At 38.6% G+C, this 247,864-nt stretch overlaps 2 protein-coding genes, 1 long non-coding RNA gene, 1 other non-coding gene and 1 pseudogene across 6 annotated transcripts; 3 read left to right on the top strand and 2 right to left on the bottom strand.

Annotated features, from left to right (window-relative positions):
- Nucleotides 1-28,094: 28,094 nt before the first annotated feature.
- On the bottom strand, nt 28,095-28,915 carry LOC120853999 (annotated as a pseudogene).
- Nucleotides 28,916-31,767: 2,852 nt separating this feature from the next.
- NCKAP1 (NCK associated protein 1) lies at nt 31,768-141,184 on the top strand. Its single transcript, XM_040227761.1, has 31 exons — nt 31,768-32,242; nt 46,655-46,765; nt 70,315-70,407; nt 70,565-70,621; nt 71,346-71,488; nt 71,570-71,660; nt 74,510-74,647; nt 75,402-75,450; nt 79,519-79,675; nt 82,291-82,347; nt 85,126-85,222; nt 85,302-85,408; nt 86,136-86,268; nt 89,819-89,900; nt 91,513-91,571; nt 98,595-98,740; nt 100,606-100,738; nt 104,807-104,926; nt 105,559-105,698; nt 106,213-106,344; nt 109,316-109,534; nt 109,721-109,851; nt 110,085-110,182; nt 123,468-123,561; nt 127,826-127,908; nt 128,326-128,406; nt 131,951-132,044; nt 135,419-135,535; nt 136,118-136,227; nt 137,373-137,462; nt 138,417-141,184. Exons 1-31 carry the CDS (start codon nt 32,135-32,137, stop codon nt 138,531-138,533), a joined length of 3,387 nt encoding a protein of 1,128 aa, XP_040083695.1. The 5' UTR covers nt 31,768-32,134; the 3' UTR covers nt 138,534-141,184.
- A 7,057-nt stretch (nt 141,185-148,241) lies between these two features.
- LOC120853997 lies at nt 148,242-206,042 on the top strand. 2 transcript variants are annotated; one of them, XR_005718898.1, is made up of 5 exons: nt 148,242-149,035; nt 185,433-185,556; nt 187,957-188,113; nt 205,430-205,596; nt 205,986-206,042. It is a non-coding gene; the product is annotated as an uncharacterized LOC120853997 (long non-coding RNA). The 2 variants fall into 2 exon arrangements; XR_005718899.1 differs by having other exon boundaries at nt 205,430-205,621; nt 205,986-206,039.
- Nucleotides 194,065-194,171, bottom strand: LOC120855244. Its single transcript, XR_005719208.1, has one exon. It is a non-coding gene; the product is annotated as a U6 spliceosomal RNA (small nuclear RNA).
- A 3,720-nt stretch (nt 206,043-209,762) lies between the features above and the next one.
- On the top strand, nt 209,763-243,428 carry FRZB (frizzled related protein). 2 transcript variants are annotated; one of them, XM_040227760.1, is made up of 7 exons: nt 209,763-209,846; nt 210,523-211,294; nt 218,821-218,868; nt 234,637-234,702; nt 238,481-238,685; nt 239,075-239,138; nt 242,188-243,428. In XM_040227760.1, exons 2-7 carry the CDS (start codon nt 210,817-210,819, stop codon nt 242,302-242,304), a joined length of 978 nt encoding a protein of 325 aa, XP_040083694.1. In that variant the 5' UTR covers nt 209,763-209,846; nt 210,523-210,816; the 3' UTR covers nt 242,305-243,428. The 2 variants fall into 2 exon arrangements, with proteins under 2 accessions (XP_040083694.1, XP_040083693.1); XM_040227759.1 differs by lacking the exon at nt 209,763-209,846 and having other exon boundaries at nt 210,013-211,294.
- The last annotated feature ends 4,436 nt before the right edge of the window (nt 243,429-247,864 follow it).

Raw genomic sequence — 247,864 nt, 5'->3', positions numbered from 1 at the left:
TCTCCAGTGCAGGAAAGTGAAAGGTGAAAGTGAAGTCGCTCAATCTTGTCCGACTCTTAGCGACCCCATGGACTGCAGCCTACCATGCTCCTCCATCCATGGGATTTTCCAGGCAAGAGTACTGGAGCGGGGTGCCATTGCCTTCTCCGCTTATTGTTGCTAATGCTAAGTCACTTTAGTCGTGTCCGACTCTGTGCAACCCCATAGACGGAAGCCCACCAGGCTCCCCCGTCCCTGGGATTTTCCAGGCAAGAACACGGGAGTGGGTTGCCATTTCCTTCTCCAATGCATGAAAGTGAAAAATGAAAGTGAAGTCGCTCAGTCGTGTCCGACTCTTAGCGACCCAGTGGACTGCAGCCTACCAGGCTCTTCTGTCCATGGGGTTTTGCAGGCAAGAGCACTGGAGTGGGTTGCCATTGCCTTCTCCTTATTGTTGCTACGTAAAGCTATCTTTTTTATACACGCCGATTGGTATATAAGAAATGATTGGCTAGCTGGTATTTCCTCGCACCTTACAAACAGTGGTTTTCCCGATACATTCGATCGGTGGCCCTTGTGGTTAGTGACCTGGGTATCCCTCCTGCTCTGGTTAGGCTACCTCTCCTGCTCGCCTGCTTTTAGGCTAATCCCGGGGGGCTACAGCAGACGTTAAAAGTTAGTCTTCGCTTTCTGTGTTCACACCTTTTCTTTCTGCTGTTACTGCCAAGAGGAACATTTACTCGATTAAAAAAAAAAAAAAAAAAAAAAACTTGTGTAGGGTAGTAACAATTTAAATAAAATTTGCAAAAGTAATTTTTTTCTTTTTAATTTTCTAATTGTTTGTATATAAACAAGATAAACAAGAGCTTAATACATTTTTCCCTCTGACTTCTTGCCTGCATTTTCATTATCAATAAAACTGCTGAAGAAGCCTTCATGCAATATACACTCTTTATAAGAAGCATTGCAACAGTCTTTTCATACATAGTTTCAGAAATTGGTGATGCAAACATCCGCGTTTACAAAACATCAATTATAGAAAGATTATTTAATTAGAATCATTATTCTAATATAGAATATTCTAATAATATAATAGAATTATATATAAAATTCAAATTCTATATATTATATATACATAGAATTAGAATATATTATATTATAATAATATAGAATGGAATACAAAAGAATGATTTGTTTTTCTCAAGAAATCCCGATTCCTTTAAATAGAAACTTTTCTTCACCCACCTAAAAGACAATGCAATTTTGAATGGACTTAGACATAGGGTATAAATTCATGTATAAAGTGACAAAGTTGTGCTTAAAGAACACTTATTCACAATACCACATATTGACATTTTTGTTGTCATTGAGATTTATTTAAACCAAATTTCTCCCTATTAACAAGAGTGAGAGATTAGCCCAAGCTAGCTACCCTACACTCTAAAATGAAAAACTCAAGAACTTTTTTGCATCATTTAAACAAGTCTGTGTTCATCAAAAACTACTCTGACCACATATTATCCCATGTATTTATCATGAAGTGATTAAAAACTATACCAACTATTGAGCACACTAGACGCTAGGTCCTGTGCTTATAAGCAATTTTTAAATTCTTAGTGTTATATGTCAGGTACTTTACACACATTATCCCATTTGCCTCACCCCAAATTTATTATGTAGCCATTGTACTATAATTACCTACATTTTACAGCTGAGGGAGCTCAGATGCAGAGATTCAAATACCTTATCCTACATTTCACAGATCATAAGTTTAGACCCACAAGTAAAATTTAGGTTTGTTTCAGTCCAAGGCCTTAGCTCTTGTTTACTATGGAATACTGCACTGCCCCTCAAGTAACCGTGTTAACAAATATTTATTGAGCAGTTACAATGTGCCAGGCACTGTTGTAGTCCCTGGGAATATAGCAATAAATAAAAACAAAGTCCCCTCTTTTATGGAACTCATTTCCAAATGGAGGGAGCAGATGGATGGATAATAAATAAATAAACTATAATTATGTTGGGTCATGAAATAAGAGCTAAAAAGAGAAACTAAGTGAAATAAGGTAACGGAGTGAAAGGACAGTGTGCTATTTGCTACAGGTTGGTGAAAGAATGCTCCTCTGATAAAGTGAAATTTGAGTAGAGACTTGAGTGAAGTGCAGGAGCTAGCCCTGTAGATAGCTAATTGAAGAGCTCTGCAGGTAGAAGGCGGAGAAGGCAATGGCACCCCACTCCAGTACTCTTGCCTGGAAAATCCCACGGGTGGAGGAGCCTGGTGGGCTGCCGTCTATGGGGTCGAGAAGAGTTGGATACGACTGAGTGACTTCACTTTCACTTTTCACTTTCATGCATTGGAGAAGGAAATGGCAACCCACTCCAGGGTTCTTGCCTGGAGAATCCCAGGGACGGCGGAGCCTGGTGGGCTGCCGTCTGTGGGGTCACACAGAGCCGGACACGACTGAAGCGACTTAGCAGCAGCAGCAGCAGTTAACAGGAACAACAAGCACCAAGACAGGTGTGTACTGATGAGAGGTTTAAGGAATTACCAGGTGGCAAGTGTGGCTTTAGAGAGTGATCAAAGAGAAGCGTTGAAGGAGGAGAGGACGGCAGAAAGAAATGGCGAAGACGCTGGATCTGATTCTGAATGAGACGGAGAGCCACAAGAGAGAACAGAGGAGTGGCGGAACCTGTGCTGTCCTACCCAAATCCCCCTTCAGCGAGCGCCTGCTGTCTGGAAGTGCTACTGGCTGACTGGTAATGACCCTTTCAGGACTGCCCCAGCTACAGCGGGCTGCTTTGCCAGAGCTTATAGCCTTCATGGAACAGACCTCAGCCAAGACTGACTGATGAGGGACTATAAAGACCTGGCTATCTTAGCCCAACTTGAGACAACTTTGAAGAGCCCTTCCAGCTTGAAAGGCCAACATGTGGTTGGCCAAGACTATCACCGGGCCTGCATAACCTGTTGACTTCTGCTGAAGCCTGATCCTTCCACTCCCTTCTACAAATGTTGACCCCAAAAGCACTCCTTTAAAAAGTCCTTCATGCTAAACACGACCTCACTCTGCTTCCAGGGACCCAGTCTGTGATAAAGTGACATGCTAGCTTATGCTGTAAAAGGATGATCTTTCTGTGCGGCTGTGAGGAGAGTAGGGGCAACGTGGAAGCAGGGAGATTTGTTAGGAGGCTATTACAATGACTCAGATGGAAGACAACAGTTACTAGAGCTAGAATGATGGTAGATGGGGAGGGAAGACACGGTCAGATGCTAGATATATATGAGAGCTGTGCCAAGAGACTTTATTAGTAGACTGATGTGGGAGAGATTATGATAATTTTAGTTTTTTGGCCTAAGCAAATGAAAAGTAGATCTGTCATTTACCAAGAAAGGAATGGTGTGGAAATGCAAAGTTCAGTTTGGGACATGTTAAGTTTAATATGCCTATTAATCTACCAAATGGAAATGTCAAGTGGGAAGCCACACATGTGAATCTGGAATTCATAGAAGAGATCTCTGCTGGAGATGGAAATTTTGGAGCAATCAGCTTTAAGACGCCATTAAAACCATAACACTGAACGAGATGATCTAGTTACGAAGGTTGATAGAAAAGCCAGACTTGTGCCCTCATTTAAGGGTCAGGAAGATGAGAAGGATTCAGCAAAGGAGACTAAGATGGAGAGATCTTGGAGGCAGGAGGAAAGGAAAGAGAGACAGTTTTAAGAGTACAAATCAAGCGTTTCAAGGAGGACGGTGTGATCAGCTGTGTTACATGCTGCTGATAGTGTTGAGTGACATGAAGACCAAGCTCTTACACTAGATTAAAACCCTCCTCAATGAGAACACAGGCCATTTCCCAGCACTATACAAACATTGCTTCATGACAACTCTGTGAGGGAAGTAATATAGACCACATTTTTACAGAGAAGGGCATTTAATGTGCAAGGTAAAGACTAGCCTTTGGACACAGAGTTTGGGTTTGTTTGTTAGGGTCTAGTAGCAAGAATGGTTGAACACAGTTCCATCTTACTCAAAAACCCATATTCTTTGTGCCACATCATTCTGTAATGGATGAGTAGAAGTGTCAACTACACATTGATAGCTGCAGTCCCTGCTGATAATACTGTAACACTAACATGTTAGTGTCATTGGATACTTAGACACTGTGCCACTCACCTGTTCATTTTACAGAAGAGTAGCCCAAGAAGTAAACTTATTTGCCCAATGTCATCACTCGTGGTCCCTGGTCCCTTAAGTGAAGTAGCTCAGTCATCTCCTACTCTTTGCAACCCCATGGACTGTAGCCTATCAGGCTCCTCCGTCCATGGGATTTTCCAGGCAAGAATACTGGAGTGGGTTGCCATTTCCTTCTCCAGGAGATCTTCCCCAGCCAGGGATTGAACCTGGGTCTCCCACATTGTAGACAGACACTTTACCATCTGAGCCACCAGGGAAGTCTCCCTGGTCCCTTAACTTAGTATCTAATGCTTGTTCTGGAGAAGGCAGTGGCACCCTACTCCAGTACTCTTGCCTGGAAAATCCCATGGATGGAGGAGCCTGGTAGGCTGCAGTCCATGGGGTTGCTAGGAATCGGACACGACTGAGCGACTTCACTTTCACTTTTCACTTTCATGCATTGGAGAAGGAAATGGCAACCCACTCTAGTGTTCTTGCTTGGAGAATCCCAGAGACAGGGGAGCCTGGTGGGCTGCCATCTGTGGGGTCGCACAGAGTCAGACACGACTGAAGCGACTTAGCAGCAACAGCAGTGGCAGCAGCAATACTTGTTCTACTGTATTATATGGTTATCTAAAAAGTCCTTTAAGGGAAAGATTCCTTTTCATTAAGCTAGCCTGTGGGCAGAGGAGTTGGAGTTCTGGCAGGAGAAAAAGAAGAAACAAAAGGTTCGAAAACCCAGGCAAGAGGAAGAGGGCAGCGTTCCACCCATAGGAGAGGCATTGCTTATGCTGGGATTTGATAAGGATTGGTTGATAAAGGTTTGATAAAGGATTGTTCTGGAAGAGGGAGCATGTTCTTATAAGAATTAAGGAGTATGGGGAAAGGGGGAAAGTGTGAATTGAATATATTCTGTAATTTGTTGGGGTGTCCACCATATAATTTCTCTCTCCTAACAGATTTAAAGTGTCTATGCCAAATGCTATGCATTTTTCTAGTATTATCTCTGGACATCACAAGAATCTCACTTCTGGATAAAGCATAGTTGACAGCTAAACAATACAGGTTTGAACTACATGAGCTCCCTTATATGCAGATCTTTGTTAATGATTACTGGACCATAGTACTACACAATTCTAGGTTGGCTGAATCCCCAGATATGGAACTTACAGATATGGAGGGCTGACTGTAAAGTTACACTCAGATTCTTAGAGGTTCATGGCTTAGTGCCCCTAACCATGCATTGATCAAGGGACAACTATACTTGAAATGCAAAGAGCTAGTAAGCAATGGCTCTTGTACTCAATCTCAGGTCTATTGGATCCCAAGGCCCACCTTCATCCCACTGCATATACACCTTGTGACATATTTCATAATAAAATTGCTATGGAAATATCTACTTTTCATTAACTCAGATATGATTATATGGGTAAAAATATTTTAAATAATTCAAAGTCCAGTTGGCATACAATTTTTGGCTTGAGTTAATAGTCTTAGTTCTACATTTCACTGAGAACAAAGAGACAGCCTGAAATGAATACAGGAAATTCCTCTTATAACACTGCTCACTTTGCAATCTCTTTTAAATTATTTATTTATTTTTGGCTTTGCTGGGTCTTCATTGCTGTGAGTGGACTTTCTCTAGTTGTGGAGAGTTGGAGGCTACCCTCTGGTTAAGGTGTGCAGACTTTTCATTGCAATGACTTCTCCTGTTGCAAAGAAAAGGCTCTAGGGGCACAAGCTTCCGTAGTTGCATCATATAGGCTCAGTAGTTGTGGCTCATGGGTTTCAGAGTTGCAGTACATGGGTTTAGTTGCTCCTAGGCATGCGAAATCTTCTGGGACTAGGGATCTAATCTGCATTGGCAAGTGGATTCTTACCCAATCTACCACCAGGGAAGTCTCTGCAATCTTTTTAAAGACATTTTTTTAAAATTAGTTCCATTAAAACAGGCTTGAATGCAAATTTTCTTTATGAATACAATATCTCACATGAATTTGTTATTGGAGCATTTTGATTATAAAACATTGTTTGCTTATATATGCATGGTTATAATAATAAAAGAAAAGAAGCAACAAAACAGAAGCAGGAATTTTCTATATTTTCTTTCAGATATTAATTATTTGCATGTCTGTGCTAATATTTAAGGATCTCATGTAGCCCAAAACAAAGTGAGGTTCTTTTTTCCAAACCTTGAAACAAAAGGGCTTGGAGTATAATTTAGAAATTTAAAGTTCAATCTTCTGTGATATCCTTTTTTTTTAAAAGTAGGTGCCACACAGTTCCTCATTCTTTTTTATATTTTCTACCTACCTTCACTCCAAAAAAATTTTTTTTGTTTTTATTTTTGAAACTACTAACAAGCTGGACATAAAAAATTATTTGTAGTGCAGCCACTTCTGTGGTTCAGAACTTTATAACCAGGAAATAAATTAACCAGCAACCATTTATGGAGTATCTACAATGAGCTTAATATTTCACCAAGGACTGTGAGGTTACCCCAAAATGGTATTTCATTAAATTTAAGATACCATTGATTACAAGACACACCATTATTTCATGTACCACCAGGAAAGAAGTACTGCCAATCACATTTTTACAAGGCTTACAAGATTGTTGATGTTAATTAAGATGTATCTTTATTTAAGAGAAGTGGATAATATGAAAGCATATGTATTTCAGAATAGATAGAATTCAACAACAACTAAAACTAGGTCTTGATTTCCAAGAGCTTACTATTCCATTTGGGAGGGAAAAAACATCAGCAGAGAAAGTGAAATCACAGAATAAGAGAACTAATATTAGCAAAAACATAGACGTGATAAGGATACATGCTTCAAGGGGAACTTTCTAGCTGTTTAAGAAAGGGACTCTTAGGAATAAAATTTACACAGTATGGTAGTTTTAGATTACGGAAACCTCACAAACCAGCTGGAAATTTGGGGGCTTGTAGTGTTTATGACAGAGAAGGCAATGGCACCCCACTCCAGTACTCTTGCCTGGAAAATCCCATGGGCAGAGGAGCTTGGTAGGCTGCAGTCCATGGGGTTGCTGAAAGTCGGACAAGACTGAGCGACTTCACTTTCACTTTTCACTTTCATGCATTGGAGAAGGAAATGGCAACCCACTCCAGTGTTCTTGCCTGGAGAATCCCAGGGACAGGGGAGCCTGATGGGCTGCTGTCTATGGGGTTGCACAGAGTCAGACATGACTGAAGCGACTCAGCAGCAGCAGCAGTGTTTATGAAGAGTAAGAGTGATATGATAAGAAATATTACTATATAGGCTGAAGAAAGTTATCAAATTACCAATTAAGAAGCAAAGATAATAACCCATTAGGGATGTGGTAACATTGGATTATGATGAAGTACATACAAAAAACCAGATCACCCAAAAGGTACTTTTTAAAAATAAATGAAAGTTATTGAAAGAATAAATATAGGAATTGAAGTAAGAGGCTCATCAAAGATGACCTGACAGTTTCTAGCTAGTCTTGTGAGAGCTGTGAATTGTATTTTTCTAGAGTGTTGAGGAACATAATTTATTTACTTAGTGCCTTCCATAAAGTAAAAATTTAATAAATATTTCGTAGACAAATGAGTAAGTGAGCAAAGCTAGAATATCTGCGTTGGGATGAGATCATTCATGTAGAAGTGATGGTTGAAAGGCAAGAAATGAATTTATCAAAGGAGTCAGTTTAAAGAAAGCCCAGCCAAGGACAAAATTCTGGGGGACAAATTTTGTGGACCTAAAAAGCAAGTGAAACATAAAAAGGAAGCAGATACATTATAGAGGCCTGTAGAAAACCTGAGCCATATTATCAAAGGTTAAACACAGTTTTTAAAGAAATGTTGTTCAATGATATAAATATTACAGAGAAGCCGGGACACAGAGAACCAAGAAGAGAAAACTTGACATGATAAAGCGAAATCAACTAATGATTTTATATAGAAGAGCTTCAGTAAAGTGCTGGGGACAACTGTCAAATTAGAGAGATTAAAGGGATTTAATAGACTGGAAGTAGAGGCAGACAGGTTGCATTTAGAAAATTGCTAGGTTGTCAATGACAGAAAATTCCATTCCATAGTGGAACCTCAAGGAATGTTGACCTCTTCACTTTCTGCCAAGAATTTATTCTCCTTTAAACATCTTCAATTACATTAATTACAAAAATGCATGCATGCATCTAAGTCACTTCAGTTGTGTCCAACTCTTTGTGACCCTATGGCCTATAGCCTGCCAGGCTCCTCTGGCCATGGGATGTCCCAGCCAAGAATCCTAGAGTGGGTTGAGAATTTCTTCTCCAGGGGATCATCCCTGCGGGTTCGATCCCTGGGTTGGGAAGATCCCCTGGAGAAGGAAAAGTCTACCCACTCCAGTATTCTTGCCTGAAGAATTCCATGGACAGTATAGTTCATGGGGTCACAAGGAATTGGACACTACTGAGTGACTTTCCCTTTCAGATGGATGTATTAGAAAGCAATGGAACTTCACCCTCAAAATGTATCTCAGTGTCAGCATTTAGCTGGATAACCAATTGCATACGTGCTCGGTTATGTCCAACACTGTTTAGACCATGGACCCTAGCCCACCAGGCTCCTCTGTCCATGGGATTCTTCAGGCAAGAATACTGGAGTGGGTTGCCATTTCCTCTTCCAGGGGATTTTCCCAACCCAGGGATCTAACCCATGTCTCCCGCATCTCCTGCATTCTAGGTGGATCCTGTACTGCTGAGCCATAGGGGAAGGGATGACAGATTGGTCCAAAGCAAAATAACATGTCTTATATAACTGTCTTCAATCCTCTCTCAATAGAGTCAGTATTTCTCTGGAAATATCCCTAGAGATAGATGGATCTAAGATGGCAACTGTGGAACTGGAAACCACCACTACTCCTTATCACTTCACAGCAAACAGAGGGGGAAACAATGGAAACAGTGACAGACTTTATATTCTGGGGTTCCAAAGTTACTGCAGATGGTGACTGCAGGCATGAAATTAAAAGATGCTTGCTCCTTGGAAGAAAAGCTATGACAAACCTTGACAGCATATTAAAAAGCAAAGACATTACTTTGCCAACAAAGGTCCATATGGTCAAAGCTATGGTTTTTCTAGTACTCATGTATGGATGTGAGAGTTGAACCATAAAGAAGGCTGAGCACAAAAGAATTGATGCTTTTGAACTGTGGTGTTGGTGAAGACTCTTGAGAGTCCCCTTGGACTGCAAGGAGATCACACCAGTCAATCTTATAGGAAATCAATTCTGAATATTCATTGGAAGAACTGATACTGAAGCTGAAACTCCAATACTTTGGCCACCTGATGTAAAGAACTGACTCGTTAGAAAAGACTCTGATGCTGGGAAAGATTGAAGGCAGGAGGAGAAAGGGAAAACAGAGGATGAAATGGTTGGATGGAATCACCAACTGAATGGACATGAATTTGAGCAAGCTCCAGGAGATGCTGCAGGACAGGGAAGCCTGGCATGCTTCAGTTCACGGGGTAGAAAAGAATCGGACATGACTAAGCAGCTGAACAACAAATCCCTAGAGATATTCTATCATAATGAATAGTAGCAACTAAAATCATTACACCGTGCAAATAGTAGAAAGTACTCATTTTTTGTAAATAGTGGGTATTCAAAACTATATTACTTTGGAATGAGACTGCATAGAGTGAAAACATATTTTTTTTCTGTGATAGATAAGTCTTGATACTTTTTGCTTTAAAAGACCAAGGTGTAAATACTTCAGATTTTTAAAGACCTGAATTTCATTAAAATACATTATTAAATAAGTACTCAGTTCAGTTCAGTCGCTCAGTCATGTACAACTCTTTGCGACCCCATGGACTAGAGCATGCCAGGCTTCCCTGTCCATCATCAACTCCTGGAGCTTAAACTCATCTCCATTGAGTCGGTGATGCCATCCAACCATTTCATCCTGTTATCCCCTTCTCCTCCTGCCTTCAATCTTTCCCAGCATCAGGGTCTTTTCAAGTGAGTCAGTTCGTCGCAATGGGTGGCCAAAGTATTGCGGTTTCTTCAGCATCACTCCTTCCAATGAACACCCTGGATTGGTCTCCTTTAGGATGGACTGGTTGGATCTCCTTGCAGTCCAAAGGGCTCTCAAAAGTCTTCTCCAACACCACAGTTCAAAAGCATCAATTCTTTGACACTCAGCTTTCTTCACAGTCCAACTCTCACATCCATACATGACCACTGGAAAAACCATAGCCTTGACTAGACAGACCTTTGTTGGCAAAGTAATGTCTCTGCTTTTGAATATGCTATCTAGGTTGGTCACAGCTTTCCTTCCAAGGAGTAAGTGTCTTTTAATTTCATGGCTGCAATCACCATCTGCAGTGATTTTGGAGCCCCCCAAAATAGAGTCTGACACTGTTTCCACTGTTTCCCATCTATTTCCCATGAAGTGATGGAACCAGGTGCCATAATCTTAGTTTTCTGAATGTTGAGTTTTAAGCCAGCTTTTTCACTCTCCTCTTTCACTTTCATCAAGAGGCATTTTAGTTCCCCTTCACTTTCTGCCATAAGGGTGGTGTCATCTGCATAGCTGAGGCTATTGATATTTCTCCCAGTAATCTTGATTCCAGCCTGTACTTCTTCCAGCCCAGCATTTCTCATGATGTATTCTGCATGTAAGTTAAATAAGCAGGGTGACAGCCTCGATGTACTCCTTTTCTTATTTGGAACCAGTCTGTTGTTCCATGTCCAGTTCTAACTGTTGCTTCCTGACCTGTATATAGGTTTCTCAAGAGGCAGGTCAGGTGGTCTGGGATTCCCATCTCTTTCAGAATTTTCCAGAGTTTATTGTGATCCACATAGTCAAAGGCTTTGGCATAGTCAATAAAGCAGAAATAGATTTTTTTCTGGAACTCTCTTGCTTTTTTGATGATCCAGCGGATGTTGGCAATTCAATCTCTGGTTCCTCTGCCTTTTCTAAAACCAGCTTGAACATCTGGAAGTTCATGGTTCACATACTGCTGAAGCCTGGCTTGGAGAATTTTGAGCATTACTTTACTAGCGTGTGAGATGAGTGCAATTGTGTGGTAGTTTGAGCATTCTTTTGCATCGCCTTTCTTTGGGATTGGAATGAAAACAGACCTTTTCCAGTCCTGTGGCCACTGCTGAGTTTTCCAAATTTGCTGGCATATTGAGTGCAGCACTTTGACAGCATCATCTTTCAGGATTTGAAATAGCTCAACTGGAATTCCATCACCTCCACTAGCTTTGTTCGTAGAGATGCTTTCTAAGGCCCACTTGACTTCACATTCCAGGATGTCTGGCTCTAGGTGAGTGATCACACCATTGTGATTATCTGGGTCATGAAGATCTTTTTTGTACAGTTCTGTGTATTCTTGCCACCTCTTCTTAATATCTTCTGCTTCTGTTAGGTCCCTACAATTTCTGTCTTTTATTGAGCCCATCTTTGCATGAAATTTCCCTTGGTATCTCTAATTTTCTTGAAGAGATCTCTACTCTTTCCCATTCTGTTGTTTTCCTCTTTTTCTTTGCATTGATTGCTGAGGAAGGCTTTCTTGCCTCCTCTTGCTATTCTTTGGAACTCTGTATTCAGATGCTTATATCTTTCCTTTTCTCCTTTGCTTTTCACTTCTCTTCTTTTCACAGCTATTTGTAAGGCCTCCCTAGAGAGCCATTTTGCTTTTTTGCATTTCTTTTCCATGGGGATGGTCTTGATCCCTGTCTCCTGTACAATGTCATGAACCATTCATAGTTCATCAGGCACTCTGTCAGATCTAGTCCCTTTAATCTATTTCTCACTTCCACTGTATAATCATAAAGGATTTGATTTAGGTCATACCTGCATGGTCTAGTAGTTTTCCCCACTTTCTGTAATTTAAGTTGAATTTGGCAATAAGGAGTTCATGATCTGAGCCACAGTCAGCTCCTGGTCTTGTTTTTGTTGACTGTATAGAGCTTCTCTCCATCTTTGGCTGCAAAGAATATAATCAATCTGATTTCATTGTTGACCATCTGTTGATATCCATGTGTGGAGTCTTCTCTTGTGTTGTTGAAAGACGGTGTTTGCTATGACCAGTGTGTTCTCTTGGCAAAACTCTATTAGCCTTTGCCCTGCTTCATTCGGTACACTAAGGCCAAATTTGCCTGTTACTCCATGTGTTTCTTGACTTCCTACTTTTGCATTCCAGTCCTCTATAATGAAAAGGACATCTTTTTTGGGTATTAGTTCTAAAAGGTCTTGTAGGTCTTCATAGAACTGTTCAACTTCAGCTTCTTCAGTGTTACTGGTTGGGGCATAGGCTTGGATCACCTTGATATTTAATGGTTTGCATTGGAAACGAAGAGAGATCATTCTGTCATTTTTGAGACTGCATCCAAATACTGCATTTCGAATTCTTTTGTTGACCATGATGGCTACTCCGTTTCTTCTAAGGGATTCCTGCCCGCAGTAATAGATATAATGGTCATCTGAATTAAATTCACTCATTCCAGTCCATTTTAGTTGCTGATTCCTAGAATGTTGACATTCACTCTTGCCATCTCCTGTTTGACCACTTCCAATTTGCCTTGATTCATGGACCTAACATTCCAGGTTCCTGTGCAATATTGCTCTTTGCAGAGGAAAAGCTACCACACAATTGCACTCATCTCACAAGCTAGCAAAGTAATGCTCAAAATTCTTCAAGCCAGGCTTCATCAGTACGTGAACTGTGAACTTCCAGATGTTCAAGTTGGTTTTAGAAAAGGCAGAGGAACCAGAGATCAAATTGCCAACATCCGTTGGATAATCAAAATAGTGAGAGTTCCAGAAAAACAAATACTTTTGCTTTATAGATTATGTCAAAGCCTTTGACTGTGTGGGTCACAACAAACTGTGGAAAATTCTGAAAGAGATAGGAGTACCCGACCACCTGACCCGACTCCCGAGAAATCTGTATGCAGGTCAAGAAGCAACAGTTAGAACTGGACATGGAACAACAGACTGGTTCCAATAGGAAAAGGAGTACGTCAAGGCTGTATATTGTAACCTGCTTATTTAACTTACATCCAGAGTACATCATGAGAAATGCTGGACTGGAAGAAGCACAAGCTGGAATCAAGATTGCTGGGAGAAATATCAATAACCTCAGATGTGCAGATGACACCACCCTTATGGCAAAAAGTGGAGAAGAACTAAGGAGCCTCTTGATGAAAGTGAAAGAGGAGAGTGAAAACGTTGGCTTAAAGCTCAACATTCAGAAAACTAAGATCATGGCATCTAGTCCCATCACTTCATGGCAAATATATGGGGACACAATGGAAACTGAGAGACTTTATTTTGGGGGGTCCAAAATCACTGCAGGTGGTGAATGAAGCCATGAAATTAAAAGACCTTTACTCCTTGGAACAAAAGTTATGACCAACCTAGACAGCATATTAAAAAGCGGAGACATTACTTTGCCAAAAAAGGTCTGTCCAGTCAAGGTTATGGTTTTTCCAGTAGTCATGTATGGATGTGACAGTTGGACTATAAAGAAAGCTGAGAGCCAAAAAATTGATGCTTTTGAACTGTGGTGTTGGAGAAGACTCTTGAGAGTCCCTTAGACTGCAAGGAGATCCAGCCAGACCATCCTAAAGGAGATCAATCCTGGCTGTTCGTTGGAAGGACTGATGTTGAAGCTGAAACTCCAATACTTTGGCCACCTGATGCGAAGAGCTGTCTCATTTGAAAAGACCCTGATGCTGGGAAAGATTGAAGGCAGAAGGAGATGGGGATGACAGAGGATGAGATGGTTGGATGGCATCACTGAGTCAATGGACAGGAGTTTGAGTGAACTTTGGGAGTTAGTGATGGACAAGGAAGCCAGGTATGCTGCCATCCACGGGGTCGCAAAGAGTCAGACATGACTGAGCAACTGAACAGAATCATAAAGTAAAATAATGCAGGAAGCTGGGTAATGAAATTCACCATATATTTTAAGTATCAAAGTTGGTTGATGGATACATGGTGTGGGGGTTTTGAAAATGTCCACTATAAAAAAATTTAAAATAAAAGAAATAAAAGAAAATTTTAATCAAAATTTATTCCTTTGTAATCCTCTGAAAGTGGTTAGTCTCTCAGGAATTTAAGCATCTGAAAAATATATATATTTCTTGAAGAAAAGGTAAAGGAAAGGAAATAAAAGAAAAAAAATTTACATAGCTGACAAGATAGATGGAGAAGGCAATGGCACCCCACTCCAGCACTCTTGCCTGGAAAATCCCACGGGTGGAGGAGCCTGGTGGGCTACAGTCCATGGGGTCACTAAGGGTCTGACATGACTGAGCCACTTCACTTTCACTTTTCACTTTCATGCATTGGAGAAGGAAATGGCAACCTACTCCATTCTCGCCTGGAGAATCCCAGGGACGGTGGAGCCTGGTGGGCTGCCATCTCTGGGGTCGCACAGAGTCGGACACGACTGAAGTGAGTTAGCAGCAGCAGCAGACAAGATAGAGGAAGACAGAGAAACACTAGGCAATTTCCTAACATTATTGAAAATTTGGGGAAAGTAACAAGAATCTTTTGTAATACACTCTATCTTTTTTAATGTTCTTATATTTATATTTCCACGTTAAAGAGTAGTGACATCTAAGAAGTATATCCTCACTATTTACTTGTTAAGTATGTTATTATTCTTTAAGCTTGGTTTAGGCTACCTTACAATGTTTTTTTAAAAAAGTAATTTTCATATCATTGTGAAATATTCCTTTTTAATACATATAGAATTTGCAAATTCTTCCATCACTAGAGATCAGCATTGCATGGAATTTTTTTTCTTGGCCACCCACATGTGATTCTAGTTCTCTGATTGGGTATCAAACTCGAACCGCCTGCACTGGAAACATGCAGTACTAACCACTGGACCTCCAGTGAAGTTCCCTGTATGAAATTTTATTATTAGCTTGATGCAAAAATAACCGCTGTTTTGCATTGCTGAACTTTGCTGAGTGACATTCTTAAATAAATGTGGTTATGTTATATGTCATTTTAATGAGTATGTTTCTTTATTGTTTTTTTGCTAATGACATTATTTGCAGTTTATTTTGTATGAGTATTTCTCCCACTTTTATGCAACTTTTGTGCCATTCTGTTTATAATAGAGCACTGGGTTATAGTTTAAAATTTTTATGTATGTATTTTAGACTATGGAAATGATGTTAGACAAATAGCTAATGATTTTTTTATTAGAGTTCAAAATGGGTCATAAAGCAGTGGAGACAGCTTGCAATATCAACAATGCATTTGATCCAGGAACTGCTAGAAACATACAGTGCAGTGGTGGTTCAAGAAGTTTTCCGAAGGAGACAAGAGTCTTGAAGATGAGAAGCACAGAGGCTGGCCTTTGGAAGTTAACAATGACCAAATGAGAGGGTCATTGAAGCTGATCCTCTTACAAGTACACAAGAAGTTGCCAAAGAACTTAACGTCACCATTCTATGGTTATTCGGCATTTGAAGCCAATTGGAAAGGTGAAAAAGCTTAATAAGTGGCTGCCTCGTGAACTGACTGCAAATCAAAAAAAAAAATTTCATCGTTTTGAAGTGTCATCTTTTCTTATTCTACACAACAACAATGAACCATTTCTTGATCAGATTGTGACATGTGACAAAAAGTGGATTTTATGTGACAACCACTGATTACCAAGTTGCTAGACCAAGAAGAAGCTCCAAAGCACTTCTGAAAGCCAGTTGCTAGACCAAGAAGAAGCTCCAAAGCACTTCCGAAAGCCAAACTTGCACCAAAAAAAGGTCGTGGTCACTGTTTTGTGGTCTGCTGCCGCTCTGATCCACTACAGCTTTCTGAATCCTGGCGAAACCATTACATCTGAGAAGTATGCTCAGCAAATCAATAAGATGCGCCAAAAACTGCAACACCTGCAGTTTGGTCAACATTGGTCAACAGAAAGGGCCCAATTCTTCTCCATGACAATGCCTGACCACACGTTGCACAGCCAACGCTTCAAAAGTTGAACAAATTGGGCTACGAAGTTCCGTCTTACCTGCCATACTCACCTGACCTCTCATCAACTGACATCACTTCTTCAAGCATCTCAATAACTTTTTCCAGGGAAAATGCCTCCACAACCAACAGGAGGCAGAAAATACTTTCCAAGAGTGCATAGAATGAAGCACAGATTTGTATACTACAGGAAAAAACAAACTTATTTCTCATTGGCAAAAATGTGTTGAGTGTAATGGTTCCTATTTTGATTAACAAAGAGGTGTTTGAGCCTGATTGTGATTTAAAATTCATGATCTGAAATCGCAAAATTACATTTGCACCAATCTAATATTATGTCGCAAAGAGTCGGACATGACTGAGCAACTGAACTGAACTGAATATTATGTTACAGAAACAGAGGAACAATTAAACCCAGTGTGCATGTGTACATGGGCTCGTGTGCATCTATGTGTGTATATTGGCTATTTATGTCTTAGTAGCATAAAAGACTGCAACTGGAAACCTATAGAGTCGCACACCATGTGCTTATCTCCATGGTAACCATTTCTAAGTTAAATGCACTTCTGAACAATGGTCCCAAAATAGTCTATTCCCCATTTTTGTAGATTTCCACTGTAGCAGTAAAAAAATAATTTTGAGAAACTTTGTTCCATTCCTAACCAATAGAATGAGAGACAACAAACATATACCCAAAACAGCAGAGAAAATATGGTTAAGTGTAACGACAATTTCTATAATAAACTCCAGATTTCATCTGATCTGATTTGCATTTTATGGATTATATATACTTACTGCTTCTCTCACTACTTTTTGGCTTCCTACATTTGAGCCATTTATCCTTTCTGAAATTTCTCTGCCATAAAATGAGAAAGAATGAATGATCTCCCAAGCCTATTTAGCTCTAAAATGTTATGATTTTCTGATTTTTCTACTCAATTTGAACTATTATGAGAACATGAGCCCAAGAAATGAAAACCTAATCAGGCCATCTTTTCCCCTTACTAGGTCGGACAACGGAGAATTTTTAAACTAACGCAATGACTTAATTGCCATTCCTACAAAACTCAAAAATTTCAGTTTTTTTTTTTTTCTATAAAGTTGGCTACTTCTTATTAGGGTTAGAATATCTTAATTTTCTAAAATGGGGACAGATTTAAAGGGGTTCTTACTTTTGGGAAAATAACTTCTGTAGCTTTACAGATGCTCCTTTTACACTTACTCTTCCACACTTCCTCTGCTGGAGTTTCAGAGTCTTTCAAGGGATGGGGAGAGTCTTGATGATTCTCATATGGTCTGGGCCAGAGCCTGTGTTAATGGAAAGAAGTGTAAACAGTTGGAGTTGATGTTACCTTTAGTTCCAAGGAAATGGAAAGCTGGCTCCAGGGGTTTTGGTATCTCTACTACTTCCCCTCCCATCACAATCTCCAGTGACATTAAATTCTCTGTTCTCCAAGATTTAGAGGAAGAGAGAGGAAGCAGGTTTCTTAAACTGTTATCCAGACAGCTCTAGGCAGAATTATGACACCACACATTTCCTTTGAGAGTAATTCTTACCTTAAGCCTAACTCTATGAGTAAGTTCCTTTTAAATTATTTCCTGCCTTTGAAGTCCCACATCTTCTCCCACTGCCCTCTTGAATGTTGACTCTCTTTAGTGAAAAGAAACTTCCTCTTTCTCTTATGAGGGAAGATATGTCCCTATAGTACACCCTGGCCAGACCACCAAGATTCTTACCATTATTTTTTCCTCTAAACATAGTATGTCCTTTTCTGTCTTACCCTTAGCATGAAGCTGCCTACTGACCTTATCCATGCTAGCAAAGGAAAAAGAGGGACTGGAGAATTTGTATTTACCTTTTGATATAAGTACATTTTTAAAAAAAGCTCTTTGCGGTCAGTGTCACTACATTTTTTGGCTAAACTAAAAGATGATGGAGATTTTAAATGGGTAGATCAACACATGGAATGCATACAAAGGGGATGGTTTTGACAATGGCCTTTTCAGTCTATGAAAGGAATAGCTTTGGCATTGGGCTTTGTGGGTACCACAAGGAGATACAAAGACTCCTGAGGGCAAAGTTCATTTTGGTCCCCACAGGTTAGTGGATCTTATGCCTTAAAAGTCCAGCTCTGTCAGCCATTGTCCATGTCAGCCATTGTGGGTCTGGAAACTGCTGTGCTTGCCTTGTCCTGACCCCTTGTCAGACCACCAAATGTCCAGGTTTCACTGTTTGAAAGTCTATTTGGCTGAAAACTTAATCTTGGGTTATGATGTTTCAAGGGGCTTGAAAGATAATTTAGTATTTCCCTCATTTTCTCTCTTCTGCTATAGAATCTGAGCCGAGGAAACGTATCACTCTAATACCTTGTGTGTTGTCTATAACAACTAATATGAAGAGTACATCATGTGAAATATCGGGCTGGATGAAGCACAAGCTGGAATGAAGATTGCCAGGAGAAATATCAATAACCTCGGATACATAGATGATACCACCCTTATGGCAGAAAGTGAAGAGGAACTCAAAAGCCTCTTGATGAAAGTGAAAGAGGAGAGTGAAAACGTTGGCTTAAGACTCAACATTCAGAAAACGAAGATCAAGGCATCTGGGCCCATCACTTCATGGCAGATAGATGGGGAAACAAAGGAAAGAGTGGCTGACTTTATTTTTTTGGGCTCCAAAATCACTGCAGATGGTGATTGCAGCCATGAAATTAAAAGATGCTTACTCCTTGGAAGGAAAGTTATGACCAACCTAGATAGCATATTCAAAAGCAGAGACATTGCTTTGCCACAAAGTTCTCGTCAAGGCTATGGTTTCTCCAGTAGTCATGTATGGATGTGAGAGAGTTGGACTATAAAGCATGGTGAGCACTGAAGAATTGATGCTTTTGAACTGTGGTGTTGGAGAAGACTCTTGAGAGTCCCTTGAACTGCAAGGAGATCCAACCAGTCCATCCTAAAGGAGATCAGTCCTGGGTGTTCTTTGGAAGGTCTGATATTGAAGCTGAAACTCCAATATTTGGCCACCTGATGCGAAGAGCTGACTCACTGGAAAAGACCCTGATGCTGGGAAAGATTGAAGGCAGGAGGAGAAGGGAACGATGGCATCACCAACTTGATGGACATGAGTTTGAGCAAAAAGGAGTTGGTGATGGAGAGGAAAGCCTGGCATGCTGCAGTCCATAGGGTCAGAAAGAGTCAGACATGACTGAGCAACTGAACTGAACTGAACACCTTAAGTACCAAGAGCTTATGGTGTTACCCATATCTCATTAAGCTGTTGATCTACTTGTTTTCATTATAGGGCCTACTTTGCCTGCTGCTGTTGCTGCTGCTAAGTCGCTTCAGTCGTGTCCAACTCTGTGCGACCCCAGAGATGGCAGCCCACCAGGCTCCGCCGTCCCTGGAATTCTCCAGGCAAGAACACTGGAGTGGGTTGCCATTTCCTTCTGCAGTGCATGAGAGTGAAAAGTGAACGTGAAGTTGCTCAGCCCACCAGGACTGCAGCCCACCAGGCCACCAGGCTCCTCCATCCATGGGATTTTCCAAGCAAGAGTACTGGAGTGGGGTGCCATTGCCTTCTCCCTACTTTGCCTAAAAAGGCCCATTTTGTCATTCTCAAAAGCTAATAGAAGACCAAGAACTTTTGCAAAAGCCCCAGCTAGCAAGAGATACATGCAGGAGATTTTAGTTAAGACCTGTATATCCATGTTTCTTTCATTGACATGGAATTGCTTAGAATTTTCTTGATGTGGATGTTCTGTAACTCTTGTGACTATTTCCTACTATGAGAATTTAAGTTGTATCTAGTCTATTTTGTTATAAATAGTATCCTTGTACACAATTTATTTTTTTTAATCTAGGATTTTTTTCCTTAGGGAATACATCTGGGAGCAGAATATATGAGTGTGAAGAATAAATCTACCATATGACCCAGCAATCCCAGTACTGGGCATATACCCTGAGAGAACCACAATTCTGAAAGACCGTGTACCCCAATGTTCACTGCAGCGCTATGTACAGTAGCCAGGACATGGGAGCAACCAGGATGTCCATCAACAGATGAATGCATGTGTTACCTATACACAATGGAATATTAGCTATAAAAAGGCATGATATGAGTCAGTTCTAGTGAGGTGGATGAACCTAGAGCCTGTTATACAGAACGAAGTAAGTCAGAAAGAGAAACAAATATGGTGTATTGAAGCATGCCTATGGAGTCAGGAAAAATGGTATTGATGAGCCTATTTGTAGGGATGAAATAGAGACACAGATGTACAGAATGGACTTGTGGACACAGTAGGGCAAGGAGAGAGTGGGACGAATGGGGCAAGTAGCAGCAACATATTAATATATACACTGTGCACGTATGCTCAGTCATGTCTGACTCTTTACCACCCTAGAGACTGTAGCCCATCATGTGTAAAACAGATAGCCAGTGAGAGGCTGCTGTATAACACAGGGAACCCAACTTGGCACTCTGTGATGATCTAGAGGGCAGGGATGAGGGGGGGGGGAGGCTCCCGGGGGAGGGATATACGCATAATTATGGCTGATTTCCATTGTTGTATGGCAGAAACCAATACAACATCGTAAAGCAATTTTCCTTCAATTAAAAAAAAATACAGAAAGGAATACACCAAGAAGCCTTTATTATATTTCAAAAAAATCAAATAATGATCCTTGATATAGAAAAGAGAGTATATGAATGTGTGTTCATATTTAGAAGGCATGGATATTTTGAATGTTCTTTATACATATGTCAAAATTAATCTTCAAAAGGATTACAGCACTACATGAAAGTGCACTTTTTACTACAAGAGCAGTTTAAACTTACTTCTTCTTGTTTTCCAAAGTATGGAGTCTTGCTGCTCTAAATTTTAAGGACTTCTTTTCTCTCCCACATTGTAAATTCATGGGGAAAATAAGTTTGGATTTTGTATGTTATAGAGAGAAAAATGCCCTTGATACCACAAATAATATAAAATTATAAAGATTAATATTTCTCTATTTTATTACAGCATTTTTTCTTACAATAGATCTTAGGCTTAACCTAAAATTTAATAAAGAAAAATTAAATGAAGAGTATATTAATCAAGCTTATCAATATAATAATATCCCCAAGGCTAGAGCCAGTACTGACAGCAAAAATGCTCTTCTATGCTTCTTTGGAAACAGAAAAATGAGAAACTTTTCTTAGACTGAATCAATCAAAATGATTTTGTAATTTTTCTTGTCAACTAGTGCAAATACCTAGCAAAAATTTAATACTAGCTGAAAAAAGTTTTAATAAACGTAACACCAGGATTCTGAAAGTTATCTGACTTTTTAAAATTGTTTTTGTTTACACCTATAAGCCAGTCAATCTTAAAGGAAATCAACCCTGAACACTCATTATAAGGACTGATGCTGAAGCTGAATTTCCAGTACTTTGGACACTTGATGCAAAAAGCCAATTCATTGGAAAAGACCCTGATGCTGGGAAAGATTGAAGGCAGAAGAAGAAAAGGGTGATAGAGGGTGAGATGGTTGGATGGCATCGCCGATTCAATGGAAATAAACTTGGGCAAACTCTGGGAGGTGGTGAGGGAAGCCTGAGGAACTCAGAGAAGCCTGGCACGCTGCAGTCTATGGTGTCACAAAGAGTTGGACACCATTCAGTGAGTGAACGATGACAATAATACATCAGTTAGAGAGTTTTTTACATAATCAAATTCCCATGGTCAAAGTTGCCCAAGACCAAAATATATGAAATGAGCACTGGATGAGTGCCAGTCTTCAAAGAATTGTGAATCACCTAGAAGAAAAAAATGTTTGTCCAGTAGGTGGTTTATCTTTCTCTTTTTCAACTCAGTGACTCAGTACAATGAATGCACTGGCTGCATTCTTCCTTTGCTTTTCAAAGAAATCAAGATTTAGGAAGCCCGACTCATGCAATGGTGTATCACATGCTATTAGCTCAGCTTCAGTTTGATAGAGAGATATGTATTCAACTGAGCTTAATAAGTTTGACCGTTTGTTTTGGCTATTGCTAAGCATGTTACTTTGATATTTATTCTTACAGTCTCCTCTTTTAAAAATGTTTCTAAAAATTACCATCAAGCACCATGAAAACAGTTAACTCCTGTTAAGAATTCTGTTTATAAGCCCAATTCCTTTCTGAAGGAACAATAAATAGTTGTCTTCTAAAAATAATTCAAAATTATCTCTTTCAAGAGTTTCCAATTATTTATGGTTTATACTATTTATTATATAAATAATTCTAGTTTAATTATAGATACATTAAAACCCTTTACAGTCAAGTTTGGGAAAATGTTAAGTGTCAAAGCTGGATAATGAATATATAGGACGCCTTTATACTCTTTATCCTTTTTATGTTTGAAACAATTTGTAATATAAAGTTAATATTTTAAAAATCTTACAATAAAGGTAGCAACACCACCTGAAATAAAAGAGATATAAAAGAAAAAGAAATCTTTCACATAAATTAAATTAAACTGTTTCCCATAGAGATAAAAAAAAAATCCCTTAATCCTAATTTTTTGTTATCTTTTTTGAAATGATCTTATTCCACAAAGAATCTGAGGCAGCTCACTTAACTCCGATAACTGTAGTCAAGTCCATTATTTTGTGTCAAACATTTAATGTTAAATGATGGTGATGGTATTTACTATATATTTACTTTTTGCCTACCTTAAAAAGCAATAGCAGTGTGGAACATAGGCATATTGTACACTGCAAAAAAGGAATTTGCCACTGGGCATTGAGGTCAAGAGAGGGGACATTTCATTAATAAGAGTATATTGTCAGCATTCAAAAACATCTAAATGTCTAGGTATTTGAAAACTTAACTAATACTGGATTTTGTTGGAATTTATTGCTTTCTCCATTTTTGTGATCCTTTCTTATATTCTATGTCCTTTTCTTCGTCATGTTAAATTTTACTTCTTATTAATCCAGTGTGAATAGAGTGTACCAGCGACAGATTTCCAAATGTGCTGCTTTATACAAAGCAGCTTTGAAGGCTGAAAAGTTGGCTGGATCTGCTTTAGCAGCATGCTTCTGAGACTAAATTTACAATTTTTCTGCATTCATTCTGAGGCAGACTGACTACGGCTTATGTAATGTGCAGAAGCCACAGAATCTCTTTAAGACATTATATATTTCATTAAGGAGGCAGCCAATGCTATATTACATGTAGCAGTAAGACAAAGGGCAAAAACTGAGAGCAAAATAGCAGTTTCCTTTGCACCAAGCTATGTAGTCAAGGTATTCAACTGAAAATAAAATAAAATCATTTAAGTTTCATGCGTTCAGTTCTTTTTCCTACTTTCTGTTGGAGGTGCCAAAGTGTGGCACCAGAAGAAAGCAGATAAAGAAGGAACTTGAGTAATCCAGCTACAGTGGGATATTTAGTCCTGATAAGGATGTTGACTACAAAGTCTACACTTTCATCCTGTGGAAAGATTACCATAGAGTCAGTTGCTATGCATTGAACTGATTAAGAAAGAGACATTTTTTACATTCTGAATGCTGGTCTGAACATTTGTTTTTCAATATTTATGTCAGGTTAAACCTGGACATTTAACACATGATTACTTTGGGTATACAACTGCTCTTCCTGTAGCTTTTTGGATGGACTCATTACAGTCCAGTATAGTTCTGAATCTTTGGTCTGTGGGCCTTATACAGGCTTTAGTGAGACTGTAAGTTCTTTAAAATTGCACTAAAATTTTCTATATTTTTATGGACAGGATGCCTAGTTTTGTTAGATTTATATAGCATCCATGATCCAAAGCTAATTAGGAACCCTTAATTAGAATCAAGAATTAATTTGGCCTATAAAAACCAAAATGTAAGGAAAAAAAATGATTTCAGCTTTATTTTAGTTCTGCTTCAACTCCTTGGAGGAAATGAGTAAAGACGAGTTGTCAGCTTCATTCCGTTCTTCTGATTCAAGTCATGAACTTTAAGTCTGTCACACCCTCTCTTAAAACAAGAGAGTAAGCTACACTAACTTTGTTATTTCCAGAACTGGTTGACTAGCAATGTCCCCTTCTGGTGTTTGGAAGTACTATAGTTTGTAATCTAGTGGTTGCAGTTTTAGAATATATTAGATAACAGAATGACTACCATTTTAAGCTAATATATTAGATAACATAAATATTTTCTATTTATAGCTATTTATAAATACTTTCAACTTACAAAGGTCAAACTATTCTATAATTAAAATCTGACACAAGAAAGTATTTACACATACATATTCGTATGCTAATGTTTGTTTTAACATTCTCCTATATTGTAAATGTAGAATCTATGACATGAAATAAGTAAACAAAATTTGATACTAGCTGTGAAACATGGCTTTCTTCTTTTCACAAACTGAAAGTTAATTGTTCATCCTATTATTTCAAGTGTAGCACAAATAAAGACCACTGGGAATGGGAGAAATACACAAAGTGTGGAAAATTTAAATAAATTCTGATTCTAAAGTTTTGTTGGGAAAAGAGTAATCAGTTGAAGTAATTAGAAATAATGGAAGAAACGGGAAAAATGTACCATACAAATAATCTAGGTAGGACAATGAATGTTCATAGCTTTAAAGCAAGGAAACAGTAGCAGCTTAGTTTGTATGATGGTGGCTAAGTAACACTGGATTTGAATTTAAGTGGGTATAGAAAGTTGAATTTAAGCATCAGTGAACACTTGACTTATTGTAAACATTTAGGTTTCAGTGATGTTTTAGTAGGGGAAAATCATCTTATAATGAGTTTATAATATTTAGCATAATGTATATTTTATAAGAAAAAATTTAATGTCCCTAACATTTGCACATAATCAACACTTAGAAGCTTAATGATTATGCTGTGTGTCTAACATGAAACAGAGGAACTGTCTTTTTCAGAAATTATTACTTTGAAATAGGAATTTGTCAAACAAAGCAATGCTAATCAATTGGACAAGTTTTTAAATTTTTTTGGTTGAGTCTTAAAACACAGTTAGCTATATTATTCTCTAACCACTACTCTCAATTCCTTTGCCACTTTTTCTCTCCATAGCTAAAAACAGAAAAATCTACAGCTCTTCATCCCTTTTGTGCCACATACCAACGCAGAAAATCATACATCTGGGCAGGCTGGGACAATAATAATAATCACCATAGACGTAGTAACAATAAACAGTTATATTCACTGAATTACACAAGGTACAGTCCTAAAAATTATTCCAAACATTCCTCAAACAATCTAGTAAGTACAATAATCTTCATTTAAGGTGAAAAATTGAGGTTCAGAGTGCTTTAGTCACATGTCAAAGGTCCACGGCAAGTGCGAAAACCATGATTCCAGCTCTGTCAGTGTGATCCCAGAAGCTAGGCTTTTTTTCTGCTAAACATTCAATATTTGTGACACATGACCTCCCTTTTACGCTGATGAACTACTTCTAATTATTGAGAAAATAGAAGATATAAGAAAACTTTCCTATCTTTCCCAAACCAATTCTGCTGACCTACATCAGTGTTTTCATTAAGTGGTTAATAGCCTGAGCTCTGCCCCTTACCAGTTGAGGCCTTAGGAGCAACTTCTTCATCTGTTTAATAGGAATAATGAAGTGTTCCTATTTTAGAGTGTGTTATGAGATGAAGCACATTAATACATGTAAGACACTGGAGCAGAGCATGACACAATGCAAGTACTCAATAAATGTTATCTAATATCATTATCTTGGCTTTTCCTGGAACTCCTACTAGTCAAAATTAGTTTGTCTGTTTATCATCTGATTCCCCTTCCTTTCCTTTCTTCCTGTTCTGTCAAGGTTTCTGTACCTTTGATTATCCTTTCTGTCTGTTCTGAGTTATAAATCTCTCCCTCTTTACAGGATAATCTGACAATTTACACTGAAAGTAAACAAAGAACCCTCTCTGGACCCCTCTGGCCTATTGCCCTAGTCTCTGGTTCCCTTCAAACTCCTGTTCAGTCTTCTTTGCTGACTCCACTTAACTATATTTGATTCCTAAAGTCAGAATTCTTCAGGGCTTTGGAAAGTGAAAGTGAAGTCACTTAGTCACGTCCAACTCTTTGCGACCCCGTGGACTGTAGCCCACCAGGCTCCTCCATCCATGGGATCCTCCAGGCAAGAATACTGGAGTGGGTTGCCATTTCCTTCTCCAGGGGATCTTCCTGACCCAGGGATCGAATCAAGGTCCCCCGCATTGCAGGCAGATGCTTTAACGTCTGAGCCACTAGACCCTAATTTCCTTTTAAAAATACTCTCTCCAAAAATGATCTCATCTATTGCCACGATTCCAAATATCATCCACATTTTGATGATCCTAAGTTTATACTTCTAGTCTAAACTTCGTGGAGGTCCAGTTCAGTATGTTCGATATTTTTCCCAATTTTTGTAAACTATTTATCTTTCAGTTTAGTTCAGTTCAGTCGCTCAGTTGTGTCCGACTCTTTGTGACCCCATGAATCGCAGCACGCCAGGCCTCCCTGTCCATCACCAACTCCCGGAGTTCACTCAGACGCATGTGCATCGCGTTGGTGATGCCATCCAGCCATCTCATCCTCTGTCGTCCCCTTCTCCTCCTGCCCCCAATCCCTCCCAGCATCAGGGTCTTTTCCAATGAGTCAACTCTTCACATGAGGTGGCCAAAGTACTGGAGTTTCAGCCTCAGCATCAGTCCTTCCAATGAACACCCAGGACTGGTCTCCTTTAGAATGGACTAGTTGGATCTCCTTGCAGTCCAAGGGACTTGCAAGAGTCTTCTCCAACACCACAGTGCAAAAGCATCAATTCTTCAGTGCCCAGCTTTCTTCACAGTCCAACTCTCACACCCATACATGACTACTGGAAAAACCATAGCCTTGACTAGACGGACCTTTGTTGGAAAAGTAATATCTCTGCTTTTTAATATTAGGTTGGTCATAACTTTCCTTCCAAGGATCTTTAGGGTAGATTAAATGTAAAAATATGAGCTGGAAGTTGAGTATCATCATAAGCTTAACCTGTAGTTTAACTCAAGCTTTGTTTTACCATTTTTTTTTTTTTTTTTGCCAATTTTACATGTAGCATTCTAGTATTTTAAAATGCTTACGACCAAACCCCAAGGATCAACCAATAAGTGTGTGTATACACTGATACGTCATCTACTATTTAAGTATGTCTAGGCACAATACATTTCTAAAACAAAAACAAAAAATTCACGAGTCCTTTGTATTGCAAAAAGAACCAAGAAGAATTAAAACCAATCATAAACAGAAATTATTCATTAGAGTTTTTCCACAGAAAGAACCTGAAGTTCTTTGAGTGATTTTAAAAGGAAATATAGTTTGCAGAGCAGAAGCAAACAAACATGTGTAAAGTGCATTATCAAGATCTCGCAGGCTGTAAGATGAATTTAATTGGATGTGAATAGTCAAGATCAAGGCTGTAATTAATTTTTCATTGTTTTCTTTTTGAACTTTTTGGATCAGTTCTATTTTGGACATGTCTTCTGTTGACTACTGGAGATAGCTTCTGTTTCATTTATACTTCTCTTGGTTACTCCTTTGCAATACCAAGTTGCAATCTCTGGCTAAGTCCTAACTCCTTATTCTCTTACTATAGATACTGGGATACTGTTGCTGCATCTTTCCCCGTTCACTTTCTTAATCATTTTTAGTTGTGTAATTTTTATACCTTATGGTCTTTGAATACGTAGGAGAACACAGCTTGAAAGATTGATTTAGCATGTATCTTACTGTCTGTTCTTTTTATGACCACAGTTAAACGACAGTGAAATCTACTGTCCTTTTCAAAGTTTCTTCACCCAAAGTTGGTTCTTCTGTCTACTGTATGGTCTAAGTATATGCAATCTTTAGAACAGCTTAAAAAAGTAAAATTTCCTTGCAAAACTCCATTTGTTTCTTTTTTACATTGCCTAATCTTTCCCCACAGTCTGACCCATTTTTCACTTGCTGGTCTTCTACACCGACAGCGCTGTGCTCAGGCCCTGCTCATGCTTCCCGAGACCCTGGCCCTCCGGGAAGCCGTACTTCTGCACGATTTTATGTGCTACCGTGCCCCCCCATGTTGGCAAGGAAGGAGTTGCCAGGGTCGGTTGGGGATCGGGGTCTGTCTTGTTCCTCGTACACTGGGGGAGGGATAGCAGCTTTCGAAGACTGTGAGCGAGGTCGTGAATCCTCTTCATAAGGGAAGTCTTGGGGTAACTCTTTGTCCTTCTCCACAAGAGACGTGGGAGGTGCAATGGCAACTCCGACCATACTTCTTTTCCTCCTCTCTCGCTCATAATCTTCATCTTGATCAGAATCTGGAGCGAGTCGCCTGGAAAACCCGCTAGCTTCATGTCTTGTCTTTACGCCTCTTTTCTCTCTCTTCTATTTCCTTCTGTCTTTCCAGCTCCCGCTGCCTCTGTCGCTCCTCTCTTTGGCGCTTCACTACTTTCTCATAATCGTTAGGAAACATGGGATCGTATTCATCAGCTAAGGGGATCAAAACTTCTCCTGCAGAAAACCCGCTGGGAACAGGGTCCCTGAGGCCTGCAGCCACGTGCGGTGGAGTGTCCACGATCTGCCGCTCATCTGAAGAGCCGCCTCGCTTTAGGTCGATTACTGGAGCAAGGGCTGTATTTTGTTTTGTCCTCTGGCTCTTGGCCTGAGTGAGAGCTGCCTTCTTCACCTGGAGCTGAGACTGCAGGAGTTTGAAGTTTCTTGACCAGCCTTCTGGTTTTGAGTCACCGGTCTCCACTCCCAGGTCATCTTACAGGGACATCTTCTCAGTTCAGTGCCGGCCCGATGCGCCGCCAACACCGTGGGCCTATAGTAGGATTTTATAACTGAATCATTGTAAAATATATTTGTGGGTCACAAAATATAATTCTATTATGAATTCTTCTATAAAGCCAAATTTATTCCTCTTCCAATTTATATATTTTCCAGTTTGGGTTTTCAAATGTTTACTTTCCTTACAGTGGCTACTTTTATACTTCTCTCAAAAAAAATAATTTTCAAAACACAGTTCTGTAACTTCTAGTCAGATTTATGGAGATATACTTTACATATAGTAAAATTCACACTTTTTAAGGCTTATTGGTCTATGCTAGCTAAATTTCTATGATTACTGCAAATAAAAAGCTATCATCTACTTTCTAAATCTCTCTGAAGCCTTATGTTCTAGGGACAAATAGCAAAAATCTAACTGAAGTGAAACAATTTGAAAATCTTTAGTACCAAAGGAATTGTGAAGACTATGCTTTATATGATGAGGGAAATAAAATCTTCAATCAAGCTTTTTAAAACTTATCTAATCTTTTCTAAGTTTCCTAATCATTTTTTAAAATTTCTGCTTTTCCAGAAAACAATAGGAAGAAAAAAATCTACAAGATGGGCAATTTTTATAATAATTTTATAGGCTGATTCACATAGTATGACATATTTTCAAAGACTGAAATACTGAGAGAAAATATAAAAGGACATATACTAATTATACTTGCCATAAAATCATATATGCATAGGAAAATACATGATTATTACCTTAGCACTTACAATAAACTTTATATTATGCGTGAGGTCAGTCACTTCTGTGATGTCTGACTCTTTGCGACCCTATAGACTGTAGCCCACCAGGCTTCTCTGTCCATGGGTTTCTCCAGGCAAGAATACTGGAGTGAGTTGTGGGGTCCTCCTCCAGGGGATATTCCTCATCCAGGCATCAAACCCAAGTTTCTTGTATTGCAGGCAGATTCTTCACTGCTGAACCACTGGGGAAGCCCACTTCGCACTACACATATGGGTAAACTTCAAAAGGGTTGGCTCAGTAACAAAATTCTTTTTGATGCAAAATGTAGAGACATGCAAGAATTATGAATACTTCACTTACACCTAATAAAATATTCTATTCAATCTAGGACCAGTATGTCTAAAAGTTAGTTATAATAAAAATTCAATAATGAGACTAGAATCTACAGAGCTCTCCCTCTATCCCGTGCTTCTAAGTTATAAGCAGCAAGTGTTCAAGTTCGTATGGAATCCTGATAGTGGCTTTTCTAAATGACAGCTGTGTTCAAATTTTAATGTGGCACTACTTTATTGTTCTCTCTAGATAGCACGTTTGAAAAACTAGAAAATGATATAACCTTTCTATGTAGGACTCTAATTCTGTCTGATTAAATTTGCCTTTGGTCCCTGAAAAAGGCACATCTTTACTCCCCACCCAGCTCCCTACACCCTCTCCTTCCCAGGTATGCCCTCACTATCTCAGGTTCCAGACTCTTACCTTCTCTAAATTAATATTTAAACTATCAAGTTGGAATGCAACCAGAAAAATTAAATCCCCCAATATGCTAATAACTAATACTAGCTCAATAGGTGATCTCTCTGAGGTGTTTCTATTAAAAAACTTTCATTCAAGTTAATTTTGTATACAGGTTTCCAAGCATAACGGCAGGTAGGATTTTTCGGTGAATGTAGGACTCTTTTCAAAGCTCCTTAAATCAAGTTCAGTCTACTGCCTTGATCTTGTAATATTAAAAAGAAAATTTCTGAAGGAACTCTATATATACTAGATTTAAAAAAATGTTTCAGAATATATTCCTCAATTTCTTTTCCATAAAGTGTTTTGATCAATCCAATGACACTTTTGTAATGTCGTTTACTGAAGGTGGCAGAATATTTTGTCAGTTACTTAGAAATTAATACATCAAACGAAATTAAGGCGAAAAAATCCATCAAAACAGCTTGACTCCTCTTTGCTGGAGTTGCTCACCCAAGTCAATGACATAAGTCCTTGGTTTTGCTCACTTTTGGAATCAGAGGGGGCAGCCTTCGGGTGTGACTGGGAGGTGTTTGATCAGGAAAAAAAGAAAAAGAAAAAAAAGATGGAAAAGCAGAATGTTGCCAAGAAGGGGTGGGATTTGGGGCGGAGGCCAGAAAAAAAATAGGAAAGTTCCTTCATGCGCTTGAAGAAACATTTATTTCTGCCTCCCTCAGGCCAGGGCCTCTTCTATTGACGTCTTCTCCGAAGGGGTAATCCCGTCGACAAATGTCAGATTCTGATTATCTGAGAAACTTGAGTCGCCCGCACTTTGCGACTCTCTCCTGAACTGCCTTGAAGCGGGGGAGACAGGCAGGAAAGGGGAGGAAGGGAGAGGCGAAGGCCGCCTCGCAGAGCACATCTGCTGCGTTCAGCCGGAGCGTCTGTCAAGCAGTGGGAGGGAAAAGAGCATGGAGCCACCAGCCCACTCTCGGGCGAAACTCGCCAGAAAAAAACCCGCCCTGCCCCCGCCCCCTCCCCGCGGGCTTCTGCTGGTTTCTTTAGGGAGGTGGTGGAAAGGCAACTTTTGGAAACTTGAAAGGGGAGGGGTGTGTGGCGGACAGAAAAACGTAACCTCATCAGGTCGGGCTTAGGCTCCCCGGCCAGGGGGCGGACCATGCCGGGTTGGCTCGGCTGTGGAGCCGGAGCCGCGTCCCGAGCGGCGGCTGCAGCGAGGCCGGGCGAGGCGGGCCGAGGCTCCCGCCCGCGCGCCCCCCCCACCACTAGGCGCAGTTCCCCGTCCGGCCTCGCGAGGGCGCCGGCGCGGCAGATCAGGTGACCGAGCGCTCGTCCGGGGCTGCGGGGAAACGGCCTCGTTCTCAGCCGCCTGAGACGCCGCCGCCTCCGCCACACCTAGTGGAGGAGCCGGGGAAGGCGGCTCGGTGGTGGGGGCTGGGGCGAGGAGCGCCGGGGGTGGGGACGGAAGGGCGGCGGACCGAAGGCAGGAGGCCGCCGGGGCGCGGGCTGCTGCGGGGAAGGGGACGACGAGGCGTCCGTCGCGGCTCGCTCTCTCCACCCGCACGGGATTGGGGCGCGAGGGCCATGGGCGCGCTCCCCTGAGGCGGAGGTCACGGGCGGGAGGGGAGGAGGCCCGACCGAGGGAGCTGCGGAGGCCGCGGGCCGGTGACTGGGCGCGAGGCCGGCAGCGCCGGCCCCACCACCACCACCGCCACCACCACCATGTCGCGCTCCGTGCTGCAGCCTAGTCAGCAGAAGCTGGCGGAGAAGCTCACCATCCTCAACGACCGGGGCGTCGGCATGCTCACCCGCCTCTACAACATCAAGAAGGTGCGCACGGGCCGGCGAGGCCTCGGCGGGGGCGGGATGGAGGGCAGCGGAGGCCTGGGCGCTGGGGGCGGCGGGCGGCGGGCGGCGCCCGGGGCAGAAAGCACGGCCTCGCGGCCGCAGGCCCCGCCGGGGTCGCCGGGATGCGCCGCGGCCTAATGCGGGGCCCTGGCGTCTCTCCCGCCGGCTCGCGGGCCGGCCAGGGACGGAGAGGAGCCATTTGCCCGCTCCCAGCACTGGGAACTGGCCGGCCCGGCGCGGGGTGAGGGGCGCCGCCGCCGCCCCCTCCTCGGCGCCCTGGCCCCCGGAACTGGGTCTGCGCGAAAGGGAGGAGGACGGATGAGATCCTAGGAGGGGGATAGGACAACTTGGGTGTTCCGTAACTGAGATCGAATGGTAGAAATCTGGCGGAGATGGCAGCAGTTTTTTTCCCCTTAGTTCTTTTGGTATGTAAGTGGGAATGTGAGAAGGGAATGGCTCATCTGGATGAGCCCTACATCTCCTCCACTTGGCCATTTTATTTTGGATTGCCAAATAAAAGCCATTTAAGAGTGTGTTGACGATTTGGAATTATTTCATTTTGAAGGTGGAAAGGAGGTGGGAGTGAGGGTGGAACCAGTTTTCTCCTGAAATGCTTCTGGGTTGTGAGTCACTAGGACAGGAATAACCTCCTCTCTTTTCTCTTTACTCCTCCTCATCTTAGTTTTTCCAACCATGTCGATAATACCGAAATATCGTTTCTTAAATTTCTTTACGTTCGGTGTCTATACAAAATAGAAGCTGTGATTGTGTTGCTCTTAGGCTGATTTTATGCTGTAGTCTGATCGTTTGAGTAACTCTAGCTAATAGGCCCATTGAAAGTCTTTACAGGGCTTTCTCAAGATTAAGGAATGCAAGGCTGAGTTGAAGTTAAGAAGAATAGATTGAAAGAGCAAATATTACATTAATTTATTTTAGAAAAGAAAGACCAGAATTCTATTCCTTTTAAGGCAAAGTTAGTAAGTTTTTAGTAATTTGATAAGGAGAAAACTTGATTTTTTGATGCAAGCTAGATCCTGACAGTTTCCAGTGTGTATTTGATGTTATATCTTCATAATTATTTTTTTTGGCTTTTTAATGCATTTTGAATATTTCCTTTTCGTTTAATCGTAGCAGTAGAGTTGTAGCCCTTGTAAATTAGGGCTCTTGAAGAAAAAAATACTTAAAAATTCGTATGATGGAGTTCAATATAAAACTGACCTATTTCAGCCATTTGAAATTCTAGAGATGACTGTCCTGTTTTAATAGGAATAAATTTTGTGTAGCGATTGGCTTCCCAGAATATGAGGACTTTTTGACTTTAAACCTAGTGCACTCTGGAAAGTAAAATGCCTCTTCACACATATTTTGTGTGACAGGAGCTCAGGGTCATTCCAATGAAACCCTCTGCATTTACTGAGAAGAGACTTGGTTATAAGTTTATGTAAGTTTGTAATAATTTTAGATAGTATTATTTACAGGTTCATTGACCTGAACTTTTTTGTGAGATGCTCCTTAAATTGGAAATTCGTTCCTATATGATCTTGGTGCAAAAAAAAAAAAAAAAAGGCAAGACAAACATCGCTAAAAGTTACTAGAGGTGTGGTATTGTGGTTAAAGGAAATGGTTATGATGGTTTCCAAAAGAGGAAGTGAGAGTAACATCAAAAGTGATTCGGGTATTTAGGCAAAATTCCTCTTTTTAAAGCATTCGTTACACATTTTTATGGCATGAAAATAGTCGGATTTTACAAATTTCATCTTCATAAATGATCGAAGATTAGACTAAATTCTAAGCGTTCAAACGCTTCAGTTCACTGCCTTTTCTCAAAAGCCTATTTTTTCACTTCCTCTTTTGAGAAGCTTTAGGCTCTTGCATTATTGAACTAGTACAATTTAAAGTGAGTTGGTCAAGTGTCTAATATTTTGAATTATTGAAATGTTATATTTCAGCATTTAACACATTTATAATTTCTTGAGAAATACTTCTACCTTGTCTGAGTGATTGTGAGTTCCCACTCAGTGGGGACTGTGTTACTCATTTTTGAATTACTAGTACTTGGGGTCTTATGTGGTCCATGAAGCTTTCAGTTAGGACTTGTTGAAAAGGATGAATACATTATGCATATTATGTATGTATGTATATGCAACATATATATGAGTGTGTGTGTGTGTGTGTGAGAGAGATCTTGCTCTGATTTTAATAATAATAGCTTTTGATCTGCCCTCCTCATGTGATTTTATATACAAATACATCAGATGGATTTTGAGTCTTTAAGCCTGTATAGAGCTGTGTATAAAGGCTGGCGTTATCTTCCTGGCTGGCTGGGATTGAAACATTTGTTCAAAAATATTGCCCCCAAAAGTGATTAAGATCTGTTTACCATGTTTATAAGGTTCGTGCTGTCTACATTTTTATGGCAGTATAAACCCACGTAATCTTTTCAATCTCAATCTCTTATAGTCCTAAAAAAAACCCCAAAACCCTTCTACTGCATAATACATGTCTGCCGGTCATTTACCACATTTTCATTAATTCATGTTTTCATTAGATTGTCTATCAGATCTGATTACTGTTTCAACTAAAAGTCTGCAATGGCAATATTTTAGTGAGCATATAGAGTGAAAAATATTTCAGTGACTTAAGTAGCAATAAAATAAGTTACTATAACCAAGAATAAGAGGCTTTAATACTTAGGGGAATGTAACATGGCCCCTGAAAAATAGTTTGCTTTTTGAAGTAAAATTTTATCAATTGAGTGATTTTTGATATCTTAATATGTACAGGCTGGAGAAGGAAATAGTAATCCACTCCAGTATTCTTGGCTGGGAAATCCCACCAACAAAGGAGCCTTGTGATTATAGTCCATAGGGTCGCAAAAGAGTCGAACACCACTGAGTGATTGAACAATGAACAAATACGTACAGGTTATGAAGATTTTAAGAATCTGTAATTAAATCAGAGATTTAAGAAGATGTGAAGGAGGATTTTAGGGGAAAAAGGTGAAGGTGGTAGGTAGTTTTACATTTAAATTTATTTATTTCAGAATGTCTTAATTTTTAAAAAATTAAAAATGTCTTCCCTTTTCTGGAGCTAATACTACTACCCACTTATATAGTGACTTTTAACATTTCAGCCTACTTGTATATCACTCATTGTAACATGGCAGGGCAGTGTGGTGAAAGTAAAGAGTATCAAGCCAGAAGTTAGGAGACCTGCCTTCCAGTCTTCAGTATGTCACTGAGAGTTTTGTAATACTGGGTGGGTGTCTTGACTTCCCTGAGCTTCATTGTTTTTCATCTGTGAAATGGGGGAAAATTAACTGAAAGGAACACTCAAGTCTGTTCCAACTCTGATTATGTTATCTTTACAAAGTAGAAGTTAAGGCCCATTTTAAACAGTTTAACTGAGCTCAGTTTAGTTTTTCTTAATATAGGGATGGTAATACATGATCTGTCTACTGCACAGGATTGTGAAGATAAAAGATTATAACAATGTGAAAATAGTTTAAAACTTCTATGAATGTAAGATGGTATTTGTTTAGGACTCTCAGTAACTTTTGGGAGCAACATTTGTTTTTTCCTGAAATTTTACTGCTGTCTAGCAAACACATATACCAAAACTCCAAAAAGGAAGCATTTGTGTGTGTGTGTATGTTTATTCCTTCTTACTTTTTTCTATTTTTTCCTACGCCATCACCAACATGAACTTGATAATTCTGTACCAAAAAGATCTCAGTTAATACTTTTCATGTTTTTCATCTTGTTAAATTACTGCTTCAATTCTAAAGGACAGAAAGGTGAAAATACCTATCCAGTTATTGCAAACTTCTTTTTAATGGAGTGTTTTTATTACAGGCTTTTGCCCGTGATTTTGGATAAATTTATTTTATGAGTAAGGAAGTTAATAGCAGTGTAAAATTAAAAGTCTTTACCTGATATCTGCTTATCTAATGGAGGTAAAAAAAATGTATGTGAAGTATGCAGTCAGGGTAAAGAAAGGGGAATCAGCTTTAGTCTTCCCTTTCAGTGTTGGATTTCTCTTCATTTAAGGGCCTTATTTTCTGTGTGGGTTAATCAGGAGAAGAAAGCATGTTCCAAAGATTGGATTCTGGAAAGTTGTAGAAGTACTGTTAGTACCTATAAAATTTTTTCCCCAGGGAGATTTTCATTATCAAAATCCTTAAACATGTTAAGAAAGCATTGTCTCTCCATCATCTGTATTTAAGTTCTATATATATATATAAAACATGTATATATTTATGTAAACAAATCCTCCTACCTCTGTTTGTAACTTTACTTTTCAAGGAAGCTGCTTTAAAAATGAGGATTTGATAATTCTGTTTCTTGTTAAACTGGAAGGTAGGCTGAGGAGATAAAGATCACTGAAAACTACTTAGGAAAGAGGCTTATTTTTATTATTTTTAAGTGGCAGTGGTAAATTGTCCACCTTTTGTTTCCTTTGTGGAATTGTTAAATAACTTAAATAATAAATTTTTAAAATGATTACAGAAGGAATACTTGTTATTGTCAAAACTCAAATACGACTTCAGAAATTCTCTGCCTGTTCATCTCCCACTTTTAAAAAATAAGCTGTGTATACTTATACAGTTTTTTGTACAAATGCTAACATATGTGCTTGTATATTTTATTATATTATGACTAAAATAGATTATTTCCAAAAATAAAGTTGAAGAAGCAGCATGGTACAGTTTACATATAAATAAAATGAGGATTCTTAATCTGTTGCTTGTATATTTATATTTTAAGAAAATTAAAGGGATGGGCATATTTAGCTAGCTACATGCAATATGCTGAAAATGAGGAGGCTCAGATGAGAAGGTATTGGTATTGAAAATTTTTGTCTTTACTGGCAAGGGTGATTGAAAATTTAATTTGTATTCTTGTTTGATAATTTACTTGCAGTGTTAGTGTTAAGTAAATTCCAACAATAATTTCAGATCATGTTCAGTAGATATATACATTTATATGTTAAAAATAGTTTTCTCTCTTTGTTGTTGTTCAGTCGCTAAGTCATGTCTGACTGCAACTCCATGAACTGTAGCATGCCAGACTTCCCTTTTATGTCTTTCTTTAGCAAAAAGAACATGTAATAAAAGTAAAAGTAATGCTAGCTATTTATTGAATCTCTATTATATCCTAAATTAAAAAATTTTTTTTCTTTTAGTTGTCCACAGATCTGTAATTTATCCTCTAGATCTGTGATTTATTCTCTAGATAAAGCAGTTGAATTTGGTTAACTTGTCCAGGTCTTACTCTAAAAAATGAAAGTTTGGATTGACTCCTTTCTTTCTAAACTGCTGAGTCTAGGCTCTTAATTTATTTTTGTCATTAGATTATAATCATTAGTGAAATTTTTCTGGCACATATAATTTTGAACACACAATAATCTTAACCTAAAAGAAATAGTCAATTAGTCAATTATAGAAATTATTTTCTTATTTATTGTAGACTACTTTTATATGAACTTTGTATGGGTTTGTTATGAAAAGGCATTGAGGTTATAATTAACAGTCCACCAGTGATTATTAAATACTTCTATTTAGCTTTGTAGTATATTGAAATGAGAAATAGTTTAGAATTAGGAAATTTAAAATTCAATTTATTGACATTTTGGGGAACTTACAAATATTTTTATTTACTTTTTATATTATATGGATTTTTTTCTTTGTGATTATTTCTAAAATTAGCCCATGACATATTAAAAGCACAAACTGAGAGGACTAACCATAGGAATAACACTAAGAAAACTGAAAACTAAAAGAAACTGTTGCTTGAGGGAAGAGCACGTATAAGGCAGGAAGAAGGTGTGAGCTCAGACAGTGAGACAGCATCTCTTCATTGAAGAGGCTTTGTCTCTTGAGATTTCAAATATACATTCTATGTTTGGATTTTTAAAGTCAAATGGCAACTTTTTTTTTCCATTGAAAAACCCTGCATGAAATAAAATAATTGCCATTAAGGAAATACAACCAATAAGTGTGTTTCTTTCTGTCTTGAACTTTACAAAATTTGTACTATTCTTTTCTGTTCCCAAGATGTGTTTTTTTGTTGACTGGTTTTAATATTGTCATTTTTAGTAAATGTAGTAAAATCTTCTTAATTTTGATCCTATTAGGAATTTGCAGTATTGTAATTATTAATTTTGACTCAATATGACAGAATCTTCTAAAACATTTCTTTAAATACTATTGTAATGAAATGTTTTACTTCAATAAGTTAAACTTAATAATCTCTTAAATTGCAAGTTTGTAAGGAGAGTTGAACAGCAGAAAATGGCATAGACATCTTCTTGAGAACTGAATGACAGTAACTTTTATTTGAATCATTAACATTTTTAATAATTTTGAAATATATAACGGGTTAAAGTTTTTGACGGAATATCTTGTTTTAAGTATTGGAAAATACTGCATACATGATTATTTTAGATACTTGACAGTAATAAAATTGTATCTTTCATAAAACTTTGGCAGTCATATTATGAGCTATTCTTTCAGTTAATAGCAAATATTGGGAGTTTTCTTTTCATTCATTCGTTTGTTGAATGGCTTCCTGGACACTGGGAAAACAAATTAAGATACAGTCTCCAGTGCCAAGAAATTCGTATTGTAGTGGGTGAGACAGATGTGTAGATAATTAACTAAAATGCAGTGATTAAGTGTTGTTGTGGGTATCTTGAGAACTGAGTTAAAGATTCCTGTCTGGGGGAGATGGGAAGAAGAGATGGTGACTTTTGTGCTTGGTTTTGAAGTATGAATAGAAACTTCAGCTAGGCAATGACAAGGAATAATCAGTCATTCAAGATTCCAAACTTTTGTTCAGTAGAATATATAAAGATATAAAATATATAAAGTTTTAAAGTCCTGTATTAATCCTTCTTGCTGGCATATAGACTCTAAACTTTTTTTTTTTCCCCCCCGTACTTGTAGCATTCTGTGGGTTGAGAGGGCTAGATTCTAGATAAAACTTTGGTACTTTGTTTTGTTTTGTTTTGTTTTTTTAACTTAGGACAAATTGTTTAATCTTTCTGAGTTAGAGTTCCTTTATTTATAAATTGAGGAGCCCCTTGGTTCTTGGTTAGAAATACATAACTTAATCATTTAAAAAGGTTTTTAAAAGCACATCTGGATCATGACCCAAATCTACTGAATAAGCAAAAGCCCTTGAAGTTGTTCTGAAGAACCACTGAAATAAGTAAAATTAACTTCTTAATACTTCTGATTTCTTTTTCTGATAATTGCAATGATTTAATTTTGATTTTCAGGGATAACTAAATTCCTGGAATCCTTGGCTGCACATAGACTCTGTACTAGCAAAACCATCTACAGGGTGCTTATTTGCTCTCAGCGTCTCCTACACTTCAAGTTACATTTTTTGGTTTTCTAAGCCACGTTAGTCTTATTGACTCTAATTCTTGCAATCTTAGATATTCCTGTTTTCCCACGTGTGGAATGCTCTTTAATTAGCATTATAAAGTTGAGAATTAAATGGGTTAATTCACAAAGTGCTAGTATAGTGCCTGGCACAAGAGTAAGACCTTAGTGAATAGATGCTGGGTATTTCTGGAGCTTGAAACATAGTGGGCAGTTACCAAGTGTTCACTTTTTCCTAATAAACCCAGCTCAATACCATCTTTAGGAACATTACTTAATTATTCCTTTTTACTGCCTGGTATTATAGTTTGATATCTACTTACTGCTAATTCAAAATAAGTATTTGTTCTTCAGGAGTATGTTTCCCAGAAGTCCTTTAAAGATCAACTTCTTTTAGAATAGTAACAGTGTAACCACATATAACCCTTACTCTTTGTTGGATATAAACTGAAATGTTTCTGTATATGAGAAGCTGAGAAAGGTTTGAAAACAGTAACATAGACATCTTTTTGAGTATTGAATGGTAATTAGAAACTTTGATTTATTAAAATTTTTAATAAAGAATTTTGAAATAATGAGTCAAAATATTTATGATTTTCTGAGAACTTGTCCTTAGGAAACAATAATCATAATATTTATATACCTTTAAATTGGCTATTATTGACTCTATAAGAGATGATTTATAAAATTACATTAATTTTAAAGCATTTCCAGTAATTTCCATTTACTTTCCTATCAAGTTTTTTAATCTAAACTATAGAAGTGGGTTACTTTTTTTCTTCTCCCCCCGCCCCCTTTTTTTTTTACCTACCCAATCTCAAGGGGGAAGTTGCAAGCAGATTGATTGGCCAAAATGTGGGCGATACGCATGAAAAAAAAAAGAAAAATTTAATCAGTATTTTTAGAATTTGAGGCTTGTTTTGGTCTTGATACATTTTTGGGGTTTTTTAAGATATTTTTAATACTTACTGGAAAGTTGCACACTGAAACTCATTATTTTTAAAATTAGAAAATAAAAGAGTTATAGGCAAGTTCCTTTTACAATCCATGGTCTTAAGTGATGTCCATTTTTCCTCTAGGTATTAATATCAATTTGTTGAAGACTCAAGGGAGAATTTAGTCCCCTTGTACTTCAGTTTTGCAAAACCTGCTTTAAAACAGGTTTATTATTTTTTGTTTGTGGAGTAAAAGTTAAATTCATCTTTCATCTTGATCACATTTTGTATTTTTCTCTTTCCTAATACGATTCAGGTGAGGCTGATTTCTCTCCTATACTCTCACAAATAGCATTGTCATTCTGATCCCTGGGATTTTGTTCATGTTTTTTCCAATTAAGTTACTGTATTAAAATAAATTATTTTGTTCTGTAATATTTTGGCAAAGGAATGTGTTTTAAGTTAGACTGGAAATTAAAAAATAAAACTGATTGAAGCAATCAGATTTTTTTTCCTTTAATAATGATTACTTCAATAAAAATTTTGAGCAGCTGAGGTATTGAAAAAATGGAACAATTTTTACATATTTTTTTGGTGTATATATTTTTCAGTAACTGTTTTTAGTGTGTTTTTGTTTGTTTTGTTTTTAGTGTTTTGAAATACTTGAGTACTCAAAGTTAGTAATCATAAAGCCTTGAGTGAGTCACTTAATTTCTGATGCTCCTTTTCTCTCTGTTGCATAAAGATTTAGATAATTTCTAAACCAAGGTGTTTTACATGCAACAGGTGCCTAGTAAATGTTCCTTTTACTCTTGACTCTTATAATCGCTATCGTTTTGTTTTTTCTTGATGCTTAATCTCTTACGGATAGAGGACTGTTTCTGCACTTTCAATTTTTATTTTTTAAACATTGTGGTAAGGAAGTTCTTGGAAAAATATGTAATGTTAACCATGCAAAGTTAAGCTGTGGTACGTAATCTGTGTTGTGACAACCCAAGGAAAGACCTTGGAAGGGATTTCAGTGGTAGATTTGGCAGGAAGATTTGTTGAAAAGTCATACTTTAAAACTATATTAAGTCTGATTTTGAGGTTTTTAATCAAAGATGTCTATTTTGTGGCCTGAATAAAATAATATGTGGTTTTCTGAAACATCTTTGTTTATTTTGGATAATAACATTATATTTGTGTTTTGTGAAGAAATGAACTAAGAAATACTGAATTGACAACACTAATTTGGTTAAATGTATGGTCTTTTTTGATAATTAGGAACTCATTATAGATATCCATCTGTTGTGAAAAGTTCTATTTAAAAAAAATAGAAGATAATTAAAACTTACAAGAATTTGTGTGTCAGGCACCTGGAATAAGCACTTTTTGTGTATTTTGTCTTTTAAAAATCTGAACAACCTACCTTATTAAGTAGGTAATAATAGTATCCTTAATTTGTGGGTTAAAGTACTAAGGCTCAGGGAAGCAACTTGCCTAAGGCTGTATGGGCTGTGATCCACTTAGAGACAGTTATTAATTATTACATTTAAGTACTTCCTTTAACACTAGTATAATTTTATCTGCTAGATTAGTCTTAGCTTTGTTAAATTTAAAGATAATTAGAATATTCATGGGAAACAAAGTTTCAGTTATGAAAACTGGAAATTTAAGTGTATAAATATTTAAATTTGCTTTAGATCTTCTGGAATTTTAAATTCTGGTATTTTATGCATTATGAAGTCATGCTGAGTCAAGATAAAATAAGGTTTTAGAGTGGTGCTCTTTAAAACAATTCTAAAATTACAGATGTAGTTTCCTGTTTGCTTCTTGATGAAATAGCCCTTTTAGCCAATTATTGTTGTTGTTTTAGTTGCTAAGTGTATCTGACTCTTTTGTGACCCCATGGACTGTAACTCTTCAGGCTCCTCTGTTCCATAGGATTTCCCAGGCAAGAATACTGGGGTGGGTTCCTGTTTCCTCCTTTGGGGGATTTTCCCAACCTGGATCTCCTGCATTGCGAGGCAGATTCTTTACCACTGAGCCATTTGGGCAACCCCTTAACCAATTATTCAAAAAACTGTTTTTTTTTTTTTACCTTTTGTAGAGATGAGATTCAGGGGTTTAGACAAAATTTTGTCCTTTACTCCCCTTTTCTTTTTTTTGGAGGGTGGGGTGATGGACAGGTTAGATGTACTCTAGTTTGAATTGATCAAACCTTTTGATTCAGTCTTTGTGGCAAGCCTTTCTTGAATATATTAGTTTAAAATATACTGATAACTAAGTATAGTAGTATATTCAATTTTTTCCCTTTCTTTTTCTTTTTTGGCTGTAACTCGTGGCTTGTTGGATCTTAGTTCCCCAACCAGGGATTGAACCTTGGTCCTCGGCAGTAAAAGCTCAGAGTTATAACCACTGGATTGCCAAGGAATCCCCTGTCATTTTCTTAAACATGTTATTTCAAAGGGTAATACTTTTAAGAGTGAAAGATGAGTTTTGTGTAATGTTACTGTAGTAGGACGAGGTAAGAGTTTTAGGTGTACCAACTGCAGCCTGTGTTTTTAAAATATAGGTTATTATCTTATGATTTCTTTGTTGTTGGTGTCATTAAAATGAAAATTTTGAGTTGAATGAAGATTTAATCTCTATAAACTGAGACATCTGGTCAGTTGGGATATTGTTGTATTCTTTCAGTATGGTAGGACATTATTCTTCAGTTAATTATTAAGAATGGCTTTTTGCCAGGATGTATTAACCTAAATACTACCTTTTAGTCAAGTTTTGTTTTTTTTTCTTGCACTTTTTTTTTTTTGCCTGAGTATTTGCAAGTGTCTCTATTGGTATCTCGAATAGGTTGATTTCAGAAAAAAATAAAATGGTGCCTAGTACTCTTGTATAGTGTCTGTGAATCTTGTGTTTTTTTATTGGCATTTTTTGAGTGAATGTAGTGTGCCAGATACCCTTAAAAATTCTGCTCATATGCACATACACTGGAGAAGGCAGTGGCACCCCACTCCAGTACTCTTGCCTGGAAAATCCCATGGATGGAGGAGCCTGCTATGCTGCAGTCCATGGGGTCGCTAAGGGTCGGACACGACTGAGTGACTTCACTTTCACTTTTCACTTTCATGCATTGGAGAAGGAAACGGCAACCCACTCCAGTGTTCTTGCCTGGAGAATCCCAGGGATGGGGGTGCCTGGTGGGCTGCCATCTATGGGGTCGCACAGAGTCGGACACGACTGAAGTGACTTAGCAATGCACACACACACCCACAAGCACCCACAGATACTAATCTAATGGGCAGAAACTTTTTAGGGTAGATTGCAATTATGATTTGTTTAACAGATGAAGAAACTGAGGCACAGAAAATTACTCATTTACGGTTATATCTAGGAGCCAGGATTTGAACATGGACGGCCTATCTTATAACTCATGTTCTTAACTACTAGGCTACTCGTTTTCTATGAGTAAAGCAAATTTGGTTATGTTCAGACTTGTGGTAAATAATAAATGATAGGAGGAAAGAATCTTAGTCATTATTTCTAATTCTGTTTACTATGATAAAGACTATTGAGTGGTTACTATTCACATGAGACTTTTACTTAGGTAATTATAATTATAGCTATTAGGTAAATACTAATTTCCCCATTTACACATGAAGAAATTGAGATTAGGAGATGTGTCGTAATATATTCAAGTATGGATTGTCCCATGGATAGTGAGTGATGAAGACTGAAATTTAGTCTTCTATTCCAGGGTCTGTATTCTTAATCTTTATGGCATACTGTCTCCCAGTGTAGTTTGTTTAAATATGGCTCAGTGAGTAGTGTGGAAAAAGGTTAAATTAATTCCAAGGAAAGACTATATAACCACTTATTTTTCCACTGAAATGAAATTCCATTCTTTTTATTTTCTGTGCAGTAAGGAAGAGCTGTTTATATACAGATATTTCTTTAGTTACTTGATCAAATTCTTACACAATAAAATTCGTGATCACTGGGAATGGGTATGGTAGTCTATTATATTTTATTAGTTATTTCACTTATATTGTTAAAATAAATAACTGAATTTTAAAATAATTAGAGTATGAAAGATGATACATAATATTTAAAAAGAATTTGGAATCACTTTAGTATTCTGTACTACCTCAGGCATGTTCTTGAAACTTGGCTTTCATTTTATCATTGATACAAGGAATTGCTAATATGTAGCTATTTCCATTGGTACAAATTCTTAGTTATGTGGCTCTCAGTTATTCCTATATATAATATTTTGGGGGATGTGGGTTAATTGGAAGATTAATTTATGAGAAATAGTATATTAAGCTAGTGACAGTCTACTCTGAGGAAAAGTCAGATATATTAGTGTTTATGATATTGAAATGAAACTTATACAATAGCTTTGTGTCAGTCTGGTTAAAGATTATGAGGTTCTAAATTTCTTATAGTTAATTTTGTTTTATCTACTTATGTTTGGAAATTGAGATAATTCTTACTCCATTCCTATTTCCTTTTGGAAAATATAGGAATTTTTGCATGGATTTTTATACTTTGGTTTGGTAAGGAGTTAGTTGGTATTTGAAAAACAGTTGAAATTTGAGCTAAAGTGCAAAGGTCATCCAATAACGACTTATTTTTATTCTTGGCTACCGTTTCTTTTTAAGGTATGTAAAATTTCACTGATGGTTTTGCTCCTGGTTTTATACTTGCATGTAGTCTTTATTTTTTCCTTCTGGTATTATTTTTAAGTTATTTAGAAAGAGCACCAATAAACTGACATGGTTGTACACCTCACAGTAGTATTTAAATATATATGAATAATATAAATTCTATAAACTTATTGTGTACTAAAACTTGCTGCTTAGAATACCTTTAAAATTGTAGCACCATATAGTTTCCATCTTGTTTTGTTATTCATAGTCTGCAGTGCATAAATTCTCTACTGAAACGTATGTCACGTATGTCAGAGTTTGACAGTCATTGTTTACAAGTAATTTTCTCTCTTTTTATTACAATGCTTCCCCAGCAAGGACAAGTTTGGAAGGTTTGCAAAGCTTTTCACCTTCCCTTTGCCCGCTTGCCCGCTTTCAGATCAGTTTCATGTTTCATGACTTCTCTTTCTGCAATCCACAACATAGCTATAGTAAACAGTGAAAAAACATTAAATTACAGTATTGTATTTCCTCACACATAATAGATAACTTTTCAAAGGACATACCCTCTTTAAAATACAATGAAAAGAAGTTATGTAGAAATGTTACCATTTTAGTAATTCACTAGGAAGCAGTTAATAATGTCACAGAATGAAACTGAACAGTATTGAAGATTATTCTGTATTGCTCATAGTTCAGGTAAAAAGTTCTTTCTAATAATAATGCCTTACATTTGTACAATGCTTTACAGTTTAATACAGAGAATGCTGTACTGCTGATGTGGTCAAAATGTAAACATTTCCATTTGTTCTGTGCTTATGAGATATAGAATAGATGTAGATTTCATTGTTTGAAGTGCTGCTGGTACGATGGAGAACAATGTTGTAACTCAGATTTTCGGCAACACAAGTTAATACTATGAGGCCAGTTGTAGCGCCTTCCAGTTCTTTTGAACTAGGGCTTGTATTTAAAATGTTTAGGTTGAATGAGGAGAACATTTTGGAAGACATTTAAACATAAGCTTTTATTATATAACACATAGAAACATTTCTAGTACTCTTATTGAATATTTAATTTTGTAATACTTTATTAGCTTCAGATGAATACAATCCTACCTCAAACCAAGAATTTTTTTTTCTTTTTCTTTTCTTTCTTTTTTTTTTTTTTTTTTAGGTTTGAGCTTTTTCCTTCACTGCTGTTCTGCGCTAACTGCTTTGAAACTTTCCATGCATTTTTTTTCAGTAGAAGAACATCTCTGTACTGTCTCCCATTGCATATTTCAGCTGTGACAATCCCTGCACTTTGCCTATTCATTTTATCACCTGCTCACCAAAAACAAATATCTCTCTAATTTCTGATTACAGATGTGCTATTATTTTTTGGTTTTAGAAAAACGATGCATTTCACTTTTTTTATTACTGTTGTTTTATAGGCTTGTGGAGACCCCAAGGCAAAACCATCCTACCTTATTGACAAAAACCTGGAATCTGCTGTGAAATTCATAGTCAGAAAATTCCCTGCTGTAGAAACTCGCAACAACAATGTAAGTCATTTAAATTTATATTTTACTTGATTTTAGCCATCTGTAGTGGAAGTAATGGTCAGTACTTGAAGTAGCTCTTATTTATCTAATTCTTTGTATTTTGAATATATAAACTATATACATTAAAGGCTTTTAGAGATAATATTCTTATCTCAGAAATTGGTGGAAAAAACACATTGAACTACATTGCCATTTTATTACAGAAAAATAGGATCTTAATTTCTTACGTATACTTATTCCCTTTCAAGTTGCAACAAAGAGTAAGGTAATAGATATGTATATATTTTCAAATATTAGTATTTGCATGACTAGTTAGGGACTTTTTTCTTATAGTCATAGGTTTAACTTTGTCTTGAAGTTAGAAAATGTCTCATAGAGCTTGTATTGTTTTTAATAATTAGCTGTTTAGCTTTAAAATGTGTTTCTTTTTATAATTGAGAAAAACTTGTTATATTAAATAAGATAACAAGCTGATGGTGTTAGGATGTTTATTATTCCATATTACATTTCCTCAGATGGTAAAATTTTTCATAGTATTATATTGAAAGATGGTAACATTTAGAGTCTTCCCAATTCCTTCACATATCTTCTGGTAATTCTTTATAATAACTGCTATGAGTAACTGACTTTAGGAAATCAGGGTTATTTTTCACCTTACTGTGGTCTTTTCATTTAAATTTTGTTGACTTGGACTCTTTCTGCATGTCTTCTCTTTTTCCTTTTTTCTCTGGTGGCCTTATAATTCTTTTCTCTTTTTCTTAATGTACAAACTTAGTCTAGAAATTTCCTCTTACATATAATCTCCCTACTTTTAAGAAGCTCTGCTTAAAAGATATTTTGCCATTTTTTGGTTTCTTTAAATCATGTGTATGTTCATTGAAGATTTGTATTTAGCCTGTTATTCAACTTTCACTTAAAAATATTTTAATGTGAAGGGGAAATACCAGTCAGAACTAACAAATAAGTCTGAAGTGCTTTTCAAATAATTTTTTAAAGTTTTTATTTTAAAAGTTTTCTGTTTTTTTGTGAATATAGGTTAATAGAAGTCTTTCTTTTGTTTCACAGAGGATTTTTTTTATCATTGGTATATTAAGATAGTTCCTGATTACATATGGGTAGTTGAAAATGAACATGTCTTCAGAACACTATTATTGTGTGGAAAACTCTTTCTTCAATTGTTGATATTAGTTTGCTAACTCATATGAGAGATTATATATTCACTCTAAAAGAGATTTTATAATGAACTCTGTTTTACATTTAATTTTATGCTTCTCTTTCTCATGGCTTATAAAATCTGTGACACGAGCTCTTCAGAGAATCTTTTCAGTTTAATTTATATGTGTGTGTAAATTTCTGTATGAGAATAAGCATAGTTCCTTGATACGAGACCTTCTATTAGAAAATTAGCAAGATCTGATTAAACATATTTCATATCAGTAAATCTTTTTGTTGAATAAATTTATAATCTTTGTTCTTGATTTGCTGGGCATGCTGTTTACAATAAGACTAGGTTTTTGTTATTGTTTGTTTTTTAATAGTTTATTTTTCAACTTTTGTAGCACAAAATTGATTTTTTAAATAACTATTCAGACATGATTCACATAGCATACAGTTCACCTGTTTAAAATGTGCAGTTCAGTGGGTTTTAGTTCATCCACAGAGCTTTGTATCCCGGTGCCACAATCAATTTTAGACCATCTTCATCATCCCCACAGGAAACCCAAGACCCATTAGCAGTCACTCCTGCCAGTATCCCCACCACCCCAACTCTAGGCAGACATGAATCTCCTTCTGTATGCTTGCCTGTCCTGTAGATTTTATATAGATAAAATAAATAATGTGTCTTTTTTGACTGGCTTCTTTCACTTAGTATAATGTTTTCAAGGTTTAGCATTTATTCAGGTTGTAGCATATAGCAGTACTTTTTATTGCCAAAAAATATTCCATTGTGTGGATATATCACCTTTTATTTATCCATTCATCAACTGATGGATGCTTGAGTTGTTTCTGCTTTTTGGCTATTATGGATACTGCTACTATGAATGTTTATGTGAAAGTTATATAGACATATGTTTTTCATTTCTCTTGGAAATGCATGCCTAGGAGTAGAGTTGCTGGGTCGTGTGATACTTGTATGTTTAACCTATAAAATCAATTATACACCATTGTTAAATGTTGTCTCTGCTTGTAGAAGGTACTCGGGTTGTGTTGTTTGCAAAGTCTGAATTTTGTCATATGGCCTTTACAGCTATTCTGTGTAATGCCATTCTGTTGTTTCTTTACATGCTAAAGTACTGTGTGTACTGTTTGTGAAGTTTTGCGATCTTAGTTTTGATTTGGGCCTGCTAAAATCCTCATGAGAAATTCCTAGCAAGTTTGGGTTAGGAAATGAGAAATGAGGGATTTCATCTTGTAATTTTTTAATTCTAGAGAAGTGGTTAATAGAAGTATAAGGACAGGGAATGACAGTATTGTCTGGGAAGATCAGAGCTTACAGATTTCTGGCTAAAAACACTGAAGAAATGGTATTGACATCACAGTTGGCTTTTTTCTCTTCTTATTCCTGGTCTTCGGGCCATTGTAGAGATATGTGCTATAGAGCATGCTTGTATTATCTCAGAGATCAAGGAGAATTACTGATTAGCAGTATTTCTGTTTTCATGCATGTTACACAAGCACCACTTGTCCCCGATTTCAGAAAAAGCAGTCACAAAAAGATTGTTTCAGTGGAAAATTCAGCAAAATTTTTGCTTTCAAGTTTCTAAAATGATCCTTACAAAAAAGCCAGTCTTATTTTGCAGCGAAAAATTGATTTTTTTAAAAATTGTTTCTCAGATATCTGCTCTTGTGCCAGCTCCCATACTTTTAAATCCAGTAGAAACTGGGAGCACATAGATATCTCGTTATACAGTGAAGGAGGGCAGTGCCAACTAATAGGGTTGGTTCCTAACATGTAGTGATGATGTTGAATCTTTTGAGTCACTTTTACTCTCTTGTGTAGTTGTGACCAGTTGTAAATTTACAAATTCTACCCCACCCCCAATTTTGGACTTAGGAAGAGTCCATACCAAGGAATGTAATTTTTTTTCCCTGAATCATGGTATTGAATTAAATGCCCTATATGCTTCAAAGCAGTTGATTAAATAAAATTCATGTGAATAAAAGCCAGTTTTATTATAGCAGCTACTTAATTGACTGTCTAATATATGCCAGGCTGTATATATAGAATATATATGTGTGGAGAAGGACATGGCAACCTGCTCCAATATTCTTGCCTGAAGAAGCTCATGGACAGAGGAGCCTGGAGGGACCATGGAGTCACAAAGAATCGGACACGACTTACGACTGAACAATATGTGTGTGTTGGGGGGGGGGGTTTAAAATTAAGATTTATTTATTTTTTTTGGCTGAGCCAGGTCTTGGTTACTGTGAGTGCGCTTTCTGTAGTTGCTGCAAGCAGAGGCCACTCTCTAGTTGCAGCAGGCAGGCCTCTCACTCCGGTGATTTCTTTGTTGTGGTGCATGGCCTCTGGGGCAAGCGGACTCAGTAGTTGTGGCGCATGGGCTTAGTTGCTCCTTGGCATGTGGATTCCTCCCGGACCAGGGTTCAAACCCATGTGCCCTTCACTGGCAGGCAGATTCATAACCACTGGACCACCAGGGAAGCCCCTGGCTATATATTTTAATAGGCTTTATAGATGTTCTTATTTAGTTTAGATAAGGAAAACATTTCTGAGCTGACAGGTTATTTGTCTGTACCATATCTTCCATTATTTTGAAAGTGTTACTGTCAAATGGAGTTATGGTTTGTTTCTCATAGATTTCTTATGAACATATAGAGGGAAATCTGTTATTTCCCTGGATGAAGAAAAGAGTAGAAACTCCTTATTTTATCAATAGGTAAAAGTTGTTTTGCCCCAGAAATTCTTAAAGCTAATGTTCAGCTGTATCTTAAAACTTTTAAGAAATTTTTTTCTTAAACTTCTAAAAACTTAATCCCCCCTTTCTTCCTATGCTGTATTTACATCTAAAAGCTAGTTTAAAACCATAAAAATATCTGGCTCAAAAGTATCATTAAGGAATTTTCTTATTTATTGTACATTTAGTACAAAACTTTGAGTTTGATTCCCAAATTAAGGAGAAAATGATGTAAATTAGTGTCTTATGTATGTTTAGTTAGGTCTTAACTCCCTAAGAATGAAGACATTATTAGTGAATGGGGTAGTACAATAATACAAGGATTCTGGACTTAGGTATAGGCCATTATTGAAATAATTTGAAGTTAAGCTTTCAAACTTAGAGGAATGTTTTGTGTTATACTTATTGTTTATTTCCTTTTTCTTGGAGCATAGTATTATAAGATGCTATTATATGTGATAAACATTTTAAATTAAGTAGCTTACAAGGTCACTCAAGACAAGACAAAGCAACTCTAAAAGTGTCATAATTTCATCACAGTTTGTTCAGAGGCACAACGTTAAAGTCTGTTCTTTAGACACCATTTTATCCCTAGTGCTTGGCTCATGAGAGACACTAAATAATGACGAGTAAATGAACCTAATTGATAAGCTTTAACTTAGCTAGCTTTCGTTTATTCAAATATTGTCTATATGTCAAGATCCAAATTTACCAACACTTTAAAACACTTTATGTTATTAGCTATAAAAATAATTGTACTTTTTAGTGGAGCCCCAGCTTCTTAAAAGCATAAATGTGTTTTGGGGGTGGGGTGGTGGTATTGAGGGTGGGTATGGGGAGGCTCGTGACACATGCACTGGTTTAGTCAGGAGTTAGAAGGAAAGGGTAAGGAAACTTGCTTATTCCTGGTTGGTCTCTAAAATGGGCATTCCTTGTCATGGCTTCCATCATGATGGTGCTATATTGGTTAAAAGGATGGACAACAAAATTTGAGTTTTGGTTTTACCACTCAGCAGACTTGTGTAACACATTGCTTTTGAAAAATGGAAGCTTTTATTTATATTACTTCTCTAACTTTTAGGTCTGCTTCACGAACTTTTTTTTCTAGCAGCTGTTTTCATGTAGATATTTCTAAATGACCTTTTTTTTCACTTCCTGCAATATATGTATGTAAGAAAACATTTTACTTCCATGGCTTCCTCTAAACAATATATTATCAACTAAGTGATATGCTAGATACTATACTGGCTAGTAATATACTGTCTATAGTTACACTTTGGACAGCTCCACAAGCTGAACATCACACTTTGTGTCCAGTGTTGAACACATGGTTATCCTCCATTCTGTGTCTTTTCTGTATTCTTTGTTTTGAATCATTACAATTCACTTGGTTACCTAAACCTAGAACCTTCAGAAACCCCTCTAACTTTTATAAAATGTTAAGCTGGTCGTTGAGGGTTAGTCACTTTTAATACCATCTTTAATGTCTTCTGAATGTGTCCTTTCAGATCTGTGAGTCCTGCTCTGACAAGTGAAGTGCTGTAATGATCCCATCAAGGCTCTTCATGCCCCCCAGTCTCTCCTGTTACTCCCCTCCTTCCTTTCCTCCAGCCTCCACTAGGGGGAGCAAAACAAAAGTAATCTCTTTCTTTGTGGAACCTCATTCCTCTGTTCTCCATGCACCCATCTTTCAATCTCTGTTGACTTGGATGTAGTAGGCTAGCAAATAATACTTTGATTATAGAAGGCATCATCTTACAGTAAAAGTAATGTAACAGTTTTGATGATGTATACTTTTGTAAAGAAGTATGTGTGTATCCTCATGGAAGCTTAAAAGAAATACTTGATTTTGACTAAAATTCAAGAAATTTTAATTCAATGAGAACTAACTTGTGTCTATATTCTTTTTTAAAAGTGTCATCAACATTCAATTAATATCTCTTTCACATGTAATTGTCTTTATTTCTAGCTTAAATAAGAAAGAAAATTAATAAAAGAATGAACTCCTCAATAGAAAAAACAAGTAAACTTTGTTTTGATATATTTAAAAAGAATTTGAAATAGCTCAAGTGCTGGCAGGAATTGCATCAGCACTAAAGACCTACCTAAACTGGCTTTCTTTTTTTACTTTTAATTTTTACTATGCTAACATGAATATATCATAGTTAAATAGTCTGGAAGAATTGAGGATGAAATGTGAGTGTATGTAATCCTAATCCACTCTTTCCTATCCTGCTCATATTTCTCAGGGGAACCTGTATTTTTAGTATATCTGGAGGTTACCTCCAGAACTATAAGAAATATGCTCATTCTTTTATATATTTAATTGCCAACTTTAGACAGCATCTGTTAATTCTTTGCTACAAAATATGAGGATTTAGCTCATTGTTTCCTCCCCTCCTCTATCCTCTCCCCTCTTCCTGATGTTTGATTTTTTTTTGGGGGGGGGGTTAATATTTTTGTTTCATTGGTTACTTCCTTTTTAAACTTTAAATAGTGTATTTCTCTGTATTTATAACCGTAACCTTGGTCATTTATACTTTCATGTTGCTAGAATTCTTAATGCTTTCCTTTGGTCCTGTAATCATACAGTGTTCTGAGATTAAATTATATGCTCATTGTAAAAGTTAAAATAATTGGCAAAGACCTGAATGTTTGATTTGTATTGCTTCACTCCATTATCACACTTTGGACTTTCTTAGAAGTCCAAATAATATAATATTTTTATATTACATGTATTTATATATATAGTTATTATCAAAATGAAATGAATTCTGTCTTCCAGAACTGTTTCACAGTTATTTGTTCCATAGATAAATATTATGACTTTCCTGAATTAGTTTTCTTTACAGAATATTAAAATTTATCCAGTCTAAAATTCATGCCACCTTTCTGTAAGCTTTCCTTTTTTTCTGGAACCCACTCTCCTATAACCCTCTGTCTTCCAACTTTCCTCTAGACAATTTTCATAAGCCTGCTGCATAGCTTTCATCCCAGGATATATTTCTCTTTATTATCCCAAGTGTATTGGTTCTCACAAAGCCTTTGACTGTGTAGATCACAACAGACTGTGGAAAATTCTGAAAGAGATGGGAATACCAAACCACCTTACCTGCCTCCTGAGAAATCTGTGCAGGTCAAGAAACAACAGTTAGAACTGGACATGGAACAACAGACTGGTTCCAAATTAGGAAAGGAGTACATCAGGGCTGATATTGTCACCCTGGTTATTTAACTTACATGCAGAGTACATCATGAGAAATGCTGGGCTGGAAGAAGCAGAAGCTGGAATCAAGATTGCCGGGAGAAATATCAATAACCTCAGATATGCAGATGACACCACCCTTATGGCAGAAAGTGAAGAAGGACTAAAGAGCCTCTTGATGAAAGTGAAAGAAGAGAGTGAAAAAGTTGGCTTAAAACTCAACATTCAGAAAACGAAGATCATGGCATCCGGTCCCATCACTTCATAGCAAGTAGATAGGGAAACAATGAAAACAGTGAGAGACTTTATTTTCTGGGGCTCCAAAATCACTGCAGATGGTCACTGCTGACACGAAATTAAAAGATGCTTGCTCCTTGGAAGAAAAGCTATGACCAACCTAGACAGCGTATTAAAAAGCAGAGACATTACTTTGCTGACAAAGGTCCATCTAGTCAAAGCTATGGTTTTTCCAGTAGTCGTGTGTGTTTGTGAGAGTTGGACTGTAAAGAAAGCTGAGTCCTGAAGAATTGATGCTGTTGTACTGTGGTGTTGGAGAAGACTCTTGAGAGTCCCCTGGACTGCAAGGAGATCCAACCAGTCAGTCCTAAAGGCAGTCAGTCCTGAATATTTATTGGAAGGACTGATGCTGAAGCTGAAACTCCAATACTTTGGCCACCTGATGCGAAGAACTGGCTCTTGAAAAAGACCCTGAATCTGGGAAAGATTGAAGGCAGGAGGAGAAGGGGACGACAGAAGATGAGATGGTTGGATGGCATTACTGACTCGATGAACATGAGTTTGAGCAAGCTCCAGGAGTTGGTGATGGACAGGGAAGTCTGGCGTGCTGCAGTCCATGGGGTCGCAAAGAGTCAGAGATGACTGAGCAACTGAACTGACTGACTGAACTTTCACACTGAATTTCATAGAGTTTGGGAATCCCCTGAAATTGTATACAGAGTTGATGTGTCAATGTATTTTTCAGTTTTTGTCATATTCCCAAGGGTGGTTCTTGTGATCCCAAAATACATATGTTTTAAAATCACCTTATTTTGTGAGTCTTGTGCATTGTATGTTCTAATTATACTAAACTACAATAATAGTTTAATAGTTTAATAATAATTATACTAAACTACAAAAATTGCTGTCAGTTTTCAGCAGGTAAAACAGCCAGTGAGCCTTGTCTTGGGGTTTCATAGCATAGTCCCCAAGGAGATGCATTCCTGCCATTTGCAATTATTTATTCATTGTCTTAAAATTTCCTAAAGTAATATATTGCCAGTTTTTCAGCCGTCTTCCAGATGTTGTTAGCTAATCCCTTTGACTGCAATGATGATTATGATTTCCTTCATAACAGCAAAGTATGTTACCAAACCTAGTGGTATTGTTGATCTTTAGTTTTGTTTTTTTGAGTCATTTCTTTGAAGGGGCCTTTGGCCACTTTTAACCTGGTATCCTTTGAGTACCTTTGACATGGTATCTGATTATTGTTTTTCACGGCCAGTCCAGTTTTACCTTTTGTGAAACCAAAAGTTATTTGCCAAGCTCTAAAATCAAAGATAGCAAAAGGAACTATAAGCGAATAAATAACAGATGTTGCAAAATATTTGTTTTACTTTTGTTCTTCTTAGCACTCATCTTGGCTAATACTGTTTTAAATACATACCCTAATGGTCTTTGGCCAGGAATATATAGGATATTATACTGTGTTAGCCCTCATTTTCCTCCTTGGGGAGATAGACTATTTTTAAAGCAGTATTTTATTTGGGGAGAGTTATTTGTACACTTTGATGGCACAAATGGCCATTCTTTCTCTTGCCTCTAGCATTTTGTTATTTTTATTATCTAGAAAAATCTTTCTCTCCCATATTCTTTCACTAGGCTAATTTCTACTTGTCTTTCAGGTTTATCCTTAAATGTCACCATTTCAGAGAAGCTTTTTCTAACCCTTTCTAATTAGATTATTTATTTAAAACATTTACTGGGTGCCTTCTGTGAGCTGAGTCCTATTCTGGGAGAGGGAATCCAGCAGCAAATAAATCACATCACTGGCCTTGGAGGTTATACTCTTCTGGACAGAGATCGATTAGAATAGGAACATATTGCCAGGTAGAGATGAGTTCTAAAAAGAACGAAGAGGGATAATGCTGCTGCTGCTGCTAAGTCACTTCAGGCGTGTCTGACTCTGTGCGACCCCATAGATGGCAGCCCACCAGCCTCCCCCATCCCTGGGATTCTCTAGGCAAGAACGCTGGAGTGGGTTGCCATTTCCTTCTCCAGTGCATGAAAGTGAAAAGTCAAAGTGAAGTCGCTCAGTCGTGTCCAACTCTTACCAACCCCATGGACTGTAGCCCACCAAGCTCCTCCATCCATGGGATTTTCCAGGCAAGAGTACTGGAGTGGGGTGCCATTGCCTGCTCCAGAGTGATAATGGGGAGATGCTAATTGACTTGAGCTGAGAAAGGCCTTAATGAGGAGACAGCAGGGTGGAGATTTAAAGTTAGGAGGATGTGAGGTGAGCCAGGGGAGGAGCCTTCTGTGTTTAGGGAGCAGCAGTGGCAGAAGCTCGGGTGGGAGCATACCTGGCTTGGTCAGGGAAGGGAGGTAGGCCAGAGTCCCCCCTGGGGAAGGAGCTGGGAGATAGTGGTAGGGGATAAGGAAGGTGGTTGAAGGGGTAGGCAGATCATAAAGGGCTTTCTCAAACATAGTAAGGACTTTGGTTAGTTAGTCTTGAGTTGAGATGTTATTGTAGAGGAGTAATAGAGGAATAAAGTGATATACCTATGGTCACTGTGGTTGCTGGATTGAGAGATATTCTGCAGAAAAAACAGAGGTAGAAACAGAGAAGCTGATTAGGCAATTTGTAGTCATTGAAAGAGTTGAGTGTGGCATGGCCTAGGGTGGTAAAGGTGAGAAATGTTCAGATTCTGAATGTTTTGAAGACAGCCTATAGTATTTGCTGATGCATTGGGTATGGGGTATATAAAACAGTGAGAAATTTAAGATCCTAAGGTTTTTGGATTAGGAAATATCAAGATTTACTGGGATGAAGAAATAAGATTACTTAGGGTTAGATTATAGAAGGGATAGTACTCAGTAGCTCAGTATTAGATATGTTAAGTTTGAGAGACCTACTGGAAGTCTGAATGGAGATGTTGAGTAGCCAGCTATATATATAAGGTCCAGTTTAGGCAAGCATTAACCTGAGAATCAAGTTGAAGAGGCATTATTAAGAGAGAGGAGGAGTCACATAATCACTGAGGAGAGTTGGGAGAGGGAATTGATGGTGAAATGGCAAAATGTTGTAACTCATTAGGGTTGGTGATAGTGAATTCAGGTTGAGATGGAGTCAGAGCATAGGTATAGGCTTTCTCCTATTGTGGGTTTTATCTGGCAAGTATGACAGAGGCAGAGAGTTACAAGGGAGTAATATAATGATGGGCCGGTTGATCTTAAGATGGATAAAAGGGGAAACTGAACATGAGATGGTATGTTTTCAAGAAAGAGTAGTAGAGTGCGTAGGTAGGAGCTCCCTCTGAGTTCAAAGAATTGATGAAGTTAGGATATTAAGTACCCTACCTTCTTGAAAGCCCTTTATGATCTGCCTACCCTGCCTGGGCTTTCCTTGTGGCTCAGTTGGTAAAACATCTGCCTGCAGTGTGGGAGACCTGGGTTCAATCCCTGGGTTGGGAAGATCCCCTGGAGAAGGGAAAGGCTATCCACGCCAGTATTCTGGCCTAGAGAATTCCATGGACTATACGTCACAAAGAGTCAGACACGACTGAGTGACTTTCACTTTCAGGGTATTAAGTGGGTATTAGGGTGATATTAGAAAGTGCCTATTAAAAGATCAGGTATCAAGTGGGAATTATTCTCCCATTGATGCCACTTCACCTTAACTCCAAATCTCCCAAGAACATCAGATGTCCAAAAAGGTCAGAAAGAGTGCAAGACAGCTTAAGCATCAACTTTATTCCTCTTTAGAGGCCTCCTGATTGAGGCAGCCTAATTATGAGCCTCCACTCTCTGTCATCATGTAATCAAGTAACAAAAATAATCCTTGAGTGTAAGGCCCTCCTTTAATTTTCTCCATCTTGCTCATCATCTTTATTGCCTCTGAAGCTCTGACCTTTCTTGTTGTGGTCTTTCTCATAGCAGTTTGTGTAGGGGTTGTTTTTTCCTTTAAACTTCTTTTACATTATTACAAGTTGATGAGGGTCTCTGTCTTGAAGGGAAAATGGGAATTAATCATCCCAAATTTTCACCAGCTTTGAACCTTGCACCTGTAAGTTAGTTGTGGTGTAACCAGATTTTAAAACTGTATATACCTTAAAAAAGGCAAGACTTACCTGTATACCTACATGAATATTCCTCACTAGATTGTATGTTCATTTAGGGCCAGGGATCAGCATTTTACTCATAGCTTTATCCCCAGCTCCTCCAACAGTGTCTGACAATATAATATCAGCTTGGGGTATTTGTTGAATAAATACATAGTATATAACTACAGTAACTTGACTCTTATCTAGAGGTTACTTTTCTTATCACATGCCTCTCTGAATTGCACTTGAGAACTCAGAAGGAAGCAATACCACTTCTAGGAATCTGCTCAAGAAAAATGAAAGTACTTTACATGTCCACACATGGCTGTTTATAGCAGCATTCATAGTTCAAAATAGCTTAAAAATGAAAGTAATTCAAGTGCCCATCAATTGATGAATAAACTAAATTGGTATATGCATTTAATGGATCACTATTTAGCAATTAAAAGGAACAAGCTACCAACACATGTTATAGCATGGATGAACTGCAGAAACATTAGGCTAAATGAAAGAAGCTGGTTGTAAAAAGTTTATATATGATTTCATTTTATAGGGTATGTCTGGAAAAACCAAATTTACTGAGGCAGAAAGCAGATCAGTATTAGGACTGGAGGCGAGAATGGTATTAACTGTAAACGGGCACAAGAGAACTTTTTGGGATAATGTAAATGTTCTAAAACTGGGTAGGCTTGGTGGTTGTACAACTCTTATGAATTTACTACAATTATTTAATTTTCAGTTATTTAATTGATGAATTTATGATATATAAATTATACCTCAGTAAACCTGTAAAAAAATTATTTTGAGTAACCAGAAATAGTAGTTTATGAAGAGTGAAGTTTATTCAGAAATAAGCTTATTGGTTCTCCATGTGCCCAAGCTTGTTGAGTTTACCTAGGTAAAATTGTAAAAAATATATTTTCCAAAGCATTGATGTTAAAAGATACTTTCATCAGGAGCAAATGATAATTGATAGGAAAAGAAATAAAAACTTTAAAAAGTGAAAAGTATGGCTGGCAAGGACTCCCTGATGTTGTCATGCTACCTTGCACATGTCAATACCACATGAGGCCGTGTTGACATAAACAGTACAGTATAATTATCAGTTACAATTATGACGTCTAATGAGTAAGAAAAGCCTAACTTATTTCTCTATACCTAGGTTATGAAAACAAGCTAATCACATATTTGAAAAACTTTTAAAGAATATTATTAAAATTGAGTGTAAAGGGATTAGCTTCATTTACATTTTCATTCATAATGGAAAACGGTGCCTTTAAAATAGGAAAGAATAGAGATCTCTTCAAGAAAATTACAGATACCAAGGGAACATTTCATGCAAAGATGGGCTCGATAAAGGACAGAAATGGTATGGACCTAACAGAAGCAGAAGAATTAAGAAGAGGTGGCAAGAACACACAGAAGTACTATACAAAAAAGATCTTCACGACCCAGATAATCATGATGGTGTGATCACTCACCTAGAGCCAGACATCCTGGAATGTGAAGTCAAGTGGGCCTTAGAAAGCATCACTACGAACAAACCTAGTGGAGGTGATGGAATTCTAGTTGAGCTATTTCAAATCCTGAAAGATGATGCTGTGAAAGTGCTGTACTGAGTATGCCAGCAAATTTGGAAAACTCAACAGTGGCCACAGGACTGGAAAAGGTCAGTTTTCATTCCAATCCCAAAGAATGCTCAAACTACTGCACAATTGTACTCATCTCACATGCTAGTAAAGTATAATGCTCAAAATTCTCCAAGCCAGGCTTCAGCAATACGTGAACCATTAACTGCTAGATGTTCAAGGTGGATTTAGAAAAGGCAGAGGAACCAGAGATCAAATTGCCAACATCTGCTGGATCATCAAAAAAGCAAGAGAGTTCCAGAAAAACATCTATTTCTGCCTTATTGACTATGCCAAAGCCTTTGGCTGTGTGTATCGTGGATCTCGATAAACTGTGGAAAATGCTGAAAGAGATGGGAATACCAGACCACTTGACCTGCCTCTTGAGAAACCTATATGCAGTTCAGGAAGCAACAGTTAGAACTGGACACGGAACAACAGACTGGTTCCAAATAGGAAAAGGAGTACGTCGAGGCTGTATATTGTCCCCCTGTTTATTTAACTTCTATGCAGAGTACATCATGAGAAACGCTGGGCTGGAGGAAGCACAAACTGGAATGAAGATTGCCGGGAGAAATATCAAAACCTCAGATACGCAGATGACACTACCCTATGGCAAAAAGTGAAGAAGAACTAAAGGGCCTCTTGATGAAAGTGAAAGAGGAGCGTGAAATAGTTGGCTTAAAGCTCAACATTCAGAAAACGAATATCATGGCATCTGGTCCCATCACTTCATGGTAATTAGACGGGGAAACAGTGGAAACAGAGTCAGACTTTATTTTGGGGGGCTCCAAAATCACTGCAGATGCTGATTGCAGCCATGAAATTAAAAGACGCTTACTCCTTGGAAGGAAAGTTATGACCAAGCTAGACAGCATGTTAAAAAGCAGAGACATTACCTGTGAACAAAGGTCCGTCTAGTCAAGGCTATGGTTTTTCCAGTGGTCATGTATGGGTGTGAGAGTTGGACTATAAAGAGGGCTGAGTGCCGAAGAATTGATGCTTTTGAACTGTAGTGTTGGAGAAGACTCTTGAGAGTCCCTTAGATTGCAAAGAGATCCAACCAGTCCATCCTAAAGGAGATCAGTCCTGGGTGTTCTTTGGAAGAACTGATGTTAAAACTGAAACTCCAATACTTTCGCCAATACTGATGCGAAGAGCTGACTCGTTTGAAAAGACCCTGATGTTGGGAAAGATTGAAGGCAGGAGGAGAATGGGACGACAGAGGATGAGATGGTTGGATGGCATCACCAACTCAATAGACATGAGTTTGGGTAAACTCCAGGAGTTGGTGATGGACAGGGAGGCCTGGCGTGCTGTGGTTCATGGGGTCGCAAAGAGTCGGACACGATTGGGCAGCTGAACTGAAGTGAATTGTAGTGTCCTTAACACAGTGTGATATCTTTTATAAAGATGTTAGATCTGACTGACCACACTATACTGGGGTATATAATTAGTGCTTTTCTAATACTTAAAATTAGTTTCATCAATTTGCATTAGTTCAACCATCTTGTAACCAGAAATCTTAGATTTCCAAGATTTTTCCTGGTGCAAGTTATCGTGCCCAGGTAGTGAAATAAAGACTATTTTAATTTCTTTTATTAAACTTTATGTTAATCTTGTTTCCCTACCTAGTGCTGTATAACAGACCGCCTGAAATCTTAATAGACTTAAAACAGCAACAACTTATTTCTTATTCTGAGGTTGGTCAGGCAGTTCTTCTGCAGGTCTCAGCAGTCTTAGGTCACAGCTGCATTCATCTGGTGGGTGGCTAAGACATGGGGCTTGTTGGGATAGCAGCATGTTGAACCTCTCTTTCCTTGGGATATGATATCTCAAGCTTGCTCATACATGACACTTCAGGACAGTGTCCTAAAAAAGAACAAAATATGAAGCTATAATGCTTTGTAAGTTATAAGAGTATCATTTTCCCTGTTTTCCATTGGTCAAAGAAAGTCTCAAGGCTCCCTGAGATGGTAAGGGTGGGAAAATAGACTCATGATGAGAGGAACAGTAAAGTTCTATTGCAAAGAGGCACGGATACAACCTTTAATTTTTTTGGTGTTTCTGTTCTTTAAAAAACACAATTCTGCTTTTCAGAATTGAACAGATGCCAACATAAACTTGAAAAACGTTGCTTTAATGTATAAAATGAATAGATTGAATTAGAGCTCTTAGAAGTTCAATCTGTGAGACTGATGAAACTACAATTAAATAGAAGTAGTTCTTGAGAGAAAATAACATTAGCTTTACTTACTCCTTGATTGGGAAGATGACAAAAATTCTGGAGATAGATGAGGGTGATGGCTGCACAACAATGCAAATGTATTTGTAAGTGTGAACTACACACTTATCAGATATGACCTTAGTGATATGTTTCATGCTGTTTTACCATGATTTAAAAAATGAACCTTGAAAAGCAGTTATGAAGATTGTTTAGTAACAAATATTAAACACTCAATGATGCATTTTTACTAGGTGTTAGGAAAACTTTCCCTAGAATTTACAACTACCTTTTGCTCAGAAAAATGCATTTCTGAAATAGTGAATGCCAGTAGAATTATTTGTATATGATAGAAGGAAAGTTTGATAAGGTCCCATGAACCTTTTTAAGAAACGACTAATCTTGGTGTTAATTTGGATTTTCATGTACTCTTAGGAGATTTAGTTATATTTGATATGTAATTCTCTCTAGATGTTTCTCATTTTTTATCCTGTAAGGACATAATGAAGTATTTTACCCAAGAGATTTATTCAGGGGATTAAATCACCACTCTGTATTGGGATACATGAACTCATGGAATGTGAATTGATACCTGATATTGCATTCATTTATAATTAGCAGAGCAGTGTAAAAATTGATTTTTTTGATTTTTCTGTTGAGAAACTTGATTGTTTATTTATTTATTTAAAGGATATCTGCTGTCTTCTAATATTCTAGACCTTGGAGATAACAGCATGAAATAAAACAAACCTTACCTCTGTGGAAAAGGTCAGTTTTCATTCCAATCCCAAAGAAAGGCAATGCCAAAGAATGCTCAAACTACCGCACAATTGCACTCATCTCACATGTTAGTAAAGTAATGCTCAAAATTCTCCAAGCCAGGCTTCAGCAATAACGTGTACCGTGAACTCCCTGATGTTCAAGCTGGTTTTAGAAAAGGCAGAGGAACCAGAAATCAAATTGCCAACATCCGCTGGATCATGGAAAAAGCAAGAGAGTTCCAGAAAAACATCTATTTCTGCTTTACTGACCATGCCAAAGCCTTTGACTGTGTGAATCACAATCAACTGTGGAAAATTCTGAAAAAGATGGGAATACCAGACTGCCTGACTTGCCTCTTGAGAAATCTGTATGCAGTTCAGGAAGCAACAGTTAGAACTGGACATGGAACAACAGACTGGTTTCAAATAGGAGAAGGAGTGCATCAAGGCTATATATTGTCACCCTGCTTATTTAACTTCTATGCAGAATACATCATGAGAAACGCTGGACTGGAAGAAACACAAGTTGGAATGAAGATTGCCAGGAGAAATATCAATAACCTCAGATATGCAGATGACACCACCCTTATGGCAGAAAGTGAAGAGGAACTCAAAAGCTTCTTGATGAAAGTGAAAGAGAAAAGTGAAAGAGTTGGCTTAAAGCTCAACATTCAGAAAACGAATATCATGGCATCTGGTCCCATCACTTCATGGGAAATAGATGGGGAAACAGTGGAAATAGTGTCAGACTTTATTTTGGGGGGGCTCCAAAATCACTGCAGATGGTGACTGCAGCCATGAAATTAAAAGACACTTACTCCTTGGAAGAAAAATTATGACCAACCTAGATAGCATATTCAAAAGCAGAGACATTACTTTGCCGACTAAGGTCCGTCTAGTCAAGGCTATGGTTTTTCCAGTGGTCATGTATGGATGTGAGAGTTGGACTGTGAAGAAGGCTGAGCGCCGAAGAATTGATGCTTTTGAACTGTGATGTTGGAGAAGACTCTTGAGAGTCCCTTAGACTGCAAGGAGATCCAACCAGTCCGTTCTGAAGGAGATCAGTACTGGGATTTCTTTGGAAGGAATGATGCTAAAGCTGAAACTCCAGTACTTTGGCCACCTCATGCGAAGAGTTGACTCATTGGAAAAGACTCTGATGCTGGGAGGGATTGGGGCAGGAGGAGAAGGGGACGACCGAGGATGAGATGGCTGGATGGCATCACTGACTTGATGGACGTGAGTCTGAGCAAACTCCGGAAGTTGGTGATGGACAGGGAGGCCTGGCGTGCTGCGATTCATGGGGTCGCAAAGAGTCGGACACGACTGAGCGACTGAACTGAACTGCACTGCCTCTGTGGAATTTCATTTCAAGTTGGGATGTGAGACAACAAACAACTAAAGTGAATAAATAGGTACTTTTATTTGGAGATAAGTAGTAGGAAGAAATAGATAGCAGAATAAGGAATTAAGAGAGTAACGTGGATGAGAAGATTATCTTAGATAAATGCTCAACAATGGCTTCTCTGAAGTGAAAGACTGAGCTATGAGAAGTGAAGAACATTCCAGACATGGTAAAGAGCAAGTGCAAAGGCTGTGGGGTGGGGCCAGCCTTGGTGAATTTATTTGATGAGCACAGCATGCAGAATGGTATGACAGCTACTGAGAGAAGCTGGAGGAGTATGAGGGGAGATGAAGTTGTGGAGACAGACAGGGGTCCTATTTAGATTTTATTGAGACATTGGTAAGGACTTTGTATTTTAAGTGTGATGAGAAACTATTAGAATTTTTTTAAGCCCTTTATTTGAAATATTAGATTTGAACAAAAATAATATAGTGAATTCACGTTATACTTTTTACCCATTGCTAATATCTTGTATTGCTCTGTTCAGTTGCTATGTCACGTCCAGCTCTTTGCAACCCCATAGATCCCATTAGTTGCTCAAAGTAATGTCCATTGAGTCGGTGGTGCCATCCAAACATCTCGTCCTCTGTCATCCCCTTCTCCTTCATTGGGATCATCTCTTCAAGGTAGTGTGTTACCTTGAAATGTCCACTCTCCTGTTGCTATGTGGAGAAGACTGAAGAGGCAAGAGCAGAATACAGAGACTAGTTAGAAGGCTGCTATGCTATGAGCGTTGATTACAGAGTGGTGGCAGGACAATTCCTTAAAAGAGGTTTACGCAAATAGTCTCTCTGCACTCTTATTTTAGAAAACCTGGTTTAGAATATCTACTAAGAAATTGAAAAAAGCCTTCCCTAAACCAAACTTCTGTACCTAGTTGTTTTTTTAAAAGGAACAGAATACTCATATATTTTAGGTCAGGAAAAGTTATTTATTATGCATAAGCAGTTTCGATGATGAAAGAATAACTGACATAGGTGAATAAAGGACTTCAGTCACTTTCCTTTATATTCAAAGCCTGTGAGTTAGCTCTCTTTGTCATTGGTTCCTTATCGCAGTTTGCTAGTATCTTTTCTCTGAAAGAATGAAAGCTAGTAAATACTAAACTTCAATCAGGTTTTAAAAAAATTATTTATTTATGGTTGCACTGGGTCTTTGCTGCAGTGCACAGGCTTCTTCTTTCAGGGCTTCTCTTGTAGCAGAGCACCGGCTCTAGGTGCGTGGGCCTTTGTTGGTCTGTGGCATGTGGCATCTTGGCAGGCCAGGAATCTACTTGCATTGGCAGGTAGAGTCTGTACCACCAGGGGAATCCCTCAGTCCGTTTTTAAGATACTTACATTTTGTGTAGAAAATGCTTTTTCATTGTACAAAGATTAATTACCAGTATTTTTCATTGAAGAGATATGATCTTATTTTGTGATCTGCATGGCTGTTTATCCTGTTTATTTTGTTTTCACTTTGAATTTTAAGAATAATGGTCCACAGTTAAAAACTTTAATGAAAGCACTGTACAGATATTTTGGTAATATATTTAACCCATGTATCCATGATATGCTTTTAAAGTGTTAGCAAATAGAATCTTACCTTCTCAAAATTGTACTTTTCTATGGTCTATTACTGATTATATTCTTAAACCATTTCCTACTTTTTATTTAGTATGAAATAATGAGATGGGAGATAGAGGACTTGTTCTGGATGTTGAACCTAGAAGTTAAATACTTTTTGGAAGTGTCTGCTCTCTTTCACTTTAAAAACGAAAATGGAATAATTTTTTCAGTTGAAGCCCAAGAGTTGTAGACACTTTTATTCTTTGTTGTTATAGTTGAATTTTCACACAGAACTTTATCGAATTTATTTTCGTTAAATAGGGAACGTAATTGTAACTTTTTATAGAAATGTTGAGAGGATCGTGTAAAATACTTGCACATTTTTTGGAACACTACCTGCAAAAGAGAGCATGCTCAGTTAATATCAGCTCTTATTAGGATACTATGAGTAGTATTGAGATTATCTTAAATAGTTTTATTTTTTGCTCATTTTGAAGAAGTGGTCTGTGAGTGTCTTCTGTTATTCACTTAATAATTAATGAGCAGCTTCTGGGTGCCCTGTACATTCTCTTGGCTAAACTGCCCACATCAGCTCCCATTTTAATATTGAGGGTATTAGACTGTGAGAGGTTAAGTTATTTAGCCATGATTTCACAATAAGAGGTGGGCTGGCTAGTGTTAACTTACTAAAACGTTATCTGACACTGCCATATAAGGTCTTTTTCTTTTTAATTTTAGATTTATTTTTTTAATTGAAGGATAATTGCTTTATAGAATTGTGTTGGTTTCTGCCAAACAGCAACATGAATCAGCCATGGGTATACATATATCCCCTCCCTCTTGAACCTCACGTCTACCTCCCTCTGCATCCCACCCTTCTAGGTTGATACAGTAGCCTGCTTTGAGTTCCCTGAGTTAAATAGCAAATAAAGGTCTTTTCAGTTTGTCCTAATCACTCATTTGATAGATGTTTATATTGGATATTTTTGTGCAGAGCTGTATGATACAGGCTGTGGAGTTTTGTACACTGCCTCATGGTGCTGGAGAGAACTACTATACAAGGTAGACAGTGATAATTATTAGAAACTGTACACATTTAGAAGAGGGAGGTATTATTGCATCAAGGGAAGCAGTTCAGTCAGGGATGGTTTCTTGAAAATGAAGTTAACGTTTAAATTGAGTGGTTTAGGAGTAGTGAGATTTGGACATGTATAAGTAGTGGAATTTGGACATATCCATAGAGGAAACAGTAGAGAAAATGTGAGACGTTTATATACAATAGTGGAAAGTTTGTTTTAGCTACTTAGTGTAGTCTGTGAATGGATGTAGGAGAAATTTAGATTGGAAGGTATATTTAGACAAAGGGATGTAGAGCTTTAAAAACTTGAATAATTATTTTGAATTCATATATAATTAGTTCAGTAAATTTGTTTTAATCAGTGTAGAGGCTTTGTTGATGTTGTTCAGTTGCTAAGTCATGTCCGACTCTTTGCGACCCATCAACTGCAGCATGCCGAGCTTCCTTGTCCTTCAGAATCTCTTAGAGTTTGCTCAGACTCATGTCTATTGAATCAGTGATGCCACCCAACCATCTCATCTTCTGTCGCCCCCTTCTTCTCCTTCCCTCAATCTTTCCCAGTGTCAGGGTCTTTCCAATGAGTTGGCTCATTGCATCAGATGGCCAAAGTATTGGAGTTTCAACTTCAGCATCAGTCCTTCCAATGAATATTCAGGGTTGATTTCCTTTAGGATTGACTGGTTTGATCTTGCAGTCCAAGGACTCTCAAGAATTTTCTCCAGCACCACAATTGGAAAACATTAATTCTTCAGCACTCAGCCCTCATTAATGGTCCACCTCTCATGTCCATTCATGAGACATACATTGGACCATAGCTTTGACTATACGGACCATTGTCAGACTACTAGAAAAACCATAGCTTTGACTATATGGACCTTTGTCAGCAACGTGATGTCTTTACTTTTTAATACTCTGCCTAAGTTTGTCATAGCTTTCCTTTCGAGAAGCAAGCATCTTTTAATTTCATGGCTGCAGTCACCATCTGCACTGATTTGGGAGCGCAAGGAGAGAAATTCTGTCACTGTTTCCACCTTTTCCCCTTATACTTGCCATGAAATGATGGCACTGAGTGCCGTGATCTTAGCTTTTTGAATGTTGAGTTTTAAGCCAGCTTTTCACTCTCCTCTTTCTCCCTCATCAAGAGGCTCTTTAGTTCTTGTCTTTCTGCTATTAGAGTAAGTATCATCTGCATATCTGAGGTTGTTGGTATTTCCCCCATAATCTTGCTTCCAGTTTGTGATTCATCCAGCCTGGCATTTTGCATGATGTACTTTGCATGTAAGTTAAATAAGCAGGGTGACAATATACAGTAGAGGCTACTTATATACAATTTGGGGGAAATAAATTGTAATGAGAAATTGAGACCATGATGAGATTTTACTGTTAAAATAGAAGATGGGGGTGGGGATGAAACCTCCCCACCTCCATGTGAAATGGTAGGAAGAACACTTTATTAGGAGTATGGGTGTGAAATTTTAATCCTGGCCCATTCATATTAACTAGGTATATAACTTGGGGGAAGACTCTTTTAAGTTCTGTGGGCATTAGCTTCTTAATATGCAAAATGAGAATTTGTATAAAAGGTCATTAGGGCCCATAATAAGATGGTAATCTGTCATTTTTTGTTCAAACTAGACACTGAAATTGAAAGGAGGCACTATAAATATAAACCCAGTAGCAACCAAGTTATATTTTTGCTTTTTATCCTATTAGGAGTTTACTTTCACCTGTTACATTTCAAAATTAAAATTTAAAGTACTGAAAAGCAGGGAAAAGGATTGATATCAATTATAAATGTTAAATGTTGTTGAACAAGGTGAAGGAAGTATCATCTGAGGGAATAGAATCTTTTTAAAATAAGTATCTGCTTGATGTTGTGAGTGGTAATGATTAAAAGTGTGCATATAAATATAGAATTGTTTTGAAACAGATATATTGTTCAAAATAAAGTCAACTAGTGACACAGATAAAGCTAGAACCATTACACACATCACTGTAAGTATATACCTCAGTTTGCCTGGCTTTAAGGGGAAGTAGAGTATAACGAAGTATAAACTTTGTTTATACATTTTAAAAAACGTCCTCAGGGACTACAGTATTTAGGGTTCTATATAGTAGTTGGGTCTACCAGAATGCTGTGCTTGCTACTGTAAATAGCCTTTTAATAGGTATATTTTTAATCCTTTGATGTTACGCTTACTATTAAGAATTTTCTGACTTACCAAATGTGTAGAGGCACCCCTTACCCCAACTCTCCTGTGTTAGGTGTCAGTAAGAACTGCTGCTGCTGCTGCTGCTAAGTCGCTTCAGTCGTGTCCGACTCTGTGAGACCCCATAGACGGCAGCCCACTAGGCTCCTCTGTCCCTGGGATTCTCCAGGCAAGAACACTGGAGTGGGTTGCCATTTCCTTCTCCAATGCATGAAAGTGCATAAGATGCATAAGAACTGCAGGAGGGTCTTAAAACTGGATAGCAAGTTTGATATTTTGAACTGTTTTCTCATATTTTCTAGTTTTCTCATGTCCTAGGTAAATTACATTTAACATGCATTCAGATCACCTGGGTATATTGTTAAATGGCAGATTCTGATTTGGGGTGAGCCTGAGATCCTCCTCTTGTAACAAGTTTCTAAATGATGTGGACATTTCTGTTCTGTAGGCTACTTTCAGAATATCAGGTAGTTCTAGATGATTTTGTTGACGTTTGGCAGATTTATGGTTTACTGCATGCATGTCCGATATGGCTGAGTTCTGTCAGAAGTTTTATTAATAGTTGTTTTAAAAGAAAACTTAGGACTTTTGTAAATTTAATAATACAGTTGATTGAAATAATATTTGTCTTTTGTATTCACATTTCCCTCTTCATATGTTTATGCGTCTTAACTCTAGTTTTGCTTCTTTCTCATTTCTTTTTTGTTGTTGTGATTTTTGCTTTTCTTTAATGTATTATTGTGTTTTGTGGATCTGGTCAGGGAACCGTTACTGTATTTTATGTTTGTATCTACATTTTATTTTGCATGCGTAACGTGGCTTTGCCTGGATGTTCTTTTTGGTAAGTTCCAAATTTATAAAGCATATTGTTTTTGGTAGTGTAAGTTATAATATTTTTCACCTTCTTTTCTCCCACTTTTAGTAATGTGATCATGCTCATGAGTTGCTTTTAGTTTTTTTTTAAGAGTTCATTTGATAGTTATTTTTTCCTAACACTTCCCAGTTTTCCTTAATAGTAGTGCAATTTGGTACTAATCCACTTTGATTCGTTTTTTAGCCTCACACTGTCAGTTGCTGGTCACTATTTAGAAGTTGCTGTTTCAAGTATTTTGGTTTTTTAAAAGAGCCTTAATCATCTAGAAATATTGTTCTAAAAGCTTGTGCTTTCATATAGCAATCATAAAAGAAGATAGTTTGTATTAAATATAATAATTTTGTTCACAGTAAACAGTGCATTCTAATTTTGTTTTCACAGCAACAGCTTGCACAACTGCAGAAAGAAAAATCAGAGATTCTGAAAAATCTGGCATTATATTACTTCACATTTGTAGATGTTATGGAATTTAAGGTATGTTTTTTAATATATACAGTTTAACATTTCAGAGATAAATTGATATTTGTTAATTGTATAAATTGTTCTGTCACTTGTAGATAATAAAGTATGTGTTTTCTGAATTTAGTAGTAGTCATATAAGTAAAAGATTAAAATAAACTTTTGTTTTCAGGACCATGTTTGTGAATTGCTGAATACTATTGATGTTTGCCAAGTCTTCTTTGACATTGTACGTATAATTTTCAGAAAATTTGCTAATTCTTCTCTCTGTTTCTAGTAGTAGAACTAAGGGGATCAAATGCTTTTCTTTAGAGATAGTTTATATGATTAGTATGTAAAATTTCAGCATTGAATTTGGCTTTATTTTTTAAGGTAAGGAGTTATACTGTATCTCTCTTTTTACTTATTGATTGTCATAGAATATAAATCTTGTACATATTGGGAAATAGTTGTTAATTTTAGTATTTTATTTTTATAGGCTCAATTTTAAAAGGTTACACAAATAATTTTTTCTCTATAAAAGGCATACTTGATAAAATCTTTCTTAATAAGACAGTTTCTAGATATAAGAAATCGGTGAAAAACATCTCCACTGAGTTAATGGTGAACCTATTCATTAATTTAATACTCCTTTTTTCTTGCTTAGTGAGAATTGCTTCCATGCTTATTATTCTGGTTTTGGCTATTCTTTTAAATTGTTAGCAGTTTGAATAGGGTGATCACAAACTCTTTTTCACCTGTAAAATTGTGTTACAAACACAAAACTATTATTTGTAACTCCCAAATTTTAGACATGTTTTTGGTGAAAGGAATTAGGTAGAATTTTAGAAATGGGGATAAAATAAATAAATACAGAAACTTACTAGCTTCCAGTAGCTGCCATGAAGATTCTTTTGTGTGTGCTTAAAAGTTTGTGAAATAAAAAGTTGAACTTAATGTTTTTTTTTTCTTAGACTGTAAATTTTGATTTAACAAAGAACTACTTAGATTTGATCATAACATATACAACACTAATGATCCTGCTGTCTCGAATTGAAGAAAGGAAGGCAATCATTGGACTATACAACTATGCTCATGAGATGACCCATGGGGCAAGGTATACCGCATTAGAGAAACCTGTGTGAGACTCTCAGCTTGATGGCTTACAATTCAGTGATATTTATGTGTCTGTTTTAAGTGACCGAGAATACCCACGCCTTGGTCAGATGATTGTGGATTATGAAAACCCTTTAAAGAAAATGATGGAAGAATTTGTGCCTCATAGCAAGGTAAGAGCTGGGTTTTAGGGGTGCTTCAGTAGGCATATGAGAGCTTGAGGGTGGATAGAGTGATAAACTGCTTCTAAGAAAGAAAATCTTAATGAGATATGATTTATAGTTATATATGGTTTTATCTAATTGTGAACCAGAGAGCTCCTTAATTATATCCAGAATCGTGAATGGAAACTCTGGAATATATTGATCCATTGTAGTTTTTAGGTTCTATAGGACATAGAGTTAGTGCAGTTTAGTGTTCGAGAGTGTCTACTAGATTCCTATCGGACGGCTTTGTTCTAACCCCAGCTCCGACAGTTACTGTGTATTATTGGGCAGGTCACTTAACCACCTTCACTGTATCTCAGTTCTCTTCTCTGTGAAAATGCAGTAGTAGTAGTCTTACTCTGTAGGGCTGTTATGAGTATTAGATGAGTTATTTTGTGAAAAGTGTTTCCACACATAGTATTTGATAAATCTTAGTTAAATGTTATTAGAATATAGCCTCGTAATGAGAAAAAATTGCAGGAGTTTGTGATAATTTGAAATGTCTGTCTTTTATGGTATATTAAAAAATAGTTCTTAATGAAATAATTTTGGTTTAGAGTCTTGCCATTATGGCTTCTCTGAGGGAGGGCTAGTTCCTTAGCATGTCAAGGAAGTTTATAGGTATCCTCATAAAGATAAGGAAATTGAGGACTGGAAGTAGTATGATGAAGTAAGCCATTTGGCAGCAGTTGTGCAAAATGAGGGCTAGGATATTAGAATCTTGGTCCATTGTTCCCTTTGAATGATGGGAGTTAGGTTTTTAATAATACAGTGTTTTATATGAATCTGTGCTTTATTTTTTTCACATACAGTTAGCAGCAAGAATTTTCCTTCAGTTTTCTTACTCCCATGAAAATTCTAAAGATGCATTTCCAGTTTAATTTCTCTGCGGATCTATATTATACCCACAAATTTATGTAGATTTAATGTCTTAGCGTTAGTTGTACCATTAGCTTGAAAGAGTCTAGTCAGTTCAGTCGCTCAGTCGTATCCGACTCTTTGTGACCCCATGAATCGCAGCACGCCAGGCCTCCCTGTCCATCACCAACTCCCGGGGTTCACTCAGACTCACGTCCATCGAGTCCGTGATGCCATCCAGCCATCTCATCCTCGGTCGTCCCCTTCTCCTCCTGCCCCCAATCCCTCCCAGCATCAGAGTCTTTTCCAATGAGTCAACTCTTCGTATGAGGTGTAGATGATACCAATTTTGAAGTAAAAATCAGCATTGTAGATGGAAGTATCAGGGTTTCTCAAAGTGCTAAACAGATCATCACCACCTGTCTCTCTGATTTTGTTAGTGCTTTTACCTCAGCTACTCATCTCTTGTTTTTCCACTGAATCTGTTTCTAACTTTTTGTCAGTCAGATATGGCTTTGCTTTTAGTTACCCACTTCAAATTTGGCTCTTTTCCCAGTTAAATGATAAACATTTATTTTAAAGACTTTTATATCTTTATTTAGGGCTTCCCTGGTGGCTCAGGTGGTAAAGAATCTGAATGCAATGCAGGAGACCCAGGTTCAGTCCCTGGGTCGGGAAGATCTCCTGGAGAAGGAAGTGGATACCCTCTCCATTATTCTTGCCAAGAGAATTCCATGGACCAAGGAGCCTGGTGGGCTACAGTCCACAGGATCACAAAGCGTCAGGCACAACTGAGCAACTAACACTTTCACTTTCACCTCATATGTCTCTTAAGTTTTCCATAGCCATTAGCACATACTAGACTGTTAATAATTACTTGAGGAGAATTGTCTATTTGGATTAGATCAGTTTTTTCCTAATCTTGATTTTTCTGATATTCTATGATATCTCAGGGCTTTGATGTTAATAGAAAGTCACTCAGTTGTATCTGATTCTTCGCAACCCCATAGATTGCAGCCTTTCAGGCTCCTTGGTCCATGGAATTCTCCAGGCCAGAATACTGGAGTAGCCTATCCCTTCTCCAGGGGATCTTCCCAACCCAGGAATTGAACCCAGGTCTCCTGCATTGCAGGAGGATTCTTTACTAACTGAGCTAACAGGGAAGCCCAACAGCAAGACCATCATATATTTACTAGGATTTGTTCAAATTAATTTAAAAAATTATTCATAATCACTTGATGCAGTGATAAAAACAATTCCTAGGTTTTACTCCCAGAGGTTCTGGCTCAGGCAGAGCCCTGGATTTTCTTTTTCTGAACAAACTCTCCTGGCAATTTATGCATAGCCAGATTAAAGGACCACTCTGTACAGAATTTTTAGGAAGCAGGAGTGAATAGCAAAAGAGTTAAAAGCAAGCAAGAAGCAAATGAAATGAAAAATACCTTGATGATAAAGTTATCATTAATAGACTAAATGGCAAATAGAAATAATTTATTGAGATAAAGTACAGTGGATCATTTTTAGAAGGCATTCTTTGAAGAAATATGAAACATGTTGAGCTCTGGTAACAGTCATATAACCTTAAGTACCACTTTTTCTTTCAGTGAGCACTATTGGAGTAGAAAGTGATACACAAAAGGATGATGCTAGACTCTGTGTCCTTTTTAAAATAAAGATCACACGATTGCCATACATTTTCACCTTTAAGAAAGTAACATGATTTGCTGAGCTAAGCTTTAGCTGAGGAATGCAGAATCTATGTAACTTTCATGAAATTAAAAACAAAATCTAGAGCATAACTGGAACCCACTGCAAGTGTCATATGGAGCATACTTGTAATTAGGCTCTTGTTTTATGATGGTACAGTTAGAAACACACAGCACTTGTAGCTGGAAATTAAATGGAAAGTAAAAAAAAACAACTCATTCTTCAACTTTCTGTTTTTCTGTTTTAATTAGTCTCTTTCAGATGCACTAATTTCTCTTCAGATGGTGTATCCTCGAAGGAACCTTTCAGCTGACCAGTGGAGAAATGCCCAGTTGCTGAGTCTCATCAGTGCCCCCAGCACAATGCTTAATCCCGCACAGTCTGACACTGTATGATTCTGTACTTTCTTTTTTGAATGAAAAGAGTAAAAAAAAATTTTTTTTAATCAAGCAGTCCTGTTGCACTTTTTCTTCTAATTAGTATTAGCTTGTCAGTGAAGTTTATTGTAAAATGCTCATTATTTACATTGTACTCTTCACAGTTTTTTAATTTGTAAATGCTGATGCTGAGTACAGTTATTTGCTTTGCTTTCTTATGGTAGAAAATTTGGAAGATTCAGAAAATTTAAAAACAAAAATCACCCAAGTTTTACAGACTTATTAGAGAAAATCACTATTGTATTCTGTTAAGTTTCTTTTCAGTCTTTTTCCTGTGTATATAAGCATAAATGTTATGCATATGGAGAATAAACACACATAATTACTGACTTGGGTGAAATAGTGAGCATCCAGGTACATATTTTTTTTTAATAAAATTTTATCCTTTGAAATACTGCAAACTCTGCAGTAAACTTGGGAAATTTGGAAGTAGTTATTTACTAAATTGAAAACAATTTAACAACCGTGTTTTTTAAAGAGAAGTTTCAGGGTGTGTGAATTTGAAAGAGGCACAGCTTTCATTGCCTTTTATGGACTACGTGTTTAAATATAGGTTATAAAACTTGCATCTACTTTTTCAACTCTGTTGTGGTGGTATTTGAACCAAGAATTGAGTAGTCAGACTTTTTAGAAAGAAGAGAAGGAGGAGTGACCCAGTGCAGAATTTTTTCCTTTAAATCACAAATTTATATTTTCTTTTTTTAAGATGCCTTGTGAATATCTCTCTTTGGATGCCATGGAAAAATGGATTATCTGTAAGTAAAATTGGTCAGTTTTATGAATATTCCTCAGATTTAAGTTTTAGAGAGAAATAACAGTACATGGATTGCTTTAATACCAAGCACTGTGCTAAGCCTTCTATGTGCATCATATTGATCTGGTTAGAGTAGGTTGGTCTAGTTTATAGATGAGGAATTAAAGTTTAGTCCACACAGCAAGTAAGTGACAAAGACAAAGGACCTTTAAGCCTCATGGTCTACATTATATTGCCTCTGAACAAGGCCATCAACAGTAAATTTTTATTTTATTTTTAATGATTTCTTGATACTACATTTATTCAGTTTTTGTTTTTAAATTACTTTAGTATATATAATAGACATATGTTTGCATGGGAAATAAAATTACTTGTTTGCATGCCTACAAAGTTCACAAACTATGGGAGAAATAGACACACAGATACAGTGTAAATGAAAACTGCTATTTTTTTTCTACCATCCCCAGGTCCACTGGCAGAGGGGAATAATTTTGAGCAGTTTGTGCTTTTTAGTTCTTATAGTTCTTGTTTCTTAATTTATTAACATTTAGGTATTATTTGATGACTTTTTATTATACTGTTTCTAAAACTGGTAAATGACCAATTTTTCTTTTTTAATGATTTTTGGACTGGTACTTTTTTATAAAATACATTGAAACTGAATTTGTGGAATTATCAGAAATAAAGTAATAAGCAAAGATGAAATTAAAGCCTACATTTTAATTATTAGATTCAATATATAAGTATTAATCTAACAAATATTTAATCTAACAGTTTGATTGTTACTAGGTTTCTACCCCTAAGTTGCTATCAGTGAAAAGTTTTCTAAGTGAAAGTTTCTAAATACTCTCAGTTCTCTACTTAATCTCATTATGCACTGGTGGTTTGAGTAATGCTGTTATTAGTATGAAAGAGGAAGAATTTAACACACATTGCCTGTCCTTAGCCATTTTTATTAATTATAATTTTTACATTGATCAGGTTTGTGATCCTTATATTTTCTTCTATAATGATTGTTAAGGTTTTTATGCTTTTGTTGATTTAAAAAGACAGCTTTCGGAGTATTAATTTTGCTCAAAAGCATGGTGATCCTTGATTGTTTTATGTTTATGGATATATGGATGCAGAACCCATGTGATTAGTAGTTAGGTGGCATGAGTGACCTCTAATGTTAAATAAAACTATTTCTATCCGTCTCTACCTTCAAAGTGTTCAAAGTGTTAGTCGCTTAGTCTTGTCTGAGTCTTTGCAACCCCATGGACTGTAACCCATCAGGCTCTTCTGTCTATGGATTCTCCAGGCAAGAATACTGGAGTGGGTAGCCATTCCTTCTCCAAGGGATCTTCCCGACCCAGGATTGAATCCAGGTCTCCTGCATTGCAGGCAGATTCTTTACCATCTGAGCCACCAGGGAAGCCCAGTCCTTACCTTAAATGGGAGTAATGAATGCAAGGCTTTGTGTAATGAGCAGTGAGGAGAAGTCAGAAGGCAGAATACCCTAATGGAGGATGCCTGGGCATGGAAAAGGCAAACTAATTTGGGATAGCCTCAGTTGCCAAAAGTCAGGAAAGTTTACTAAGTTTTGCTGCTTTCATTTATTTGAGCCTTGAGTAGAGTTACATCAAACTTTGCACTTCTTTCTCTCCCCCCCCTTTTTTTTTTAACTTTTCCCTTTTTGACACCAATTCCTGCATTAGAACTTTCTATGAAAGTCTATTTTCTTTACAGCTTTGCTGTAGATTAGTTGAAAGAGTAGCAGCATCACCTTGAAACTTATTAGATATGCAGACTATTGATTTCCACCCTAGGACTTCTGATGAAAAACTCTGAATGGATCGCAGCAACCTGTGATTTAATAAGCCTTCCCAGTGATTCTGATATGAAGCTGAAGTTTGAGAATCACTAGTCTAGATTCTAGCCTGGGTCCAAAGGTTGTTGGGGCTTCCCAGGTGGTGCTAGTGGTAAAGAACCCGTCTGCTAATGCAGGAGACATAAGAGACTGGTGTTTAATCCCTGGGTTGGGAAAATCTCCTGAAGGAGAGCATGGCATCCCACTCCAGTATTCTTGCCTGGAAGAATCCCTTGCACAGAGGAGCCTGGCGGGCTACAGTCCTCAGAGTTGCAGAGTTGAACACAACTGAAGCGACTTAGCACATAGCACAAGGGTTGTTGAGGGTCTGGAACGTTGAGGATCCAGCCCTTTTGAATGCGATTTCACAGTAACTTGGGGCTTCCCTGGTGGCTCAGACAGTAAAGAATCTGCCTACAGTGCAGGAAACCTGGGTTCGATTCCTGGGTCAGGAAGATGCCCAGAAGAAGGGAATGGCTACTCAATCCAGTATTCTTGCCTGGAGAATTCCATGGACAGAGGAGTCTGGTGGGCTGGAGTCCATGGGATCATAAAGAGTCAGATATGACTGAGTGACTAACACAGTAATTTATACAATAACTTATCCTGGTACTCTTTTCAGGATTTGTTCTTTCTTTATTGACTATACTTAAATTGACAGTACAGTCTTTCTCTCTTCAAATTTTTTCTCCAACTTTCTTGTTTAGTATTGATTTTCTATCTTATTTTCTTACATTTTCATAAGTATAAGAAACATCATAATGTATTTCAGGAATTTTTAAGGAAGTTATTAATAAATGTACTTCTGTGTGTATAATCCTACAATATTTGCCTACCTAAAGAGTTAGTTTGCCTGTGTAGTTGACCTTTCAAAGGAATGTTTAATTAAGAATAAAAGATGCAAGGCAAGTTAAATGTTAGTGATTGAGGAGTTTGAAGATTGAAATGACTGTTGAGAATCAGAGGGAAATCTTACAGAAAATAGAATTGGTTTTTAACTGGCCCAGCATGATACCTAGTTTATAATAAGCACTGAGTACATGTTCTAGGAATGCAAGATGAGGTTTTATGGCTTCCCTCATAGCTCAGTTGGTAAAGAATCTGCCTGCAAGGCAGGAGACCTGGTTCAATTCCTGGGTTGGGAAGATCCCCTGAAGAAGGGAAAGGCTACCCACTCTGGTATTCTGGCCTGGAGAATTCCATGGACAGTCCATGGGGTTGCAAAGAGTTGGACAGGACTGAGTGACTTTCACTTTCTAGGAATGAAAGATGAGGTTTTATGGCCTCTAATAGAGGGTCAGGGAAGACCTCAGTAAACATACAGGATTACACATTTTTGAAGAACTTCTAAATTAGATGACAGAAGGTAAGATACTTGAATTTATAGAATAGAGAGCCATGTAACATACTGAAAGAATATTGGCCTTTAAGGGTAACTACTTGAGGAAAAGTCTGGTTCTAATACTTTAGAAAGTCATTGACCCTCATTTCTTCAGTTGTAAAAGGATACCACTGGCCTTTCCACTCTGTGTGGTAATCTTATGAGATAATATATGTCAAAGGACTAAATTAGTAGAAACTAATTTGCTATGAAATTGTGACATGCTATTTCATTTCCTGTAATGACTTGGAAGAGTAGCTTTCTTTTTCAGTTACTGTAAGGATAATTGTATATATGTAAATTGGTAGCTTCTGATCTCTGGCTTAAAATATCTTTTACTCATTTGTTAAAGTCAGTTCCTTCACAACCCAGTGAAAGTGAAGTCACTCAGTCATGTCCGACTCTTTGTGACCCCATGGACTGTAGCCCACCGGGATCCTCCGTCCATGGGATTCTCCAGGCAAGAATAGTGGAGTGGGTTGTCATTTCCTTCTCCAGGGGATCTTCCCAACCCAGGGATTGAACCCAGGTCTCCCGCATTGCAGGCAGACGCTTTAACCTCTGAGCCACCAGGGAAGCCTTCACAACCCAGAAAATGTTTTTTCCCTTTTCATCAGTATAAGTACAAAGCACTGGTTTTGCAAAGTACAAAAAATTATTATTGAAAAAGAGAAATATTGTTGCCATCTTGGATGTATATGTATTATTACCTGTCACTTAAAAGCCTCAGTTTAAGTGACTGTGTTTATGTTTCTTTATTTTTAAAAAGCTACCTTGTGACTCAAATGACCTAACTTAGGAAAACTTTTATTTTCTATTTCTTTTCCTTTTGTTTCAAGTTGGCTTTATTTTGTGCCATGGGATCCTAAATACTGATGCAACTGCACTGAACCTTTGGAAGCTAGCTCTTCAAAGTAGCTCTTGCCTCTCTCTCTTTCGGGACGAAGTTTTCCACATTCATAAAGCTGCAGAAGACTTATTTGTAAACATTCGAGGGTATGTCATTTTCAATTATTTTCTTCTTTGGAGAAAAGTAGTGAGTGGGGTATCTGTTGACGTTCTGAGGTAGAGAAGGCTCACATTATGAGAGAAGATACAATCTGTACCAACTTGTCAGTCACATCAAGTTATTCTTAACAATGATCCTGATGTTTTTTACAGGTTACTTCACAGACTGAAATAGCTAGTGTTCCTGCTATTTCAAAATTTGTATTCTAGGAAAAAGACGATATGATCTCTTTTGTGTATCATTATATGGCTTTAGACATAAATATTACTAAAAGCACAATGTACATTTTAGGAATTATGAAGTTTTTAGAAATAAATGTATTTTAGAATGCAATGCATTTTAAAAAGTGTATGAATCAATCAGAAAATACTTCATTAATTATTTATAGCCATTGCAGAAGTCAGACCACTGCAAAAATGAAATCATGTTTCCTTATAATGAGGAAGTATTCCAACTGACTCATTTATACTCATTCCTTGTAACACAAATAATTCTTAAATTTGTTCCCTTGGAATTTTTAATGCTTGCTTTTTTTCCACTTTTGGTTCTGTAGCCAGTATATAAAAACAAGTTGAACTCACACTTGGTAGCCTTTATAAAATCTTTTGAAATTAGGAGTATCTAAAATATCTTGGGGTCTATTGGACGTAAAAATATTGAATAATTGGATTGGATTTGTCAGCTTAATGGAAGTGAAATTCATCTACATTTATTTCATATCTGATTCAATAATGTCCTAAATGAAATTCAGATTAAAAAAAATCTATTAGTTATTAAAATGTAAAGATATGTCTAGTACTGACAGTTTAAGCCAGTATACCATCTCAGATTTTAGTATGTATATGAAGTACCTGGGATGTGAATTAAAATCCAGGTTCCTGGGCATCACCCCTAACCTCCGAAATCCCCTGTATCTATATTTTGGAAAGGTAAAGAAATCTGCCCTTTTCTCCTACTGCCTCCCCCTGGTAGTTTATTGAGGTAAATTTACAGACAGAAAAATGCATAAATTTTAAATGAACAACTCAACAATTTTCCGTATGAATACTCCTGGCGACCACTTAGATCAAGATACAGAATATTTCCATTGTCCCCAGAAAGTTCTCTTGTGCCTCTTTCTGGTCAGTACTGCTACCCCAGGTCCATTTTCCCCTAGCCTTCACAGGTGATCTCTGTTTTGATTTCTGTCGCTGTAAGGGATTCTGACATTCCCATGCAGGTAGTCTCTCAGCCATAGTGTGAGAAACAGTACCCTCTGTATTTTTCAGCGCTTAGTTCACTTTTTATTTTAGATGGTGGAGTACCTGGAAATATCCTATGTCGTTGTGAGCTTTGTCATTTTCAAAGTGATTCAGATCAAAAATCCTGAAACTTATGTCTTAGCATATTGACATCCTCTCTGGGGAATTATATTTAAATATATGTAAACACTTAGAACCAGAGTTTCTGTATATTGAGTGAGCGTAAGGTATATATGGTACAGATAAGTTTAATGGCTTTATGAAACCAATTGTCTTTTCATTATGCCTTTTTTTTTTTTCCTCCTGGCCACTCCACATGACTTGTGGGATCTTAGTTCCTAGACCAGGGATTGAATTGAGACCCACCACAGTGAAAGCACCAAGTACCAACTACTGGACCTCTTGAAATCCCTTTGTTATGCTTTTTCTGTGTTAAATTTACCATTTAAGAATTTCTGTATTTAAATTTGAAAAGTTTTAATTTTTTTTATTAAATTGTGAGTGATCCAATTTAAAATGTGAATTATAGTAATTAACAAGTCAGACCATAAGTGTGAAAACTCATCATTTATACAGGTCAGTGGTTACAGAATAATGACATTTGCTTGAAGAATACACAGATCTTAGCATACTTAATTTAGAAATTGAAGTTCTTGGTGTAAGTGGTTAGGAAGATAATTTTTCTTTAACATTTTAGGAATTTTGAATTTTTACATATTTAGTAGCTAGGAAATTAGCATATCTTTATTAGAGTTTATTTTATAGATGGCATCTTTAGACTGTTTGCTGCTTCTATTCAGTGTCTTCTATTTTACATGTTTTTTAATTTGAAAAAAATGTGCTTTTTTAAAAAATGGTCAGTAAAAATCACCCATAGGTCTATCCCTTAAAATAATTTAAAGTAATCAAATGCTTTCCTGCTCCAGTTTTCTCCACCACAAAATTTCTGTTCCTAGTATATATGCCTTGAGAAATTTTTTTATGCTTATGAGGTAACGTAAAAAACCAAAAGTAATAGCTTTGTCAGCACTTGCAGTTTTTGGAAATCACTGTTAATTATTTTAGAAGTATAATTTAGTGTCCCTATTTGAGATTTAAGAAAATGAAAGTCTTCTTTGTAAATTTAATTTTACTGAATTTTAATGTAATATAAGATTTATTATTTTAGGAAGAGCTGATGGGGTACTTAAGGTGTTCAAAATGATGTGGGTAGACTTCTTCCATGTATTTCCAGTTTGAGAGCCAGTTTTTCTTGTTGATAATAAGACATTTTTAGTTGACTAGTATTTGACTAACTTGTTTTTACTGTTATTGACCAAATTAAGATTAACATACTTCCAATTTTTTTTTTTGGCTCATAGCTATAATAAGCGTATTAATGACATAAGAGAATGCAAAGAGGCAGCTGTGTCACATGCGTAAGTGGTTCTAACTTATCTGTGAAATTTAATCAAGAATTCCTTTCTTAAAGCATTATTTTGTTGAAGTGAGTGCAGATTAATGGTGTGTAAGATTTGGCAGTAGAAGTAGGGGACTTCCAATCAATGAGAAACATGTTTATAACTCTGTATCTAGTCATCTTGGTATTAGTATGATTTTTAATATTAGTATATTTTTAATATTTTTTAAGTGTTAGCATGCTCTTAGGGAATACCATACAGAGGAATTTATTTTGGTGTCGTTCATTTCTCTTATTATTCCTATGCTCTGGTACCAATACTTGGGAAATTATGATGATTTTTGTACTACTTCATGTGCACTCCCCCCAGTGGTATTTATTTTTCAAAGTATGTAATCCCATACCTTTCCCAAATATTAGTAAATATATTTTATTAGAAAATATATAGATAAGTTAAACTAGATATTAGTGTATTTAAAATGTTTGAACAACTTTTCAATTTTCCCATGAAATAATTTGGTAATTCATTTACTTACTATATGGTATACTTGTATAGAATATCTTTTTTAGTAAGTCTAGGTACAGTAGAGATAACACTATCTGATCCATCAGTATTTCTACAAGGCAGAGAAAACATAACACCACAGTTACAGGTGAAAATATAAAACTACAAGAAGTTTTAGAATTTAGGCTTAGGCTGTAACATTGATATTAGGAATTTAAATTGTCTTTATTTATTGCTAACTATAGTATATTATTTCCTCATGCATTTTTTTCACTCAAATAAAGTGCTTATATTATTATAAAATCAGTCTCTAGTACAAATAACATGCTTTGGAGTGGGTTAGAATTCCATTCCAGGCCTGATTATTCATATGTTAAACCCTTGGCAGATATATGGTGTCACAGCTATCTTTTATAAAGGTCTTTTTCCCCTACATTATATAAAAGTTATAAGTAGTGAGCAGCAGTAATTCTTAGCATTCATTAACATGTGCCAGACATAGTGTTTATATCTTCTCTTGATGGTAATACTCCTTGCAGCAACCCTGTATAGTACAATAATCAAAACATTACCTACTTTCTATTTAGATACTATACCTGATGAGTCTACTATTTTCAGTAAGTAGAGAGCTTGTCATTAGAATTATACTAACATTGTAAAAGTACTATATGTTAGATAACATGAAAGATACATCTTGAGTCAGGTGTCCTCATCCCTGTTCTTGATGAGAGTCTGGAGCTTAAGAGAGGTAGAACCTAAGGTCACATAGGTAAAGGTTGGATTTTAGTGTGTCTTCAAAATTAATCTGTGGGGTCAGAGTTAAATTTCTCGTGTTGCATATTTCTTCTCCTTAGGCTTTTGGCATATAATAGTGTTGTTCAGTCTCTCGGTCGTGTCCAACTCTTTGTGACTCCGTGGACTACAGCACAGCCAGGCTTCCCCGTCCTTCAGTATCTCCTGGAGTTTGCTCAGACTCATGTCCGTTGAGCTGATGATGCCTTCCAACCATCTCAACCTCTATCACCCTCTTCTGCTCTTGCCCTCAATCTTTGCCAATATCAGGGTCTTTTCCAATGAGTCAGCTCTTAGTACTATAGGAGCTTCAGCATCAGTCCTTCCAGTGACTATTCAGGGTTAATTTCCTTTAGGATGGACTGATTGGATCTCCTTGTATTCCAAGGGGTTCTCAAGAGTCTTCTCCAGCACCACAGTTTGAAAGCATCGATTCTTTGGAACTGCCTTCTTTATGGTCTAACTCTCATATCCATACGTGATTACTGAAAAAGCCATAGATTTGACTATACAGACATTTGTTGACAAAGTGATGTCTGTGCTTTTATAATATGCTGTCTAGGTTAGTCATAGCTTTTCTTCGAAGGAGCAAGCGTCTTTTAATTTCATGGATGCATTCACCAACTGCAGTGATTTTGGAGCCCAAGAAAATAAAGTCTGTCACTGTTTCCATTTTTTCCTCATCTGTTTGTGGGGTGGCATTTTTTTGCAACTGTCTAAAGTTTAAAACTTTTCTGGAATTATTTATATTTTGAACAGTATGAGGAGTTGGAATATTTAGAATATTCTTTGATTTTTTTTGTTAATTTGTGAGAATAAATTTTTTCTAATTTGTATTTTATTTTTAAGATACCCAGTACATGAATATTTATGATTATCCTTTCCTCATCTTTCTGTTTTTGAACAATAGCACCAAATAGATTTCATCCCAGTACCTTAATGAATATAGCTTTGATTTAGTCAGTTTTAAGTCCATAGGGTTGCAAAGGAGTCAGACACGACTCAGTGACTAAACAATGATATATTTAATAGCAATATACTTAATAAATGAGGATACAGATAATCAGATGTTTATTAAGTTATTTTTATTGATTCTACATGGGAGTGACAAAAATGTATACAACAAAAAAGTGCTTACTTTTAAGGATTTCACAGTCAATTTTATAGAGTTATGGGCTATATGGTACTTAACTGGCAGAAATTCTTCAGGATTAGACATCTCTATATTGGGAAATACTTTTTGAAGAGTTGGTCTTGAAGTTTGAGTAGGATCGTGATAGGTAGAGAGAAGTGAAAATAGTTACCATAGCAGCACAAGAAAGGCAAAGATAAAGACGAGATTGAAAAGTCATTTAATGACAAACACGTAGAAGATATTTTTAAGGGTTTCTGTTTCCTAAGAAAACTTTGGAAGTTGACTCTGAAATGATGTTAATTAATTGCCAGTAATAAGTTTAGTAGAAGCAGATAAACTCTAATGGTGGTTGTGTTTTCCTATAGTGGTTCAATGCACAGAGAAAGACGCAAGTTTTTAAGGTCTGCACTGAAAGAATTGGCTACTGTCCTCTCTGATCAGCCTGGCTTGCTAGGTCCTAAGGTAATTGATTTAATTCTTGTTTTGGCTACAACAAATGTGCCACATTAAAATTAAAAAAAATTTTGTTCTTATCTGTCAGGCACTTTTTGTTTTTATGGCATTATCCTTTGCCCGTGATGAAATTATCTGGCTACTTCGTCATGCAGATAACATGCCAAAGAAGAGTGCAGATGACTTTATAGATAAGTAAGTTAGCAACATTAAAAAAATATATTTTTTGTATATTTGATTTATGGACTATGGAATTTGAGGACTAAAGTAAAATTATTTTGAAAATCTTTTAAGGCTTTTCATATTTGTCATAATGGAGGGAATATTTAATATATATTGTTAGGTGATATGAATTAGAATGCAGAGTCAACTTTAGCTTTGAATTAAGGCTTAAATGTTTTCTCACTAGTACTCGAGGTTGTTGCAGAGGTATGTTTTTGTGCTATAGTATTTCTTATAGGATTCATGTTTCAGAATTATTTATTACACAAACATTTGAATAACAATCCTAACGGAGTTACAGCTGTGTCATTTGTAATATATTTTTTCTTATTTCAGTCCATAGTCCCGCAACAGAAATTAGATAAATGAATCAGAGAAATAATAGCATACAGAAAAATCTTGCTTTTTCCTAATACTCTAACCTTCTTTTAGTTATGACTTTTTAATGATATATTTATGAGATGTCCTAATTTTATTTTTATTTTGTATTTTCCTTTATCAGTTTTTTTATTCTTGCCTTTTTTTGCTTTCCATGGTTTCTTTTTGTATATGAGATAATATAAAAAAGAAAGTAGTTGACATTAAATATTTAACAGTGCTTTTTCTAAGGGAAAAACTTGATGTAGCAATATCAAAGGCAATTCATATTTTCCTTGATAGTGAATTTAATTTTTGAAATGTTTTTTCTTAAATAAAAAAGGCACATTGCTGAATTAATATTTTATATGGAAGAGCTTAGAGCACATGTAAGGAAATACGGACCTGTAATGCAGAGATATTACGTGCAGTACCTTTCTGGCTTTGATGCTGTTGTCCTCAATGAGCTTGTGCAGGTAAAACCTCTGATAGCATTCTCTTTTGTTTCTTATTTCCCTCCTTTCCAATAATTGATTTGTTTGCTCAGTAAACGTTTACAAAAGTAATCTTTTGTCTCATGGTGAAGTCACAATGGTAAATAAGTCATGGTCATATTTTGTCAAGGGTATCATTATCTAGAGCAAAGAAAACATTTAGTTGTATTCCAGTGTGATGGGCATTATGCTTAAGGGTGTATAAAGCTTAAAGTGAACACATGCAGGGAATAATTCTTTATCTTGGTGGGTGGAGGTGTACAGTAACCAAATTATAGAGGATCTTGCAAAAGAGGAGGTTAGTCATAAATCAGATTTAATATTTAGGAAAATCACCCTGGCTTAGTGTGGATGAGAAATTACTGGGGGCCACATGAAGAGGCAGAGAGAGCAAAAGACTCTTGAGAATCCCTTGGACAGCAAGAAGATCCAACCAGTCTATCCTAAAGGAAACCAGTCCTAAATATTCATTGGAAGGACTGTTGCTGAAGCTGAAACTCCAATACTTTGGCCACCTGATGCAAAGAACTGGCTCATTGGAAAAGACCCTGATGCTGGGAAAGATTGAAGGCAGGCGGAAAAGGGGACGACAGAGGATGAGATGGTTGGATGGCATCACCAACTCAATGGACATGGGTTTGGGTAGACTCTGGCAGTTGGGGATGGACAGGGAGGCCTGGCGTGCTGCAATCCATGGGGTTACAAAGAGTCAGAACGACTGAGTGACTGAACTGAACTAAACTGAATCTAAAACTATTGGTTTTCCCCAGAAATAACCATACTTTGAAATCCTCATTTTCTTTCAAACCTACCTAAAAATGCAAACAAGAAAAAAACTGTTCATGTAATTGTTTACCCTGAGTTACAAACAGCTTACAGTTTACTATCCTAGTTTATTTCTTCTTTTATCCACTAGATGGAGCTCATACGCTTCCTTTCTAGAATGTCTGTAAAAAGAAGGAATAGAAAAGCTGCTTTTATCCAAAGCAAAGTGTTAGTGCTTTGCTGCAGTTGTTTTTTAAAAACTTTTTATTTTATATTGTAGCATAGCCAGTTAACATGGTAGTTTCAGGTGAACAGCAATGCAGTTTTTGCTTTTTTAAAAATTGTTATTATATACCAGATAAACCAAAAGCTACTGTGCTATCACAGTCTAAAAAGTAAATTAGACTCCTGGCTTTGTGGCATTTTGAAGTTTGCTATGACTAACTGGATATTTATTAATAAATTTTACAGATTATGTTAAAATATTAAAATTTTTAAGCCACTCCGTGTCTTTTGTGTCTTATGTTATTTTAGCAATACTGAGAAAATTTTAGAAAAGGCAGAGGAACCAGAGATCAAATTGCCAACATCCTCTGGATCATGGAAAAAGCAAGAGAGTTCCAGAAAAACATCTATTTCTGCTTTATTGACTATGCCAAAGCCTTTGACTATGTGGATCACAATAAACTGTGGAAAATTCTGAAAGAGATGGGAATCCCAGACCGTGTGACCTGCCTCTTGAGAAACCTGTATGCAGGTCAGGACGCAACAGTTAGAACTGGACATGGACCGACAGACTGGTTCCAAATAGGAAAAGGAGTATGTCAACACTGTATATTGTCACCCTGCTTATTTAACTTATATGCAGAGTACATCATGAGAAACGCTGGGCTGGAAGAAGCAGAAGCTGGAATGAAGATTGCCAGGAGAAATATCAATCACCTCAGATATGCAGATGACACCACCCTTATGGCAGAAAGTGAAGAGGAACTCAAAAGCCTCTGATGAAAGTGAAAGAGGAGAGTGAAAAAGTTGGCTTAAAGCTCAACATTCAGAAAACGAAGATCATGGCATCTGGTCCCATCACTTCATGGCAAATAGATGGGGAAACAGTGGAAACAGTGTCAGACTTTATTTTGGGGGGCTCCAAACTCACTGCAGATGGTGACTGCAGCCATGAAATTAGAAGACGCTTACTCCTTGGAAGAAAAGTTATGACCAACCTAGATAGCATGTTGAAAAGCAGAGACATTACTTTGCCAACAGAGGTCCGTCTAGTCAAGGCTATGGTTTTTCCAGCGGTCATGTATGGATGTGAGAGTTGAACTATAAAGAGGGCCGAGCGCCGAAGAATTGATGCTTTTGAACTGTGGTGTTGGAGAAGACTCTTGAGAGTCCCTTGGACTGCAAGGAGATCCAACCAGTCCATCCAAAAGGAGATCAGTCCTGGGTGTTCATTGGAAGAACTGATGCTAAAGCTGAGACTCCAGTACTTTGGCCACCTCATGCGAAGAGTTGACTCATTGGAAAAGTCTCTGATGCTGGGAGGGATTGGGGTCAGGAGGAGAAGGGGACGACAGAGGATGAGATGGCTAGATGGCATCACCAACTCGATGGACATGAGTTTGAGTGAACTCCAGGAGCTGGTGATGGACAGGGAGGCCTGGCGTGCTGTGATCATGGGGTCGCCAAGAGTCAGACACAACTGAGTGACTGAACTGAACTGGGAAAATTAATTTCTTATTTTTCTGAAACAATATCAGCAGCAATACTGATATTAATGTAATAATTGACATTTATCCATAGTATATTAACAACTCTGAGGGAAGATATAGTGAAGAAAAAAAGACCTTATGTAACTTGATCACTATCGCACAGTTCATGAGTACATGAGTAATAATACTTTCAAAAAACACTATTTAAATGTGTTAAATGTCTGAGCTTTTTACCACCTGCAAGTACAGTGTTTACATGCATAGTTTTTTAAACCATTTGCCAGGATTTAAATTTAGAACTAAGATAACTTGTTAAAATAGTTCATTGTAATATTAGTTAAAATGGTAACTTTTAAATTTTAATTTTAAAATTGTGGTAAATATGTATGTAATTTTAAAGTTATCATTTTAACTATTTTTAATTGTACAGTATAGAACTCTGTGTGCATTTACATGGTTGTACAGGTCTTACTGTTTTGAAAATTATGCTTTTTGTGAGCTAATAAGCATATACTTCTTAAAAAAATTTATCATTTAGCATCTACTTCAGATATAGTTTTTTAAATATTCACTTTTTAAGCTATTTTCAGAGGGATTTTTTTGGTGCTAATTTTGTTGAGGCAAAATTTATACACGATAAAAATCAATTGTTTTTAGTGTACTGTTTTAATTTGGACAGCTGTATACATTCATGTAACCACTACCAGTCAAGATAAGGAGCATTTCCAACATCTAGAAGTTTTCTTGTGCAACTTTGTAGTTGATTCCCTCTCTAGATCCTCAACAACCCCTTGACTGCACTTTTGTCACTTTTGCCTTAAAAAAATTTTTTTTTTCATGTGAATGAAATCATCCTTGTTTTTTATTTGTTTCAGTTAGTATGTTTTTGAGTTGATCCATGTTACTGTGTGTATAAACATTCCATTTTTATTTATTGCTTAAAAACATTCCAACTATGGATATATCAGTTTATCCACCTACTAGTTGATGGACCTGTGAATTTTCTCCCAACTAAATGTTTTTACCATTTTTATCACTTCTTTGTTTTTCAGAATCTTTCTGTTTGCCCTGAAGATGAATCAATCATCATGTCCTCTTTTGTTAACACCATGACTTCTCTAAGTGTAAAACAAGGTAATAAGTCTTTTAAATTGAAATGTATTTTCTTGCCATTAGGTTTTCAAATTCTGTTATTGAGGAGAGGACTTAGCAGTTGGTTTTTAAAGGATTACTTATCTTACTTAGGAGCATGTTTAATCTCTTCTCTTTGTTTGCTTGAAGCAAAGATTTCAAAGGTGGATGTGTGGTGATATTTATAAGAAATATAGCTTGACATTTCTTCATATTCAGCTGGAGGCAAAATGGTATTTTTGAGGCAAAAAGGTATTTTGTAATTATAAAAAAGAAAAATGAGCACCCTATATCATAATAAAGTTTATATTATGGTCCAGGCATTACCTTTGACAGTAATCAATACCATTAATGAAATGATTAATCTGGGCAAGCACTTTATATATTTTATCTTATTCAATCTTCATCAATATTAAAAAGCTGTTAATTACTTTTAGTTGACACGTTTGGAAACTTAAGGCTTAAGGTTAACCTTTCAGTTATTCAACATGGTTTGCCCATACTTTTTAACAGATACTAAGTTCTTGAATAGGAACTTAAGTTCAGATCTGTCAATCTCAAAAGTTGGGTCATATAATAGGCTGCCTTTCCATTAGCTGAATATTCCTCCATTCCAGTAGACTGATATTTTAGTTTTATATTCTTTAAATAAAAAATATCAAAAACCTTAAAAATTTCTGAGTAATAAATTTATTTTAGTTTTATCCATCTTAATATTGATAAACATAACTTGATAAATTGATAACTTGATAAACTTAGAAATTGATAAGTTAAACATACTTAACTTATGTAATGAATCCACTATAAACTTGCCTGATGATATTTGGTTAAAATAAAGTTACTTTGTGGATGCTTTCCAAAGTTTCTGTTCATAGGATTCCTCATGCTCTGTTATAGGTACTTTTGAGTTGACAGGTAAGCGAAATGAGAATCACGGGGTTTAGAGAGAAGTCTGTACTTTACGCTTCTCTTAGCACAGCTGCCTCATCACCTTTATAGGATATGAGAATTATTTCACTCTTCGCTATCATTTTTAAATTGTGATAAAATAGAATTTACCACATTACCATTTTTAAGTGTACAGTTCAGTAGAGTTAAGTATATTGACATAGTTGTGCAATAAATATTCAGAACTTTTCATCCTGGGAAATTGAAAATGTAGCTATAAAGTAACAACTCCCCATTTTTCTTTCCACCCAGCCCCTGGAACCACTATTCTACTTTGTTTCTATGAGTTCAACTATTCTAGATACTTCACATAAGTACAATATTTGTCTTTCTATCACTACCTTATTTCACTTAGCATTCCCTCAGCATGGCATCAATGACATGACATCCATGTTACAATATTTGGTCCCTTTTTTAGGCTGAATAATATACCATTGTGTGTATATATTATATTTTGTTTATCCACTGTTGATAGACTTTTTGGTTACTTCTGCCTTTTGGCTGTTGTGAATAATGCTGCTAATAAACATTGGTGTACACAGGAACATGGGTGTATTCTTTTCTATATATGTCCAGAAATGGAATTGTCCTAGCCCTTAAATTTTAAAATGTGATTTAGGTTATTAAAATATTAATTAGCTTTGTAATCTTTTTTCTCTTACTGTAGTTGAAGATGGGGAAGTATTTGACTTCAGAGGAATGAGATTAGATTGGTTTCGATTACAGGTAAGAATAACATTAATTTTTATCATCATTGTTTGTTATTGAATACCTTAGTTAACATGAGAGCATAACTTAATATGAAAAAATATTCCTTGTATACCTATTGAAAAGACTTCTTTTGTGTTGTTATAACTAACATAGTCTTTACCTCATGGAAAAAACTTTTTTTAATGGAGATATAATTGACATGTAACATTATATTAGTTTCAGGTATGCAGCAGTGATTTCAGTATATATGTGTATTTTGAAATGATCGACAATAAATCTAGTAAATATTCATCACCATGTGTAGTTAAAAATTTTATTTTTTCTTGTGATGAGAATTTTTAAGATTTACTCGCTTCAGTTCAGTTCAGTTCAGTCGACTGCTCGGTCGTGTCCGACTCTGTGACCCCATGAATCGCAGCACGCCAGGCCTCCCTATCCATCACCAACTCCCGGAGTTCACTCAGACTCACGTCCATCAAGTCAGTGATGCCATCCAGCCATCTCATCCTCGGTCGTCCCCTTCTCCTCCTGCCCCCAGTCCCTCCCAGCATCAAAGTCTTTTCCAGTGAATCAGCTCTTCGCATGAGGTGGCCAAAGTACTGGAGTTTCAGCTTTAGCATCATTCCTTCCAAAGAAATCCCAGGGCTGATCTCCTTCAGAATGGACTCGTTGGATCTCCTTGCAGTCCAAGGGACTCTCAAGAGTCTTCTCCAACACCTCAGTTCAAAAGCATCAATTCTTCGGCGCTCAGCCTTCTTCACAGTCCAACTCTCACATCCATACATGACCACTGGAAAAACCATAGCCTTGACTAGACGGACCTTAGTCGGCAAAGTAATGTCTCTGCTTTTGAATATGCTATCTAGGTTGGTCATAACTTTTCTTCCAAGGAGTAAGCGTCTTTTAATTTCATGGCTGCAGTCACCATCTGCAGTGATTTTGGAGCCCAAAAAAATAAAGTCTGACACTGTTTCCCCATCTATTTGCCATGAAGCGATGGGACCAGATACCATGATCTTTGTTTTCTGAATGTTGAGCTTTAAGCCAACTTTTTCACTCTCCTCTTCCACTTTCAAATATATGATACAGTGTTGTTAACTATAGTCACCATCCTATATATCACATGAAAGACAGTGAAAGTGTTAGTTACTCAGTCGTGCCCAACTCTTTGCAACTCCATGGACTGCAGTCCAACAAGCTCCTCTGTCCGTGGGATTTTCCAGGCAAGAATATTGGAGTGGATAGCCATTGTCTTTTCCAAGGAGTGTTCCTGACCCAAGAATTGAACCCCAGTCTCCTGCATTGCAGGTAGTGTCTTTATCATCTTTATTGTAACAGGGAAGCCCATGTTGTTCAGTTGCTCACTTGTGTCCGACACTTTGCTGTTGCAGCAAGCCGGGCTTCCCTGTCCTTCACCATCTCCTAAAGCTTGCTCAAACTCATGTCCATTGAATTGGTGATGCCATCCGACCATCCCATCCTCTGTTGTCCCCTTTTCCTCCTGCCTTTAGTCTTGGCCAGCATCAGGATCTTTTCCAGTGTGTCGGCTCTTTGCATCCGGTGGCCAAAGTATTGAAGCTTCAGCATAAGTCCTTCGAATGAATATTCAAGGTTGATTTCCTTTAGCATTGACTGCGTTCGACTTCCTTGCAGTCCAAGGGACTCTTCAAGAATCTTCTCCGATAGCACAAATTGAAAGCATCAATTCTTCAGTGCTCAGCCTTCTTTATGGTCCAACTCATCACATCTGTACATGACTACTGGAAAAACCATAGCTTTGACTAAATGGATTTTTGTCGACAAAGTAATGTCTCTTCTTTTTAATAGGCTGTCTAGCTTTTCTTCCAAGGAGCAAGCATCTTTTAATTTCATAGCTTCAGTCACCATCTGCAGTGATTTTAGAGCCAAAGATAATAAAGTCTCTCACTGCTTCCATTGTTTCCCTATCTATTTGCCATGAAGTGATGGGACTGGATCCCATGACCTTAGTTTATTGAATGTTGAGTTTTAAGCCAGCTTTTTCATTCTCCTCATTCACGTTCATGAAGAAGCTCTTTAGTTCATTTTCGCTTTTTGCCATAAGGGTGGTGTCATCTGCATTTCTGAGGTTATTGATATTTCCCCCCCACAATCCTGATTCCAGCTTGTGCTTCATCCAGCCTAGCATTTCGCATGATGTAGTCTGCATATAAGTTAAATAAGCAGCGTGACAGTGTATAGCCTTGATGTACTCCTTTCCCAATTTGGAACCAGTCTGTTGTTCCATGTCTGGTCCTAACTGTTGCTTCTTGACCTACATACAGGTTCTCAGGAGGCAGGTAAGGTGGTCTGGTATTCCCATCTCTTGAAGAATTTTCCATAGTTTGTTGTGATCCACACAGTTAAAGGCTTTGGCATAGTCAGTAAAGGAGAAGTAGATGTTTTCCTGGAATTCTCTTGCTTTTTCTGTGATCCAACAGATGTTGGCACTTTGATCTCTGCCTCCTCCACCTTTTCTAAATCCAGCTTGTACATAGATTTAAGTACTGTTGAAGTTTAGCTTGGAGGATTTTGAGCATGACCTTGCTGGTGTGTGAGATGAGTACAATTGTGCAGTAGTTTCAACATTCTTTGGCGTTGCCTTTCTTTGGGATTGGAATGAAAACTGACCTTTTCCAGTCCTGTGGCCACTGCTGAGTATTCCAAATTTGCTGGCATATTGAGTATAGCACTTTAACAGCATCATCTTTTAGGATTTGAAATAGCTCAGCTGGAATTCCATCAGGTCCACTAGCTTTGTTCATAGTAATGCTCTTCAGGATGCATGTTTTATTTATTTTGTAACTGGAGGTTTGTATCTTATGACTGCTGTACCCATTTCACCTACCCCTGACTCCCTGCCTCTAGGAAACACCAATCTATTGTCTATATCTGTGAGTTTGGTTTTTTGTTTTGTTCATTTTGGTTTGTTTTTGTCATTTTAGATTCCACGTGTAAGTGAGAGATCATATGATATTTGCCTTTCTCTGACTTCTTTCATTAGGCACAGTACCTTCAAGGCCCATCTATATTGTCACAAATAGCAAGATTTCCTTTCTCTTTTCATGGCTGATTAATATTCCTAGTTATGTATGTGTGTGTCCCACAGTTTTTTATCCATTCATCCATCAGTGGACACTCGGGTTGTTTCCTTGTTGTGATTATTGTAAATAGTGCTGCAGTGAACAAAGGGACATAGATGTCCTTTTGCATTAGTGTTTTCCTTTTCTTCAGATGAATGCCAGATGTGGAATTGCTGGAGCATATGGTAGTTCTCTTTATAGCTTTTGAGGAACCTTTGTACTGTTTTCCATAGAGGCCGCACCCATTTCCGTTCCCACCATTAGGGTTAGGGTTACCCAACTCTCTTTATATATTACCTTTTTTGTAATAGCCATTGTAACAGATGTCAGTTGATAATTAGTAATGTTTTAAGTAACTTCCCTGAAATTGCAGAGCTGATTAGTGGGAGATCAGGGAAGAATACTTGAGATACTACCACCTCCAAATATTAATAGTATATATTATACGTTATTTTCTTCCAGTTAAAAATAAAGTTTAGAAATTAACATTTTCTTGTTCTAAAAAACTCTTATAAATCGTGTGTAAGTCATGCTTATTAAATGACAAAATAGAATTACTGTGCCAAAAGATATATACACATTAAAAAATTTGAAAGTCATCATCACAAAGTTTGAACTGTTTTCAGCCTCTTACTCTCAGTTTGTGGGAGTTCCTAAACCAACATTTATGTTCAGAGAATTTTACAGATTTAAATGCCTTTCAAATTAACCCTTATTGAATACTTCCAGAATTATTAGACTTACTCATTTGAAAAATTCACTTGAGAATTTTACCTTTGTCTGTTGTCATACAGCAATGTATGAAGCTTTAGAATGAGCATTAGGGGTACAGAATTGATATATCCCTTTGTGAGAATGTTTTGTTTTCCCTTAGCTTATAGATAGAACACTCTAATGACATCACTCTCTCTCTTCACATCATCTTCCTTTTTTGTTTATCTCTTTGTCCAAATTTCTTCTTTTTATAAAGACACTTCATACTGGATTAGACTCCATTTTAATTATCTAATTTTAACTTATGTCTACAAAGACCTTATTTCCAAATAAAGTTACATTATGAAATATTAAGGATTATACTTTCAACATATCTTTTTGGGAGAGACAGTTCAACCCATAACATTACTCTTAATCATGATTAGGACAAACAGTCACTCAACTCCTTTCTGTTGTGTATTCGACTCTCACTTTATAGTGATAATAGGTCAAAACATACCACGGATGAAAGTAATGGGACATAAAACTAAGCGTTAACTAGGAAAAGAGGACAAAAATGCAAGGTAGAGGGCAATGTCCAGAACCTAGGGTGTTTGCATAGATGACTAAGAGCAAGTCAACTGTTAGGGTTTCAAGATCACAGACTAGGCTACAGGATGCGGGAGATTAAATCCTGTCAATTTATATAGTTGAGTATAATCCTCATTTGGATAGTTTATACATCTGGCTTTAGAGACAAGACATAAAAGACAGGAAAAATTAAATAGTTTAAAAGCTTAAGTTATAATGACAGTATGATTATCAGTACACTGACAGAGTATGATTATCAATTAATTACAGTTTTCTTAGGAAGGAGAAAGTTTTTTTTTTTCAAGTGGAATTACTAATAATGGCCTTATAGAGAAAACAGCTTGTTACCCACACACTGAAAGATGGGTCAAGTTGTAGTAGGAGAATCACTTACACAGGAAAGGGCAAGAAAAGAGCCTTCTTAATATAAAATATTACTACAGGAAGAAAAATATCTTCACAAAAGATATGAATGATCTGCGTTTGATGAGTGATCTGGTAGAAGGATAAGAGTTACTAGGTGTAAGTATATGGCCAGAGAGAGATGTAGGGCCCTGCATGTATCACTTCTTGAGTAGAGCAGGGCTAGAAGAATAAGCCTTTAAGGGAATGTGATAGTATGCTTTGTTACCGTCACTGGCATCTTTGGAGTCTTAAAAGAAGAGTTCTCCTTCTCTACATGTATTCTCTGCCATTTTTTCTCTTCCTAAATTAGGATCTCATTCTGCTGTTTGTTCCATTAGTCCCTTAAGCATCTTCAGTCACTCATTTTCTTCTGCCTTCTAATTTACTTGGGTAGTTCATATTTTAGACTTTTATTTAAACCAGTTTTTTTTTCTTTAATGACGTGTGTTTCTTCTTCCACTGTTGTCATGCATTTCAATGAGTTTTAAATTGTCTCATTTTGTCACCATCTTGTTTCATCTGAATTTATTTTCACAGTGGTACTTTAATTCAGAATTTTTAAGATTATTCTCAGTTAGTGGAAGTCTTTATTGAACTCATGGCGACTACTGGTTCCTCTTTGTACTTTAAAGCTGATGAAAGGTAAATTATACTTCCGTTAGACTTAGTTTGTGATGAATGTCCACAATACATCTTGCCATTAGTGTATTGCCATCACATTCTTTATTCTCTCCCTTTTTCTGGTAGAAGACACAAACACCAAATTATAGAACTCTGCTTTGTGATGGGCCTGCCTTAGTGAATGGTAACTTCATCTGTGTAGTGACCTTTTCCCACTGGAGAGACTGAGATTTGACTTTTATCTTACTTAAAAGGCAATAATTATTTAGTCTCTTACTGTTTCATGGATACTAGCAGAAGACCTGCGGCTCCTGGCTTAGAGACAGAGAACTTAATTCACTGCACAGGAAGTACCATGAGCATCCAGATATATACATTATTTTTCCCTTGCTTTCATGTCTTTTGGGGGTAGTGCAGAGAGACCCGGATGAATGCTGTGTATGCATTGGGCATGTCTTAAGCTAAGGAGGACTGAGTTTGAGGAACCCTCTGTTTTATCATCAACAGTAAGCATATTTGCTCTTTGTTCCAGAGGGACACATTACTTTATTTCTCAAGTTTGGTAGCTGTAAGGCCTGGAGAAATGGCTGAGATAGTGAGTGGTCTGGGCTGTGCTTTTTTGGCATATCCAGCAAGGTGTGTACACACACGTGAGATTCATGAAGGAATGTCTCCCAAAAGCCAGGACCGTGGCCATCAACCATAATTTTGTGTTGCCTGCCACATCTAGTCATTCCCTGAGTAAACACTTGAGCTTTACCACCCTAGGCCATCTCATAATCCTGTCTGGGTTGTTACCACCACTGCCTCCTAAGAATCTCTGCCTCCTGTTCCCTCTCCACTCCTCTCTGTTTCCACCTCAGCATAGAACAATCTTTCTAAGCAGTAATTATCCATCACATAGACTCTTTGGTGATTTATCAAAAAGTTTAAATTCTTCAGCGTGATATATGGTGTTTATTCTGTAGGCATCCCTCGAATTGTTCTCCTTGCTTGTGGAATGTCTACCACCCAAGGGCAGGTTTTGCTTTCAGTGAGTTGGTACCCCTTTAGTGGAATTTCTTTCCCTCACAACCTGTCCTGATAGTTTTGGTTAAGACCTGTCACCTTTTTTATGAACTTAACACTAATTTTACCACCTTCAGAAGGCTTCTCTAGAATACATCAATTAGTACAGTGTGTTATGCTCACCAGTTTTTAATGATTCAGTATAATCAAAAACTTCCCTGAATCAACATGTGCAGTACTTAAGTTTCATCTTAACTGTTTTGAATATGTGTTTTCTCTTGAAGTAAGTCGAAAACTTCTTTTGCTAGGGACACCATGTGACAATTCATTGTTTTATATCTTTGATATGTAGCTTCACTTACTTTAGGAGTTCAAGCTGAATGATCCATGTATTAGATTCTGTTTTAGGAATAGTATTTCAGTTTCCTTAAAGAAATTCTTGATAGGAATTTTAAGTTTGAGTCACTGTAGACAATTTTTAAAAGATGATGTTCTTAATAAACTTTAAATATTTTTCAATAGTGGGCATTTTTTCTTTCTTTTTTTTTTTTCCTGTAAACTTGGTCTATACCTGAAGTCATTACCTAAACTACGTTTGTTCCTTTCTTTACTTTTTCAGGCATATACGAGTGTCTCTAAGGCTTCACTTAGCCTTTCAGATCACAGAGAACTTGGAAAGATGATGAATACAATAATTTTTCACACAAAAATGGTAGATTCCTTGGTGGAAATGTTGGTGGAAACATCAGATCTCTCCATATTTTGGTATGTTGTAATTTTCTTTAAATTAGACTTTGAAATTTTATTATTCAAAGATATGTTTCTTGATTACATTAGTGTGGTGCTTAAGACAGTTTAATAAGAGATTCTAAGAATAAAGGGAATAGAGAACAACCTGCCAGTAGTGAAGTTTACTATGATGGGATTTTAAGTCTGTTTTTAATTGTCTATAAGAGCACATCTTACTGATGTGAATTTGTTTTTTACACTTTCTTTGAAGAAGTGAAGAACAGTCACTTCAAATTGTGTCATTAAGGGAAAAACAATTTGGATTGGGGTCGAGTAGAGCAAATGTTGGAAATTAAATTCCACGTGGTTTCACTCTGTAGTATTAAGTTAGATATTAATATTGTGATAATGTGGTGACAGTTCCCTCCACTGTGCTCCACTCTCTTTTGCTTCTATTATAAAGTTCTCTTGTTATTCTTAGTAGCTTGCAGCTCCTCCTTTTCTCCCAACATTATGTGGTTCTTGAAGGAGGTCAAGTTTTTGTTTCCTTAGTGTCTTAACAGAGTAAGTACTTAATAAGTATTTCAATGAATAAGTGAACTTGATTGTGATAAAATTAATAAACAGTGGTGTCAGGACTCAAACTTAGTATTCTGATTTCAAAGCCGTACAGTGTCCACTGTTTCTGCTTCTTGATCTTTTTTCCTTTAGGGAAGCTGATGAGAATAGCCTGGTAGGTTCCTTTAATTCTAAAATAGTCTCAGTGGATAGTGATAGTAGTTTCTCTGCATTGAATAGAGATCATTTTGAAAAGCTTGTAATTAATTTTGTTTTGTGGAGAAAACCAATCTACACTGATTTTTGCAGTTTTTAGTGGGGCTTTAATTAGCAGTTTTACAGAAGAAATCCAAATTACTTGGCAGGGAAGACATAAGGGATCTCTTGAAGGAACTCAGGAAATACAGTTATTATGTAACAAGTTTGTAAGAGTTTTAAGATTGGAACCCTATCCTATTGTCTGACCCAGAGGCTACCTTGAAAAGAAAATGTAACATTTTATGTTTAAGTATTTTTGAGCTATATATTGTAAAAGAGGGATACAACAATTAGAAAGTCCTCTTCTGGGAACTTCTTTGGTGGTCAGTTGGCTAGGACTGCATACTCCCAGTGCAGGGGACCTGGGTTCTATCCCTGGCCAGGGAACTAGATCCCACATACTGCAGTGAAGACCAGAGACAGAGATCCTGCGTGCTGCAGCTAAGAACCAGTACAGCCAAATAAATTAATTTCAAAAAGAAAAAAATAAATTCCTCTTCTCTTTCCTGGAAATAAGGCACTTTGAATAATATTTAAAATTTGCAAATTTTCAGTCATTTAATTAATTTATATCATAATTGCTCTTAACTACATTCTTACTTTGTCACATTCAAAATAAAGACGTTTACTACTTCTGTTTTATTTTTGCAAGATGTATTAAATCTATATTTTATCACCTCATATTCTTTTAGATTTAACATCTCTTCAATCTGGAAGTAATTTAAAGTTGATGGTGTATTATTGTTTAATTAACAGTATTTTTCTTAGTGGTACATAAAATAATGGTGTTTCTTACAATTGATAGTGACTTAGCTTTGATGACTTTTGATGCTGTAAGGTTTCAGTGGTATATATTCAAATGCCGTAGATATGGTTTATTTTCTCTTTATTTTAAAATGTGTTAATGTTATATAAATAATATTTTATAACTCTGAAATGGTTATTTATATGTAAGAGAACTCTTTGGAAAAATAACTTTTCCTATGAGAATGCTACAGTTGGTAATTTTCATTTACTTGAGTGAAACTAACTTTAATTTTAACTATAAAAATTGTGATTCTGATTTTTAATTTGTTTCCTTACAGTTTTTATAGTCGTGCTTTTGAGAAGATGTTTCAACAGTGTTTGGAGTTACCCTCTCAATCAAGATACTCAATTGCATTTCCACTACTTTGCACTCATTTTATGAGTTGCACACATGAACTGTGTCCAGAAGAGGTAATTTCAAGTATTACTGTGATTAATGTAGTATGCAGAATAAGCTACTCCAAACATACAGCTGACCAAATGTTCACAAAGATAAAGACTCACAAAGTCATAATTACCTAACCTACTTTCCCACCTAATATATCTCTATGCAGAGTCAGAAGAATGCTTGATTAGGCATATGATGTAATATTTATTTAAATGATTGGATAAATACAGGTACATGTTTCTAAGAACACATCATAAAATCACTTGTTGTTCAGTCACTCAGTCGTGTCTGATTGTTTTGATACCCCATTGACTGTGGCCCATCAGGCTTCTCTGTCCGTGGGATTTCCCAGGCATAAAGCCACTTGGAATTAACCTTTATTAAAATAAATAGTGAGTCAGGCATTAATATTTATGGTAAAGTTATGTATAATGAGTGATTTTTATATGCTTAGTTTTCGTCTGAAATGCTCATTGAAAATACTTGCAAATTGAATGGAGACATTACTGACTAAATATAAGCATTTCAAAGAAGAATTTCACTCACTTGTTAATATAATAGATATCATAAGCAAAATTGAGATTTGCCAGTGTTTGTAAGAATTCACATACTGGCACACACAGTTACTAAGTAATTAAAGTACTCTATAGTTTACACATACCAAGTATCTATCAAAAATGTACTCTCAGTATTTCTTCTAATCATCCAAAAAGAAAAATAACACTTAGTGAGTATGGTAAGGATATATTAAAATTAAATAGTATTTAAAAAAATAGCTTAGTGTTGAATCTTTTTACTTAGAACTACAGAACTTATAGAAAATAAACTTACAAAGAGCAGTAGCATTATCTTTAAGTATTAGGTACTCTCTACTGCAGGTTGGTTTTCAATAATCCTACAGGAAATTTATTAGGGAGTGCTTTTAAGATTAATTAATACCTGTGAGATGATATGACACCACCAATTTTAATAGATCTAAAGATTTTTTTAGAATGAAAGATTTTTCCTCCTAATCATGATACCTAAGATGTATTGTAATGTAATGTGTGATGTAAGATGTCAGTTTCTTCCTCACTGTCATTTCTTCACATTAATTACTCATCATGTCCTCTTAATTTTATTTGTGTAATATAATTTCTTGACTCCATTCTTTACTTTCCATTGCTGTAGTTCAGCTTTTCAAAGGTTTTCATATCTACTCCTAAATAATTTTTCTTCCTTCAATATTTTAGCCTTAAAGACAACCACAGTGCCACTAGAGTGCCTCTTTCCTACTTAAAGTAGCATTAGAGTTCTCCATTGCATATGGAGAAGGTAGAAACTTCTCAGGCATTGAAAATCCTCAACAAATCTCCATCCCCATTGTTTGGTTTTTTTTTTCCTTTCCTTTTGTCCTTTGCCTTTAACGGGGAAAGAAAAAAGTATATATATGTATGTATATATATGGTGGTGGTTTATTTTCTAAGTCATGTCCGACTCTTACAGCCCCGTGGACTGTAGCCTACCAGGCTCCTCTGTCCATGGGATTCTCCAGGCAAGAATACTGGAGTGGGTTGCCATTTCCTTCTCCAACGCGTGAAAGTGAAGTCTCTCAGTTGTGTTTATAGTAGTGGCTCCTAAATCTATAGCTGCAGCCCAAATCTTTCCCTTCAAGTTAGATTTTCTCTATACTGCAACCTAGGTATTTTTAGCCATCTGAAGTGTAACATGTCCAGAATAGAATCCCTGATTTTTCCACATCTACCCCAACTTGAAACCTTTTCTGTTTTGGGCTCTACTTTTACATAAGTATTCAGGCTTCTGCCTCTTCGCACCTTTGAACAAGCCCCGTCATCCTTTGCCTGGATGATTGTTACTGTCTCCTACGTAGTCTCTGCTTCTGCCATTATCCTGTTCACAGCACAGAGCCAGCGTTATACGGAAGTTGTTTTGCTTTCCAGTCTCAGCATTTCTGAGCCATTGAAGAGAAGCAGTGAAGTCAGACCTGTATTTTAAATAAGTTAGTTAAGTAAGCTTGAAGCGATGCTAGTTCAAGTCCTCTTTTCAGGAAGATGGGATGGCCAGCGATATACTACCTTTCAGGAGTCGGAATTTGGTTAAACAAAATCCCGATGTCTATTATTTGAAATTTTAGCTTAAGTAAAGTGAACCATTGTTTAATTATATCTGGTCTGTAGATCCCTTTTGGTTTTGCTTCCTATTCAAGTTTTAAAGGGCATTTTAAATAAAATATGTTGTAAGGCAATATGGTACATCTAAGAACAGTTGTTTTACATGTGTAAGTATTTTTATATTCTTTTATATTATCTTACATTTATTTCAGCATAGAAACAATGTTTGTAATGTCTACATGTTTTTGTTATATAATTATGGAAGGTCAGGGAAGGAAAACTTATAAAAATCTGTCTCCAGAAACTAATACACATTTTAAATCAACTGTACTTCAATAAAAATTTTAAAAATAACAATAGAATAGTAAAAATCTGTCTCTTTGTAAAGTATTACAAATTGTATAGTGCACAATTATACAGTATTATATATTCAACATTCCAATTACCATTAACAAGAAAAACCTGTTAAACTATTGCAGCACCCACCAAAACTAAAAGGATACAGATCTGTAGCTAGAAATAGATGGATTTGAATGAGTATGTGTATCTACGTGGGCTTCCCTGGTGGCTCAGAAGGTAAAGAAGCCACCTGCAGTGCAGGAGATCTGGGTTCGATCCCTGGATTGGGAAGATTCCCTGCAGAAGAGCATGGCAATCCACTCCAGTATTCTTGCCTGGAGAATCCCCATGGACAGAGGAGCCTGGCGGGCTACAGTCCAGGGGGGTTGCAGAGAGTCGGACACGACTGAGCACAAAGCACACACAGCACATGTATCTACACATACATGTATAATCTCCCAAAAGTTAGAGAGAATGTTCTCTTTTTTCCCCTATTGAGTTCAGAAAATGCATGCATGGTCAGCTTTTTTTTTCTCTTCTGGGATGGATTTTAGAGAATTAAATGACTTGTGAATTTGTTTTACTGACTCGAGTTTTAATGATATTATTTAAATATTTGAGCACTTGTTTCCTGTTTATAAACTACAAAATTCTTTGCTAAGATATATATATATATATATACACACACACACACACGTATGTATATAATCAAGTGAGATCAGCAAATATTACTCTAAATCTGTTCTTTTTTTTTTTAAGGTTTTTAAAATAACATTTATTTCCTAAAAGTTAACATGTTCTGTCATATCATATGTTTGATATTTTAGTATTTAAGAACTGGATATAGGACATTGTGGAATTTGAACATTTTTTCATTTTAAGGAAAATAATGGTCCTTTCAGATTGCTTCCAGTCATACTTGTATAATCACCAAGTACTTACTTTGTGTCGATTGTGTGCAAATATGATATGGTAGGTTAGTTTTTATAAGAGACAAAAGAGATCTATAACATCTCCCATCTCCACTCCTTATGTAGGATAGACTTGAACCTTATTTTCTATGTTTATTTAAAAACTCTTTTAATTCAAATAAGTTAGTTCAGTCGCTCAGTTGTGTCCGACTCTTTGTGACCCCATGGACTGCAGCACATCAGGCTTCCCTGTCCATCACCAGCTCTGGGAGCTTGCTCAAACTCATGTCCATCGAGTCCATGATGCCATCCAACCATCTCATCCTGTTGTCCCCTTCTCCTCCTGCCTTCAGTCCTACCCAGCATCAGGATCTTTTACAATGAGTCAGTTCTTCGCATCAGGTGGCCAAAGGATTGAAGCTTCAGCTTCAGCATCAGTCCTTCCAATGAATATTCAGGACTGATTTCCTTTAGGATTGATTGGACTCTCAAGAGTCTTTTACAACACCACTGTTCAATAGCATCAGTTCTTTGGCACTCAGCTTTTTTTATGGTCCGCTCTCACCTCCATACATGACTGCTGGAAAAACCATAGCTTTGACTAGATGGACCTTTGTCGGCAAAGTAATGTCTCTGCTTTTTAATATGCTTCCTAGGTTTGTCTAGATTTGTTAATTCAAATTACTTTGTTATAATTTTTACTGTTTTTGTTACTATTTTTCTTTAACAGAGACATCATATTGGAGATCGCAGTCTTTCCTTATGTAATATGTTCCTTGATGAAATGGCCAAGCAAGCTCGAAATCTCATCACTGATATTTGCACAGAACAGTGTACTCTTAGTGACCAGGTAATAATTTAAATGTTTCCTTACAGATGGGAAAATTGTGTTGAAGGCAAGAAAATCGTCTCTTAGCTAGTTTTTTTTTTCTCCGTTTTTAATCTTATCCTCAAACTCTCAGTAAATCTCATTACCTCTTATTATGAAGCTCCATTGTTAGGTTTTTAAGATATTGTCTTTAGGGTTATGGTTTAAAATCCAGCCTCTAGCTTGGCATTCCAGTCCCTTCCCAAGGTAGCTCAAACATCTCTCCCAGCATTTTATGCTCCACTTCTAAGTCAGTCTAATTAGGTTCAGAGCACATTGTGTTCTAGCATGGTTTTGGTCTTCATAGGCCATTTTCCTTTCAGCAAAGTGTTCTTATTCCTCGCTTGCCTGGTATTGTCTAATTTGTCCTTGAAGTGTAGCTTTGATATAACTACCTCTGTGAAATGTCTCTTCACACAAGATTTACCTGTTTCTGTGTTTTCCAAGCTGAATGGGCTCTCCAAGCTGGCTAGGTAAATGCTACGTCTCACTTCTTACCTCTGTTCTTAGTGCTAGTATATTTGCCGCATAGTCTGGGTTTAGCTACGGTTTTTTTCAGTAGTTAATGTTTCAGAGTAATTGGTATATATGATTTCATTTATTTTTAAATTTAGTTGTTGCCCAAGCATTGTGCCAAAACCATCAGTCAAGCAGTGAATAAGAAGTCAAAAAAACAGACTGGTAAGAAAGGGGAACCTGAAAGGGAAAAACCAGGAGTTGAAAGCATGAGGAAAAACAGGCTGGTCGTGACCAAGTAAGCCATCCACTATTACTGTATCTTTCTGTTAGAGGTAGAGGAGTTTTGTTTTGTTTTGTTTGTTTGTTTCATTTTTTTGTATGGCATTAGTACTGAGGAAATGCTAGTAATTGTAAATTCTTCATTTCCCAGTTGTTAATGTTTTTTGACATTTGTGAACTTGATTAGCCAGTTAGTGCTTATTTAATCCAAAAGTACATATTTTGGATTTTTTAAGAAAATACTGTAATTCATGTCATTTTTTTAACATGTTGAATATTGAAGGCCAAGAATCTGTCTAAAAATTTGGAGGGGGTATACTGTAAGCAATCTGTAATTTTCAGTTTATTTGAAATTAGATGTCTGACACTATTTTGGCATCTTGTTATATATTATATATTGAACATGTCAGTTTAAGAGAGAGGAAAAGTTGAATTTTGCCATTGTTATTCTGATATACTTATGAAATTAATTTCATATTTCTGTTATGAAATGTTAATTTTTTTCTTTACTGTTTATTAATATTCTTCAGCCTTGATAAGTTGCACACTGCACTTTCCGAGTTGTGTTTCTCTATAAATTATGTACCAAACATGGTGGTTTGGGAACATACCTTTACCCCACGAGAATATTTGACTTCTCATCTGGAAATCCGCTTTACTAAGTAAGAAAGAATATAAACTGTTTTTGTTTGTTGATTAAGTTAATGAGTTTGTTTTATTTATTCTTAATATCTATACAGTCTTTACTTTTATGAGGGAAAGCATTAGTAGAAATGGTATGTAAATTAGTAAAATTGTAGCATAAGAAAATAACTGGGAAGTATGAGGAATAGTGAACTGGGAATTGCTTCATTACCCAGTCTTATCCCACACTTAACTCATTATAACACTGGAGAGGCTAATCTCTGTGAGCCTTAATTTCCTTATAAGAAAAAGGACAATTCAGTTCAGTCACTCAGTCGTGTACAACTCTTTGCGACCCCATGGAGTGTAGCACACCAGGCTTCCCTGTCCATCACCAACTCTCTGAGCTTGCTCAAACTCCCGTCCATCGAGACAGTGATGTCATCCAACCATCTCATCCTCTGTCGTCCCCTTCTCCTCCTGCCTTCAGTCTTTCCTAGCGTCAAGATCTTTTCTAATGAGTCAGCTCTTCGCATTAGGTGGCCAAAGTATTAGAACTTCTTGAGCTTCAGCTCTAGCATCAGTCCTCCCAGTGAATATTCAGGGTTGATTTCCTTTAGGACTGACTGGTTTGATCTCCTTGCAGTCCAAGGACTCTCAAGAGTCTTCTCCAGCACTGCAGTTCAAAACCATCCATTTTTTGGCACTCAGCCTTCTTTGTTTCCCTTCTGGCTCAGCTGGTAAAGAATCCGCCTGCAGTGCAGGAGACCTGGGTTCAATCCCTAGGTTGGGAAGATCCCCTGGAGAAGGGAACTGCTACTAACTCCAGTATTCTGGCCTGGAGAATTCCATGGACTGTATAGTGTATGGGGTTGCAAAGAGTCAGACATGACTGAGCGATTTTCACTTTCAGCCTTCTTTATGGTCCAACTCTCACATCTATACACTACTGCTGGAAAAACCATATCTTTGACTATATGGACCTTTGTTGGCAAAGTAATGTCTCTGCTTTTTAATATGCTGTTTAAGAAAAAGGAGAAGATTGGAGCAAATTGGTGTACTTCAGCTGGCAGGTGGCAGCCCAGTAGGATTGTGGAATCAGTTTAGAAAGTTGTAGTGAACATTTAAAGAAAAAAGAGGGAGGAAAGGAAAGAAGGAAGAAGTAGGGGTAAAACTCAGTGCATTGCATATAGTAAGTAGAAATATTGTTTCATGGAACTTTTCAGTTAGGTATATGTTTGTGTGTACTGAGTTAGTGATGTTAGATACATACGTTATAGCAGGTCACAGTCAAATGTATGAAAACCTCAGGGTTGGATGAACACGAAAGTGTCGTGAACTCCAAAGTATGCTGTTATGCCAATAGAATTCTAGACCCATGAGGCACTCAATTCTAATTAGTTTTATAAGTTATGTTTCTTGATATTTTATGTAACAAGTCAGAAATTTTGTAAATGTTGCTTCAGCCTTTTTCTAAAGTTACACATTTATTTATTAAAGAAAATATTGATTGATTCAATACATTTTTCTTAAATGCCTTAAAGCAATTTATGAAAGAAATTTTGCCAAAGGATTTTTAAAAGATTTGGCTAAAGGTTGTGGTCACTAACAAATATTTGTAACTTATGTGTAATATTGTGTTAAGAAATATGAGTAATAATAAAACTGTATAAAATTTAGAGCTACAACACCTATAGAAGAAAATAGAATATGTAAATAGGCAGTAAATTGAGTGTTAAGTCATCAGTTGCAAAGAATCTGGTGTTGAGCAAAGTCTGGTGTTGCTCTTCTTTAGTAAGGAAGGTATCCTGACAGTGAAACCAAAACTGCTTCAGTATTTAGACTATAGAACATTACACCTTCTGATACTTATCACTGTCAGCTCGGTGGATTGATACAGTGTTGTGTGGAAGGTAGGGTTCAGTTTACAGCTCTATGTAAACAACTTTCTGTTTACAGCTCTCTGTTTACAGCTTTCTGTAAACAGTCTGGTCCGTTTATCCACAGAGAAGCAGATGTTCTTTTTATCAAACATCTACTTAGTGATCAGGTTCAAGGCAAGGCTGTATACTTGTTTACCTGGGAAATATTTTTATGCCAGAACAAATAGCTTGTGAATATTAGTTGACTGATTTTTGCTGATCACTTGCACACAATCGTAAAGGCTTACTGGCTGTGTACAAGGACAGCAGTTTTCATCTTGAGTTGTTCTTCTGGGACTGTCACTAGTGATGGAGTTTGTCTGTTGTCTTTATGAATTTATCCTTACAGATAGAAGTCTAAGATCTTTATAAATCTAATGATTAGGGAATTTTAGGGTTTCCCTGGTGGCTCAGCAGGTAAAGAATCTGCCTGCAGTGTAGGAGACACAGGAGATGCAGGTTTGATCCCTGGGTCAGGAAGACCCCTTGAAGAAGGGAATGGCTACGCACTCCAGTATTCTTGCCTGGAGAATCCCATGGACAGAGGAGCCTGGTGGGCTACTGTCCACAGGGTCGCAAGAGTCAGACACAACTGAAGCGACTTGGCACACACGCATGCATGTACTTCCAAAGTGACCTTGATCAGTTTACTTGAGTTCTGCACCTCCAGTTTGTTCTTTCTCCTATGAAATGATGGTGATAACTGCATAGCAGGGTTATTAAATATGAAGATTGTAGGTAATATATATAAGGCCTAAAAACTACTGGTGCGTAACAGTGCTAAAGGAATTCAAGCTGTAGACTTGAAGAGTCCATTTACTTGCTGGAGACAGTATATCATGTTAAAGGAATTTTTAAAACCCTCTTTATTCTTAAATCATTTTTATTGCTTATGCCCTTAGTATTTTTTTAATCACTTGCATCCCCATTTCATTCCTATATATCTACTAAGTATATTCTTTTTTAAAGTTGTTGCTTTGGATGATAATGATAGTAGTAGTAATTTCATGAATTGTAGATTGAATGGCCTATTTACAGAAATACAAAAACTAGAGCCTTTTAATTTTTTCTACCATCCCCACTCCAGGTCAATTGTTGGAATGACTATGTATAATCAAGCCACACAGGAAATTGCAAAACCATCAGAGCTTCTAACAAGTGTAAGAGCATACATGACTGTACTCCAGTCAATAGAAAACTATGTGCAAATTGATATTACAAGAGTATTTAATAATGTTCTTCTTCAACAAACACAACATTTAGACAGTCATGGAGAACCAACCATTACAAGTCTGTACACAAATTGGTAAGAAACATATTCAGAAATTTGGAATGATAAAAAGTTTCTTTGTAATGAACGACTTACAAAAGTTTTTTAAATGGATTAATGCTTGTTTATGTTATTAGTCAACTTTAAAATTATATGCAGGAATGTATACCTTAATAAATTTTTAATTAAATTCTCCAGTTGCAAATTTACTCTTCTCCTTAGGTATTTGGAAACTTTATTAAGACAAGTCAGCAATGGTCATATAGCTTATTTCCCTGCAATGAAAGCATTTGTGAACTTACCTACGGAAAATGAATTAACATTTAATGCAGAGGAATATTCTGACATATCAGGTGAATAATACTCTGGCATATTTTAGAGAATGAAGAAACCTTGATTCTTTTGGGTTTTGATTCCATTATGACTATTTTCATTCAATTGTATGGATAATCAACATTAATTTTAGACTTACCTAGGCCTTTATGTTCTTTCTTATTCTAGAAACTTTTCTTAGAGTTTTCAATTAATAATCTGCTTCTTAAAATTTTTTTTGTCAAAGTATAAAATTAATTCCATTTCCTTTTAGAAATGAGGTCATTATCAGAGCTGCTTGGCCCATATGGTATGAAGTTCCTAAGTGAAAGCCTTATGTGGCATATTTCATCACAAGTTGCTGAACTTAAGGTAATACAGTTTTTATTGATTTGAGCTTTAAAATATTTCAAAAATGTGAACAAGCCTGGAGTGTTAATTATTTTAACCTGACATAAAGTTGTCATGAAATGAAATTATATGAATTTATATGAAATTTATAAATTATACAAAATTATAGAGCTAGCAAGTTCTTTCAGTAGCATCTTCATTTGCGTCTGTTTTACAAAGGATAAAGCAGAAAGCCTAGAGAGGTGAATTGACTAGCTAAAGGAGACTGAAACTCAAATTTCTTGACTTTTAGTCATCTTCATTCTGTTGTATCATGATGCCTTTCTTCCAGTGACCATGTTCAAAGTTCCAGCCAGTCATCTGTTTAAATTTGTAGTTTGAATGTATTACTTTCCACAGATTCCAATATAAACATTGTTAGGTTTATTGGTTTTTTTTTTTCTTCTTAAAAACTTATTTATTTTTGATTGGAGGATAATTGCTTTATAATATTGTGTTGGTTTCTGCCACACATCAACAGGAATCATCCATAGGTATACCTGTGTCCCCTCCCTCTTGAACTTCCCTCCCAACTCCCACTGTTTGTTTGTTTTTTTAATTATTAGGCAGTCTTTTAAATTATCTTGTGCCTTTTAAATTGGATGAAAAATGTGCTTAGCATTTTAATAAAGATGTGAAATAGCTGAAGCAATGTTTTAAGTTACTCTAGAAGCCTTGTAAAAAGATCTCGGGGCTAAAGGGATTTATACTGAATGAGTCTGTATATAACAGCTATCTAGTTTTTGAAAAAATTTAAATTTGTGCCACCAGAATTTTTGAATTTACAAACAAAATAGGAAATACACCTTTAAAAATACGGATTTTTCTTTGTGAAAGTTTTTTGGTGGTTACTTGTGCCTTCTGTTTTAAATTACTTAAGAATATGGTATATAGCATTAATAAGTAGCTTGCATTTCAGGTGTAGCACCTGAGAAGTCTAAATGTGGTAATCTCATTTACTGAAAATTGAGCAAATAGACAGGTGAAGTCAGTTCCTTCAAGATTAATATTTTGCTGAGTGAATAGAGAGCAGGACTCAGTGTAACTAAAAGGAGAGGCCGTATTACCCAGTGGTTAAGAACTCAATTTTTCAAGTCAGGCTATCATGGATTTTGGTCCTGTCGCTTAAGAGCTTTGACTTTGGATTAGGTGATATGTTTCAGCTGCTTAGGTACTCAGCATAGTCCCTGGCATACAATAAGAACTCAGTAAATATTTTAGTATTCATCATATCATTATCCTCTCACTTCTTCTTTAAAAGAAAGATCTGCAAATCTTGGTTAGAAATCAGCCTTTAGTTACTTTATAATGTGGATTTTAAATGCACCGATATTATACCTTACATAGTTTTAAATACACAAACTTTGCAATTCTAGTTTTGGTGCTTTGCTTGCTTTACAAACAATATAATTCTTACTTATTAGACTAATTCCTCTGTAAATTCATGATCTCTTTTCTATCCTCCTGTTCTCTTGTAGCAAATTTGTCATCCCAATGTACTTTTCTTGTGTTCCTATTAGTATGAGATCATTGAAGAATTATGGTCTGGTTATTTAGCTTTTGCTAACTGCTGTTTGTTTCAGACACTTGTAGAACTGTTAGTGTTTTTATTGCTTCTCTGCCATTTAAGGTGGCAGGTTAAGCATTATGATGTGATAATAAAAATTGGCCTGTACATATCTGTGAGAGTTTAAGGCATCTGATGTCCTTAACAGTATTGTAAGGTACCAAGAGGATCTGGCCTTCCACTTTTTCTTAAATTTTTTACTGTTCCATTGCAGCTGGCCTACTTGCTGTTATGTCATCTCAAAGTACTGTTCACAGAGATACTGTCTTAGCTTGTTTTCTTGTAACATTCATATATTTCTCAGTTACTGAATATCCTTTCTTGACCACACTTTTAAAAATAGCAACCGTTACTTTCTATTCTTTTTATCCAGCTTTATTTGTGTTATTTGTGACCTTTCATGTCACGCAGCTTATGTCACTTTCACTAGAAGAAAAACTTAATTATAAACTCTCTTAAAACCTTGGTGCTAAATTGATATCCAGCAGATAGAGGTACTTGGTAAATATTTGCTGGGTTCAAAAATAAAAACAGGTAGCTTTCCTGACTTTTTACTTTATTTTAGGACTTCTCTAACCTCTTTACATGTATTTTATTAACTCCTTTAAATCCTTAAAACTGGTATTGTCCCTATTTTACAGATTAGAAAAGTAAAACCAGAAAGATTAAGTAAATTGTCCAGGCTGACATGCTTAATATGTAACTAAGTAAATTCGAATCTATATATACAGTCACCCTGACTCGAGAGCTTTCTAGTACTGTGCTCCACTGTCTCAAAACAAGAAAGAGAAGTTAGCAGTCACCTAACCTACCCTTATGATTATACAGTGGAAGTGAGAACTAGATTTAAGGGCCTAGATCTGATAGATAGAGTGCCTGATGAACTATGGACTGAGGTTCGACATTATACAGGAGACAGGGATCAAGAGCATCCTCATGGAAAAGAAATGCAAAAAAGCAAAATGGCTGTCTGGGGAGGCCTTACAAATAGCTGTGAAAAGAAAGTAAGTGAAAAGCAAAGGAAAAAAGGAAAGATATAAACATCTGAATGCAGAGTTCCAAGAATAGCAAGGAGAGATAAGAAAGCCTTCCTCAGTAGTCAATGCAAAGAAATAGAGGAAAACAGCAGAATGGGAAAGACTAGAGATCTCTTCAAGAAAATTAGAGATACCAAGGGAAATTTCATGCAAAGATGGGCTCGATAAAGGACAAAAATGGTCTGGACCTAACAGAAGCAGAAGATATTAAGAAGAGGTGGCAAGAATACACAGAATCACTGTACAAAAAAGATCTTCACGACTCAGATAATCATGATGGTGTGATCACTCGTCTAGAGCCAGATATCCTGGAATGTGAAGTCAAGTGGGCCTTAGAAAGCATCACTACGAGCAAAGCTAGTGGAGGTGATGGAATTCCAGTTGAGCTGTTTCAAATCCTGGAAGATGATGCTGTGAAAGTGCTGCACTCAGTATGCCAGCAGATTTGGAAAACTCAGCAGTGGCCACAGGACTGGAAAAGGTCAGTTTTCATTCCAATCGCAGAGAAAGGCAATGCCGAAGAACGCTCAAACTACCGCACAATTGCACTCACCTCACACGCTAGTAAAGTAATGCTGAAAATTCTCCAAGCCAGGCTTCAGCAATAACCTGAACCATGAACTTCCAGATGTTCAAGCTGGTTTTAGAAAAGGCAGAGGAACCAGAGATCAAATTGCCAACATCTACTGGATCGAAAAAGCAAGAGAGTTCCAGAAACGCATCTATTTCTGCTTCATTGACTATGCCAAAGACTTTGACTGTGTGGATCACAATAAACTCTGGAAAATTCTGAAAGAGATGGGAATCCTAGACCGTGTGACCTGCCTCTTGAGAAACCTATATGCAGGTCAGGACGCAACAGTTAGAACTGGACATGGACCGACAGACTGGTTCCAAATAGGAAAAGGAGTACGTCAAGGCTGTATATTGTCCCCCTGCTTATTTAACTTCTATGCAGAGTACATCATGAGAAACACTGGGCTGGAAGAAGCACAAGCTGGAATAAAGATTGCCGGGAGAAATATCAATCACCTCAGATATGCAGATGACACCACCCTTATGGCAGAAAGTGAAGAGGAACTCAAAAGCCTCTTGATGAAAGTGAAAGAGGAGAGTGAAAAAGTTGGCTTAAAGCTCAACATTCAGAAAACGAAGATGATGGCATCTGGTCCCATCACTTCATGGCAAATAGATAGGGAAACAGTGGAAACAGTGTCGAACTTTATGTTTTTGGGCTCCAAAATCACTGCAGATGGTGACTGCTGTCATGAAATTAAAAGACACTTACTCCTTGGAAGGAAAGTTATGACCAACCTAGATAGCATATACAAAAGCAGAAACATTATTTTGCCAACAAAGGTCCATCTAATCAAGGCTATGGTTTTTCCTGTGGTCATGTATGGATGTGAGAGTTGGACTGTGAAGAAAGCTGAGTGCCGAAGAATTGATGCTTTTGAACTGTGGTGTTGGAGAAGACTCCTTAGGCTGCAGTCCCTTGGGCTGCAGGGAGACCCAACCAGTCCATTCTAAAGGATATCAGTCCTGGGTGTTCTTTGGAAGGAACGATGCTAAAGCTGAAACTCCAGTACTTTGGCCACCTCGTGCTAAGAGCTGACTCATTGGAAAAGACGCTGATGCTGGGAGGGGTTGGGAGCAGGAGGAAAAGGGGACGACAGAGGATGAGATGGCTGGATGGCATCACTGACTCGATGGACGTGAATTTGAGTGAACTGCGGGAGTTGGTGATGGACAGGGAGGCCTGGCGTGCTGCGATTCATGGGGTCGCAAAGAGTCGGACACAACTGAGCAACTGAACTGAACTGAACCTACTCTTAGCTAATGCAGAAACATACGTTTTTCTAGGTGGATGAGTTGATCTTGAAAATGAGGCAATCTCATCAGTTACTGTATATTTCTACTTATGTGTATATCTAAACTTCCCTGGTGGCTCAGATGGTAAAGTGTCTGCCTACAATGAGAGAGACCTGGGTTCAGTCCCTGGGTCGGGAAGATTCCCCTGGAGAAGGAATTGGCAACCCACTCCAGTACTCTTTCCTGGAAAATCCCATGGACGGAGGAACCTGGCAGGCTACAGTCTGTGGGGTTGCAAAGAGTTGGACAAGACTGAGCGACTTCACTTTCACTTTCATATATAAATAGTAATTTTTGATTGGCCCTTACTGTTACCTCAAGAGGTAGAGACTGCCTGTAATAAGATGATCCTTCACATGTTTAAAGCAGTTTTTAATATATTGCTTTTCTCTTCTGTAGGTGAAATGTATTCATATGTAGTCTCTCTTCTGTCACAAATTCTCTTATTGGTGTTGCTTATAGAGAATAGTGCCCAGAACTGAGAATAAGCTTCAACTTCAACTAGAGATCTGATTAGTGAGAGTGCACTTACTTATCCTGGACACTGTACTTACTATATAATACAATTTAAGGTAGCATCAGCATTTATGTAGCTATACCATGCTGTTTTCAACTTGGAATCAGATACCTTTTTTTTTCCTTTTCTCTTAACCCTTCTTCCTCCTCCTTCCTTCCCCCTCCCCTTCACTCCCTCGTTTGTTTTCCTACACTAACTTGAACCATGGCTTCCACGTCTTTTTTTTTTTTTTAACAAGGTTGTTGTTCAGTCACTAAGTTGTGTCTGTCTCCTTGCGACCCCATGAACTGCAGCACGCCAGGCTTCGCTGTCCTTCACTATCTCCCAGAGTTTACGCAAACTCATGTCCATTGGGTCAGTGATGCCATCTCAACATCTCATCCTCTGTCGTCCCCTTCTCCTGTCTTCAGTCTTTCCCAGCATCAAGGTCTTTTCCAGTGAGTCAACTCTTCATATCAGGTGGCCAAAGTTTGGAGCTTCAGCTTCAGCATCAGTCCTTCCAGTGTATATTTTCAGGGTGATTTCCTTTAGAATTGACTGGTTTGATCTCCTTGCAGTCCACAGGACTCTCAGGAGTCTTCTCCAGCACTATAGTTCGAAAGTATCAGTTCTTCGGTGCTCATCCTTCTTTATGGTCCAACTCTCACTTCCATACGTGACTCCTGGAAAAACCATAGCTTTGCCTAGGTGGACCTTTTTTTAAGATAGACATTTTTAGAATTCTTTTATGTTCACAGCAAAATTGAATGGGACTCTCAGGAGTCTTCTCCTGCACCATAGTTCGAAAGTATCAGTTCTTCGGTGCTCAGCCTTCTTTATGGTCCAACTCTCACTTCCATACATGACTCCTGGAAAAACCATAGCTTTGACTAGATGGACCTTTTTTTAAGATAGACATTTTTAGAACACTTTTATGTTCACGGCAAAATTGAACACAGCAAAATCTCTGCAGAAGGTGCAGAGATTTTCCATATATGCCCTGCTTTACATGTGCATAACCTTCCTTATTATGAACATCCTCTGTCAGAGTGGGTACATATTGTCATAATCAGTGAACCTACATTGACATACTATTATCACCTGAAGTCCCTAATTTACATTAGGGTTCTTTCTTGGTTTGTGCATCTTGTGGGTTTTAACAGATGTGTGAAGTTAAGTGAAGTGAAAGTCACTCATTGGTGTCCGACTCTTTGCGACCCCATGGACTGTAGCCACCAGGCTCCTCTGTCCATGGGATTCTCTAGGCAAGAGTACTGGGGCGGGTAGCTGTTCCCTTCTCCAGGAAATCTTCCCGACCCAGGATCAAACCCAGGCTCCTGCTTTGCAGGGGACCATCTGAGCCACCAGAAAAGCCCCAGGAATACTGGAGTGGGTAACTGATCCCTTCTCCAGGGGATCTTCCTGACCCAGGAATCAAACTGGGGTCTCCTGCATTCCAGGCAGATTCTTTACCAGCTGAGCTACCAGGGAAGCCATAACAAATGAACGTTGTCCTTACAGATTGACTTTTTTTTTTTTTTTAATGTGAAGGAAAATTGCTTTATAATGTTGTGTTGGTTTCTGCTGTACAGTGACACAAATCAGCCTTAATTATACATACACCTCCTCTTTTAAGCCTTCCTCTCCTCCCACCATCCCATCCTCTAGGTCATCACAAAGCTCCAGGCTGGGCTCCCTGTGTTCTTAGCAGCTTCTCACCAGCTATCTGTTTAGTACGTGATAGTGTATATATGTCACTACTTTCTCCATTCATCCTACTCTCTCCTTTCACTTTATCTGCAAGTCCCTTCTCTACATCTGAGTCTCCATTCCTTACCTGCAAATAGGTTCATCAAAACCACTTTTCTAGATTCCCTGTTTGTACATTAATATACAATATTTATTTTTCTCTTTATGACTTACTTCACTCTGTATAATAGATGCTAGGTTCATCTGCCTCACTGGATATGACTCAAATGCATTCTTTTTTATGGCTGAGTAATATTCCATTGTATCTATGTACTACCTCACCATCTATCCATCTGTTGACGGACATCTAGGTTGCTTCCATGTCCTGGCTATTGTGTAAATAGTGCTGCAGTGAACATTGGAGTACATGTGCCTTTAGAATTGTGATTTTCTCGGGGTATATGCCCAGTGGTAGGATTGCTGGGTCATATAGTAGATTTATTCCTGTTTTTTTTTTTTTTTTTTTTTTGAGGAATCTCCATACCATTCGAGAACATAATGGCTGTATTAGTTTAACATTCCCACCAACAGTGTAGGAGGGTTTCCTTTTCTCCACATCCTCTCCAGCATTTATTATTTGTAGATTTTTTGATGATGGCCATTCTGACTGGTGTGAGGTGATACCTCATTGTAGTTTTGATTTGTATTCTCTAATAATGAGTAATGTTGAACATCTTTTAATCTCAGTATATACAAGACATATAGATGGTTTATTGGGCATCTGTATCTCTTCCTAAGAGAAAAGTCTGTTAAGATCTTCTGCCCATTTTTTGATTGGGCTGTTTGTTTTTCTGATATTGAGCTGTATGAACTGCTTATATATTTTGGAGATTAATCTTTTGTCAGTTGTTCCATTTGCAGGGTTTTTTCTCCCATTTCCTCCCATTCTGAGGGTTGTCTTTTAATCTTGTTTATTAATAGTTTCCTTTGCTCTGCAAAAGCTTTTAAGTTTAATTAGGTCCCATTTGTTTATTTGGTTTTCCACATCTTATATTTTGTATTATACTGTTTTTTAGACCTTTATTGTTTTCATAATTTTACATGTTATTGTTCATTATTTTTGGATCTTTTTTGAGTTCAGATTTTTCTCATGGTCTCAGTAATCCTTTTATAAACTTAACTGTCTTAGCTGTGTCCTTAATTGTTAATGTTATCAAGTATATTCTTATTCTTTAAAATAAATGGTAAAAGCTGATATTTTAACATTTCTGTTTTATATATCTTGGAGTGACTGAACTTTCTTAGGTATTAAAATTTAAAGTTGATGTAATAATAATATAAATAATGAGTGTTGACTTCTTTTTAATACTATGGATTTTCCGACTCGAGTGTTATTTCTTGGCTGGGTTCTTTTTCAGATATTTGATAGTATTAAACCTGAGTTTAAAAGCTAGTCAAAAGAAACTTTTTAGGTAAGAGTTTAGATTTATTATCTTTGGAGATATATCAGTGTGAGTTAACTTGGGTTTCTCATTAAATGTAATATACCTCCAAACAAAGATAGTTTACAATACTAAAACTTTTTTTCTTTAAAACTTTTGATTTTAGTAATCTTCTTTGTGATTTCCCTTACCTGACATGAGTTTTCAGTTTACCTTCATAAAACCTTGCATATTTTATTAGTTGTAAGACTTTTAGAAAAACCACATGGTTATGTTTTGCTGTTTAGGAGCTTTATATTTTTGTTTTTTTGCTTCTCAGCACTGAATCATGATTTAGTTAAGCATTTTTCAGAAGGCTTCTTAATGTGGTCAACCATAAATGTGAAAGCTTTACATTTCTAGCATTGTGCCCATTATCATTTAGATTTCTGCAAAACAAAGCTAGTCCTAAGGATTTAGTTATCTGGAATTGCACAGTGCTTTACAGTGGTTTTCTTAGAGATCATTCTTAACAGTCCCAAGTTGTAATTCAGATTTCTGTGAATTTAACTACTTGTGTATTATTAAGAACTGGAGGTATTATTCATAACTTTGTTTTCTCAGCCTCGGTGTACTGAGGGCTACTTAGTGTGTATGCTTATATTTATTCCATAAGAAATGTTATGGTTATAATATAATGGTTTTCATATAGACAAGTTCAGTTTGTTTTACACTGTTGTATTTTATTGAGATAAATCTCCTAGTACTTGTTTATCAGTGCTGATTCTAATTTTATTTTGCATTTTCGGTGTCCTGTAAAATTACTTTGCTTAGAATACTTAGTTTATAAAATTATATTAATAGAAATAACACAGATTTTTGCTTCCAGTATGGGTAGGCTAGATTATTTAGATCAGTTCTTACCTTAAGGAAACTTCCAGTGGAAACAGTGTCAGACTTTATCTTCTTGGGCTCGAAAATCACTGCAGATGGTGACTGCAGCCATGAAATTAAAAGACACTTACTCCTTGGAAGAAAAGTTATGACCAGCCTAGATAGCATATTGAAAAGCAGACATTACTTTACCAACAAAGGTCCATCTAGTCAAGGCTATGGTTTTTCCAATGGTCATGTATGGATGTGAGAGTTGGACTATGAAGAAAGCTGAGTGTCGAAGAATTGATGCTTTTGAACTGTGGTGTTGGAGAAGACTCTTGAGAGTCCCTTGGACAGCAAGGAGATCCAACCAGTCCATTCTGAAGGAGATCAGCCCTGGGATTTCTTTGGAAGGAAAGATGCTAAAGCTGAAGCTCCAGTACTTTGGCCACCTCATGCGAAGAGTTGACTCATTGGAAAAGACTCTGATGCTGGGAGGGATTGGGGGCAGGAGGAGAAGGGGACGACCGAGGATGAGATGGCTGGATGGCATCACTGACTCGATGGACGTGAGTCTGAGTGAACTCCGGGAGTTGGTGATGGACAGGGAGGCCTGGTGTGCTGCGATTCATGGGGTCGCAAAGAGTTGGACACAACTGAGCAACTGAACTGAACTGAACTGAACTGAACTGAACTTACCTTAAGGACAACTTTTTTAGAAAAATGGAGCTAAGTAGAGAGATAGGAAGAAAGGAAGGAAGATAGACATCTTCTAAAGAAGAGCTAAAAAGACAGTGAGGTGTTTATTTCTAGATCTTAGTTCCCCAACTAGGGATCCAACTTGTGCCCCCTGCAGTAGAAGCATGGATCCTTAATCACTGCACCGCCAGGGAAGTGCCCCGGGAAGCCACTTTTGATGTGAAGACATTTGCTAATTCAGAAGTAAGGTTTGTAAGATCCAGCTGTAGTCTTGGTGGTCTTGTGGAGCAAGGAACTCTATAATCAAAACCCAAGACAAAGCCTACCCAAAGTGGGAGTGGAAAGCAATCCTGCTTAATTTGCCTTTCACTTTCTTTACCTGATCCTGAATGTAGCATCCTCTTGTCAGCATCACTTGAGAAGTTGGGTGTGGAAGATGCTGGAAGATGCCCCAGACAGGCATATAATTACCCTCTTGTTATCAAATCCAAGTCTTCCTTTCTATGCCACTGCCTACAATTTCTGAGCCCTGCCTAGGTTCCAAGGCTTCCATTAACTTGCCTTCTGTATTGTATCTCCCTTAAAAGAACTTAACTACTCAAATTTCTCACCTCTACTTAGTCTTTGCTCCAGTTTTCATCTTCTAGAAATTTGTTGGGCTGTCTCATAAGGTCTTGTTCCCTTTGTTATTGTAGATTTATGCCTTTCTCACTTCAGTGGATTTTTGGAAGAAGCAGAGTTTAGACATATATAGAGATTTTTCTACATATAACCAGAATTTCATGAGGTTTACTTACTTGTTTGAACATTTTTATAGGATAAATTTCAGATAGTGAATCAGAGTATTAATATTTACATTACTTTCTGATACTATCAGATATTCCTCAGAAAAGATTGTTAACTCGCACTCTGCACGTTAAAGCATAATGGTGCCAATATAGCATTTTAATCATTTTTTAAATTAATGAATACATTGTTTGGGGGAATTATAATATTTTTAAGATAGTTCTGTAACTTTTTAGCTTTTAATTTTCTGTTTTTTTTTTTTAATATTTAAACTGACATAAATATTATATGGCTGCATCTTCTTTTTATCTTAAAGGTTACGTTAATTGACTGTTTTAGTTTCTGTTTTAGCTGAGGACCTTTTTGTTTCAGAATAAGTTTGTGGGCCAGTAAAGTAAATTTAAGGAAGAGTTTCTTTATATTTAATGTGGAAGTTGCTCAGTCATGTCTGACTCTGCGACCCCATGGACTACACAGTCCATGGAATTCTCCAGGCTAAAATACTAAAGTGGGTAGCCGTTCCCTTCTCCAGGGGATCTTTCCAACCCAGGCTCCCACTTTGCAGGCGAATTCTTTACCAGCTGAGCCACCAGGGAAGCCCCTTTATATTTAATGTTTGTGAATAAATCGTGTCAGAGACATAGTCAACACTATGCATGTGTACTAATGATAAAACGTGTTTATTACTTTCTGTAGAAGAAAAAAACCAGTCTGCATTCCTACTAAAATTCTTGGGGTGTTTGGAGTTGTGCCCATCAAGTCAATTTCTTCTTCCAGTCCTGCTAGAAGAATTGTTTTGACATTTTACAGATCATTTCTTCTGTAGTTCTTCAGAGTCCTAGAAGGTGTTTTTTTCAAATGAAGTAAGAAATTTAAATATGAATTGTGCCAAGAATTCAACACTTTAGAACAGAAAACTAATATTTTTTTTTTTAGTAGTCTAGATTTGTTTCACTTGATTAATCTCAGGTTGTTCCAGATCATTTAGTTACAGTTCCTAGTTTTCCAGCTTTGGGGTCATTTGTCAGAGATAATCATTCATCATGGCTTTAAATATATAGAAAACTCTGTTTCAGGATACAATTGAGGGAGAAAAGAAATTTATATAAACTATACTTTCAAGAAGAAACATCATTGACTTTGCAAGAGTAATGTGCAGCTAAATACTTCAGGCTGATTGTTTTTAAAGTATGGTATCCACATCAGCAGAGGCAGCCTTGCTTTGAATCTTAATTAAAAATGCACAATTTTTGGTTCTTCCTAAGACCTGCTAAATTAGGACCTGTGGGGTTGGAGCCCAGCAAGTCCTCCAGATCATTCTGATGCACGCTGAAGATCAACAATCATTTCTTTAGACTTTAAGAACATGGATTTTAAAATCAGACATACCTGAATTCAAATTCCACTGTTTAATATCTGTAACTTTGGGCAAGTTACCTAACCTCTCTGAGCCTTAGTTTTCTCAGTTGTGAAATTATGGACTGTCACCTCCCTCATTTGGATCAGGGTATATGGGATTGTTTGTAAATTGCTTAGTAGAAGAACTTAAAAATGATCACCGTTTCTATTTAAATATATACTATTTTGTTTTATTGATTCTGAAACAAAATTACCCTATATTAGTATTTCTGAAATTATATGTGTCTTACATGATTAGGAAATATTATGTCAGTTTAATTATTGAGTTTTTTTCTTAATGGCACATAAAATAATGATACATTTAAATGCTGTCTGTGATTCACTGATACATGATATTATGTTCAAGATGCATGAACACTGTCAAGGTTGGGCATATATTTGAGTGTGTATTGACTGATGAGACAAGTACTGAATTGGCCTCAGAGAGAGCAGGCAGTGTCTCTAATTAGATACTCTAGAGGTTGAATTTACCAAAAATTGTGACTGGAACTGATCATCTGAATGTGAGTAAAAGCAGAAATAATCCAAAGTGTAAAATAAAATTCATACTGGTATAGGAAAAATTTTTATAAATTTTCCATTAGTCTTTTTATGCTTCCCTTAAATCTTTTGTCATCAGCCATTGGTTTTAAACACAATTCCTGTGGCATTTTAACAGTATGCTTGCAACATCTCCAAACCCAGACCTGCTGAGTTGAGATATCCAGGCTTTCCAAATATATCCATTATCTCTGCCAGAATAAAGTTAATTATATTTTAGTTATAATTTTTAAATGAAATTACTTTTTCCAGTACTGCTTTTAAGAAAAGAATTCTTTAATGAGTTGTACTTTTCTTAATTAGCTATCCTTCACTCCCTTCCCTCTCTTCCCTTTTCTCAGTGGTCTTGGAAGAGGAGGTAGATGTTGACATTTCTGTTTAGTGCTGGGAAACTTTACTCTGTTTATAATTTTTATGAAGTGGTACCATACCCCTCTGGTTTTCTCCTCTGTTTTTGTGTATATCATCCAGTGATGAGCTTTAGGCTATCTTTAGCCAGCTTTAACTTTAGCAAATTCCTTTTTGTTTTGGTTGGAATTTATTGCTTTCTATATCCACTTCGGGTCTGCTTTTTATTGTAGGTGCTGTACTGTGTCTAAGAGTAAGATAATCCTTTATCCTACTCCTTATCTTTATTGCTTTTTCCTGAACTCCTCCCTTTTTGAATTTGTAAGCTGAAGGAAAATACTAATTTTATTTAATTTTAAGATTCTTTGAATGAAAATAACAAAAACATAGCATAGACCATCTGGATTTTCTGTATTATTTTTTCTACTTGCCAGTTGTAATTGCCAAGCATGTTCTTATCTCATCAACCATAAGGAAGTCTGTGCCTGACCTAGGATCTTTCTTTTTTTTTTTTTAGAAACTTGTGGTGGAGAATGTTGATGTGCTAACACAAATGCGGACCAGCTTTGACAAACCCGACCAGATGGCTGCCCTCTTTAAAAGATTATCATGTGTGTAACTCATGCTTTTTATAAGAATTAAGAAGACCCTGAAACTCAGTCTTTATTAGCTTTTGCTCAAATGTAAATATAAGTAGTAAATTATGAAAAGCATTCTTCACTAGAACATTTTAGCAGTGAAAGAATCTTTTAAGTGAATGGCTTATCTGTTTCATAATTTTTTTTCTTACCATACTCTTAGTATCACACATTAAATATTCAATATCATTATCAGTTAACTCATTAAACCATTAAATAAGTTAATCTACATTAATTTAGACCAACGGAGATTTAACTTTTGAGTCTGTAACTTTGTAAAAATCAGCATTATTGAGGTATAGCTTATATAAGTAAAATGTGCATTTTAGTGAGCAGTGTGATGGTTTTTGACAGATGTATACATCCACATGGGTTTCCCTCATAGCTCAGTTGGTAAAGAATCTGCTTCTAATGCAGGAGATCTGGGTTCAATTCTTGGGTCAAGAAGATCCCCTGGAGAAGGAACTGGCAACCCACTCCAGTATTCTTGCCTGGAGAATCCCCATGGACAGTGGAGCCTGGCAGACTACAGTCCATAGCGTTGCAAGAGTTGGACATGACTTAGCGACTAAACCACTACAGCCATACATCCACATAACCATTACCACAGTCAAGATGTAGAGCAGTCTGTCAGTCAGTCAGTTCATTTGCTCAGTCATGTCCAACTCTTTGCAAGCCCATGGAGAAACAGTCTCTTCACCTCAGAAAACTTATGATTCCTTGTAGTCAGTTTCATACCCCTTGACAATGACTGATCTCATTTCTATCACTATAGAAATGATAAATTTAAGTCTGCCTGTTCTGTTGTATAAACAGTGTGTACTCTTTTGTATATATTGTTGAGATTCACCTCTCTTTGTTAAGTGAATCAGTAACTTGTTCCTTTGCATTGCTAACCTAGGATTCATTGCATGAAAACCTGAGCCTCCAACTTAAAAAATTTTTTTACATATCTTCTTGATACTGATTCTTTGTGTGAGCTATATTGTGAAATAACAGTGAATCTTAAGTGTTTATTAAAGTATGTTTATCCAGGCAACTATTTTAGATGCACTTGAGTTAATTTCATCTGCTTTTTGTCCTTGAACTCACAGTTATAATTAAAAACTAAAAGTCACACTTCCTATTGATTATATTTAAAAACCTTTCCACCTTTAAAGACTTAGTGAAATCCTGAATAAAATACTTTCTATATTTGAGAAAACCAGAGAGTTTATTTTCCCAAATAAAAGATAATCCTGAAGTAAATTAAAGACATGCATAGAGTTTATGTACTTCCCCTTTGATATTTTTCTTTTAAATGTTTTGCAGCTATATCAAATTTTATAAAAGTATAAAATGACTTAAAGAATCACTTTTTTAGGCTAGCTTATCTTGCTTTTAAAAAGACAAACTTATTTAATAAAAATTAATATGAAACTAAACTACAGGAGCTTCTCTGGTGGTCCAGTGATTTAAGAATCTGCCTGCCAATGCAGGGACATGGTTTGATCCCTGCATTGGCAGGCAGGTCCCACATGCCATGGAGCAGCTAAGCCCATACGCTGCAGCTACTGAGCCAGTGCTCTAGAGCCTGTGAGCCACAACTACTGAGCCCACACGCGGTAACTTCTGAAGCCTGCATGCCTGGAGCAAGTGCTTCCCAACAAAAGAAACCACGGCAACGAGAAGCCCAAGCACCTCAGCAAAGAGTTGCCACCACTTGTCGCAACTAGATACAAAGCCCATGCACGATAATGAAAACCCAGAGCAGCCAAAAGTAAATAAAAGCAAAAAAACGTCCCACTAAACTACATTTCAGGTTGCCTTTACAGCAGATCAGCCTTTGCCGTAGCTTTAAAGGGAAAGCAGCAAATGAAGTTTTGGAGGTGATGAAACTTTGCCACTGTGGTGATGATAATAAGTAGATCTACACATATTAAAAGTTCTTCCTAGAACTGTGCATTGAAAGGGGGGAAAGTCAGCTTTACTCTTGGGAACTTTAGGAAATGAAATTTTTTTAATGAAAAAGATTGACTTGGTAGCATTATACAGAAGAGGAGTGTGAGTGAATAGTACTATTATTTAAAACCCTATCTGATCTCTTTTCTTCATTGGTATACTGTATACTTATGTTTTCTAGTATGCTTTACTTTATTCTTATTATTTTTGTTTTTAATGTTTCTTTAAATACTCATTTGACCACCGTTACTGGCCTTACTGGCCTGAATTTCATGCTAATAAACAACATTCTGGCTATATCGTCTGGTTAGAGGCAACTAACCCACCACAGTGTCCAATGCATATTTACTATTACTTTTAACTCTATTTGTTGAAATGAAACAAAATATTTTTTGTGATTTGGAAAAAGAAAGGGTCTGCTCAAGAGTGATCTACTTAGGGGATAGAGAAAGCTGCTCTTTGAGGTGAACTATTTTCCAGAACACTCTTCTGTCTCTAATCTTGTTTTTACCTTTGTGCTAAATTGATGTACTTTTGTAGCAGTTTGATTTTCATAGTCAGCTAACACATTCTTTTAAATACTCTTAAAAAAAGAGAAAGCTATGTAATTTATTAATAGTAGCTCTGGGGAATTCCGTGGTGGTCTAGTAGTTAGGTCCTTTCACCCCTGTGGCCTTGGTTCAGTTCTTGGTGGAGGAACTAAGATCTCACAAGCCACATAGTGTGCCCCGCCCCCCACCCCCCACTCCCCCAAAAAAGCTCTGAATTGGGAGGCAATCAGCAATTAACTTTTGAGTTTTTCAGAATTTCTGTGTGACTTGGAACAAATTTATTTTATTTATTGAAACTGTAAATTAAACAAGATTTCTTACTGTGAAATTTCTCAGAACTTTTAATATGTTACTATGCATATTTAAGAGGAGTTTATAGATACAGTCTTTGCAAACTTTGTTAAATTCTGGATAACATCCTTTGAAAAGTATATGATTGTATCACACTACTTATTTTCTGATTGCTCACCTTATTCTCTGGATTCTTTTTTCTGGGTTTCCTGTCCTGTTTTTTTAGACTGGCATGCCCCTTTGTTCTCACTCCTCCTTAATGCCCATGAATTGGATGACATATTCTTAGAGAAATCTTTTCTTTTACTCTCTTTCTTTCATCTTTTCTGGATAGTAACAACTTCCTAGTCTCATTTCTTGACTAATCATTTCATTAAACATCCTCTTGTTTTCTGGGTCTTAGGCACTCTGCTGAGTCCTATAGATAGATAGATAAAAAGGACTTTGCTCATGTGGAATTTTTATTTGTGCCTTACATTGTTTTGTTAACACTACTATTTTGATTCTCATCACATTTTGGTTTATTTTATGCTTTTTCATGTGTAGTAATAAAAGATGCTTATGGTAAAGATTTAAACAAACCACACAGGAGGTAGGAAGTCAAAACAAAATAATTCATTCCTACTGCTCAAAAGTATAACTGTAGTTAACAGTTTCTCTATACATCTGTCTAGCAATTTGTTATATATATACAAATATGTGTGTGTGTGTATGTTTCATATAAATAGGATTCTATTTTCTTAGTTTTCTTGACAGTGCCTTTAAATTGTTACTTAAGATCTAGGTTATTCTATTTGTATCTGCTTTATTACATAGTACAGTGCCTTGTGTATGAGGAGTAATTCAATAAATGCTGGCTTTTTAAAAATGAAGGTGTTTATCCTTCTAATCCTAATTTCCCTTGATTTTATTTAACCAAGTTTTAATTTTGAATATAATACTAAGAAATTTCAAAATAATGTTCTCTGACCAAAATGTAAATGATCAAATCCATTCATAGTCTTCAGAAACCTGGTCTTATTGCTTATGATCTACATAATTAGTTTTTGTTTCTGGACTCTGGACCTCAACATCTAGCATCTCCAAGTTCCAGGGCCATTTGATTTTAAGGATCCACTCTGATCAGCAGCTTCTTCTTTCCCTAGTCTTTCTTTTTCCTCCTACCTCTACCATTACTGTGATAGGATTATATAGGAGGCTGCTTACATGATTATTTCACGATTCTGATGAACCATCTAAGCCATTTTAAAGAACAGTGTACTCCACTTGAAGTAAACAATAATTTCCTTAGTTTTAATATCAACTTTCAATATCTTTGCCTTTTGAATCATTTGTTGTAATCAAATCGTTTTTAATTGTGCCTTTTATCATGGGGTCTTATGACAAAGAGTGTTTCCAAGGTTAAGAAAGAATCCAATTCACTCTCTTCTTTTTTCTCCTTCCTTCAAACTTAGCTGTTGACAGTGTCTTGAAGAGGATGACAATAATTGGTGTGATTTTATCCTTCCGATCATTGGCACAGGAAGCACTCAGAGATGTAAGAATCCATTTTAAGTACATATTCTATAGCCAAATAGTCCTTTTTAATTTCCCAGAAATTAAAAGTAACTTTTACCATTTATACTTGGCAGTAATATAACTAAAATTCCAGTTTTCATAGTTTATGTGAAATAAAGCATATAGAAATCATGGTTACTATTTTGTGTTTTGGTGATGTAATTCAGGAGATACAACTTGCCTGGATATTGTGCTACTTTTTCAACTTTTTCTTCATTAAAGCATTTTCCATTATGACTGTACTCAGTTGCCATCAAATGCATTCCATTAGTGGGTACATTAGAAAATCATATGAAAATTGACAAAATAATTTTATGAAAGCTGAAAGTAGTTGAGTGGTAACATTTCATAAATTTGGAGATTGCCTTTAAAAAATAATTATTTGTTTTCCTGCTAGGTCTTGTCCTACCACATTCCTTTTCTTGTCAGTTCAATTGAAGATTTCAAGGATCACATTCCAAGGGAAACTGATATGAAGGTAGTAGAACTTCTATTTGTATTTTGCTGTTTCTAAAATGACATATTTAACTTATATATGAAGTAAAATTTAGTAAATCCTGAGCTGTTATAAAGTTGAGAATAATGTGTTAACATTTTTGCCTTTGAAAATGCATCTTTGAAAGCTCAGCACCAAAATACTATATAGGCATTTTGAAAGTCAGTCTTCCTTGATCACCTGTAGCAATGTAAAATGGGTTAATATCAGTTACCTTTTTTATTTTCAAAAAACATACTTCATATTTCTTCTTTTATTATATAAATATCAGTTTAACCTTTTACTATAAGAATGTAAATGTTTTAAGAGGATCTTTGTTATTATTTATACAAATTCACAAACAGTACAATTAATTGATTAAGGTCTCTGGGTTTCTTTAACTCCATGGTCTCATGTGTTGCTGTGGAGGATTCTAAAAAATAAACAAAACAAACAAGAAACCCCAACAGAAAAATATACATCCTACTCAGAAGTGATTTTTTTTTTTAAGCCACAAGTCCCAGCCCCCATCAAAATAAAGAAAGACATCTACTCCTCCATTTAGAAACAGAATTTTTAAAACCCACCACCACCTGTTTTATTAACAGAATAGCCATAAGACATGAATTTCAGTCTCCTCCTCTTCACACCAGGCCTCCGGGCCCCTGTAAGCCAGCTCCAGCTCCTCTGCTCCCTACAGGAAGCTTCACTGTGCCTTTTTTGTAGGGAAGTGTGGAAGAGAGGGAGGGCAGGGCAGAGGCTTTGCATATATAATCATCATTTCAAGACACAATCTGCATCTCAGACAGGACCCCCCCCCCCCAAAAAAAAAAAAAAAAAAACCACAGTCCAACTCTCATGTCTCCCACACATTTGTGCTATATAAATTAAGTCAAGATTTAGGAGCACAGTTGGGTCTTCAAATGCTTAGAGACAAGGAGAAAAAGAAAAATAAGAGCCAGAAATGTGAAGTGGGAAACACCAGATGGATGGGGTTTGGGAAGAAGCCAGAATGAAAAAGACATACAAACCCAATGGGTATCTTCCTAGTCCAGGCACAAAAGTGTTTCAGTCTCAAAATATCTCTCTGGTAGAACTCCAGGGCTTCAGAGAAAAAAGTAAACTAAAACAAGTTAGCCTGACATGTGTCTGTGTGTGTATAATTTATATAATATATATACTCAGTAGAAAAAGAAAAAAAGACAAGTTGATGTCAAGTTTCTTAAAAAAAAAAACAAAACAGACAATAGGAATGAAATGAGCAAGAGTAACAGTGCGGTCAGAGGAGTGATGAGGCGAGACTGGGAAAAGTTACAAAGTGTAAGAAGGGTGAAAACGCCGTTGTAGTTGGGTTTGCTTTTTTATATTTCGAAATAAAAACCAGATCACGGTATTCAAATGAAAGCTTAAGTAAAGGAGCTTAAGTGAAGGCAGACATTTTCCTCAACTCCCCAGGGGTGGAGGGATTGCTCACTCCCGCCCCAACTTCCAGGCACACAGTAGCTCAGTCCCTCCTCCGGGAGGAGTGGGTGGTAAGCAACCTGTCCAGGAGAGGGGCGGAGGTGGTGGAGGTGGACACCCCCACCCCCCCTCCCACACACACAAAAAGGAGAGAGGGGAAGGGAGCCAGGGGCTTCCGGTCATCGCCCCACCGCGTCCATGGCTGGAAGGCGAACTGGGCAGGTGGGACAGACGGCTGCTGCTGGCCTCACCTGAACTTCTCACTGTCCGTCATCTGCCAGAGGCCCAGGTTGATGCTCTCCAGGTTGCGCTTGGTGATGTGGGTCAGTCACCTTTTGCTTAAACTATTTATACATGGTCATAAGCAGAATGAAAAAACCAATGAAATGAGAGTTGTTGTGTTTTAAATAAAGCTAAATTCAGCTTTTAAAAATTGATGTTAAAAAGTCTTATAAAAGGATGTTATTATGGGTTGTAATTTTTTAAATTAATATCCTGTTTTAAATAGAAAGGTTAGTAAACTTATGAGCATCCACAGGTTTCATTTTGAAAATTTATTGACAGCGAAATACAGCCACTGATTGAACCACAGCAAATATTTACTAGTGGTTACACATCTAGAAATAGTGGAAAACAACAGAATGGGAAACAGTTTTCATTCCGATCGCAAAGAAAGGCCAATGCCAAAGAATGCTCAAATTACCGCACAATTGCACTCATCTCACACGCTAGTAAAGTAATGCTCAAAATTCTCCAAGCCAGGTTTCAGCAATAACCTGAACCATGAACTTCCAGATGTTCAAGCTGGTTTTAAAAAAGGCAGAGGAACCAGAGATCAAATTGCCAACATCCACTGGATCGAAAAAGCGAGAGAGTTCCAGAAAAACATCTATTTCTGCTTCATTGACTATGCCAAAGCCTTTGACTGTGTGGATCACAATAAACTCTGGAAAATTCTGAAAGAGATGGGGATCCCAGACCATGTGACCTGCCTCTTGAGAAACCTATATGCAGGTCAGGAAGCAACAGTTAGAACTGGACATGGAACAACAGACTGGTTCCAAATAGGAAAAGGAGTACATCAAGGCTGTATATTGTCACCCTGCTTATTTAACTTCTGTGCAGAGTACATCATGAGAAACGCTGGACTGGAAGAAGCACAAGCTGGAATAAAGATTGCCGGGAGAAATATCAATCACCTCAGATATGCAGATGACATCCCCCTTATGGCAGAAAGTGAAGAGGAACTCAAAAGCCTCTTATGAAAGTAAAAGAGGAGAGTGAAAAAGTTGGCTTAAAGCTCAACATTCAGAAAACAAAGATCATGGCATCCGGTCCCATCACTTCATGGCAAATAGATGGGGAAACAGTGGAAACAGTGTCAGACTTTATTTTTTGGGGCTCCAAAATCACTGCAGATGGTGATTGCAGCCATGAAATAAAAGAGGCTTACTCCTTGGAAGGAAGGTTATGACAAACCTAGATAGCATATTAAAAAGCAGAGATATTACTTTGCCAACATAGTCTAGTCAAGGCTATGGTTTTTCCTGTGGTCATGTATGGATGTGAGAGTTGGACTGTGAAGAAAGCTGAGCTCGAAGAATTGATGCTTTTGAACTATGATGTTGGAGAAGACTCTTGAGAGTCCCTTGGACTGCAAGGAGATCAAGCCAGTCCATTCTGAAGATCAGTCCTGGGTGTTCGAAAGGGCTGATGCTGAAGCTGAAACTCCAATACTTTGGCCACCTCATGCGAAGAGTTGACTCGTTGGAAAAGACCCTGATGATGGGTGGGATTGGGGGCAGGAGGAGAAGGGGACAACAGAGGATGAGATGGCTGGATGGCATCACCGACTCAATGGACATGAGTTTGAGTGAACTCCGGGAGTTGGTGATGGACAGGGAGGCCTGGCGTGCTGCGATTCATGGGGTCACAAAGAGTCGGACATGACTGAGCGACCGAACTGACTGAACTGAGTGTTCTTATAGGTGACTGAAATTTAAACATTATGTATTTTTTCTTACTAAAGTGAGATTTCTCAGAAGTTTGTTAGTATGTTTCTTACTCTAGTTTTTATATTTTCTAGGTTGCAATGAATGTGTATGAATTATCATCAGCTGCTGGATTACCTTGTGAGATTGATCCTGCCTTGGTGGTAGCTCTTTCCTCACAAAAATCAGGTAAAATACATTAGTAAAATTAGGTAGTAGTCTTACTAAATAACCAGGGCAACACAAATATAGATGTAATACTTACCTGTTCAGGTGTCTGCTTTATATCAGTGGGGTTTTTTTTGTTTATTTTTTTGGTAGTTGGAATATATCAGTGCAGAAAATACCAAGATCCTTGTCTTCTGGAGCTTAATGTTATAGCGCAGTCATCACAGAGATTTTAAGTCTTAAGACTGGATAAAGTTATTAAGCCCGTTTGTTATACAGAGGTGAATAGGGTCAGAGTCTGAGTCCTGGGCCACTCTCAAGTTTAGGAGTTCAGGGAGAAGAGGAAGAACTACCAAAAGAGAAACTGAGAAGGACGGATCTGTAAAGGAGAAGAAAAACAAAGAAAGAATCACTTCCATTTGAGTGGAAAGGAAATGGTCAGCTGTGTAGAATTAATAGGTGTGACAAGAGCAGTGTCAGTGGAGTCCTAAAGGCAAAAAGCTCATTAAAGAGGGCTGAAGAGAAAATAGGAGAAAAGAAATTAGAGAAAGTGAGTATAAAACAACTCTCTTGCAGACTTTTACTGTATAAAGGGGAGCAAAGAAGTAAAACTGTAGTAGCTTGAGGCAGAGTAAAATCAAAAGAAGAAAATTTTTCAGATGGGAAAATAAGTGTTTGTCTACTGGTGGAAATCATCTAATAGCTAGAAGCATTTTTATCTAGAAAAGGATGTCTTGGGAGTTCCCTGACAGTCCACTGGTTAGGAACTAAGATCCTGCAAGCTGTGGCACAGCCAAAAAAGAAACCCTAAGACATAAGTTTTTTAAATGTATAAAAAATATGAAAGTTTATCCCATTTTAATTGGACTAGAGCTACTTACAATAGAAAGTCTGTGCATTATTCAGTTCAGTTCAGTCGCTCAGTCATGTCCGACTCTTTGCGACCCCATGAATCGCAGCACGCCAGGCCTCCCTGTCCATCATCAGCTCCTGGAGTTCACTCAAGCTCACGTCCATCGAGTTGATGATGCCATCCAGCCATCTCATCCTCTGTCGTCTCCTTCTCCTCCTGCCCCCAGTCCCTCCCAGCATCAGAGTCTTTTCCAGTGAGTCAACTCTTCGCATGAGGTGGCCAAAGTTACTGGAGATTCAGCTTTAGCATCAGTCCTTCCAATGAACACCCAGGACTGATCTCCTTCAGGATGGACTGGTCGGATCTCCTTGCAGTCCAAGGGACTCTCAAGAGTCTTCTCCAACACCACAGTTCAAAAGCATCAATTCTTCCGCACGTAGCTTTCTTCACAGTCCAACTCTCACATCCATACATGACCACAGGAAAAACCATAGCCTTGACTATGGACCTTTGTTGGCAAAGTAATGTCTCTGCTTTTGAATATGCTGTCTAGGTTGGTCATAACTTTCCTACCAAGGAGTAAGCGTCTTTTAATTTCATGGCTGCAGTCACCATCTGAAGTAATTTGGAGCCTCCCAAAATAAAGTCTGACACTGTTTCCACTGTTTCCCCATCTATTTGCCATGAAGTGATGGGACCAGATGCCATGATCTTCGTTTTCTGAATGTTGAGCTTTAAGCCAACTTTTTCACTCTCCTCTTTCACTTTCATCAAGAAGCTTTTGAGTTCCTCTTCACTTTCTGCCATAAGGGTGGTGTCATCTGCATATCTGAGGTTATTGATATTTCTCCTGGCAATCTTGATTCCAGCTTGTGCTTCTTCTGTAATATTAAATATTTAAAATATTTTAAGATCAGACCTTTAAAATGTATTACTCAGAATTCTAGTTTTTCCACAAAGTAAAATGTTTCATCTGTTTCTGGTACTAAAATGCTTCCCCTACTTCCTTGGATGTAACATGGTCTTTGTCTAAGTTCATCAATTCTTTTTTGATTTGACATTAGTTTTGTTTCATCACTTATGCAATATGTTAATTATAATCACGTGGATAATTATTGCGACTAGCTTGATTTGCCAGGGCTGTATTTTTTATAATCAACCAGGTTTAAAAAAAATTTTATTGAAGTGTATATCATTGATTAACGGTGTGCCAGTCTGCTGTATAGCAAAGTGACTCAGTTATACACATAAAATTCTTTTCCATTGTGATTTATCACAGGATATTGAGTATAATTCCCTGTGCTATGGTAAGACCTTGTTGTTTGAAAGTGTAAGTGTTAGTTGCTCAGTCATGTCTGATTCTTTGAGACCCCATGAACTGTAGCCCGTCAGGCTTCTCTGTCCATGGAATCTTCAGCAAGAATACTGATGTGGGTTGCCATTTCCTTCTCCAGGGGATCTTCCTGACCCCAGGATCGAACCTGGGTTTCCTGCATTGCAGGCAGATTCTTTACCATTTAGCCATGAGGGAAGCCCATGCCATGTTTTAGATTCCACATATATTATATGGTATATATTCCACATGATATCATATGGTGCTTGTCTTTCTCTTTCTGATTTCCTTCATTTAGTATGATAATTTCTAGTTGCTTCCATGTTGCTGCAATTGGCATTGTTTTGTTCTTTTTTATGGCTGGGTAGTATTCCCTTCATCTTTTGATGGATATCTTTATCCACTCATCTGTTGATGAATATTTGGATTGTTACCATGTTTTGGCTATTGTGAATAGTCATAATCAGCTAGATTTTTCAAATATATTCTGACTCTTGTCTTATGTTAAATTCTTTGTTATATATAGTTAGTGGAGTGACTCGAAATTCTCAGGTACCAGATAAGTGAAATACCTAGATAACACACAATTTTAGTATATGGATACAATAAATGTTTTAGATAAATTATTTTATAATAAATAATTAAAACATTAGGACAGTGTTACTTATATTCATTTATGACTGGTTCCTCCTGTCTTCTAAAATGAAGAGGTTAGAAATCCAGTTTACTTTATACGTTTATATATTTTTAATAGTAAATATCAGATCACATGTATATCTATTTTAGAAAAAAATTGAAGAGTTTTTTAGATTGGGCAGAGTAATTTAGGAGATAATTTTCTATACTGAAACATAGAATTTTCCTAATACATAATTTATTATTAGTTATCAAGTGGAAGATTTTAGGATTCCAGTTATTCTAAATATATTTTTAGTCCTGTAACCTTACAATTTAAAAAAGAAAAAGGAAATTTTGCCTTACTGTTTTTTCAGATGTCCTTGAAATATGCTTAACAACTTGATAACGGCTGATACTATTGTGTATTATTTCTATGCATTCTATATTTCTTGTAACAAAATCGTAATCAGCTCTATAGAGACTCAGTAAAATACATAAAAATTAAAATGTGCTTTTTCTGATTTAGATCGTCAACTCTTAACTAATCTTGACAGAAATACCTTGATGTTATTTGTAATTTTTCTGCCTTAGAAAACATAAGTCCAGAAGAAGAATATAAAATTGCCTGCCTCCTAATGGTGTTTGTGGCCGTTTCTTTGCCCACACTGGCCAGTAACGTGATGTCTCAGTATAGCCCTGCTATAGAAGGTAATAGTAGTTTAAAATTTTTTTGGCATTGGGAGAGTTATGAGTTTTGATATAGTAGGTACTTTTCAAGTAATTGTGTATTTTTTTTAACACAATAAGAAATGGACTAAATTTTGCTACTTACTAGATGTGTAATCTTAAGACTGAATTTCTCTTTTTGTAAGCCCCATTTTCACATACACATATGGGGTGTATACATGTGAGCCTATGGGTGCCTGCATGTGTGTGTGGCAGGGGATAGTGAAGGGACTATCCCCCTCTTAGGGTTATTTTAAGGATTGAATGGGGAAATGTTCATAAAGCAGCTAAGCACTTAATAAGTTTCCAAGACAGTGTAAAACTGATGTATGGTTTCTTTTAGGGGTTTTTGAAAACCTGCCTGTTTAATACAGCAATGGTTGTTGCTCTCCTCTACACTATTTTTAAAAGCACTAGTTCTCATGAAAGTAAAGAGAAGCCAAGGCAGGTTATGCCTCAGCTCTGCTTTTAATCATGCCACTATTTATGTAGATTATAAAGTCATTAAAGATTTTATATTTTGAAGTCACACAGAAACCACAAACCCTATATGCACTTTCTCAGGGCACTGCAACAACATACATTGCTTGGCCAAAGCCATCAACCAGATCGCTGCAGCTTTGTTTACAATTCACAAAGGAAGCATTGAAGATCGGCTTAAAGAATTTTTGGCGGTATGTATAATCAAGCAAAATTCATAACTTTTTTTTTTAGAGAAAATTAAAAATCACAACTGTGGGGTGTAACAAAATAAATTCTCTTAATTTATTCATTTTTGGAAGAAGAAACAGGTAAAGACAGGGTATTAAAATCAAGGAGCAGTTAGATTAGCATTTTTCCCCTTTGGCTTAGCAGTCTCTTGTTTCTAGAGCTCTGCAATATGACTTTTTTCTGAGCTGATGTTTGGACTGCTCTAGAATTTTGCCTAAGTGTTTGAAAGAGAACAAAACAAAAGAAAGAAAGATTGAGGCAAAGGATGAATGTTCCCTCTAAAAGGATATATTTTATTTATTTCCATTTATTTGGAGAAAGTCTGTGAATGGAGACAAATTCAAAAATAAGAATACTACTCACTGCCAAAAGAAGGTAGTAATGCTGACTCTAGCCTCATGAAGTATTGCTCTTAGTTTCTGTGGTAGTGTAGCTCTTTCTTTCCTTTATCAGCATACCTTTTCATATTTTACGTAGAAGATGCACTTATATAAGAACACTAGAATATTTGCATCTTTTTAAGTTATAAATCCTGTTAGCTTTTAATAATTCTTTTTTTAAATTTTAAAGCAAATGTAGTACTAAAGAATAAAATAACATCTATTTCAAAGAAAACAGTAATAAGAATTAAAATTTTTCTTTTTCATTTTATTTCCTTCATTCAAGACCTAATGTCTTAATCTCACTGTAGTATTATTAACTCAAACTCAGTGTGAAATTTTCTTATTTGGAAATTAGGAAATATAGTTAATACAGATGTTGGGAAGAGAAAAAGGAATTTAAATTATAGTGTTTTTGTTTTTTTTCTCACTTGTTCTAAAAAAATATCTGTTTTAAAGACCAGTAAGAATATTTGATTACGTTAGCCAAACATTTATTATTCCAATAATTATTATTGGAAATCATTCTAATAATTTTTCAGTATTATTTATTATCTTTGTGTCTGTTTATACCTTAATAGCTCTTAAATTGTTGCTTGAAAGTATAGAACCTAAGCTCACCTTGTTATTGAAATGTGTTGCAAGTTGAACCATACTGAAGATAAATACATGGTGAAAGTTTTATTTTAAAAAAACTTATTTACTTAAAATGTATGTATACTTTTAAGCTTGCATCCTCCAGTCTACTGAAAATTGGCCAGGAGACAGATAAAACAACTACACGAAATAGAGAATCTGTTTATTTACTGCTAGATATGGTAAGTCTTATTTTAATTTTTGTTAATCACAAAAAGGTTCCAGTCATTCCTGATAGTATTTTCATGGTATTTTAGTTAAATAGTAATAAGAGCTGATATACTTTTTTGACAATTTATATTCACTCCACTCAAGCCACACATTTCCTAATAATTGCTGAAAAGACTGCCATGTGGTAAAGATATCAGAAAATGACAGAATGAATCACCATTACCTGTAGAGTGTTCTTTTATAAATAGTTTTTCTACCTATTGGGAAACACTCAAGCTTTATATTTTCCTAGTCTTCCTAGTTTCATCTCTTCCCAGTTTTCTGAGTGTTCTATTTTCTGACTCCATCTCACCCATCTAATAACATTTCCTATAACTTTCTGTGCCTAGTCAGTTCCTTCTTTTTACTACCATGAAGTCAGCTGTGCTTATTTCTGTAGTGTGATTGTTTCCTCACTTAGAATAATTTCCTTTATCTGCAGAGGTCTGTGTCTAGCCTAATAATGATTCTGCATACTTTGTAGCTCAGATTCTTTTTTTAGATAGACTTTGATTACTTTAGCCTACATTGATTTTTCTTCTCTTTTGAAAACTCTAGAATTTAACAGCTTTCCACTTAATCATATGGTCTGAGGTTTGATTTGGCTTTTTAGCTTAGTGTTGTGTTCCCAGTTAGACTTGATGATATGGACTGCATTTTAAATAAATGGTATATTGTTGAGGGCAATACAAGTACTTGGTATTTCTTGTTTATTAACTGATTTAATTGGGAAGTAGTGATTTAAAGTGTTTTAATGCATACACTATGGCACATTTACATTTCAGATTTTAAAGTAAAAGTAAAGTACTTTAAAAGTAAAAATTTATGTGTTTCCAGTAAGAGCAATATAAAATTATGCTTTATTCATTGTCAGTAAATGTTTCCATTAAAATAACTTGAATTAATACATTTTTGGAATTTTTCAGATTGTGCAGGAATCCCCGTTCCTGACAATGGATCTTTTGGAATCTTGTTTTCCTTATGTCTTGCTGAGAAATGCATACCATGCTGTCTACAAGCAAAGTGTTACATCCTCTGCATAAAATAGCTACTTATTGAAGACAAGCACGCATTTTTGTTGCCTCTGTTTTACCTGTAAACTGTGGAACTGTTTGATCTTAAGACCTGAAAAACAGTTTTGTGGATTATAAATTTCTTTCATATGGTTGTATTTTCTGATCATCAGTTTCTTAATATGGTTGTACTTCAGTATACTTGGTTGATTTAGGTCGCACATTTACGGAATTCACTGAACTTATTCCAATAATTTTAGAATATCATTTGGTTGAGAAACATACATTCTCTATGTTTTTGATATTTGATAAAGAAAATACCTTTGCTTGTTTATTTCTGAAAAATAATTGTATTTAGTGATTATTTTAGATAGTGATATTATAGCATTCATTGTGTGTAAATTATTTCATATAGGGAAGAGTTCTGACCTGTACCTATTATGGTTCTTATTGAAAACAAAACTGGATGTGCATTTCTGTGATGTTATGAATACATTTCTACTTTATTTTGAAACATTTGCCAAACTAATTACTGTAACACTGTATAACATTAAAAGTGTTCATGGACTGCTTAGCATTAGAAGCAGACTGTGTCCCCAAATTCTAAAACAGCAGCAAATGATGTTGCTTGTATAAAGCCTAATAATAATTTTTAGACTAATTTCCACGGTGCCCTGTTGGCATTAGCACTACCATTGTACCCTGCTGTATAATAAACAATCTTAGACATTTATCAACTGTTGATACAAATGTTAGTCCCTAACCACTTTTTATATGTTTTAAATTTTTGAAATTCAAGTGTACCTGCCGTAACAAAATAAACACTAGACTATCACATTTTGAATGATTTCTTTTTGGAATCCTCAGAAATTTACTCAGTAAAATGGAAGTTTTTTTGTTTAAACTTAGTTTAAAATAAACTTTATTTTAGGTATATCTAAGTAGCACATTGATACTAGGTCACCTATTATAAGATTTGCTTAAATGTTTTGAAAAATGTTCCACTAGAAAAAATATTAAAATTAGAAAATAAAGTTGTGTAACATTTTTTAAAAATTAAGAGCTAAAAGGAAACTTGTGTGCCATCAGCTTGCTAATTTTTATCAGTGAGAAAATGGACAGATTTATTTGAAAGATTGGGGGGAAAACAAAGAATGATCACAGAACTAGACTTTTTCTCATGAGCTGTGTATCTGGATATCATAGAGCTTCTGTTGTTCACAGCTTCTTATATATACACTGGTAACTTGTGTTAAGATAAAAGAAAGCTACTGTGAACTTAGTTATAATTTTTTTGTAGTTCAGATACTGGAATGAAATTGAGGTGCCACAAGACTATATTTCTATTTTGGGTATGGTTTCTCCAGTTTATATTTAAAGCAGGGAATAGTTGTCACTATCTGTTGAAAATTTCCAGTGGTAAGGAATTTTTTAATGAAATAGTTTTAGACTTGAAATAACCTAAATACACAGTAAACAGTTCAAAGTAAGATTAAATGCTGTTTGCTCTGAAATACTAGGGTCCTAGAGCGGTAATAACTTGTCAGTAGTAATATCCTCAAAGGTAAAATAGGCATTTTGAGTATATACACTTCCATTGGGCTAGTATGTGGAAGGGTTAAGACATTATTTACCCCTCTTCAGGTGAAGAAAAAAGTCACTCTTTCATAGTCCTGTCAAGTTTATCTTGCCCCAGTTTTTTTCTCATATACCTAAACTGACTGACTAACTGGTGTACCATGGGATTGTTCTTTGCAGAGTCTTTCTACCCCTCCCCCCAAACAAATTTTTAAATAAAGTTAAAAGTAGATTAACACTCCTATTTTTAACATCTTGTTTGTCTTAACTTTTCTTATTTTCTTCTGGATTTATACTGCAAACATACTGTTTTTGTTGTTTTCTCTACAGTAATGTAATCATAACATATATACTTGCCTGTAATCTATTTCACTCAAGTAGAAAAAGTCTGCTATTTGATATTCTTTTTAATGCCTCCTTGTATACCATAACTAGTTTAAAACTTTCTTTTGGATGAACATTTAGGCAGATTTCTTTTTGTTCATTACAGGCATACCTTGGAGATACTGTTGATTCAGTTCCAGACCCCTATAGTAAAGTGCGTATCACAATAAAACAAGTCACATGAGTTTTTTTTTATTTTCCAGTGCATATAAAAGTTATGTTTACACTACACTGTAGTGTGTTAACTGTGAAATAATAGTATGTCTAAAAAAACACATACGTTAATTTAAAATGTTTCATTGTTAAAATCATGCTAGCCATCATCTGACAATGCAGAGTTACTACCAACATTCAATTTATAAAAAATGCAGTATCTGCAAAGTGCAATAAAGGAAAGCGCAATAAAAGGAAGTATCCCTGTGTTATAAATAATATCTTGGTGAACTTGGGCTTTTATCTCCTTTGGCATTTCTTACAAATAAAATTGCTTGGTGGAAGGGTGTATACATTTTAAACATTAAATTTCCCTCCAATGAGATTATATCAGTTTTACTCTTACAATTGTGTGTTTGAGTATAATTTCCTCCTGTGGTAAACTGTTGATATATACCAATTCTACTGTTGTTGATGCATCTTTGCCTCTTTAAAAGATGAAACATAAATGTTTTAATTTGCATATCTTTGCTTATTAGTAAAGTGGAATATCTTTTTTAAGTTTATTTGTTGTTTTTATTTAATGGATTACTCATTTTCAGGTGGAATGTTCCAGATTTTTTTAAATGCTAATGGGACACGTTTGCATGTTATTTTTGTGCATGTATTTAGAATTGAAAACACCCCCCAAACAATGTTAAGTATAGTGATATGACTATTAAAATATAGTCCATAGTAATTAATGTTACTATACAGCTACTTTGATTACTGAATTTTAATTGACCTTTAGAAGTATAAAGCATTTATTTCCAAATCCAAGTTAAGAACAGCATTGCTATAAAAGGGTATATCCCTGTTAAAGAATGAAGGGACTTCCCTGGTGGTCCAGTGGTTAAGACTCCAGGCTGCAATGGGGGAAGCCTGGGATTCAAACCCTGGTCAGATAACTAGATCTTACATGACGCAACTACCATATGCTGCAAAGAAGATTGAAGATCAGAAGATCAGACCTGGCACAGCCAAATAAATAAAAATAAATTTTTAAAAATGAAAAGATATCCAATTTAAGTATATAAACTACAGAGTAGATTGAAATTATGCCAGGACACTAATTCCTTAATTCTAAATTTAAACTGTTAAACAGGTGTATTGTAAGTTACACAGTAAGCTAATTCCAAAAGGTACTCTATATGTAGGAAACTATCTAAAAATTTTAACCTCATTTCTCAGATACGTCATTTTGAAAACTTTATGTTCTCAAGTAAAAACATCTACCAATCAATGACTGATTCATGTCAATGTATGGCAAAAACCACTACAATATTGTAAAGTTAGCCTCCAATTAAATAAATTTTTAAAAAATCTACCAGTCAAAAGGTGAAAAGCTGTAAGGCTTTCCTTGCATTTCGTACTGATAGCCTGGTATACATACTTAAAAAAAAAAAATCACTTTCCCCCTAAATTGATGTAATTAATACTAACCTTTTAAATTACCAATAAAATAGCCGATTAAATCACATCCTGTAAAGTTAACTTGTAAAGCTCTATATTTTAATGTGCTTGCTAAATTTGTGTTTCTATCATTCTTTCCGGCACAGACTTCATTTTTTGGAAAGTTCCCTTTTTATAGAATACTTTGGAACCTAGGTAAAGTGGCCATTTTCTTATTAAATATTCAGAGGAAATAGAAATCTACATCATATATTAAGTGTAGTTAAGAAAGGAAATCACTCCTTAGCTGTCATTAATCCATCTTATCTTTATTTACTGTAATCACTACCTATTTTTTAGATAGAGCTGATGCAGGATTTCTGATCACAAAGTGTCCTCTATTCAGTCAGTTGGAGAGCACATGTCTGAACTGTTGAGGATGAAAGAGATTACCCTGCCTTCCAGGATCTTAGAGTGAACTTTGTACTGGTTTAAGTCATAATTTGATCAACTGTTCTATTGTGCTAGTGTTGCCAGTTGCTTAAACCACCGCCCCGCCCCCCCGCCCCCCCCCCCCCAATAGTAAAATAGTAAGATGCTCACTACCATAGGACTAGGGCTCTGGTATTTATTTAGGAGAAAAAACAGTTGGAAGCTTAGAGTTAAGGGAAGATTGAGTCCAGAAAATTAAGTCAGAACCTGGCTTTATGGGTTATAATTGGCACAATGCTATGGTGATCATTATGAGAGTCTGATGCAGTTGAGTAAGTATTGGCTGATGCTGTGCTGTGCTTAGTTGCTCAGTCATGTCTGACTCTACGACCCCACGGACTGTAGCCCACCAGGCTCTGTCCCTGAGGATTCTCCAAGCAAGAATACTGGAGTGGATTGCCATGCCCTCTAGGGGATGTTCCCACCCAGGGATCAAACCAGGCTCTCCTGCATTGCGAGTTGGATTCTTTACCATCTGAACCACCAGAGAAGCCCAAGAATACTGGAGTGGGTAGCCTATCCCTTCTCCGCGGGATCTTCTCGACCCAGGAATCGAACCAAGGTCTCCTGCGTTGCAGGCGCATTCTTTACCACCTGCGCTACCAGGGAAGCCCAAGTATTGGCCAGATGAGATCAATGTAGTTTAAAGTAGCAATACCCTTACCAAGTCTGTGTTTCCTCAGTTATTAAAACAGTGAAAAGTGAAAGTGTTAGTTGCTCAGTCATGTCTGACTCTCTGACTTGATGAAAGAGGGGCTTGACGGGCATGGGTTACAGAAAGTTGGATGTGACTGAGCAACTAACACTTTTTCACATTAAAGCAGTACCTTAGAGTTAAAATAAGGTGTTCCTTTCTGTTAGACTCCTGTTCCTTTTGTTTATTCAACTTATCTCTTAATTTTCCCTTCATTTTCTTTACAAGAGGTAACCATGGAGCTTGACACACAGGCTTCCCATGACTTCCATCCTGGATTACCAGTTAGTCATTAGCACTCTTCCTAATCATTTTCTTCTTTTCTGCTAATTAATTCATTCAGCAAATATATATAGATTCCTTGGTATAATAGCAAAATGAAGTTTCAGCTTTACACTTAAGTTCTCATCTTAACGATGATGGACAGAAAAGGAGGAAACTTCTGATGGTGATAGGGAAATATATGGGATGATGAGCTGAGGATTGAAAGAGTTGCTTGGGGGCACCACTTTAGAAAGTGTCATTTGGGAAAGCCTCTATAAAACCTGAAGGAAGAAAAGAAACCAGAAATGGACAGAACAGTGAAGGTAAAGCCCCAGGAGACAAAAACAAACGGCGTACATGAGAAGTAGAAGTATACAAATTAGTATTTCTGTCAAAAAAACAGCTTGACAGAGCCTAATTTGGCTAGCTAGAGCTTTTCTTTTCTCTGGTCTGCCTGTCTTGCTTTGTCCTTTGTCTGTATATTAAGAGTTTACAGATCCAGTCAAGACAAGTAGGTTATAAAGAAGGAAATGAACTGAACTTACTGATGCTGTGTCATTGATATGAGAATGATAAAGTCTATTGTATACCATCAGGTTTTCTAAGCCAACCTCAAGTTCTATCAGACAGGGAACCATAATCTGCTAGTTAATGTGCATGAAATCATGTCCACCTTTCTATTATAATGACTTGCCTCGGAGATTTCAGCTGTCTTATTTGTAAAGACTTGTGAATGAATAATCCTTAAAGTCGTATAACTCATATATGTCCTTCATCCCTTTTTTATAGTCACTTGAGCATGAACCATCATTTCATTTGATTATCTTGGCCTGAATTTCAAAATAGACAACTTGCTTTCTTTTTTCTAAAGGTACATTATGACCTTTCTCCCCCTTTGGGGAAAAGAATCAGTTTGAAATCTTAAATGTCTTAATCTTCAGTGAGAAATGATTTTTGAGTTATTTGGGCCTATTGAAAAATATTTATTGACTCTGCTCTTGTGTTATTTTCAGAGTGGAAAGTTGCTTTAAGTATATTAAATTGCATTCTTTCTTGTATGAACTGAACTTTCTGTACCCATTGCTGTAGTTAACATTTCAAGCATGCCTAACTGAAATGTTGCATTTCAAAGAAAAGTTTTCAGCCTGTCATTCTGACCTGAAAATAACAAAATAGGATAAATTAGCAATCTAGTTAGGAACTTAGCCATAAAGGGCCATATCTCATTTATGATTAAGTGCACACACCTTGACCCTTATCTTTCTACTTCTTTCTTTGCAGAAGTAAGATGGATGGACAAGTTCTTGGTGTAGGTTCTGGTCAGCCTCTTACATGCGATTCACAAACCTGGAAAGCAAGTGAGCTGGAGATGGGACTGTATGGGGTATGCAGCCTTGTTGATTGCCATGTCTTAACTGGGGTATATGGCTGAGTCACATTCATAGTACACATGTTGACCAAAAGATCAGTAATTCAGTCCTGAAATTAATATTCGGCAAAGTTCAGTTCAGCTGCTCAGTAGTGTCCGACTCTTTCCGACCCCATGAATTGCAGCACGCCAGGCCTCCCTGTCGATCACCAACTACCACAGTTCACTCAAACTCATGTCCATTGAGTTGGTGATGCCATCCAACCATCTCATCCTCTGTCATCCCCTTCTCCTCCTGCCTCCAATCCCTCTCAGCATCAGAGACTTTTCCAATGAGTCAACTCTTCACATGAGGTGGCCAAAGTACTGGAGTTTCAGCTTTAGCATCAGTCCTTCCAAAGAACACCCAGAACTGATCTTTAGGAAGGACTGGTTGGACCTCTTTGCAGTCCAAGAGACTCTCAAGAGTCTTCTCCAACACCACAGTTCAAAAGCATCAATTCTTCAGTGCTCAGCTTTCTTCACAGTCCAACTCTCACATCCATACATGACTACTAGAAAAATTATAGTCTTGACTGGATGGACCTTTGTTGGCAAAGCAATGTCTCTGCTTTTGAATATGCTATCTAGGTTGGTCATAACTTTCCTTCCAAGGAGTAAGCGTCTTTTAATTTCATGGCTGCAATCACCATCAGCAGTGACTTTGGAGCCCAAAAAAATAAAGTCTGACACTGTTTCCACTGTTTCCCCATCTATTTGCCATGATGTAATGGGACCAGATGCCATGATCCTTGTTTTCTGAATGTTGAGCTTTAAGCCAACCTATTCACTCTCCTCTTTCACTTTCATCAAGAGGCTTTTGAGTTCCTCTTCACTTTCTGCCATAAGGGTGGTGTCATCTGCATATCTGAGGTTATTGATATTTCTCCCGGCAATCTTGATTCCAGCTTGTGCTTCTTCCAGCCCAATGTTTCTCATGATGTACTCTGCATATAAGTTAAATAAGCAGGGTGACAATATACAGCCTTGACATACTCCTTTTCCTATTTGGAACCAGTCTGTTGTTCCATGTCCAGTTCTAACTGTTGCTTCCTGACCTGCATATAGGTTTAATCTCTTTCAGAATTTTCCACAGTTTGTTGTGATCCACACAGTCAAAGTCTTTGGCATAGTCAATGAAGCAGAAATAGATGTTTTTCTGGAACTCTCTTCCTTTTTCCATGATCCAGCAGATTTTGGCAATTTGATCTCTGGTTCCTCTGCCTTTTCTAAAACCAGCTTGAACATCTGGAAGTTCACATTTCACATATTGCTGAAGCCTGGCTTGGAGAATTTTGAGCATTACTTTACTAGCGTGTGAGATGAGTGCAATTGTGCGGTAGTTTGAGCACTCTTTGGCACTGCCTTTCTTTGGGATTGGAATGAAAACTGACCTTTTCCAGTCCTGTGGCCACTGAGTTTTCCAAATTTGCTGGCATATTGAGTGCAGCACTTTCACGGCATCTTCCAGGATTTGAAATAGCTCAACTGGAATTCCATCACCTCTTCTAGCTTTGTTTGTAGTGATGCTTTCTGAGGCCCACTTGACTTCACATTCCAGGATGTCTGGCTCTAGGTGAGTAATCACACCATCATAATATCTGGGTCATGAAGATCGTTTTTGTACAGTTCTCTGTATTCTTGCCACCTCGTCTTAATATCTTCTGCTTCTGTTAGGTCCAGACCATTTCTGTCCTTTATCGAGCCCATCTTTGCATGACATGTACCCTTGGTATCTCTAATTTTCTTGAAGAGATCTCTAGTCTTTCCCATTCTGTTGTTTTCCTCTATTTCTTTGCATTGATCGCTGAGGAAGGCTTTCTTATCTCTCCTTGCTATTCTTTGGAACTCTGCATTCAGATGCTTACTTATATCTTTCCTTTTCTCCTTTGCTTTTCACTTCTCTTCTTTTCACAGCTATTTGTAAGGCCTCCTCAGACAGCCATTTTGCTTTTTTGCATTTCTTTTCCATGGGGATGGTCTTGATCTCTGTCTCCTGTACAATGTCACTAACCTCTGTCCATAGTTCATCAGGCAATCTGTCTGTCAGATCTAGTCCTTGAGATCTATTTCTCACTTCCACTGTATAGTCATAAGGGATTTGATTTAGGTCATACCTGAATGGTCTAGTGGTTTTCCCTACTTCCTTCAATTTAAGTCTGAATTTGGCAATAAGGAGTTCATGATCTGAGCCACAGTCAGCTCCCAGTCCTGTTTTTGCTGAGTGTATAGAGCTTCTCCATCTTTGGCTGCAAATAATATAATCAATCTGATTTCGGTGTTGACCATCTGGTGATGTCCATGTGTGGAGTCTTCTCTTGTGTTGTTGGAAGAGGGTGTTTGCTATGCCCAGTACATTCTCTTGGCAAAACTCTTATTAGTCTTTGCCCTGCCTCATTCCGCATTCCAAGGCCAAATTTGCCTGTTACTCCAGGTGTTTCTTGACTTCCTACTTTTGCATTCCAGTCCCCTATAATGAAAAGGACATCTTTTTTGGGTGTTGGTTCTAAAAGGTCTTGTAGGTCTTCATAGAAGCATTCAAATTCAGCTTCATAAGCGTTACTGGTTGGGGCATAGACTTGGATTACCGTGATGATGAATGGTTTGCCTTGGAAACGAACAGAGATCATTCTGTCGTTTTTGAGATTGCATCCAAGTACTGCATTTCAGACTCTTTTGTTGACCATTTTGGACTCTTTTGTTCATCTGTGTGCTATTGGATAACATTTTTAAAAACAAACCTGAAATATGGTGCCATGTTTATTTTTCCTAATGTTTTTTGCATGGATTTATTGCATCATACATTTGATTGAGAAAACAGTTGTCAGTAAATGTAGGTTCTAGCAATGTGGCAATGAAGTGATTGACTGGCTGTCAAGATAAAAATATGGCTTCTGAATTTCAAGTTATATATCATTTTTAGTTGCATGCACGTTCATACCAATTTCAGCATCTTCTCTGTAGTAGAAAGAGGATCCTTACAGCAAGTATCATGTAAGAAATACTTGCATTCTAAAGGCAAATTCATGCTTAAACTGATGGATAGAATTCAACATGTAAAGCACACAGTAAGATTTTCACTCCAAGTTACATCTAAAATATTTATTTGAAAGAGAACATTCATGGAGAAGGCAATGGCACCCCACTCCAGTACTCTTGCCTGGAAAATCCCATGGATGGACGAGCCTGGTGGGCTACAGTCCATGGGGTCGCTAGGAGTTGGACACAACTGAGCGACTTCACTTTCACTTTTCACTTTCATGCATTGGAGAAAGAAATGGCAACCCATTCCAGTGTTCTTGGCTGGAGAATCCCAGGGACAGGGGAGCCTGGTGGGCTGCCATCTATGGGATCACGTAGAGTCAGACACGACTGAAGCGACTTAGCAATAGCAGCAGAGTGGGTATGTGGGGCTCTTTCAGGGACCACAGAGGGGGTGGGGGGAAGAGTTTGCAGTGCCCAGGTACCCTGAAATCCCCAGTAATGGTACCTCAGTGAGCCCCCGAGTTCCAGTGGGAAAGTAGGGTCCCCTCTTGTCTCCCCCCCCTTTCCCTCACTTCCATCTTTGTGGACAATAAATCAATATGCACACACACAAAAAAGAGAACATTCAATGATTAATTATAAATTGAGAAGCCATGCTAATTAAGTATGACTGTAACCTTGTGTAATTAATTACATAGTCATTGATTCTACACAAGCTCTGGGTGCCAGAAAGCACACTGAAGTAGGCGTTCAGCTGTTAAACTTTGCCAAGGCTGAAGGTGGAGCAGATAATGTACAAGTTCTGAGGCAGAAGCTGAACTTTAGTTCATTCCTAGTTCTTACCTTCAATCATAAATGTACAAGGGTCCTTGTGTGCAGCTGAAGCAAGGCCCAGCTGGCAAAACTTGAGATGGGGGCCAAGAGAAAATTTGACCTTAACTGTTAATAGGGGCTTTGTCCAAACTGAAATTTTTGGCTAGGGTAATCGAGAGCTAATGTTTACTGAGAGATCCCCATTTACCAGATACTGCAGTATAAGTTTTATCTAATTTAATCCTCTAAGTGTTATTCATTTTGTTCTCACAGTATCCCTACATGATGATTATTCTCATTTACCAGTGTGGAAACAGAAGCTCAGGGAAGGTAAGTAACCTGATCGACTCACACTGCAAGGAAGTAGCAGGGCCAGGATTTAAATCTGGCCCAGAGCTGTATTCTTAGCTTTGCACTGTCTCTCATATATGAGTGGAATTTTTTTTTAATCCAAAAGTATTTAAATCTTCACTAATTTAACTGCAGCTCAAGGAGCAGAAGAATAACCCTTACTCAGTGCTTACATTGTGTCACTCTCAATGCTAGGTGTTTTCATGTTCTTTAGTTATCTCATTTGGTCTCCAAAACCAAATTACTCAGTAGGGATTATTTTCTGAATTTTCATAAACAAATGGAAAGCTGTCTCACGGCTTTAAATCCCTGGCCCCAGTGTCACAAAATTATTTGGGTGACAGCACTAATAATTAAAATTATTTAGTGATGGCTGTTGGATTTCTCGCCTATTTGTTGTTCAGTCGCTCAGTCTTGTCTGACTCTGCAACCCCATGGATTGCAGCACGCCAGGCTTCCCTGTCCTTCACCATCTCCCAGAGTTTGCTCAAACTCATGTCCACTGAGTCAGTGATGCCGTCCAACCATCTCATCCTCTGTCGTCCCCCTCTCTTCCTGCCTTCAATCTTACCCAGCATCAGGGTCTTTTCCAGTGAGTCAGCTCTTCACATCAGGTGGCCAGAGTACTGGAGCTTCAGCTTCAGCATCAGTGCTTCGAATGAATATTCAGGGTTGATTTCCTTTAGGATTAACTTGCTGTCCAAGGGACTCTCAAGAGTCTTCTCCAGCACAACAATCAAAGGCATCAGCTCTTGCCTCTGCTTCTACTATATTGTGCACTTTGCCAAAACAGTGAAAACCATTTTTTTGGGTAAAGAACAGTGAGCTTGTTCTTCCTGACACTTTCTGTCCTTCATGACAGAGTTTACCTCTACACTTTCTCTCTGATCCTTCGTAGTTTAATCTCTACCAACCCTAATTTCTTTCCTAGTCTGTCTTCATGCTCCCCTGTCTCTCCAATATGTAATAGACAGTATGTCATACTTACCAATTTTGAAACTACTCATTTTCATTTTGAGGCTCAAAATCACATAGTATTTATACTTTCTATGTTAAGAGAAATTATATTTTAGTGAATTTGTGATGCTAACCCAACTATTGACGTGAGATCCTACCTTGGAATAGTCAGCATTTAGTCTAGTATTACACTTAGTGTAGGGAACTCTGTAAACGTAACTGATTAAATGATTCTGCATGTATGAAAGATGACCTTATCTTCAAAATAATAGCTAATATAATACTTGAATGAAAAATATGACAGTGGTTATAATAAAGGAGCATTTTAGTCTTTTTACCTAGATAGAGCCTTAGAAATTAGCTACCTTAAACTACTCAAAGGTTAAGCAATTATACCAAAGTTGCATAGAAAAAGACTGGAGCTAGGATACCGTCTTCTTGATTCTTGGTACCATGCTCTTTGTGCTGTGTGATATTGCTTCATGTAGTCTTAATCATAATGAGCATTCACTGGTTATTGGTAGGATTTTAGGGGTTAATGTATGAGGTATGATACCATGTCATCAAATTAATCTGGGATTTGAATCCAACTCTCACTTATAGATTAATTGATTGACTCTTCTGATTTTGTATCCTTAAATGTAGAATGGGGTTATTAACTATTGTAAGAGCTGTTGTGAGAGTTAAACAAGATTATGTATATAAATCAATGACATTGGAGCCTGCCACACAGGAATTCAGTTAATAGTGGTTATTTCTCTGATATTATTAGGCTATTTGGTTTTGCTTCTTATAAAATTGCCTTCTGAGAGTTCACTTTTTTAGGAATAGTATAACGTCACAATTTACATTCATGAGAACAGATGTTTTTGTGTCAGGCTAAATTCTAGCTCCGGTTTGAAAGTCATTACATTGTCTTAAATGGGAAAAAAATTTCTTAGTCTGCTCTATACTGTAATACTCTATACTGTATTTTTGTATACTACACACAACAGATGTAAAGCTTGTATTTTCAAATATCATTGCAACATCTAGAACAATTTCAACAATTGCTCATTGAAAGCCTCTGTATTTTTCTTCATGTTATTTATGTCTGTCTCTTATATTCATCACCTCCCTTTCCTTAGCGTGTCATTCTCTCTTTTTAACCTTGTAGGTGCCTTTATTATTTACTTACTTGATTACTTACTGAATCACATTGTATTTGTTACACGCCTGTGTCTTCTTCAATTCTGGGAAAGCCTTAAGGTCAGGGTCCATGTTTATTTCATCTTTCAGTTTAGTCATACCCCCAACCCTGCCTAGCCTTCAGAAAATATGCTGTCAGATAGAAAAGACTGATGGCTAGACAGATACTACACAACTCCATTGCTAATGATACTCTTTGCTTTATGATGGGCGCAAGTAGTTTTTTTTCTCTTTATTCTTATGGAGGAGCACAGCATTATTAGTTACAGTAGGTGGGGGTTTCTAGCACCCAGAGCAGAGGTAGCTCAATGGTGATGCATAAAGTGGTTTCTGTGATTTCTCCTAATGAGGTATTCACCTGTCCAGAGTGTCTGGGGGAGAAGATGAGGAATCTGACCTTCTTATATAAATAGGCATAAGAGTGGGAGCACTGGCAGAATATCAAAAAGGTGTTCCATGTTATAGGGAAAATTTTTTTTTTTTAATTTAGAAATTAAGTAAAATTCCAAGGACAAAGGGGTTACCCAGGTGGCGCTTGTGGTAGAGAACCTGCCTGCCAGTGCAGGAGACATAAGCATAAGAAACGCGGTTCAATCCCTGGGTCAGAAGATCCCCCGGACAAGGGCGTGGCAACCCACTCCAGTATTCTGGCCTGAAGAATCCCATGGACAGAGGAGTCTGGTAGGCTATAGTCCTGGGGTCATACACAGTCAGACATGACTGAAGTGACTTAGCACGCACACACCAAGGACAAAGAAGAGGGACCATCAGAGAAATTACAGAGTGACTGCTCAGGTCACTGTCCTGAAATAGAGAAATGATCCTTTCACTGTGGTGACTGACCTCTAGCTAGAGTCAGTACTTCATAAAAGGGGCAGGAGCTTTGAGACACTTAATTGTAATCTTATCCCTTTTCAGAAATACCTCCCATACTCAAGCTGGCCTGATGGTCTTCTCATGTCACTATGCACAAGGATTAGTAGACCTTGAAATGTTATCCTATCAGTATAACTTCACATCTAGTCTCAAGATTGCACTGGCAATTAATTCCCTTGGCAACTGATCACACAGTGAGGACCGACCAGGCTCATTTGCTTCCAAGACAGCCAAATACCCTTGAAGAATAAATGCCTCTGCTGCCGGAGGTCACAGCACCCAGAAAGTGTTTAGAGGAAGCAGCTGCTGACCTCTCCAGTGAGTTCTGCTATTCTTGTCATTTCAGAGCCTAAGTCCAACGGTTGCTGGCAATACCATGACTTCCATCTGAAAGACCACACCACTCAATATAGTCTCTTCTGGAAAAAGAGTCTGCACATTGATTCTGCAGAATGTGACAGTGGGAAGATAGTTGTGATGTTTTAAGAACAGCTTCTAGTCCCTCAGGCTATGCTATGTAAATCTCTGGTAGGAATTCTGCTTTGCTTCATAAATTAACCTCAGTGATCCATTGAGGTGAAAGTTCATGAAAAGTTTATGCAGAGTGAACCCTCATAATGAATTTAATTCTCTCTGCAGTGAGAAGGAGGAGACACCTTAAAAAGTACCTGTATTCCTAGGGGGTGGGGTGGGGAACACGAGTACGGTGGAGCGTGTCTCTGCCAGTTTAATGTATCCGTGGAGGAACATGGCTGGTGATGCTAGGCTACGGAGGGATGATGGTAGTGCCCGCCTGCGTCCTGAACCAGAGGCTGTCATAGCTCTCTAGGGGCATCTGTAGTGGGCTCCTTTCCCCCTGTTCCTTGGCGGAGCACAGCCTCTGTCTAACTGCTGTGTTTTCTTCCCCCTTCCCATCAGTACTCACCGGGAGAGGGGGATACAATCTGGGCTGTCCAGCTGAGGTAGAATTCTGGGCGTTGACCAGAGGTCTCCGTTGCTGGGATTGGAGCCCGCCAAAACAGCAGCTCTACGAACTCTGGGAGAGCTGGTGGAAGAGCAGTGGCTGCTGCAGGAACTTCACCTGGCCCTGGATTGGGCAGTAAGGCGGCCTCCGGTCCTGGTGGAGCACTGGGAGGCAGGCGCGTCATTATCCAGTATGGGGAAGGGTCAGGTCATCCCCGTCCAAATCCTGTAGAATTTCCTGTTTCATCATCAGTCAATTTTTGTGCCATTAATATTTTTCCCTTTCCCTTCTGGATACAGAACCTTGTCCAAGTAGGAGGCTCTTGGGCTAACCCTAGCCATGAGTCAATATATGGATATTGATCCAGGTGTCCTGCTCTCCTGTGACTACTGTATAGACTGCTTCTGCTATTTTTAAGTTCACGGTGTTCTCTGGTGGCCATCCTACTCTCATAGCGGGCCATTGACCTCACAGAGTATGTGGAGGCGGTTAGGCTTCATCTTCATCCCATAGTCTCCTCCAAATCCCTTCTTTAAATTTTTAATCATGCACTCCAATACAGTTGCCTTAGATTCATTTCCCTCCATCTTGCTTACCCTCTCGGACCTCCTTCTACTTTTCCTTTTCGTTCTGTCTACGAAGTTCTCAGTTCCCTATGTACTTCTGATATTTCCACTCAATGACACTTAAATTGCCATTCTGCCTCCTTCCTAATTGGGGTGAGAAGAGCCTTAGCTGCCAGATCCCAGAGAGAGAAGGGGGATTGGTGTGTCTTCACCTGCCGGTCAGCACAGCCGAACCAGAACACGTGATCCAAGACTGTTTCTCCCTTAACTGTTAAAGTCCATTCTGCCCGGTGGGCTTATTCAGGTGCGGATGAAAATACAGATGGGTTAAATATCCCACATCCCAGGCCGTCTCCGGAAAAGCCAATTCGTACTCACTTATGTATCCCCTCCTTCTAGCCTGACAATTCCGAGGGGGTCAAGAATTTCATAGCAGATGGGACATCTCCTTGGGGAGGGCAGAATACGAGCACACTAAAACCAAGTTTCTTCTCCTAAAAATCCCCTGGCAATTGCTTGGTAATAATTTTCTCCAAGACAGCACGGACACCACCTCCTGAATGACCTTCACAAATTTCCTTCTGAAGCCCTAACATGCTCATCAACCTGTGTACCAAGTAATCATTGCCACCTGCCTATTGCAGGCTCCTGTGGGTCTGTGCCCCTTCTAATCCCTCCTGGGGGGGTGGTGATCAGGCCCCCTATTCCACCCTGCCGGGTAGGTTCCTCCTTACATGAGCACTCAGTTCCCTTGCTGCCATCCGCTACCTGCTAACATGAAAGGTCCGGGCATTGAGAAGCAGAATCCTTCTAGAAGGGCCAGGTGCCTTCCCCCCTCTAGAAGATTCGAGCTGCAAGGCCTCAGAGTAGTCCCAAACGGGACTTGTCTCCTCAAAGTGAGGAGTTTCCTGGCCCATGTACCAAATGTTGTAGCCACGCCTTCTGGGAAACAAACTCACTCAGAAGGACAATGCAGATAGTGGTGTTGGGACCTAACAAACGCCATGATAGGCTTCAGGGACTAAGGTAGGACTCACGGGAAAAGCTGAGTCATTGCCCAGTGAGGTCATCCCCATGGATGCCAGGACTTGTCTAATCAGCATACTCCCTGTAACCTGGTTTGAGTTTATCAGGACGTAAAAGACATCCCCCTGCAGCCAATAGCCAATTAGTAAATACCAGGAAACTCCTGCAGCCAATCAGCCCTTGCCAACTCTCTGTCTTTGTTCTAAACCTATAAATACTGCTGTAATTCTGGGCTCAGGGCTCTTGCTCCACTCCACTGTGTTGGATGGGGCAGGAGCTCTAGCTCGAGCTAGAAATAAAACCCCTTCATGCTTTTGCATTGCTTTGGACGTCTTATTCTCTCAGTTTTGGGGACTCGGACTCTGGGCATAACATCTGGGGGCTCGTCCGGGATCCCTTTAACTGGGAAGAATAACACTCTCCCGGTAGAAGGGGTTTCCTCACTAGGAGGAAAGGTATCTGAACACCGTGTTAAGTCTGGTTAAGTCCAGCGTAAGGCTGAGGCCCAGCATATGCACTGGAAGGCAGCTGGCTCTTGTTAGGCCTAATCAGAGGTGAATTAGTCGTCCTAGCCAGTGTAAGACCAAGGCCCAGTGAGCGTGCTGGAAGGCAACTGTCAGCCAGCATAAGACCGGGGCCCAGCATTCACGCTGGAAGGCAGCTGATTCTGTGAGGGATTGGGAAGGAACGTCTCTCCCAACTCCGAATCTGGTGGGCAGTGGACGCCCTTTGGTGAGATAACATTGGGAAACAAGACAACAGTAACCCGGGATAGACCTAGTTCTGTGTTTTCGGCCGATATTTGTTTGTCTTCTGTCTGTCACCTTTCTTTGTGTGCCAGCACCATTTTTGTTTTTTTGTGTGTTCATTGTGAGCTCCATCATTATGGGTCAAAGCTCTTCCACCCCTTTGTCTGTAATGACTGACCATGAAGATCGGGAGAGTCAGAAGAAGAAGCCAATACTCCAGGAATCCTCTTTATATCCTAGCCTGATTGACTTAGACACTGAAATCTCACCTCCCCCATATATGCAGCCACCCTTGCCCCCGCAGGTACCACAGGTGTCATCCGGAGAACAAAGGAGGGACTTAGAACCCTCGGCTCCGCCATGGGAAGGGGGGCCGGCCCAAGGAACTCGCGGAAGGACTCGAAGGGGTGGAAACTTGTCTGAGGATGGAAGCCGGGAGGCTCCTTCATCCACTGTTCGGGCATTCCCTGTCCGGGTGGGGCCAGCAAATCCTGGTGGGGAGCGAACATACCAGTACTGGCTGTTTTCTATGAGTGATTTATATAACTGGAAAACTCAAACCCCTTCTTTTTCCGAAAAACCCCAAGGTCTTATTGATCTCTTAGATTCTATCCTGTTTACTCACAATCCTACTTGGGATGATTGTCAGCAGCTGTTGCAGGTGCTCTTCACCACGGAGGAACGGGAGCAAATTCTATCAGAAGCACGAAAGCATGTTCCAGGAGTGGATGGGAGACCCACCACGCAGCCCCACCTAATCAAGGAGGGGTTTCCTTTGATGCGACTGAACTGAGATTTTGAACGTGCTGAAGGTAGGGAGCGTCTCTGAGTGTACAGCCAGACTCTGATGGCTGGCCTCCCGGCAGCTGCCAGGAAACCAATGAATTTGTCTAAGGTAAATTTGATAAGGCAGGAGCCAAATGAGAGCCCGGCAGCCTTTTTAGAGAGATTGATGGAGGCTTTCAGGCAGTATACGCCCATGGACCCTCAAGCTGATGAGTCACGCGCAGCAGTCTTGCTAGCCTTTGTTAATCAGGCAGCTCCGGATATCAGGAGGAAGTTACAGAGGATAGAGAGGCTGGGAGAACAGTCAATACAGGATCTGGAGAGGGCAACTGAGAAAGTGTTTAATAATAGAGAGACCCCTGAGGAGAGGGAGGAATGAATTAGACGGGAGGAAAGGGAATTTAGAGCTAAGGAAAACCGAAGAAATCAGAAAGAGCTGGCTCAAATTTTCTTTGCAGGGACGAGACTGGGACCTGATTCCCGGAAGACTCGAGACACCTAGCCGAAAGGAAGGGAGAAACCAGCCAGACCGACCCTAAAGAGAGACCAATGTGCCTATTGCAAAGAGCAAGGGCACTGGAAAAATGAGTGCCCCAAGAGAAACCTGAAAAAAAGGACTGTAAGAAAAGAGTCTCCCTCGGATACCCACATTTTATATGCAGGAGAAGACAGTGGTTAGGGGGGTCAGGGCCCGGCACCCCTCCCCGAGTCCTGGGTAACTATTAATGTGGAGGGGAAACCGGTCGGCTTCATGGTGGATATGGGAGCCCAATACTCGGTCCTCAATCAAAAATTCGGGCCAATGTCCAAGAAGACTAGCTTGGTCCAGGGAGCCACCAGGACAAAAAGATATTACTGGACTACTAAACGAAAAGTGGACTTGGGAGCCCAACGGGTGTCCCACTCATTTCTGGTGATCCTGGAATGTCCGGCCCCTTTATTAGGAAGAGACCTGTTGTCCAAAGTCCATGCACAAATTCACTTTGACTCTGGAGGGATATCAGTCACAGACAGGCTTGGACAACCAATTCATGTTTTATCCCTGGCACTGAGATGAATACAGACTATATTCACCAAAACCCCCTGCAGCTGTGGACCCGGCTATGCTACAATGGATCCAAAAATACCCTCTGGCCTGGGCCGAGACGGCAGGAGTAGGACTGGCAAGACAGAGACCTCCCATCATTGTTGAATTAAAAGCAAATGCTACCCCTGTGAGGGTAAAGCAGTACCCCATGAGTCAGGAGGCCCAGCAAGGAATCACGCCACACATACAGCGCCTCCTGAAGGTAGGGATCCTTAAAAAGTGCCGGTCCCCATGGAATACTCCCCTGCTGCCTGTGAAAAAGCCCAGGGGAATGGACTTTAGACCCATCCAAGATCTCCCCGACAAAAGAAAACCATACAGGACATAGTCCACACCTGCAAGTCCTGTCAGATGATGAGACCGGGAAAAGGACAGCACATGGGTGTAAGATACCGGGGGGGGGGAAAGGCCGGGACAGCATTGGGAGATAGATTTTACAGAGGTAAGCCCAGGCAAGTATGGCTATTGTTACCTGTTAGTTTTGGTTGATACATTTTCTGGGTGGGTAGAAGCTTACCCCACTAAAAAGGAGACAGCAATAATAGTGGCTAAGATGCTCCTAGAAGAGATAATACCTAGGTTTGGGCTGCCGGCATCTATTGGCTCTGATAATGGACCTACATTTGTGAGCAAAATTGTTAAAGGACTGGTCTCAGCCCTGGGGACCAAATGGAATCTACATTGCAAGTACAGTCCCCAGAGTTCAGGACAAGTAGAAAGAATGAATTGGACCCTAAAAGAAACTTTAACAAAGCTGGCAATAGAGACTGGCAGGGACTGGTAACCCTCCTTCCCTTTGCGCTTTTTCGGGCACGCAATACCCCCTATAAACTAGGTTTGACTCCCTTTGAAATTGTATATGGAAGTCCACCCCCCATTTGTCCAGTGTTTGAGGAAAAGACTAAACCACCTCTCTCGTTACGCACGTTCCAACAAGAGATGCTGGCTTTAAGTAATGTGCATAAACATATCTGGTCAATGATATGAGAAGTTCATGAGGGCCAGAGTAAAGGAACAATCCCATCCCATGATATGGGCCCGGGAGATTGGGTCTGGGTTAAGAGACACCAGTCAAAAACCTTAGAGCCAAGATGGAAGGGCCTCTATATTGTTCTCCTTACCACCCCCACTGCCCTAAAGGTGGACGGAATTGGACCCTGGGTGCACTGCAACCACGTGCGTTGTGCCACCCCAGAAGAACAAGAAAAAGCCCAAAAAGAATGGAAGGCGATGCCGCATCCCACCAACCCCTTAAAAATGAAGCTCGTCCGCCAGCTGACCCCAGACAAATCCACCTGACTCTCCTGTCGGTGGCCCTCCTTCTCCACTCCGGAACTGCTGGTGCTAACCCACATCAACCTGCTAAGATCACCCGGATGCTTCGTAGTGGACTAACCCATGAGGTACTCAATTCGACTACTGGAATCCCCCCCAATACTTGGTGGCCAGATTTATTCTTCGACCTTGGACCTTTGTAAAAAGAACATATCAGTATCAGGCAATGTCTCAGAATGAAGAGGAGGATTCCTCTCCATGATCAAAGGACAGGGGGGAATGTTGGGACCTAACAAACGCCATGATAGGCTTCAGGGACTAAGGTAGGACTCACGGGAAAAGCTGAGTCATTGCCCAGTGAGGTCATCCCCACGGATGCCAGGACTTGTCTAATCAGCATACTCCCTGTAACCTGGTTTGAGTTTATCAGGACATAAAAGACATCCCCCTGCAGCCAATAGCCAATTAGTAAATACCAGGAAACTTCTGCAGCCAATCAGCCCTTGCCAACTCTGTCTTTGTTCTAAACCTATAAATACTGCTGTAAATCTGGGCTCAGGGCTCTTGCTCCACTCCACTGCGTTGGATGTGGCGAGAGCCCTAGCTCAAGCTAGAAATAAAACCCCTTCATGCTTTTGCATTGCTGTGGACGTCTTATTCTCTCAGTTTTGGGGACTCCGACTCTGGGCATAACAGTGGAGTGGCGGGCCCAAGGCACAGTCTCCTCTTAGCCAAGGACCCTGACCACTTTTTCTGAAAACCTTATATACCCTAAGTGTACATGCCCAAACCCACCTCCCCCAGTTCCCTGAAACTAGTCTGAACAAAGGAAAAGAAAGATACAATCAAAGTTAACCCGTGATTCGTATGCCTTAAGCCTAGGTATTTAACAGTGGACAATTATCAATAGGCCTGTGGTCATACCCCACTAAGCATAATAGAATGTAGGATTCTATTTGGTTACACAGATAATTAGGGTATTCTTTTAGGCAACAGAGATGCTAGGTATGAGCCCTGGGGCCCTTCCATGCAGGGGGCCTAGTTTTCCAGTTGATATGTCATTTCCATAGATACTGGGCATCTAGCTCAAAGTCCACCCAAGTCCGGCCCAAGATGGAGTTCTGCTCTCAAGATGGAGCCTGTTCTGTTTCCTCCTTCATTCCCCCCTCCTAATGCTCTTAACTCATAGTATGAGCATCATTCATAGGGATATATTGCACCCTGACTCTCTGACCTCCAATTTGGGAAAGTGACATCAACCTTTGTGTTACAAAGTTCATAATACATTGTAAAATAAAGGGTCCACAAAGCAGAACTATCAAGACAACTATAACAATGGTAAATAGAGTTTTTCCCCAAACACCCTTCACCCAAGATAGGACCGTAGTCCAGAAAGGAAGTTCATCATCTGACATAACTTTTACCTGACTTTTCATGTCATCTAAGACCAAGTGACCAAGTGAAGTCGCTCAGTCATGTCTGACTCTTTGCCACCCCATGGACTGTAGCCTACTACGCTCCTCCATCCATGGGATTTTCCAGGCAAGAGTACTGGAGTGGATTGCCATTTCCTTCTCCAGAGGACCTTCCCAACCCAGGGATCGAACCCGGGCCTCTTGCATTGTAGGCAGACACTTTACCAGCTGAGCCACATCTAGGATGGCTGATATATAGCCAGATAAATTAGGAATATATACACAACATCCAACATTAATTATAGCATAGGTCCCTTGTTGTATTGACACTATGGTTAGTCTCAAGATGATACCAGCAAGTCCTTGTAGCAGCAGTTGATTGTAGAGCTTCATCTCTTTTTCTTCTTTAAGATGATCTTGGTTTCATGGGGATCAGTGGGGTCCTTTTGTATAGTCCACTCGGCGTCCTCTGGGTCTGTGTGGTATGCTCTCTTCACCCTCAGGTGGTGGATCCAGGGAGTGACACCTGCAACTTTAACTGGAGAAGGCAATGGCATCCCACTCCAGTACTCTTGCCTGGAAAATCCCATGGACGGAGGAGCCTGGTAGGCTGCAGTCCATGGGGTCGTGAAGAGTTGGACATGACTGAGCGACTACACTTTCACTTTCATGCATTAGAGAAGGAAATGTCAACCCACTCCAGTGTTCTTGCCTGGAGAATCCCAGGGAAGGCAGAGCCTGGTGGGCTGCCATCTATGGGGTCACAAGAGTCAGACACGACTGAAGTGACTTAGCAGCAGCAGCAGCAGCAGCAGCAGCAGCAGCAGAGCTGGTTAGAACAACAGTATATGGGCCCTTCAACTGTGGGCCAAGGAGTCATGTTTCCAGTCCTTGACCACACCTGATCCCCGGGCACAAATTCGTGAATCTGTTCCCCAAGGGGGAACGGCACTCTTCCTTGTGCAAACAGTTACCTGATTTATTACCTTACCCAGTTGTTCTGTCTGCTGTGAAATCGCATCTCCCCTTACCTGAGGCAAATTTGTTGACACCTGTTTTATTATGGGAGGGGGCCTCCCAAACACAATTGTGTGGGACTGTGGGGTCATCCTGAGTCTGAGCAGAGCCGTCGGAAACAAGTCCACCCAGGAACAGTCAGTCTCTAAGATCCACTTGGAGAGTGTCTCTTTAAGTGTCTGGCTGGTTTTTTCCACCATCCCAGAATTCTAGGGCCTATATGCGGTATGTAATTTCCACTTGATGTTTAAAGTTTTGCTTACTTGTTATACTCAATCAGCTATGAATGCCGGGCCATTGTCCGATCCAATGCTGGTAGGAAATCCAAATTTGGGAACTGTCTCCCTAAGCAGGCACCAGGCTACTTCTGATGCTCTTTCAGTCCGGGTAGGAAACGCTTCTACCCATCCCGAGAACGTGTATACCATGACCAGCAGGTAATGGTAGTGTCGGTGAGGTTTCATTTCAGTGAAGTCCACTTCCAGATGTTCAAAGGGCAGCGTGCCTTTTACCCGAATCCCTGGAGGTTTCTGTCTGTGCCGAGAGGCAGCGTTGACCTGTGAGCAGGCAGTGCAGTTCTGAGATTGTGTCCTGCATAGGGAAGAGAGGCGGGGAACCAAGAAATATTTTCAAATTAGCTCTTCCAGTTTATCATGGCCTAGATGGGTCGCTTGGTGTGTTTGGCTTACCAGAGTGGGTGCCAGCTCCTCTGGTACCAATAATTTGCCACTTGGCGATTCCCACCATCCCTTTTCAGTCTTGATGGCCCCTTCTGCTTTGGCTAGTTGCTTTTGGGCTTTAGTGTATTTTGGAGAGTCTAGCGTTAGCTCAGGTAGCTCTGCCAATATGAGAGCTTTAATAGAGACTTCACTTGTCACCCCCAAGCCCTCGGCTGCTTGTTTAGCAGTCTTATCTGCCAGTCTGTTCCCTGAGCCCAGGGGGTATCTTCTTTTTGACGTCCCCAGCAATGTATGACGGCAACCCTTTCTGGTTTCCAGGCAGCATCTAATAGGCCCTTAATTTCTTCCTTATGTTTAATATCATTTTCACTAGCTGTCAGGGCCTCTCTCCTTATACAGAGCCCTGTAGTGTGGCAAAAGCATACCTGGGGTCTGTGTAAATGTTTGTCTTCTTACCTTTTGACAGCTGGAGGGCCTGGATGGGAGCATATAGTTCGGCCTGTTGAGCGGACCAGAGTGATGGCAGAGAGCGAGCCTCCACGATGGTTTCTTCCATGAGTACTGCATACCCTGCCCATCACTGTCCTTGTTTCACCAGCCTGGTAACATTGGTGTTCAGGACCAAATCTGGGTCCGGGATTGGCTGGTCTCTCAAGTCAGGTCTGCTGGCATATTTCCTTCCAATCATGTGAGGGCCCACCTTCTCTCTCAAGAAAGAGAGTGGCCAGATTCAGAACCTGACAAGGCTCAGTAGTAACATAGGGGTTCTCACATAACAGTCGCTGGTATTGAGTAATCCGGGATGCTGACAGTCATTTATGCGGGTACCATCGCAGGGGAGTGTTGAGCTCATGCAGGACTTTTACGAACAAATCTTGGCCCAAAGTCAGCTTGGTTGCCTTCTGGACCAGTAAGGCAACTGGAGCAACTGCCCATAAGCATCCCAGCCACCCAATGGCAACATTGTCCAGCTGATTAGAGAAAAGTCACTAGTCCGTCCCGTGTCCCCAAAGTCTGGGACAACACTCCGATAGCCACCTTGTCCTTTTCAGTCATGTAAAGAGTCAAGGGCTTAGCAAGATCTGGCAGGCCCAAGGTGGGTGCTGACGTAATTGTACCAGGTTTGAGTTCTCTTACCGAAACTTATTTTGCAAGTGGGACTTATTTTGCAAGCCTAAGAGGGTTGTATTCTGCCTAGACCTCAAGGAATTGTTGATTAATTCTCTCTCTCGACTGTTTAGCCTGTCCAGTTTCCTTTCCGGGAGATTGTGCAACCTCCATTCATCTTGAGGTGTTACTGAGAGGAAGAGTAAATAGGTGGTTGGGCCCACTCGAACAGCGGGTCCTTCATGGGGGGAGAGGTGACTTGTGACCCCAATTTAGACAGCAAGTCTCTTCCTAACAAAGGCACTGGGCATTCAGGGATGTATACAAATTCATGAGTCACTTGGTGTCCCCCTATCTGACATTTTCAGGGTAGGCTAGAGACACAAAGGCTGCATTTATCACCATCTGAGACCCAGCAGCCTCTGGATGGGTCTATTGGTGTATAAAGGCTATAGGCCTCGCACAGCCTTTTGCAGAACGCAGAGGGTGATTCGTTTTCCCTTTGCGATACTCATAGCTTTTTGGGGCCCCAACTCTTGAGACCTTTTGAAATAGTCACCCAATATCTCTCCAGGTGGCCCCTCTCTTCTGTGTTACAGTCCCAGTTGGGCCTCTCATCGGGGGTGGCTAGTTCTGCCCACTGCTACGGGTTTGCAGTACCCTCAGATGCCATTTCTCTTAGCCATTCTCTGGCCTCAGGATCCTGTGTCTTTCCTCAGTGCTGAAAAGGGAGACTAGTAGTTGGATTATGTCATCCTATGTAGGGCAGTGGGTTCAAAAAATAGTCCCCATTAGCCTAATCATGGCTTGTGGCTGCCCCAAGTATGGTGCAGCGTGTCTCTACCAGTTTAATTTATCTGTGGAGGAAAATGGCTGGGAATACTAGGCTACATAGGGTGGACGGTAGTGTACCATGCGTCCTGAACTGGAAGCTGTTGTAGCTCTCTAGGGGCATCTGTAGTGGGGTTCTTTCCACCTGTTCCTTGGCAGAGCGAAGCCTCTGTCTAATTGGTGTGTTTTCTTCCCCCTTCCCATCAGTACTCACCAGGAGAGGGGGATACAATCTAGGCAGTCCAGCTGAGGTGGAATTCTGGGGTCATTGACCAGAGGTCTCCATTGCTGGGATTGAAGCCTGCCAAAATGGCGGCTCTACGAACTCCAGAAGAGCTGGTGGAAGAGCAGTGGCTGCTGCAGAAACTTCACCTGGCCCTGTGTTGGGCATTAAGGCGGCCTCTGGTCCTGGTGAAGCACTGGGAGGCAGGCGTGTCATTATTCAGTATGGGGGAGGGGTCAGATCATCCCTGTCCAAATCCTGTAGAATTTCCTGTTTCATCATCAGTCAATTTTTGTGCCATTAATATTTTTCCCTTTCCCTTCTGGATACAGAACCTTGTCCAAGTAAGAGGGTCTTGAGCTAACCCTAGCCATGAGTCAATATATGGATATTGATCCAGGTGTCCGGGCTCTCCTGTGACTACTGTATAGACTGCTTCCGCTATTTTTAAGTTCATGGTGTTCTCTGGTGGCCATCCTACTCCCAGAGAGGGCCATTCGACCTCACAGAGTACGTGGAAGCAGTTAGGCTTCATCTTCACCCCATAGTCTCCTCCAAATCCCTTCTTTAAATTTTTAATCATAGACTCCAATACAGTTGCCTTAGATTCACTTCCCCCCATCTTGCTTACCTTCTCAGACCTCCTTCTACTTTTCCTTTTCGTTCTGTCTACGAAGTTCTCAGTTCCCTATGTACTTCTGATATTTCCACTCAATGACACTTAAATTGCCATTCTGCCTCCTTCCTAAATGGGGTGAGAAGAGCCTTACCTGCCAGATCCCGGATAGAGAAGGGGGATTGGTGTGTCTTCACCTGCCGGTCAGCACAGCCAAACCAGAACACGTGATCCAAGACTGTTTCTCCCTTAACTGTTAAAGTCCATACTGTCTTGGTGGGCTTGATCAGGTGCGGATGAAAATACAGATGGGTTAGATATCCCACATCACAGGCCGTCTCCAGAAAAGCCAGTTCGTACTCACTTATGTATCCCCTTCCATCTAGCCTAACAATTCTAAGGGGGTCAAGAATTCCACAGCAGACTGGACACCTCCTGGGGGAGGGCAGAATATGAGCATACAGGGACCAGTTTCCTATCCTAAAAATCCCCTGGCGATCGCTGGTAATAATAATAATAATTCCCTGAGACGGCATGGACACACCTCCTAAATGACCTTCACAAATTTCCTTCTGAAGCCCTAACACGCTCGTCAACCTGTGTACCAAGTAATCGTTGTCACCTGCCTATTCCAGGCTCCTGTGGGTCTGTGCCCCTTCTAATCCCTCACAGGGGAGGTGGTCAGGCCCCCTTTTCCACCCTACTGGGTGGATTCCTCCTCACCTGAGTGCTCACTTACCCTGCTGCCATCCACTACCTGCTAACATGAAAGGTCCAGGCATTGAGAAGCAGAATCCTTCCAGAAGGGTCAGGCACCTTCCCCACTCTAGAAGATTCGAGCCGCAAGGCCTCAGAGTAGTCCCAAATGGGACTTGTCTCCTCCAAGTGAGGAGTTTCCTGGCCCATGTACCAAATGTTGTAGCCACGCCTTCTGGGGAACAAACTCACTCAGAAGGACAATGCAGATAGTGGAGTGCAGTTTATTACACCGGTGGGCCCAAGGCAGAGTCTCCTCTTAGCCAAGGACCCTGACCACTTTTTCTGAAAACCTTATATACCCTAAGTGTACATGCCCAAACCCACCTCCCCCAATTCCCTGAAGCTAGTCTGAACAAAGGAAAAGAAAGATACAATCAAAGTTAACCTGTGATTCATATGCCTTAAGCCTAGGTAGTTAACAGTGGACAATTATCAATAGGCCTGTGGTCATACCCTAATAAGCATAACAGAATGTAGGATTCTATTCGGTTACACATATAATTAGGGTATTCTTTTAGGCAACAGAGAGTCTAGGTACAAGCCCTGGGGCTCTTCCATCCAGGGGGCCTGGTTTTCCAGTTGGTATGTCATTTCCATAGATACTGGGCATCTAGCTCAAAGTCCACCCAAGTCCAGCCCAAGATGGAGTCGTGCTTTCAAGATGGAGCCTGTTCTGTCTGTTTCCTCCTTCATTATAGCTGTTAGCATATATATTATTTATTCAAGTGACTAAGGAGTGATAAGTATTTTATCAAATTGTGCTGTAATATGCAAGTTTCATCTGTATTCTGGCTAATTGGCCAAGAATTTGTAAGTCCATACAATGGGAATAAAGTGTATTAACTTGTAACAATAAATCACTGAATTTACTAAATGTAGCTTTCCTAATTCATATTTTCTGTGTTATTCCAAAAAAAATAGTACCTCCCTCATATGAGCCGTGCCATGCAGGGCCACCCAAGATGGACAGAGCATAGGGAGAGTTCTGACAAATGGAGAAGGGGATGACAAACCACTGCAGTCTTCTTGCCTCGAGAACCCTATGAACAGTAGAAAAGTCAAAAAGATATGACATGGAAAGATGAGCCCCCCCCCCCAGGTCGGTAGGTGTCCAATATGCTAGTGGGGAAAAACAGAGAAATAGCTCCAGAAAGAAGGAAGAAATTGGGCCAAAGTGGAACCAATGCCCAATTGTGGATGTGTCTGGTGGTGAAATTAAAAATCCAATGCTGTAAAGAAATTTATTGCATAGGAACCTGGAATATTAAGTCCATGAATCAAGGTAAACTGGACATGGTCGAACAGGAGATGGCAAGAGTGAACATTTTAGGACTGGAATGTAAAAGTCAAGAGATATCTGACGTAACAGGCAAGTTTGGCCTGAAGTATAAAATTAAGCAGGGCAAAGGTTAACAGTTTTGCCAAGAGAACACACTGGTCATAACAAACATCCTCTCTCAACAACACAAGAAACAACTCTACACATGGATATTACCAGATGGTCAATACCAAAATCAGGTTGATTATATTTGCAGCTGAAGATGGAGAAACTTGATACCGTCAGCAGAAACAAGACCTGAAGCTGACTGTGGCTCAGATCATGAACTGCTTATTGCAAAATTCAGACTTAAATTGAAAAAAAAAAAAAAAAAAAACAGGGAAAACCACTGGGTCATTCAGGTACAGGTATATCCTAAATCAAACCTCTTATGATAATACAATGGGGGTGATGAATAGATTCAAGGGACTAGATCTGATAGAGTGCCTAAAGAACTATGGACGGAGGTTCATAACATTGTACAGGAGGTAGTGACCAAAACCATCCCCAAGAAAAAGAAAGCAGGAAGGCAAAGTGACTGTCTGAGGAGAACTTACAAATGGCCAAGAAAAGAAGAGAAGAGAAAGGCAAAGGACAAAGGGAAAGATATACCCTACTGAAGGCAGAGTTCCAGAGAATAGCAATGAGAGATAAAGCCTTCATAAGTGAACAATGCAAGGAAATAGAGGAAAACAATAGAATAGGAAAGACTAGAGATCTCTTCAAGAAGATTGAGATACCAAGGGAACATTTCATGCAAAATGAGCACAATATAGGACAGAAACTGCAAGGACTTAACAGAAGCAGAAAAGGTTAAGAAGTGGCAAGAATACACAGAAGAACTACACAAAAAAGGTCTTAATGACCAAGATAACTGTTATGATGTAGTCACTCACCTAGAGCCAGACATCCTGGAGTGTGAAGTGAAATGGGCCTTAGAAAGCATTACTACCAACAAAGCTAGTGGAGGTGATGGAATTCCAGCTGAGCTATTTCAAATCCTAAAAAATGGTGCTGTTAAATTGCTGTACTCAAAATTTGGAAAACTCAGCAGTGGCCACAGGACTGGAAAAGGTCAGTTTTCATTCCAATCTCACAGAAGGGCAATGCCAAAGAATGTTCAAACTAGTGCACAGTTGTGCTCAATTCACATACAAGCAAGGTAATGCTCAAAATCCTTCAAGCTAGGCTTCAGCCATACGTGAACTGAGAACTACTAGATGTACAAGCTGGATTTAGAAAAGGCAGAGGAACCAGAGATCAAATTGCCATCATCCATTGGATCATGAAGAAAGTGAAGGAATTCCAGAAAAAAACATCTACTTATGCTTCATTGACTACACTAAAGCTTTGTGGATCACAACAATTTGTGAAAAATTCTGAAAGAGATGGGAATACCAGACCATCTCCACCTGCCTCCTGAGAAATCTGTATGCAGGTCAAGAAGCACCAATTAGAATCATACATGGAACAACGGACTGGTTCAAAATTGGGAAAGGAATATGGAAGGCTGTATATTGTCACCTTGCTTATTTAACTTCTATGCCAAGTACATCATCTGAAATGCCAGGCTGGATGAAGCTCAAGCTGGAATCACGATTGCCAGGAGAAATATCAACAACCTCAGTATTCAAATGATACCACCCTTATGGCAGAAAGTGAAGAGCAACTGAAGAGGAGTCTCTTGATGAAGGTGAAAGAGGAGAGTGAAAAAGCTGGCTGAAAACTCAACATTCAAGAACTAAGATCATGGCATCCAGTCCTATCACTTCATGGGAAATAGATGGGGGAAAAAATGGAATCAGTGACTGATTTTATTTCCTTGGGTTCCAAAATCACTCCAAAATCATTTTGTGGATGACTGCATCCACAAAATTAAAATATGCTTGCTCTTTGGAAGAAAAGCTGTGAAAACCTAGACAGCATTTTAAAAAGCAGAGACAGTACTTTGCTGACAAAGGTCTATATAGTCAAACTATGGTTTTTCCAGTAGTCATATGGATGTGAGAGTTGGACCATAAAGAAGACTGAATGCCAAAGAATCAGTGCTTTTGAACTGTGGTACTGAAGAAGACTCTTGAGAGTCCCTTGGACTGCAAGGAGATCAAACCAGTCAATCCTAAAGGAAATCAGTCCTGAATATTCATTGGAAGGACTGATGCTGAAGCTGAAACTCCAGTACTTTGGCTGCCTGATGTAAAGAGCTGACTCATTGGGAAAGACCCTGATGCTGGGAAAGATTGAGGGCAGGAGCAGAAGCGGGCAACAGAGGATGAGATGGTTGGATGGCATCACCAACTCAATGGACATGAGTTGTGCAAACTCTGGGAGATACTGAATGACAGGGAAGTCTGGCAGGCTGCAGTTCATGGAGTCACAAAAGAAAAGTCGGACACAACTTAGCAACTAAACAACAACAAATGCATAATTTTTTACAGATCATTGGAAAAGAATATTATACAACAAAATTGTTATAATGTGCTAAAAGATGGCATTTATATCTCATTGGCATGTGGAGAACTAGTGTGAAACCTCCTTGATCTTTGCTGGCATTTTAGCTGAAAATATTTGGACATCTTTTTTGGCAGTAGCAAAGACAGCACTCTAGAGGCTGTTTATAGTGGTCAATTTTAAGCAACAGATAAGATAGTCTTTGTTGAAGTCAGTTCATAAATGCATAACAGGCAATATGTTGCCTTAAAAGCAAGTACATATTTTTCTCATATCAAAAAATCCCCCTGGCTTGCCAACATCAAAGATATTTAAAAGTGGTCCACATTTTCTTTTCCAGTTGATTCTGTGTTGAGAATACTGCAACCCTATGCATTTTAGCAGTTTTTTTAAATAAAAGGAATTGTTCATGATATAGTTGATACTGTAACTACTCAGATGTCTCAGACTTTCAAGGGCTAAGTACATTTGCTAATTTGTTTGCATTTCCTTTTCCAGCTATAAGAATTCAAAGACATGAAAAGCCTTGTTGTGAAAAATGCATAAATAATGCAAGAGTCATCTTCAAGTGGGTTGTCAGAAAGGGTACAAATTATTGCTTTCTAATACAGTTATGAAAACTTAAACTGAAAAAAGTATAACTGTCTCAAATTTATCCAGGCAGTTATAAAAGAGTACATGAAGGAAGGTTAATATGTTTTTTTAATTCAATAAAGTCTTTCCCCCCCAGCTTTATTGAGTATAGTGACATATAACATTATGTAAGTTTCAGGTGTAAGAAGTATTGGTTTGATACACTTAAATGTTGCAAATGTATATACTGCAAAATGATTACCACCAGAATATTAGCTATCACCTCCATCATGTCTCATAATTATCATTTCCTTTTTGTGGTGAGAACATTTAAGATCTACTCTCTTAGCAACTTTCAACTACGTAATACAATATAATTAACCATTAGATTCCAAGAATTTATTCATCTTATCAGTGGAAGTTTGTACCCTTTGATCAATATCTCCCCTTTGCCCTGTCCCCATCATTGCCTGGTAATCACTATTTTAATCTCTGTGTCTATGCCTTTAGCTTTTTTAGATTCCATATGTAAGTGATATCATACAGTATTTGTCTTTCTTTTTCTGATGTGTTTTGCTTAGCATAATGCTCTCAAGCTTCATTCATGCTGTTACAATTGGCAGCACTTTCTTCTTTCTTGTGGCCAAATAATATTCCTTTATACATATACACCAGAAATTACTGTGAATAGTTATATGCCAACAAATTGGCTAACCTAGAAGAAATGCATAGATTTTTAGAAACATATGCCTATAAAGACTGACTTATTAAAAAAAGGTAAACTAAACAGAACCATAATGGCTAAGAAGATTGCATCAGTAGTCATGCACCTATCACGCCATGTGGCTCAAAGTATCTCAGTTCCCCAACTAGGGATTGAACTTGGGCCATGGCAGTGAAAGCTCAGTATCCAAATCACTAGGTCACCAGGAAAAAAATTACCCCCTTTATCTTTTATGAATATGCTGTAGGTTTTTGCTTTTTGGCTACCATGAGGCTGACATGGAACATCTTGTCCATATAATAGTCTGCATAGATACCAGTTTAACTTCAATCACCTACAAAAACTCTTTTACTCCCCCTTTTATGATTTTGATATCACAGCTTACATCTTTTTATATTGTACATCCATTAAGAAATTACTGTAAGTATAGCTTTTTAAAAATACTTTTGTCCAGGATCTTTTCTATTAGAGTTAAGTAGTTAACATACTGTTATAGTATTAGAGTATTCTGAATTTGACTATATGTATAATTTAACCAATGTGGTATATACATATTTTCATGTTTCATGTTACTAATTATCACCCTTTCATTTCAGCTTGAAGAGTTCCTTTCAGCATATCTCGTAAAGTAGGTATGGTGGCGAAGAAGCTTCACTTCTCAAGGGCAGTTTTGCTGGGTTGGTTATTCTCGATTGGCAGTTTCTTTATTTTAGTATTTCATATACATGATTTCATTCTCTCCTGGTCTGTCAGGTCTATACTGAGAAATCTGCTCTTAGTCTCACGGAGTTTCCTTTCTCTGTATTTGTCTATTGGATTCTTCAGCTTGCTCAGTGTATTCTCCTGCTCCACAATTTCTGTTTGGTTCATTTTTATGTTTTCTATCTTTCTGTTGAACTTCTCGTTTTATTTTTCTGTTGTTTTCCTAATATTGTTGAATTACATATCTGTGTTCCTTATAGTTCTCTGAGCATCTTTAGAACGATTATTTTGAATTGTTTATTGGGCAATTCTTGCACCTCCATCACGTTGGGGTTTGTTACTGATGGCCTACTGTGTTCCTTTGGTGGACGCATGTTTCCCTGGTTCTTTATGATCCCATGTAGGCTTTCATAGATGTCTCTACATTTAAATAACTAGTCACCTCTTCCAGACTTCATGGATTGATCTCAGCAAGGAAAGACTTTCACCTGTGGGTTGGAATGTACTATGATCCTGGGTCTAGTGGTACTGAGTGTGGGGCAGTGGGTCCAGGGCTGCATGATGTCTCTTTGGCTCATGCTGCTGAGGTCCACAACATGAACAACTCTGTGGTCCTTGGGAACACTGTGGGAGTCTGCAGTGGCTGCATGAGCTGTTGGGCTCCTCAGTTATCCCTCTAGGTCCAGCAGCTAGTGACCAGGTCAGACAGTGATGGTGGCTAGAGCCAGTAGTGTGCATACACCTGCCTGCTGCAGGTGCCTGTGGAAAAGCGTGGTTCAGCTGCAGACACACACCTAGTGGTGGGGGCCAGGGTGGGCAGCAAGGGCTGGAGGAGACCCTGGCTGCTGGTATGCTCTCCTGTGGCTACACAGTCTCCCCACTGCAGGCGAGGACAGTACTGGAGGTCAGGCCAGGAGTAAGCAGGTGCACAGCTAGAGGCATTAACTACAGGTAGTGTGGTGTGGTTGTGCAGGCCAGGGTTAGAAGATAGGGCCTGACCTAAGACCACAAGCTGTTATGGGGACCTTGGGTGGCAGCATGCCCATCAGTGGCTGTATTGTCCCCCATCGGATGTGGTGACAGGTGTCAGGCTAGTGGTGTTCAAATACAAAGCTGGAGTGGCTTTATGAAGTACACTCTAGGAAGAGGATGTAAGCTGTGGGGTCTAGGCTGGCATCTTGCACTCATGTAGCCACAGAGGCCTGGGCCGGCCCCCAGTACAGTCACTTTAAACCATGACTGCTTTTCTTCCTTGTTCCTAACTGTCTGTATGTGTCTCAGCTTTGCTGGTCTCTGGGTGGGGGTGAAAGTGAAACGGGACCTTCATAAGGTACCCTGAAGGCTGGGGGAGGTGGCTGCTCACTCTCTCCACTCTTCCTTTCCTGGTGAGGGGAACTGTTTCTGGTTGTCCTCATTTCTTTCTAGAAGTTCTCTCCTGGCCCTGAGTAATGTTATCTTGAGGAATGGGATAATGCAGGCAAAATGAAGCTTCCTTCCTTCCCTTGTGAGGTTATTCTCGAATTTTTGCTCTCCTACCTTGCCCTGGTGGCTCAGACAGTAAAGCGTCTGTCTACAAAGCGGGAGACCCAGGTTCGATCCCTGGGTTGGGAAGATCCCCTGGAGAAGGAAATGGCAATCCACTCCAGGACTATTGCCTGGAAAATCCCATGGACAGAGGAGCCTGGTAGGCTACAGTCCATGGGGTCGCAAAGAGTCGGACATGACTGAGCAACGTCACTTCACTTCATCACTTCACCTTGCTGACTGGACTCCAGTGCTCTCCAGAGCTGTTTCCGTTCCCAGAGAGCTGGCTAACTGCTGATTTTTATTGGGGGATCGAGGGTGGGGCTTTCTGCATCACGGTTTTGGTAAAATCTCTCCTGCCGTCACTTCAGGGAGTTTGTGACAAAGGCCCTGTACTTACATGTGTGTATGGTTTTTCCCAGAGAATTAATTCGTATTGTTCATCAGATTTTCAAAAAGGCTGGGGAAGAGGTTAAGAATGATTACACCATATGACATATAAAATATTTCTTAAATGAATACTTGCATTGGACTTTATTTCTTCTTGAAAGATTTAATATGCACCATTTCTTCTAGAAAGGTGTCTCCTTTAGAAACTCCTCAGCTAACAAAGGTGAAAGTCTGTTATTTCACTCTCAGCAAATGACTAAACATAAAAAAAAAAAGTTTTCTTTCCCATGAAGAAGGAATTCATACGGCCTGGACTCCATCTTAGGCCTGTTCATGCTGATCATGCTCAGCCACCTTTCCAATGGACTCTGAACTCTGTGTTTAGTGCCTATGAAAACAACAATAGAAGGATAAGACCCCCTCCAGACAGGGGAACCTTGAAGACTGTATCTAGGTGACTCATCACCTAAGAGAAAACAAACGCTAATCACACCTTCCTCCAGACAGGCCATAAAATTTTCTGTATCCGTTGGAGTATAATGTTGGGTTTATTGATTATTGGCTAGTTGTTTGACTGTTTGAGCACATGAGCACATAGCACGTGAATGATGGGGTTATTGGGATTGTATTTTCCTTGGTTTATGTAAGTCTCAAGGAATTTGGCGTGGTGGGTTCAGACACATACATATGGGGTATAAAAGATGTTCACAAATTCTGGTCGGGGTCCTTGGCTAAGAGGAGACTCTACCTTGGGCCCACCAGTGTAATAAACTGCACTCCACTACCTGCATTGTCCTGAATGAGGTTGTTTCTCGGAACGCGAGGCTACAACATTTGGTGCATTGGTTGGGAAACTCCTAACTTTGAGGAGACAGGTCTCATTTGAGGCCACCCCAAGGCTTTGTGGCTTGAATGTCCTAGAGGGGGGAAGGCGCCTCGCCCTTCTGGAAGAATTCAGCCTTTCAATGCCCGGTTTCTTCACTTTGGCAGGAGTGAACAGCAGCAAGGGAACTGAGCGCTCAGGTGAGGAGGAACCCACCTGGCAAGGTGGAAGAGGGGGCCTGATCAGCCCCCTTGGAGGAACTAGAAGGGCCATGGACCCACAAGGGCCTGGAATAGGCAGGCGGCAGCGATTGCTTGGTACACAGGGCGACGAGTGTGCTACGGTTTAGGAAGGAAATTTGTTAAGGTCATTTAGGAGATGTGTCCATGCCGTCTCAGGGAAAATTATTACCAGCGATCGCCAGGGGATTTTTAGGATAGGAAACTGGTCCTTGTATGCTCGTATTCTGCCCTCCCCAAGGAGGTATCCCGTCTGCTGTGAAATTCTTGACCCCCTCAGAATTGTTAGGCTGGAAGGAAGGGGATACATAAGTGAGTACGAATTGGCTTTCCTGGAGATGGCCTGGGACGTGGGATATTTAACCCACCTGTGTTTTCATCCACACCTGATCAAGCCCACCAAGGCAGAATGGACTTTAACAGTTAAGGGAGAAACAGTCTTGGATCACGTGTTCTGGTTCGGCTGTGCTGACCGGCAGGTGAAGACACACCAATCCCCCTTCTCCCTCTGGGATCTGGCAGCTAAGGCTCTTCTCACCCCAATTAGGAAGGAGGCAGAATGGCAACTTAAGTGTCATTGAGTGGAAATATCAGAAGTACATAGGGTACTGAGAACTTCGTAGACAGAACGAAAAGGAAAAGTAGAAGAAGGTCTGAGAAGGTAAACAAGATGGGGGGAGGTGAATCTAAGGCAACTGTATTGGAGTGCATGATTAAAAACTTAAAGAAGGGATTAGGAGGAGACTATGGGGTGAAGTGGAGAAGGCGATGGCACCCCACTCCAGTACTTTTGCCTGGAAAATCCCATGGATGGAGGAGCCCGGTAGGCTGTGGTCCATGGGGTCGCTAGAGTCGGGCATGACTGCGCGACTTCACTTTTGCTTTCTACTTTCATGCATTGGAGAAGGAAATGGCAACCCACTCTAGTGTTCTTGCCTGGAGAATCCCAGGGACTGGGGAGCCTGGTGGGCTGCCATCTATGGGGTCGCACAGAGTCGGACACAACTGAAGCGACTTAGCAGCAGCAGCAGCATGGGGTGAAGATGAAGCCTCACCGCCTCCACATACTCTGTGAGGTGCATGGCCCCCTATGGGAGTAGGATGGCCACCAGAGAACACCATGAACTTAAAAATAGCGGAAGCAGTCTATACAGTAGTCACAGGAGAGCCAGGACACCTGGATCAATATCCATATATTGACTCATGGCTAGGGTTAGTTGAAGACCCTCCTACTTGGACAAGGTTCTGTATCCAGAAGGGAAAGGGAAAAATATTAATGGCACAAAAATTGACTGATGATAAAACAGGAAATTCTACAGGATTTGGACGGGGATGACCTGACCCCTCCCCCATACTGGATAATGACGCTCCTGCCTCAGTGCTCCACCAGGACCGGAGGTCGCCTTAATGCCTGATCCAGGGCCAGGTGAAATCCTACAGCAGCTGCTGCTCCTCTGCCAGCTCTCCCCGGGGTCGTAGAGCCGCCACCACGGCAGGCTCCCTTCCCGGTGACAGAAGCCTCTGGCTAGCACTTCCAGGATCCGGCTCCAGGCGAACCACCCAAGCTATACCCGTCTCTCTCCCGGTGAGTAGTGACAAGAAGGGGACGGAGATGTTGGAATTAAGCAGAAACTGCGCTCTGCCAGAGAGCTGGAGGGAATGAAAGAGAACAGACAAGAGATTTGCAATGCTAGCTGCTGCTCTGGGAAAATCTATCTTGGGCCCTCCTGAAAACCTCCTCTGCCCCAGGGACAGGACAGTCCTTCAACCGGTCCCAACAGAGGCCCCAGGCCCCGTTACAGCCAAACCAGTATGCCTGGTGCCAAGCTTTTGGCTACTGGAAGAATGAATGCCCTAAGGCAAGGAAGGAAGAGGAAGCTCCTGCAGTTGTGGGGCTTGCTGACTTGGAAATTAAATAGGGCTACCGGGGCTGAGATATCAGGTCCCCAAGAACCCATGGTAACCTTAAAAGTGGGGGACCAAAACATTGACTTCATGGTGGATACAGGAGCAGAAGTGTTGGCAGTAACAAAACCTGTGGCACCACTGTCCAAAAAGACTACCGCTGTAACTGGGGTATCGGGAGAAGACATGATTAAATCGTTTTGCCAGCCCAGAAAATGTCAGATGGGGGGCACCAAGTGATTCATGAATTCCTCTACATTCCTGAGTGCATTACCCCTGTTGGGAAGAGACTTGCTCTCCAAACTAGGAGCACAAGTGACTTTCTCCTCTGAGGAGAGACCCATCTTCCAGATAGACAATATGATTTATTTGCTCTCTCTCTCAAGACACCCCCCAAGATGAATGGAGGTTGCATGAGCCTCCGAAGGCAGAACCAGGTGGGCCAGAAGAGCATGAGAGAGAGCTAACTCAATTATTCAATTAGGTCAGGGCAGAAAGACAACCCCCCCGTCCCCCAGGCTGGCTAAACTTCAAGCCCCAGTGATAATAGAACTCAAACCAAGCACCATCCCGGTTAGAAAGCTCCATTATCCACTACTGATAGGGGCCTGGGCTGGCATACTGCCCCACATCAATAGATTGAAACAAGCGGGCATTCTAGTAGAGTGCCAGTCGGCTTGGAATACACCGATCCTATCAGTCAAAAAGGAAGAAGGACAGGACAATAGGCCTGTACAGGATCTCAGGCTAGTCAACCAGGCTACTGTGACTTTACACCCCACTGTTCCAAACCCCTATACCTTAGCCTCCTCCTGCCGTGGACTAAAGTTTATACTCGCCTAGATCTCAAGGATGACTTCTTCTGCATACGCCTCACCCCAGTGTCACAGCCCATCTTTGCCTTTGAATAGGAAGATCCAGTCGGCGGCACCAAGCAACAGCTCATCTGGACTCCCCCACGAGGGTTTAAGAACACCCCAGCCATCTTTGGGGAAGCCTTGGCTTCTGACCTGAACTCATTCCATCCGGAAGAGTATGGATGTTGGCTCCTACAATATGGGGATGACCTGCTGCTGGCCGCCGAGACCAAGGAAAAATGCTGGGAAGGGACAAAAGCACTCCTCCAGCTGCTGATGGAGCAGGTTACTGGGTGTTGAAGAAGAAGGCACAGATCTGCAAGGAGGAGGTAAGGTGTCTGGGGTTTGTTTTAAAGAAGAACACAAGGTTCCAGACCCTAGTTGGGTCCTATATACTGATGGCACTAGCCTGATAAAACAAGGACAACGGCTGTCAGGTTAGCCAAAGCGGAAGCGGCCATCAAGACTGAAAAGGGACGGTGGGAATTGCCAAGTGGCAAATTATTGGTACCGGAGGAGCTGGCACACGATCCGGTAAGCCAAACACACCAAGTGACCCACCTAGGCCATGCTGCCTGCTCACAGGTTAATGCTGCCTCTCGGTATTCAGACAAAAACCTCCGGGTATTCAGCTGAAAGGCACACTGCCCTTTGAATACCTGGAAGTGGACTTCACTGAAATGAAACCTCACCGACACTACCATTACCTGCTGATCATGGTATGTACGTTCTCGGGATGGGTAGAATCTTTTTTACCTGGACTGAAAGAGCATCAGAAGTAGCCCAGTGCCTGCTTAGGGAAATAGTTTCCAGATTTGGACTTCCTACCAGCATTGGTTCAGACAATGACCCAGCTTTTGTAGCTGATTTAGTACCACAAATAAGCAAAACTTTAAACATCAAATGGAAACTGCACACTGCATATAGGCCCAGAGTTCTGAGATGGTGGAGTGAACCAACCGGACATTAAAGAGACTCCCCAAGTGGGTCATAGAGACTGACTGCTCCTGGGTGGACTTGCTTCCGACGGCTCTGCTCAGACTCAGGATGACCCCACAGTCCCAAGGCTATTCTCCATACGAAATTGTGTATGGGAGGCCCCCTCCCATAATAAAACAGGTGTCAATAAATTTGCCTCAGGTAAGGGGGGATAGGATTTCACAGCAGATGGAACTGGGTAAGGTAATAAATCGGGTAACTAGGTTTGTACAAGAAAGGGTGCCATTCCCCCTTGGGGAACAGATTCATGAGTTTACACTTGGTGACCAAGTATGGGTTAAAGATTGGACACATGATCTGTTAGCCCCTTGGTGAAAGGGCCCTTATGTTATTCTAACTACCCCTACTGCAGTTAAAGTGGCAGGTATTGTCCCTTGGATCCATCATACGAGGGTGAACAGAACATACCACGCGGACCCAAAAAACGCTGAGTGGACTGCACAGAGGGACCCCGCTGACCCTCGAGAGACTAAGACCATCCTTAAGAAGAAGGAAAAGAAGATCCTGGACGAGCCCCTTCAGGATGAAGCCCCACAATCAACTCCTGCTGCTTGGCCTCATCAATGTGATTTTGAATTTAACTTCTGTTTCAACTCAGGACAATGTTTTCATCTCATGGGCACCTTCCTATGAAGACTTCCACAACACTTCCAACTGCTGGGTATGTAGGGTTATGCCTCTGTCAGTGACGGATGGACTTCCTTGGTGGGTGTCACCACTCTGCCAAGGAGAGTTTAAACCACTCTGCTTTTTTCTGGGATGACAAAAAGAGACTTTTCTCTCTCTTGTCAATCATAACCTCTCCTTGCTCTCTTGGTGTAAGACCTACAGTCAATAGACTCGGGTCATGGGGTTACATTTGATAAAAATGCCAGTGTAACAAAAGCCTAACCTACAACAAGACCTGGTAAATCCACCTTATTTACATGCTAGGTGGACAAGATCTGTGTGTCAATGGTATGAGTATATTGCTGCCTTATTCGTACCCTCTATAGGGGCAACAGATATCATGACTAAAGTAGAGGCCTTGACTAATTTCACAAAACAGGCCCTCCCAGATAGAACAAAAGCCATCCAAGCCTTAAATGAAGAGCAAATCCAAATGAGAAAAGTGGTAATTCACAACAGAATGGCTTTGGACATACAGCTGCTCAAGGAGGGACCTGTGCTATAATTAACGTTGAGTGTTGTGTATACATTCCTGACTTATCTGGCAATGTATCGACTGCTTTAGATGACATGAGAAGTCAGGTAAAAGCAATGTCAAATGAAAACATTCCTTTCTGGACGTCGGTCCTATCTTGGGTGAAGGGCGACTGGTGGAAAACTATATCTACCACTGTTATAATTGCCTTGAGAGTTCTGCTTTGTGGACCCTGAATTTTACAATGTATTATGAACTTTGTAACCTGAAGGTTGAAGTCATTCTCCCAAATTGGCGGTCGGAGAGCCAGGGTGCAATATATCCCTATGAATGATGCTCATAATATGAGTTAAGAGCATCAAGAGCAGAGAATGAAGAAGGAATTCAGAGGGCCTGGACTCCATCTTAGGCCTGTTCGTGCTGATCATGCTCAGCCACCTTTCCAATGGACTCTGAACTCTGTGTTTAGTGCCTATGAAAACAACAACAGAAGGATAAGACCCCCTCCAGACAGGGCAACCTTGAAGATCATATCTAGGTTACTCATCACCTAAGAGAAAACATACACTAATCACCCCTTCCTCCAGACAGGCCATAAAATTTTCTGTATCTGTCGGAGTGTAATCTCGGGTTTATTGATTATTGGCTAATTGACTGTTTGAGCACATGAGCACATAGTACGTGAATGATGGGGTTATTGGGATTAGATTTTTCTTGGTTTATGTAAGTCTCAAGGAATTTGGGCTAGTGGGTTCAGACACGTACACATGTGGTGTAAAAGATTTTCACAAATGCTGATCGGGGACCTTGGCTAAGAGGAGACTCTGCCTTGGGCCCGCTGGTATAATAAACGGCACTCCACTATCTGCATTGTCCTTCTGAGTGAGTTTGTTTCACGGAACGCGTGGCTAAAACACCCAGAGCTCCCTGCTCTCCTTTTCTGGAATCTTTCACATCTGAGAAGCAAAGTACTCCTGAATGTCACAGGGGCTACACAAACAAGCTGTGGCCCCAACACTTCAGGGTCATTGTCCCTCCAGATATGAAGTCCTGGCTGTGCTGTAGTCAGGGACACAGCCGTCTGGGTCTTCAGTCCACACAGGCCCAACTCTCATGGGGCACTCTTTCTCATTTTTTTAGTGCTTTGAGAGCAAATTTAATAAAGGATACAGAAAATTCCTGGTGGGCTACTCAGATCCCAAGCGCCATCTACTTTGGCGGCATGGGGCTGTCCACTCTGATGCCTGCCACAACCTGTAAGGTGGGACCAGCCTCCAGATCCTGAGCAGCTCCAGCCCCTGTGGGGCTCGGGCTCCTGATGGGGTGTCAGGACTGGATCTCCGGCCCCGCTGAGGCCCAGGTCCAGCTGCAGAGCCTCTGGCTCCTCCTGAGGCCGCGGGAGGCTGGGGAGGGCAAGCACGCAGCAGAAGCGAACTCTGCCCACTCCTGTACTTTGGTGCTCTGTCACCTTTTGCCCCAACAGTCAAGCTTCCCATGGTTGGAAAAAACAAAAACGAAAAACTCCTCCATTTCTCTCTGCAGCAGCTGGTTCCTCTTTTCTGCATCTTCCCATGCCCACTCTGAGCTCCTCAGCTTCATTCTGCCTGGCTCTGCTCCTCAGGCAGCAGCTCTGTTTCTTGGTCTAAGGAAGGAACTGGTGAGGAAGGAAGGCTAGAGGAGGGGAGGGAAAGGGGTGGCGGGGACAGGAGGTGGCATAGCCTGAAAACTTCCAGTTGTGATAACCTAACTTTGAATTGATCTAGAATGAAACCTTTTTTCCTTCCTAAGCTGCAAGTATTTGAAATGCTCACTGGTGTCTTTGGGGTGGGAAATTAGCATAACTTCCTTTTCTCTCAGTCAGGTCTTCCAGCCTCCCAGTGGGGTTTCTCTTTGAAATAAGAGTCGAGTGTGTGGAAAGGATTCAGGAGCAAGGCTTGAAGGCCAAGAAGAAAAGCAACCAGCTTATTTCCCATCCAAAGAGTAACCAGATACAGCTGTAACATTAGACTGAAGTGCTTGGGAAAATGATTCTTATTATTATTTATTATTTTTTAAGAAACAAATGTAGATTGCTGAGGACAGGGCCTAAATCTAGCTTTGATGATATAGTTCAGTATACTGTGTAAAATTTAACAAGCTAGTTGATTTATTTCCTTAGGGAAAAAACTTAAAATTAATCTTTAAAAAAAAACAAAATGATTATGCGTCAATTTAGAAATACAAACCAGAGATTCTCAAACACCCAGAGGATACAATAGACTTATGGCCCGTTCCTATTTCCTTCCGTATTGGCTACATTCAAGTTTGAGCAATTATTGAAGGAAGTTATAATTCTCTGGCGTTTTGACTACCTGTGGGAGCTATAATAAGATCTCAGCTGAAACAGGAAACATCCTATAAATCCCCCTTGTATGACTGGAATTGAACAGTAGTTTATGTTTGCAATAGTCATGTAACTTTGTTGGGGGCAACAATTAAGTTACATTGTAAGTTACATATTACCAAATAGCCTCTGTTTTGTATGTTTGTCACCTCTTTGTAACAGCAGCCTGTGTCTGAACTGTAGTTAACACACAATCAACTGTGAGATATTGAAATGAAGAGAAAAGAGGCATTTAACACTGAGTTTGTGAAAGGTTATATGTAACGGGATTTCCCATGAGCAAATTATACCAAAAAAAGTAATACTACATTTTCTTAGTTTGAATAGAAAAAAGTTACGTGATTTAAAAACTAGGGACTATGTCAAGGGAAGGGAATATGGTTTATTGGCTCAACATATTTTTTCAAGGAATTATTATTTATGAACCCGAAGGAATACTACCCCTTGTCTTTCTTTTAGCTCATTCAAAAGAATTTCAACATAGTTATTCTTTAATTACTATCCCTGGAAAACTAACCTTGAAAAAAGAAAGACAAAAATAAACTATTATATTTTTTGAGTCCAATTCATTTGAAAACCCTGTATTGGAGTTACTATATATATGGGTTTGAACCAAACCCTTTTTGTTCAAGTCAGTCTATGCAGTTCAGATTCAAGATACCTGTAGTGCCAGTCCCACCTGACTTGGCGTCTCCAACCTATGACCTAAGCAAGTTGTTGTTGTTGTTGTTGTTTTTCAGTTCCTAAGTCGTGTCTGACTCTTTATGACCCCATGGACTGCAGCACACCAGGCTTCCCTGTCCTTTACTATCTCCTGAAGTTTGCTCTAATTCATGTCCATTGAGTTGGTGATGCCATCCAATCATCTTATTCTCCATTGCCCCCTTTTCTCCTGCCTTCAATCTTTCCCAGGGTCTTTTCCAAAGAGTCATCTCTTTATATCAGCTGTCCAAAGTATTGGAGCCTCAACTTCAGCATCAGTCCTTCCAATGAATGTTCAGGACTGATTTACTTTAGGATTGACTGGTTCGATCTCCTTGCAGTCCAAGGGACTCTCAAGAGTCTTCTCCAGCATCACAGTAAGAAAGCATTAATTCTTTGGTGTTCAGCCTTCTTTATGGTCTAACTCTCACATCCATACATGACTACTGGCAAGACCATAGCTTTGACTATATGGACCTTTGTCAGCAAAGTGCTGTCTCTGCTTATCATAACGCTGTCTAGGTTTGTCATGATTTTTCTTCCAAAGAGCAAGTGTCTTTTAATTTCATGGCTGCAATCATGGTCCACGGTGATTTTGGACCTAAACACGGGTGGATGTAGTTGAAATGAGATGTGCAAGTGGAAAATCAGAATTTCAGTGTCACGTGTTGAAACACAAATTCAACGTTTTAACAATCTGCATCTGTTTTCATTCATGATCCTTGCTCTGAGTGTTGTACAATTCTAGCAAGGCATTTTGTGAATCAGAGAACAGACTACAAAGCCCAGAAGCTACAGGACTGTTAGCTAATGGGTTCAGACTTAAGTGAAATGCATTTCTGCTGAATGTCGAAAGAATGCTACCTCATGACTGTATGCATTATGAATACATTAGAGAGGTCCCCGTAAAAATAGGGGGAAAACCTACAAATCACATTCAAGAAAATTAAACAATAATAAGGAACTCCTTGCCTGAGACCTTTACACTGACCCTTTTAGGATATCTGCGTTTCTACTCTATGTCCTGTTGTCTAGAGTATACCGTAGCTTAAATGATAATGCAAAAATTCAGTAATGATTCCTGAATTATTTTGTGCACAACACCTAGGCCTTCTGTCATTATCAGGTTGAATCCCAGTCTTCTATAGCTGAAAAATAACACTTTCCTATTTATTTCTTTACAGTATTCTTAAGAGCCAGCATTCTACCGAGAGGGTATTATACTAGGAAAGCTCGACTCTTAGTGTATTATTTCCTGGTAGAGGTAACCACTTTTCCTCCAAACTGAGGAGGCAGTCTTTGGTGGACAAAACAAGAAGGAATTGGATGCTAAAACAAGTTTTCCCTGTGCTCCCCAGTCATCACTACTTAGGCTGACAGCTTGACTCCAGTTTACTTGCCTTGTAAAGGTAGAGGGTAGAATTAGGGTCGTCTTCACTTCAAAAATCTAAAGATGTTTCCCAGGTGAATTTAGAGTACATAAAGCAACAACTAAATGCCCTTTTATCATCTTTCAGCTCATGGGAGGTGCAAATGTGTATGAAAAGTCCAATTCCTCAGGAGGTCCTGGGAGGCCAAAATCTGCTAGTCCAGATATGCCCTATCCAAGGCCTGGGACGGTGGCTGTGACTTGGTCCCCATGTCACCAGGCCCTAAGGCACAGGAGATCAACTCTGTCTGCAGCAAAGCCAAAAGGGCTTAAGACTACATTAATGCAAGCTGGGCTTGGAAAGTGTAAACACATAAAAATATGCACAATTTTTTTTCTTTTAGAATAAGTATGGTACAGTCTGTTAATTGGTTAATATATGATTTTTCTTCTAGTGTATTCCACTTAAATAATTTTTACATGTTATAAAGTAATACTTGTGTATTGAAGGAAACATATATTTAGTGAAGAAAATCCATATTTATTCAGGAAAAATACAGACAAGGAAAAAACACAAATGTTAAATCACCTTAAATTCCATGTTTATTAATATGGAATTTACATTTATTTTACATTTTTATCATTAACATTTTATCTAGATACAGATAAAAAGATAGCTGTATATATAATACATATACACACGTGTATATGTTTTAAAGCTATATGCATTTCTATATCTATATTATATCTACATCTACCCCATACATCTGTTGATCCATTGATCTCTTGATCTAATTATTTCAGTATCGATATATGCTTACTTGGTATCACAATACTCACTGTTTGATAATTTTTTAAAACTTAACATATCATGAGCACTTTTCCATGTCATTTTCCACCACTACTGTACAGTCTACTAAATCATTTTTAATGGTCCAATTCATAGTATTCATGTGCCATACTTTTACCAATCCCCTGTTGTTTTATTAAGGCCCATATGCAGAAGTGGAATTATGAGCCAAAATTGTAAGGCTTCAGCTATTCAGCAACACTGTCTTCAAACGGTCTCTTCCTATTTCTACTTCCACCTGCAGGATTTGAAAGGGCTTGCTTCCACGCCTTATTACTGAACATTGCTCTAAAACCCTTACAAGGTGTTCTTGTCTGAACAGCTCAAAGTATCACACTTAGCAAGGTCTTCTACTTAGGCAAGGGAGTGAAAAAGGTTGTTTTACTTATTTTAGTGAAAAACATTCAATATTTGACTGAAGTAGGAACTAAGGTTGGGTCAAGTGAAGACCATGAATTGACTCCTGATCAGCTGACTTCCCAGTTATATTTCTCTCATTTTAGCTATATTGCCAAAATTTCATTTAACTGTTTATTCAAAGAACTGTTATTTTAGTTGAGTGTCATGGTTCATTTTGTAACAGTAATACATTTTTCAGCTCAGAGTTTCAAAATAGATTCTAATTTAGTTCAGGGCAACTTCAGGACAAAACAGGCTTTTAAGAGACCTGTAAAAAGAAACTAAAATAAATTTCTAGATATCAAAATATCCCTTAAGTCAAATTGGTGAGTATAAATTAATTAAAAAATAGGTTAAATTTCTGATAATACCCATTGAGTTAAGAAAATTATACTGGTTAGAAAATGCATTGTACTGAACACAAAATATTTGAAAAATAGCTTGAAAATTTTGCGAGGTCTACAATATATCAGAATTTACTCAATCCTAATTTTGTTGCATTTTCCATTGTTAACTTTCGGTATTAAAGTGTATCTTCACAAACCGAGAGGAACTGTCTCTAAAGGGCTGCTATATAAAATATATAGTATAAATGCTGTGTACTGAAGGATAGATTTACACTAGGAGTTACTGTAAGATGGAATAATCTGCATTTGATTGATATAGAATCTCAACAAAAACACATAAAAATTCAATATGGGAAGGAAGCACTTAACGATAGGGGTAGGCACAATCTGGGTGGAGGTAAGTGTCCCCTGGTGAAGACCTGCCATTTTTGCCTATGCACTTACCTCTATTCAGTTTGTCTTCTTTGATACTCATCTCTGACTTTCTTCTTCTATTTCCCCTTTTCTATATATTTTAATCTTTTCTTGCTCTTTTCATGTCATTCTTTATTTTAGGTTATCGAGGTTTCCATAGTCTTTTCCAGTGGAGGAGAAAGAGTGAATATGCTTCTAATTGTGATTCCTTATACTAACTCACTTTATCGCCAATGGAACATTCCTGTGTGTTTCTCTCAAACAGGTAAAAGTATTTATTATATTCGATAACCTAAAATAAAGAATGACATGCAGTATCCTAACGCATATATATGGAATTTAGAAAGATGGTAACAATAACTCTGTATGAGAGACAGCAAAAGAGACACAGATGTATAGAACAGTCTTTTGGACTCTGTGGGAGAGGGTGGGATGATTTGGGAGAATGGCATTGGAACATGTATAATATCATATATGAAACAAATCGCCAGCCCAGGTTCAATGCATGATACTGGATGCTTGGGGCTGGTGCACTGGGACAACCCAGAGGGATGGTACAGGGAGGGAGGAGGGAGGGGGGTTCAGGATGGGGAACACGTGTATACCTGTGGCAGATTCATGTTGATGTATGGCAAAATCAATACAATATTGTAAAGTAATTAACCTCCAATTAAAATAAATAATTTTTTTTAAATAAATGAGTAGACAGCATCACTAACTCAATGGACATGAGTCTGAGCAAACTCAGAGACAGTGAAGGACAGGGAAGCCTGGCATGCTGCAGCCCATGGGGTCATAAAGAGTCGGACATGACTTAGCAACTGAACAACAACAAAATGTATAATGGAAGGAATCCTTAGTACCATTTTGCCTGCAGCACCATCCTTCAGCTGTAGGTGTAAACAGAGAATACTGTCCTAGAATTAGTGATATTAAATGGACTGGGTCAGGGGTCTGAAAGCTCTGCATCCAAATTCAAACCTACTATTCACCAGTTCCTTGCTAGGGGACTGACTTAAAACTCAGTGTCTTAGAATTAAATAAGATAATGTGGTATACAGAAAAACATTTTTTAGGAGGTGAGAGAAACAATCATTTGGGACATTAAGTATGTTGACTGCACTAGGTGTTACTGGGAGATACTTTGCCCTCTTACAGTTAAACACCATCCCAATAACTGCAGAAAATCCAGTGTTTTCCCACAAATTTCCATGAATTACCAAGGAGCTTATGGTCATGGTGCCCTATGACTCCAGTCTCAAGCTTCTGTCAAATTATGTGTTAAGGGACTCACCATCCCATGAAAGCATCCATGTTTTGGGACACTTTCATCCTGTCACCCAGTGATTTTTTTTTTTTTTTTACTTTGCATGCATACACAAAAATTACAAAAGATATTTATTTGTATGTGGAAAGCTTGACTGAAGTTTCTGGTAAAGTGATTTATATTATAGACAAGTTAACTTACAAATGAATTGTTGGATACTCTTCAGTTTGAAAGTTCCCTGGTCATTTTTGAAAAGTCGGCTCTAGTTTCTGTAAAATGATGGTAAATAGTAATACCTAAATCATAGGATTGTGGTCAGGGCCGAAGGAGATTAACCATGAAAAACACTTAGAACAATGCCTGGCGGGAAGTGGTTAGCTACTGCTTCTACTCTTGCTATTATCATCACTGTTATTGTTCTCTGCTCAGCTGCCATGTGGCCTGGCCCTCCTCTCCCTTCTTTATCTTCTCTCTTTCTTCTGCACCCCCATTGATGTTTGTTGTCTTGGCAGCTGCTGACCTTTAGCTCTGGCATTCATCCAAGGTGGCTTTGAAAACATTTCCTAAACTGAGATAGTTTCCTTTCTAAGGAGAATTCTGCAGCTAGCTGTTAAGATAAAATTCGTTGGCAGTTTTTTTCACCTACAGCTTGTATATTTTAAGCACATAGAATAAGTTTATTTAAGAAGGTAGGCTCCAGATATATTGTATATCAAGGTCAAATTCACCCCTGTTTCTTATACCTACTAAGTGCTCAGTTTATTTGTTGACCCAATAGTGTGTTTCCTATGTTTGTATGGAGTGTACTCTCTTTGATGGCAAGATTGTGTCTGACACATTCTGCCCTGACACAGAGACTTTCATGTAGCGGATGTGATAAATAACGACTGATTGGCTCCTTTCTCCACCATCGTGACTGACGATTTTCCTCGCTCTCTCTTTTACAAAACTTTCAGAGTCAGGTGATTTCTGGCCAAGAAACAAAAGCAGAATCATTTCATTCTCCTCAAACTTTAAATGAAAATTCATAACACAGTCAGGTGTATCCCCAAGAGGAGACACCGATGAAGAACCAGGCTGCATCTATAAGGAAGTGTACATCCGAGACTCACATTTATGCTGTATCAAGGTCACTAGCATTTTACCCTATCAAGCTAAAAAATTGCCACTACCAGTACAGCTGGACATATTTTATTGGGAAAATATTTTTTTAAATTTATGCTCTGCGCTAATAGATTGGTTCAGCATTAAATATGTGAGACCTTTTGTATAAAAAAATATGAATAGATGGAACAATGTTGAATATATTCAATTCCAAGGAAGAAAAGTATTTCTAAGAAGAGCCAGCCATTTTTTTTAAGGTAGCATGGAGGTTTTAGTTTAATGGTTCTCTCATAGAAGGAGAGGAAGAGGTGATAATGATGATGCGGAGAGACCACCCGTCTGCACCAGCTGAGTCCATCTGCAGAGGGCATTCTGCAGATGCCTTGCTGCAGCTCAACTCCCAGCTGTGCAGGAGCTGAAGAGACCTGCATGGGAGCAAGTGCTCTGCAAGGTTTGCAGTGTGCGTGCATATCTGGTGGTGCGAGTCTGTGCAGCAGCAGGGGGTGGGTGGGTGTTGAGGAAGCGGGGTGAAGGTGGTACTCTTTTCATCCTTGTGTCTAGCTGAGCCTCCTTTGGACAGCTTTGGATGCATTTGGCATTTTTAAAATCTTGTAAGTATCCTACCAGCCTCAGGCCTAATACAGTGTAGGGCATTTTATTTGAAAGAGGACATTTACATAATTTTTAGAATCCAAGAATTAATCTTTATCATCTGCAAAAACCAGGAATGTAACACGTATTCTGCTTTTCCTGACATTTCCTGAGATATCCATGATATTGCCTGAGATATTGCCAAAGAATGTTCAAATTACCACAGAGTTGCACTCATCTCACATGCGAGCAAAGTAATGCTCAAAATTCTCCAAGCTAGGCTTCAACAATACGTGAACTGAGAACTTCCAGATGTTCAAGCTGGATTTAGAAAAGGCAGAGGAAGCAGAGATCAAATTGCCAACATCTGTTGGATCATTGAAAAACCAAGAGAATTCCAGAAAAACACCTGCTTCATTGACTACGCAAACCTTTGACTATGTGGATCACAACAAACTCGAAAATTCTTGAAGAGATGGGAATACCAGACCACCTTACCTTTCTCCTGAGAAACTTGTATGCAGGTCAAGAAACAATAGTTAGAACTGGACATGGAACAACAGACTGGTTCAAAATTGGGAAAAGAGTATGTCAACGTTGTATGCTATCACCCTGCTTATTTAATTTTGTGAAATGCCGGGCTGGATGAAGCACAAGCTGGAATCAAGATTTCCAGGATAAATATCAATAAACCCAGACACGCAGATGACACCACCCTTATGGCAGAAAGTGAATAAGAACTAAAGAGCCTCTTGATGAAGGTGAAAGAGGAGAGTGGAAAAACTGGCTTAAAACTCAGCATTCGAAAAACTAAGATCATGTCCCATCATTTCATGGCAAATAGATGGGGAAATAATTGAAACAGTGACAGACTTTATTTTCTTGGCCTCCAAGATCACTGCAGATGGTGACTGCCGCCATGAAATTAAAAGACACTTGCTCCTTGGAAGAAAAGCTATGACCAACCTAGACAGCATGTTAAAAAGCAGAGACGTTACTTTGACAACAAAGATCTGTCTAGTCAAAGCTGACTACTTTGACTACTGGTTTCTCCAATAGTCATGTAGGGATGTGAAAATTGGATCAGAAAGAAAGCTGAGCACTGAAGAATTGATGCTTTTGAACTGTGGTGTTGGAGAAGACTCTTGAGAGTCCCTTGGACTGCAAGGAGATCAAGCCAGTCAATCTTAAGTGAAATCAGTACTGAATATTCATTGGAAGGACTGATGCTGAAGCTGAAAATCCAATACTTAGGCCACCTGATGTGAAGAACTGACTCATTGGAAAAGACCCTGATGCTGGAAAGACTGAAGGCAGGAGGAGAAGGACGGAGGATGAGATGGTTGGATGGCATCACTGACTAAATGGACATGAGTTTGAGTAAACTCTGGGAGTTGGTGATGGACAGGGAAGCCTGGCATGTTGCAGTCCATGGGTCTCAAAGAGTCAGACACGACTGAGCGACTGAACTGGGGGAAAAAAAATTGTAGAATAAGGAGTGAGTTGTTAGTGTGGTGTTTAGTATGATAGAATAACAAACAGCACTGGTGAGGAGGAAAGTCAAGGAGAAAATATGGAAAGAAGGAAAGAAGGGAAGAAAGAAAAGGAGGGAAACAAGGAAGAAGGAAGAGAAAGAGGTATGTTGTGGGGGGCGATTCTGGGGCCTGCTATGAATTTACTCACTATTCACTGCGGTGGGAGTAGGGTCTGGGAATGGAAGGGGATCAGATATCTGGTTACTTTCTTTTGTTTTTTGAGATGTAATTGACAGACAACATATTAGTTTCAAGTGTACAACATAGTGGTTTGATATTTGTATGTATTGCATAGTGATCACCACAATATGTAGTTAACATCTGTCACCAAATACAGTCAAGATTCTTTTTCTTGTGATGCAAAACGTTCTCCTAGCAACTTTCAAATATGTGATACATTATCATTAACTGTAGTACCATGTTGAACATTATAGCCCTATGATTTACTCAATTTGGGACTTAAAGTTTGTGTTTTTGCCGGACACTTTCTAATTAGGGCATTACTTCATTGGATTCCAAAGGCCACAGAGTCCAGCTGACCTGTATGATCTGTTCATCACTGTAAACTCCTGGATGAGAGCAGTGCCTAGAATAGAGTAGATACTTTATGAATATTTGTCAAATGAACAAATTCAGTTTTTTCATAAAGACATCACTTTATCTTTGTTTCCCATATTTAAAATAAACAGTTCTCTTCACCCAGCATGCTTACTTGTGGCTGAAAGACTCACAGAAAGGACTGAGCTGACCTCACTTTTCAGGAATCCCAAACCAGGGAGGGTAACAGAAATCCCTGGGCTCCACCTAGACGAGGCACAGATCACAGACCCATTTACCCTTTCCAGTCCAGGAGAAACAAACAGCAGAAAGTCTCGGAGTGAGAATTTCCAATTTAGCTGTGCCAATCCCTCCACACACCCTTCATAGGAACCATGAAGGTGATCTCCTTGGTCATGAAGGTACTGCTGGCCGAGGTGACTCATCCAAAGCCAGAAATCACCTCATTGACAAGCACTAGAACTATTATTACACAGGAAAATCTATTGTTAGTTCCATAAGTTTCTATGAAGATTATCTCTTACACAGAGAAGAATGGACAGTTATTAATTACTTATTTCCTTTGATGAGAAAATACCAGTATTGAGTTCAGAATGGGGCAGGTGGGGGAAATGTCCATGTTATATGTGGGAAGAGCAGGTATCATTAAAAGAGAGATACTTGGACAGGTAATGTGCCCACCTAACTAAGGGGCGGGGCATTTTTAGGATGAGGAGAGATACTTTCTCAGACAAAATCAGTGATCATCATAATAGCTAACGTTGATCAGACCAGGCACTGTTCTAATTGTTTACACATATTATCTCATTTAAACCTCACAACAACCTCATGAAGCCAAATACTGTTAACATTGGTGTTGATAAGAGGGAGAATGAGGCTGAGAAGGGTTGAAACACTTACTCAAGGTTACAGTGTATTGCTGGTCTCCTCTATTGATGAACGGGGGAAATAGACAATTTGGTAAGCTCCAACCCCAGAAATATTAACATGAAAGGCTAAGGTTTTAGGCACTTACGCTCCTATTCCAGAAGTAAGTTGGTAAGCATAAACCTGGGAGCATGACTCTTAGCAGTTGCCAACTTTGTAACATCTGAGGTTGGCTATCTTTGTTATTCCTCTCAATCCCTGTCAAAAGTTCATTTTACAATTTTAAGTGAAATGAACTGGACAGCTTATACCTAGAAGCAGTAAGGAAAATTGAGCTTGGGACCAAGAGACAGGTCAGGGATGGTGGCTGGGTCCCCGGAGTCTGTTGGGAAAATGAAATCACAGGCACAGGCGTGTAAAGAGGCCGTGGAGATGAGCAGATAATTCCAGGATATGAGATTATGTAAATCGTGGATGCAGACTCAGGCATCTTTGAGAGAGGTTGTGGAATATTCTTTTCTGAAGGTGTTTAGACTTGGGGCTTATTTCCTAGAGCTCTGTTTTTATATTATCACTGAAAAGGACATGTGGTTTCATGTGTCCTGGCCACGCCATCTGAAATATTCTGTCCCCACACCCACTCCAACTACTCAGACATAGGGGACTGCTTCCCCTAGACTTGCTTCTGAAGCCTTGCTAAGAGTGCTTAAAGAGCTATAGAAACAAGTACTTTGCTTATTAAAAATTTTATTTGAAAAATGATGGGAATATAATGTAAACACCATTATCCCATCTTTGTATCATCATGGTATAAGGTAAGCGGCTAAATTCTTCTTCCTGTTTGCACACACATTTAATTCTGCTCTCAAGGGGAAAATATTTTATCCTTTCCATTTTATCCTTTTATACTCATTTTATCCTTTCCAACTTGTTCCTACAGAGACTTGGATGTTTTTGTAGATGTTGCTGCTGCTGCTGCTGAGTCGCTTCAGTCATGTCCGACTCTGTGCGGCCCCATAGATGACCTCCTACCAGGCTCCTCTGTCCCTGGGATTCTCCAGGCAAGAACACTGGAGTGGGTTGCCATTTCCTTCTCCAATGCATGAAAGTGAAAAGTGAAAGTAAAGTCGCTCAGTCGTGTCCGACTCGTAGTGACCCCATGGACTGCAGCCTACCAGGCTCCTCCGTCCATGGGATTTTCCAGGCAAGAGTACTGGAGTGGGGTGCCATTGTAGATGTTATTTTATCCTAAAACTGCCTTTTGATGTCAGATGAGAAAGAACTATTATGACCATTTTACAGATCAGAATATTCAGGTTTAGAGAAATTGAATGACTCACACAAGGTCATTATGTTAGTATGAGATGGAACCATGACTCAAACCAGTGTGCCTTGCTAGTGTTCATATTTGGCGAGGTTACCATAGTGAATAACTTCTCAGTGTTACCATTCCTTTCCATAACAATCAGTAAAGACTTCTTCACAGTCATTCATTCACTAATTCACGCAACAAATATTTTTTGAATGCCTTCTAGGTGCCCATTGTAGGCACTACAACAAATAGTCAGATCACTACCTGCATTGAGCTTACCTTCTAGGGGAAGAAGATAGATAAAAATACAAATACATATAGAGAATATTAACAAAGTGCTGAGTTAGGGAGAAAATAAAGCAGTGGAAGAGGGGGGATAAAGAGAGACACAGGATTGGGCATTTATCTTAGGGTCATCAGGGAAGTCTTCCTTGAGGAGTTCACATGTAAGCAAAAACTTGAAGGAGGTACAGAACTGAGTCATAGAGACATCTGGAGAAAGAGTATACTCCACACCGAGGAATCAGCATGGGCAAAATCCACGAGTCAGGAGCATTTTCGCTCCCGGTATGTTCCGGAGCCAGCAAGGGAACGTATGTGGTGGAGTGGAGTGAAGGAGAGAAAAGACAGTAGGAGATGAAGTCAGAGAGGCAAGGGGAAAGTCGATTCAGCTGGTCTTGTGGACTGCGGGAAAGACTCTGATGTTTACTTTAAGTAAAAATGAAGCAAGTGTACCATAATCCAACTTGTATTTATAAAAGGTCGCTTTCACTGCTGTGTTGTGATTAGACTGGAAGGGACAGAGTGGAAGCAGTCGGCTGTTGTTATCGTAGACTGGTTCTGCTCTTCTAACAGTTGAGGTGATGAGACGTGGTCTGGTTCTTTATATATTATTTTGACGGTAGAGACACAAGGTAGAATGACCCCTAGGATTTTGTCTTGAACCCGTGGTAGGATGGAGCGATCATTAACTGAAATTGAAAAGATTGCAAGTAGGCCAGGTTTTATTTATTTATTTTTTCTTTTTTTTTTTTTAATTAATTTATTTATTTTTAATTTTTACTTTACAATTCTGTATTGGTTTTGGCATAGATTGACATGAATCCACCACAGGTGTACATGCGTTCCCAAACATGAGCCCCCCTCCCACCCCTCTCCCCACAACATCTCTCTGGGTCATCTCCGCGCGTCAGCCCCAAGCGTGTCATATCCTGCATCAGACATAGACTGGCATTTCGATTCTTACATGATATTATACATGTTTCAATGCCATTCTCCCAAATCATCACATCCTCTCCCTCTCCCTCTGAGTCCAAAAGTCCGCTATACACATCTGTGTCTCTTTTGCTGTCCTGCATACAGGGTCATCATTGCCATCTTCCTAAATTCCATATATATGTGTTAGTATACTGTATTGGTGTTTTTCTTTCTGGCTCACTTCACTCTGTATAATTGGCTCCAGTTTCATCCATCTCATCAGAACTGATTCAAATGTATTCTTTTTAATGGCTGAGTAATACTCCATTGTGTATATGTACCAAAAATATGGAACGCTTCACGAATTTGCGTGTCATCCTTGCGCAGGGGCCATGCTAATCTTCTCTGTATCGTTCCAATTTTAGTATATGTGCTGCCGAAGCGAGCACATGCAAGTAGGCCAGGTTTTAAACTTTTTATTCTTTCCTTTCTTTTTTGGCATGGTAGTGGTGAAACATCAGAGCACCATTTGGGGCACGCCAGATTTGAGGTGTTTACTAGATATCTAAGTAGAAATGTTGAGTACATTTCAAGGTCAAAGTCTGAGCTAAGAGACATAAATCTGAGAGTCAGCAGTTTCTAGATGGAACATAGAAGTTGTGAGATTGCATGAAACTGCCAAGGGAGTTAAATTCCGAGGAAATACGGGGATCAAGGACTGAGTCCTGCAGTCCTCCAACATTAGGAAATGAAGGAGATGAGGATTTCAGGATCATCTCTTAAACAGAAAATACAAAAAAAAAAAAAGAAAGAAAATACACCAAGACTCTCCTGGGTGTCCAGTCTGTCTCCATCACCTCACTCCTACCGCCATCATCACTTCCATGACCATATAACTCTTCTATGACGTCGATCACATGAACTGCATCTGCCATCGCAGTGCTGTGCAGAGCAAGTTAACGTCTTACCTCTTTGCCTGTCCAGGAGAGTGGTAAATTTGCTGAGTGGAGAAATTTCTTAACTGACATTCACATAACAAGGAACACCTCTGATTGTACTACTATCTCACGTTGGTCCAGAAAGGGCTTTGCTCTGGATTAGCATGCCTCAAATAGAGATGCTAGTAGAAAAAGATTCTATTCTTATTTAAATTATGAATACTAACCATCTACTATGGGACTAGCACAATACAAGGTCTAATGGGGTACATGAAGAGTTACTATATGGCCCTCAACCTTGAGGCATCACAAATTATTACATGCCTCTATAACAAGGGATAATCTGATTAAGTGATGGAGTCATAAGTAAGTACAGTCACTGGTTGCCAAGATTGGGGAAAAGTTCATGAAGGTCATCCTTATCCAACTGCCTTCCTGGAGCAGAGAATATGTATTGAGAAAGAGCTGTGTGTTGGCTTGAATGAAGGAGTGGGGAAAGTTCTGTGTAAGGAACATGGAGAGACCAGGATCAAGGGAGCCTTGGGGTGGTGGTGGTTGGTGATGGGAGCACGGCTTGACTGATGGGAGAGTGTCAAGGGTCTGGCTATCCCAGAATAAAAGCATTTTGACAAAAACTTCCAAGGGTAAGCCTCAGCTGCAGCCCACTTCTTCAGTTCAGTTCAGTTCAGTTGCTCAGTCATGTCTGACTCTTTGCAACCCCATGAACTGCAGCACGCCAGGCCTCCCTGTCCATCACCAACTCCTGGAGTTCACCCAAACTCTGTCCATCGAGTCAGTGATGCCATCCAGCCATCTCATCCTCAGTCTTCCCCTTCTCCTCCTGCCCCCAATCCCTCCCAGCATCAGAGTCTTTTCCAGTGAGTCAACTCTTCTCATGAGGTGGCCAAAGTACTGGAGCTTCAGCTTTAGCATCATTCCTTCCAAAGAAATCCCAGGACTGATCTCCTTCAGAATGGACTGGTTGGACCTCCTTGCAGTCCAAGGGACTCTCAAGAGTCTTCTCCAACACACTTCAAAAGCATCAATTCTTTGGTGCTCAGCTTTCTTCACAGTCCAACTCTCACATCCATACACGAACACTGGAAAAACCTAACCTTGACTAGACAGACCTATGCCAATTTAAAGAGGGGTTTGGGGGGAACTAGACACCAGCTTCTCACAGTGGATGTGGAAGCTGAGTAGCACCACTGGACTCCTGGGTCTTCCCTTAAGTTCAGGATGAGAGGCACAGAAGGTGATGGTGAAGGACTGTTTTATTTCATCCCCTCACTCCCAACTAGTGTTAAGTAGGAAAATGTGTTCTTAATTGAAAAATAAAAAGCTTTCTTTTTTTTATATTGAAAGTTTTGAAGAAAAAAAGGTTGTTAAACTAGATAAAATGATACATATTCTTTGTTTTACTTGTTTATTTTATGTACTCACCCTCACAACCTACATGTCTTGAACATCTATTCTGGGAGATATCGAGCTGAGGACACGATGGATGGAGCGTCATCCCCTTACTCCTCTGCAGGCCCCTGGCTTGTGCTCACATCATCTATCTTATAGTTGGAATATTTTCTGGTAGGAAAAAAACCTCACTTGAGTGTGTGCACCATCACATCCACTCTCATAACCTTAAACAAGGGTTCAGTTTCATTCAGCCACTCCCTGCACCTGTGTGCCTCAGAGGAGAAAGTAATGAGCAGATATTCTGTTGAATAAAGCCAAGTTGTTTTTTTTTTGTTGCAGTCTCAGGGCTGAAACCGCCCTTGTGCTCACGCTGAAAGTTACCATCGTACAGAAAAAAATAGTGCTAAACTTGCTTAGTTTTATACTTTTATTCCCATAACAAGGAATGTTTTCCATTGAGTGGGAAAGAGGCATAAGACATTTATATGGTGGGATAGGTGGTTTTAAGACTTTTGTAGTCAAAGCATTTTGATTCCATGATTAGCAACATCAGATTTTCTTCTGAAAGCCTTATTTTGGGAAGAGCACGTTGAACTTCAGAATGTATTTTAAGTGCTGTAATTGCTCTAATAAAAAAAGATTAAAAAAAAAAAGAAAAAGATAAACACTGTGACCATTTCGTAAGTTTCAGTGTTCACATATTTCTTTGCCACCCAACAAAGCCAAAAGGAAATAAATGAGCTCCAGAACTTTCGGCATACTTCATCTACAATGTTTTTTGTTTGCATTCTTAACACTTAGGACCATAACTCCTGTATTGTCTATTTGGGACTAGGTAAGTGCAGCCACACTGACTTTAGCAAAAGCTCATTCTTTTTTTTTTTTTCTTTAAATTGAGATTTCTGGGTCATTTTCAAAACAGTACACTAAGGAACCTTTAAATGGTAGCAATATAAGTGTTTTGCAGTCATTTGATAGTTCATGTTTGTCTGAAAAAGACTCCCTAATATGGGTCTATCAAATATCATCAAATACACAAAGTAACTTAAATTTGTAGTTCAGTATGCCATCTTATCTGAGTGAACTCCGGGAGTTGGTGATGGACAGGGAGGCCTGGCGTGCTGCTATTCATGGGGTCGCAAAGAGACAGACACGACTGAGCGACTGAACTGAACTGAACTGATGCCATCTTAAAACAAAATGTCAGTTCAGGAGAATTCTCACGTCAATGTAACATTTTATGGGTTTCTGTAAAATGTTTAATGTGAATAAGTTATTTTAAAGGCTTCAATTTTAGGTTGGCATATTAATCAAACTGTAATGGAAAGTTTAACTCTTTAAATTTTTTCTAATTAATTTACTTTAAATCAAATGGACTTAAAATTTGTTGTTGATTTGAAGAGCTGTATAAATTACATGTTAAAAATCCTGTTTTTAAAAACAGAATGGAATGCCTCTCTAAAGAGTTGTATTTTGTTCATATTTAATCCAATTGCAAGCCTCCTGCCTTGCTCCCAAGATAAAGGCTCTAGGCAGCCCACAGTTGATGACATTATTCACAAGTAGACAATGTCTTATCTTCTCTAGAGGCCACTATAATGAGACACAGAATCCACTTCCATTCTTATGCTTTATTTGTCAAATCAGAGACATCTCATCAGGACTAGAAAGAGGGAAAGAGGTGGTGTTGATAAATGGCTGATGAAGTTGGCATGGAAGTTTCTGACACTCTGTTAATGCAACTGATTGCAACCCTGGATAGTTTCTCTGCAGGTCTCAATGACCTGTTTGTTCCACTTCTTCCTTCTCCCCTAAATTATCATCGTCAGTGAAACAATTAATATATACTTTGGAGCTACTGGAACGATTTAAGCTATATAAATTTAGTTGAGAGTTGACAGCCAGGTAAGTAAAAATTCAAATATATTATTTTTATCTTGATTAGTCAAATTTGTTTATAAACATGTAGAGTCAGTCTAAGGGCTTAAAATGTATACATAAAATTGATCTAAAATAAATAGAGAACATAAAAAGAAATATAAAGATATACCTATATTTGTGTATGTTTACTTACATACACTTGGTGAGAGAAAAAAGAGAAGGGGAGAGAGAGAAGAACCCTGGGTCTGGCAAGAAAGTGGGGCTTGAAGGTCACAATGTGGAAGAGTTATGTGTCTTCTGGAATATTTGCAGATGTAAATAATTTCAGACCATGTCTGCTTTCAGGTACAGAGATACATTTTGAAGTTTTTAGTTTCCTTTTCATCTCTGCTTCTCTTGTATTTTCTCCTTAGTTTGAAAGTTATATGTTCTTTTGCTGTTTTTGTAGTGGTCACCTGAAATTTTTCAAAAGGATACATTTAACCTAACACAGTCTAATATTAATGATTAGACAACCAAAATATCAGTCCATATGATAAAGGATTTTGGAATGTCTTAGCACTGCCTTCTAGTCAAGGCTATGGTTTTTCCTGTGGTCATGTATGGATGTGAGAGTTGGACTGTGAAGAAAGCTGAGCACCAAAGAATTGATGTTTTTGAACTGTGGTGTTGGAGAAGACTCTTGAGAGTGCCTTGGACTGCAAGGAGATCCAACCAGTCCATTCTGAAGGAGATCAGCCCTGGGATTCCTTTGGAGGGAATGATGCTCAAGCTGAAGCTCCATTACTTTGGCTACCTCATGAGAAGAGTTGACTCATTGGAAAAGACTCTGACTCATTGGAAAAGACTCTGATGCTGGGAGGGATTAGGGGCAGGAGGAGAAGGGGACAACAGAGGATGAGATGGCTGGGTGGCATCACCGACTCGATGGATGTGAGTCTGAGTGAACTCCGGGAGTTGGTGATGGACAGGGAGGCCTGGCGTGCTGCAATTCATGGGGTCACAAAGAGTCGGACACGACTGAGCGACTGAACTGAACTGAACTGAGCACTGCTTACCATTTCCTTTGGAATTACACGCTATTGTTAACTAGTAAATAAGTATCTATGGATGGACATTCTCTAAAAAAAAAGATTTGGGGGAGCTAAGGATTCAACAGATGTGCATTTTTTAGAAACAATTTATAAACTAATTAATAGTGAAAATGTATAGGAACTGTTACCTCTCGGGCATTAATATCTTGTAACCATTATGTCTTGAGTTGAGCCTTAGTTCACAGGCCCATATGATCATGCTTGGAATTCACTACTTTTATCAGTGGGGAGTTGCAAATAAAAGAAGCAGGAGAGTCTCAGTGACAGTAAATGATAAACCTGGTGGGATATATGCTGAATTACAAGCAGATTTACACAGAAGCTCAGCGGTTTTCAAGGATCTTACCCCAGAATCTTATAATAATTTATGGCTTTAGCCACAGTATAGATCAGATTCCTGAATAGTACTTGTATCATAAAAAAGGTGTAACACAATTTTGGCCTTATAAAAACATACAGTCAAAAGCACTTTAGTCCTAGGCTTTTTCCAGAGGTAGGGAAAGGGTTATTCAGCACACCATCTGTTCCATCTTATATTTCTGTAGTACTTAATCTCCAGGGCATTTTTGTTTATAGATAGGCAAAGAACAGGCAATATAAGAGGAAAATTGGTCAGGGGTCATGGCACATATGAGAAAAATTTCAATGGTGAGAGTTGAAGTTCTGGTAAATAGTACTTTATTCTTATCATCTGTGACCTATTTGTTCTTTGTAATCATTTTTATAAAAATAAACAATGTTATTAATAAGAGTAGGACTTTGATGTGGAATCATCTTTTTGGGATTGTATCCTTTGTGGGGATGTACGGCTGAGGCACTGCACAGAGGTGTCATTACTGTCCCTATTATAGAGGAACTAGCGGGATGAAATTAGACACTGGGGAAGTCTTGAAGGGGGTTAGTACACAAAGCCCTCTCTTACCAATCCAAATTAGAATTTCAATTAGGAAAAAAAAAAAAAACAACTTATGGAGCATCAGAAGAGAAAACTGATGGATATGATTACCAACAAAGTTGATTGGAGAACATAACTTTACATATAGCTTTTGATTGCAGGACTAATAAGAATTAAATCCCCAGTCATAGGAGTGCTGGGCCATTGTAGGGCTTCCCTGCAGAGGCTGTACCACTCTAGAAGTGACCGGATTGGTCATCAGAGGGTTTGAAGATTTCCAAAGGAGAAGGAAAAGCCCAGAAGCTTTCTGCACTCAAAGTCACCAGGAAAGAGGCTCTTCCGGTCAGGTTCCTCCTGTGTTTTTGGTCCTGGGGGGAGGACAGTTCCTCCTCTCTGAGGAATTACCTTCTTGTTTCCCCACTAGCATGAAGTTAATCCCTAGTATCCTTCCAACCTGTCTTTGTTGCACCTCTTTTCATTTCCTTTGTTCTTCTTCCCTGCCTGGGGTGGAGGAGGGGGGCTCCAGGGGCAGCTATCAAATATTTTTTTGTCTTAATAATTTATTTCAATCATGTAGGGATATAAACTATTTGTTATGTTGTTGTTTAGTCACTAAGTCATGTCTCTTTGTGGCCCTATGAACTGAACCCCTTCAGACTCCTCTGTCCACAGGATTTCCCAGGCTGGAGTGGGTTGCCGTTTCCTTCTCCAGGGAGTCTTCCCAACCCACGTCTCCTGCATTGGAAGGTGGATTCTTTACCACTAAGCCACCAGGAGAGCCCCATTTATAAATGCAACAATGGAAACATATACTTTGTATATTTTGAGATCTATATATGAAATGACACAAACCTTAGTTCTCTATGCTGCTGCTGCTAAGTCACTTCAGTCGTGTCCAACTCTGTGCGACCCCATAGATGGCAGCCCACCAGGCTCCCCCGTCCCTGGGATTCTCCAGGCAAGAACACTGGAGTGGGTTGCCATTTCCTTCTTCAATGCATCAAAGTGAAAAGTGAAAGTGAAGTCGCTCAGTTGTGTCTAACCCTCAGCAACCCCATGGAATGCAGCCTTCCAGGCTCTTCCTTCCGTGGGATTTTCCAGGCAAGAGTACTGGAGTGGGGTGCCATTGCCTTCTCCGTTAGTTCTCTATAGTCAGGAAAGAAAATGTAAATTTGTACTGAAGTTGAAAACATGGAATGTGTGAATACCTACATCCTAAAATGTTTAGAATAAGTTCATTCATAAAGAAAACCTACAAACTGTATTTCCCTGGAGGCAGCAATAGCTAGATAGAAACAATGGACTGACTGTCTATTTGGATACTTTCCTCTTTCTAAATGTGATTGAACTTTTCTATGTAAAGTAGTTTTTTGATTGCCTTAGTCATAGTCTTACTATAAATCAAGTGTTACAATTTTATGGTTTTCTTTGGTTCTTCTTAAATACTTTAGGGAAAATCTTAGCCTGTTGTTGGCTTGACCACATTCTTCAGAGAAAAAATGATTTCTCAAACAGAATGCATAGCAGATGTAAAGAATGCAAAGTTCCCCACCTAAGCTTTCACCATAAATGATATTTTTAACACTAAGCAGCACCCGCTGAGTGACTGATGTGGTGCTGCGTGATGGAGTTCCTTGAGGCGTGTACTACCCTGGCAATTATGGTCTTACAGATACTTCTAGTTAAAATTTTTTATACCAAGAAGAGGAAATGCAACCTTCTGCAAAAAGAATATCCATGGATGATGTGGGAAAAGAAGCAAAAACAACACAGACCTATAATTTGGTAAAATGAAACATGTTACCTATATGACAAAGAATCATTTCAAATGTACACAACTTAGGCTCTTATTATATAAAAAGTGACTAAATAAGTATATACTGAGGTAGGAGGTAGATGCCCCACCCCCTCAGGATAAAGCGATTAGATATTCCCTGTGGACTGAAACTAGAAGACAAGAATAGCAGGACAATTAAGAGAGGCGGCTAGGCCCTGCCCAGACCATGTAGTTCTCATTCTCCAAGTCAGGAGTCCTTGCCGACCACACATGCACAGAAGGCTCCTTGGAGGCTAAAGGGGGTTGATGTCAAGGGATGTTCTACCCGTAAACCTTTTCAGTAAAATCCATGTTGACTAAGAGTTGTGTGCGCATACATGGGAAGACCCTGACATATAGCAATTATGGATGTAAAACAGGCAAATCAAAATGATTGTCCAAAGGAAACTTGGAAGACATACCTCATAAAAGTAATTTAGACTTCCATGAGGGTGCAACTTGGGGACTCTCCCTCTGAATCTGCCTATCTGCACATATGGTACTCTTTTTCCTCTTAATAAATACTTTATTTGTTTCACGTCTTTCCATCTTATGGCAATTCTTTTCTGCAAAGCGAAAGGGCCAGCGCCCTTGTCACCGACCACTGGTCTGGTGCCTGGGATCTGGTGCTCTCACCACCATGACTCAGCTTCAGTCTTTGACTGGGAACCCAAGCACCGCTCCAAGCCATTGCAGGCTGAGGTCACCCATGATCATATGCCAAGCAGAAAATATGTAAGGGAAATATAAGCAGTTTTTCAAGAGAAGTTTACAGGTACTATCAAAAATGCCAATTTAACTCATTTTCCACCTGCCATTTTTATCAAAGCCTCACCTCCCAGGCCTCCTCCTTCCTCTTCAAGTTTGGGGCCCATCTGAAGAAAACAGTGATGTTTGTGGTTGTGCTTATAAGGTGGTGTCATCTAAACACCTAGAAGAAAAAGGTGTTCTGTCTTTCTGCACTAAGGGACCAATTTCAGGACTTTATCAACCTCAACCTAGACTATCCTTCAGATCTAGTGTAAATCTTCTTTATGATGTTATAAGTTACAACGTTATAACTTAGTCTTTCCTCAGTTATGATATAGGACCAACCATTATATAGTTCTTTCCATTTTGTAGAGAAAACTTGTAACACTGTACGTTTTATGATGGCCCAGACTTTGCTTTGTTTATTGTGTCATCTCCACAGCTTAAAACCAGCACTTAGAAGGCAGCCATACGTGTTCAATGAATGAGTGGATGAACGACCTTTTCCAGGATAACAATATGCCTTTAAACGTCAGAGACTATATTCTACCTCCTCACCACTGCCAAAGAGAAGTTTCATTGTTTCCTCTTTATCCTGTTTACTTCGGTCCAATTAGACACAATATTCTAGACCTTGATAGCTATGTTGTCATTGTTAATCACCATCACTATCATCTTAGTCAAAAACATCAGAACATTTATGTTGTTTATAAAACAGTATAAATGGACTCCAGTGAGCACTCTGCTACAAGATCCTCTTAAACACCTAGAATTTGTTTTCATTCAAAGCTTACAAATTTAAATGGTTTTAGTTTCAAAATTGAGAAGAAAGGAAATCTAAGGAAAGGGATGCTATTTCTCACCCTTACAAAATATTTAAAGAATTAAATTGTTTTTGTTTGACAATTACTAGTAAAAACTAGTCAAACTCTGAATGTCTATCAAGAGAGATGAAGTATTTACCAAATGTCTAAGCTTAGAAGTATCTGGATGATCTGAATCGATTGTCAAGTTTTTACCTTTATCAGGCCAAGGGAAAGAATGGCTGATTTTCTGTAGAAATCTTTATCTTCTATCTCTTATATGTAGAAATCTTTCAGCACCTATTTCTGAAATTCTGATGAGCATTTATTCTTCAAAACTAAAAAAAGTATTAAAAAAAAATTCTCTGGCTTTAGTTAATTGATACAGTTGCCAAGTTGACAGAATCATGTTCTCATTATTTATATAACTATGGAAGAAACTGAGTCATCTTCCAGCTTAAATACGATATGTACAGCTCACATTTAACAAATCATAGATGATAGAGGACTAGCAGGATTATCTGACCAGGATTTGAACCTTTGCCCTCAGCAGTGAAAGCGGAGTCCTAACCACTGGACCGTGAAGGAATTCCTGGGTTATTGCTTCTTATTGATTTTTTTTTTTTGCAGGATTTCTAATCTTGTGGGGATCATTTTAATGCCATTTTCTAATGTGGCCTTGATGGATACAGTCAGTTGCTCAGTTGTTTATAAATAAGGTTGCAGTGATGTGTGTGCTACTTGACTTCTCCATCACCGTAAGAGAGGGAGCTGAGGAGTAATTCAAGACTTCTACAGATAGAATAAGTTAAAAGATGTAGCAAAACATGTATGTCTATTCTAGAGTAAAATGATAGAAAAGGTATTCTAGAAATCATCTGCAGTTAGATCTCGTCGAAGGGAGATTAGAAAGAAATCCAGGATCATTTGGGTTTCAACTGACAGTAGGCACAGGAAGGGCGAGGAGGTTTCCTTGGAGGTGTCCCATACCATCTCTTCTGGATTCCCAAATCCTTTTAAGCTGTTTGGAAGGTTTGTAAGATTTTAAGGGATTGTGTGAACTGATATACTTTATATAGGCACTTGGTGTTTTTAAATGAATGGAAAACATACACATTTTCAACAGAGAAGAGGATGGTGTAAAGAGAAAGAATATTGAACCAGGCACATTTAACCACCAGTAACTGAGTTCGACTTTACATAAATGATTTTATCTCTGAGTTTTCTCTTCAAGTGAGATAGGAAGGGCTGGGAGGTTAAGGAGGAAGAACAGGTGGGTGGGTTATATTGCTGAGCTTCATTCATTTACTGAGATACTATGGTTCTTCCTTCTGGAACTTCCTTGAAGCTAGATCTATTGTTCTTTTGTTGCAATCAGAGTGGAGTGGTGCTATTTTCCTTTAGAAAAGTACATGGGGGTCAGAAAGCCAGCTGATTTCATTGTCAGGCCTCACTGGGGCTGAGACAGCCTTTGAATAACTAACTAACTGAGGCATCTAGTCCTCTCTACCTTCCTACCTCTCTTCAGAGTGTCATTAGCTGTTAGGCTGCTTTATTGAAATTTTGTTTCAAAGTCTTTGTGACAGAAGACAACCAGGAGATAAAAATCATGAAATCTCTTTAGCATGTAAAGTTTGCTAAAGGTATATCAGAGCTAATACCTAATTAAAAACGGTGATATTCACTGTTCCTGGACAGCAGTATCGTCATCACTTGGGAACTCATTAGAAATGCAAATTCTCAAGCCTTACCCCAGAACTACCAGGTAAGAAACTCTGAATGGGGCTCAGCAGTCTGTGTGTTCAGAAGCCCTGCAGGGGATTCTGTTGCACATTACAGTTTGAGAGTCTCTGCCCTGATGTTGATATAGCTAATGGGTGGGGAGTTTTATTGGGTTGCTTGGAGACTGGAAAGGTCAGATCTTCCCAAAAAGGAATTACGAGGTCTGCAGAATAGCTCGGGTAGAGGCCACAAAGCAGGAAGTTCTCCCTGTTTGGAGCTCAAGGCTTTGCATTCTATTCCTAGGCAGCAGAGCCGGAGGCTGACAACCAGTATGGCTGGGTTCAGACAGAGACCCAGGCTCACGTAGAGTCCTGTCTATCTTTCCCATTTCCCAGCTCCTTTCTGCCCAGGAAGAAGTGGGATTGTTGACCTTGTGAAGAGCGTGGACTCAAGTCCTGCTTCCAACTGGCCCTTAGCCAGCTGTGGCAGCTTTGGGAAATTCCTTCATTCCTCTGAGCTTCAGTTTCTTCATCTATGGAACCGATACCTCCAGCAAAGCATGGTATGGTTTACATGCCTCACTCATAGTAAGTGCTTAATAAAGACTAGTCCCCTTGTTCCCCGGGTACTGGGTCCCCTTGCTCCGCTCGTACAGAATGAGAATGGCTGCAGTCATTCTGACTGCTCAGTGTCTGAGCCGACCTAGTCGTTAGTTGCTCCATACGTCAGCTCCACACTTTTCCTTAATAGGACAAGATGTGGACAGCCTTGCAGACTGCTCCTGGGATAAGTTTAAGGTGTATTTAACAGATGCAAATAACGTTAAAATTTAAATGGCTGACAAAACAAGATATTGCAAAAATTATTTTAATTGGTCAAACTTAAATTTTTGAAAAATGACTATTTCACAGTGATAACCTCTAACAAGATCTTTTTCTGATGTCTCCACAGGAACCCTTGTCAGGAAGTTAAATGGAATGGCACTTACTGTGGTGCTGGAGGCATTTTAAGAATGACTGGCTGTAACTGTGTCTGGATATAGTTTCTAAGCAGTCATTGAGCCCTGAATTGATCCACAGGCTGAACTAGGTTCAAGGGGACTGCAAGAGCCAGGTGCCACGAGCTTACTCTGAAGTGGCCTCATCCCTGGAAGAGACCCCTGGAGGAGCCTTGGGGAGCCCTTTGAAGTCCTGGAATCTGGTTTTCATAAGATCTTTTTCAGCAAGGTATTGGTATCAACAGGTTGCATTTACCATCTTAATGACTTCCTCAAATATAAAATCCACTGCATAAAACTCTGATTTTCATCCTTAGTTTTAAAATATGAGTTGTTAAAGATCCCTATAGCTATGCCCATCAAAATATCATTTAAAAGTTACAATTCTCCAGCCCCTTCTGTGTGGCCTTCAGATTATCTATTGAAATTTCTTCTCCAGATAGGGAGAAATGCCTCAAGCTGTCTTTCGTGTACAAGCCTAGGAGCAGTTTTACACAAAGATCAGTGTTCTCTCAGTTAAACGCTGGTTAAATAAAACAGTGTAAACTAGAATCTAAGAGAAACAAATTACCTAAGACCTATTTCCTCTGAGGCACCAGGTTTCAGCCTTCCTTTAATTTTCTCTTGTTGTTGTTCAGTCACTCAGTCATGTCCGACTTTTTGTGACCCCATGAACTGCAGCATGCCAGGCTTCCCTGTCCTTCACTATCTCCCAGAGTTTGCTCAAACTCATGTCCATTGAGTCAATGATGCCACCCAATCATCTCATCCTCTGTCATCCCCTTCTCCTCCTGCCCTCAGTCTTTTCCAGCATCAGGGTCTTTCCCAGTGAGTTGGCTCTAGTATGGGCCAATTTGAAGGCACTCAGCTTTGGGGGGTCAGCTCATCCATCAGTGGAAATTATGCCGTGTCTCATTTGTTTCTTTCATGTTCCCACAGCCTACTTTTCAAATTTGGCTATTGTAATTTACTCAGTTTGTACTGTACTTTTCCATAAGAGATGTATATGTTAATATTTAAAATACTGCATTCCAAGTTTCATCAGCCAACATTTCTTAAATGACTATTTCAAAAGAAATAGAAGATGAAATCTCTTCTTAAAAAAGAAATACGTACTATTTAGGAAGACAGAGCACACCCAGATGGAATAATGAATAAGATTTTTTGAAGCAATAAATTGGCAAGTGCTAAAGAATAATTCCCGCCCCCCCCCAAAAAAAATGAATGATGTTCAAGGGGAACTAACTAGAAAAATGAACAGAACCAGGCAGGGTACTCAAAAAAGCTTCTGAAGGCCAGTTGGCGTATGAAAAGATGCTCAATATTGCTAATTATTAGAGAAACGCAAATCAAAACTGCTATTAGGTACCATCTCATACAGGTCAGAATGGCCATCATTAAGAAGTCTGAAAATAAAAAATGCTAGAGAAAGTATGGAGAAAAGGGAACCCTCCTACACTGTTGGTCAAAGTGTCAGTTGGTACGAGCACTGGGAAAACAGTATGGAGGTAACTTAAAAAACTAAAAATAGAACTACCGTTTGATCTAGCAATCCCACTCTTGAGCATACATCCAGAAAAGAACTGAAAACAACAACAACTAAAAACTGATCTTCAAAAAGATACATGCACTGTTTACAGCAGCCAAGACATGCAAGCAACCTAAATGTCCACAGACAGATGAATAAATTAAAAAGATGTGCTTTTTATATATAATACATATAATATAATAGATATATATACATATATAATGATACTACTTAGCCATAAAAAGAATGCAATATTGCCTGAAATATTGCCATTTGCAGCAACATGGATGGATTCAGAGATTATCTTACTAAGTGAAGTAAATCAGAAAGAGAAAGACAAATACTACATGATATCACATATGTAGAACCTAAAATAGGACACAAATGAACTTATACAACAGAAACAGACTCAAAACCATAGAGAACAGACTTGTAGTAGTCAAGGGGACAGAGTTGGGGGAGGAACCGATTGGGATTAGCAGATGCAAACTATTGTATACAGAATGTATAAACAACAAGGTCCTACTGAGTAGCAGAGGGAACCACATTCAATATCCTGTAACAAATCATAATGAAAAAGAATAGGAAAAAGAAGATATACATATATATGAATCTCTTTGCTGTATAGCAGAAAGTAACACAACATTGTAAATCAACTATACTTAAAAAAAATTTTTTTTAAACGCTTCTAGGAAGCCGTGAAATTTATTTTAGATTTTGACAAAGACAAATTTGGATTAGAAAAATGTTGTGAGGGTACATGTTAGACAAAGGAGATATTTGACTTTTGTGCAAGGAAAGGAAAACACACTTTATTTCAGATAATTGTAGAACCATTAAAACAACTGGCTCATTCTTTTTCTCATGCTGTTAAGATATAAGATGAATAGAAAAATATATTTATCAAACAATCTATTATATCTACTCCTCACTTCTAAACTACTGAAAATCCCACCTACATTTTCTTTACAGAGCCCACAAATGCTCAAATATTGACTGTTTTTGTTTCTTCCCCTAAATGTTACTTGCTAAATCTTTTTTCATCTAATTTATTTATATAATTTTTGGCTTACCTTTGTTAAATGATACAAAATAATTGTAGACCAGGCAAAGTTTGTATACTCACTTAAATGACTCCCTATCTACAATCTGTTGGTTTTTTTTTTTTTTTTTCCTTCTCCTAAGTGGAAGAAACTTCCTTCTGAAATAATTTACTGCAGTCCCAAATGGCTGTGTATGGTCATTTTAGAGATAAAATTCCATAAATTCAAGTTAGCACCGACATTTTATAAGTGCTGTCATGTCAAGGCTGGGGAATGGAAACGGTCTCACTGGGTTCTCTAAAGTGGAAGCATCTTTTGTCTGCTTATTACTGACTGTGAGAAATGGCCGGATTAAAGCCTCCAAATGTTTCAGTGATGCAGAGCAAAGGTGACTTCCTGTTTTGTTTTAGGGTTTGTTTCCTTCTCTTCTCAATGAAGGCTGTGTTTTCTGACGTTCTGCAATCTTTTTGCTCAGTGATTTCCCATTGAAAGGGCAGGGTAGGAGGGCCTCTGCAGGTCATTCCATTTACAATACGCCCTGAAAAGGGAGGAAGGGGGGAGAGGGAGGGAAAGAGGAAGCTCATTAGTGGAAGGAGCAGACCAGGAGGGGATCTGTTTTCCATTTTCTTTTCTGGATTGAGCTCATTTGGATGGAAAGGATTTTATTGTTATCCTTATCATCATTATCATTACAGTGTGGTCTAATTTTCCTACACGTTTGTCTCAAGTGTGAGGTGAATTTATTGGTAGGAGAGTTAATAAGTGCCATTTTATTTTAGTAAAATCAGGGGTGCGTGGGTGGGGGAAGCCCAAGTACTTTAAAGCAGTTTTCACTTTGAAGCTTAAAATGCAAAACTCAAAAGTTTTAATTCTGCAGTGCAAAAGAAAAAATTATAAGAAAAAAAGACCTGTTACTGGCTTCTCGTGGCCTATTTGTCATTATGTACAGCGTTTCTTTTCTTTTTATGAAAGGCGATTTCCGCCCACACCCCCACACCCCCCTACCCCGGTCCCCCACACCCCGCCACCACCTAGTTATTAAAAATGCAGACCTCTGCAGTCAGGAGTTCTGGATTGATAAGGCTCCATCATCGCTGCAGGAGTCCCTGTTTTCTGCGACTTGGACATTTTTCAAGTGACGTTGCTTAAGTCTTCCCCCTCAGTTCTTCCTGCAGAGCCGGTAATCACAGAGGCGAGGCTAGAGGTTGCTTAAAGGAAATACCTCCTGGGAGCGGGGGGCTCGGGTGGGTTCCCAAGTAGGGAACTGCGGGCACTCCTTCGTGGAGATTTGGGGTGGGCTCTTCAGTGAGAGGCTGGGGGCTCTCCTTTGGAGCCGGGGATAGGGGGGTGCGGTGCTTCCCGGTGTGGGTCGTCTCAAGTCCGCTCTGTCTCGGGTTATCGCATCCTCTCTGCTTTTGCAGGCTTCTCCTTCCTCCGCCTCCAAACCACAGACCCCTTCCCGGGAAGGGGAGCGGGCGCTTGGAGGTCTGGGACCGCACGGGGGCGGGGCTGCCTCTCGCTCCTGGAGGTAGGAAAGCGAAGAGCAGCGGATCCGAGGCGCAGACCTCCCGTCGCGGCTCCTCGGACGGGTCCCTCCTGTCAGCGGCGGTCGCTGCAGCAGCAGCAGCTCACACCAAAGACCCGCAGCTGGGTCTTTTTGCTCAGCCTACCAGACTTGCAAACTCTTACTGCATCCCAGTCCTCCCTTAGGAGTCTTTGCCCTCTCGTTCCCCCCTCCTCCACCCCCCGTCCTCCTCCACCCCCCGTTCTCCTCCTCACTTGGGAGACTTTCATGCTTCTTTTAGCACTTTTTTGTAATCCAGGGGACGTGACACCCCAGAGCTCCAACTACCTCAGCTGAATTCTACTTTTGTTTTTTTTCCTCCCTCGGTTCCTCTTGTTTTCGTCTCATCTGCGAAGTCGGACGCTTCTGCCAGAGCGAGCGAGGAATTAAATAGATGCCGCGGCCCCAGAAGGCTTAGACCTCGGGAAAGAGCAGCCGGAGAGGCAGGAGCGGCAGGGGCGGCGGCGGCTGGCGCTCGGCGCAGCTTTTGGGACCCCATTGAGGGAATTTGATCCAAGGAAGCTGTAAGATTGCCGGGGGAGGAGAAGCTCCCATATCATTGTGTCCACTTCCAGGGGGGGAGGAGGAGACGGAGGAGCGGGCCTCGGAGTTCTCCGCACTGCTGCACCCTGCCCCATCCTGCCGAGATCATGGTCTGCGGGAGCCGGGGAGGGATGCTGCTGCTGCCGGCCGGGCTACTCGCCCTGGCTGCGCTCTGCCTGCTCCGCGTGCCCGGGGCACGGGCGGCCGCCTGTGAGCCCGTCCGCATCCCCCTGTGCAAGTCCCTGCCCTGGAACATGACTAAGATGCCCAACCACCTGCACCACAGCACCCAGGCCAACGCCATCCTGGCCATCGAGCAGTTCGAAGGTCTGCTGGGCACCCACTGCAGCCCGGATCTGCTCTTCTTCCTCTGTGCTATGTACGCGCCCATCTGCACCATTGACTTCCAGCACGAGCCCATCAAGCCCTGCAAGTCTGTGTGCGAGCGGGCCCGGCAGGGCTGTGAGCCCATCCTCATCAAGTACCGCCACTCGTGGCCGGAAAGCCTGGCCTGCGAGGAGCTGCCAGTTTATGACCGCGGCGTGTGCATCTCTCCGGAGGCCATCGTCACTGCCGACGGAGCCGGTGAGTCCGACACTGCCCAGACTGCCCCCACTTCCCTGCCTTCCAACCGCTCACTTCTTGGAGTCCTTGTTACTCCCATTTACTCTGGTTCTGTGGATTCGGATCACTTCGCTTAATCTCTGTCTTAATTACGCCTTTATCGAACACCGTGCCTTTTTTCTCTCTTTTCACCTCCCTTCTAAACCGATGCAGTCTATTCTTATAGGCGATCTGTCTTTCTAAAACACTCAAGTTCATTCCACTCCCATCACACTTCTGCTCAACACTGCCCCTTCACTTCCACTCTTTACATGTCCTAGTAACCACATAGAGGGTGCTCTTTTCTTCCTTTTATTTGTTTATAATCAGTTTTCTGCATCCCTCGTGTTTAGCTACTTGTAAAGACTGTATGGTGAAAACGGAAAACTGAAGCACTGTTTTCTTCTTATCATTAAAAATGCCAAGATAATTTCAGTAACCTTACCCCAACCCACAGATCTTAGTGGTATGTGTTTGCTCAACATCCAATTTGAGCAATTACCTTCACCTTAAATTTCCCCCTCCTTTCAATGAGATAAATTGTTCTTCCATTCCAGACCGAAATAGCTGTGAAACATTGGTATGCACTGCTAATTAGTTTCTGAGACTTGCTCCAGCCACGGAGCTGGTGAAGTGAAATTGCTGGGCTCTTTTCACATTCCCACATGCCTTCAAATCATTTTGTAAATGACATATGGATGAAAGGAGTTATATTTAAGGCATGTTATCATCATACACTCATGTAATGTTATTTTTAATCTCACCCCTTATCCCACTCTTATGCTCTGCAAACAATTTGTCTTCAGTACCTTTCTCTGTGTGCATCAACCACAGATTCATTTCGCTCTTCCCCTACTGTAAAACTTTATTACAGTTCTGTGTTCAGTGGGATCAGTCACGAGTTGCTTTCTCACTAGTGTTTGGTTTAATTAGGATAGTCATAACTCGTAAGAGTCCAGCTAAACCTAGTTCATTATGGTCCATTTAATTCTAACTCAATGTCATTCCTACCAATTACCCAAAACCCGAAAATTTCACCCTTCGTATACTTTAAATAAACCCAATCTTTTATGACTTGGTCCTCTTTCACACCCTCCCCAGATCATCTCTGCCCTTAGGTGTGATGACTTTTTATACCTCCTTCTCTGTTCATTTCTTGGGCATCAACTTTTTCTTCTTTTCCCTCTCAACTTGCTCAGCCTAAGCTCATGCCGTCGGTCCATTCTTAGGTGAACAGCTCTTGGTCAAGGAATTGATTTGGAAAAAATGTTTTCTGTGCACAGTGACCCACTTAACATAGAGGACGAGGGAGGGGAAAAGTACTTGTACAAATAGCTGCAAAACCAAACTGAACAGAAAGATTTCCAGATTTTTTTGATGGTCACCTCAGTTTATCACCTTTGACTACACCTATTGTTGTCTTGATTTTAATAATCAACCAACAACTGGTTAAACAAATCACAAAGAAATGTATTTCTTATTTATCTTTGGGCTAAAAGAGCACTTGAGCTTTTATACTCATTAATGTTACAGGCTGTACAGATGCTGGGAGAGAGCTGCCCTGGTCTGTCAGGCACTTAGATCAGTTAAATGCAGACACTCCTCTCAGGCCAAGGGCTAGGAATGCAGTGGCCACAGTTCACACTGAAATGCATTCCTCCTCCTACTCTGAAACCTCTCCTAGAGATGGACCTCAACTGAGAGAGGTTTGGCAAAGTTAGTGGCTCTCAAAAGCCATGGTCAGTATGGATAGGAAGCAGTTTCCTCAAGTGTCCCTGAGTTACCCATCATCGTGGACCAAATGTAGAACAATTGCCTCATTGAAGCACTCAAATAAGACATGCATGGAAACAATTTGTCAGTCCATGGGCCCGGATTACTAAGCTGCTTTAAAAGGCTATAATGTGTTTTGCTGACAGTTGCCCTTGCTAGGAAAAGAAGTAGGGGTAGGTGGCAGTTGCAACCGTTTGTTGGTGTTCTCCCTTCCCCTTGCCGTGTCCCCGGTGTGAATCAGAGACTGTGGTGGCAGGAGGGAGCTGAAGGGGAGGAGAGAGGGATGGAGTGGTGGATTCTAGCCTGAAGGGTCCCCGGGCTTCCAAGGCTGCAGCTTGCTGAAAATTACATTCCCTATGCTGGGTCAAACTATCAGGCACCTGGAATTACTTAAGAACTACCACATGTGGCCAGTTTAACTTACGATGCAATATGCGCCTTGCTTCAGTGGGATATGATAGTTCATGAAGCAGGGGTTTTTTTTCCCTTCCTTTAAGTATAAACAGAGTTCCTATGTCTTATGCCTAGAATCTAGCAGAATGTAAAAATGAGGTCTCCCTGAATAAAATAGAACCACCGTTTACGTACCTTCAATGTCAAGAGGATTTTCAAATCCTACCATTTACACAAATTTGTTCCCTTGTAGGATATTATGACTCCACCAACAAGTTTAAGGACATTTTACAAAGCAGAATTTTATTGAATGGGATTTTGCTTCAGTCTGCTTTTTGTTTTGAAGTATTAAGGGCAAGCATGTTTTTATACAGAACATATCATATCCTCTTGATGATTACTAATAAATTCACATTAAATTTATTCTTTTTCTACATTTTGTATTTATTGTAGACCTGTGACTGCATGTACACCTGCTTTATCTGTGAATTCAGTTCAATTTAGTCATTCAGCCAGTTAACAGTCAAATATTTAATATTGTGTGATGAATAAAGGGTATGAGCGTGGAGTGGGAAAGACCAGATGTTGAATCTTGATTCTGCCTCATATCAGCTATTACTATATGGCAGTTGTATAGCCTCTCCAATGCAGAGTTTGCTAATCTGTGACATGGGAACATACTGCCTACATCCCACGGAGATGGTGAAAATGGAGTTAAACAGCATCTGTAGTATCTCATGCATAGTTAGTCCTCAACAAATTGCTGCTGTTGCTATTGCTATTTTACCATTATTATCATTAGTATTAAAATTTATTTTTTTATTTATTTGGACAAACCTAGTCTGTTGGTAAAGGCAGATAGAGCTTAGAGCTTTTGTCAGTTCAACTCTGGGAAACAAGCTTCACACTGAGAACGCCCTGGGTAGGCCAATCTTATTTCTTCTGAATATAAACTTAGTATTTCATTTTACACAAATTGACCTGGACCTCGGGCTCAAGAACAAATCCCTTTGGGAGCAATAGGAATAAAGAATGAGCTTGACGGATGTCTGTTAATTACAAACAGTTTATCTCAGAAATGTAGACATTGAGTGTTTAAGAAAATGTATGGTATGATATTTCACAGCAATTATGCTGCCCGCTGGGTTGCCATGCCCAGGGCTTTATAATCGCTCCTCAGTCACGGCTGCTTTTTGTTGTCACCCAGCTCTTGCGCAGCACATTTCTCCCTGCCCTCTCTTGCCTGGCAGAGCTGCGCCAACTTTCACATGCATGCGCTGCTGTTTAATCATTTCTCCACTTTCTGGGGAACAGGCAGCCTTTTCTTTAGCCCTGGTCTACAAATATTTGAGGGGCCAAATAGCAAAAAGGGAGAATTATTTAGTGTGATATGAGGAGGAAAATGGAATGGAAAGGGGAAATGGAAATTTTAGGCTAAGACTTCATTGTGTGAAGTTTTGAAAGGCACTCTGGATGGGGGTAGGAAGGAGTACCTTAGAATACAATGATATTAAATTATGTTTATAGCTAACACAGTTATCAGTGGTAATGGGATCTTAGGTAGTCTCCAAATTGTATATTAATAATTCTTTTCTATCTTGTTTCCACAAAATTCTAAATAGTTGCTTGCTACACATAGCAAAATTGGCTAAGTTATATTTGTCCTTTGTCCTACTAGGTGTATGGAAAGAGGAGACCAATTACCACCATATAGATAGAGAGTTTTGAATGATTAAAAATTGGCCATATGTCTTTAGTTTAAAGAAAACCAGTTTTAGAGTTTTGGCCCTTAGTTGGAATCCCAGATTTGCCATTAATGTTATACTTTGAGGAATTTCCCCTGGTGGTCCAGTGGTTAAAGACTAAGTGCTTCCACTGCAGAGGGTATGGATTCGATCCCTGGTTAGGGAACGAAGATCCCATATGCTGCACGGTGCAGCAAAAAAAAAAAGTTATACCTTGAGCAAGTCGTGTGGCATTAACATAGAGACTGTGAAGAGCAAAAGAAATAGCTATATGAAATGAATGATAAAGGGTAAAACAACAGCAGTGTGACTGGGAAGACTTCATTCTCAGACCAGGAATCATTACTGGCCAGAGAATAAGAACTAACAACACTTAGTATGTGACGTGTGCTGCTTAGTATGTGATGCATATTAATTTCTTTAATTCTCATAATAACTACTTGGTAGGTACTATTACTCCTATCTGCAGAAAGGGAAGCTGAGGGATATAGAGAAGCTAAGTGAACCAAGTCCATAAAACAATAGACGATTCAAACCAGGGCCTGTTCTAAATTATACTTCCTCTCTTATGAAGAAACAGGTGATGTTAACTGTATAGAGAATCAGTGTCTTTTGACCATCCGAGGGCTTCCCTGATAGCTCAGTTGGTAAAGAATCTGCCTGTGAAGCAGGAGACCCTGGTTCAATTCATGGGTCAGGAAGATCCACTGGAGAAGGGATGGGCTACCTACTCCAGTATTCTTGGGCTTCCCTGTAGCTCAGCTGGTAAAGAATCTGCCTGTAACACAGGAGACCTGGGTTCAATCCCTGGGTTGGGAAGATCCCCTAGAAAAGGGAAAGGCTACCCACTCCAGTATTTTGGCCTGAAGAATTCCATGGACTTTATAGTCCATGGGGTTGCAAAGAGGCAGACACAACTGAGCGACTTTCACTTTGACCATCAGAATTTCAGTTACAGTAACCCTTTTGTTTTCATTGTATTTTGATTTATATGTGGCTTTAGAGAATAGAAGGCAGCTCTGGACAATGAATTCCAAGGGATGAGAGATAAGTACTTCTCTGCACTTCTGAGACAGGAGAGAACATACATTCTGTACTCTCCTGTCTATCCCTGAGCTCCTCGTTCTCTGTAGGCCCCAGAGTGAACTCCTCATTTCCTTAGCTTCATAGGTCTGTTCTCTTCTAGTATTTTCTATCTTGTTAAGGGGCACACCCACCCATGTTCCAGGTCTGAAGGCAGCCTTGCTTCCACCTTTTCTTTATCCCCCACATTCAGTTGGCATCAGGTGCTTTAGGTCAACTCTGAATACAATTCCCTCCCCTTTTTCTCTAATGCTACTTTCTTTGTTTGGACCTCACCATTTCTTCCATAGATTTTGGAGCTAGAATGATAATTGCCTTGCTGACCTCCAGTATGACCCCTCCATGTTCCAATAGGGTGATCATTCTGAAATACAAACCTGTTGTCTAAAATTTTCTGGTATCTGCCGCTAGCCTTCATGATCTCATGCCTTCTTACCCCTCTAGTTTCCTTTCTGTCTACTTACTCTACTCTGTTAGCCCCACTGGAAGACTTGTAGGTCCCTCCACTCCACGAGTGCTTTGGTTTCTCACCCCAGACTCTGGCACGTGCTGTTTTCTATTTGGAAAACCCTCTCTTTTCCCAGCTCCTTCTTAGAACTCTTCTTCTGGAAACCTCTATGACACCTACTTGAAATCCATGGGGCATTAAAACCTGCTAGTAATACCTACTATTTTAATTTAGAATAATTTGTTAGAATTCCTAAGTTCAACTTTCTGAAAACAGGCTTTTTTTGGATTATTTATAATCAGAAAACTTTGGCCTTCTCTTTTATAATTCTAACAGCTGATGTCTAAGCACTTAAAAAAAGTGTAGAAACATTTTCCTATGAATAAGAATAAAAGAAGAAAACCAGACTCCTAGGATCAGCTGCTTTAAAGGGGTTTTCATTTTCCAAGAGAAGAATTTTTTCAGTTTTATTTTAACCTGTTGACATTAAACAATTACTTTACATGTGGGTCAGTATACTTTTTTAATTTACAGCGAGATTATCTTTGTATAAATCATGTGCATATTTTCCTAGGATATAGCTTTTTCCTTATTTTTTCTGTATTGTTAATTTTTGGCTGCACTCGGTCTCTGCTGCTGCATGTGGGCTTTCTTTAGTTGTGTCCAGGGAGGCTGCTCTCTAGTCACAGCGCGTGGGCCTCTCACTGCAGTGGTCCCTTTTATTTTGGAGTGTGGGCTCTGGGTGCACCAGCTCAGTAGGTGCAGCGTGTGGACTCTTGAGCATGTCCACTCCAGTAGTTGTGGGGCACAGGCTTAGTTGCCCCACAGCGTGTGGAATCTTTCTGGACCAGGGATTGAACCCTTGTCCTCTGCATTGGCAGGCAGACTCTCAACCACTGGACCACCAGGGATGTCCTTTTCTTATTTTTTTCTTTTTCATTTTTGGCCACACCGCACAGCTTGCAGGATATCAGTTCTCCCACCAGGGGTTGAACTCTGACTACAGGAATGAAAGCCCAGAATCCTAACCACTAGGTCACCAGGGAACTCCCTAGGATATAGATTTTAAAATAGCAGCTGATGATTACTAAGCCTGGGAAAGTAATCTATTAATTGTAGTTTTGAGTGTTATTGTTCTAAAATGGTGTTATACCTTCTGGTTTCATTTATTGATGATATGACCTATGAAGAAAAAGGACAGAGGAAGAACATTATTTTCTACTAGGATAAACAGAGGCATTAAACTCATTTAACACAAGATATTAATGCAAATGGAAAATGCTGGTGTAAGTGTACTGAGTTGAAGTGTCAATAAGAACATAGAATTATGTACAGCATAATGCTTTGTTGGGGCAATCAGTATTATTCATCAGAGGCTGCCTTCTTAACTAGAACAAAGAAGAACTTAACATAATCACCATTTTCATTACCATTAATCATGTTACCATTTTCTGGGATTTGGGGATCTTAAAAAGAGTCAGTGGCAAATTTCCAATTGTTATTATGTCTATTAATTGCACTAGCTTGAGTAGTCCCTTGATGGTAGACTTCCTTTCTGCTAAACACCCGTTTAGCGTGCATTTGACCAGCAGCACAAGAAGACTTTCTGCATATTTTCCTTAAGCACTAAGAATGCCAGTAAATGTGTGAGACATCTAATGTATGCCAGTAAAGTGTGATACATCTATTATTGAAAAGGTGTATTTAGTTATTGTAGCCATCACGAAAAGTGTTGGGTGAGTACCTACTATATGTTTAATTGTTGGAAATTTTCATGAAACTCAAAAACTTTTGTTTATTAAATCCAGAAATGTATCCACAGTTGACGAGGATTCGAGAGTATATCAGCTGTCAATCACATGAAAATCACGTGAAAGAATGCATCTTGTCCTTATTTGACCTACAGAAGATAGTGTCAACCTCACGACTCTGATAAGAATCCATCTCCTTGAGACACCTGGGTTGTTATCCAGATCCACTTGTGACTGAATTCGATTTTAGGATGAGAATTCTTGAAATAATAAGGAATGGTATGACTCTTACTGTACTCTATCATCTCCTTTCAGATTTTCCTATGGATTCTAGCAATGGAAACTGTAGAGGAGCAAGCAGTGGTGAGTATACCACTATCTTTCTGGTTTTCACTTGTGGTCAGACTAGTCTTGATGTTACCTAGATATTGAAATCTTATTTGGGGACGTTTGTGCCCTGCACGGGCTTCCCTGTTAGCTCAGTTGGTAAAGAATCTGCCTGCGATGCAGGAGACCCTTGTTCTATCCCTGGATTGGGAAGATCTGCTGGAGAAGGGAAAGGATACCCACTCTAGTATTCTGGCCTGGGGAATTCCATGGACTGTATAGTGCCTTACATATTAAATGTAAACTTCTTATAAAAATGTTCCTTTGTTTGTATTAATTTTATTTTTAAATTAATGATAAAATTTGATCTTTTATTTTAGTATGTAGTTCTTTGAATTTTAAAACATATTTAAATTTGTGTAAGCATCAACACAATCAGGATACAGAACAGTTCCATAACTTCAAAACAAACAGAAAACTCAATTCAGCTCATCCTATTCCTTCATGATTACAAGCCTCTCCCACCCTTAACCTCTGGCGATCACTAATCTGGTTTTCATTGCTTTGCTTTTGTTCTTTTGAGATTGTAGTTTGCATGGAATGATAGAGTGTGTAACTTTTGGACACTGGCCTCTTTCACACAGCAAAATATCTTTGAGATTTATCTGAGTTTCTGCATGTATCAGTAGTCCATTCCATTTTGTTGCTAAGTGTTTTATTACTTGGAGGTATTACCATTTGCTTGTCCATTTATGTCTTAAAGGATATTTGGGTTGTTTCTAGCTTTTGGCAATCATAGGTAGAGCTATTATAAACATTTATGTATAGGTTTTTGTGTAAATATAAGTTTTCATTTCTTCAGGGTAAATGTCTATGAATAGGATTATTGGGTTAAATGGTAAGGGTATGTTGAACTTTATAAGAAAACTGCCAAACTGTTTCCAAAATGACTGTTCACTGTTGCACTAGCAACACTTAAGAGTTCCAGTTGCTCTGCATCTAAGAATGACTCTAGTTGCATTTCACACATTTTGAAAGGTTTTATTTTGGTTTTTCTTCAGTTCAAAATGTTTTATAATTTCCATTTAGACTACCTCTGTGACTCATGCATTATTTAGGATTGCGTTGTTAAATCTGGTGCTGTTTGGAGGTTTTTCCTTTCTTATGTTATTAATTTTTATTCTAAAGTCCGTTATAGTCAAAGAATATAATTTGTATGATTTTAGTTTTTTTCCCTTTGTTAAGATTTATCATGTGACCCAGGATATGATCTATCTTGGTGACTGTTTCGTGTGTACTTGGGAAATATGTATTCTGGTATTGTTGGATAGAATGTTCTTTAAATGTCAAGTAGTAGATTAGTTGATTCTTGTTAGTTTTTTGTCTACTACGTCTATTGATCACTGTGAGAGAAGTGTTCACGTTTCCAAATATTGTAAATTCTTCTATTTCTCTTTTCAGTCTGTCAGTTTTGTTCCATGAAGTCAAACGTGATACTATTTTGTGTGTATACATTTAATATTTTTTATGTTTTAGTGGTCAAATTGACCCAATGGTGTAATGTTCCTCTTTATATTTGGTAATTTTTCTCTTTTCTGTTTTGTTTTGTGTTAATATAGCTACTCCAGTTTTCTTTTGGTCAATGTTTGCAAGGTATATCTTTTCTATTCTTTTTCTTCTAACATATCTGTATCATTAAGTTTTAAATGAGTTTCCTCTAGACATAATATAACTGGTTTTTAGGCTGCTGTTGGTTTTCTATCCATTCTGTCAGTCTTTGTCTTTTGATTAGTATGTTGAGATTATCTACATCTGTTGTAATTATTAATATGTTTGCATTTTAGCACCTTTATTTTATTTGTTTTATGTTTGCTCCCTCTCTTTTTCATCCCTGTGTCCTATTTCCTAGCTTTCTCTTGGCTTATTGGAATGTATCTCTGTCTTTCTCTCTCAGCCTGGTGAATGTGAGTGTATACACACACACACAAACACATACATGTATGTGCCTGTGTGATATACATCTTTCCAGAAGACAATGCTATATTTTCTCTTTCAACCATTAATGTCTATTTCAAACATTAAATATGTCTAAATAGCTCAAGAGGAGAAAAATGGCCTACTGTATGTATACAGGTGTTTATAATTTCTATTGTTCCACCTTCTTTCCTGATGTTCTAGGCTTCCTTCTGGTAGCATTTTTCTTGTGTCTGAAGAACTTCCTTTATACTTAGAGCAGTTCTGCTGGCAGCCAATTCTATCAGTTTTCTTTCATATAAAAATGTCTTTATCTCATATTCATTCCTGAAGGATATTTTTCACTGGATGTAGAATTCATTTATACTATTTCATTTATTTCTGTCCTCACTGTTTCTCATGGGAAATTGGTTTTCATTGAAATCATTGTTCTCCTGTAAGTAATGCATCAGATTTCTCTGGCTGCTTTCAATAATTTTTTCTTTGTCTTTAGTTTTTAGCAGTTTGATTACAGTATATTTAGACATTGATTTCTTTGGGTTTATACTGTTCAGGGTTAACCTAACTTCTTGGATGTGTAAATTTATACCTTTTCTCAAATTTGGGAAACTTTCAGCAGTTATTTTTTCAAATATTTACTTTTATAACACATTCTCTTTACTTGTGAGTATATGGTTATATGAATTTTAGATCTTTTGGTATTTCCTATAGGTCCCAGAGGTTCTGTTCATTTTCCTCCAGTCTTCCTCTATTCTTTAGGCTGGATAATTTCTATTTATATTCCTTCAGGTTTATTGACTTCTTCCTTGTTATCTCCATTTTGCTGCTGAACTCATCCGGTGTATTTTAAATTTTCAGTTATTATAATTTTTTAAATTAAGATTTTTCTCTTGATTCTTTATGATGTTTGAGTTTCTTAGAGTCTTTCTATCATCTGCTTCATTTCAAGGGTGTTCACCATTTACTTTTTGGAGAATTTTTAGAAAACTGCCTAAAGTCATTGTTGGGTAACTTCAACATTTGTGTCATCTGATATTTTTTTCCCCATACAAACTGAGATTTTCCTGGTTCTTCATATGCAGAATAGTTTTTTCGTATATCCTGGACATTTCAAATATTATGTCCTAAGACCTTGGGTCTTTAAGATCATATGGAAAATGATGCTATTTTTTTGTTCTGGCAGCAGTCAACCTAACTTGACTTAGGCCGCAAATTCTGACTAGTCTTCTGAGGGTTGGTTTCCAAAGGCATTTGTAGTGCCTTTCAGGTCTATCCCGTGTGTGTACTATTCAGTGACCAACGTGAGATCAGGGCAGTGATTTGTACCATAGTTCAGTTTTCAAAGTCTATTGTATACTTTTTAGTGTCAGAGTCACCATACCCAGGAGTGAGCCCAGCAGTTCATAAATATTTCCATGGGATCATTTCCCAAGCCCCTCCCTCTCCATAACTGTCTCAGTACTCAATTTTGGGGGGCTCCCCCTTTTGGTTCTTTGGCCGGAAAGCTGGGGCTTTATGTATCCCACTCTGTGATGTACTTCCTATGACTCCTTGTGTACAGGGGCCCAGTGGTGGGGACAGAGCGGTGGGGCTCGCCCCAGTCTCAGAAAGGAAGGCTCTCCTCCATCAGCGTTCTAGGCGCCTGAGGACCTCCCTTGCAGCAGCTGCTGCTGCCACCACTGTCCCAGGATTGCTTCACAGATGGGATGGAAGGACTGGAGTGTTAGGAGACCCCTTCCCACTTCCTGAATTAGAACCGGAGGGCTTTTTCTAGAGGACTGTCTGCATGATATCTACCTCCAGGCTGTGCTGAAACCAGGTGGGAAGGTACTAGAAATGGAAAGAATGACAAAGGCACCATCGGTTTGATGGGGCTGGGCTTCTTTTTCAAACTTTCTGCTACTGTTTACTTTTCAGAGTCCTTGAGGAGTCCTTCTCAGATTCTGTTTTATAACTGCGTTCAGTGGGAGAGATGAGATGGAGTCTACTTACTCCTTCTTTCCATAAAATAAACCCTTAAATGAAGTATAGCGTATGTGCAGAAAAGGAACAAATCCTAAGCATGCAGCCCAGTGCATTTTCACAAAGTAAACACTCTTATGTGACCACTGCACAGATCAAGATGGGTACCATCACCAGCACTCCAGAAGCACTTCCTTGTGCCACCTCCAGGTCACTGATTCCACCTTTCTTCCAGAGGTAACCTCTGGCAGAAGTTCTAGCAGCATAGAATAATTTTGTCTGATTTCAACTTTTATGAGAGGCATCATTATATATACAGACAGTGTGTCTACGTGTGTGCCTTCCTCTGTTCTTCATTATGCTGTCTATAGCAGAAGTTTTAAATTTTAATTACTGTATAGTAGTCTATCATACGAATATACTACTCTTCATTTATTCATTCTAAGGGTCCTGGAAATTTGCATTATTTTTTTCTTCTCCTTTTTTTAAAAAAAGTATGACTAATGTTGCGTTTGTTTCTGCAAAAGCCTTGTAACTACAACTAGTTCTTTTTTACTTTCTTGAAATAGTGATTTGTACTGATTTGTCTGTAAGTTGTCATATATGGAAGTGGAATCTTTCTTAAGTTGTAAATAAGTTTGAAGCATCAATTTTCATTAGACTGGAACAGTTTCACTGTTGATTTCCACTGAATCTTATCAGAGTGACAAGTATTTGACATAAGGCAGTGTGCATCAAAGGTACCTCAAACAGTTAGCTTTTAAAAACAAAAGTGAATTAAAATGATTTATTTAGAATTATGTTGCTTTTGAATGCAACTGAGAGCGTTTATAGTGTCGTAAAATCAGCTGGAAATCACTGGTGTCCAATAGTGGTGCTACTTTAAGGATTACTCCTGTTACGATTGCTCAAAACAAACTGAAAAGCTCATTTGTATTGTATACAGTACACTTAGTGAGTCGAAATTTCAGGCCAAGTACATGCATGTTCTATCAACTTGTCTAGAACTTATGGTTAGAATAATACAGCACTTCACATGTGTGAAGGAGAGAAGACATTAATGACACTATAAATTAAATACAAATACAGTTCAACGTGTAAAAGCTAGAGTGAATATGTGGTTCCTGTGTTCAGTATTGACTGTTCCTCTTTATAAAAGAGGAATGTTTTCCTGTTCCCTGGTATGATGGAAGTGATGAAGACAGAGAGACAGGCAAAACCAAGCTCACTTGCTTGCGGAGAAACACATTGACATAGTCACATGTTCCAAGAAGAAAATAAAATTTGTTCACACTCAAAATGCCATACTTGGGAGTAATATAACAGCTGAAGTTGATTATGATAGAAGAAATGAGGAAGACACAAAAACATTGTCACCCTCATAACCCCTCTTTCAAAAGTGTCAAGCTGTTTATGTCTGGAGTTTGGAAAAGAAATTCTTTCACTCCAGTTAATTTATCCTTTGCCTCAAAGCCTAGCAGTCTTCTTTTTTTTGGAGATAATGACTGTCTGAGCAGCTTCCAGTTTATGAGTGTATTTTGCTGTTATGAATCCACAATCATAATAAGGGGTACATTCTCTCTAGTTTTCATAACATGGAATATAGAGAAAAACAATTTTAGTTCTATTCTGCTGAGTCACTGGGTCTGGTCAAATCAACCCAGAAAATTAAGGCAGGTATTCAGATGGTGCAATGAAAAGATAAATTGTTTATTAAAACAATTCTGAAAAAGAATCCCCCTCCCTTGCCCCAGTTTTCTACTTGGTGATGGTGACCAATTTATGGACTTTCGTATTTGAAAAATATATTTTCCCAATGAGGTGATAATAATTAGTAAATTCTGACACTAATTAAGTGTATGAGCATGACCAAATTACTTAACCTGTTATTCTGCATCTGTGTTTAAATATAAAATCACATAATATTGATTGCTGAGTTCTGATATTTGTTTCTGGTATATTTTCAAATTAGGGAAACATGAGTAATATCTGCTGGGCTTTCCTAGTGGCTCAGACAGTATAGAATCTGCTTCCAGTGCAGGAGACCTAGATTCGATCCCTGGGTTGGGAAGATCCTCTGGAGAAGGGAATGGAAACTCACTCCAGTATTCTTGCCTAGAGAATTCCGTGGACAGAGGATCCTGGTGGGGTACAGTGCATGGGGTCGCGAAGAGTTGGACACAACTGAGCGACTAACACACACACACATGAGTTGGATATTCTTGCAGTTTTAGCTAACGCCTTTCTGGTAGTTTTTCAGAGGTGCTTCAGAGAAACCCCTCTGAGGAGCTGAGTAACTAGTGATACTTGACTGCCTGGGCCTGCTAGGGCTGTGCTGGCCATCACCCCGCCCCCACCCCCAACCCTCTGCCCTGCAGCAGCCAACCTCCTCTTACTGAGATAACCAATGCCTAGCTTGGGTAGTATGGACCCATTCTCTCTCTTTCCTTCTCCAAATTTGTTGTTGTTCAGTTGCTAAGTGTCTGACTGTGACCCCATGGACTGCAGCACGCCAGACTTCCCTGTCCTTCACTATCTCCCTGAGTTTGCTCAAACCCATGTTTATTGAGTCAGTGATACCATCCAACCATCTCATCCTCTGTTGCCTGCTTCTCCTCCTACCCTCAGTCTTTCCCAACATCAGGGTTTTTTCAATTTATTTCCTACTAATCTGGGGAAGGATTCCAATTTTTTTTTCCTTTGGTGCAATGTTTGTTCACTATAAACTCTGAATTAATTTGTGGTAACTTCGACCCTTTATTTGAACATAAAATCAGGATAGATAAAAATAACTTTTTGTAATTACATAGTAGCTTACCTGTAGCTCAGTCGGTAAAGAATCTGCTTGCAGTGCAGGAGACCTGGGTTTGATCCCTGTGTTGGGAAGATTCCCTGGAGAAGGAAATGGCAACCCACTCCAGTATCCTTGCCTGGAAAATCTCATGGAGAGAGGAGCCTGGTGGGCTGCAGCCCATGGGTCACAAAGAGTCGGGCATGACTCAGCGACTATGCTTACTTACTTACTTACAAATATATGCTTTTTTCACTGTTTTCAGTATTGGACACTTTGGATGAATACTCATTCCTAAGAATTCTTCTCCCTGGGTTATTACCCAAATTGTCCTAGTTCTTCTCTAGCTGTGGGCATTCCCCAAGGTTCTAGGCTTGGCCTCTGCTCCTCCTTACAGTGAGTTCCTGTTGGAAGTTATCCAGCTATATAGGCTGGATGCTACATGTTTCACCTCCAATAAATATGTCTACCTGGGCAATCTGTACTTCAAAGGGTATGTATTCAATAATTTTCTTTTCATTAAAATTTTTCCCCTTGCAACTTTTGTTTTAGTATGTGGCACCGTTGTTTTCCCAGATCCTCAACACTTAAACTTCATCGTCCATCTGCCAATAAACTCTTCAGTCCATCCGCCCCAACCATTCATCACAAATGTGATGACCACCCCTTGCTTGTACTGGCATACTCGATGCCAAGAACAGGGAGGGAGTGAAGGAGGGAACAGTCGATTGCACTTTTCTCCCACCTCTTTTCTGTGTGGTTGGCATCGGGTAGATGCATGATATCCTGAAAGACCTACTTTGCTTTTCTCTTAATTGACCTTTGTTGTTTTTGGCCATGCTGCATAACTTGCAGGGATCTTAGTTCCCTGACCAGAGATTGAACCTGGGCCTCAGTAGTGAAAACTTGATGCCCCTGGACCACCAGGGAATTCCTTCTTAATTGACTACCTTAGAGTACCTGTACAGCACAAAACTAGCATTTCAGATCTCACAAGAGAAAACAGGCATGCTGCATTGGTTCTCTACATTTTGTATATCCCGAATGACTCTTGGATCCAGAAACCTTCTGAAAGGCAGTTTATTTAAAATTTTCCAAAGATAGAAATCCTAAAGAAATAAAACTAAATTTCCTTTTATTTTAATATAATGTTGGTTCCCTCAATCTTAAGCAATTCCCTTTTACAAAGTGCAAATTACTATGAATTGAGACCTTTATTGCAATATTTGAGGTTTGTTTTCTCAGCTAAATTGAGCAAATGTTAGTTTTGCTTTTTAAAGCTTTATTATATTACCTGAGTCCAGCAATTGACTTAATTGCATTTTCCATATACAGCTCTAATCCAGAATAAAATCCAATATGATACTCTTTGCCTAATGTATATGTTTAGGAAATAAATATTAAACATGTAATGAACAGCTGCTAAGTCATGACACACTTTAATTTATGGAAAAATGAAAGGAATTCATATAATTATGAATTCGTATGTTTATTTACTTACAGTAAAATGCACAGTTCTTAAGTGTATGGCATATTGAACTTTCACAAATATATATACCTATGTCGCTATCACCCGGATCAAGATAAAGAACATTTCCATCTCCCTTGAGAATTCCCTTGTGCCAACTCAGTCACCCACCCCACCATGAGTTGAGCACAGGTCTGATTTTTATTACCATGGATTAATGTTGTTTGTTCTTCAGTTTCATGCAGGTGGAATCATACAGCACATACTCTTTTGTGACTGGCTGCTCTTGTTTTTGTATAATGCTTTTGAGATTTACCCATTTAGTTACATGTATCATTTTATTGTGGAATAGTTTGCCTTTGTGTGAGCATAATACCAATATGATTTCTAAATTCTACTTTTTATGCAATTCCCCCCAAACTAAATATAATAATCTAAATTAACTTTCTATCTCCAGGAAAAACTTGGCAGATTTTTATCCTCAAACTTATAGATGAGTTTTTTTGTTGGAAAATTTTCTCTTCTGGTTCATAAACTGCTCTTAAATTTACATAAAGTATTTTCTGATCTTTTTGCTTGTTTATATATAACTAGCTAGCATCCAATGAGTGATTAAATACCAGGCAATATGCCAGATTCTTTATGTGAATTACTGTTTAAATTCTTATAATAAGCTGATGGGGTAAGCCAGTGTTAGTTTAGGAATGGGTATTGTAACTTGCCCAAGGCAACATAAGCAAAGAGGGACAGAGCTGGGATTTAAACTCATGTGTCCTTAATCAATTTGCCATACTCTCTTGTGCTAATGCTTATTATTAATATAATGGCCACACATATGATCATTCTGGCTTGCTAACTTTGATTCTTCAAATTTTGGAAATGGACATGATAGTTCAAATGGACTTCCTACATCAGGACAGAAATCAGCTTTGTGAACTTGACTCAAAATAGCAGAGTCAGGCACTATTGAAAAAATCCTATTACTTTGCTTACTTATGGTAGGTACCACAGTTCTTGCAGGTGGCAAGCAGCCTTGGGAAAATATTGCTTCTCTTACGCATTAAATGGTCTTTACAAATGAAGGATTGGGATTCCCAGTGAATCTTATGCAAAATTAAATCCGACGTTTATGGGCCATTGTGTGCTAGGTACTGTCAAAGGTATTTTATGTTTATTATTTAATTCTCTCAGTAATTCTGCTGATCTGGTATCTAAAAAGATGCCACTTTTTAGATATTAAAAGTTACATAAATAGTAAGGCATGGAGCCTACATTCCCATCCAGCTGTGTCTGATCATAAAAGTCCATCTTTTTAATCATGGCATTTTCTGGACTCTGCTTCCAGTGGTATAGACCTACTTAATGGTAAATACATCAGCATGGTTCCTGATTCTGTAAGAGATGCATTGTTGTTTTTTTAAAAATTTTTTTGGACTGACTTGGTGGTCCAGTGGCTGAGACTTCACACTCCCAGTGCAGGGGGCCCTGGGTTCGATCCCTGATCAAGGAACTGAATCCCACATGCGCCAACTAAGAGATCACATACCACAAGTAAAGGTCCTGTATGCTTCCACAAAGACTGGAGACCACTTGTTCCACAGCTAAGACCTGGTGCAGCCAAATAAATAAATAAACAAATATTAAAAAAGAAAAGTGTTTTTTCATCATTGAAATCAGGACACTAGGGTTCTGTTTTCTTGTCTGTTTTTTTTTTTTTTTTAATGCACCAGGAATAATAATATCCTTTAGATTTTCAATAAAGTGTCCATTTCATGACTTATAATTTTGGGAAGAGAGAATGTAGTCCTAGGGCTGGAATCCAGGCATGATTGACTATCTCTTTGTTTTTAGAAGGGTAGTGAAACGGATTTCTGGAAGGTCTGGTGATAAATTGCCTATCCTCCATTAAGCTCTATCTGTGTGTGTTCCATAATGGCCCCCATCTCTGTTGCCATTTTGATGACTTTGATGATAAAGATCATTCATTTAGTGCACTGACTTCTTTACTTCACTAACCTATTTGTTCTGCCGCAGCCATCTAGTTCCAGGGGCACATTCTGTCCCTTGCCATCTAGCAAAAGTGCCAGCTCTGTAATCCTAACTTCAAGGGTACCCTTCTTTGCCTACCATCTCTTTTCATCCCAGCAGATTTGCTCTAGTTTCATCATTGCTATAATTTTGCTCCCCTGGGACTGCCTGTTCATCATATACCACTTACTATTATTGTTCAACACTAACCTCCTTGCCTACCTGAGATTCCATGATCTATTGTAATACTCATTTCCTTGAAAATACCTTCAATTCATTTGCCAATCTTTTCTTCTGCCATAGTTACCTGACAAATTCTCAACTCTTGTTGCTGGAGAAAATTACTTAGCTGGGGTGACTGGTTTTACTTAGAATTCAAGATAAAATTCGAATACATAATCAGCATTGCCTAGCAGTACTACCTTGTATCTCTAGAAAGTTTGCCTTCCACTCAATAACTGTTTTATACTTTCACTTCTCTCCTTACTCTTCCATACCCTGCTTCTTTTAGCCCCTCATTTCCTGCAGCTGATAACTTCATCCTTTAATGAGAAAGTAAAAGCTATCAGAAGGAATTCTTGTCACCCTACCAACAGATTTATAAACTGTCAACATCAGTACCCCTTTCTCCTTTTTCTTATGCAGCGGATGGAGCGTTCCTCTGATTTTCATCCATCTTTTCCTTGCCAACTAATTTTATTTTTGGCCATGTCATGCTAAATGATCTTAGTTCCTTGACCAAGGATCAAACCCAGGCCTCCTGCAGTGAAAGTGCAGAGTCTTAACCACTGGACTGTCAGGGAAGTCCCCTTGCCAACCGAAATTGATAGACCTCCTTTTCTCTTAAGTCATTTGAACTTTGAGGGTGTTCTCCTCAAAGAGAGCTCACCTTTTTTCTTTCAACACCATCTTCTTTCAGGTGTTTTACTACACTCTTCCTGTGTTTCTTCCTCAGTTTTGGATGCTCCTTCCCATGCTTTATGACTTCTTCACTATCTTATACATAAAGATGTAGTTCCTACCAAGATAACAGCTGATCTTTCAGGTTTCAAGCTTTAATGTCATTTCCTTAGAGGACTTTGAAGACCAGACTAGTGTAGGTCATCAAGTTGTATGTTCTAATGACACATTGTACTTTTCTTTCATAACATGTATTATACATGAACATAGATTATTTTGTGCATAATTATTTGTTCAATGTCTGTATCCTGTTCTGAATTGTCTGTGTTGCTCATCAGGTGTCCTATATGACAGAGCTTGGCATGTAAGAGACATTCAGGAGATATTTGTAGAATGAATGAATTATGTAAATGACTCAAAACGTTCAACAAATGTTAGTTCTCTTTTCCTTTCCCATCTCATATTTAGAGAAACATAGTTATCCCAGGGTTATAGAGTCAGAAAACACTCTTTCTTTAGAAGAAAGGCAGTCCTATGATGTCATAGATATTGACATATGTTTAAATTATTTAAGCCATGCTCATAGACACCATTTATAGGCAATGGGAAAGTATAGATCTGGATCTCAGCAAAGAAGTCAGAGTTAACGATCATAATATTTAATTTTTTACATCTGTTTTTAAAAATTGTTGTGCTCTGTTCCTATGTGTTTTAAAATGGAGCGAAGTGGGCTTCCAGGATCAAATACAAAACATATATTTCATTTGGTACAAATTAAAATTATTTAAACTCTGACCCAACTAGAAAGAACCAATATTAAGAGTTATAATAGAAATTGTAACACAAATAGAATTATATTTTCTTTTTTCCCCCTACTTTTTGAAAATAAATCTTGAGCACAGATCTAAGACCTTTTCCAAAAAAAGCAGAAAAACATTCACTAACAGTAGTATTCCAAAGTCATGGGACATGAAAAGTTATAGGGGTTTTGGAATCTGCCAAAGTTAATTATAGTCTTACAGCTCTGGAGGAGACCCAAGAGAAGTCAGTTTCAAACAAAGGTCAGGATTAGTTAGAAAGTTGTATCATACTTAAGCTTGAACTCAAACAAGGTTGCCCTAAATAGTGGAGGGCCAGTGAGCATCAAATTTCCTTATTGTCAGATATTTATAACTTTTAGATCTTGTAAAATTATAGAACCCTTAAAAAAAGACTGTTGTTCTTGTGTGTTTTCAACAAGTGAGCTGATTTTTATGTGTAAACAAATGAATAAAGAAGGATGTGGTAACTTCTACTCAGAACTGTCTCTAAGAAGCCCCAGTGTTGAGAGAGTGAGGCTGTTCCCAGCTCAAGCACTGCAGTGCACAGTAGGGCTGCCCCCCAGAATTGCAGACCAGATTGTACGCAGCACTGGGCATATTAATTTTACAGACTCACATTCACTCTAGTGGGGTAAACTCATGTTCATACTAGGATAATGAACAGTTTTCAGTTTCACTAGCAGAGAAGTAGGAGATCATTGATTCTAGAAGAGTAGCTGAGAGAACCCAACTAGAGGACTGAGGGAGAGCTGCCCAAGAGAGTTTCCTGGTCCCGCTCCAAGGATGCTGTGTGATACAGGACCACATGCTGTTATGTGACTCAAGAGAGTTGTATTTAATCCTGGACTGGAGGCAATGAATTGCTAATATTAAAACCTTCCCCGCATTTGAAGAACTCTTGTCACTTTATTTTGTCGCAGCCAGCCTCTTTAAATTTTCCGTATTTTTCCTTAGATAAGAGCACCAAAGCAGTTCGTTTATATGTTTTTCTTCTCAACAGTGGAATGCAAGCAAATCGATACCTATTGGTCTTTGTGCAAAGCTCAGTAAAAGAATAGATTTTACTTTGCCACGATAGCGGAACAAAACTTAGACGTTGTGCCATTTGGAAGCTGGGGGAGGAAGACTACTGGCAAGATTATTGGTGAATTAAAGTAGATATGATGGTAATGCTGCTGGCCCAATACAAACCAGAAATCAGCTATTGGTAATAAACAAAAAGAAACTGTTGCAGTCTGATTTAGGGTGGCTAATACATGCAGCATATGCCTCCATGTTTTTTTTTTTTTTTTCCATTTCCCAATTCTTGGGCCTTCAGGAATATATATGTAGATGTGAATAGAAATACTTTACAAGAAAGATAATTCTCCAGAACTGTTGATCTAAGATATACTTTTCATGAATACCCTCAGATATGAATATGTTTGGGTTGAGTCAGCATAGATAAGTGAAAGAAAGTTCTTCTGTATTTGAGCCTTGTGGATACAATATTCCATCCTCCTTTTTACTCTGCTGTTTTATTGACTTACTAGATACTTCAACTAGACAGATATTTGCTTCTAGCAAGAGCTAGGGACTGGCACACAGGAAAGGCCTTAAGTACATAGTATGGTATTTCTACCTCTGAGGCCAGCAGGAGAAACAAGTGCATTGGGAGGAACAGAATTCAGTCCAAAGAATATAATGGCTATATTAGGTCATTAGCTATTAGGAGTCTAGCTAATATATGTAGTTGTACATATGGTTGGGGAAATACCTACTTGAAAACTTCCTAAATTATTTTACAATATAATATTTTGAAAAAAATCTCCACCTGGAAGTTTTGTGGAATCCATTGTTTATGCTTCAAGTAATCATATTAGAATCAATCCAGTGATGGTGTCCTTTTCTAAATCTATTTAATTGGCAGTTGGTGTATTTTTGCCAAGAATTTTTTATTAGAATATGTGCAGATTTCTGAAGAATTACAAATATGTAGATAATTTATCTTCATGTATTATTTTTGGTGAGTAGTATCTATTTTTAAAGAGATAGAAAAGTACAAATCCATATCTACATGTTGGTGAGGATAATTTGTAAGTCAAAGACCATAGCATTTATTTCTTCGGAAATAGTCTCATCTCAAGAATCTCTCTTTTAAAAATGTGTAACATTTTGGTACCAAAGAAAGCAACTGTATGGTAGAACTAGATCACTTTTCAGTTTGTTTTAAGTGGGAATACAAATGCTTTGCTAATAAAAACGTCCTTTTGTGAGGAATCTTCTTCAAATAGCAACCAGCACTGATGTGACCTGTTGTCTGTTGAGATCGTTATTCCACAGAAACAGTGTTAAAAATTATCTGCAGAATCAGAGCGCTGCTGTGTGTAGCGCTGAGGACACCCTCGCCTCTCTCCCGGATGAGAACAGTGGTGCTTGTCCCCGGGAGAGATGCTTATCTCTAGAGCTGAAAAGAGGGTAGTGAGGTGCTGTTCTCCGAAGGACTGCTACTTCACAGCACATTATCTGTGCTGGAAATAACATTTATTAAGATAAGGAAGGGCTTCCCTGGTGGCTCAGATGGTAAGGAATCTGCCTGCAGTGTAGGAGACCTGGGTCCGATCCCTGAATCAAGAAAATCCCCAGGAGAAGGGAATGGCCACCCACTGCAGTATTCTTACCTGAAGAATCCCATGGACAGAGGAGCCTGGTGGGGCTACAGTCCAAGGGTCATAAAGAGTTGGACGTGACTGAGTGACTAACACACACACACACACACACTTAGAAAACATAATGTCAAATTGTCAACAAAACCTTCTGCTTTTTACTGGTCTCCATGCTAACATAAAACACTTTTTAAACAAAAAATTTTGTGTTGGCTTCTTTTCTGTGACTCATGTGCTCAGAAATCTTTACATAAATGAATGCTTTCTCAGGTAATTGTGTATTATTTCCAATTTTTATGTTCACTTTAATGACTAAGATTTTATTATGGTTATGATGTACACCTGAGGTGTATTTCTTAGCCAAGTAATCTATCATAAATAATGTAGTAATCTACTCTCTAAAATGTTAAATGATTTATCCTATATATGCAACACTTTGAGATAATTAAAACTTGTATTACATATGCTTGTATTATATTACACAGAAAATGTTCTGGTCACTACTCACCAGATATTTGAAAAACACAAGAGCATCTTATTTCAAGATATGTATATAGTAAGTTCCTCCTGTACACATAAAACTACCATTGAGTTTAATACCAGTTATTCTGCCTATAGAAAGTGCTCATGAGAATCACTATGTTGTATACTTGAAACTATTATAATAATGTAAATCATGTATACTTCAATTAAAATTTTAAAAAATTAGATCCAAAAAAGAAAGAGGTTGTGCCTCTTAAGAATCAAAAAATTCACTGGGTTATAATAATATGTGCTTATCTTATTATGTTGATTTTAGATCCCAGAGCTAATATTTGGAGGTGGGTTGCATAGTCTGTAAAATGTCTGTGAGGGCAGGTGGCCTTGAACAGGGGTAACTAGTTAGCTGAGCTTAAGCATCACTGGCCTCTCGGGTGGCACTCATTCAGCTGCCTGAAGCACTGAGCGTGTCTCTTTCAGGATTCTGGGGGCATGCTCTCCTCATACATGGTGGTGAACAAGGTTTCCTCAGCATTGGGAACTTTGACTTTGAATAGGCAGCTCTGTAGACAGAACAAATGTGAATGTAGTTGCAGGAGAAAAGGACCAGACACTTAGAATATGAGCTTCCTGTGCTACTAGATTTGGGTCTGATCTTACCAAAAAATGTGCAGAAACAAAAGAAAGCTAATGTTGAACTTTTGCTCATAATAGATAAAATATTATGTTTTTCAGAACGCTGCAAATGTAAACCAGTCAGAGCTACACAGAAGACCTATTTCCGAAACAATTATAACTACGGTAAGGATGACTCTGTGATCGACTTATGAACTGCTAGGTTCAGAAAGGGGTTTGTGTGTATGTGTAGATTGATAGAACAACTTACAAATAAGGCTTAAAAACAAACAAGGACAGCTTTTAAGAGCACAGTCTCTCTGTTCTAAACAATTAAAATGTCTCATATGGGCACTATTCTTAACAAATGCTTGATTTGGGGGATGCATTTCAGGCAGCACGGCTGGCATCTTAGAACCATGCAGGGACACACACAGGCAGTTGAGAGGGGCTCTTCCCTCTCTGATAGGCCGGCAAGAATGTGGAGCTGCAGTGGGTCAGCAGTTGTGAGTCACTGGGGTGAACAGTAAGTGGGTTAAACAGAGTACTTCAATGCATAAGGAATGGTTTAAAGAGTCAAACTGGATTTTTTTCAAACATTCTATCTCATGGAAAACATTGACAGAGTTGGAAAGTAACACAGAGGTTTTTAGTATTCAATGAAAAGTTGTATTCCTTGAAAAAGCATTCAAGGAAATGTTTTGTTATCTACCCTGAACTAGACATGTGCTGTTCTGATAAGCAAAGTATTAACTGAAGAGCTACCGGTCTAAATGCAGCTGACAAATTTAACTGGAGGAGAGAAGGCTGTGTCTCTGTGCTAGATAATGTCTTAGGTGGTTTCCAAACACTGTCTTAGGTGGTTTTCTCAACTGCACCATGAAATGGTCTATTATCCCTATTTTATCAGTGATTATTGAACCTAAGTTATCCTTCCTTTAATTATTCAGAATGTACTCTTGGATATTGGAATGCTTCAGAGTCACAAATATCAATCACTGTTATTATACTTAGAAGGGTCAATTAATAGAGTTTTCTAGTTGATAAAATAAGCAACAAATCAGTATTTGCTGTATTCTGTTGGCATTTTATTATGATTCTTCCACTCTGGCATTTATGAGATTAATAAAATTCATGTTACTGTCTCTGCCAAAGACTGTCAGTGCTCAGTAAATGAATAAACATGGCAATTAAATGGATTTATAAAGTGCCTTCATTACTAAAATGAAGGCTTTATTATTGAGTTTACTTTAGAGAATATAGCACATACACAACAGAATTATTCCTCCTTTTCTATTATTTGGGAATTGGAAGGAGAGAAATGGATAAATCTCTGTAAGAGTAACCTTTGATATCTTTGAAAATACTGTATATTGAAAGATATCAAGTAAAAAATTCAGTGTAGTTAAATCTCTTTAAAATAAATATACCTAGTTCCTCAAATTTTTCTTCAATGGATTCAATTATTATTTTTTGTTTACTAATTATCTTTAGAGGAATCTATAGTTTCTCTTAGCCAATGGTAGACACGCTTTCTAAGGTGGAAATGTAAGAAATCAGATGTGTGGCTGCTCATCTGAGGATGCTATCCTCTATAAATTGATGTGAAATATCACAAGGAAAGGAAGCTTTTAATTTTTAGGAGATTAACTTTGTAAGATTGAAAAATGCTATATGAACTTTTAAGTTAATGAAGAGTTGGGTTAAAGTCAAAAACATGAAAAATTTTATATTGGGAAATTTTAGTTTGTATTTGTTTTACTTATTATTAATTTTTACTTTATCCAGTCTTAGTGCTGCAATGGTTAGTGTTATTATTTTTGTTAAAAGATAAAATGGGTACTAATGGTTACAAGTCATAGGAAGAGAAAATCTTCGAACAAGATAGTGGAGTGAGTATTATAACAGAAAATAGGATACAGATCACAGGTAGTGGAAAAAAATATAATTTCTTTTTTATGGTTAAACAATAACTAGATTTCCCATAGTTTAAGAATTTTCACTTCTCTAAGTCTTACTCAGAGCTTCTTTGAGAAAGACAGGCACTGAAATTATAAAAGAGAAGGAAAACTCCTGAAAAGAAAATATATTTTAAGTTTTAAAATATGTTGATTTTTATCTTTCTTAAATATCTCCATGTGTCTATTGAGAAAACAAAGTAGAGGTGGGAGCAAATTGATAATTCAGATGAAACCTCTGCTTCGTTCAGATTAATTCAGGTAAAAGCTCCTGAGCTTTAACAAAATTACTTGAATAATAAAGTAAGTCTTGTAGAGAGGTATTTACTTTGGAGTGGGTACATGTGCTAAAAATTTCTAATGAAAATAGTAGGCACACTGGGTAAATAAATCATCAGTTTGAGAACGTTTGCGCAGTTCACTAATCTCTGATAGTTGATGAATGCTGTGGAGCACACTCACATTAGCCAGGACACACAAAAATGTGTGCTAGCTGGGTCTGTGAATCTATCATCTGGTTCTCCCAAAGGACATTGCAAAAAGGGCAACCTTATCTTTTGTTAAAATAAGAATAGAATACTCATAAAAAAAGACCCCTTCACTCAGAAATCACACCAAGCAGAGAGGCCTGGCAGTTACATTTTGTTTGCTATAAGCTCTCATACTTGAGACAGCTAATTCTCTGAAGATTGAAATACCTGTGAAGCAAAACTGAGGTTTTGTTCTAAAGTTTTTAGAATTAGTAGCTTAATTCTTATTGTATGTGTGTCATACTGGTGGAATGTTATTGAATAAAATTCTGTATGGAATTGGGGCATTGATGGAGGGCAATGGTTTATTAACTGGCTTTATATTTTCATGGATTACTTTTTCCTTTGTAGTCCAAAACCCCTAAAATATGTGGGAAGGAACTCAGATGAAAGTGGTTGGCAGATATGTGCCTAAGAGGCTTTTAAAAAGTACATTCATTTGGATATGTTGTGTTTTCTTCTGTATAAAGTCCATGGATATTGAACTAGAGCAATGAGGCTGCCTGGGCAAAAGCTGTTGGCTTCTTACTAATTGACATTTTTTGCTTCTTCCTAGGCCTTTTCAAAATCTCCTTAGGAAAAAAAGTAAAAAGCTCATTTACCCGAAGTAGGAATCTAAAGAATTTGGCTCTTCCAAAGGAGAGAAATACAGAAAAGAAGCAGAACAGTACTTTCTAGATTCTGAGTCAAATGTTTTGAATTTGCAACTGAATTTATTCTTTTTAAAGCAGTTTTGTCTTTATTTTGAGAAGTCAAGCCCAACCCTATGAGATAAACTGGCTGCTAGAATACCCACTGAGACGGTAGATTAATGCCATTGACGTGTTAGACCGTATTTCATAGCACATGAGTGGGACAGTTTTTATTCAAGCAGAAAATGCAGTGTACCTAAACGAGAGTATAAAAGATAATCTGTACTGAAACAAAGGAGGAAAGGAGCTGATGTCTGAACAGTGAGCTAAGATGAAAAGGGTGGAAAGATTGCAGAACTAGCCTGAGAACATCGTAGAACAGGACAACTTTATGACACTAAAGAAAACCCTAACTGGTTAGAAAATCTATTAATAGACCTGATGGAAAAAATGCCGACAGTGAAACAAAGCCTATTTAGGTGGTAGCCTATTTACATATAGTGAAACTAATATGGTTTACATTCCTCTTGGCACAATTGAAACCTTACATACCTAAACAGTTCTCATCATGAAATACATGCACACACGTATGCGTATATACACACAAATATAAATGTACGTGCAGATTTGCAGGGGATCAGGGATGAATATTAAGGGGGCAGGTGTGCTGGCTAGTGTGTCACTCACTACTGTCTAAGGAGAAAATATCTGCTTGATTTTTTCTCTCCATTCATTGAACATCAAGTGGATATGAATTGACTAGAAAGAAGTCTACTTGTTTTTTTTGAATGGGGCACCTATTGTGTATCATATTGCCATCTCAGCTTTCTTGTCTTTTATCCAGTCATTCGGGCTAAAGTGAAAGAAATAAAGACCAAGTGCCATGATGTGACTGCAGTAGTGGAGGTGAAGGAGATTTTAAAGGCTTCTCTGGTGAACATTCCAAGGGAAACTGTGAACCTTTATACCAGCTCTGGCTGCCTGTGTCCTCCACTTAACGTTAATGAGGAGTATCTCATCATGGGCTATGAAGATGAAGAGCGCTCCAGGTAATTCACTCCTTAAGGATTCAGAATAATTTCTATGCACATCCTATTCTTATTGCATTTCTTTAGAGATCTGACTCTGGAGGTTGTTCTTTGGAATCTGTCTACCTTCTGGGGAATTAAAGATCAGTTTCAGTTGGATCCTTCAATTCATATATTAGATAGGAAAGTATATGTGGGAAATTTCTAGGTGTGCATTTTTCTGGGGAGAGGGATCATAACTTTGTTTGTTCTTGAACAGGTCCATGACTCCCAAGTAGTTGAGAATTATTGTTCTAAAACATGGCTGTCCCTTTCTTGTATAAACAGTATGTGTTTCTTGACAATGATTCCTTGTATTTTTCAGTAATATGTTTTAATTTTTCAAAAATGGCTGCTTCTTTAAAATACAGATTACTGTTGGTGGAAGGTTCTATTGCTGAGAAATGGAAGGATCGACTTGGTAAAAAAGTTAAGGTAAGCCTAAATTTTATTATTTATTTATTTATTTGTAAATCATTTATTTATTTATTTGGCTGCATTGGGTCTTAGTTGCCCCACAGCCTGTCGGACCTTAGTTGCTTGAGGAGGGATCAAACCTGCATTGGAAGGTGGATTCTTATCCACTGGGTCACCAGGGAAGTTCCAGCCTGAATTTTATATTGAAAGTGATACCCGGAAAATTAGAGTAGAAAGCCAGCCATTTGTCATTTAAACAAAATAAGTTCCTTCAACTACATGAAAAATATTAAAACCTGATACATGTGTGTATCTGTGTGTGTGTGTGTGTGTGTGTATTACAGACATTACAAAGTCAGGCTTTGGAATATAAAATATATATATATTTATTTTAAATTTCAAAACCCAACTTTGTCTGTAATACCTGTTTCATTTAAGGAGCACATCCTCTGTATGCGTATCAGAGATCTAGCTACAGATACCTGACTTCTCACAGTGGGAAATCTAGCTGTAGTTAGTCCAGCCTTGTTCCCGTGGCTTCATATTCTCAGTAGAGCACCAGGCTCTTTCTAGCTTATTTTTAAATAAGCTAGAAGATATTGTCATTTTTAAAGATGAGCTAAGATGAAAAGGGTGGAAAGATTGCAGAACTAGCCTGAGAACATCGTAGAACAGGACAACTTTATGACACTAAAGAAAACCCTAACTGGTTAGAAAATCAGTTAGCTAATCAAGTTTAGCTGGAGGTCATAGCTTGGCTCCCCCACCTCAACATCACACCTACATTTCAGGGGAAAAGAAAAGGAGGTAAAAAGAGATTCCAAGCGTCCTACCCAACCACATATTACTTAGGACTGGGTCCATCCCTAGCTGCAAGAGAAGCTGGAAAATACAGGGTTTTGTTTTTTACCTGGATATGTTGATTTCTTGAACAATTGCAGTCCTGTGAGTCAGAGAAGATGGGAAGAATAAAGCATGAGTAGAAAACTATGGCTATTGTCCCAGTGTATAGACACCAGTTCCTATGTACAAAGTGCAGCCACAGTCATCTGTATATAAGAGATCTGACCAAATTAGGTTCCTAGAGCAGTAATGTAGCTTTATTTTAAAACCAACGACTCTTAGATTCTGCAAGTGGTGCATTAAAAATAATACAGTAAACCACCTTATTATAGAAAGTATCATTTCCTTTTACTAAGTAAATCTGTTTCAACAAAAGGAGTGTGGCGGGAGTATTCAGAGGGACAAAGAGTCAAAAAGGGTGTGTGTGCATGGGTGTGTGTGTGTGTGCACACATGCAGTGGCAGGATGGAGAGGGGAGAGTAGGAATTGTGCTAGACATAATACATCCTCTTCTGTGAGTTTGAAGGCTTGGGAAACATTTATGGGGTAAGTTAAACACCCCTGGGCAGTTTATCTTATACATCTGGCACTTGTCACAGCAGACACATTTCAGTTTCAGTGACCTACAAAAATATAGAGGGCATTATTTTGCAGGGAGAAAATACCCTCTAATACACTCTTTGATTCCCCTCAGTATTATGTCAAAAGTGTGATGTATTTCAAGTTTACTTACGAGAATTCTCTATTTGTGTCTCTTCAATTTGTTTGGTATCTGTTAAAAAGTGGCTCTTTTTTAGTATGTGGGAATCTCTTACTGTCCTTTTAATTCCATTTTCTGCTTGCTAATGCAGAGTAGGAATTTGTCCTAAATTCCCGTAGGAGTTGGAAAAGCTTTCAGCATCATTGCTGCAAAGCATGTAACATGGCTTGCTGCTTCTCTTTTGGTACCAAAACAATTATCATCATGTAAAGATATAGGACATCATGGCTTGTTGGTCCTGTTCCTTAGTTAGGCAAGCATTTTTTTTTTTCCATGGCTTTCTACAGGGAGCTCTCAGTTATTATTGTAAAATCACTTACAGTTTCATCTGGTTGCTGATGGGAAGAAATAACTTGAGTAATTTTTAATTCTTACTGTGGTTTTCCAGTCAGTTTTGAGGATGTAAAGAACAGTTTTATGGAGGATATTGTTGTTGTTTTTTTTTCAAATAAGAATTGTCCTTCTCAGCTGATTTTATTTATTTATTTTTTTTTTTGCTCTCTGGGATAGATCAAGAGCAATAAAAACTTTTTTTTATGGTCTTGCCATGCAAAAAAAAAATGTTAACCTAAGTCTCTGTTATAAGATGTTGTTCAAATCAAGATATTTCACTTGCCTTAGGGAGTTGAAAATCTGACTTTTTTTTTTTAATATGGAAACCCAATAAGATTATGGAGTAAAAATGTGCTAAACTGAAGAATTACTGAAAGTAATTGAAAATTGAGAATTTGTTATGTACTAGGAATTTTATTATAACTCTTATTCTTATTTACTACCTATAATATCCATAATATAACTTCCTTTTAATTTATTATATTACATGTGAACATTATTGAAGTCAATATGAAATATTAGTAAACTTGATTGTAGTTATTAAAACCATTTGTGATGTGGTCCTTTATAAAACTTAGAATGAGGGCAGAAATTTGTTCTGTTTTGTTTTGTTGTACTTGGTAGATGTAACTTAGAAAGATATTTTTAAAGTACCCTATCCTCTCTTCCCACTTTCATTTTTTTCACTGCTCAAATCACTTAGGTTTAAAAGGCTGTGCTCTTATGTGTCACAAGAGAAGAAAATAAAAAATAGCACTTTCTTCAAATTCTCTATGGAAATCTTCTATTTGTCGATCACCCGTGAAGTACCAGACTTGTGTACGTTACCTCAGGAAATACCCACAGATATCAATGTTTATTTGTGTCACCATTTACTGACATGGAGATTTTAAGTTTAAAATTTGATATGAAACCATTACTGATATATTGTAGGTGGCCAGTTTTTCAAATTAAAAGTATTACATTTACGTAGCATCCATCTCATTGCTACCCCTGGGATATAGATTATACTTTTGGAAAAGTAGTAAAATGCTTTTGAGATCTGATTTTGCAGTCCTAGTTGTTAGAATAATAGAAATGATGGCCCTGGTAATATGTGCTTGTGACTGTTCTCTGTTTTAAATTTCACAGCGCTGGGATATGAAGCTCCGTCATCTTGGACTGAATACCAGTGATTCTAGCCATAGTGATTCCACTCAGAGTCAGAAGCCTGGCAGGAACTCTAACTCCCGGCAAGTGCACAACTAAATCCTGAAATGCAGAAAATCCTCAGTGGACTTCCTATTAAGACTTGCATTGCTGGACTAGCAAAGGAAAATTGCACTATTGCACGTCATAGTCTATTTTTTAGCCACAAAATCAGGTGGTAACTGATATTACTTCTATTTTTTCTTTTGTTTTCTGCTTTTCTCCTTCCCCCATTCCCTTTTTTGTGGTCTGAGTACAGATCCTTAACTATATGTATTCTATTTCACTAATCATGGGAAAACTGTTCTTTGCAATAATAATAAATTAAACATGTTGATACCAGGGCCTCTTTGCTGGAGTAAATGTTAATTTGCTGTTCTGCACCCAGATTGGGAATGCAATATTGCATGCAAAGAGAGATTTCTGGTATATAGAGAAAGCTAGATAGGCTGTAAAGCATACTTTGCTGATCTAATTACAGCCTTATTTTTGCATGCCTTTTGGCATTCTCCTCACGCTTAGAAAGTTCTAAATGTTTATAAAGGTAAAATGACAGTTTGAAATCAAATGCCAACAGGCAGAGCAATCAAGCACCAGGAAGCATTTATGAGGAAACGACACATGAGATGAATTATTTGCAAGATTGTCAGGAAGCAAAATAAATAGCATTAGGAGCTGGGGATAGAGCATTTTGCCTGACTGAGTAGCACAGCTGAAACCAGTAGCTGTTGGGGTGTTAACAGCAGCAGTTTTCTTTTGACAATGCATTTGATTTGTTTGTGAATATATTGATCAGCATTAGAGCAGTGGATTGTAACCAGACATCAGGTGTTATCAGCATAGCTCTGTTTAATTTGCTTCCTTTTAGATGAACCCATTGGTGTCTTTTTTTCTTCTTTTAAAATAAATCTCCCTTGCTGCATTTGACCAGGAAAAGAAAGCATATATGCATGTGCACCAGGCTGTTATTTTTAAGATATGTAGCTCTATAAAATGCTGTAGTCAAAAGATGGTAAAATGTGCAAGATTCTGGGTGTCTGTATTCATGTGTGTGTCCCCATACACTCATACTCAAGCTGAACTGAATGCCACGCCTGTGCACTGGCCTGCACTCCATCATTTGGATTTGTGCTGTTTAATGCTCAGTAAAATGTGCTTAATAAAAGGAATTATGGTTGTCAGGAGAGAGGTGATTCTGACTTTTGAAACAAATGCTCACTCTCATTACCCAAGGTGCAGTGGGATCCCCCAGGAACCATGGGGAACAAATGACGCTCTTACTTCTTCCTCCAGTAGGGTTCTTTGGAGCCTGTGCCCAATACCTGAAAGTCTCATTCTCTTAAATTTACATAGTTGATATTAATAGAACCAAATTTCTAAATTGTGGTGTGCTGGAAACACTCATGAAGCAAATGGTTTTATTTCCTTCTATAAAGACAAATCTGCAAGAATGCAATTCATTCCTGACAAGTTTTCTAAAATAAGAGATAACAATGCATCCAAATTCTCTCTTTGGAAAGGAAGAGAACGCCCCTGCCTTCTGACTAACTCCCAAACCCCAACACTCTCCATGATCCCAGAAGGAGTTCTCACCTTTGCTAAATCAGGACCACCTAGTCTTTGAGCTGCCATATGGTTGCTTTGAGGTATTGTCACCACCTGTCTGTTGGGCTTTATTCTGAGGCACTAAGACAGGTCATCTGTTTGTGGATGCGGATGTTGTAGCCCTAGAGGGGGAGTTTGGGTGTCATGGGGTGGTAGTGAAGTTCTGCAGAGGAAGTACGGCACCTCAGTGTTCATTCTGACTTCAACTTGAGCTTCAAGGACTGAGGACTGGAAACCAGTGCTTCTGCATTCTCCTGTTTGTCCCCTGCCTTTTTTGTGTTACCGATGGGGAGAAGGGCAAGAAATCACTGCAGGAGAGTCAAAGGAATTGGTTTCTCAGATCCACAGAATGTCATCCGCTCTTCCAAACCTTAGTACGAGGAATTTAAGTAGCAAAATCTTTTGATGTTCAATGAAAGCCACAGATGTTTCCAGCTCAAGTTTTCTTTTTCTGGGGAGAAGGAAATAATATTTGTGTAGGGATTTGATACAATTTATGCTCAATACATGTACAATTATGATATTTATAAGCAAAAGAGGACCAGAATTTAAGATTCAGCAGTGTTTTTTTTCCACTTTCCATTTGGCTCATCAGTGTGAGGCTCTGTCAGTTACAGTTTTTAACGGTATAAGGTCCATGAATAAAACACATTTGCTTTCGAAGTTTGGTAGTTGCAATGTCTCCATTAATAAATTAAGGATAGGCCTCTTTTGAAGGTGTCATAATTTTTTATCTTAATGGTCACATTTCTAATCAGATTGCAAAATCATTTCTACTCTGTAATTGCCGTATCAGAAATACATTTAATTAATGCCCCTCCATGGGCTTTTCTGACAGGTATTAACTTTCAAAGCCACTAAAATTTTAATACACATGTTTCCTTGTCAGTAACCTTGAGATTTACAAATTTAATATAATATTTCTTTGGAAAATTTTGTTCACCTTTAGGATTTTAGTTTTCCTAGCCAAATAACAACATCAAAATGATGTTTTAGATGCAGGCTGACAAAAATTAAAATAACAGCAAACTTGGAGTCTCTTCACGGATATGTGAGTATTTCACTGTCTCAACCAGAGTGTAATCTGATTCGGTGCCATATGTTGTACTGAGCATTTGGGGGTGGGGTGGGGCAAAGCCATGTCATTCCACATCTGCTATAGATTAAGAAAGCAAATACAAAAATTATAATCACTGCGAGTAAATAGCACTACTTACTGTCTTCTGCAAGACATTATTTGCTATTATCTTTCAACAAGTAAAATGGCTGTAAAGTATTTCAAGAGTGGTATTTATTTAGACAGAATTTTAATATTTTAATCATACAAACTTTCAAGAACCTGGGTGAAAATGAGGTAAAGCAGAGATTTCTAATACTGTTATTGAAATCCAACCGATAGGATTTTAAAAATATGGTTGCCAGCTGTACTAATATTACCAAAAACAGTATAGTTTTACCTTTGATAATTTTCCTCTTAGGGTAACAAAGCCTGATAGTGGCTCAAGCACTGTACACCACACTGGCATGTATATTACCTCACGTAATCCTTGCAAATCTGTGAAGGAGGAATTGTTATTTCCATTTTACGGAAAAAGAAATCAAGAATTTAGAACTTCAGAGGTACGTAAGTAGCAGAGCTGGGCCTCAGACCATCTTATTCTTACTCCCTAGTTATATGTTTTTCACCATTGCAATTGCTAATAAAAAAAATAAAGAGTGAAACTGAAACATATTCATTACCATATGTAAAACTGAGAGCCAGTAAGAATTAGCTGTGTGAGGCAGGGAGCTCAGATCCGGGGCTCTGCGACAGCCTAGCTGGGTGGGATGGCGGTGAGGGGAACCCGTGTACACCTATGGCTGATTTATGTTGGTGGCCCAGTGGTAAAGAACCCACCTGCTAATGAAGGAGACATGAGATACGCAGGTTTGAGCCCTGGGTCAGGAAGATCCCCTGGAGAAAGACATGGCAACACACCCCAGTCTTCTAGCCTGGAGAATCCCACGGACGGAGGAGCCTGGCGGACTGGTCCATAGGATCACGAAGAGGCGGACAGGACTGAAGTGGCTTAGCACGCACGCATGGCAGAGTTTGACACAATGTTGTAAAGCAATTACCCTCCAATTAAAAACAAAAGGAAATGGGCTTCCTGGCGCTGTAAACACCCAGGGCCATCTGCCTGGAGAGAGAGCTGCCCACACTGCTTTCTCCTTAAAGACATTTCGTCATTCAAAACGGCCCCCTCACCATACCTTGAAAAGAGGTTTGCTAGGGCACCTGGATTCAAATTCTCTCTTTGTAACTGTTGAGTGCACGCTCGAAGTTCTGAGATCAGGTGAGCTGAGCTGGCTGGAGCCTGTTGGGCAGTGCCTAGAGCATGGGAGGTGTCAGAAGTGTTTCACCTTTTACTTCTGAATACTCTCTGTGAGGTACTCAGTCCTCAAACAGGGCTCTCCCGAGTGCTTAACCGGAGAAGAAAAGTGGCTTCCAAGAGATCCTATCCCCTGCCCTGCTCTCTCCTCCATCTTTAAGATGCCAGACTCAAACCTTGCCCCCACCCTGCAACTCATCCTCAAGTTGAAGAGAATTGAAATGGGTTTCTTTTTCCTCCTCCAGTCAGGCAGATGTGCTTAGAAAGTAACATGATCAGGAGGCAAGATGAATACTTAGTTTTTTAAAAGGTAGGATTTTGTAAAAATAATATAGTACTCAATTCTACAAATGTATCACTGGTATTTCAAATATCATTAATTTTGGAAACCAACCAAAATACTTTTTCAATCACTTTTAAATACAGGATGGTAAACCTATAGAAAACTTCCTATCTTTGTGCTGGTTATCTCAATGGAGATGTCAGCTTCTAAACTAATTCACTCAATCTTTCAGTGCTAAAGTAGAATTAGGCTTTTATACTTTACTATTATCCATTATAAGTATGAAGTAAGAAATTACTTCACATCAAGGGACAAAGCAGGTCAAACAGTTTTCTCTTAATTATTGGTAAAAGTTTGGCCCTCCAAAAAAGTTATTGTTCATGGTTTAGGTGAGCAAGGAGAGACCTCTGGCAAAGATACGTGTTCTCAATATAAGCTGAATTCTGTCAGAGGAGCTTCTTGGTGTTTTTCGTTTCCTGGGGAGTTCCAGAAGTACTAAAATTATATCGAGACAAAGTGTTTATGTTTCAAAAGTGCAGGCTCTGCATTCCAGGCTACACACTGAGGGTTCTCAAAACAGAGGCAGCTTTTATTGAAACTTGGAAATAAGGATAACTCACAAGGACTTGGACTAGTACATACTGGAAAAATAGAAGATAACCCAAGAGCCAGCTAAAAAGGGAACAACCTAACCCAGGAGTTTCATGGTAAATACTTAAGACTTTGTGGGTCATATAGTCTCTGTTGCAAGCTCTGCTACTGAGGTTCAAAAGCAAACACTAACATTACATACATGAGTGAGGTCTGTTCCAATAAAACTTTACTTACAAAGACAGGAGGTAGGCTGGATTTAGCCTTTGGGCTATCGTTTGCCTGTCTTTATGGATCTAATCAAATGCTAGTTTGAATGATTTCATCATTGGTTGGATTTAATTAAATAGATGGTTTTGGTAGCATAGAGAAATTAACTACTAAGAAAAGTTAGATTTGTGCTTAAGAGTACTCTGCTTAAAGTTCAGTTTATGTGTTGAACATTGTTCTCTTTAGAAATCTGCTTAAAATGCAAGGGCTTAGGAAATATATCCTTAGTATTAAGTACTAACTAATATATTAATTAGTATTAATAACTAATATTAGTTAAGTACTAACTAATATATCCTTAGTATTAATTAAGTAGCTAGGGCTGAAAGAGGCCTTAGAAGCTGCCAGAGAATACACAGTACCTAGCATAAAGAAAAGAGGATTGAAAGGGGTGAGCCATGAAAGGGAGGTGTCTGTCTCCTGGCTTTAAACAGTTATTCATAGGATCTATTTGACCATCCAATAATATTTTTTTGTTGTTGTTCCTGCAAAGGCACAT

The sequence above is a fragment of the Oryx dammah genome, unplaced genomic scaffold, assembly GCF_014754425.2.
Source record: "Oryx dammah isolate SB20612 unplaced genomic scaffold, SCBI_Odam_1.1 HiC_scaffold_27, whole genome shotgun sequence".
In the NCBI taxonomy this organism is placed as follows: Eukaryota; Metazoa; Chordata; class Mammalia; order Artiodactyla; family Bovidae; genus Oryx; species Oryx dammah.
This window is presented reverse-complemented; position numbering and strand designations above follow the sequence as displayed.

Bases quoted from the DNA above. Each gene is read 5' to 3' on its own strand.
- FRZB (XM_040227760.1), top strand. From the start codon at position 210,817: ATGGTCTGCGGGAGCCGGGGAGGGATGCTGCTGCTGCCGGCCGGGCTA. The intron at 218,869-234,636 runs GTGAGTATACCA...TATGTTTTTCAG, and splicing joins CTGTAGAGGAGCAAGCAGTG to AACGCTGCAAATGTAAACCA. The intron at 234,703-238,480 runs GTAAGGATGACT...TCTTTTATCCAG, and splicing joins CCGAAACAATTATAACTACG to TCATTCGGGCTAAAGTGAAA.
- NCKAP1 (XM_040227761.1), top strand. From the start codon at position 32,135: ATGTCGCGCTCCGTGCTGCAGCCTAGTCAGCAGAAGCTGGCGGAGAAG. The intron at 71,489-71,569 runs GTATACCGCATT...GTCTGTTTTAAG, and splicing joins GAGATGACCCATGGGGCAAG to TGACCGAGAATACCCACGCC. The intron at 79,676-82,290 runs GTATGTCATTTT...TTTGGCTCATAG, and splicing joins TTATTTGTAAACATTCGAGG to CTATAATAAGCGTATTAATG.